The 224269-nt window shown below is 43.2% G+C and overlaps 4 protein-coding genes, 4 long non-coding RNA genes and 1 other non-coding gene across 16 annotated transcripts; 4 read left to right on the top strand and 5 right to left on the bottom strand.

Annotated features, from left to right (window-relative positions):
- Window positions 1–1975: 1975 nt before the first annotated feature.
- On the bottom strand, window positions 1976–12650 carry MRPL35 (mitochondrial ribosomal protein L35). 2 transcript variants are annotated; one of them, XM_045446749.1, is made up of 4 exons: window positions 12387–12650; window positions 6761–6950; window positions 5213–5357; window positions 1976–2251 (listed from the first exon to the last, which is right to left on the bottom strand). In XM_045446749.1, the coding sequence occupies exons 1-4, from the start codon at window positions 12427–12429 to the stop codon at window positions 2063–2065; spliced, it is 567 nt and encodes a 188-aa protein (XP_045302705.1). In that variant the 5' UTR covers window positions 12430–12650; the 3' UTR covers window positions 1976–2062. The 2 variants fall into 2 exon arrangements, with proteins under 2 accessions (XP_045302705.1, XP_045302706.1); XM_045446750.1 differs by lacking the exon at window positions 12387–12650 and adding an exon at window positions 8695–9109.
- Window positions 12651–15999: 3349 nt separating this feature from the next.
- Window positions 16000–56683, top strand: IMMT (inner membrane mitochondrial protein). Of its 6 annotated transcripts, none has more exons than XM_045446743.1 (15): window positions 16000–16179; window positions 30996–31069; window positions 32065–32254; window positions 36250–36361; window positions 38101–38199; window positions 38550–38645; window positions 41238–41374; window positions 43582–43685; window positions 44932–45067; window positions 45567–45696; window positions 50536–50550; window positions 51872–52095; window positions 53744–53875; window positions 54605–54734; window positions 55740–56683. In XM_045446743.1, the coding sequence occupies exons 1-15, from the start codon at window positions 16135–16137 to the stop codon at window positions 56351–56353; spliced, it is 2238 nt and encodes a 745-aa protein (XP_045302699.1). In that variant the 5' UTR covers window positions 16000–16134; the 3' UTR covers window positions 56354–56683. The 6 variants fall into 6 exon arrangements, with proteins under 6 accessions (XP_045302699.1, XP_045302698.1, XP_045302696.1 ...); XM_045446742.1 differs by having other exon boundaries at window positions 38098–38199; XM_045446740.1 differs by having other exon boundaries at window positions 38065–38199.
- On the bottom strand, window positions 31825–60867 carry LOC123581075. Its single transcript, XR_006703585.1, has 3 exons — window positions 57494–60867; window positions 57072–57073; window positions 31825–31871 (listed from the first exon to the last, which is right to left on the bottom strand). It is a non-coding gene; the product is annotated as an uncharacterized LOC123581075 (long non-coding RNA).
- A 900-nt stretch (window positions 60868–61767) lies between these two features.
- On the bottom strand, window positions 61768–89654 carry PTCD3 (pentatricopeptide repeat domain 3). Of its 2 annotated transcripts, XM_045446747.1 has the most exons (24): window positions 89249–89654; window positions 87276–87328; window positions 87127–87163; window positions 84955–85000; window positions 81097–81165; window positions 80521–80625; window positions 78434–78557; window positions 76509–76624; window positions 74977–75044; window positions 73518–73605; window positions 73066–73126; window positions 72685–72770; window positions 71865–72009; window positions 70873–70923; window positions 69010–69099; window positions 68511–68539; window positions 67328–67434; window positions 66485–66563; window positions 66301–66391; window positions 65347–65432; window positions 64681–64829; window positions 63217–63258; window positions 62652–62810; window positions 61768–62373 (listed from the first exon to the last, which is right to left on the bottom strand). In XM_045446747.1, exons 1-24 carry the CDS (start codon window positions 89347–89349, stop codon window positions 62307–62309), a joined length of 2049 nt encoding a protein of 682 aa, XP_045302703.1. In that variant the 5' UTR covers window positions 89350–89654; the 3' UTR covers window positions 61768–62306. The 2 variants fall into 2 exon arrangements, with proteins under 2 accessions (XP_045302703.1, XP_045302704.1); XM_045446748.1 differs by lacking the exons at window positions 61768–62373; window positions 63217–63258 and having other exon boundaries at window positions 62698–62810.
- LOC123581796 lies at window positions 63655–63791 on the bottom strand. The gene has a single exon (XR_006704024.1). It is a non-coding gene; the product is annotated as a small nucleolar RNA SNORD94 (small nucleolar RNA).
- Window positions 89655–89776: 122 nt separating the features above from the next.
- POLR1A (RNA polymerase I subunit A) lies at window positions 89777–165186 on the top strand. The gene is made up of 34 exons (XM_045446739.1): window positions 89777–89886; window positions 92557–92761; window positions 93863–94012; window positions 96773–96880; window positions 97920–98005; window positions 98126–98229; window positions 104526–104612; window positions 106186–106291; window positions 106575–106737; window positions 109396–109566; window positions 109705–109827; window positions 112084–112314; window positions 119224–119478; window positions 124330–124521; window positions 136672–136821; window positions 138142–138325; window positions 140650–140732; window positions 140849–141007; window positions 142652–142750; window positions 143624–143776; window positions 145094–145176; window positions 147144–147309; window positions 148214–148435; window positions 149302–149516; window positions 151465–151632; window positions 152555–152690; window positions 153172–153329; window positions 158185–158311; window positions 159879–159989; window positions 160572–160871; window positions 161712–161912; window positions 163050–163167; window positions 163662–163826; window positions 164208–165186. Exons 1-34 carry the CDS (start codon window positions 89810–89812, stop codon window positions 164306–164308), a joined length of 5157 nt encoding a protein of 1718 aa, XP_045302695.1. The 5' UTR covers window positions 89777–89809; the 3' UTR covers window positions 164309–165186.
- A 16024-nt stretch (window positions 165187–181210) lies between these two features.
- LOC123581068 lies at window positions 181211–198185 on the top strand. The gene is made up of 5 exons (XR_006703582.1): window positions 181211–181864; window positions 182217–182270; window positions 185879–186056; window positions 189237–189306; window positions 198144–198185. It is a non-coding gene; the product is annotated as an uncharacterized LOC123581068 (long non-coding RNA).
- On the bottom strand, window positions 194826–201032 carry LOC123581069. Its single transcript, XR_006703583.1, has 2 exons — window positions 200402–201032; window positions 194826–195156 (listed from the first exon to the last, which is right to left on the bottom strand). It is a non-coding gene; the product is annotated as an uncharacterized LOC123581069 (long non-coding RNA).
- Window positions 198239–202123, top strand: LOC123581070. Its single transcript, XR_006703584.1, has 2 exons — window positions 198239–198287; window positions 202029–202123. It is a non-coding gene; the product is annotated as an uncharacterized LOC123581070 (long non-coding RNA).
- Window positions 202124–224269: the final 22146 nt, after the last annotated feature.

Genomic DNA, 224269 nt, shown 5'->3' with positions numbered 1-224269 from the left:
GCCTGACTTGCCACAGAATTTCAACTTGGTTATCTTTAACCTTATTCTATTAACAATAGAGAAACTTCATCTTATCATCAACTATTAAAGGATTTGAAGTAGTAATTGAGGCAGAATTCTAATTAATAGACACAGTCCGTGACTCACGATGGTCTTAGATTTTTCGACTTTATGATGGTGTGAAACAACACACATTCAGTAGAAACCGTACTTTTAAAAATTCTGATTTTGGTCTTTTCCTGGCCTAGTGATATGTGGTAAGATACTCTCTCGTGACGCTGGGCAGTGGGAACGAGCCGAGGCTCCCAGTCAGCCACGTGATCAGAAGGGTAAACAACGGATAGACTTACAACCATCCTCACCCACACACAACCTTTCTGTTTTTCACTTTTGGTACAGTATTCAATAAACACAAGACAGTCAACACTTCAGTATAAAATAGGCTTTGTGTTAGATGATTTTGCTCAACTGTAAGCTAATGCAAGTATTCTGAGCACATGTAAGGTAGGTTAGGCCAAGCTACGATGTTTGGTAGCTTAGGTGTATTAAATGCATTTTTGACTTAACAATATTTCCAATTTACAATAGGTTTACTGGGGTGTAACCCCATCGTAAGTTGGTTAAGATCTACAGTGGTTTTTCAACCAGGCCAAGTGCTCTCTTGTTGGAAAATGCTTCCCAGATGACTCTGATGGGACAGCTCAGAACCACTGCCCTAGCTTTAACCACACGGTGAAGAGAATTTTCCTTAATGCCTCTTACCCAGCCCTCTTCAAATGAACAATGCTTAACTCTTGCTTAGTGTCTACAATGTGCCTTTGGAAAATGTTTATCCTCACAATTAAAAACATGAAATCTTGGGGCGCCTGGGTGGCACAGTCGGTTAAGCGTCCGACTTCACCCAGGTCATGATCTCGCGGTCCGTGAGTTCGAGCCCCGCGTCGGGCTCTGGGCTGATGGCTCAGAGCCTGGAGCCTGTTTCCGATTCTGTGTCTCCCTCTCTCTCTGCCCCTCCCCCGTTCATGCTCTGTCTCTCTCTGTCCCAAAAATAAATAAACGTTGAAAAAAAAAAAAACAAAAAAAACCCATGAAATCTCTGGTAGATAAATCATGTTTTAGAAAATACAGTACCTTTCAACTCTTGAATAAGAAGTTTTTGTCCTCACGTGTAAAGCCTCTTCTGTTTCATGAATGGGCATACAGAAAGGCTGTTTGATTTACTCTTCTCCCTATAAAAATCCTGTTCCAATAAACTGAGAACTGTTATGAACCAATAAGCCTAGCATACTAGATGTGTGCTACAACCCCAAGCTCACCTCTAAGCGAAACTGCTCCATGTGAACCTGCTAACACAACCAACTGAGGCAGGGTGGGCTCCTGACACCGGTCAATGACCCCTGAGAAGACCTGGTGTAAAGAGATAAGCTGGCCCAGTTAGAGACTCTTGGCAACTGGAGCCTGGAGATGGGAGCTGAGGGTTAGGACGCAGAAAACAACCCGAAAGGTACGAGCTAGGATTATGATGGGGGCAGAAACTGAGTCACGTGCATGGCAGACCCCCAACCCTAAAAATCTAGCATCTTTTGCTCCTGAGGCCCTTAGAGGTGCCTTGGATCTTGGAACACCCTACAATTTCTGTTCGTTCCTGAGACCTGGGGGTTATTTCTGGGAGGGGGATGGAGCTGGTGAGGTGGTTCCTGAGTTCCCAGGCACACATACTTCAAATAATGTCACACTGCTTGAGGTAACTTGTTGGCTTTCAGTCTTCTTATGCCTGCTCTAACTTCAAATTCCTTGCAACTAGATAAGCCTAAGTGGAAATAGTTAAGCCATTACCATTTGTTAAAAATAATCAACAATTTTAAACTCTCATTTCCCTGAACAAATTTTGAAATGTTTAATCCATGAAGTTTTAAAACTTTAATAAGTTTAATGTTGGAACTGTATGTTTCCGTACCAATTGGCACAATTTACGTCAAGTTTTACACTTATTCATTTTTGCAAAGACATCATATACACAAAGATACATATTCAGTAACTGGGAAGTCCTAAAACTTCTGATCTAGACTTTCAGGTTTGTCCGATCATGATACTTCTGATAAGGATCGTCAGCATACCAGTTTCGCCTCTTCCAAAAAGACGTTGTCATTTTATCTAAGAGCTTACTCTGGGTTTTATTGCAGAACACGAATTCCCTCAAGCGCCTTTTTCTTGCAGTCGTCTTTTTCCATAATTTTTTCTTATAACCAGCCTGTGAGATAATATTATAAAGACATTTAAAACAAGACGTTATGTAGGAAACAACAGATATCTTCACTATTCATGGTTTATAGGCCCAATGAGAACAAGGATGAGACTTTCATTGGGGCTGGTAACGTTTTTCAGAAAGATGTGATTCTCAATGAGGGGGAGATACAGAAAAAGTATATGCAGTTTGAAAAAGAAGTATTAGGGGGCGCCTGGGTGGCGCAGTCGGTTAAGCGTCCGACTTCAGCCAGGTCACGATCTCGCGGTCCGTGAGTTCGAGCCCCGCGTCGGGCTCTGGGCTGATGGCTCAGAGCCTGGAGCCTGTTTCCGATTCTGTGTCTCCCTCTCTCTCTGCCCCTCCCCCGTTCATGCTCTGTCTCTCTCTGTCCCAAAAATAAATAAACGTTGAAAAAAAAAAAAAAAAAATTTAAAAAAAAAAAAGAAAAAGAAGTATTAGTAATTTAATACTTTGATGAATCTTTGTGGTGGGGAAAGTACAGGGTAATGATGTATAATTATAATCGCTAACTTTACATGCATTACCTTATGATCTCTTCAATAACATACCATTATTCTCATTTTACAGATTCAAGAAAAACCACCACTGGTTATAGAAGTAAAGTAGCCAACTGAGGTCATGGAACTAGTAAGAGTTCTTAACCACTACTCTACTATTTTTCCCAGTGTAAGGCTGAGGAAGGACATCACTGGCTAGGCTGATAAGATTTATGTTCATTTAAGGGGACTAGGTATTACAAGGGCCGATGAGCACAGCGCCTAAATTTATAGCTTCATTTCCTCCTTTCACAGTAGGGACTGATTTCTGTAGTGTAAGTACTTTTCTAAGGAATACCGAATACAATAAAATTGCTATTGGGAGTGGTGTTAGCCTGTATGTTTAACTCAGAACTGCCAGATACAGCATCCAAGCATTATTAATTTTGAAAGAAAATAATTAATTTTTGTAGAAAAATTAGATTTGATTGAATGCAAAAATGACAAGGATAGTCTGTTTAGACCAGAAGAGACTTTAGGTGCCACCCAGGTTAATACGTGGCTAAAACCACACAGAAAGTTAGTGGGGACGGGAGACTACAACTCAAGCTTTTGCTAAGAGCCCTTGAGTCCTTTCAAGCCAAGGACTCTTTACTCTTTAGGGCACTACACTAACTGAACAAAACCTTAGCCCTGGGCTGAGAAATCATCTTGGGTTTCTGACATGTCTTGATATCATCACTCTGACCAGCAACTTCTACAGTACAGTTAATACTCAGAAATAAGAAAACAGTATTTAAGAGTTCTGATTTTAAAATGCCAGAGATTAGATTTTTACTACTCAGTGCTTACAATTTAAATGGAAAGATTCAAATCCAAATCCCCCTATTTGTGTAATAATTTTCTAGTTTGTAAGCTAAGCTGGGTCCCTGTGGATTTCTGACTTACAGACAGTTAATTTTTTGTCCTATTACCACGAGTATCTTTGATCATTAATCTGTGGAATGCAACCACTGTGAAAGTGCTTGAAACTTTTCAGACAATGTCTAAGTTCAGAAATGAGAGGGAATAAAACTGTGCTGCAGAAAGTATTTTCAGTTTTTAAACATGAATATAAATTAACCCATCCAGCTTTTTTGTTTTCCCCTAAAAATTGCATTTTGGGGAAGCAGGCCATTCTGCATATAGAATAACTTTTGGGACCTTGAGTGGGGACTAGGCGTTATGATTAGAGAATGTGATCAGGTCCTTTACAATAACATGATGGTTTCAGAGCCCAATAAAAGGGGCATAGAAAGGAAGGCAAAGAAGACCACCCATCTTATTTTATCTAGGGGCTAGATGAAGACCTGATTATAATCAATATGACAACAAAGGGGAGGAAATTTTCCAATGGTCCAAAATTCACAAAATTCAGAACTATTAACTGAACTAAATTTATTTAGTTTGGCTACTTACAGATTACATGAGCTTCTAATTACAAGTGTAGCAAAGGAACTACCACAGTATTGTTCCAAAGGAGGAATGAGCGGAGAGCTCCAATCAACATATTTACCTATAAATTTAGGATTATTTATATAATAGGAGATAATCCTTTCAACCTTTCAACTAGTGAAAATCCCACCAATTAAGTATTTTATTTTTATGGAGAAACAAATTTCGATCTTTAAGAATCATTCATTAACTTCCAAGTAGTGAAAAGGAATTAGAATTTGAATAGTTATTAAAACTCAAAGGTAGTTTTACAAAGCTCTATCTTCAACTGCTTTCTAATCATCAGCTACTCTGTTTCCATGAATAAAGACGTGAACGAAAAAGCCCACATTCACGCTTATGACATGCTGTGAGAGAAGACAGAGCAGTAATAATTTGTCAGAATTCCCCCTCACAGGCTATGGTCCCAGGCCAGAGTAAGTGTTAGTGTTCTGTCTGATACGGAGCCCAATCATACATACCAACAGACAGAAAAACATAAAGTTAAAAAAAGTGTATGTGGGGTCAATGTTCTGTCATAAAGACTAAGCCACAGAGAATCCAATCCAAAATTGGCTGAAAGCTCTTCAGTCCCCAATCTGAGCCACAAGACCAAGTCCTTGTTGAAGGCAACTCTGTTGCTCTAACACTCTAGGCTTAAACAGAGCTTCCCCACAGGTTATTACACATTGGGGGTTTCAAAGGGCTTCTGGTGATCATTAGATGCATAGACATGTAAAAGACCTGAGATGGACCCATCCTACAGTGAAGACGTTAGCTATTGTGAAGAGTGTTTTGTTTTATGCATGCTTAAATGTGTTTTCTTCACATGAATTCATTTACATTAAGAGATGCCTGCCAAATTGGTACTTAAGCACAGCACTGTAAAAGCTGCTGGTAAATGAAAGGAAGGTACATCAGTGAATAGGCTCACTGAATTCTGCTTCTTTTTAATCTCCTCCCAATCCTTTTTCAATTTAATAGTGTGAAGACTCACCTTCCTCCTTAGCCACAGGCCAGAATGAAGTCGAAGAAACCTGTAGATGACAGCTTTCACAGTCTTTCTCTTCCCTTTCCGTGAACTGAAGTATGTTACGGTTCTGACTGGTAGCTTCAGGACATTTGGAAGCAAGGGGGCCGCTCTAAAATATATTTTTAAAAATATAACTCAGCAATAAGACTCATTAAAGGATAAAATCCATTTCTTTTTTTTTTTTTTTTTTTTTAGGCAGATATTTACTCTATTTAGCAGGTATTTACCCACTTATTTCATTTTATTTATTTATTTATTTACTTTTATTTTTTTTTTTTTCCAACGTTTATTTATTTTGGGGACAGAGAGAGACAGAGCATGAACGGGGGAGGGGCAGAGAGAGAGGGAGACACAGAATCGGAAACAGGCTCCAGGCTCTGAGCCATCAGCCCAGAGCCCGACGCGGGGCTCGAACTCACGGACCGCGAGATCGTGACCTGGCTGAAGTCGGACGCTTAACCGACTGCGCCACCCAGGCGCCCCGATAAAATCCATTTCTATACTTAGAAATGAGTGGGGGCGTTTGGGTGGCTCAGTCGGTTAAGCATCCGACTCTTGATTTCGGCTCAGGCCATGATCTCACGGTTCATGATTCAAGCCCCTCATCAGACCCTGCACTGACAGTGTGGAGCCTGCTTGGGGGACTCTCTCTCTCTCTCTCCCCCTTGCTCTCTCTCCCTCTCTCTATCCCAAAATAAATAAACTTAAAGGTGTGCCTGGGTGGCTCAGTCAGTTAAGCATCTGACTTCAGCTCAGGTCATGATCTTATAGTTCATGAGTTCGAGTCCCGTGTCCGGCTCTGTGCTGACAGCTCAGAGCCTGGAGCCTGCTTTGGATTCTGTGTCTCCCTCTCTCCCTGTCCCTCCCCTGCTCGCTCTCTGTCTCTCTGTCAAAATAAACACTAAAAAAAATTTTTTTTAGTTCAAAGTAAATAAACTTAAAAAAAAAAAAAAATGAGTGGAGCAGCTCCACTGGAATACAGCTGACTTTAATATACATTGTTACTTCAAATGATCCTGGACACTAAGCATAAATAAGAATAACAACCATCGCCAACATGTAAGCCTTCCATAATCTGCCCCCTCAATCCCCATGAGAGAATTTATCCTATTATATTTTAATCATCTGACTTCTTATCTATTCAGAGTTATCTCTAACTCCTTGAGGACTTCACTTTATCTTCGTATCCTTTCTGCCAAGTACTGAGTACCCAGGAGTCCTTAACTAAGTATTTGTTGACTAAATGGATAGCAGTCTTGCCCGTTGAGCATCTCGTTCACCCTCCGCTTTGGCTGACAGCTTCCATCCAGGAAACCACATCTAGAACATCAGAAGTGTGCTCTGTCGGGCAGGTAGGCACATGGCTATCAATCATATTCTCCCCTCCACCAGGCAAAGTCTATATAATAAGTCTGCTTCTAGATATTAGAAGTCTGCTTCTAAAACATCTTTGCAGGCATGAGTATTTCAGAATTTTTGTCTCAGCATCATGTTTACTGAAATATACTCTACCTATTGAGGATTGCTGCAGTATGTCCACACGTCAGGTTTCTGACAGACGTGGCAAGTCTGGGAGCAGAGGAAACAACTGGTGTCTGCAGAGAACTAAAATGCCGGGTGGACAGTGCAGAACTAAGACAGGCATTCTTGACACCGTTTTGACAGGCTGAAGACACCAAAATATTCAGGGGCCGTAAGACTCCTGTAAAGAGAGAAAAACATATTTAATACGATACGCCAAATTCTGCATCCAGATGTTCAAAATTAAGTAATGTATCAAAGCAAGGTGAGTATCAGACTCACCTGTGGAGCTTTTTACCGACTTTATTTAAAAAAAAATTTTTTTTAAATGTGTATTCATTTTTGAGAGACACAGTGCAAACAGGAGTGGGGCAGAGAGAGAGGGAGGCACAGAATCTAAAGCAGGCTTCAGGCTCTGCACTGTCAGCACAGAGCCCAACGTGGGGCTCGAACTCAGGAACCGTGAGATCATGACCTGAGCCGAAGTCATACACTTAACTGACTGAGACACCCAGGTGACCCTTTACCAACTTTATTGAGGTATAACATAAATACCACAAAACTACCCAACTGTGTGTGAATTCAATACTTTTTAAATAAACATAGAAAGCTGTACAACCATCACCACAATCCACTCTGATGTGTCCTAGTTCTGTGTTCAACAGTAGGGAACACAACAGTTGTAACATTAAGTCCCACCCACCAGATCTTACAATCTGATGAAGTAGGGCTCCATAGCACATAGAGCAATGGCAGGGCAGAGATGCAAAAGCCTGGCTGTTCCCTGCAGATGCAACAGAGTAGCAAGAGAAGGTTTCCTAAAGAACAAAAAAGGTACTTGAGCTCTCCTCTAGAAAATGAACAGGCCACAAGAGGAGGTGGAGAGTCGGGATAGGATAAACATACGTGAAAGCAAGGGGGCTGAAGCAAACATATACCTGGAGCAGGGACTGGACCTGCGCAAGGCTGAGCACTGCCTGCCTGAAGCTATGTGTGGAGATGCCTGGGGACAGATCAGAAGGTGCATCACAGAGTGGGGGTGGAGGGGCCCTAGATGCATGGACTGAATGCATAATCTTCACATTATTGCCAAAGTAAGAGTCCAGGGCTGCAAAGCCAGTGGAGCACTGACTCCACTCAGGCTGTGGGTCTAGCGTGGGACTCAAGAATGTGAACACTGAAAAGCTCCACAGGATGATGGAAATGCCCCCAAACTGGATTGTAGTTATGGTTGCACAACCCATTAAATTTACTAAAAATTGTCAAATTGTACACATAAGACAGGAATTTTATGGTATGTAAATTACACCTCAATAGTTGGTTTAAAAAAAAAAAAAAAGCTCTGGGGCACCTGGGTGGCTCAGTCAGCTGAGCATCTGACTCTTGATTTCGATTTCGGCTCATGTCATGATCTCAGTTTGTGAGTTCGAGCCCCCATGGGGCTCTGAGCTGATAACATGGAACTGGCTTGGGATTCTCTCTCTCCCTCTCTCTGCCCCTCCCCTACACTCTCTTTCTCAAAATAAACTTAAAAAAAAAAAACAAAAAACACAACTCCACAGGGAGTCTGATGTTCAGGCAGGGCTTAGAACCACTGCCTTATTGTCCACTGCACTGACTTCACATAACAAATGAGAGGCAGTGTGGTGTAGAACGGAAGAACTGGTATTTGAGTCAGACTGTCTAGGTTCATGATCTAGCTCTACTACTCACTAGCTGTGTGACCATGGGCAAGTTACTTAACCCTTTTCTGCCCCAGTTTCCTCAAATTTAAATAAGGTTAATCATGAGGAGGTAACAAGAATTAAATGAGACAACATGAAAGGTGCTAGGAAGAAGGGTTGGCACAGGGAAAACATTTAATGAATGCTAATGGCAGATAATAAAGAGCAGAGAAATGCTTAGTAAAAATGTTATAATGTTGCCTGGGGGCAGGAGAAAGATTGAATACTTAAAACCCATACTTTTGCTTTTCTGTTCTCCATCTAAGATAACAATTTTCAAACTAACAAGGGTAGCATAAACATTAATAAGTTAGCTGAAATCCATGATTCAGGAGACATTTGAGAGAGCCCTTTTGGGGGGGAACTCAGAAGTGAAATTCTCTACTCAGTACAAGGCATTCAAGTCTCCAGGTATAAATATATTTCAAAGAACTGAAAATATTTGCAGACATGATAAGCTAGGAAATAATTTTTGAAAGATTAAGTGAATTGAAGAGGAGGACTGTAGACAAGAAAATGTCCCAATTTTCACAAGGTCATCCAAACTTGGTGTTTTGGTTAAAACAAAACAAAACAAAAAAAAAAACCCTCAGAAATTCTTAGAAACCACTCCTGAAGGAAGTGAGCAGGTAAGAGTCTAGAATATATAAATAGGTAAACTACAGGCTCATCTGTCGAAACAAAACAAAACAAAACAAAACAAAACAAAATGTTAGAATGGATACAGAGAATTCACCACAGGAGAAAATCTACATCGTCAATTGGGAGTGAATTGTTCCTTAAAAAGTACCTCATTTCATTTTTTATTGCAGTTCCTAGCCTGGGAAATCATGGAAATGTCTAGACACAGCATATCCTGATTTTAAAAAGGCATGTGAAAAGGTTTCTTTATATTCTAAAGAGATAAATGTGGACAGGATAACAGTATAGTTAGGTAAATCCCAAGCTGACTAGAAACTATCCCCAAATTAGTTGACTGCCATTCTCCTGATGAAAGTCTTTTCCTGGCTCCCTAATTGACCATTTTCCCCAATTTTTATGAAGGTCCTGAAGCTGCGTAAAGCATATTTGTCACATCTGCATAAAAGCAAAGTCCAAAGACTATCTGCACTGAAAGTGATCTTGGTAAAATGGATCAAAATTAATTAAGACAGAATTTGGGATAAATACATTAAATGAAGGATGAACCTTGCTTGAGAGCAGTTCCTGGGAAAATGACTTGGGGGCCCTTGTCCACCATACTCTCAGGTGGACCAACCACGCGATTTACCTTGTAAAATCTGAACACAGTCTAACTCAGAATGTGTTAACAAAAGGGTAGCACACAAATCAAGGGCAGTAATTTAACTACTCCTTCGGTCTTCTGCCCTGTTTGGGCATTTCAATACATACTAGCTTTCTCTAAACACATTCTTGTATGGAGAACACAGATATCTTAACAAAGAAGGTGACACAGAACCAGAATTTTGAAGGAATGAGGAGGCAGAGAGAACGGAGTGCACAGGTGAAGAGGCAAAAATCGCATAGTATGTTTGGGGAATTACAAACAGTCCCATGTGGCAGGAATCGAAAGAATGGTAGGGAGTGGGAAGCGAAGTGAGTATGACTGTCTAAAGCAGTGCTCTTCAAGCTTCTTTGATCCCATACCCTCTACAAAAATTCTGAAAAATTATTTACCCTTTCACAAAATTTTAAGTAACATCTAAAATTTTAAATAGTTTAACTTGTTAAAAAGGATATAATGTCCAGTATATTTAAAATACTGACATTTAAAAGTAAGCTGTCACATCACTCTTTCAAATGTTTACAATGAAATCTAACTATCATAGTGAGTTGATACCCACCTACATCATCTATTTAAAAAATGCAAGAACAACAGTTGCACCTGGGTGGCTCAGTCGGTTAAATGGCTGCCTATTGATTTCAGCTCAGGTCATGAGCTCACAAACTATGAGCCCTGCCTTGGGCTCCTAGCTTAGAGCACGGAGCTTGCTTGGGATTCTTTCTTTCTCTCTCTCTCTCCCTCTGCTCCTCTCTGAGCTCTCTCTCTCTCTCAAAATAAATTAAAAAAAAAAAAAAAAGCAAGGAAAATAAATTCAAGTCAATGAAAATAAGAACTTCTTTTCATCAAAAGATACTTTAAATAAACTAAAAGGGCTAGCCAGAATGGGAGAAGATCCTGGGAACACACTTAAATGAGAAAGGATGCACATTCGTAATATATAAAGAACTACTATGAACCCATAAGACAACTCAATAGAAAAATGGGCACAGTATTTAAGTAGATATTTCATCAAAAATTCAAGTCGCCAATATACATGTGTAAAGGTATTCAAACTCATTAGTAAGCAGGGGAATGATATTTAAACCACAATGAGACGCCACTAAATACCCATAAGACTCACAGAAATTTGCTGGTCTAACAATGCCAACTGTTGGTGAGGATGTGGCACATACGGTGCTGGGGTGACTTTAAAGAAGCACATCGCTTTTACAGTATCAGGCAATGCAATACACACACACACACGCACACACACACACACACACACACACACATTCTGATTCAGCAATTTCCACGGCCAGTTTTACAAGTATACAACACATGCACATCTTAGAGAAACTTGCACTTAGGTACCAGGACACAAGGTCAATCAGCTTTCGACCTAATTGCCCCAAACTGGAAACACTCAAATGCCCAGTATCCTAAAATGGAGAACTGTGGAGTGGTCACATAAGAGACTATTATATAGCAACAAGAAAGCACTACAGCCACACCCAAAATGAATGAATTTCACAAATTAAAAGACATAGGGTTACCTGTGTAATTCCATTCACGTAAAGTACAAAAACAGGCAAAACTAAACAATATGTCTCTACAATATGTAGAGATGCATATATAGATATTAAAACTAGTACAGAAATAAAGGCAAGGTAACAATAAAAATGAGAATAGTGTTTATATTTGGCAGAAAGAGGGAATTTTGACTGGGAGAAACACAGAGAAGAGGCTCCTGGTAGTGTTCTAAGTCCTGCCTTGGGTGTTACATGGTGTTTGCTTTAGACTTATTTGTTAAGTCATTCACTTGTTACATATTTTTCTATATGTTGTATTTTCACAATCAAAAATTACTCCACGTAAAAACGCTCTTCTGTAATAGTTGGAAAATTTACACTGTAGTTTTTTTTTAAATTTCTATTGTTTCCACAGAGTTTTATCCTAATTTACTTTGTGCTTAACTAATTTACTCATAATTTTATCATTTAAATATTTTTGCAAAAGTCCTTCGAGTGAAGGCAGCTTAACTTAATTGCCTTCACTCTCTCGGTCAAGAAATCCTTAGGACTGCCCCTGTGCCCGGGACTGAGTGTGCAAGAGTCAGATTCCCTGCACGTTGTGTGAATCTCATACATACAAGCTTACTGTGAGCCAGGCACTACGCAGGGCGCTTTACGTGCACGAGGTCATTCAGTCCTCAGGTAGACGGTGTCAATCCTCGTTTGAGAGCTGTAGAATCTGAGGTTCAGAGAAATTACTTTTTCAAGCCCAACGGTCACGAGTGGCGAATCCTAGCCTCTAAATCAGAAGGTTAGCGGGGACTTCGCTGCCTCCTCTGTCCCCCTTCCGTCCCGTCCTTTTAGTCTGTTTTCAAAAGTAAGGCGGAACGACCAGGAGCCGGTAAGGAAGCAGAAACCGGGGACACCCAGGACCGCGAGTATCCAAGAGTGTCGGGAATATCCAATGCGAGGGGCCGAACACGGGCAGCCCCGGAGAAAATCTGGAACAATCCTCTGGCCTTTTTTTCCTGTTCACCTCCATGCTAAATGCCTACTCCATCCCGCGCCATTCCCGCTTTCTGTGAAGGGATAAATCGAGCGCGTCGCTTTCCACTGACCTGATGCAGCTCTGAAGGCACGGGAAAATGCAGAGGCCGCCATCTTGCCATCCCGCCCTACGGCAGTCGCATTGGGTCTAAAAGCTCCAGGTCAAAAGGGAATTTAAAGAAAAAACAAAACTTGGGTGGAGTCGAGGAAGGAGAAAAAAATGAATAAAGGAACGGTCAAGGGAACATTCCCTGTATTGAATGTCTTCTATACGCCAGGCTGCTCTTCACCGCTGGAAAAGAAGTGCCTATAAAGAGTGTCTGGCATATAGTAAGCTCTCAAATTTTTACGGAGCATTTGATTGACAGACCTATTTAAAGTACACAATTTGAAACAATTTCTTTATGCTCAATTTTATTCAATTTCAGAAAAGAACCTATTTTCCATTCAAAGCTGGTGAATGTCAGGCTAAATGACTGGGATATATCAATATTATTAAAATTGTTTTTTTAATTAAATGCCAAACATAATTAAATGAATGTAAATATCCTAGGGATCTCTCTCTCTCTCTCTCTCTCTCTCTCTCTCACACACACACACACACCACACACTTTTCTAATCATTAGCACTGATTCTTATTTGGTAGAATAGCATCTCTACTCTTCCTACCTAAACAATTCTACATTCCTTACTTTATTCTTCATAATTAGTGATCATACACTTTTTCTAATGTCATTCAAACACAAAACAACAAATCTCTCTCCCATCCTTGTTGGCTAGGATATTCCATGCATATACAATCCATGACACCATATACTAGTTGAAATGGGTAAGGATCAAACACAGGTCTCAATGAGTTCACATTTAATAAGGAGACAAGCATAGACCATCAATACAAGGCAAATGATAGAGGATGTGGTAGGTAGAATATAACATGAGTTTTAAATGGTGAAGATTTTAACAAGAGGAAGATCATTCGTGGCAATACAAACACAAAGAGGTAAGATGAGACAAGAGGGAGCCAGAGAGACACAGGATTTATTGACAGCAGTGGTTCTCAGACTTTTAGGTCTTAGAACTTCCTTACATGCTTAAAAGTTGAGGACCCCAGAGAGCTTTTAATTATATTTCCAATTGCTGCTGAAATGAATTACCTCAAACTTAGTGGCTTAACACAATACAAATTATCTTGTAATTCTGTAGGTCATAAGTCTAAATTTTTTTTCACATTTATTTATTTTTGAGAGACACAGAGTGCAAGTGGGGGAGAAGCAGAGATAGAAGGAGATGCAGAATCCGAAGCAGGCTCCAGGCTCCGAGCTGTCAGCACAGAGTCCGATGTAGGGCTCAAACTCACGAACCGTGAGATCATGACCTGAGCCAAAGTTGGATGCTTAACCGACTGAGCCACCCAGGCACCCCTGTAGGTCATAAGTCTAAAATGGGTTTCACAAGGCTAATATCAAAACATCTAGGGCTATGTTCCTTCTGGAGGGTCTAGGGGAGAATATGTTTCTTTGCCTTTTCCAGCTTCTAGAAGCTGCCTGCCTTCCCTGCCTTGTGCCTCCTTCCATCTTCAAAGCCAGTAATCACATCTCTCTGACTTCTGCTTCCATTGTCACATCTCCTTTTCAGACTCTGGCCCTCCTCTCCCCATATGTTACTCATAAAGGCCCTTGTCATTGGGCCTATGCAGATAATTCAGGATAGTCTCCCCATCTCAAGAGTTTTCATTTAATCACACCTGCAGATCTTTTTTGCCGTGTAAACGAACGTATTCATAGGTTCCAGGAATTAGGAAAATGTACATATATTTGGGAATAATTATCCTGCCTATCATACTGAGTAATTCATTTTAAAACAATTATTTTTGTAACAAAATATACTCAGGAAAAATAACTATTCCAAGATAAAAAAACATTAGTGAGAAGAGTGGCATTGTTTAACCTCTTTTGCAAATCTCTTTTAAGATCTGGTTTAACAGAAAGCTGGATTCTGAAATTTGCTTATGCATTCAATCTATTGTGATATCACTTGTCACCTAGCTTCTGGAAAAAATCTACTTTAAAATTACGAGATGAGTGAAAACAGCAAATATCTTAATGTTATGAAGGTAGTGTTGATTTTATGCGTCTTCTGAAAAGGTCTCAAACTCCCTAGTTCACACTTTGAGAACCACTGAGATGGCTATCCTTTAGTTCTTCTGGGTTTTAGAGTATGTAAATCGGTGATCAGCTTTGACCACTATCATTGCTATATTACTCTCCCACCTAAGATGGCCATGTTGAGCCTTAAAAACATTCCCCTATGCTGGAAAAGTACGGAGACATTTCATAAATGTTCTTTGAATTGGCGATGGGAGTTATTGCACATTTTTGAGCAGAGAAGTGACTTAAAAGTTGTGTATTACTTTAGGGGAGTCTGTTTTAAAGCAAAAAGGTTTTCACAAATTGCATGTAGAGATTATGAAGATTAAGGATTTGGTTAAATGAGACATCAGGAAACAAATTAATTTTGAAGCTTGAGACCTTGAAGCTGGAAAAGTTGGTAGGGATGTTCAGGTCCAAGATGTAGCTGGGCCACAAATGGTTCGAACAGAAATTGCTGATTGGAATTGACAGGTTTATGGCCAAGGTGTTAGAAAAGTCATCACACTGACATCACCCAGCATGACAGCAGTGGGCAGGGATAGGATGGGCAGATTGCAATTTAATTGCTAAAATTACTTTTAAAAAATGGGCGACTACCCTGGAGGCCGTTAGGTGATGGTGATACAAAATAGTGTAATGTGATTACTAAAGTATTCTGAAAAGCATCGAACATACACAAACATGATTATTTTAGATAATTTTCAAATTACTTCTCCATGTTACAAGTGGGGTTAGTACCATACTGTAATAAACCCTAACTCTAACAACACCATACTGTAATAAATTGCCTAGTTAAGACCTGAAAGTACTTTGTAGATACAATATTTATGCCAGTTAGTTTCTTTGATACTGTGCTGGTGAGAAGATCATTATTAATGCTAATAGTATAGAATATTATGTTCAGTATTTAACATGCCAAACCTTGGGTATAGACTTAGTGGAATACTTTGAACAGTTCTTCTGCACTGACCTCCTTAACTTCCAACCCATTCCACAGAAGCGGCCAAAATTATTTTTGTAAAATGCATACGTGGTGGAAAAATCAGTGTGGTTTAATCTAGTAGAAACGATGGAACCCGAAGAATCTGGGTTTCTATCTCTGCGCTACCACTTATTAGATACGTGAACAACAAACACACGCCGCACAAAGGTCTCTCCACTGTTCCTTCAGTGTCCCGTAATCAGGATGACTTCCTCAAGAAAGGCTACCAAATGAAGCGAACACACAAACCAAGACAACACCATTGTTTACGTTAACTTTCGCCAGATCGACTGCTTTCTACTAAGTATCCAGGTGAAAGAGGCGGCTGAGATATCTTCTGGCTTGAATTGTTCGAAGAATCACAGCTGTTTTCCGCACTGATGTTTCCGACTCCCTTTCACCCTCCTGATTCCCCAGCTAACTCCTTCTTGGGGCTACAAAGAATTCCGAGAGAGACCCGGAAGGAGAAATCGCCTTTTCCGCCAGAGGAGGGCCCACCCTCTCCGAGCCGCCTAGGCGGGGTCGAGAGAGGGAGCTGCGCGTGCGCAGCGATGTTGGTTGCCCTTCCGGTACGCCCGCCCGGCGCGGAGAGGCACGGACGCAGGCACGCACTCGCGCACGCTCTCCCTTACTAGCGCCGCCGCGGTAGCTCCCGCGTACGCCAGCAGTGCGGTCCCCCCGGCCGAGATGCTGCGGGTCTGTCAGTTATCCGGTGTGACTGCCGCCGCCCAGGTGAGCGCGGGGGCGCGAGGAGAGGGAGCGCGTGGTCAGGCTGACTTCATGCAACCAACGGAAAATGGGGGAGGCTTTCTCTCTGTCTAGGCCCCAGGACAGAGGCGTGTGTCAGGGTCGCCCTCATCCGCGAGAGTCCCGGGCGGACCCGTGAGGCAGTTAGCTGGGGATTTAGCCCAACAAGATGACTTGAGGGTTATTGCTGAAGCGGGATGGGGTGTAGAAAGGAGTCGGTGGCGGGTAGGCGGGCGCAGGAAGGTAGGCACGGCTTCGGGGACCTGTCATCCAATCAGCCCCACGCTGCCCCAGTCAGGGACCAATCGTGGCTGCCGGCGCTCGGGTCGCCGGTTGGGCTCGTGATAGGTTTCGCGCAGCCAGTGGTTGAAGGTCGAGGGGAGAACTACAGTTCCCAGCAGGAAACGCATAGCCTTGGCTTTTTGAATCTTTAATAAGATGTTTAGACTGTTAGAGTCCGCGCTTTAGGGGTCAAGGTTGTAATTATTAGGGAGGGACTTTCTTTTTTGTAGCTGAGAGCTCCTCTGAGCTATTCTTACTCTAAACAAAAATGAAAGGTTGTGGTTTATGGAGTAAAAACTCTTGGTACTAAGGAAGGACAGGAGCCATGACCTTGGCTCATTTCTGAGATTAGCCTAGGAATATATCTCTCCAGGTGCTGGCACAACTTTGGCAGACATCCAAGAAGCCTAGACACCCAGTGACTTTTATTCCTGCATGGTTATCAAAGTAATTTTCTAAAATTGGAAATAAAAAAGTAAACCTGTTAACATTGCTCACAATTTGCAGAACATTGATATTTTGTAAAAATGTATTGCAAAACAGGTACTGTTACTCAGGTAGTAATTGAACAAAATCCCTGGTCATAGTGAGTTAGAAATAGTAAAAGTCAGCTTTTTTTTTTTCTCCCTTTAAGTTTGCTTGTATCCCCACTTGTTGCTGGGATAGAAGCAGCCTCTTCTTTAGGAAAGTAGGGTCTGTATTAGTTCTTTATTGATGCATAACAAATACCACAAATTTGGCAGGTTAAAAACACCCATTTATTATTTTACAGTTTCCAGTCATGGATGGTCCGGGTTCTTTGTTCATTGCTACACAAGGTTGCAATCAAGGTGTTGACGCTGCTGTGGTTCTCATCTGGAGCTCAGGGTCCTCTTCCAAGTTCATTTTATTGGCAGAATTCAGGCCCTTGCAGTTGAAGGACTGAAGTTCCTCTTTTCTTGCCTGCTCTCACCTAGCTCTCTTAGAGGCTGTTAGAAGTGTCTTGCCACAAGGTCCTCAGCACCAATTTATAACATGGGTGTTTGCTTTCTTGCAGGCTACGAGGAGCTTGTCTCTTAGACTTCAGAAGTCTCCCTTAACTTTCCTGCTTCTTATCTCTAGACCAACGTGTAAAGGGCTTATATGATTAGGGTAGGCCCACCTGAAAAACCTCCCTTCCGATGAACTCAGTCAACTGATTAGTAACCTGAATTACACCTGCAAAATCCCTTTTGCCATACAACCCGAATCATCATGGCTTAACAGGGGGTGAGGATTTGGAGGACCATCTTAGTGTCTCTCCTAATACAGTACCCAAATGAGACTAGAAGAATGGAGGAAGTTGAGCTGCCTTTCAGGGCAGAACTGTTGGTTTGTCTTTGGAGCTCTCCTTTCCTGGCACAATCTTCTTATTCTGCCCTCAGGTTGTGTCATGGTTGTCATGAGCTCATGGCACAGCCTGAGACACTTACAAAGCAATCATCTCATTGCCACAATGACAGTATAGGTAGATGTCACCATCAGCAAAAGCAGTGGAGATGGGAGCCAGGATGGAGGGGATTTAGAGATGATGGTGTGCAGACACACTCGAAAGAGAATGATAGCAACAGGATTATGAAGGAGGAGAAACACAAGTCCTGTTGCGGGGACAGTGACCAGATGAGCCTGGCCACAGTACACACTTCATGTCAAGGGCCCACAGATAATGAGAATGGGAAGCTACCTTGGCTCAAATTGTGAAGGCCTTGAATGTGGATGCCAGTCAAGGACTTTGGATTTCTACTCAAGCTACAGGGAGTCAATGAAGGTTTTCAGAGGAAGGAAGTAACATAAAAATGTTTTAGGAAATTGATCCAAGCACAAAAGACAGATCTAAGAGACTAAGGAGGCAGGAGTATAGACTATTCTAGAACAGCCTATTCTGTATATGCGTATATGGTCTATAGGCTAGTATACACTAGGCCCATTAGTTTCTTTTAAAATTTTTTAAAGTTTATTTATTTTGAGAGGGAGTGTGAGTGGGGGAGGGGCAGAGAGAGAGGGAGAGCGAGAATCCCAAGCAGTATCCGTGCTGTCAGTGCAGAGCCTGATGTGGGGCTTGAACCCACCAAACTGCAAGACCATGACCAGAGCTGAAACAGAGTCGGATGCTTAACCGACTGAGCCACCCAGGCGCCCCTATACTAATCTCTTTACATACTCCAGGCCTGAAGATGTAATTATGAGCTTATACAGGGAGGCTGTAGTAATGGGGGAAAAATGCATGAAAATCACTGACATGTCTGTGTTCTGGGCATTCCCTTCAAACGACCAAGTTACACAGCTGATACCTGTCACCCAGGACCCTGGGAAGCTACCCAGCTCCCCTATCAGACCCTTGCTGAATTGCTGAATGACCATGCGACACTCCAGCCTGGGAAGGCACACACAGCTCTCCCCCAGATCTCATAGGCTCTGTCTCCTATTTCTGCATAAAGTCCAAAATTATTTTTTCTTTCTTGCCTTCATCAAAACATTTTTCACTTACTGGGCTCCCAATTAGGAAGTTAGAAGAAAACAGACTAAAGCTTCATACTAAAATATGAACCCTTTTCTGGCTTGCATTCACATTTTCTTTTCTTTTTTTAAATGTTTATTTTTGAAGGAGAGATAGAGTGTGAGCAGGGGAGGGGCAGAAGAGAGGGAGACACAGAATCTGAAACAGGCTCCAGGCTCTGAGCTGTCAGCACAGAGCCCTACGTGGGGCTCGAACTCACAAGCTGTGAGATCATGACCTAAGCTGAAGTCAGACGCTTAACTGACTGAACCACCCAGGCACCCCAACATTCACATTTTCTTGTGGTCTTAAAATTGGTATTTTGTAAAATTCATTGGTTTATTCTTTTTGTTTTGTTTTGTTTTTAAGTTTATTTGTAGAGGGAGACAGAGCATGTTTGCGAACAGGAGTAGAGCGGGGGAGAGAGAGAATCCTAAGCAGGCTCCATACTATCAGTGTGGAGCCCCCTGCACAGCTCGATCTCCCCAACCGTGAGACCATGACCTGAACCAAAATCAAGAGTTGGAGGCTTAACCGACTGAGCCACCCAGACACCTCCATTGGTTTATTCTTAACTATCTCCTCAATTGTTCTGTAGCATTTGATATTGTTGCTTTGTGAAACTTTTTTTTATTCTTTTGGCTTTTCTCATGTATCTTGGGGCTCATTTACCCTTCATTTCTTTCCTTTTTCCTGTCGAATCTGTTTCTTCCTTGTACCTCTGAATATATCCCCAAGGCCCGCTTTTCCCATCTCTCTTCCTTTTTATTTTAATTAAGACTTAAAAAAAAAAATGTGTTTTATTATTTATTTTTGAGATTGAGACAGAGTGGGAATGAGGGAGGTGCAGAGACAGGGAGACACAGAATCCAAAGCAGGCTTCAGGCTCTGAGCTGTCAGCACAGAGCCTGACATGGGGATTGAACCCATGAACTGCGAGGTCATGACCTGAGCCGAAGTCAGATGCTTAACCAACTGAGCCACCCAGGTGCCCCAGTACTTAACTTTTTTAAGAGCGGTTTTAGCTTTACACATGCATAGCTTCTTCCATTATCAGTATCCCCCATCAGAGTAGAACGTTTATTACAATCGATGAACTTAACATGGGCATATTATAATCACCCAAAGTGCATAGTTTCATTGGATTTCACTTTTTTTGTTGTACATTGTCTGGGTTTGGGCAGATATATGATGACATGTATCAGTCATTATGGTATTGTACAGAACATTTTCACTGTCTTAAAAATTTTCTATTTTCCACTTACCCCTTTCTTTCCTCACCTCCTGGCAACCACTGATCTTTTTATTATCCATAGTTTTGCCTTTCCAGAATGTCCTATAGATGGAATCATACACTATGTAGCCTTTTCACATTGGCTTCTTTCACTTAGTAATATGCATTTAACTTTCTTCCATGTCTTTTCAGGGCTTGATAGTTTTTTTTTGTTTTTTTGTTTTTTTTAATTTTTTAAGCACTGAATAATGTACCACGGTTTATTTATCCATTCACCTGCTGAAGGATATCTTGGTTGCTTCCAAGTTTTAACAATTACGAATAAACCTGCTCTAAACATTCATGTGCAGGGTTTTGTGTGGACAGAAGTTTTCAGCTTTTTTTCGGTAAATACCAAGGTGCATGATTGCTTTATTATCTGTTTAGTTTTGTAAGAAACTGCCAAACTATCTTTCAAAGTGGCTGAACCGTTTTTGCATTCCCAGGAGTGTTGAATGGGAGTTTGTGTTCCACATCCTCATCAGCATTTGGTATTGTCAGTGTTAGGGACTTGGGCCATTCTAACACATGTGTAGTGAGATTTCATTGTTCCATCTCTCTGTATACTCTTACTTGGGATTATATCAATTCTCAGAATTTTAATTCCGAAGCAGATGACTAGCTTCTTTTGAGCTTTGTACTCAGATTTTCTTTTCCTTGTTTGATGTGTCAACTTTATCCAGAATATTCTATTTGTCACAGTCCTTTCCACTCCATCAAACTTCATCTTCTTTAATGTTTTCCTGCTTTTACCATTGCCCTTCTAGAGTCAATTCTTTATGTAGTAGTTAATGAAGTCTTTTTTTAAAAGCATACGGATCATGGCATGCCCTTCATTCACATCCTATCACATTGAGAATAAAATATAAACTCTTTACCACACCCACCGGGCCCTTCATGATCTACTCTTTGCCTATTTCATTTTTCTACTCTGCCTTGTTCTGTCTTGATATCTCTAGCGCATACCTCATTACCTTTTGTTCCTATTTTATTTTAGTCTCATTGCCTTTTCATTTGCTGTTTCTTTTGCCCTGAAGTCTTCCCACACATTTTTGCTTAGCTTCTTTCATTTTGATATTTTCTCAAATATCACCTTCCCTTCAGAGAGGCCTCTCCTATCTAATATAGAACTTTGACCACTCTCTCCTTCCTTGCATGCCTCTGAACTTACCCCTACCCTACATTTACTTTATAGCTCTTACCAAAAGCTGACATAATGTATATTTATCGCGTCTTTGCCACTTTAAAATGTAAGCTCCACAACGGGATTGTGTCCTTTACTGCTCTATTTCTAGTACTGACCCTAGTCCTTGGCTCCTAATAGATGCTCAGTAAATATTTATGACATGTTTGAATTAAAAAATAAATTATTTTCTGTTAATTTTTCTTAATCTCCCTGAGTACATGTGACCTCACTTAAAGCCCCATAGGTTTTAGAATCTCTGATCATGTGTTAGGGTTCTCCAGAGTAACAGAACCAATAGGATACGTATATAAATAAAAGGATTTATTGTGTGGAATTGGCTTCTGCAGTTTTGGAAGCTGGCAAGTCCAACATCTGCAATGGAGCTAGCAGGCTTGATATGCAGAGACCCAGGCGAGCCTGTGGTGCAGTTTTAGTCTGAAGGCCAGTGACCTGAGGAGCTGATGTGCAGTTCCAGAATGAAAGCAGTCTGCTGGAGAATTCTCCCTCTTTTGGGGGAGGCTGGTCTTTTTGTTCTGGTTAGACCTTCAACTGATTGGATGAGGCCCACCTACATTGTTGAAGGCAATCTGCTTTATGGCACAATTCACTGATTTAAATGTTAGTCTCCAAAAACACCCTCTAAGTTGACATAAAATTAACCATCACATGGCATCTGTCTTATTCTTTGTGTCTGGACTTATCATCCCTAAATTCCTTACGTGTAGATATTCAATAGAAATGAATTATTCTGTTTTGTGTCCTCTTTCTTTCCAGAAATGTGCTTCAGAGCTCTAATTTTTCCTCAGTTTATTTCTCAGACTTAACACCATTTGTCATCTTAATCCCAGTACTGACTGCATCACCAGGCCCAACCTTTGTTGAGTTGGGGGTGTTTGGAGGACCTGGGTTTTCAGCTTAGCCTAGCCCTCTCCCAAACTATCCATTTGGTAGTGGTCATCTGCATATACAGAATCTTATCTGTGTATCACTTAAGAGAAAGAAACATTGTTCTTGAGGGTTGACAAAGCCAGTTTGTTTATGACCAGTTTGATAGCAGGACTAGTTTCAGATTGAATTTGTGTGTGGACATTTTTAGCTGTCATCTTCTAGAATTCTTTTTTTTTTTATTAGGACTGTGAAACAATATGTTAGTAGTAATGTCTGCCAAGCACACACGGTAGAAAGTAGTTTAATATATCATGAAGCTTGCTGTTTGCTTTTACCCATACTAGAGTCGTTTTTATTTTTCCTTATTTTCATTTCTTTAGGCCAGTGGCTTTCAAACCATTTTGGAATAAATTTTACACCGTAACTGAAGACATGCGAGTGAGAATATATGAATCATATACATACATATATGCAGGGAAAATTAAAGTGTTATTTCTTTTGCCATATGGATTAATATCTGCCATTTCCTTGTTGTAACTGAAGGGTACTTAGATACAGAATGTGTCTATGCTGAGAGATAATGCTGCTTCAGTGCCAAACTTACTGCATTTTTTTGGTGTGATATATTTTTAACCTTAATTCATGATTCTTTAAGAAAATTTTTTTTTTGTAATGTTTATTTTTGAGAGAGACCAAGCACTACTGGGGAAGGAGCAGAGAGAGAGGGGGGGAGACACAGAATCTGAAGCAGGCTACAGGTTCTGAGATGTCAGAACAGAACCGGATGCGGGGCTCGAACTCACGAACTGTGAGATCATGACCTGAGCCGAAGTCGGGGCTTAACCGACACCCAGGCGCCCCTTCATGATTCTTATAAAATATTTTAAGTTAACTGTAGAAAAACTTAAGTTGTCACATACTAATCTGCATTTCAAATGTAGAACTGGGCATTAACTTCTGGATGTCTTGTTTGTGTGGGAGGAATCCTTATGACAAAACCCACCAAAACATCATCAGTTATAGCAACCAGCAATATCTAGAGGGAAAACCTGGAACCTCCAGATAGGGTTCATGTGAGGGGATTATTTATTATAGTTACTTGTTTCCAGGTTGTGGTTTCTTTTTGTATGTTCGTGTTAGTTTGGAGCTAAGGAATAGAGGGTTTGTGCAAGAACATAATATGGGAGTTGTATGTTTTATCATATCAGTTTTTAAAAATCATGTTTCTATAGGTTAGAAATAGCAATGCTAGCCTTATAATATTTATTACAAAGTTATGTGTCAAGGCAGATTGCTTTGAAACAGCATAGGTTTTTCTACATCATAAATTTAGATGTTATTATTATCATCTAGTATCATTAGTAAAAGGAATTCCAGAACTCAGAAAGTGTGTTAAAGTAGGATATTTAGTTTATATAGAGAGATTAACTTGCTGCTTAAGAAAGAGAGCTCTAGAGGTCAAAGTGGATGTGGCAATGGTTTCTTAGATATAACTCCAAAAGATAAATTGGATTTCATCAGAATTAAAAATTTTTATTCATCAAAGGAGTGAAAAGAGTGGGAGAAAATATTTTCAAACCACGTATCTGATAAGGATCTAATATCCAGAATATGTAAAGAACTCCTACAGGTCAACAACTAAAAGACAACCCAAATAAAACATGGGGCAAGGGACTTGAATAGACATTAATCCAAACAAGATATATAAATAATTAAGAAGCACATGAGGGGCGCCTGGGTGGCTCAGTCGGTTAAGCGTTTGACCGCGGCTCAGGTCATATCTCATGGTTTGTGAGTTCAAGCGCCACATCAGGCTTGATACTGTCAGCACAGAGCCCACTTTGGATCCTCTGTCTTCCCCGCCCCCCTCTGCCCCTCCCCTGTGTGAGTTCTCTCTCTCAAAAATAAACATTAAAAAAAGCACATGAAAAGATGTTAAAAATCTGTTGACGTTAGGGAAATGCAAATCAGGTCCACAATGAAATAGCCATTTCATGCTCTCTGGAATGCCTATAATAAAAACAAAATAACAGGTGTCAGGATGTAGAGAAATTGAACCCTCCTACATTGCTGGTGGAAATGTAAAACGATGCAGAGTTAGACATAGAATTACCATATGACCCTGCAATTCCACCTCAACAAAAAATTGAAAACAGGTGTTCAAACTAACTTTCAGAGGAATATAGTGGTATTTACATACAGCACGTGTTGCTGATTTCTTAATTTGTACTGGTTGGTAATGATCCTTTGTAGCCCTTGGTTCTACTCTGGGCTCTTGGTTTCATCCCTTGAATTATCCTTCCTTTTCCAGAAAATATTCTTAATTTGGGTTTCCTGTGGGTCTTTTTGGGGTTTTCTCCATGAGACAAAAGCTACACCCACAAATATTAAGATGAAGCCCTTTGCCGTTTTGGACTCCCTGTGAGGCCGCTATGGAGTAAAACCCTTAAGATTCTCTGTAGCCCTGTTGTTTAACAAAAAGACTGTGGAAGTATCCCCTTAGGATTCCCAAGGGGCCTTTTCTGTGTGTGAAAAGATTCTGTGAAGAGCACCTCCTTAGAACTTTAAGGTCTTCAAGTATTTTTGCAGACTGGAAAGGCTGAGAATGAGAAACAGTTTTATTTTTGAAATCAAGTCCTAGCTCCTTAATATTTCCTTTAAATTGTACTTGAAAGCTAGACAGGTTTTGTGGCTTGTTTGAAACTCATTTTTACCCTTATACTCTGCTAAAAGAAACTAGTTGGTACTCTTGAGCATTCTGCTTGAAACTCTCTAGCTAAATCTTATCAGTTCATTAGGTATAGCTCCTAATTTTCTGTTTGTCATGCCTTACCACAGGTGACAACTTTGACAAACTTCAGACACCACACACAGAGATCCTTTTTCCTCCAGGTTTCCAAAACATTTTTCTCACTTTTCTGAAGCCCTCACCAGTGGTTTCCATGAAGACCATTAGGCTTCTGCTAAGTCTCTTCAAGGTCCTTCCAACTCTCACCCTCCATGCACCCCACATGCTTGATGTTGTACTGCAGCAGCCCGTTGCTTCTAGGTGCAAGTATCCATTTGGTTATGGTTATATAACAGATTACCCCAAACTTAGTGGTATTAAATAACATCATTTATTATCTTATAATAATAAATAATATGTATTATATAGGTAAAAATTATACAAATGAAAACATTGATTATATAAATAACATATTACATTTTAGTTCTGAAGATTTCTGGGCTGTGTTAGGAGATTTTTGAGGTCTCAAGAAGTTGCAAGGTTCCGGGGAAAATGGCAAGGTTTTGGAAAACCAGGTCAGATGGGAAATGTAATAATTTTTGGAAAATACAATTTGTCACAATGAATAAATGAACAAAACCCCCTAAAACCCACAATTGGTGATTATCAGAGTATAAGTGGATAAAAATGGATAATAAATGGATAAAAAGATAAAAAGAAGCATTTATCCTGCCTTAGGAACTGTACTTTGGGTAACCAAACTGTAGATAAGGAAAAATATCTCTTTGAAAAATATGTCAAATAATAAATGAAAAATAGTAGAATTACCACTTTTTGCAACTTCCAGTAAATTAATGGATCTAGACATTGTACATCAACACAGTTGATAACATCATAAAAAGAGAGATAACCAGCCTTTGAGTGCCTCCTGATGAGAGAACACGACACCACCTAAAGTTTTGCCAGAGAGAATAAACCTGAGTCTGAGCAGGTGTCTGGCTCTAACTCTGGTTTGCGGGAAATGCAGAAGACAGGATCATGTTAAATCGTATCTTAAGCAAAATCTAGTCTGTGGAAAATTCTACAGATCAAGTAACCCAGGTTCTTCAATAAATTAATTATTGGAGGGAAAACTCATAGATTAAAAGAGACTTAGAGATTTTTTTTTTTTTAAATAAGGTAAAACTGCGTATGGTATATGGGCTCATACTCATACTTGGGTGGTAAAACCATAAATTTCTGACTTTTACAACTGCTTTAGGATATTACATGCTACATATTGTTGGCTAATGAGTAGGATACTTAAATTTTTTAAAATCAAGAGCCACTGGTTTAGATAAACACCCTATAAATTTGAGTCATGATACAGTCATCATTTCTACTTTTTTCTCATACAGAAGTAGGAAACTTGATTGGTATCAATTTTTGGCCATAAAAGGTAATTTTTTTTCACATTTAATACACTCTTAAGTCAGGGTTCATTTTATAATGGTATGTTTAATTGAAAGCACTTTGATAGCTCAGCTTTCAAAAAAAAAAAAGGAATATCCAGAAAAATTCTGAAAAATAATAGTACTTAAGAGAGGACAAGCCCTACCAGATTAAAAGCTAATTCTTTCTTTAAAAAAAATTTTTTTTAATGTTTATTTATTTTTCAACGTTTATTTATTTTTGGGACAGAGAGAGACAGAGCATGAACGGGGGAGGGGCAGAGAGAGAGGGAGACACAGAATCGGAAACAGGCTCTGAGCCATCAGCCCAGAGCCTGACGCGGGGCTCGAACTCACGGACCGCGAGATCGAGATCGTGACCTGGCTAAAGTCGGACGCTTAACCGACTGCGCCACCCAGGCGCCCCTAATGTTTATTTATTTTTGAGAGAGAGCGAACAAGCCCGAGCGCAAACTGGGGAGGGGCAGAGAGAAAGGGAGACACAGAATCCGAAGCAGGCTGCAGGCTCTGAGCTGTCAGCACAGAGTCCGACGTGGGGTTCAAAGCCACGACTGAGAGATCATGACTTGAGCTGAAGTTGGATGCTCAACTGACTGAGCTCCCCAGGTTCCCCAAAAGCTAATTCTAAGATGCAGTAGTTAAAACATTGTAGAATTAGTGTAGATCAGTGGAACAAAATAAGAAATCTAAATGCAGCAAGGCATTTGGTGTGTTATAAAGGTGGCATTTCAAATTATTGGAAAAAAACTGATTGTTCAGTCTATGATTTAGGGATGACTGAATAGACATTTGGAAAAAATAAACTTGAATCCATATTTTACACTAATTTCAAAGATTTACATATTTAAAAAAATGAAACTATGAGAGTAGAAGAAATATTGAAGAATTACTTTATAATCTGAGGGTGGCTTTCTAAGAATATGAGAAAACCTAGAAGCCATATAAGAAAAGATTGACAGTTTTGCCTACATTAGTTTTTTGCATGGCATAAACTACCATGAACAAAGAAAAAATCAGATCACAAACTGGATAAAAACATTTGGAATTAGCAGACACATGGCTAATTTCTCTTTATATATAAAGAGAAAAGAATATGAAGAAGTTCAGTCTTATTTAAAAGTGGTCAAAACAGAGAAAGACAGATACCATGATTTCACTTGTGTGTGGAATCTAAACAAATGAGGGGTGCTTGGGTGGCTCAGTTGGTTGAGCGGCCGACTTCGGCTCAGGTCATGATCTCACTGTTCAGTTCATGGGTTTGAGCCCCATGTCGGGCTCTGTGCTGACCGCTCAGAGCCTGGAGCCTGCTTCAGATTCTGTGTTTCCCTCTCTCTCGGCCCTTCCCCTGCTCACGCTCTGTCTCTGTCTCTCAAAAATAAACATAAAAATTTTTTTAAAAAGGAATCTAAACAAATGAATAGATAGCAGAATCAGACCTATAAATACAGAGAATAACAGTTGCCAGAGGGGAGGGGATGTGCGATGGGGAAAGGACAAAATGGGTAAAGAGAACTGAGAGGCACAGAGTTCCAGTTATAGAATGAATAAGTCAAAGAAATAAAAGGTGTAGTATAGGGAATGTAGTCATTGATATTATAAAAGTGTTGTATGGTGACATGATAGCTACACTTGGGGTGAGCATAGCATAACAGAGTTGTTAAATCACTATGTTGTGTACCTGAAACTAATGTAACATTGTGTGTCAGCTATACTTAAAAAAAAGAAAAAGTGAAATGGTATATGGAAATGTTCACTGAACACTTTTATTTTAGGGAAAAAGTCCATATAAACAGCAATAATAAAAAAATAATAAAAGTCAAAGGATACAATCTGATCATTCATAGAAAAGTAAATAAAAATATCATAAATACATGAAAAGGTATATAGTCATAAAGGAAATGGTGATTAAAACTACACTGAAAGTGTGTTTGGAAGGCTGTGAGAAAACATACTCTCTCACTACTAGGGGACAGTTGGGCTACTCAGGCAATATTTATCAACATTGCAAATTTTACTTAAAGAATTGACCCAAAATGATGTAGATTTCCCAGGCAACATTATTTATTTTAACAAAAATTTAGAGTAACCTCACTGTCCATCAAAGGGGTTCTGGTTAAATACATTAAATAACATCCATACAATGGAATAATGAATTACACCCACTAGGAAGATTTAATTTACTGATACGATCTCAAATACATATTGTTGAATGAACTTTAGTTCAGAACTAGGTATGTATTATGGTATCTTCTGTAAAGGGAGTGTTTCAGGAATTCTCTGTCACAGAATATCTCTGGATATACAAGAAGCTTATAGCATTTGTTGATTACAGAGAGATCTGAGTGGCTGGGGGGGACAGAAGTGAGAGAGACCACCTTATATGCAACTAAATCTTTGGAATTTTTATTTAAAAATTTACATTTTAAGTTAATACTAGGAACTATAAACTTACAGTCACATCAGATAACATTCTATCAGCGGAGGGAAGAGGGTCAAAAGTAGAAGGTAGATGAAGAAACAGGTTAAAAAACAAGTTGATGTGAAATAGGGTATTCTTGAGTTTTAGTGTTCATTTGGTTTTGTACTTGGATTCACTTTTCCACTATTATGTTTGATGTTTCAGTTATCTAATTACTCACCGTTAACAGTGTCTTAACTTTTGGGGCACCTGGGTGGCTCAGTTATTTAAGTGTCCAACCTCAGCTCAGGTCATGATCTTGTGGTTCGGGAGTTTGAGCCCAGTGTTGGGCTGTGCTGACAGCTCAGAGCCTGGAGCCTGTTACAGATTCTGTCTCCCTCTTTCTGCTCCTTTCCCGCTTACGCGCTCTCTCTCTCAAAAAATTAAAAAAAAAAAAAAAGTGTCTTAACTTTTGAATACTTTTTTGTACCTCTGAAAGTAAAGAATAGAACCTTAAATAAATACAACTTTAGTGGTTTCCTAATATTTCTTTTCTAAGTCAACAAGATGGAGCTGTTGACCTATCAAAGTAGGTGCAGTTCTGTAAAAACTTCCGCATAACCCACTTTTTAAAAAAAATTTTTTTAATGTTTATTTTTATTTTTGACAGAGAGAGAGAGAGAGAGAGACAGAGCATGAGCGGGGGAGGGGCGAAGAGAGAGGGAGACACAGAATCTGAAGCAGGCTCCAGGCTCTGAGTTGTTAGCACAGAGCCCGACGATGTGGGGCTTGAACTCACACTGCAAGATCATGACCTGAGCCATCCAGGCGCCCCTACATAACCCACTTTATAGAATAGTAGGAAAACATGCCTTTCTATTAAATGCAGTAGAAAGATGTTGAGAATTCTCGATGTTAGGTAGCAATTGAAATACTTTTAAAATACCGACTATAACTGCTTTACATGTTGTAAAACATCTAGCTGCTTGTTTTGTTTTTTTTTCCTAAACGTGTTGTGACATTAATGTTTACCTTTAGGCTTTGGCAAATAGAGTGTAAATTGCAACTGTAATTCTAGAGTAATTTTATGTGTCCTTTGATCAATACTTCTAAAAGAAAGTTTGTGTTTTTCTGACATTCTTTGAATGCAATTTCATCAAGAAACCTAGAGAACACATTTTTCCCCTTTGACTTGTTGCAGTTTGATTTTCTACTTGGTATAAAGAAAGATTTTGTTGATGCAATAAATTTGAAATTTCAGATTGATTGCTATGAATAGCTTTAAATTTATCAAAACCTTCCCCAATGGTATTTAGATACGTGTTCATTTGTTTTATTTGAGGGATCTGCATATTGTTAAGAAACATTTGCATTTATGTGCTTTACTTTGATTAAAACAAATTTCAAAGTGTTGGTCTGATCATTTGCTTTTGGGTAAAAATAGATTAGTAGTTACATGGAGGTAATTACTGAGCATTTACAACATTGACATTTTTTTCTTAAAATTATTGGCTTTTAGTTTAATTATACACTATGCAAAAACCAAGATGTACTTTTAGATTTAAATGAGTGTCTGTAGGAATTGACTGGCCCCATAGTTATCGTATAGACGGGATAAGATAAATTTTTCTGGATAAATTAACCTAAGATTGGATCTCTCCCCTGAATGGATTTGTATACATCCTACAATGTGGTGTTTTGTATGGGTGATTTTTCAGATGTCTAAAGTTTACAAAGTAAAAATAGATATTTTATGCTATTGTTTTACTTTTTCTTGCCAACTAGAAAAGCATGTGGCAAATTCCAGTTGTATCCAAGAAATAATTAGCATACATAACACTTGAAAGTGCTAATTGATCATAATCTGATAATTTTTTTAATCTTAAAAATTATCTAACCTGAACCTTGGGGTACTGGAAGCATCACTCTTGTTAAGGGTCTATAAGTTAATTTCTCAAAGTAAAATAATTTTTTGTTTAACAAAGACATTTGTAATAAAAATTCTTCATCTGAGTTACCACCCTAAAAGCATCCCAGATTCCTTGTGCATTGGTTGTGACGTTTTCTCTTTCCTCTCTAGAGCTGTCTCTGTGGGAAGTTTGTCCTACGTCCATTACGACCATGCCGTAGATATTCTACTTCAGGCAGTTCTAGGTATGTGGTCTCCCTGTCAACAGACTTTTAACTGTTGTTGAGGGATGTGTGTGCATATGTGTTTTCCATGAATATGGGAATAGCTGCTTAAAATTTTTTTGTTAAGGGGTGTAGACACTGGAGGTTTGCTGTAATATTTTTGGAGCATTATTTATTTGTAGGTGAAAATTTGTTATGATCCTCCTTTTAGTTCTTTTGTAGTTGGGTGACATCCAAGGTAGACAGCCTCCCTCCCTCATGTGCTGTCTTCCATTCTGTGGCAAATAGATGTCTATTTAGTACTTAGCACATTGTAACTTCAAACGTGTTTGTTTTATTTGATATTTATATTGTCTTTCTTTTGTAAAGGGTTTATTTTACTGTATTTACAGAAATGTTATTAAGGAGAGAGGAGCTTTGAAAGTATTTCTTTTCTGGGTTCAGAGGAAATCTTGTGATTGTGGACATCTTGAAAATTTTTTAACGTCTTGAATTTTAAGGTTACTTAATTCTTCCTACTCTAGATATTACTGTACTTAAAAAAATGTAGTTATCCATAAATGTTATTTCCTATTGCAGATATGTTTTATTTTAAAAAAAAATTTTTTTTTTCAACGTTTATTTATTTTTGGGACAGAGAGAGACAGAGCATGAACGGGGGGGGAGGGGGGGGTGCAGAGAGAGAAGGAGACACAGAATCGGAAACAGGCTCCAGGCTCTGAGCCATCAGCCCAGAGCCTGACGCTGGGCTCGAACTCACAGACCGCGAGATCGTGACCTGGCTGAAGTCGGACGCTTAACCGACTGCGCCACCCAGGCGCCCCTATTGCAGATATGTTTTAAAGCAAATCAGTGAAAGATGATGTGCAGCTATAGAAATAAACTTGGCTGCTGAAATCTGAATCAGCAGTGGAGAGGTAGAGGTTAGGGGTCTTTAAGACCCTTACCATTGGTCTAAGGAAGTTGGTGTGGGAGAGCCAAAGAATATAAATGTGTTTCCTATTTCTCTCACTTAGGTTGTCTCCTGGCAAAATTGCGGGAGCTGGCCTTTTGTTTGTTGGTGGAGGTATTGGTGGCACTATCCTGTATGCAAAATGGGATTCCCATTTTCGGGAAAGTGTAGAGAAAACCATACCTTACTCAGACAAACTCTTTGAGATGGTTCTTGGTTCCCCACCTTATCCTGTTCCATTGCCAAAGAAGCCGGTAAGAGTCATAAAAATATTTCAGTTTATCCTACGGAATACTTGTAAAAGCATGTTGTTTTCATCTTGAAAATATGTGTATAATTAAGTAGAATTTTCCAGATGTGTGTTTGTTAGTTTTCTTTAACATTAATCTGTAGAGTTGGATTTTTATCCCTTTGGAGTTAAGGGTTCTCATTAAGTACCCACCACATAGAAAATAATTGCATGGCACACGAGGGTAAATGGAAGAGGCCGATTGGGCAGAGGTAACTGTGTCTGCCCTGTGGACGGAGAGTGTTCTCTGACAGCCTTCACTGTTGCAGCTATCAAGCTGTGACTTAGAACACTAAAAACATAAACATAGAATGGTCATGACACAGAACCCAAGTGGTTCTAGTTAGTACTGGCTCTTTTTAGACCACAAAACAAGAGTCACAGAATTTTGAGCTACTTACTGATTGGTTGATAGGAGTATCTTCTGGTATTTCTGGGACTTGGTGCATATTCAGAGTATCACCTCCCCCCGCCCACCCCAAATCAGGCCTAAAATTTTTTTAAACATCTTAAATATTCTTCATTCAAACAACTGCTTTGAATAAAAATTTACAAAAGAGATTGTGGATTTTTGCTGATTTAGCCTTGGGTGTTTATGCTGTGAGGCTGGACATAGCTGACTCCTTCCTTAGAAATTGGGTGGATTTCTTTTCTCTAGGGTAGCCTACAGACCAGTCCTGTAACAAAGTTTTAATATTTGGAAAAGCAAATGTCTTCTCACACCCTCCCCCAGCCCTATCATACTTTTTCAAAACAGTCTTCCACATCATTTATTCTTCCACATGAACTTTAAAACTGCTGTGTTTGCTGGCCAAGAGAGGCAGTTTTGCAGCTTTAGTAGTCAAGGAACAATTCTGTGGATTCATTCTAAAATGTTGGGTCTATTTGAACTTACATGACCCAGGAGAAATGGTTGGGCGTAATTCTAGGAGCATGGAGACAGGCTGAACAGTTCAGAGTAGTGTTCTTTTCTTGCTTGACATGACTTCAAGTGTCATTTTTCGTAGATGATTTGTCTGTCTCTCTCGTCATGGCCTCTAGCTATCTTGCTGAACATTCCTACTTGGATTACTTGGCAGGTCCATACTGTACTACCTCAAGAGTTACACTCTTCCTGATTTGCTTTTTTTGTGTTAAAGATAGTGCCATGCTGTCACATAGTTAGGTTAGGATTCTTGGATTCATCTTCATAGTTGCCTATATTTTGTTAGCTGTCCTATCTTGTTTAATCTCTGATGCTAATTTTTTTCCTGCATTACTACTGTCCTTATCCCATTTCTGACCTTTATCATCTCCAAGCTAGACCTGTTTCTTTGTGCCCCCAACCCTTTCTTTCCAGTCTCCACCCCTGAGATCTCTCCCCACCCCACATCATAGCCTAGGCCATCCTCTTGACCAGTATCAGAGAATCTTCTAAAATAAGTGCTATCACATTTTCATGATATTTTCATGATATCACTTAATCAGCAAGTTTTATACATTTCTTATTGTTTGAAAGACGGAGACTGTAGAATGTAGAGAGACTTTCGAGATTGTTTCATGTTCTAAGGAGAGTAGAACCAGGAGTGGTTAAAAGTGAGCCTAGGAGCTGCTTATTTGTTCCTTTATTTTCTGTAGTTTATGGTTTTTGATGGTGTTCAGGTTGATATTTAACACACTTAGCAGTCTGGCTCTTACTTACCTTTCCAGCCTTGTCTCCAATCGTCCTGCACATAAATCCTTGGCTTTGTGCCAGTTTACGTTGCAAATATGCCTTGTGCTTTCCATTCATTTATTCAGCAGATGTCCATCAAGTGATTATTATGTACCAGGCAGTGTTTCAAGGGCCTGTGTTAAAGCAGAGAACAAAGCTGCTTTCCATTTGCACAGTTTTTCCGTTAGTGGTCTTGTACCCATAGTGACTTCCTTTCTTTTGCCTACTAATATTCTCTTTAAGACCTGCATCCTTCACTGCATCCACCAAAGTGTATTTTCTCACCTCTGAAGTACAGTAGCAGGTAATGTTTTTATTTTTTAATTTTTACTATTTATTCATTCTCTACTCACATATTATTACCAACTTGTTGCTTTTAGAAACTGCATTTTACATTTTATTTCACGATAATCCTTTTTGTGCCGAAGTGATTATTTATGCACAGATCATAAATATTGAGAGAAGATAAACTTAAAATCTTTTTGATGGACATGGAATAAGATCTGCCTAAATGGAGACAAATGTTACTTTCCTGGATGGGACTTAATACCATAAAAAATGTCATTTTTCTCTAATATATGCATTTCTCTCAAGTTTCCCTTAAATTTGATTAGAAATTTGAGAGAGAAATTTAATTTTGAGAGAAATGATGTTTGTATAGCTGTATATACATACCACATACACATACATCTAATAAGAATTCTAATGAATTTTTCTACATGTTGAAGAATCAGATAAGATGATTTTAACGTTCACATGAAAGGATTAAGTAATGTACAAAACTAGCTAAGAACATTTCAGAACAGTGTTGGGGTGGGGAGGGGTCAGAGGACACTTGCTTTTCCAGGTAATTGGACTTTGTTATAATCCTACTTTAATACAACAGTAAGGTTTTGACACAGGATTGGAAATAAGAGGAATGGAACGACCTAGTGTGGAAATAGATCTTATTTATACACAGATACACGTACGTACACGTTTATTGTGAAAGTGTGAATTGCTAGATCCTTCTGTGAAAGTGATCTGTTAATATCTTCTAAAAATATACAACCTTTTTGACCCAGCACTTCCTCTTTTTTGGCAAACTGTCCCGCAGAGACCACACTATAGTACCCTTCAGTTACATGGACATGGATGTTTCACAACAACAACAACAAAAAAAGCAGAAAACAACTTGAATGTTCCAAAATAGAATGGTTGACCAAATTGTGGGGTTTACAACTACATTAAGATATGCAATTAAATTAGAATATTATGCAACTAAAAATAATTTCTTGACCTGGAAGAGACTGTCCACGGTACATTATTAAATGAGAACAAAAACAAGAACTGAGTTACGTGGTAATTTGTATATTATAACCCTACTTTAGTTTGTTTAAAAAATGAAAAATTGTATATGTGTATACATACCTGAGCTTATTCTCAGGGGTGGAAAGATAGATTTCAGGCTATTGGCAGTGGCTACCTGAGAGTGCTGGAAGGGAAGGGAGCAGTAAAGGCATGTCTCGGTATTAGTTTGCTTGTTATAGTGATCATGTATTTCATGATTTAAATGATAAAAATTTAATAAAAGAAAATGCATATATTTCCAATTTCCGGTAGTGACAGAGATCAGAACTATTTCTATTATATTTGAGTAGTCCTGTTAGAGATATCTGAGTCCCCTTGTCAAGTTCTGGCAAAATATTTTGGTACTCTGTAACTTTTGCCAGTATATCGTCTGTCAGTCTTGTTAATGAATAAGGCCTTAAATTTGAGGCAGATGGTAACTGAGAAAGAGAAAAGTGGATATTAAAATTGGGTTGTGTATTTTAGTGTGCAATTGCATGAATCTGGGAGATTAAAGAAACAAACTTTCGGTTTTACTCAGACCCTCTGAAAATTACTTGTTTCTAACTGAATGTATACACAACGCAACAACATTTGATTTAGAAAGCAGATGGAAATGGTCTTCTCAGCGTTGTATGTGGAAAAGAAATGGTGTTTAAAGGGAAGGTTCTACATCATGTACTTTATTGGTTGCCCTAAGAAAACCTTTGTTACTACGAAAATGTGGGCCAGTCATTTGGAATGAAGTTTTGGGACTGCATTTTTCTAGGATGATGACTTCTCTTCCCTTACTGTGGTTAATAAAATACATTATATTGTAAAGTGTTAACTTTGTATGAAAAGCCTGAAAGACTTTTGTAATAATACAAGTTACAGTATGCTGCCTTAAAAAAAAAATAATATTGTATCTGAAATGTTACCTGTGTTTTATTTCCAAGAGTGAGTCTGGTCCACTAAAAATCTCTAGTGTATCAGAGGTAATGAAAGAGTCTAAACAGCCTGCCCCTCAAGTACAAAAACAGAAGGGAGACATTCCAGCTTCAACAACAGGTACTTACATTTAGAATCCTTTTTTTTAAATTATAGGTAAATGAACTGTTTTAATGTATTTGTACTCAGAGTCAAGAGGGGGCCCCCACCCCACGTTCACTCTTCTGGTCCCTAGTTCTTACCCTGGGAAAGGAGTGTTCATTCACACCTGTCATTTTGGCACTCATTTTAGAGGAGTTGAATGGGATATGGAATTGGACCTCATTCTGAATAGCTACTGAGTGAGGATAACAGCAAGAATTGTCTTGCCTGCAACACTTTCTCTTTCTTTCTTCTTAATATTTATTTTGAGAGAGAGAGAAAGAATCCTATGCAGGTTCCATGTTCAGCATGGAGCCCGACGAAGGGCTCAATCTCATGACTGTGAGATCATGACTTGAGCCAAAATCAAGAGTCAGGTGCTTAACCAACTGCACCACCCAGGTGCCCCAATATTTTCCTTTTATGTTTTTCCCCTCTGACTCCTAGTCTTTTCTCCTCTTTGAATTTTAAGATTTATTCTCTTTTCTTACCTCTTTACTGTTTCTTTCTCCTCTCAGTGATGAAAGTGTCTTGGTCTAGCTGTGGTCTGGGGATTTTTTTTTTCCTTAATGAGTTACCAATAATTTATATGGCACTTACCTAACTAACCTGCTCAGTATACATTTGAACTTCTATGTTCCTCCTTAGTCACTTTTGTCCTTGATTAAACCTCTTTGTTTTATTCACATATTCACTAATTGTCTACTATATGCCAAATATGCTTTTAGGCACTGGGGCTATAGCAATGAACAAAACAATAAAAACAAACACAAACTCTGCAAATATTCCTTAGTGGGATGAGGAGAAGAAAATCATATAAATACATGTGAAGCGTATAGGATGTCAGAAGTGATGTGTTGGGGGCAATATTGCAATTTAAAATGGCGTGGGCAAAGACTAGAAAGAGATAAGGGAATAAGACATATATAAAAGGCTGGTGGGAGAAAAGCATCCCACACAGAGGGATTAGCTAGCGAAAAGGCTTGGTGTATTTACCTAGTAAGGAGCATATGAAGCTGGAGTGGAGAAGAGAACAGTAGCAAATGAGGTCGAGAGGAAGCAGAAAGCCTATTGTGGTACTCTTTGGAGGCCGTTACAAGAATTTTGCTTCATATTCTGAGTGTGATGGGAAGGTATTAGGGGGGTTCTGAGCCAGGGTATTGATTGATACCTGACTTTTAATAAGATCAGTGGCTTTGGTGGAGAATAGATAAAGGGATCAAGAGCAGAACAGAGAGACCAGTTAATAGGTTTTGTGATAATCCAGCTTTATCTCTTAAATGAGGCTTTCAGTTTAATTTTTTTTCTCTCTATTCTGTTGCTCTTTTTTCCCCCCTGCCTTTCACCTCTAGAATTACTCATTTTCTCTTCCCACACTTGTTTATAAGCTCTTAAATTTCTTCAGCCTTCCTTTCTTCTTTTTGTGTTTAGAACTGTCATCCTGTTCTTGCTCACACCTCTTCTCTCTTCTCTACCACTCTTAGAAAATATTTTTTGGTTATCTGCTTTGTTACTACTTTTCTGTGTTATGTAAATCTTATGCGCGTGTCTTATATTTTAAGATTTAATGCCATTTAATACTGTTACTGGAAGCCTTGCCTGGTGCTAGTAGTAGTAGATTCCTATATGCTTCTTTGTTAACCCAGGAAACTATAAATACCATGAGTAACGTATATTTGTAGGACCTACAGCGGCAGCTCAAATTATTTCTGCAGCAGGTGATACACTGTCAGTCCCAGCCCCTGCAGTTCAACACGAGGAATCTGTAAAAACTGATCACCCTGGAATTGAAGGAAAATCCAAACCTACAGCTTCAGGTAGTTTATTTATATTTGTGGTTTTATAACGATTTGCTCATCAGAACTATTTAATGCCTAGGCAACCTCTAGACAGTATGTATATACCCATATATACTGGTTTTATTTACAGTCTTGCTTAGGGAATTTTTTAAATTTCAGAGTCTGTGTAAATCTTTTAAAGCAACAGGTTTAGAGCTGACGCCCTGTTTCTTCATGTTGGAATCATTGATGATGTGGTTTTAGAATCCTGATGACAAAAATGCCCTCAGTTGATAGAGCTGGCAAGTACAGTGGTGTTTTTATGCCCCTGTGAGCTATTGAAATTCTGTGCTGAAATTTGATTTCCTCTTATTTACTTTTGCTGCAAGAGGAAGCATCCTCAACTTCTGTACGGGAGCGACCACCCGAAGAAGTTGCAGCTCGCCTTGCACAGCAGGAAAAGCAAGAACAAGTTAAGATTGAGTGTATGTAAACCAGATGGCTTCTTAAGTACTTTGGGTCATCTCCATCAGTTGCTGTCTTCTTCAGTCATTGGCACACATTTCCTCTGTCAGCTAGTTTGGTTTCTTCAGTGGCATTTCTCCATGCACCACCTTTATTTCATCATTTGTATTCTTTCCATTTAAACTTCTTTACCCAGGTGGCAAAGGCATTCTTAGTGTACATCTGGAGAAAATTCCAAATAACAACTTTCTCCATTTGTGTTTATTAGGGTTAGTGCTAAAGAGTCTGTATTCTAGGGAACAGAAATTGTTTATGTTTTAGCAACTTGCTGAAGAGTCTTTCAATTGTTTAACTCCAGTATTTGTGCAGGTCAGAATGGTTCCTGCTCTGCTTTATTACCAATCTCTGGACTCTCTCTGTAGTAGCCCCCTTATCTGACATTGGTGGAGGATGGAATATTGTATATATGGCTGGTTTCCAGCTAACTGAAGCATATTCCTTTTTAAGTTTCGACTTTATGGTAAACTTTTTGATGGTTCTAGAAAAAGATGTTAGATACCTAAAAACATATTTTCCTCTCTTAAAGAAGGCATAGGTAACATAATTTATTGCACTGTGCTGCACAGTGATCTCTGTAGGTAGGGGATATGTAGTTGTTGCCGGATTGAGAGAGGTTTGTTTTAAAGTCTTATGGCAGCTGTTTATAGTTTTTATTTGTCTCTCTCCATCACGTATTTCTGCTTGTCTGTCCTGAGTGGTTCCTGTTTCCCTTCTAATGCATTGGTTCTGACCTATGCTGAGGAGGCAGGTTTGTTAGAATTGTGTCAAGAGTGGAAGGGACAGAAGGGCTTCAGTTTGGCTGCTTGGATTTTGGTCGTGTTTTTGTGTTCCTCTGAGTTCTTGGCCATGGTTACAAATAATTGAGAATGTTGAATAAAGACTTGTAAATAAGTGAAATATTTCTGTACTCCCACTTCCTGGGAGAATTTTTCCTGAATTCAAGTCAAGATTATATTTTTCTTTTATTCATATTTTTATACTTTTCACTTTTCCCCTTTTATTATATGGACACCTTGGAGTAAGTTGTAAATCCAAGATGGCGATGTCTGTTTCATTGTGCTCTTTGTTGTTGTTCAGTTCTTATATTTCATTTTGGGCAAAGTGGAAATTTTAAGGATTTTGTCTATCACCTCTTAGTTTTCTCCCAAGCTTTCCTTTAAGAATGTATGCGTTTGTAATTTTTGTCAAGAATCAAAGCACACAAAATCAAGTGGAACTACATCGAACTAAAAATAAAAAAGCTTTTGTATGGCAGAAGAAACAACTAACAAAATGAAAAGGCAACCTATGGAATAGGAGAAAAGTTGATACACAAAATATATATGGAACTCCTACAACTCAATAGCAAAAAAAAAACCGCACAAAATAACAACAATAACAAGGAATCAAAGTACAGTGAATAGACTCTTAAAGAAGACTTCGAGCCTGTGGGCCGCTGTGAAGTAGTATACTGTTGTTTGTCACACCGCTTCGATGTGACCCCATTAATTCATGCATGTTCTCTCCCTGCCTCTTTTCCTCTTTATAACCCTCTCTTCATATCCCGTGTCTTCAGAACCTCAACTTCACATCCGTAGCTTTGTATTTTCTTGTCAGCACCTTGCTCCTTCTGTTTTTGTTGCAGAGGTACCACAAGTGGTTCCTAGGTTCCGCTTGTTCTAGTTTATGCTGCTTTTGCCTAGAATCACCTTCTGTTTTTGTCTCAACTGCCAAATATTTTTGCCTTTTTTAAAAATCATCTGTTATCTGATATAAATTACTGTTCTCACTGGCTTTCTTCAAATTAATCATTTTGCCATTTTAGCATTATATCTAATATCCCTTGCTTTATTTATTTTTTTAATTAGGTTTCTTTTTGATTCCTGAAGCAGCAAATAGAAATATGATCTTAATAGGTCGTAGCCTCTTGAACACCAGTGTCTGGCTGTTTCCTGAGTTCTTTTGTAGCAAAACACTTTCCATTCCCAAACCAACTTTTCTTTTTTATTTGCATGTTTTCTTGTCTTTTTCTTTTTCGTTTTCTTGTGTGTCTGTCATGTGTATGTGTGTACGTGTGTGTATATATACATAACTTGCTAGGAGTATCCTTTCCTCCTGAGTAGATGAAGTGGGTACCTCTTTTTCCCTGTGGTTCTATAAGATCATTATTTAAACTTAAAAATGCTGGTGGTTATGCTAAATTTATAGCCTCTGATAGCTAAAAGGGGCTATAGTGTCCTAAACTTTGTTCCTCCTTTTTGAAGTATATGGTAGCTGCCTTTAAGCATTTTTTTTCTTAAAAAATCCCCAAACACTTTTTATTTTGAAAAAATTCAGTTCTACATAAAAGTAAAAATAGTATAATGAACCCCCATAGGTGTTTCCACCAGATTTGGTAATTACTAATATTTTACCATACTTTCAAATGAAACTGATTCTCTCAGTCTGTATGTTTTTTTGTTTTTTACATTTTTGGGGAAAGCAATGGAAGGCTCAGTAGGATAGGCAGGGAATTTTAAAATAAAGTTATTTAGGAAGGAGGGATTTGTTTTCTAACGGTTTTTGTATTTCAGCGGTAGCTAAGAGCTTAGAAGATGCTCTGAGCCAAACTGCTCGCATCACTCAACAGGCCATCATAGCCCAGAATGCCGCGGTGCAGGCCGTCAGCGCACACGCCAGCATATTGAAGGCAGCCATGGACAATTCTGAGGTAAGCCAGAGAATGAGTAGACTTGTGGTATTTAAGACCGATTTTTCTACCATGGGCTTTCTCTCACTAAGTGAAGACTGTCTAGGGTAATTGTTATTTTTAAATAAACAAGGCAGGAAAAAACCTTTAAGTGTTGTTTTTAATGAATTTTATGTAATTCTTTACATCACAACAGTGATATGGTACAAGAATTAGGTCAGATTTTTTGCTTTCATACATTAACAGTGCTTGAATTTGTTGTGTTTTTTTGCTTTAAAATTGCCAACCACTTTCTAAAATAAACTTTTTATTTTGAGATACTTTTAGATGGATGCATAGTTGTAAGAAATAGTACAGAGATCCCATGTACCCCAAAATACCAGCTATTTTTTTTTTTAATTTTTTTTATTAAAAAAAATTTTTTTTAAGTTTATTTATTTTGAGAGACAGAGCACAAGCAGGGGAGGGGCTGAGGGAGAGACAGAATCTCAAGCAGACTCCGCACCATCAGCATAGAGCCCGATGCGGGGCCTGAACCCACGAACTGTGAGATCATTACCTGAGCCGAGATCAAGAGTCGGACATTTAACCGACTGCCACCGAGGCACCCCTATATCAGCTATTTTAAGTGCTTATGCTGATTATTTAATTTACACTGAACACTTCAGAGAATAATTACATTAATTTAAAAATATAATACTGGGACTTAATAAATTTCTTTTATAATTATATTCAGTTATTCAGTATATAAAAAACATATCCTGACACCAGGTTATTTAAAGAGTAAAAATAAATATGTAAGCTATGAATCTCAGGGATCAGGATCATGTATGATCAGTGAAATTTCTTTGCCACTAGAACTGTGTGCTTAAAAAATTTAAACAGACTTCGTGTTATTTTATTCCTATGTACATACATAACAAAAAGTTAAATTAGAGCTCTGATGTAAACAGCCAGAAATTACAACCTTTAAAACTTAAAATTCTGGTTTATTCAAAGTCCAAGAAAAAAATGTAAATTTCAGTCCGAATTCAATCAGGAAAGTGGAAACCACACAGAGAATGCCTAATATTTTGGTTATACAGGTGTGGGAAGGCTGGATGTTGTATGATAATCAGGAAGTTGGGTTTGATCCCAAGTGTACTGGTATCTTTCAGAAGGACACTTATTGGAAGTTTTAAATGCCCATGGTATTTACTTTGGTGGAAGGCTACATAAGAGAGTATTTCCTCCTCCCAGTGAACACATATAGTGCATGTGAATTAGATAATATGAAATCTATTGAAATCAAGATTTTACAACTAAAGGACATTTTATATTAGTGGTTAACTAGATTAGGGAGTATTAGCTGGTGTTAACAAAATAATCAGAAACATGTATGAACGCAAGTTTTGAAATGTTAATAGATTCCAACTTCTGTTTTGTCCAATAAAAAACCTGCAAGTGCACAAGGACTCTTAGTGAATTGCTTTCTTAAAGCAGTGTTTGGAAACCGCTGGACTTGGCTTGATGGTAGGGGAGTCTGGTATCTATTCTACAGAACAGCTTATGCTTGGACCTCTAGACAGTTTTTTAAGACTTTTGTGTGTGTGTGTGTGTGTATATATATATACACATATATATATTTAATTTCATAAAATGTTAACATATACATATGTAATTACATTATATACATAATTACATTATATATATGTAATTAACATTTTATGAAATTCAGCCTAAGGGGGAGTGGGTTTGACAATAATTTTCACTTTACAAATTACAGAGGGTATTTAGGATAATGTTTTAGAGGAATAAGGACTCCACAAGTGTGTAAACTTTCTACTTAAACTGTGATTTTTGGTAGACCTGCAGTGAAGGAAATTTTAAGTATTGGTGCTTCGTTGCAGAATAATTTAATCAGCAAATAATTTATGAAGTTACTGTTCTTATTAGCCTTTTCTGCTTCATTTCTCCTTTGGAGAATCTAATAAAAATATCATCTCTTCTTAGAAAATGTGTATATGCATGAGAACACAGTCTTTTACAGTTTTGGTGGTTGCTGTTGATAAGGGTCTTGGACTTCTTTGATCCTAACCATGAACTTTAGATTAAGAGATCCTGCTCTGATGAAATCTTATATATAGGTTTTTACCGTTGAATTTAATATCCTTGTTTCTAAATTTAGCCACATTGGCCTATCCTAGGTCAGTAAAAGCAGTTATTCACATTTTATACATTTTGTTTAGGTTGCAGGTGAGAAGAAGGCGGCTCAGTGGCGCACGGTGGAGGGTGCATTGAAAGAGCGCAGAAAGGCAGTCGACGAGGCTGCTGATGCCCTTCTCAAAGCCAAGTAATTACTCATGGACTTTAACAAGTAATTAGGGCCTCCTGGTGGCTTTCTTTGGGCTGGGTTTTCTTTGTACTGTCTGTATAGAAAGAGGAGGCAGAGAGACCCTTCCCTCCCTTCACCTGTCCTTGATCTGTATTGGTATCAGGAACACAGAGCCTGAAAAAGGAAAGAGGGAATAAAATATAATTAGGCCAAAGTAAGTTTAGCCATGACCTATATAAAGGATCTTGTATAAAAAGCAGTTTTTCTTTAGATTATTGCTTGGGTGATGTAGCTCTACAGATTTCCTGAGAGTCTACCATAATTTCAAGATTTTTCAGGGGTGGTTTGGACGGTTTTATCAGAATCTTGACAGTATGTTACAATCTCTTTGCCTTATCTAAAGTAGGAAGCAGTAGGTCTGTAATAGGTCTAGTTTTATGCCACCTTGGGCTTGATTCCTGGAAGTTGGCTAAAACTAGGTCAAGCATTCCAAGTATACGATCCACCTCTTATTATGGAAACTTACATTTGACAAAAAGTTCTTAACATTTTGGGATCGTGGTCATTCAAAGTGATGCTGTCATTGTTAACAAAATATTATCGATGGAGAAAGAGAAGCCTAGTAAAGCCAAAATATCTTTTAGGAGACTTAAGACGTTATGCTCACATCACTCGACCATGAGTCGGGGCTCTTGAGTTCTGTGTTTTGTGGTGGGTAGGCCACAGTTCATCCAGTTTGTGGAACATTTTGAATCATGATAGCTCCCTGAGACCCAGCTTTTGCTCAGTGAGCTCTTTGGCCTCCTCCCTTGCTGTTGTCTTCCTTAAGCTCTCATTGTCAGGGGAATCAGCCTAATCCCTGAAAAAGCTGCTGTTTATTGAGTGCACTTGAAGTGGCAGGCACTGTGCCAGGTTCTTCTCATCAGTTAGTTTTAATTCCCTCAGAAAGGTGAGCAACAGAGGAGAGGCTGATCTGGAGTGGAATCCAGGTTTGTCTGGTTCTGAAGCCTGTGTGTTTCCCTCTATACCACGCCGCTTCTCTGGTTCACCGTAGTAAATCTGGCTTCTGACCAAGCTGTTTTCAGTTGTTTTGTAAGGAAAGCTTCTTTGCGTATATTTATTATGAAAACGCATTCAGTAATTTCTTTCAAATTGTATTTTTATCATAGACTTTTAACAGTTATGTGTTATATTGACATCACAGTCTTTGATAAAGTTGGTAAGAAATAATACTAGATCTTTGTTATGCTTTATTGATTTCCAGAGAAGAGCTAGAGAAGATGAAAGGTGTAATTGAAAATGCAAAGAAAGAAGAGGTTGCTGGGGCCAAATCTCATATCACTGCTGCAGAGGGGAAACTTCACAACATGATAGTTGATCTGGATAATGTGGTCCAAAAGGTTGGTTTCTTCGGTCTTTCACAGCATTTCAGCATTTTTAAATATAATCCTTTAGTCAAAGGATTTGAAGAATTCAGGAAAATAATAAGATTCCTATCTCTTTCCTTTTTCCCCTGTGAAGAATATTGTTACTGGTTTTAAAAACTTACTTGGAATGTCCATTATAGTGATACTTTTTATGATAGGCAGCATTTTTGGTCATGGTTATTAAATGAAAATTTTCAGATCTTCTGCCTTCATTTATGTAGTCTATATGGGTAGTTTCCTGCGACCCAGAGAAGGAGGGACAGGGGGATAGTAAGTTGGAAAGGCGCCTGTCCATAGTATTTGAATAGAATTACAAGGCTTATGTTCCTTTGAGCTTCAGCGTTCTCTCTGTTATTTATATATTCCCAGCCAATATTGTGTAAATAATGTAAATATACTTTACTTTATCTTTCTTTGGATGCTTATGGTATTTTGTCTTCACTTTAACCACATACATCTTGTATTTATTTAGGTCCAAGCAGCTCAGTCTGAAGCTAAGGTTGTGTCTCAGTATCATGAGCTCGTGGTCCAAGCCCGGGATGACTTTAAACGAGAACTGGACAGTATTACTCCAGAAGTCTTGCCAGGGTGGAAAGGGATGAGTAAGTACAACTGAACTGTTGTTGATACTTTTCTGTGTTTGTTTTATTTTTTATAGTTTTTTTAAAAGTTTATTCATTTTGAGAGTGAGCAGGGGAGGGGTAGAGAGAGAGGGAATCTCAAGCAGGCCCCACACTGTTGCATGGAGCCTAATGCAGGGCTCAAACTCATAAACCGTGAGATCATGACTCGAGCCAAAACCAAGTGTTGGATGTTCAACCGACTGAGCCATTCATGTGCCTCACTGTTTTTGTTTTTTAATAGCTGTTTGACTAAACTTGCTTCAGCCCCATTCGTCTAATCCAAACCCCTGTGGTATGCATATCTCGTGCGGTGTACAGTATGGTGTTTGTTTGCCACGTTTTATTTCATTCACAGCCGTGGTAGGTGACACACTTGTGACAGTATTCCCATGGTTTTAGTCATGGTAGACACAAGTTCCAGCCAGCGTGTAATCCTGTAACCCATGATTCTGCTACTCAGGAAAAAGGAAAAAAGAGTTTAGGACCCAAGTAAGTGAGAGTGGCATTATAACCTTAAATCTGTTAAATATTATATATATGTAAAATTATTCAAAGCCTTTGGTACTTTACAAATATTAGTAATGAATAACTCATGGCACACCTTATGACTGCTTGTGTGACAACGTTACGGTTGAAAATTCACATGGTGAAAAGGAAATCATCTGTATGACTGTCCACTTACAAATAGACTGCAGGGAAGTGTGATGGTTAAGCAGTTATACAGTGTGACTGCAAAGAATAGTCAGGTGTCCCTGAAGTGCTCTAAGAGTACTACTAATCACAGAATTTAGCAGTCTCAACCAGATCAAAATACTCTTTAAATGCTAGCTTCTGTTAGAAGCTAAACATCCGGTAGGAACCGAACTGGTAGGTAGGCCTCTCGGGGCTGAAGGTGACCAGTTTGCATCAGCTGGTCTGTGGCGCTAAGGTAATCAAGACCGTTGTGGGAGTTTCCGCTGCATAACGCCCAGCCAGGGAGATGTAAGGGCAAGAAGCAGAGTCAGAGCTGTTAACAAATAACTCAGTTAAGTGTTTTGAATGCAGTTGACACATTTAAGAGGGAGATTCAGACTCTTGTCAAAGAAGATCAAAAAAGACTTGTAAGAGGATGAAATGGAGAAACACAGTTCATTCTGGGGACAGTGAATCTTATTTGTACATGGTTGTTTAATCTGATTAGCAGCTGGCAAAATGGGCAGTGTGGGCAGTCTGTCCTTGAGCAGGCTTGGTTAAGCCACGTCTGCACCATTTCCTTCATCGGAATTTCCCAAGGGCTGTGCTTTATTGAGGTTACAGCTGAAATAGTTTTCACCACCCCAGAGACCTTTCCTGACCATCTTCCTCCAGAAGTCACGCTACCACATCACCTTATTTTATCTTTTTTTTAAGATTTTATTTTTAAGTACTCTCCATGCCCAACATGGGGTTCAGACTCACAGTTCGAAGATGAAGAGTCACATACTCCATGGACTGAGCCAGCCAGACACCCCAATTATCCTTTTGAAATTCTTTTCATTGTTTTTGGTGTTTGTTGCATATCTCTGTCCGTGAGGTGTGAGCTGCTTGGCAAAAAATGGGACATTGGTGGCTAGTTGGGGAGCTAGTTGGGTGGGCTGCAGTAGATGAAATCAGGTTGGAAGGCGGGACAGGGTCTGCCTGTGGAGAGTTAGTAGTGAGTGCATTCTCTCATCTAAAGTACTTGTCTGTGCACTTCCCACTAGGTTAAAGGCTACTGATTTTTCCATGATAACCTCTAGAGTTGCTAACTATAAAAATTCTTTTGCTGATTTTGAAAATGCCCATTATAAAACATGAAAACAGTAAAGCAGTTGTTCTCAACCCGGGGCATTTTTGCCTGCCATGGGACATTTGGCAGTGTCTCAAGACATTTTTGTTTGTAATATTAGGGAGGTGCTACTGACATCCAGTAGGTAGAGGGCAGAGATGCTGCGGATCATCCTGCAATGCACAGAATAGCCCCTCGAAACAAACAGTCGTTTGGTCTGGAATGTCAGTAGTACCAAAGTTGAGAAAATTGGCATTAAAGAAAATGTATCCTATAAAAAGTGAAAGACCCCTGCAGTGCAGTTTCCGACCGTGTGTGTGTGCACGTAATCTCAATCTCGTTCTCTTACTAATCTTAAAAATAGATTACACATTCACATGATACAAAATTTGAAAAGTACAAATGGCATCTGGTGACATTTCCCTTACCCCCCATTCCCATAGCCACAGTTTTCTTCCCAGTGTAACTGATTTCTTGGGTAGTCCTGGAGATAGTTTATTATTTCACAGTTATCCCAGCTATTAATAAATATCCTCACCTCTGAAATCTGAATTCATTTAAGACTTATACACCAGGCTCCTTAGTAATGGTTTATGTTGTCACTTATTTTGCTCTTAATTTGTGTTATTTCACTAAGTTATAAATGTCCTGTTGATACTCCTTTATTTATTTATTTTTCTTCTCTGTAGCTGAGCACAGTGTGAAACATAAAATAACTAACATTATTGAGCATTATTTTATATATAGCACTGTGTTCTAAGTGCTTCACATGTATTTAAAATTCATAACAGCCCTGGGGTGCCTGGGTGGCTCAGTTGGTTAAGCATCCAACTATTGATTTTGGCTCAGGTCAGGATCCCAGTGTTGTGGGATCAAGCCCCGTGTCTGGCTGAGCATGAAGCCTGCTTGAGATTCTCTCCTCCTCTGCCCCTCTCCTGTATCTTGTGTGCGCTCTCTCTAAAAATAAAAAGTAAAAAAAAAGTAAAACTTATAACACCCCTATGAGGTAAAGTTGTGTTGCTATGCCATATTTATAGATGGGAAAGCCAAGACACAGGTTAAAGTAATTTGCCCAAGGTTGGGAATAGAGCCAAGATTTCACTCTTACCATTAGCCTCCCTGTTCTCTGCCTGACTGATTTGTACTGGTAGTATAGGACCCCCTTTTAGGCTTTTGAGAAGAGAAATGATCTGATTGTAATGAAGAAAATTAACTTGTATGAGATTGAGGTGTAGGAAGGGACGTCTAAAGGGCAAGGAAACTAGTTAAAAACTGCTGGAGTTACCTTAAGGGCAGAGTGATAGGGGTTGCCTGTTGTGTGTACCAGGGGCACTGAAGATGAAGAATAGGAAGAAACTTAGAAGTCACCATTTAGCATTTGATTTGTTGAACCATAATTTACAGTATCTGGTGAAATTCAGAATGTATATTCTCCCTGATCCAGCTGGTCAACTCCTAGGTATGTGCTCGGGAAGACACACCGGTGCATAAGGAGACTCATAAAAATTTTCATAGGAGCCCTGTTTGTAAGAGCAGAAAAATCAGAAACTGCTAAATGTGCCTTCCATGTGGCAGTATAAATGAATAAACCAAAACTCTCTCACACATAAACGTTAAGAAAACAAGTTGCAGAAGAATATGTAGAGTAGGACACCACTTACATGAAGCTTGAGAACATGCAGAACAACACTACGCATTGTTTTAGGATGCATACATCTGTGAAGTATGACAAAATGAACGATACACACCATATTCAGTTAGTGGATACCACGGTGCGGGGAGGGAGGAGGAGCCTTTAGGAGGAGGGTGGGTGGATGTTGTCAGGATGGGAAGAGTGAGTGCAGGTTGTAGATTGTATCCCAGGGACATTTCCTTTATTGCTGTGGACTAGTATATATTGTCATACTCATGTGCCTTCTTGGGACTGACCGCGTTTTCCATCCTTGCCAGTTTTTCCTCCTACAACATTGGGACAGATTGGTTTTGGTTTAATACCAGACTAAGTAGTTGCCTTTTAGAGCCATTTTGGATGAAAAAATACCTGTTTTTGAACTTTTTGAATCCAGGGGTCATACCCATGATGTTAAGAAGCTCATGCTGAGAAGCAGGAGACTGGCTGCAGCTCCCCTTTCCTGTCACGTGTCCTCAAGGTGGGGCCTGTGATCCTGGTGGGGAGCATCATCCAAATTATTTAGAATGTTATCTTTTTCTTCCTTACCATCAAATCAGTCAGTCATAGTTCTTAGCTTAATTTGCACAGGCTAAATGCATATTTAATGTGAATTCACTGTTTTTAAGCTTCCAAAGAAGAAACAGTAGCTTCGTAAGTATTTGAAATGTTAGGGGAGGCCTGGTATTGAGAACAGAGTCTGGCCTGGGACATAGTGAAATACTCTATGAACTAGTGTAAATGAAGAGAATAAATAAGAATTGTAGTCTCTGTGTAAAAACTACGTTTTAGATTGCTCTAGCAAAACTAGAGATGACCCTGAAAACCAAAGCTACTTTTAATATGAATGACTCCTATTTTATAAAATGTTAGAATTTACCTTGATTTATATTGTTCTATATCCTTTTAGGTTTTAGGAAATAAACTCTATTGTTTTGCTTTCTAATATTAAAATACGCTTTTTTTGGGACGCCTGGGTGGCTCAGTCGGTTAAGCATCTGTTGATTTAGCTCAGGTCATGATCTCATGGTTCGTGAGTTCGAGCCCTGTCTTGGGCTCCGCACTGTGAGTGTGGAGCCTGCTTGGGATTCTCTCTCTCTCCTTCTCTCTCTCTCTGCCCTTCCCCCACTCATGCCCTCTTTCTCTCTCAAAATAAGTAAATAAATAAAAAGATGCCTATCCCTACACTTTAATGTTGCATGGTAGGTTTGATGGGAATCTTTCTTAGACTAGAATAGAATAAAAATAAAATAGACTTTTTGTACTACTAGTTCCTGGTTCCTTGTTTCTTTTTTGCAGCTTCCTACTTAATAACTGAAACATGTACATTCTTTTTTCAAACTGTTCTTCTTTTCCTTTGTAGGTATTTCTGACCTAGGTGAGTAATTATGCGTGTTTTACGTTTAAAGTCTTTTGACTCTTAAAATACTGAAGTTTTTTTTTGTTTGCTTATGATTCTTTATACTAAAGCATCTAAATTTATAATGCAGAATTACGTTGCAAGTGATAAATCTGATTTGGATATATTTTTGGCATCTGTGTGCTCTCAGGAACAAAAATGTTTCACCAAGTAATTGGAAACCTGTTGTATGTATGTGTGTGTATATATATGTGTGTGTATTTTTTTTTAAGTTTTCATTTTGTAAAATTTCAAACATTAAAAAGTAGGAAGAAAGCTATAATAAACTCCCAATAGATCCACCTTCAGTAATTATCAGCACTTGGCTAGTTTTTGTCATTTATTTCCCTAACTTATGTTGAAGCAGATCCCAAATATATCCTTTTCAGTTGTAAATACTTTCTGTATGTTTTAAAAAAAACAATCACTGTACCATCATCACACCTAAAACAGTAATTCCTTAATATCATCAAATATTTAGTGTTCAAATATCCCCATTTTGTAGAATGAATTTTTGTAGCTGTTTTATTTGAATCCGTACCCAAAGGAGCTATACATGTTGAATTTAGTCAAATCTCTGAACCCTCACTTTGTTTTTTGCCTCTCTGTTGCTCTTATTGTGGAGTCATTTATTATGTAGTATTTCCCTCATTCTGTATTTTGCTGTTAAAGTTGTAACTCTAAACCCATAGTAACATATCAGAATACTTGTGGAAGGTGAGATTTGAAAACAAAACAAAACACATGCTTAAGCCTAAATGAGGATCTCTGGGCGTGTGTACTTTTCAGAAAACTCTACAAGGGATTCTAGTGGACAGTCTGGCTGCTGATCACTGTCCTAGGTAATACCTCTGTTTAGGAAGAGGCACAAAAACTCTTACTAGGGAAGAGTCAGAATTCGAATCTGAATTTTAGCAGAAAAAATATTAGGATGCCTATTATGACCGATCATAGTTATGCATGAATGAAAGTATAGAACTGATTATATGTGTAAACTGTCTTTAGAGGCAAAATTATAATGAACTGTAAAGCCTATTTATAATTAGTTCAATTAATTTGGGTTCCTGGAAAAGATTATATACATGAAGGCTCAACTAAATTACTTTGCTCGGGATTGAAGATGCCTTAGTTGGACACACACTATGAATTTCTGATGGCAGTGGAGAATCTAAATCTGTCTTCAAATGTTAGCTACCCTTTGGTTTCTTTACAGCTGTTAAATTGTTATCAGTTGAAGCAAGTTACCTTGTAGATGTGTAATTTTGGTGAAATCATTAACATCTTAATGTTTTCTATTTAGCCGACAAGCTGTCTACCGATGATCTGAACTCCCTGATTGCTCATGCACATCGCCGCATTGACCAACTAAACAGAGAGCTAGCAGAACAGAAGGCCACAGAGAAGCAGCACATTGCATTAGCCCTGGAAAAACAAAAGCTGGAAGAAAAGCGGGCATTTGACTCTGCGGTGGCAAAAGCGTTAGAACATCACAGAAGTGAGATACAGGCTGAACAGGACAGAAAGGTAGAGGAAATGAGAAATTTAAAGTGAATCTACTTGATTATCTGCTTCTACAGATAATACCAACAGTCCTGACTTTAAAATATTAGATGTAAGTCATGCCAGCCGCCTCTTGAATGGAGCTTTGGCCCTTGTTCTAGCCTGAACTTCTAGGGAAGGATTAGCAGCGTTCCTTTATGTTGAGCAGATGCAGAAGTGTAAGAAAGTAACAAGCCCTTGGTATCCAGGATTATCTACTTTATCTTTCCCCCTGTGGAGCCTGTCCCCTAAAGCACCACGGAAAGACTCTCTGTTGGGTTCTGAAGGTATTTTTTTCCCCGCCAGTGTTTTGGTTAAGAATGGATGCAACAGCTCCTCTAAGTTTTCTGTCTGGGTACATCATGCGTTAGATAGGTGTCTGCGGGTTGATTCGGGAACCTAGGTACCCATCCTCCCTTCCTGTCCTCTCAGCTGCACAGTTGAGCACTGCTTCCTCTGTGAAGTGCTTTCTTCCCTAGTCTGTTAGGATACCACAAGCTCCTGGCCTTTCTCCCACCTTGTTGGCCATTGCTTGGACCCCTTCTTTGCTCAGCTTCCCCAATATTGGCATGTGCTCGCCTTGGTTCTGAAACCTTTTATCCATCTAAACTATCTCCAAGTGCTCTTATCTAGTCCTGTGACTTGGAAGTTTAAATCCTGTCACTTAGTTCTAAGCTTGGATGTCACGCTGTCAGCAAGGCTTCTCCTATTTCTTCAATGTAGAGTGTCTGTATTACTTTTTCTCATACTGCCTTATTTTTAAAAAAGAAGTATCACAGTCTGAGATCTCCATTTTGTTTACTTCTTACTGTCTGATTGCTTCATTGAAATGTACATTGTAGGAGAACAAAAAGTTTGTGTGTCTTGAGCACCATCGTATCCAAGGATATAGTAGGCACTGCCTGGCACAGGGTTGGCACTTTATAAATATCTATGCACTGATTGGATTTACTTAATGTGTCTAGGAAAAAGTAAGTTATGAATTTTAGGTAATCAGTACTAAATAATTTGTAATATGGCCAATTGTTAGGCAAGACATGATAGGCTTTTCATATTTTTGTTTTGATCTGGGCTCTCTTGTGAATCTAAATTCATAGTAAAGTAAGCAGTTTCAGAGCAGTGTTCTTTGCTTAGGAGAAATTGTAGAGTAACTACCAGATATTAATCAATTTATTAATTTTCTTAATACTTCACTCTAGGCATTATTCCTAGATGAAAAAATGGACACTTGAGAAGATGAATTCCCCAATTATTGTGATGAAGCTGTGTTTGATCCCAAGTCTTTGTAGTTATTTTTTCCAAAAAAACTTTGAGGATTTGTTAATCCTTAAAGGAGTGTGTGATTCAGGAAATGACAGTGTTTACCTTGCATAAGAGGCAGCTTGATCAGTTGGGAGAAACAGATTTTGGGGCAGAAAGACACCTGTTTGCAATCTGGTTTTTGCCAGAGCTGAGTGAGTCCCCTTCCAGCATTCAGCTGTGATCGATGTCAGAGAAGTCAGGGATGTTAGCCGCATGCTTGGTACATTGTAGACGTTCAGGGCATGGAAGCTGCCATCATCATTGCTACTAGTCTTTTTTTCTAAGAGCAAATGTGGAGAAATGAGAAGTAATCATTCTTGTGGTTTCACAGGTAGAGGAAGTCAGAGATGCCATGGAGAATGAAATGAGAACCCAGCTTCGCCGACAGGCTGCTGCCCACACTGATCACTTACGCGATGTCCTTCGGGTACAAGAACAGGAACTCAAATATGAACATGAACAGGTGGGGACCTGTTACAGTGCATCAGCTCCCTTCAGCCTCCTCTCCTCTTCATGTCCTCTATGTGTCCTTCCCTCTGAGGATATGGAAGAATGGGGAAAGAATGCGAATGGTACCCAGCCTTGGTGCAGTGGGGCTTTTGTATTTTGCAACACTGCTCCTTTTTACATAAAGATGTACCTGTGTGTAATTGATCAGATGTGTTTTGTATCTATGTCCTAGTCATTTGGAGCCTTCAAGTTTTAGGGAGGGTTGGTACAGTGAGTTTCAAAAATGCAGATAATACTTGACACACAGATCTCCTGCTTTATTTCCACAATCTCCTGTGAGTTATGTAGCAGCACTCAGATGTTTATTTCTGAGGAAACTTCCCAGAGAGGTTAAGTTTGGAAATCACAGCAAATCTATTACATTGGGGGGCAGTGCAGTTACTTTACTTTCTAAAGTTAGTATTTTCTCAGTTTTTAATTGCTTTCTTCTCCTGGTCTACTTCCTCTGATACAAAGTTCTGTCAGTAAATTTGTAGGGAATTATATACATCAACTATGAGTTTTAGGAAATTTTTGAAATCTTACACATAATATAGGAGTTTCATGAGAAATGTTTTGAGATTTTTAAAGGCCCTCTTTGCTTTTGGAGGTAGCATTTGGTGGTAGACTTTAGGATCCCAGTGACTGACATGCATTGAAGTAGCATCACTTTCTTCTGTACACTGTTTATGTTTTATTTCAGGACCTGTCTGAGAAACTCACTGAACAGGAATTACAGTTTCGTCGCCTCAGTCAAGAGCAAATTGACAACTTTACTCTGGATATAAACACTGCCTATGCTAGACTAAGAGGAATCGAACAGGCTGTTCAGAGTGAGCACACGGGCCTCTTACATTTTATTCAGTCCAACTTCTTCGTTAGGATAATGGGTTACATGCGTCAGCATTAGGACATAAAGATGCTGTGAAGTCATTCTATTAAATTTTATTCATTTCTGAGAAAATTAGCCCAGATTTGGTAAGTTTGGAACATAGGGTGTTTATGAGAGGAAATTAAAAAGAATCTAAAAATTAAATCTAAATACTTGAAGATTTACTGTGTGTGTGTCAGACTGGAGATCGCCGTTTACGAGGCAGGTTACCCAGCACACTTTGGTTATGTCTTATGTTCCCTGAGTGGAGCAAAAGGTCAGCATATCCCCACGCTTGCTGTCCAGCCCTGTCTGGAAGTGGTTATTTGCTGATTCCACCCACCAAACGGACAGTAGTTATTCTGAGGCTTCAGCGTGGCACACTGAAAGGGAAATGTTCTGACAGAATGTTGATAAAATGGGTTTTTTTGGGGGGTGTTATAGAGCCATTTTTGTCAGATAAGTATAAAAATAAACACCTAGGAAGTTGCAAGATTCAAGATCACGTAGTCCATTAGGTTTACTCGAAGTCTTCCATTCTTTGCAGGAAGTTTCTGATGGCCTTAGCATAAGTCTTAGCCTAATTTAAATGTTTTTTTCCCTCAAACATTCTAAAATAATTATCCTTGAATCAGATACTGTGTGTTTTTCTGGATGTCACAGTAAGAGGGGAAAGAGACTCTCTTGTGCTTGTGCACATACATCCTTCCAGTTTTCTCCATGGCTTGACTAAAAAGTTAGGTTTACCATCATGTTGCCTCATGAAGAGGCCGACTTCCTCGGAAAGCACATGCCAGAAATAAGTGTCAGGTGGGGTTGGAAAAGGCTCTCTGGCCCTATCATTTACCGTGTGGATTTAGCCTGTTGAGGGTGCAGGTACATCTACATCAGTTCTCTGCAGGTATGGGAAGGACATTTAGTCAGATGGAGAGAAAAATGTGTTTCTTTGCCTGTTTTTTCTTTGTAGGTCATGCAGTTGCTGAAGAGGAGGCCAGAAAAGCCCACCAACTGTGGCTCTCGGTGGAGGCATTAAAGTATAGCATGAAGACTGCGTCTGCAGACCTGCCCACTGTTCCACTGGGTAGTGCAGTTGAGGCCATCAGAGTCAACTGTTCTGATAGTGAATTTGCCCAAGCTTTAACTGCAGCTATCCCTCCAGAGTCCCTGACCCGTGGGGTGTACAGCGAAGAGACCCTTAGAGTCCGTTTCTATGCTGTTCAAAAACTGGCCCGAAGGGTAGCAATGATTGATGAAACCAGAAATAGCTTATACCAGTACTTCCTCTCCTACTTGCAGTCCTTGCTCTTATTCCCACCTCAGCAACTGAAGCCACCAGCGGAGCTCTGCCCTGAGGACATAAACACATTTAAATTACTGTCCTATGCCTCCTATTGCATTGAGCATGGTGATCTGGAGCTGGCAGCAAAGTTTGTCAACCAGCTGAAAGGGGAGTCCCGACGAGTGGCCCAGGACTGGCTGAAGGAGGCCCGAATGACCCTAGAAACCAAACAGATAGTGGAAATCCTGACAGCATACGCCAGCGCCGTAGGAATAGGAACCACTCAAGTGCAGCAAGAGTAAGGTCTAGGAAGAGTTTTGTAAAGTCTTATTTTACGTGAATGGGAATCAGCGATATATGAAGGGTTTGCAACAGGGTCCCAGAATTGTCTAGAAAGGAGCAGGTTATAAGTACTGTTCTAAATGTTAACACCTGTTGCATTTATATTATTTCCACTTGCTATCATGTCAGTGAACTCCAGGAGTAATTTCTTTGCAACTTGTGTAACATTTTCCGTTTTTCAGGTTTTACTGATCAGGCTCGTGAGCCATTCAAAAATAATGTTTGTGATCCCTATTACTATTGATTTTGCCCTTGGAGCAAACTGAATAAAACAAAAAGATGAAAACTGAGTAGCTTATCCCTTTTCAAGAAGTGCCATTTCTAGTTTGTTGTATGTGCAGAAAACTTTTTTGAGAAGCGGCAACAGCAGAAGTAGGAAGTCCTGGGCACTCAGTTTCCAGGCCGTGAATTGGGTTCCAAAAGTGCAAGGTCTGTTTTTGGCTTTGAAGGTTCTGGTGAACTGAGTCCTACTCAAACTCAAGTTTGGTCAAACTCAAGACTGACGTACAAGCCAAAATGCCAATGTATTTACAATGGGAGACATGGCATTCTGGTGATTACAAGGCACCAGAAATAGTATGTACCTGTAACTTTTAAGTTGCTACAAGAAAAAGTTGTCTTTTCTCTTGGGACCCAATATATACACACCCGTGTGTGTACATGAAACACTTTTCAAACCACTGCTTATTAGCCCCTTTCTACAGGTGATGTACTGTTTTCTGGTCTGTTTCCTATTAATAAGTCAGTTTCTTTTCTACTCACAAATTAATTTCAGCAGTCCTCAAAACCGGTCACAGCTCTCAGTTCTGAAACACTGGTAATTGACCTTGTTCCTTTCTGGTACTTGGACTGAATATGTCTTCTTTGAAGTGGGGGTGGTGAGTCTGGAATCTTAAAAGGGATTGAATAATTTTGTGGTATATTTAAACTGGATTGCCATAAAACCCAGAGAACTTTTAGTTCACATCTCTGAAGCTTAAGACGACTGCCATACTGGGTAAACATTAACAAACCCCTACCTTTTGATTTTTTATTCCCTGACAACACTGTCAAAAATTTTTTCGTAATTATTTTTTGTTGGGGTTTATGTGTTCACAGACTGAAGAGGCACTTTTATCTGAGCAAAGTATCTGCAAATCATAGAGGAGGAAGGAGAGATGAATTTTTATATTTCTGTGGGTGAATGCCAGACCCTGAATTTGGATTGTTACATTAAGTTTGCATGGCACTTGCCCTTTGGTTTGCGGATATTTTGGTCCCATTTTGGCCTCGGTTGATAATGCTATTCATTATGTTCCTCCTAAGCAGATTCTTAATTTCTGCAGTTACGGTGAGCTGATTTTTACCAGAGGATAATGAGGCTGTTCTCAAATTCAGCCTTCCTTCCCTTTTGGAATGGCATGAAATTGCAAAATACATTAACTTGTAAAGCTGACTTACCTGTTTGTTATAGTAAAGGTGTTTGTAATTTATACAGTAGGTAAAATACTACCAATTACAAGGAAATCTAAATTTCTCTAGGAGCCCAGAAATAACTCATCAGATGGGATTATCTGAACTCCTAGGAATACTGACTGGTGTATTTTAGGTCCGCAAATCAAAATAAGACCACTGGCTTTCAAATTTTAGTAGTTCCATTAGCAAACCTCCTTACCTCCACTGCATATTGGAAAACAGTATGTTGAAAGGGGACTCTGGGCCTGGCCTGGATTTTCTTCTTGTGCCTAGTAAGACTCGGCAATGCTTCAAGTGAAAAGGGCCTTTACTTGGGTTCTCAGTTCTTCAAGGAGGTAGAATCCAAAGGAACAAGATTGGGAGAAGGTGGATATAGCCCTGGGCAGAGGGCAGGGCCACTCACTTTAGCATGTTTCATTTAAACTCTAAATCTCTGCCACTTTGGACTTGATCATGTGAAGCAAATCATTATTTGTCTTCCATTATCAATTTTTAGCCTTATATTGGGTTACCTTATTGCCTCCCTCTTGAGAATGATAGGATAGCATCCCTCAGCATTTTAAACTCCTTTCTCCAGGTACATTAAAACTCTGGTCTTTGCTTTAAAATTGTTTTTTAGTTTCAAAATAATGTAACAAATTAAAATGCAGTTTTAGACCATCTTTTTAAGGCACATGGTCTATTGCTTAGCATTAATATAAATCCTCTGCTCTCTTAACAGGTTCTGGAAAAAAGCAGCCTCCAAGTCCCAAATGAGTTGTCCCATCAGTTTTAAAGTAACTTGCTTGAACTCAGTGCAGAAGAACAGATAATTTGAGTTATACATAAATGGGAAATAAAAAGGATTATCAGGCAAATCACTCTTCATCAGGTCCAGTGGTCACCATTTCCCTGAACCAAAGCTCAGCTTCCCTGGTTTGGCCCCCCTGATGCATTTAGGGGTCCTGAGGTCAGCAGGAGAACCTAAGAATGGATGGGGGATGGAGAGAAAGAGGGTTTACTTGGCCACTCTACCATTGCGTATGGGTAGGTGATGTGGTTTCACTGCCTTCTAAGTTCAAGCTAGCTGTATGGACACTGCCCCAGATCTTTAGGAAGAGGAAGGAGTTCTGGAGGGGTTATGAGGCAAGAGCCAGCGGAGAAGTGCCATTGTTGTAAGAACAAATCCCACTGTCACTGGTGGCAAAGTTTAGGTTTCCCTGGGAATAAATTCTATCAAGACCTTGATTCCTCTTGGACATTCTTGGTTTAAGAGGTTGAAATCCTGCTGAGCTCTGTAAATTCTTGGGCTTGATCTGTAGTAGTCCCAAATTGTCTAAGTCCATAGCTGTGTGGATCAGATGGACAGTGTTTTTACAGTTAGGCTGCTTCCTGGGCCTGGCTGGACATTCCTTCACTACCCAGACCCTGTGCACCTCATATTTTGGCCATTCTATTAACACATTGCCTCTCATCAACCAAATCAAAAACTTTCCTTTGGTAAATTGCCACTCTGCCTCTAAAGACCTGATCTAAAGGAGTCTATAAACTTGCCCTGAACTTCCTTGCTCCTACTGACGGCTATCTCAGAAATATCTTATTTCAAGGTTTTTAAACTTTATTACCAGCAGGAAAATAATTTACATCATGACCAGACAGACTTCTACATGTGTATCTACACGTCTACTGCACTGTAAAATTTATCACAAAACAACTCTACTGCAGTGGTGTACTGTGATTTTCTAATCCATTTCAGCATTCTAATCACCCACAAAATCAAACCCTGCAGTTTTAAAACATAAGAGTACATCTTATCGCTAGTCTTCAGATGTTTTGAGCCCCTAATCTGCATTTCTAGTCTGCACACATTGGTGATACGAGGCAAAGTGGACAAGTTTATTCAGAGGTAACAGGACTCCTCCTTTGACCCTTGTCATTCCATGGGTCTTGATTCTAGTTTGTTCTTCTGATGTTTTGGTTTCTATTTTTTTTTTTTTTTGTTAGGTTACTGAAAAATAGTTAAACTGTCCTCAGTTCCCAATTTCCAAAAGGCTGTTTTCTGACCAACTTGGTTGCTTTATATGCCGCTAATGCTCCAGCGCTTTTTAAAACTTGGTTCTGGTCTTCACTGGATTGATTTATAACCCAAATCTTACATCTCATACCATTTTGTTTAAAATGTTGAATTGAATTTTAGGTTATAATTTTTCCTATATAAAATGTCAACATCAGGGAAATGTTAAGACCTAGAAGAGTGGTCTTAAAAATGAGTTGTAGCATGTGACCAAGACACTACTCATTTTACTCAATGCCTTTTAGGAATGCAGTACTTGAGTTGTATTACAAGTTTAGAGACAATCATAAGGAAGAACAGACTGCAAGTTGAAATGGAGAGCCAGGACCAAAAGCAAAAATTGTTAGGTTATTTACTTCAGCATGGGGAAACATCTTTTACTATTAGAGGCTAATATTTCACTAGTGTGTGAATAAACATCTAAAAATGAGAGAATGGAGGGGCACCTGAGTGGCTCAGTTAGATAAGCGTCTGACTGGCTCAGGGCATAATCTCATAGCTCATGAGTTTGAGTCCCACACTGGGCTCTGTGCTGACAGCTCAGAGCCTGGAGCCTACTTCAAATTCTGTGTCTCTGTCTTTCTCTGCCCCTTCTCTGCTCATGCTCTCTTTCAAAAATAAACATTAAAAAAAAAAAAATTAAAAAAAAATGGATACCAATCCTATAGGCCTAATTTTCTGAAAGTTTGAAGCAATTAAAACCACTGAAGTACACTGAAATCCATTACAAATTCAGATGACATCAGTCCAGATGGGACTCTGTCCCACCCACTCTAGCTGCCAAGCACTATGCTGAGGATTCCGTTGGGGCCTGGCAAGGGGAGAAGTACCACATTTATAAGGATTGTGATGAGTGAGCATTTGGCCATGCAGAGAGCGAGGCATTTGTAGGTGAGATGGGAAGGAGTTAACAGAAGCTTCCAGGAAGCCAGGTCTCCCTTGAAGTTGTAAACCAAGATCAAAGGCTAATCTTTTTTTTTTTTTTTTTTTTAATTTTTTTTTCAACGTTTTAATTTATTTTTGGGACAGAGAGAGTCAGAGCATGAACGGGGGAGGGGCAGAGAGAGAGGGAGACACAGAATCAGAAACAGGCTCCAGGCTCTGAGCCATCAGCCCAGAGCCTGACGCGGGGCTCGAACTCACGGACCGCGAGATCATGACCTGGCTGAAGCCGGACGCTTAACCGACTGCGCCACCCAGGCGCCCCAAAAGGCTAATCTGCTTTAATTGTCCTTTTGTTCATTTGCCTTGGTTTATCAAGAGTCTAATGGGACAATGCACATGAATGCTTAAGTAGCTAATCTGTGTCATTCCCCTGCCTTCGTTTTCCCTCGATTAGATGTCTTAAACTGAACATTCTAGGAGAACACATGAAACCATGCTTAGGTTTCTGAGAATGCAGGAGTAGGTCCAGGCTAGAGAGGATGCAGAATGGAGCTGGGAACAGACCTATACACACACAATATTGTAGCCCATCAGTGCCAACTCTGGCAGGGTAAGGATGAGGCTGTTCATCAGTGGGGAACTCATGGGGTCCCTCAGTAAATCTGGGACCAGGTATGAGTAAAGCAGCCCTGGTGAAGATAAGGATGCTCTTGCAAACCAGGGTCCTGGCTGCTTCTGATACTGTTTCAAAGTCCCAGTGGTGAGACAAGTGCTAGAAGTAGAGGTTTTTGACCAGCAATACAATCACATCAAGAAAACCTTCATTTCAGTCCTTTTTCATCACAAGTCCTCACTTTCGATGACTTTGAGTAGAGCCCAACTAAAGGTGCCAGCACACAGGGAAGAAAGGGACATGAAGCACTCTTGTGCAAGTCCTATGGCTGGGGGAAAACAAAAGCCATGTAAAAGTAATGGAAATATGTGCAAATACATTACTGGAGTTTATTTACAGCCTTCATCTCCCCATTTGTGCAGCCCTTTGCCATTGTTTAATCGTTTCGAAGATGCACGATTTTGCATCTCTTTGTATCCCTGATATTGGGATACTGACCCAGTATCAATGGTAATAGGTACGCAAACCACCTTCAGACACGTCCTCTAAGACTGAGGAAGCACCAACATCACAGCATCAGCCAACGGAGGCCAAGTCCACATCCGGGGAGGGCGAACCACACTGGAGAACAGTGTCAAGCTGGCTGACAAACACTGCAGGGACACAGAGCTTGTGCTGAAACCAGGAACTGTGTCCTCACAATGTGTCCGAAGAAACGAAAATGGTAGTGATGCTTTCGTTTAAGTGGTAGTAAACCTTGAATGGGTGGTATAGTAAGCATCAAATTAGGAACTTAAATCAGGCCATCCATGTTGTATTGATTGTTATTCAAAGTTCACCATCCGTACTCTCTTTACAATATGGTCAGTTCAGCTATGCTAGGTCACAGCTGCGGATTTGCCCACTTTCATTTGCCTTCACCGATGTCACTGTCACTGTCACTGGTCAGTGAAGTTAGGTCTCCCAGGGCTTCTCTGTGAGGAAAATAAACTGGAAGGTTACAACTGCAATTCAGTCTTGGGGGAGAGGGACTCTGCAGCTGCATTCAACTATAAGGACAAGGGAAAAGGTTCCAAGAGCCACATCTATAGGCCTCTGACTCCTATGACAAATAAAATAGCAGCTAAATTTAACACACACTGACTTTGCAAAGAAGAAAATTCAGGAGGCAGAAAGCTATAAGCAGTGAACGGGTAGATGGACAAAGTCTGGTCTGTATCACTTTCCTTTACGGTATTGGTGCAGGACTTACTTTTGTTCCTGGCTGATTGCAAAGTCAGCCATCACTCTCTGGGCGAGGCCTTCACAGACAGGCAAGCTGAAGGCACTGGCCAGCTTCACTATCTCAATGGCCTGGGCAGGGTTGTTGGATGCTTTTGCACTGTCCATAAACTCATCCAGCAACTCATTTCTGTAAAAGAAAGGCAAAATGTCAACACTCCCCAACGAAACCCCTCAAAGATTTATGTGCAAAATCTACCATTTTATAAAGTTGAGTCATGAAATCCTCAACAGTAGTTCTGGAGGTAAAGTTACATGAAGTCTAACTTTAAAGAGCCAAAGGGATCATGAACATTGGTCCAGTATGCCATCATTGAGGATCTATTCGGTGTCTTGCCAGTGTGCTACAATCACTGAGCACAGACTAAAAACAGTGCTTGTTTCAGGATGCCCTAGATGGTGGGAGCAATTGTGCATTTTCTTGTCTATCAGAATGCTGAGGCAGGTGAAAAAATTCCAATTACCCCATGGTAGGAGTTAAGACCCTGCAGTTAATTCTAGGATGTACCCAGGCAGGCCTGTTAACTTCAACTTACCCAGGGATCTTATTATGCTTCCTGAAAAGCCCCAACATTTTCCTATTCAAGAGGAGACAGGAGCAAGATTATAAATGCAAGTAGAACACATGGCGATCAGATGACCATAGCTCTTCTCCTCCCAGTGCTAGCCCCTGAAGACATATGTCTGTGAGTTCTGCTCGCTCCCAGCCCTGTCTTCACATCAAAATCACCTTGGGTGCTTCAACTCCCTCCTCCAAACTTCACATATGTACATGTCAAGTTTCCCAGGCAAATGTGATCTGCCAGTGTTCAGAACTGCTGGGGTCTATCCTCTTCTAGAGGATCACTCCAGTCCACCCAGGGAAGGAATACATCCCGTGGGCAGTTGGAAGAGAGGGATGCAAGAGAGAATGATCTCTTTCCTCTCTTAAAATCCAGAATGAGATCAGTGTCCTAGAATTATGTTGTGAAGAGCAGGCTCAGATTGAGGCATCAGTCTCCTGTAAGTGCTCACCAGCATCCTGCCACATGCAGGACAAAGGAGAAACACATACATTCAGCTCCCATGACTCAGCTGAGGTCCGTACCCCTGCGCCAATCATCATAGCCTGATTCGTAACGAGCGTCAACCTGAGTTAACAAACTTGAGCACCAAATGTTTCGGTCACTAGCAGTGTAGTAGGCCGCGTGTGTGATTCACACTCCCAAGACCAGTGTAGGCAGTAAAGCCTTCCTTCACCAGCTTTTCCTGAACATAGTGAACGGCCACATTTTGGGCTGGCAATCCTATGTTCAAATTAAGTTACTCTCCCGTGTTGAAAAAGCCATACACATGTACTCCACTTACTGTCAGAATACACATTTCTCTCCAGAACAAGATGTAGCAACACCACCTAACTATGACCACTCCTACAAAGTATTCTTTTGTTGACTTCTCTGCTTTTGGAAAAAGGAACGCATGTAAAGTTTCCATCCACAAATACTAAAAATGAGTATGTGAATGAAGTGCTGATGAACACACAGAAGTGACACAGACCAAAGATGGTTCTTGTTAAGGCCATGTTTATAAATGCCAGTTTCCTGAAGTCCAAATACACAACCTGCATTTTAAGCAGGGAGGTAGGGCCACTACACCCAAGTGAAACACTTGGATAAACCAAATGCCTAAAACGTTTTCAAAAATATTCTTTGATCACTCTATTTAAGTGAACAGACAAGTGACTTACTTGCCCGTGAATACAGAAAACAGGTCAGAAAGAGAAAATTAGCCCATTAAACCATGTCCTTTCTTAAATACACTGTATACACTTATACTGGTCTTCTTCCTAAAGTTCCCTTTTTAGTTGATATTTGCAGTTCCCAGAGAAAACACAGTATGTAGAAAACTCATTTGTCTTCTGATTACACATCATACAGATGAGAAAAACTCTAGTGACCAGGGCAAATGTTCTCTGAGATCCAAGTACAAATGGCTTCTTATGCTTTTGGTATTGTACTCACCAGGCTTCCTGGGTCCTCCCTCCCCTTAAAAAGAGGACAGCTATATAGTTCAGAGGGTTGGCTGGCCAATCAGGAGCAGTCTGTCTGGCATCTTGGCTCTCATAAGTAGATCTGATATCGGCAGCACAGTCAGCAAACGCCACCTGAAGCTGAGAGGCTCTAAGAATCAGAATTGCCTAACTGGTTTTATGAGAATCTAAGTTCAGGAGACTCCACTGAAGCGTTAACATTTTTGAGCAATCCATTTTACCACTGGACCACATCACATGTATGGTACACAAGTAACAAATTGAAGAAAAAAGAACGCACCCTGCCCTGCTCTGGGGTAAATAATTTGCAAATTGGCCACATCTTTCAAAAAGAACATGTGTTTTCTTTTCAGAGAGAAACTTAAAAAAAAAAAAAAAAAAAAGCTATTGTCAGGGCAGAAAGAAACTATTTTCATGTTGTTTACTTTGGACCAGAGAAATGAGATGACTTTAGAAGAGATTCTGCTAATGGTTGGGTATGTTTAGATGTAGACTTTAAATCTGGGTTTAGGTGGCAGAACTCTCCAGGTTTCCGTAGATGAGACCAAGGAAATTACCTTTACAGGGTCCTCTAAGAACATACTGGTCAGTATACATCTGATTACTGTAAACTAACTTGAATTTGGACATACCCTACCTCTGGTGGGTGCCGATCCCTTGCCATGAGCATCAGAATCTCTTCTTTCAGGGCATTGCGAAAACTGTGGCCATATTCTTTACTGTCTGGAAACAGAAAGGAACATAATGAGAAGTGATTACTGTCATATAATACCAAAACTCTTTGGCAGACCTTTGTCCACCGTTGTAGTTTTTGGTGGGTAAAAAAAGTTGCTGACACTCTTTCCTCCAGGACACCACTAGAATAATTCATGGTAAGAACAGAAGGAGCAGTGGAAGCCAGTAACCTGCTCCCAAGTCAAGTGTGAACCACAGCATATGCACTACTCTTGAGCAGCTACCAACTCCGTGTGATATAAGACACTTTTTTTTACAGCACTTGGTGATCGGTGATATTTTATAACAGGTAACAACCACTTAAGCAATCCTGTGAAGTAGGGCAGGGCTCTAGTCTCAGTGTTCGGACATGGAAACTTGAAGCTGACAGGAACTCATGCTGCAATCACAGTCCCCTAACAGAGGACACACAGCATCTTCTGCAGCCAATTTATACACAGAAACCCACAACCATGCCTACTTCTTAGAAATTCAAGTGGCTTCTTAACAACTGAGTCACGATGCAGCATGATACAGAGGAGTAACACAGAACCCAGGCTTTGTGGATTACGTTTGTGGACCTGAATTTAAATCTAGGGCGTGCCATGTAATCAGCGATGATCTTCTGTCATGTCACACAACAAATGCACAGCTCTACCATTCCTGTCGCAAAGGAATGGATTTAAGTCACTTTCAGTACATTTTTACTCGTGCAGTGCAACATGAGCCAGTGGACCATGAAGCAGACTTCAACTTACGTATATATTCAATTTAGTGACAAATGGAAGTTTCCGTCCCTAACAATATTAACACGTTTGTTAATCAAAATGTAGGACGATGAAATGAGATGGGCCTGGACATACAAGCTGAAACCAACCTTTCCAAATCTGAGGAATCACTTCTAGCCGGTTGGCCACGTCCAGTGCTTGGAGAAGATCTATCAACGTTTGGGAACGGGGAAAGAATACCTGATTAGGAGAAATACAAATGTATTTTTAAAGTATTAACCAGCAAAGATACCCACAAGCACATCCACAGTGATAAGTAATGAATCATCTTACTGAAGGTATCAGGTCCTTATACCACTTCAAAGTGACATCAATTTGTTCCATTAGACAAAGCAAACTGAAGAACCTGGAACTGTAATGGTGAGAAAAGGTGTGTTTTAGTCTCAGAGCGTTAACAGCAGAAGATTAAATTACGGCATTGTTACGTGATGACATCTTACACAGAATTTAAAATCAACTTGTAAGTAACAAACAATTTCAAGTTACATGGGACAATACTTGAGCCAGGGGGTGCTAACTATGCTTTCTGGACTTCCTGATCAACACCTTCTTCTGCACAACTAGCCATTCATGACTGCCTCCTCAGTGTGCTCAGCTCCCAGGGAGTGGTCTGCCACATTCACTTTCAAAGCATGCAGTGTGAAGCAAGGAGATGGACACGCAGAAGACAACCACCACACACCTATTAACAGGCTGCCTCCTTCAGTTCTTGTTTTTATCTACCTGAAGCCAAACTCCTTTAAGGAGTCTCTTTGGGCTTCATCTCTGTATCTTCGTCTTTAAACAAGAGGCTGAGCTGAAATGTTTAGGGACCTACCCTGCCAGATATTCAAAAACATAAAACAGGCCATGGAGGAAAAAGACACGTGGGTTTGAAGCGTTACAAAGAAAAATATCCTAAAAGATCCACACCAGACATCTCAGTCTGGCAAATCAGTTTTACCACTGCTCCAATTTCCAAGTGCTCAATTAACATGTACCATTAAGTTAGGGGCATGCTGCCTGCAGACATGACATAGGAGGGCTACCAAGAGTCTCCTACTTGCAGAAATGACTGACGGTTGCTTTTTAAAGAGGCTCCAATAATGCAAAGGGATACATTTCTAACACACTTACTAATAGAAATTACGCCGGTGATCTGGTCCAATGAATTTCCAGTTGTCTCCGGTGTTTAAAAGGCCATGTACTTGGTAAGCAAGTTCTAGATCTCTGAGAACTGAGCACTGAAAATTTGCAAGCAGTAAGCATCACTCTGAGATTTATCAACCAAATAGTGGCTCATTACATTAAAAAGTGTAGTTACTTATGGAAATATTTATGCTGATTCAATTTATTACTGGTTGACAGCAAATGAGTTGTAAGACTGAAGGGAAAAAATGAAAGCAAACTCTCCAATTCCATGAAAGTTAAAATTTTTTTTAATGTTCATAAGTTATATTATATAGCATATACACATATACATACAATATTATTATGCAAAAAGGGAAGAGGCAGAGAGAGGGAGAATAAGAATCCCAAGCGGGCTCTGAGCTATCAGTGCAGAGCCCGACACGGGGCTCGTTCTCACAAACTGTGAGATCATGACCTGAGTCAAAACCAGGAGTCAGATGCTTAACTGAAGGAGCTACCCAGGCGCCTCACAAAATGATTTTGTCTAGTGATTACACCTTTAGAAATCAATCCTATGAAAACACTTGATCATGTGCATAAAAACAGATGGAGTGCTCACTCCAGCATCACTGTATTTGCAAAAAACCCATGAAGTAACTCCAAAACCCACTCACAGGAGAAGAGTTAAGTAAACTGTAGTCCCTCCCGCCTACGAAATACTATGTTGCTATCAGCAAACAAAATACCACGGAAATGTATCTGGCTGTGTATGTCTGAACACCTAACGAAAAAACCTGCAAGGATACACACTAAACTTTTAGAAAGCATTATCCTTAGGGAACAGGATGTGCTAATCCACGTCCGCTGATTAGCATAAAATGAAAAACCAGAATTCAAAACAACCGTCATCAATTTAAAAGGTCATCAATAGGAAAATATGAAATACCCTGAAACCTTATCTGAACAGAGGTGTGAAAAAAAAAACAATGTATACAACAAAGGGTAGAGGTGCTTTGTGAGTTAGTATAGAATTTAAGAAGAAAAAAAATTAGAATCAAAGACATAAACAGAAAACTCAGAAAGTGAAAATAATCAGGGAAAAGCCCCTTCCCCTCACCTTCCAACCCCAGTTACAGATGAATTTAAGAAGTGGATAAAAGGAAAGCAAAAAATAAGAAGCGGTACTTACAACTCTCATGGCTGACTGAAAAAACATATCTGAAAATCAAAGTTCACAAAGTCTTGGTTACAATGGATAAAATATATTTTTAAGTGAGCAGCATTAATAAAAACCCTAGCGACCCAACTGTCAATGTGTAAGTTAAACCTGAAGGAATAAAAACCACAGGGGGAAGTATACAGCAACGTGCCACACGTTTTGGCTTCCTCAGAATAACCACCCGTAAGGTAACTGAGCTAAGTTAAACCTGTCCTCTGGGACGCATGGGGGGCTCAGATGGTTAAGTGTCAGACTGGCTCAGTCATGATGCTGAGTCTGAGCCCAGCACTGGGCTCCTCACTGACAGTGTGAAGCCTACTTGGGAGTCTCTCTTTCTCTCTCTCTCTCTCTCTCTGCCTCCCCCCCAAAATAAATAAACACACTTTAAATTAAACCCTGTCCTCATCACAAGGCCTCTAAATCACTGACAAGAAAATTGGCTGTCTCACACAAGCGATTCTGTGCATACCATCATCTGGGTCCTTCGGGGAAAATTTCTTTCCTTTTAATTCATTCATAATATCGTAGATTATGAGGGATGATCCTTTTGAAGGGTTTTCTGCAGAATACAAAAGCACACAGGTCTTATTAGGACTCTCCTTCTGTACCACTAGCAACCACACAGCACCTGGCACAAAGGGCCACGCTTGCTCCTCTGCCCCAGCACACGGCACGGTGTACAGCTGGCAGGGGCACGTGCTTGCTAAAGGAGAGGTTCACAGTACAGGGTGCAACTCTCCGATCTGGGACAGTCACAGGTCTTTGTCTATGTGCTCCCAGCGGAGACTTTCCCTTCCTCCTCAGTCTTGTCTCAAACTTGACTTTCACTGAAACGGGAAACACACAACCTCACCAAGACTGCCTACTTAGAAAAACAAACATGTTTTTTTTGCCAGTAATCATTTGTGCTTTTAAGTATAATCAAGATGAAAAAGCCAAGAAAAAACAGTAGAAATAACGGACATAGGCAATCCTTTTACAATCACATGAACTGAGTGGTACTAATAGGTCAGAACACGCATCTACACAATTCCCAAACATATCCCACCATTCATCCAAATCTGTTCCCTACCTTATCCACACACAAGTGAATATGTAGTTTTAATGGTGGTACAGGTGTATTTCTACAATTTCCTCGAGCATGTTTTCCATTTGCTAGCATTCCTAATCATTTTATTGGTTACATAATAATTTTATATGTATCCTTTAATTTTTTAGGCTTTCTCCTTTGAACAAACATCAAAAATTATTCCTGCAAGTAGCCAGTTTACATACGTGTAAGACAAGCTGGCCCCCTTCCCCTGTGTCTGCCCCTCTGTTCCCAGGTGTTCCACCACAGACTCTGGTTAGCAACTGAACCCCAAGTGATGTGTGATGGTACAGACAAATCCGACAGGGTCTGGGGTCAGAAATACTAGTTTCACTACAGTGTCGCCAAGGTTGAGTAAAATTTTAGAAGATACGATTATTGTGGAAACTACCTATTTCCAAGATAAAGTCAATTACTCTTCCTCTCACCCTAAAAGATAAAAATCTTCCCCACAGGTGGTGTGGATCTTGTAAAATTAGCCCACCAAAACACAATCAAGTTTTCCTCTGTTGTTTTATAAAGTCCATCTCAGGAGAGAAAGACTGGAATGGTCATTTCTGAACCCAGGGGTTCTTTCTCAAGTTGGGGCAGGGCAAATGAGAACCCACAGCCTGTGATGGCTTATTATGTGCCTTCCAGTACAAGACCCTGTGCACAGTTTACTTAATCATCACAGCCTGACAGCATTTATCAGGATAGGTATCCAGGCCCTTCTGGCATAGCTGGGAGACGACAGGTAAAATTTCAACTCAGGTATGGAACAGCAATGGCCAACAACTCCCCGTAAAAACGGACATGTTCTCTTGCTGCATCACTGAATACAGGAGCCAGCAGTCACATGGGGCTACCTAGTACTAATGCAAGAAAGGAATCTTAATTTTAATGAAATAAACAAGTGTGGCTACTGGCTATTTTACTGGAAAGCACAGCTCTACAGAGGCAAAAGAACTCCAGACTAACACACCTTCTGACCCTTTTTAATTGCACATCAACAGTGTTAGTACATTTAATGTACTAATAACATTTCCCCTCCAGCTCAAGTTTTATGTAACAAACAAGGTTACTTCCTTCAAGAATACCTTTTTGCTAAGGCTATAGGATACTGTAATTTGTGGGTTCTCTATTCTTCAATCATATGCAGTGAAGGTAGCCCACGACAATTAATCACATAAACATAAAGGAGCTGGGTCAACTTTCTACAAAAGTTAATATAATACATACCATGTATAACGTCATACATACCATGTTGATAAAACAGCTGAATAATATAGTGGTATGTTGCAAGTGACGGTTCTCAAATTACCAGGTGGATAGAAAAAAGTAAGAAATAAGTCAAACACAAATATCCAAAATACAGCTTCCTGAGGCACAGTTAACTAAAAACACACTGATTTTGGTATTTAAATAAAAAGTGATGCATTTCAAACAAACAAAAAGATGCATTTCTATTCCTCTGAAGATATTTCCTAGCTCATTTGATTAACGTTAATGTTTGATTAGAGTCATTTGATTAAAGTGAGAAACACTTTTAGAAAGTCCTGACACATATTAACTAAAATGTTATAGCTAATGTACTTTGTACTAGGATTCTTTATTCAAGAGCACTAAAACATACTAAAGTGAACAGGTCCCCAGCAACCTTTCATAATTACTGAAAACCTTTCATAATTACTGAATTGCCTAGGTGGCTCAGTCAGTTAAGAGTCTTGACTCTTGATTCCAGCTCAGGTCATGATGTCAAGGTTGTGAGATCAAAACCTGCATTGGGCTCCATGATGACAGCATGGAGCATGCAAGCATGGAGGCTGCTTGGGATTCTCTCTCTCTGCTCTCCCATTCTCAAAATAAATAAATTAATTTAAAAAAATTTTATTGAAAACTACATAATACAATAGCACATTTGGGTTCAAATACCTAATTATGCTAGCAAGTGTCATGGGATTTAAAACTAGTTAACTCAAGCGAACAATTCTCCCCAGAGTAAAGAAATCCACAGAAGACTACCTAAAATATTAAAAGAATACTGTAGTTTGCTATAAAGAACATGAAGATAACGGAGCTCCCGCCGTTAATAAATACATGTAATTAAATGTACCAAATGGGGGAACGGAAATTCTCAACATATTACGCACACAGCAAAAAGAGTTTAGTGTCTATTTTTGCTTGTTTGGATCTAAGATCTCTGGTCAGCATCGTCCCAGTCTCCAGAGGAGGACATGAGGGCACATACTCACCTATTCCGATGGCTTTCATTTCACGAAAGGTCTGTAAGGCCGGCAATCTTCCAAATGAGTAAAATCTTCGGAGGCATTTCAGAATGGTATTAAATGTCTGTAGATTTGGTTTCACCTTCTGGGCAGCCATTTCTTTCAGCAGCTCCTAGATAAATCCAAGTGTTAAGTCTTGTTTATGCCTGGGTAGGTAATTTGTCCAACAAACCAATATTACACACTAAAAAATAATTTGATTCTCTGGCTAGATCTAAAGTAATTTAATAAATATATTCCTAATTTAAGAATTATCTATTAGTTAGCAGGGCCAGTGACTTTGCCTTTTAGAGAACTCACTCTATTCAGTCACCGCACCTCGCTTGATCAAGGTGTCCAACTGTCTTCGCCCCCTGCCTCATAAAGCAAAAGTGTAGACTAGAATGAACCGGGCTGTTTTCCTTTTTTAAATGAACAGTATGGTATAAAAACAAAAACATTTTTATCCCTAATACAACCCAAGTAAGTTTTTTCAAACTTACCAGATACAAATGTTTCAGGAAATATGCATTATGTTTGTAATAAAAAAAAACTACATACTATGAGAAATAAAGCAACAGAGGTGTTTGTGAATTCTAGCCATCGACTCTGCGTCTAATAACTTTTTCTTCTCACATATAAGACACAGTTATTTAAACTACAGGGTTGCTAGGAGGGCATAAACAAGTAACCGCTGAGTACCCAGCAGAGCAGTATCTGCCATGAAAATGCTCAATCTCTACCCCCTGTATTTCTAGGAAAGGATACTTTAGGCATATTAGGAGACAAAATGACGGTTTCCCCTTACCAGTATCTTATTCCATTTGTCCTCCAATTTCTCATTCATGCTCAATGCTGTTGCCTCAATCAATGCATTGAAGGTGTACACATCAGCTGTAAAACAGGAAAACCACCTTAACAAAATTTGGGTTCAAGACTTATCCCTAAATAGCTCAGTTTAAGGCAAAGCAATAATGCACATATGGCTCCTGGCTCGTTACCATGTGCTCACAAACGAGACACTCTCTCCCTTCTCTGGAACTCTCCTCCTGCTTTTACCACCAATACCACAAGGTTAAAAGTGAGCCCATGACTGAGGCAAGATGCAAAAATTTCATGGATTCAAAGATCTACAGACTCCTAAGGGAAGAAAAGGAAGGAGGGAGGGAAATTCTCCAAACACACTTACCATGGAGTCTGTTGTTTAGTAATTCAGTGTACAAGTTTAATGCCTGCACAAGAGCTCGGTGCTGGAAGACAGTAAGGATAAAACTTAAACATCATCCAACTTTACTTAAGAAACAGTTGCAATGTCTACTGTTTTAGGGCTTGGGATACAGTAATAAACAAAACAAAGTCTCAGTTCTCATGAAGTTCATACTCTACTGCCTGGCAATTTTGCTTCCCAGGTGACATTTGGTAATTCTTGGAGATACTTCTAGTTGTTACAACTGGGGGCTGGGGAGGATGCAGTACTGACATGCACTGGGTAGAGAACAGGGAAGTATTCGACATTCTACAATGCACAGGAGAGCCCCCAAGACAACAAATTTTCTGGCCCAGTGAACAATAGTTCTGAGAGTAAAAATTCCTGACTTAGTGGAAATTAAAGACAATAGTACAGAAATAAATACATGTTACCTTCACCATTCCTCGGATCATTGTGCAGTAGGAATGTGAGTTTTTCTCTGGCATTAGAGCAAAGATTCTCTCAGCATTGTTTTTTGCCCTAGACACAGGAAGAATAGTCAACCAGGGAAACTGGAAAAACCAACAGCTACCAAAATTTACTGAGTTTACAATGTTCCAAGCACTGTGCCAAGCACTTTATACACATAAAATTCTTACCACCATGTGCATGAAAGACATGGTTATCATTCTGAAAAATGGGAAAAACTGAGGCTCCAAAACCTCAAGTTGTCCACGGCTTGGCAGGTTAAGTGACAGAACCAGAACTTTTACAAAAAAGTAATATATACTCACAACACTAAACAAAAAAGCCAACTGTGCAAAGAGTACACAGTGAAGTTTCCCCACACTCCTTCAACCATATACAATTCCCCAGAGGCAACCACAGGCAAGTAGTTTCTCCAGAATCTATTGTATTCTAGCATGTGTACATGTCACACTCTGGCGTATCTACTCTCCTTCTTCCTTTAAAAAAACAAATAGGGGCGCCTGGGTGGCTCAGTCGGTTAAGTGTCCGACTTTGGCTTAGGTCATGATCTCGTGGTCCGTGAGTTCGAGCCTCACATCGGGCTCTGTGCTGACCGCTCAGAGCCTAGAGCCTGTTTCAGATTCTGTGTCTCCCTCTCTCTCTGACCCTCCCCCGTTCATGCTCTGTCTCTGTCTCAAAAATAAACGTTAAAAAAAAAAATTTTTTTTTAAACAAATAAATGAATAAAGATAATCCATGTTATACAGACTATGCTGTACCTTGATTCTGTCTCTTACAAATAGGTCCTGGAAATCAGAACCAGGATTTGGGCCAGGATGATATACCAAGGTCCATGCTCTTAACTACTATGGAAAATTATTAAAATACCGGATTCTATTTAACACTTCCAAAAAGACTTTTGATATTAATAGTAACTTTCCTCCTCCAGATGTCCCTGTGAAATACTTTTCTTTTACTCAAACATTCCTACTCACTTAAATTTCTCAAATGTTAAATGTTACTCACCTTTTGTTTGGAAATGTTGAGTATTTCTGCTTGCTGACCAGCAATCTTCATTTAGAACTACACTGTTGTGTTATGTGTATTCTTATGTAAACAAATTATCCAATCTTTCAGAGTGACAGGTATATATTGCACAGAAGGACACTGATGAAACTACCCAAGGAACCAATACCATGTAAAGGGGACATGAAGTTAAATGGGTGAGGTGGAGAATGAAGTGTCAACCTCATACTGCTGGTTAGAAGTAAAGATGTTATGAAATGAGGTCTAAATACATAGGAGTACCAATTGTGACATTTATATTGTATGCTAAAAACAAATATCTTAGAAAACCATAGGAGCGTATCTTGAGGGGATGACAGGAAACATTCCATGCACAAATGGAAACCCCACTACAAGGTTTAACGATGGGTAACATACCTCCATGTAACTCCAAATTGATGGCCAGCCTTCTTAGATTTTTCATTATTTTCCTCTATGGCCTCTTCCTGAAATGAACCATCATCAACAGAAATAAAACAAAATATGACAGCAGAATGCATTCTCCTAGCCTAGAATACTTAAAAACAGAAAGGCGAAGGAAACTTTAGAAAAATAAAAGAAATACAGATCCAACAGAAGGTGAAGGAAAACTCCAGTAAATGTTCATTTAAAAAACTGGTAATTCCTAAAGCGTAAATCAGTTCACTTAGAGATGCAAAGTAAAGCTGGCCCTTAAAGCAAGAAATGACAGCCTGGAGAAGAGATAAAGTCATTACCCTGTACAGCCTAGCCCAGAGAGAGAAACTGGAAAGCCAAACACAGAGCCTGGCTTGATCTGGCTGTATCTGGCTTGGCCCACATAGAAATATTGTTCATTAGGTAAAAGCAAGAAAGGACATGTCCGGGTATGGGATCTAATGTCTAACACTAATCCAACGCAAGCTAAGATTCTTTTTAAAGACTAGTAACGTCATGTCCTTGATTTATAAACCCCACTCTTGGTGACGCTGCTGTATTGTGAGGCAGGCTGGGCTGGCCCTGTGCAGGTCCACACCGCCTCTACAGCTGGGACAAGGGGGGCAGAGGGCCAGCCAGGCCAGGGAGCCTAGGAGAAGAGACTCTGGAAGTCAGTGTCTGACAGCAACCCTCTGCCTACATGTTTTAAAAGACTTTTTTTTTTTTATGTAAATAATGCACACCTGGTGGAGGAAAACTAGACATTTATGGAAAGAAAAGCACTTTTCATTTTCCCCTCATGCATATGGGAATACTTTTATAAAAATGGAATGTTGTCTAGCCTATTTTCTCTTATTAATGTAAGATCCATCTTTCCACAGCCAAACAGACCTAGTCTTCTCCAACACCACACAATACCACAGTTCAGTCACAGGCTATTGGACATCCAGCCTGTGTTCCACATTTCTGCAATTTTAAGTATGAATACGTTATAAAAATGAGATATATAATCTCTGTGCACAGGACCCAGGGGTGCCCTTGGGATCTTTTTCCAGAAGTAAAACTCTTGGGTTGAGAAGTCAGATAGGACTCACTATCAACAGGCCAGCCCTTGGCACAATCCTGTTCTATATACCCCCAGCACATACGCTCACTATATGCCCACATATGTTTGCATTTTTGAGGGGACTGGGATCAGGGCGTCTTTCCCTGTTCCTTACACATCATGTGGTCACTGTACGTAACAGTAAAAGAGGGGCTTCCTAAACATTTCTGGTCAAAGCTTTAGCTGCATGCGGAAGGCAAGGTCAAAATATTTTTAAGAAGGGAACCGAAATTAAAATAATTGTTTAAATATTTCTTCCTCCATACCACTTTTTATCAAAGCTAGTATACCACATCACATCTCAGAACAAATCTCTACATCCTAACACATAAGGCATAAGAACTTGCCTCACTTTGACATGAAATTACTACCAAAAGAAATTTTAAGAATCACTGCCAAAAGCCATTACCAATTCTTCTGATTTTTCACTTTGCTGAAAATGATTATCAGCTGAAGGCTCTTGGTCACCATAATAACACAACAAATCCAAGAGACTATTACTTGTTTCCAGAGATACAGTAGTTCCTGTGGGTAGAAGAAAAAGGGGGAAAAAAACTTTAAAACATCAAAGAACTAAAGCTCACTGGATTAAAATTCTTCACTTTCTATAACCTGTGACTTTCTTGCCTACGTATATAGTGGCAACCACCATCCTAAGAATGCATGAGTATGCACTCCACATCAACTCAAACACCAGGAGTGATGCAGACAGGGACACCATCCCTACTGTGTGATCTGACATGAGAGACTAAAACACAAGACAAAGCCTGACCTTTGTGTGTGCTCACTTATTTTACATACTCATCTCTCCAGAGAAACTAGCTCATGGTTTTAACTACGGTCTCCAAACTGAACACTCTGCAAATTACTGCCACTTAGTTCCCCTGGTTCAGTTCCATTTTTACAAATGCAAGCAAAACTATTCCGCTTGGATCCAGGCCCTCACTAGAATACTTGCCTAGAAATACTAGCCTAAATGTCCAATAATAGCTTTTAAAAAAACTGTTACTCAAAAACATGCTTTCATCTTGACATTAAGAAAAAAAGGGAAAAAGTATGAAATAGAGTATTTTAAAAGTACCCTCATTTTCCTAAAGAAAATATACTGATATAAAAATGCCCATTAGGAATTTAAAAGTGTAGAAAATAGCAGAGTGGAGAGAACCGAGGCTATGAAGGGTAAATGGATTGGATTTTACTATCTCAGAACTGTATATCCCTGAAAAATTACCTAATAATGTTTCCTTTATAGAATTATTATAAGACACAGCAACTCCTAAGATGTTATAGAATTAAATTAAACATGTGAAATGCCCAGCAAAGTGTTTGGTACTTATTAGGGGCTTGATAGTAAAACTTCATCTAATCCATCCCATGGCATATTGCCTTGTTCTGTTACTCTGAGCTGTGGGTCTGACACACTGTCTTTACTGAATGTCTGCATGTGCCCATTCCACAGTGTATAAAACTAGAGGAAAACAGGCCTGAGCACTAAGAACTTCACTTACCAGACATTTATCATATTCAACAAGCAGAGGGAAAAGGCTCCCTAAATTATAACGTGCATCAGCAATTCATCCGTACATCCAATGCCACAGCAGGCTACACACCAGAACTCTCAAATCAAACACAGCTTTCTGCAAATGTTTCTTGTTGTGTTCAAGAATATACTGAGCAATTCAACTCAGTTTCGATCTCTTCTATGTCTGGTTGGTTTTTATCCTCAATCACTGAACAACATCCTGAAGCCCATAAACTTACAATGCTGCTGCCTTTGATGTTATTATAGGTACATTCTCCTGGTAGTTTACAAGTCATGCATTCTGGATCTATACCACCAGAGGTTCATCCAGATCAAATTCAGAGAGCCAAAATTTTAGAGACAGAAGTTCTGAGGAACTAAGTGACTTTTCCAAAGCCACAGGGCTAATTAGTGTCAGAGCTAGAATCAATATCCCAATTTAGCGCTTCCTTTTTAAATATTCCTTCCTTGTCTGTTTTATGCCTCCATACATACTTAAAGAGTACAAGAAACCTGAATACGATATGTACATGCCAGAAGTTAAAAACAGAAGCCAAGGAAGAATGGCTATACAATTTCCCTACTTGCCAACACAATATAGCCGAAGAGCACAATAAACTAAGTTACAGCTCCATCTCACTTATAATTCAAAAAATAAAGCTAAAGCAGGACTGGAAATATCATTAAACTCTTAAAAACATAAACATCATCAGAGATACTTGTAACTTGTACTCAAAACCAGCACGATCACATAAACCACAGCCCACTTTCAAGCCCATGTTCCTAGAGGTGTTTTAAATGAACTGAGTCACCTGCTTGCAATAGCTGATCGAACATGTCCACCGAAGCTCTGACTTTTCTGAGCTTGATTCTTTCCTTTAAGGCAGCTTCACTTATACCTTCAATCTGAGGTTCAAAGTACTCAGGCATTAAACACTAGGAAAAGAAGATGGCTAATGTTACCACAAACAGCTAAAGGGGAAAGAACTTAGCAGGACTGAACTTTTATCACCAAAACACCAAAACAAAACTTCACCATCCCAATTCATGTTTCATGGACCAGGTACACGTGTACACCTCGTAAGGAATATAAATGAATATATATAGGGAATATAGGGAATTATATAACTGGGAATATAACTGAAAAAAGTATCAAAGCCCTCCAATACATAAAACAAGATCATTTAGCTATCTCCCAGCTCAGGGAGAATTTTTAAAAGCACCCCAAAATAAATATTTAATCCATATCTGAAGAATCCTGTTTCCAACTTCCCCAACTTCAACTTGAACCTCTGTCCTCTACTAAAATCACCCTTTCTTCTTTCTTCCCGACCTTGTTTAAAAGTGTCAGAGTACTGAGGTGCCTGGGTTGCTCAGTCAGTTGAGTGCCCAACTCTGATTTTGGTTCAGGTCATGATCTCAGGGTCATGGAATTGAGCCCTGTGTTGGACTCCATGCTGAGCAACAGGTCTGCTTAAGATTCTCTTTCCCCCTCTCCCCCACTCGCGGTCTCTCTCTAAAAAAGTAAGTGTCACAGTACACCTGGTTTGCAGAGGCAGAAATCTTTCATCCCTGATGCTTCTTCTACTCTATAAACATTCACTATCACCAAAGTATGTTGGTTGTACCTCACTCACTAGTTTAATACTTCTTGAATGCTGACGATTTCATGCCAGGCATGAAGCTAGGCACTGGAGACACAGAGATGAAAGGAATTCTCTGCCTTTAAGGTTCTCCCAATCTAATGAAGAAAGAAATAATTACAGTGCAATGTGATGGTAAATGATGGGAGATCTCAGAGGTATGAGAGTGCTGCCTGCCAGGGAGGCAGGGACCCATGGAAGGCTTCAAGTCAAAGTGAGCTAATAAGCACAGAAACGTTAACTGCTAGTTAAACACACAGGGGAAAGGTTGGGCCAGGATTTCAGCATTTTTACCTATACAATCGCAATGACCTCCTGATTTGTCACTAGGAGTTGCTGCTGGAGAAGCAGGAGGGTTGTGTGTGGGTGCATGTGTTTAGGGAAGAAAGATGTTTGGGACAGGAGTCTGAGGTTACTATTTCCACTAATAAACCCAGGAGGGCAGAGGCACATCTGCTCCCCTCACCACTGTGACAATAGCACACAACACACCCTCCACGATGCTCACTCTTTAGGACTACAGAACAAAGAGGTAGTTGGAAATACAATTCGGAGTTCAAAGAAAAAGGCAGAAGGTTTACTCTGAAGAGGAACCAGGACACTACAGTATCAAAGTGGAGGGATCTGGGCCAGATATACAAGAATGGGATGTAAGGGCCACTGAAGCAGGAAGACTGCAGACAGGAATAAGAAAATGGCTGAGCATGGAAACCGAAGACGACGTCAGCGCTTAAGGTGGTGGTGGCGGGGGGGGGGCATAGAAAAGCTACTGAAGGAAACTGAAAAGGAACAGTCACAGAGATAAAGATCTAAGATTCTGGTGTCACAGTAGCCAAACCGGGAAAACAGGATGGGGAACAAACACATACAGGAGCTTAAAAAAAAAAAAAAGATTATTGTGAGCAAAGGTAACTGTACTCATCAAAAGACTTCACCCAGGGGCACCTGGGTGTCTCAGTCTGTTGAGAGTCCAACTCTTGGTTTCAGCTCAGGTCACAACCTCACCGTTTGTGAGTTCGAACTCCCTGTCGGGCTCTGCACTAACAATGCCGAGCCTGCTTAGGATTCTTTACTTCTCTCTCTGCCCCTCCCCTGCCTCTCTCTCTTTCAAAATACATAAAAACATAATTAACTAACTAAATACTTCACCTGAATACTGAGGACATTCAAATGGCTACTCAAAAGCAGCTATGAAAACTTGGTTTAACTTATATCTACATAGTATTAACTGAAAAATCACAATTACCTCTCCTTACCGGTATATGAGGTTCAGCTGTGTCCTTCTGAAAATATTTGGGATGTGAATTAATAATAAACTTTGCTGCATTCTCTCCAGATTTCTTTGCCAATAAAAATGAACGCTATAAAAAAAAAAAAAAAGAATCAGATAGAAATTGGCATTTACATGTAACTTAGACTCAAGATCAAAATTACACCCTCAGGAAGAATTATCTACCCCCTCAAAAAAGAATGCAACAATACAAAGAAACCCAAATACAAGTTAAATCACGTACTATTTCTCTGCTACTGAGTGTGACATTTTAGGTCACATCTTATATACAGCTTGTGGAACATAAAACCAGTGCACTGAAACCAAGTGGACTGTTCCAATGCAAAAGAGCCCTGATTATTAAAACCCAAAACCTTTCCACAGCCCATTTCTAAAACTTTTTAAAAAAGTAGTAAGGGATTCAGAAAGTCTATTGAATTACCTATCAGCATCTGTTAACTTTTCAAAAATTTTTACAAATAAGGTAAATTACATACGCGTGCTTCAACCCAAACAAGCAAGATAAAACATAATGCTAGAAAAGCTACATGGAATTACTCACAGATTCCACGGAGGACGTTGGTATGAGATAAGGATCATCCTGAAATGCATAAGGGGCAGCTGTGGAATCCTGTGAAGACACAGAAGTCTCTTTAGCTAGATTTTCATAAAGATCTGGAGGTTTGATGACCGCAAACTCTGTAAAAAACAAGTTTTAATTATATATATAACACATGCAGAAGTTTACCTGTGTGTATACAGTGAGAGAAACACTAGCACCTATACTGCACTCTCAGCTCTCTAAGACTCAGTTATAATTACATACAACTTGAAGCAAACAATGGCTCAGCCCCCCAGCCCCCCATGACCCCTTAAGATCTGAGGGTGGTCCCAGGAACTACTGCTGTTGTAAACTACAGGTCCTCTGAATTAACTAGCCCAGGCACCAGAGTCAGGCACCAGTTTCCTTCCAAGCACGGCCACTGGCCATCACAGAGTCTGCCCTCCACACAGAAGATGCCTCCGCGCCCTCTTGGAAGGTGCAGCTTCTGTGCGCTGCCGTCCAAGCTCTGTACGCTTTTTTAAACTGCTCTAGGTAGAACCTGGAGCAAAATAATCTCTTCAGTACCACTCACTGAAAACTGCTCCCAAAGTACTTTCTCTCTTCTCCCCTGCAGTCTCCTTTCCTGGGCCTTCTGGGACCTCTGTTCCACAGGAAAACCCTATATCCAGAATCTCTCCTCACGGTGCCCTTGAGGTACTGTCTTACTGACTTGGCCTCTCCAAGGGTGACCTTCCCTGCAGCTCTCAGGGCAAGGTTGCTCATAGCTAGGGCACGGAGGCTAGATCTTTTTGGCGTCTCAGCTTCCCGCTGCCCCTTTCAAAACCCATATCGCTTCATACTCATTAGAGGCTCATTTCATCTGGTTACACCACTCTACTAACATGAGGCAGTCATGTGAGGGTAAACCAGCGGTAGCAGTTCTAGGTTAGCTGCCCTGGACTACGTACGTACTCCCTGATTATACTCAAACTGGTGCCTAGCTCTGGTTCTGATTCTCCACACCACCCTTCTTAGATTCCTATTTAGGGCCTCTAGTTTTGGTGACATGCTCTAGTTCTTCTAACTTTTACTAGACTTATCCTTCCTATTTACTTCCCAATTTTCCTCCCTCAACAATTTCCAAGTCCTTCACAATCCGTGAAAAACAACTCCACTCTGGCCTTGTAGTTCAGATGACTGCAACCAAATTTAACCCCACACTGCACTTGCCTGAAGCTACACCCTCCTGTCACCTCTATCTCAATGAACAGTACTGACCATGCTGCAGTTCAACCTGTAGATCCTGTCCCATTACTTCCATTCAACTAACCTATCATCAGATCCAACCAACGCTAGTTCTTTAACATCCCCTTACCTGTCCCTTTATCATCTTTAACATCCCCTTATCACCCCCTTTAACTGTCCCTTATCCCAACTGTCATGGCCACAGTTCAGTGCTCTCACTCTCTCCCTGTCTAGGAGCTGTGAGAGGAAAGGGTCTCTATTCTTCACCCGGCACAGCACCTGGTCAGCATCACAAGGGTAGAACAGGTGGTTACTGAATGAATACCTTGGACTTCAAGGGCCCAAATGCAAACAAATCAGAAAGCTGCACACATAATTCTACAACTTCTTTGACTTGAAGGCCTTTTTCATTAAAAAACTGAGAACAGTTGGGAATGCAAGCTGGTGCAGCCACTCTGGAGAACAGTATGGAGGTTCCTCAAAAAATTAAAACTAGAACTACCCTACAACCCAGCAATTGCACTGCTAGGTATTTACCCAAAGGATACAGGTGTGCTGTTTTGAAGGGGCACATGCACCCCAATGTTTATAGCAGCACTATTGACAATAACCAAAGTATGGAAAGAGCCCAAATGTCCACCGAGGGATGAATCAATAAAGAAGGTGTGGTACATATATACAATGGAGTATTACTCGGCAATCAAAAAGAATGAAATCTTGCCATTTGCAACTACGTGGATAGAACGGGAGGATATTATGCTAAGTGAAATTAGAGAAAGACAAAAATCATGACTTCACTCATATGAGGACTTTAAGAGACAAAACAGATGAACATAAGGGAAGGGAAACAAAAATAATATAAAAACAGGGAAGGGGACAAAACAGAAGAGACTCATAGATATGGAGAACAAACTGAGGGTTGCTGGAGGGGTTGTGGGAAGGGGGATGGGCTAAATGGGTAAGGGGCACTAAGGAATCTATTCCTGAAATCATTGTTCCACTATATGCTAACTAGTTTGGATGTAAATTTAAAAAATTAAAAAATTAAATAAAAAAAAAGAAAAAAATACACATAATTACAAAAAAACCCACAAAATTGACAACAATCTCAAAGGACCATTTCTCTAGTTCACATTTCAAGTGCCTACTTAGGGATAAATGATGCTAGTGTGGAGATACAGTAGTATTTTAAAAATTTTTTAATGTTTATTTTTGAGAGAGAGACAAAGAGCACAAGCGAGGGAAGGGAAGAGAGAGAGAGGTAGACACAGAATCTGAAACAGGCTCCAGGCTCTGAGCTATCAGCACAGAGCCCAATGGGAGCTTAAACTCATGAACTGTGAGATCATGACCTGAGCCGAAGTTGGATGCTTAACCAACTGAGCCACTCAGACACCCCTGGAGATGCAGTATTTTAAGAATCCCTTCTGAGAAACTGCTAGGATATATTAGTGCATATTTAGCCCAATACTCCTTAAGTTTAACATCTACAATGGAAAACAATCCCGGAAGTCTGTGATAACGGCCTTGAAGAGGATCAGTATCCTCACAGGTATCATGGTAGTTAATTAATTATTTCAGACATTGTCCCCATAGTTGAAATTAAAAGTATAGTTTCCTGCTAATGAAAAATACAATCAGAAAGTTTCTCAGGGTTGGCAATTTGAGTCCCAAGTTGGGTACACAGATTACGTGCTGAGGCATTTACCAAGGTTTCAGTTTATCTATCAGACTACAAACTCTATTCTTGAATTGTCAAGAGAAAGTTATTGAAAAATATTTCACTAATAACAGCTAGCATTTACTGAGTACTCCTTTGTGCTAGGCACTGTCCTAAATCCTGTCACATGTACTAGCTTATTTCTCACTAAAACCTTGAGGTTTGATGCTATCATTAATCCCCATTTTATAGATATGCATGTGGAATAAAGTAACTTTTTAGTGCAGATCACAAAGCTAACTGCTCAGCTCTGAAACTCCAGGACGCACACGGTCAATCCCTGCATTATTTCTAGCATAGTAGATACACTACTGCTCAAAGCTGGTCGCCAGATCACTTGCATTACAGTATCCCACCCAAACCATCCCCCAGGACCATGCATTATAGCAAACTCTTCAGGGGATTCAGTTTAAACATTATTGGTCTAAGATAAAAACACGGAATTTGGAGATAAAAGACATGGAACTAGGTCAAGTACTTAACTTCCTAACCGATGTGTAGCCAGTCCCTTTAAGACCTTTAGTTTTGGGGTGACTAGGTGGCTCAGTCAGTTAAGTGTCGAATTCTTAATCTCAGCTCAGGTCATATCTCATGGTTCACGGGATTTAGCCCCTCATCAGGCTCTACACTGACAGCATGGAGTCTGGTTGGGATTCCCTCTCCTTCTTTCTCTGCCTCTCCCGCACACGTGCTCTTTCTCTCTAAATAAACTTAAAAACACAAAAAAAACAAACAAAACAAAACCATCCCAAACCTTTAGTTTCCACACCTGTCACATGAAGGGAGTGGATTAGATTATTTCCAATAAACTTTCAAGATTCACAATAGTTTAATCATGAATAATGAAGAGGTATGAATACTAAATGTATAATTAACTGAGTTGGGTACAAAAACCTAAAACTCCTACTTACCCTATTCACTGTGGATGCAAGTGCTTGAAGAACAGCCACTTTATCCCTAAGAACAAGAATCACAAGTTAACCCATGTCAGGATTTTCACACCTACAAAGTGAACAAGTGATTCAATTCTCAGAATGGATTGGCCAGTAAAAAAGTTCAGGTCTCAACTAAAGCCAGTTATTTCTTAAGATCACTAGAATAACAAGTTAGAAAATGAGAAAACTGGAGCGCCTGGGTGGCTCAGTCGGTTAAGTGTCAGACTTCGGCTCAGGTCATGATCTCACGGTTCATGAGTTCGAGCTCCAGGTACAGCTCCGTGCTGACAGCTCAGAGCCTGGAGCCTGCTTCACATTCTGTGTCGCCCTCTCTCTCTGCCCACTCGCAGTCCGTCTCTCTCTCAAAATAAATAAACATAAAAAAAAAAAAAAAAAAAAAGAAAACTGCCTAGTTCTTTTGTCTAAAGGTGATTAGTACATGTTCCTACTGTACTTTGCCTACCCTCTCTGGCATGGTCCCCCCTACCATCACCAAGGGCTAGCAATTTCCACCCTCATCTCAAAAAATTCTCTGTATCTATTGTGAACCTTGCCTCCAATCCATTTTCTTTCTTTTTTTTTTTTTGGATTTTATTTTTAAGTTATCTCTACACCCAATGTGTGGCTCAAAATTGTATCTATCCTGAACCGTGCCTCCTGCTATCCGTTCTCCTATGTATGTGTGTGTCTGTGTGTGTTTTTAAAGATTTTAAAGTAATCTCTACACCCAATGTGGGGCTCAAACTCACAATCCCAAGATAGGGTCAAATGCTCTACTGACTGAGTGAGCCAGGAGCCCCATTTTCCTATGCATTCTTATTGCAGTTTTCTGCGCTACTCTTGCCTCTTTTATCTCAATTGGTGGCTCTTAACTCAAGTATATATGAGAATAAATCACAAACTATACTCTGGACTTCCTAAACCAAATTCTCCAAGTTCCATGGAGAACTGTCACATGCAGTCTTGCTGAATTCCCAGATGTTTCTGATGTACTCTTCTGATTTAGAAACTCTCAACTATACAACCTTTATAAAAATTTCAGGCCAGCTGTCTGCTGTTCTATGGGTAGAGACCCTAACTACTGGAAGAGATTTCAGTGGAATAGACAAACCTAGATAATTTAATTTCAAACTTATTTTTACTCCTGTTACATTTTATATGTTTTATTTCCAAAAAGGAAGAGTAACTTTAGTAAACCAAAAGTTACCTTTCAAAACAAAGTTTAACATAACATTCATTACAAGTTAGCTATAAAACAACATACAGGAAATTTTATATTACATCAAGACTGAATCATTCCTTGACATATACGATATCACTGGGTTTCTATCCATTTTTTAATATCACATTTATGTAATCTCATGGAGACAAAAACATTCTCTCATGTCTTAGCATTCCCTAACTAAAGCTTTCATTAGACTATATGGCTTACCAAGTGAATACATCGTCATAGCATACTGAACAACAGTAAAAAAAAAAAAAAAATGACATTCAGATTACTCATTAGTTCTCTTTTCAAAAAAGGGTTATTTAAAAAAGCAACCTTAATGAATACATTATCCCTAAAAAATAAATTAAAACATTACAGATTACGATATCAACTTGTGACTCCCTCTTACTCCACTGTGAGTCTGGTATTTGTTTTTTGTTTTTTTATAAGATTTTATTTTTAAGAAATCTCTACACCCAATGTGGAGTTTGAACTTACAAGCCTGAGATCAAGGATCTTTCTAGTGAGGTAAAAAAAAAAAAAAAAAAGCTAAATTCTGCAGTCCACACTATTTTATTTTCCTTCCTTAAAGACCTCAAGAATAATACTTCTGTCCAGTCTCCCAAACATGTAAAACTTTCGTAAAAGAGAAAGAAAAAAAAAAAGGAAAGAAATTATTCTAATAACGATGCTCATAATTAACTATTATGTAACTATTAACCCAACTTAGTTCAGGTCTTTTAACCCTATTTAAATTTCACGCCTCATTCATTCACTACCCTCCACCTTCCTCTTTAAGTTCTTTCCAACTCCCAAGTTTTCCTCCCATCAGCTGTTCTGTCCCCCAAAATGCTCTCTCTACTCTTTGTCATTGGCTCCTTACCTTCAAATGTTTTGCACTCAACTCCTTGCTGAATGAACACTGACTGAATACTCACCAAGTTTTCTTTTTTGGAATGACCACTTCTTCGATCCCTTAATTTGAAAAATAAAACAAAGTAAATCAATTTCCCAATACTACTACTACTACAAATTAGTGCAATGATTTAACATAGAAATGAAATTATTTCAATATATTTTTGTATACCTGTTACATTAGCTCCTTCAATCTTTGGGAGGGTTGCACTTCCAGAATAAAATCTGCAAAAAATAAAAGCCCTGTAACTGGTACTCATTAATGAAGTTCCCACCTCCCTCCACCAATGTGCATTTTGAACCCAAATTTTCCAATTGTCATGGGTCAAAATGACTGGATAATTCATGTCAATGCACACTGAGAAGACATGGCCTGAAGAACATGTTCAAAACCATTACCAAATAGACATATGGACACAATAATGGTCAACATTTTTAAATCAGGCAATCTTACTAAATAGAATCAGGGAAAAAAAATCTCAATAACACCTGAACTGAAGCAGCAAATGTGAAATATAAGGGACTTTTTAAAAAAAAATGTATTTTATTTTGAGAGAAAGAGCGAGCGAGAGCACATGCTCAAGCTGGGGAGAGGCAGAGAGAAAATCCCAAGGAGGCTCTGTGCTAGTAGCACAGAGTCTGATGTGGGGCTGGATGCCACGAACTGTGAGATCATGACCTGAGCCAAAATCAAGGGTTGAACGCTTAACCAACTTAGCCACCCAGGCGCCCCTGAAATATAAGGGACTTTCAACTTTGGGAATCTGAAACACTGAAGTTAAGAGGAACAATTTAACGAGTCCCTGATTTTATACGAATAACACCCTAATAAGACTATCCCACTTGAAGCAATTATGATAAATTATTAAACTAAGATCACCATGGCCTTTCATCCTACTTCATCCAACGATCAAGAATTTGCCAAATATGTATGTCCTAAATTAAACTTGAAACTGCTATTATTTTTTACACAAAATTTAGAATTACTGACCCATGAGTTTTAATATGTTTTGATCACACTAAGAAATAGTCAAATATCACACAGTAATGGGCACTATTATTGTGTATTCCCTTCCTACATGGGATTGGTACCATTCACAAAATTGCCAAAATGTGATTAAACACAAAGCTACTTCCTCTACTGGAATCTGGTCTCAGGTATCACTCGAAAACAATACTTCTCTGCTGGGGATCAACTTCAGACGGATAAACTCTCAGAGAGAGTTGGCTATTGCGTTTTCATGAAATTAGGATCTAAGACCACTGTTGTCTTGTGGGTGAATACAGAGGGAGAGATGCTGCTGTCAAGCAAAGGAAATGAGTAGAAAAATGTCAACAGTGGCACTATGAAAAAAAGGACTGCGACTGAGTACGAAGGCTTCCACAGTATCAGGTGGGGTGTTTTCTCTTTTTTGAGCAGAGTTGAGTGAAGGTATCGCATATAAAACGTACACCATAAATTACACATCTCACTTATCTCTCACCGTTTTTCAGTTATTACGAGGTCCACTCTACAAAAAACTTGTCTATTATCCCACTCAAGAAATGGCAAACAATCCAAAATTGGGCTTTTCCCAACTTTCCATTACAAGTTACTCTATTTCCACTACACCACTACTTGTATTTAGTGAAAAGTATTAAATACATATTCCAAGGTGTAACGATCACAGCAACCCAAAGGCTGTGCTCAAATCTTTTAGATTTCCCTGCGTTTCTGAAGACCTGGATAATTTCTTAGGCCAATCATCCCCACAACATCCAGCACACAGTGGCCCTCATAAACCGCTTTAATTTGGGAAAAATACTCAGAGTTCCCCTATTTGGTGAAAATAAAGAAGGACGCATAATTTCCTATTTTTAAAACTTGGGAGGGGTTGCTACAGCACATTCAAACGTAAGCTCCACGACAACAGGGTAAGCCAACCAACCAAGAAGTAACATCGTACCAAAGTAGTCTGGGGCCCTTTTCCAGGACTCCAGCTACGCGCACCTGGTTAAGCACATGGCCGCGAAACCGCGCATGCGCAACCCACTCCATCGTCCCTAGCTCCACAGCTCTTAGGGAAAAGCTGATACACAGGACGAGGTTGGCCGGGGGGTGGGGGGGAGGGGGTCTTTCTCTTGGGTTTCCCAAGCGTCTCTTACCTGCTGGGGGCCTTTCCACACAGACCCGTCCACTGGCCCGTCAGCGTCAGGCAAAGCCTGCAGCGGACACCAACACAGCGACCCGACGCTACCGCCGCCATCTTTAGATTTTTTTCGCGTAGCGTTCTGGGAAAGCGTGACCTTCAGGATCACCCCCATGGCGGGGGCGGGGAATAGCTCGGCTATTGGCTGAGACGGAACAAGACAAAATCAATCAAGAAATAGGTTAAAAGCTCGTGGTTTGAAAGACTTTGTTACGGAAGTTAAAAGATCAAAATGCCTCGCTTTCCTCGGAGAAACTTTCCAAAACGATTATTTTAGTGACCTATTTCTTCGCTATTTTCAAAATAAGAGGGTGAGTAAATGAGCGTAAGTCGTCAAATTACTTCCCCCCCCTACCGTGAAAGTGGTCTCGTCCACGTAAATCTCATTCCAGCGAGCTTTTCTCGCGCGTGAGCGGAATGTAAATCACATGGTGGCTGCGGGCTTTAGGCTGAGTTAAGTTGCCCGTGGTCATTGGAATCTCTCTCTGGGTGTCAGAACTCGCAGCTTACGTGAAGGATGTTGGGCTCGAAGACCATGCCCTGGCGGAGGCTGCAGGGCATTTCCTTCGGGATGTATTCGGCCGACGAGCTCAAGTAAGGAGATGGTGGGGAGGAAGCATGCAGAGCCTGCTTGTTGAGGTTGGCGCCATGAACTACTGTTCCCAAAAGGTCTTGCGCCCAGTTTATCCTCCAAGTCAGTGGTTGTGTGGCGCTTGGTCTTTTGGGACCCGTAGTTCCGGGAACGTCGTGGATTGGCGTGGACTGCCTAGAACCCGGTGGGGCTAGGTTAGAGTTTGCGCTGGGGGGGGGGGGGGGGGGGGAATGAAGGTTCCCACGTTGCAATGTTCCCATCCATCAGTTTCCTTGGTAATTAGCGTTTGCATAGTTGCTGTAATGTCCCTGACGTGGTTAAGAACGCAATTTGTCAAAATGATTATCCTTCAAGACTCAGTTTAAGTGACATATTCTCTTTGCTACGACCCCCTATGTTGTCTGCCCAGTTGCTAAATCAAGGGACTCTCTTAAGTCCTCATTTTGATCACCGTAGCATTTGTTGGCCACACCCTCGAAACTTTATTTGCAGGACCTTATTGTTTTTAGGTTCTTTTATTTCTGTGACAAGGAGAATGACTTCTAATGGATACAGGGTTTGTTTTACTACGGATGAAAATGTTCTAAATAGACTAATGGTGATGATTGTACGAGTCTGTAGATAAGCTAAAAACCACTGAGCGTACAGTTTAAGAGTTGTGTAGTATGTGAGCTATATCTCAAGGAAACTGTTAAAGAATTTTTAAAACTTTAATGTGAGGGGCGCCAGGGTGGTTCAATTGGTTGAGACTCCAATTTTGGCTTGGGTCATGATCTCTCAGTTCTTGAGTTCGGCCCACTGTTGGGCTCTGTGCTGACGGCTGGGAGCCTGGAGTCTTCCTTGAATTCTGTGTGTCCCTCTCTCTCTCTCTGATCGTCCCCTGCTCACGCTGTGTTTCTCTCTCTCTCAAAAAAAATTTTTTTTTTAATTTTAAAAAAAAGCTTTAATGTGAAAAATGACAAAAGGCAAATTATAAACTGAGAAAAATATTTGCCACCATTATAGTAAAAGATTAAGGTCCTCGTGTGTAAGGAGCTTTTGACAATAATGAAACCATTAAGATTTTAATTAAAAGTAAAGGACTAAAGCAGTTTAAAAGAAATATTGTAATAAAAAATTAAAATGGAGCACCTGGGTGGCTCGGTTGGTTAAGCATCTGACTCTTGGTTTCTGCTCAGGTCATGATCTCATGGTTCATGGGTTCAAGCCCCAAGTTGGGCTCCACAGTGTGGATCCTGTTTGGGATTCTCTCTCCCTCCCTCTATGCCCCTCCCCTGCTCATGCTCTCTCTGTCTTAAAATAAATATATAAACTTTAATGTATGGTGGAGTAGCATTTTTTCACCTGAAATTTGGAAAGATTTTTTTTTTTTTTTTAAGTAGATTCCACACCCAATGTGGGCCTCGAATTCAGGACCCTGCAATCAGGAGTTCTTGCTCTACTGACTGAGCCAGCCAGGTGCCCCTGGAAAGATTAAGTGCTAAGATTCAGTGCTAGTTAAGACTGGCAATCTACGATTAACCCACCTTTTCTAGAATGCAAGGTAGCAGAATATATCAGTAGTTTCAGACATTTTGTACCCTTTGATTCAGGGATTCCAGTTCACTGAGGAAGTAATTATATTCCTAGGACATGATTAGAAGTTTGAAGTATCCTGTGTAAATCTTTATGCAGATAGGTTTTGTAAGCCTACTTATGATAGAGCTTGGTTAAATGAATTATTAATTGTTACATAATGAAAGATTTTATAGCCCTTAAGAATTATGTTTCCAAAGAATTTTATTGACCTAAAAATACTCATTTAATGCTAAATAATAACAGTGTTTTTTGTTTTTTGTTTTTTTTTTTTTAGGTTGTGAGATTTGGATAACTGTCTTTATTTCCAAAGTCAAAAAAAATTTATAAAGCAAACTTGGCATGAATGTACTTTGGTAAAAGTAGTTAGGAGTTCTGTGGGAGCCCCCTTTAAACCAAACACAAAATACTGTGATGAAACTTTTAGTGAACTTAGTATAACTTTTAGGCTGACTTAAGTGAACTTTTAGTATAACTTAGGTTATACTTCTCAAGAGTCTGCATATTTGTGTTTAATTTCAATTTACTACTTCTGCATATGGGAATTATCGGGTTATCTTCTCTTTACTGAACTATGTGGGCTTTGGAGTTAGTTGTGGTCAATATCCTGCCTCTTTCCACCGTGCCCCCCCCTCCCCCCATCCTGACTGTGTCACCTGGATTAAATCACCTAACTGTTCTGAGCTGCAGTTTCCTCCTTTGAAAAATGCATATAGCGATGCTCATGTCACAGGGGTGAAGTCAGACTAAATGCTGCTTGTAACGCATTTAGCATGTGGTAGGCACTTAACTACTTTCTGTAAATATTCCCCATTGTACTCCGCAAGATTTGCACTAAATCTGTTTTTTACATATTTTACCACTCTTACCTATTCAGCACGTAGTTATTGAGCACCTGCAGCGTGCAGGCTCTGTGCTAAGTGCTGAGCTACAGTGGTGAGCAAGGCATACACAGATTCTGTCCTCTGAAGCTGTCAGCATGTCTGAGGAAATACATGTGGAATCATCATTTAGCTATGAAGTGCCAAAAAAAAAAAATTTTTTTTTTGAGAAGTTGGGTAACCTTCATTTTCCCTTGGTCTTTTTTATTTCCTTAGGAAATTAAGCGTTAAGTCCATTACGAACCCTCGTTACCTGGACAGCCTGGGAAACCCATCAGTGAACGGCCTGTACGATTTAGCTTTGGGCCCTGCGGATTCCAAAGAGGTGTGCTCCACCTGTGTACAGGACTTCAACAGCTGCCCTGGCCACCTGGGCCACATTGAGCTTCCGCTTACAGTGTATAACCCTCTCCTCTTTGATGTACGTTCTGCCCTGGGCTGCCCTGTACACGTGGGTCTCAGAGCTGCTGGTGGGATTTGTGAGGGGCACTCCTGGCCTCACAAGAGGTGCCTAAAGAGGTTAGCTCCAGACACAGAGTTAAAGTGCTTTTTACCATGAGATTTAAAACCTTAAGGTGCCAAATCCAGTAAATTCAACTTGGCTTGTAGCCCTAACTAAATGAATTTCAGTTTGATTCCAGTTGAAAAGAGCCATAGCCTGGCTCTGTTCACATAGGAGGAAAAAGCATTTGAATTCATCCCCTACACTTTGTTTCAGGGGCTTCACGCCCTTCAGAAATCCAGGCAGAATCTCCCTGGCAGTAGGAAAACTTTGGAGTTCTCCAGGCCTCCCTGAGCTCTTCTGATGGATTTGTAAGCTCTTGCTTGGTTGCAAGATGAGCAAAGCTCAGACCAGACAGTGAGTTAAGAATGACACTCTTGTCTAGAGTCCTATTTGTGTATTTTTAGCTTTTTATGTCAGTTAGCCTAGCCTCCAGGATTTGTTTCAAACTCTACAGATGACAGTATACGTGGTTTTTTTTTGGTCTGTTGTATTGAGGAAAGAGAATCGTCTTAGTTAAATGCAGTATTTAGTTAAATGCCAAATATTTAAACTTCTATTAACTAAACTATTAAATATTTTATTTATTTTTTTAAAGATTTTATTTTTAAGTAATCTCTGCACCCAACATGGGGTTTGAACTTGCATCCCCAAGATTGAGAGTCGCACGCTCCACATACTGAGCCAGCCACGCATCCTGCAAATATTAAATATTTTAAGTTAAATATTTAAATACTGAAATTAGAATTTGGTACTTCGTTAAATAATATGAAGGTAGCTCTCTAACTCAGACCCAAACTAAATTTCAACTTTTAAGGAATTAAAATGAAACCATGAAACAAAAAATAGAGGGGAAGATTTATCTAGTTCATAGGGCCACAGAGGCCTTTCCAGGGACATTAGGTGAAGTGGAATTCTCAAAGGAGTAAACTGGCTACCTAAGAAAAACTTTACGTTGAATATTAACCTTGACGAACTATGTCTCTAATTATCCTGCTTTTTCTTATTGCCTCTCTTCAGAAACTCTACCTGCTGCTCCGGGGCTCCTGTTTAAACTGTCACATGCTGACCTGCCCCCGGGCTGTGATTCACCTCTTAGTCTGCCAGCTGCGAGTTCTGGAAGTCGGGGCCCTACAAGCAGTCTACGAGCTTGAGAGAATTCTGAACAGGGTAGGTGGGGTGGTGGCTGTCGTGGCAGTCAGGCAAGCCGAAGCAGTTCAGAGCACAGCTGTTTGTGTGTTGTCCCTGAGATTCGTCATCATAAGTCACCAGAACGTTTGATCTTTACGTCTTCTCACTAGATACCAACAGCTCAGCGTGAAAACGTGAAGCCGTGAGAGAAATTGACGAAATGTTCATGAAAACAACATCTTAATACCGCTTTAGCCATCAGTGAGTTTCATTTCTGGACCTTGGAGCCAGTGGAGGCTTATGCATTGCTTTGGATTATTATGTTTCTTTGTTCTAATGTAGGATGTTTTAATGTGGAAAATTGTTTTTCATGGTATTGACTTTTTTTGAAGACTTCAGACCCATTGTCTTGTAGGATTTCTTACTCTCTGGATTTGTCTGACTTTTTCCTTACTAGATTCACATTTTGGTGAGAATACAACCTACACCATATGGGGATGCTTTGTGTTATTTCAGGAGGCACATACTGTCAGGTTGTTTTATTATTGGTAATTCTGAGTTTGATTACTTGGATAACAGGGGGACCACCAAATCTATCACAGAGACATTTTTCTCTTCATTAGAAAAAAATCCTTCAGATTTTCTGGTGCTATTATAAGTATCTTATGTAAAATTCATTTTCTGTCTCTAGATCAAAAATATTACTGATTTTTTTTTTTTTTTTTTTTTTTTATGAAACCACCTGGCAGAAGTGTATCATTCTAAATGATTTACCTATAAATTCTTGTTGGTTTTCAACATAATCCTATCATCTGGGAATCTTGGCAGTTTTGTTTCTTTCTAGTCCTTACATGTTCTATTTCTTTTTCTTTATTTTGGTGGCTAGGAGCCACACTGCTGTGTTGAAGGAATAGCAGCCATCCTTGTCTTGTTTCTTGTCACAAGGGAAACCTTTTACCTTTCCTTTCGACTTCCCTTTCCCGAATAATTCAGTCTTAAGACGTTAGGTGGGCAGAGCTTCTACACAGACCTGTGGCCTTATGTCAGAGCCCAAGCTTGATGAGACAGGCATTCAAGGGGAGAACATACCTGCATGTGTGGGCAGCCCGACATGGAATATCAGAGGTCACATAGGGTGAGGAAGATGTTCATTTAAGGATAAAAGCTCAGCATAGTATGCAAGTGTGCAAGTCAAGTCAGAAGGTACCCATCCTGGATGACCCAGTGAGGGAGTGAGCACCTACATAGGATGAGGAGGGTTCCATGAGGAGGGGGGCTTAGAGTGGGGTGCGGGGTGCGACCCCAAGTCGAGTGAGAGCCATACATGGGAGGGGTGGCAGCCTTGTTGAGAGAGGGTTTACATACAGGGAGGGAGATTGATCCAGTAAGTACATATTTTAAGGATAAGGTAGGCCAGACTTCATACTATTAGAGAAGGGAGTTACGGATACATGAAAGAGAAAAGGCCCAGAATTAATCCTATGGTATTGGACTGGAATTGGAAGTTTGATTTGATTCAGTACATAACGCATACATGTGCACATGTAAGCACACATGACTTCCAGGGAACAAAGCCAAAAAAGTTAATCCAAAGTCACATATGTCCTAGAAAGAGAAGGATTTTCCTAAAACTTTACTCAGAGTGAGTTCTATTTTTTCTAGATATTTGTCCATTTCATCGAAAATTTCAGATCTGTTGGCATAAAATTATTCATGATGATTACTATCTTAAAAAATTTTCTTTAGTAAACTATACACACAGAAATGCATTAATCACACAGTCTAACAAATAGTTACAAAGTACCATCACCCATATAGTCACCTTCATTGTCAAGTTACTGTCCAAGTCCCCAGAAACCTCATCTCTTTCCTCTGTCCTTGTGTGCTTGTTTTTGAAAGGTTTTTCTTTTTCTTCGTCTTTTTTTTCTTTTCTTTTTTTTTTTTTTTTTTTAATAATTAGAAAATTATTGGTGGGAATAATTTGAAGCCTAGGATAGGACTGCCTTTCTCCAGAGAGGATGCCTATTGCTTCTGCCATGTGCACGGTGGCCTGGGACCATCGTAGGCCTCAAAGCTGAAGGCTCCCTAGGCTGCCCAGACATTTGGAATCCAGGCTGCAGTACTGTATCAGGCCCAGTCTGGTTCCTAAGGGTGTAACCCTTTGGGTTCCCTGCTTCCTGTGTTTGTGTGGTGGAATTCTGTCCTTGAACTAACTCCAGGCTTTGATTTCTGTTCTCTTCATCCTTTGAGGCCTTCAGAATATGAAGTTCAAAATGAGTGAGTTGGAAAATGCTCCCAAGGTTAGGACTGCCGTGTTGTACAGCTCCAGGGAGCATCGCAGAAGTGTGTCATTGCCTTCCACAAGGGTCACAACTGCACTGAGGGCCACCCTGGAGCTGGGCAGTGCCACAGCCCTGCACCAGAGCAAACATGGCCCTGTGCTGTGCGACCTCTTAGATTCCTGGCTTTGCTTCAGTCTGGCAGGTTCCTCACTGTCCTCTCAGCTTTTCAGAGCTTTAAATTTTTTTGGAGTATCATGTCCTATCTTGGTTCTTTTCAGTTTTCGGTTTGTCTGAATAACCTAGCCTACATTCTCAGAGCCGGATATTCTTTGATTTTTTTATTATTTACTTATTTTAACAGCAGTGTTGCCTTACTGTTTTGTAAATACAACACGGTGTGAAATTTCCTTTCCTTCTCTTCAACTAAACTCTCCCACCCTAGGAGAGGCTGGCCCCATGATGCTGCAATCAGACGCTTGCTTATTTCAATAGTATGGTTTTCCGCTTTGTTTTTTAGTTTCTAGAAGAAAACGCTGATCCTACTGCCTTCGAAATTCAGGAAGAGTTAGAACGATATACAACCCATATTGTACAGAACAATCTGTTGGGATCCCATGGTGCACATGTGAGTTACCTATCTCTCTCTTTTCCTATAACACTTGGTCTTTGGTATAATTATCATAGTTCTCTCTGCGCTGTAATTTGTATATACTTTTTGCTTCTCAGAGCAGACCTGGATTTGAATCCCAGCTCTGCCTCTTAGAGGCCTGTGACATTGTAAGTTACATTGCTGTCCCTGAGCCTCTGTGTACTCTTGTTTAATGCCTGCCTGCAGGAGTAATGAGAGGATTAGATGAAATTAGGTGGTTTAGGTACAATGTCCAGCAAGGTTGTGAAATACTGTCTCATTTTGAGGGTGGTGTCTGTGTTCTTGTCTTCTTTCTCTCTCTCAAACACTAAACTGTTGCTACCTCCTCACCCACCCCCCGCCCCTACAGCACCTGGGTAAGTATTAATTTGTTCAACAGTTGAACGAATGGCATAGGTAATCAACCTGTACTAATCTTTGAAGTACTAATCTTAGAATCTAGCTCACCTTATGCCCAAATTTCACACCCGAGATTCTGAATAATTGGTCTGGGGTAGAATCCTAGCGAAGTTACAGAAGCTCCCAGGAAAAAGTTTCATTTGCAGCCAGGCTCAGTCCCCTTTATGTAGATTAACTGTGGATGTGCCTTTCTTGGGACCCTGATGTCCATCTGAGGGAGGCAGCAGGGGTGGTATACTAGCTGCATGCAGAGAGGTTTGTTTTAAATTAACTGGTATTTATTGAGGACTTAACTGTATTCCACGGCTCCTCCCCTCCCCCCCCCCCCATGATCTCTTAGTAACAGCTTGGTGAGGTAGTCAGTCTTAATCCCACATATGGATGAAGAAATTTAAGCCTTAAAGAAGTCACTCAGTAATTGGTAGAGTTTGGCTATATTAGGGTTCTGTGGAAAATGTTTAAGAGGGTAGCTTACTCCTTTTTTAAAAAAAGGTAAGAATCATAAAATGAATATGTGGTGTAGTGAAATGAAATAGTAAAATGAATCTAGTGAATGAATGCATGAATGTAGTAAAATGAAATAGTACTGCAATGTTTTTTTGCCCTTTCTCAACAGGTGAAAAATGTTTGTGAGAGCAGGAGCAAACTCATTGCTTCCTTCTGGAAGGCACACATGAGTGCTAAGCGATGTCCCCACTGCAAGTGAGTACTGGGCTCTTGTCTCTCCCTTTCCCCAGAAGCCTCTGGCCCGTCACTCACAGCTGTTACTCAGTGTCTTGTTGAGGTTTTTCTCTCCTCAATCACAACCGTTCTCATACATAGGACTGGACGGTCAGTTGTCCGAAAGGAGCACAACAGCAAACTGACCATCACATATCCAGCCATGGTGCACAGGAAAGCTGACCAGAAGGACACAGAGCCCCTGGGTAAGCAGGCTGGGCCCTGGGAGGTCCTTGGACACGTTTCACATGTGGCCATCAGGTGTGTCTCAAACTTTGGGAATACCTGCTCATTACCACGTGTTTCTCACCTGCGTATTTGTGGCGGGCCAGCAGAGGTGCTGTCCAGGCCTCTTAATGGTTGAAGGGGACCCTGGTTAGTGCTCATCCCTCGCCTCTCATGCAGAACTGACAGGCTGATCTACATTTTGAGGCAGTGCCCCATGGGCCGAATGAGGTTGTCTTGCCTCAGGCGGTCATTTTTCTGGAAGATTTTTGAGGAAGAAGGAATCCACTTGGCAGATATTTAGAATCATTTTATTGTCAACGAAGTGTGGATTTATTTTGAAGTAAAGTGTAAAAAATGTAGGCGAGTTTTACAGGAAAACTGAGCATTCACAGAACATTAATGCCTCCTACAGGCTGCTTCTGGCTGTGTACTCAGATTCTTGGAGTAGAGTGTCTCCTACTCAGCTCTGATCTGCCATTGGGGTACTTGGGAAAACATTTGAGAGACTAGTACTTCTGTTAACGTTGTTTATTTATATAGAAAAATTTTACTTGAGCATAGTTGACACAATGTTGCATTACTTTCAAGTGTTAACTAGTGCTTTGATAAATTTATACATTATGCCATGTTCATGGCAAGTATAGCTACCATCTGTCCCTATACAACGCTGTTACAGTATCATTGGCTGTATTCCCTATGTGTGCTGTCCCTTTTATTACTGTGACTAAACTCATTCCGTAATTGGAAACCTGTATCCTCTTCACCTATTTTGCTCAACCCACCCCTCCCTTTTGGCAACCATCAGTTCTCCATATTTATAGTTCTGGTACTTCTTGTTTATTCATTTTTGTCTAGATGCCACCTATAAGTAGAAACATATGGTATTTACCTTCCTCAATCTGACTTATTTCACTTAGCCTAATACCCTCTCGGTCTGTTCATGTTGTTGCAAATGGTTTGATCTCATCCTTTTTATGGCTGCATGATATTCCATTGTATATGTCTTCAATCCATCTTCCTTATCCATTCATCTATAGATGGATACTTCAGTTACTATTGTATCTTGGCTATTGTAAATGATGTAATAAACATGGGGGTGAGTATATCTTTTCAAATTTTCTTTTCTTTTTTTTGGTTAAATACCTGATAGTGGAATTACTGAGTCATATGGTATTTTTGTTTTTATTTTTTATTTTTTGAGAGAGGGAGAGAGTGCACACAAGTCTGCCTGCTTGCAAGCAAGGGAGGGACAGAGGAAGAGGGAGGGAGAGAGTCTTAAGCAAGCTCCATGCTCAGCACAGAGCCTGACACGGGGCTCAATCTCACAACCGTGCAATTGTGACCTGAGCCGAAATCAAAAGTCAACCAACTGAACCACCGAAGCGCCTGATATTTTTATTTTTAATTTTTAAAGGAACCTCCATGCTCTTTACCACAGTGATTATAACAGTTTACATTTCCACCACCAGTGTGCAAGGGTTCTTTTTTCTCCACATCCTTGCCAATACTTGTTATTTCTTGTCTTTTTGTTTTAGCCATTCTGACAGGTGTGAGGTGATAGCTCATTTGTGCTTTCAATTTGCATTTCCCTGATGAGTGATGTTAAGCATCTTTTATGTATCTGTGGTATCTGTATGTCTTCTGGGTTTTTTTTTGTAGCCACAGGATTGTTTAAATGTGTTTTTTGTTTTTTCTTTTGAGGTGGTGAAGATTAGATAAGATCTTCCATTTTAAGAACCAAGACCAGTGCTTGCCCCCTATAGTCGTATAGTTTGTGCTTTATAGATGTTAACTGCTCATTTTTGTGATGTAATCAGTGTGCCTGGATGGAAAAAGCATAAGCTGTGACTGATACTCTGCTATTTATGCTGAGTGGCTTAGAGAAGGTCACTTCCTGGAGCTTTGTTTTCAACTCTATACGTGGCAGTAACAAAAGTTCTTGCCCACAGTTGAGATTTCATAAGTGAAAGTCCATAGCATATTGTTACTAAACCTTATTCCAGAGCTCAAGAATATGGAATAGGCACGGAAATAAGTTCTGTTCTTAGAGACGCATAATCTTTTACATTGAGGACTCTCTGGCAAGGCTTGGAGTAAATAACTATCTTGTCCATTTGGCTGCCATAACAAAAATATCATAGACTGGGTGGCATATAAACAATAAATGTTTATTTTTCACGGGTTTCGAGGCTAGGAAGTCCAAGATTTTGTTGCTGGCAAATTTGGTGACTGGTGAGGGCCTGTTTCCTCATTGACAGCTGCCTTCTCTCTGTAGCCTCACATGGCAGAAAGGGCCAAGGGAGCTTTCTGGGGTCTTTTCATAAGGTCACCAATCCCAGGCGCCTGGGTGGCTGTCATTAAGCATCTGACTTCAACTCAGGTCATGAGTTCAAGTCCCACATGGGGTGAGCTCAGGCCCTGCTTTGGGTGAGGACAAGCCCCAAGTGAGCCCCACTTCTCTCTCTCTCTCTCTCTCTCTCTCTCTCTCTCTCTCTCTGTCTCTCCCCCCCCCCCCCCGTGGGATTCTCGCTCTGTCTCTGCCCTCACTTACGCCCTCTCTCTCTCTAAAAAAAAAAAAAAAAAAAAATGGCACCAATCCCAATCATGAGAATTCTGCTTTCATGACCTAATCACCTCCCAAAAGCTCCATCTCCAATACCATCATATGGGAGCAATTAGGATTTTAACACATGAGACTTGAGAGGACACAGATTTTTATCTGTGTCCTTTTATTTTAGGCTAATTTTAGGCTTAAGGAAGAGTTGCAAAGATAGTATAGAGAGTTCCTGTGTACTCTTTTTAAAAAAAAAATTTTTTTTAATGTTTATTTATTTTTGAGAGAGAGACAGACAGAGTGTGAGCGGGAGAGGGGCAGAGAGACGGAAACACAGAATCTGAAGCAGGATCCAGGCTCTGACCTATCAGCACAGAGCCCAATGTAGGGCTCGAACTCACGAGCTGTGAGATCATGACCTGAGCCGAAGTCGTCTGCCCAACCGACTGAGCCACCTAGGTGCCCCTCCTGTGTACTTTTTATTCAGTGTGCCCTAATGTAACATCTCAGATCACCAGGGTATACTTGTCCAAACCAAGAAATTAACATTGGTACACTACTATTAACTGAACTACAGACAATTTGCATTTCTCCAGTTTTTCCAGTAACGTCCTTTTTATGTTCCAGGATCCAATCCAAGGTACCACACTGCATTTAAAAGCCTGTTTAATTTTGTTTAATGGTTAACAGTTAACTACAAAGGTGGATTTTCCTATCTTTTCTATAAACAGCCCTTGAAACCATTTTTAAGGTCGGGAATTGCTGTTCTAGCCCTTAGGACGCGTTAGAAAATGTTCATAGATTGGGGCGCCTGGGTGGCGCAGTCGGTTAAGCATCCGACTTCAGCCAGGTCACGATCTCGCAGTCCGTGAGTTCGAGCCCCGCGTCAGGCTCTGGGCTGATGGCTCAGAGCCTGGAGCCTGTTTCCGATTCTGTGTCTCCCTCTCTCTCTGCCCCTCCCCCGTTCATGCTCTGTCTCTCTCTGTCCCAAAAATAAATAAACGTTGAAAAAAAAAAAAAAATTTTAGAAAATGTTCATAGATTAAAAATGAAAATAGTTGGCATTCCAGAAGATAACTGTTTCTTGGGAGCAAATGTCTAGCAGTTAAGGAGCCTTCCGCTGCCGTTACCAAATGCATTCTTCTGAAGTAATCTTTCACTGCGGCCGTGAGAATATGGTGGTGCCTCCTAAAATTCTATGCATTAGAAACAAGTTGACTGTAGTTTTCAGTGGTTCCAGGATTGGGATTTCAGTACATAGCAAACATTTACTTGTTGGGCACACAGCCTCATGCCAAAGACCATGCCTATGGCTGAGCATAGTGCCAAGGTGGAGACCACGTGCCCTCTGCTCTCAGAGAAGGCTGCAGGTGACACAGGTCAGTAACTTCCAGGGAGCAGGTGATACAGAGGCAGGTGAGCATTCCGAACAAGGGTTCCTGGCCAAAGGGAACCATCCTATGAGACCTGTGCCTCTATGGTTGCTATGTAGTAGTGATCCCATGAGGAGCACCATAAGCTTGTAAAATTCTGCTTATGCTCGTGAGTGCTCCTCAAGCCCCATCATGCACATGAGCATTTTAAAATGAGAATCCGTGGGGCGCCTGGGTGGCTCAGTCGGTTGAGCGTCCGACTTCAGCTCAGGTCACGATCTCACGGACCGTGAGTTCGAGCCCCGCGTCGGGCTCTGGGCTGATGGCTCAGAGCCTGGAGCCTCCTTCCAGTTCTGTGTCTCCCTCTCTCTCTGCCCCTCCCCCGTTCATGCTCTGTCTCTCTCTGTCTCAAAAATAAATAAATGTTAAAAAAATATAAATAAAAAAATAAAAATAAATAAAAAAATAAATAAAAAAATAAAATGAGAATCCTTACAGCCAAGACACTCCACCATGATCCAGTCTTCCCTGAGTTACTTGACCTTCCGACCCCTTTGTCACATAGCAGCCCTTACAGCTGAAGGAAACCCATGGTAGGGATGTTCTGAAACCCCATCCAGGCAGAAATCATTTTGTACAAGTGTCATGTTAGGGTGGTTCAGCCCATGTGAGGAGATAAGATCCCACAGATTTCTTCTGACTCTAAGATCCTCTGAACGAGCAACCCTAGTTCTAGTCAGCCTTCCCAGCAATGAAACTGCAGTGGAGTGTGTCATGTACTGGTAGCTACTGGGACAGGAGCTGGGGAGTACTGCCAAGTTCAACTGATCTTCCTCAGCCCTTCAAACCTGTTTAGTAGGAGAGGAAGTTCAGATAGTCATTTTCAGAAATGCCCACAAATTGTTTAGCTTAATGGAATCTGTTTTCCCACTGAATATACATAGCTTTCTAATGCTGTGGTTACCCCTGAAGGTCAAAAGCTCTCTTCATTGCACACCCACACTTCCCTTCAGTTGCATTAATTGATTGAAATGTTTTGCTGTTATAGGAATCAAAATTTTAAATGTGTGGACTCCTCGACCTAGCAGTTCCACTTTCACAACTTTCTTTTAAGAATTAGACATACCCACAGTATTAAATAGTTTAAAATAGGAAATGGCTTAAATGCCTATTAAGAGAGACTAGTTAAGTTATGCTGCGTCTGCTAATTGTTATCCAAGTTTCATATTGCTCTAAAAACTTGGGATGACATATCCTCTGCAGATCATAAACTTAATTGGGGAATTGGAGGTGGAATGAAGCTGGATCTTAAAAGTGTAGAAAAGGCAAAAGAGTGGGGTTTATAAGTATAGATTATTGTAGGATGTTTCGAATATGTATATTTGAGCCAGTGACTATTTAGTATCTGCTGTATGCTAGATAATTGTGTCAGATGCTAGGAACACAGACAAGACACAATGTCTGTGCTGATAAGTACATAAAGAGGGAAAATTGAATAATGCCTAATTTCGGTCATTGTATCCCAGAAGAGGTTGATAGTTTTGAAAATAAAGGGTCACGTTGCTTTTCTCTGTTAATTGTCTAAGTGCCTAGAGCCCTAGTTCCTGAATGGCAGCCTCAAGTTTGATTTTCTGACTTACTCTGAGTATAGCTGATAGACAGCATCCCAGGCTACTCTTGTGTAATCTGAGAAACCCAAATCAATCTATTCCATGTACCTACATATTTGTAGGAAGGAATTGAATATACTTTTACCCATAAAAATGATGATACTAACTTATCTCTAATTTTACTTCTGTGAATCTTTCTGGTAAAGCCATGTGCATAAAGTTCTTTAGCATAGTATAACTTACAATAGTACAAAACTGGGATCAACTCAGACGTCTAACTGTAAGAGTATGGTTGGGTCATTCGGAAGCATCCTCTCAGTGGAATATCATGCAGTCATTAAAAACAATATGTGACAACATGCAGAAATGCTCACAAGATGGCAGTAACTGAGCAAAGCAGGTACAGAGTAAGTTCACACTTAAGATTATAGTTACCTTAGACACTATGTAAACCAAAGGACTGGAAAAAATATATAGTAGTGATAATGTGATGGAGTGGTATGTGGTTTATTTTTCTTTTCCTTTATTGTTTTTATGCAATAGTTATATTGTTTCTATTACTTTAGAAATTAGGTTAAGGGGGAAAATATCCAGAGCTGAGAGTAAGCTCAGCTTGATTGATTTCTGTGGTCAAATTGCAGGCTTGGCAGGGTGGGGAAAAAGCATTGATAAATCCCATTATAGAAGGAGTGCCTGTTATTGATTTATTGTGCTTTGATTTCCCCTCCTGGCTCCAGGAATTGAGGATGCTCAGATGGGAAAACGAGGGTACCTGACACCGACCAGCGCCCGAGAACATCTTATTGCCCTTTGGAAGAATGAAGGTGCTGTACCAACCTAAAGAAATAGAAATAAGTCTTTGGGCTCATTTATCCAGCCTTACTATTTTTATTTTTTCCATGTTGTGGTCACTGTAATCTCTCCTGAATTCATAGGTTTGGAGCTGGCTTCAGGGTACATTGTCATTGATGCATTAGAGACTAAGCAAGAATCATGAACTTGACAATTACCATACCTGAACCTGGTCATTAAATAACAGCTGTGGGTAGGCCTTGCTTAATAACAGTTTGACAGATTTCTGGGAGGTACAGCGTAATTCACTTTATTTTAAAAGCCTCTAAATAACTTTTCAAAAAAAGAATTCTGAGGGAATTCTTCCTGTGATTCAAAAAGTGAATCCTAACATGTCTTTTCTTAGGATTTTTCAACATTTTAATTTCCTACAAAAAGGAAAGTCTTCCCTTCCTTTTGCATGTACAACAAAAGCTAGGCGGTATATTCAAGCCCTTGTGTCACCACCCTCTGAGAGTGCTCTTGTTTTGGAACACTGAATGCAAACTGCTGTGTAATGCTAAACACTTAAAAACGAAAATGTTGCTGAAAGGATAAGTGATGTCAGGGAAAAAAGAGCACTCCTTTAGTTACTATGATCATTTCTGAGGTAGGCCCCAACACTTTTATTCACTCTGGATTTTGCTTTTTTTTTTTTTAATCTTTTTTTAATATTTATTTTTGAGGGAGAGAGAGACAGAGCATGAGCAGGGAAGGGGCAGAGAGAGAGGGAGACAGAATCCAAAGCAGGTTCTAGGCTCTGAGCTGTCAGCACAGAGCCCGATGTGGGGCTTGAACCCATGAACCGTGAGATCATGACCTGAGCCAAAGTCAGATGCTCCAACAACTGAGCCACGCAGGTGCCCCACAGTTTTTTTTTGTTGTTGTTGTTTTTTTTTTAAAGTAAGCTTCATGCCTAGCATGGACCCCAACACAAGGTTTGAGATCAAGGTCTGAGCCAAAGTCACTTAACCAACAGGGCCACCCAGGCACTCTGATGTAGCTTTTTTTTTTTTTTTTAAGTTTACTGGAAACTTAAAATATAGCTTTGATCCACAAAAATGATCCCCTCTTGGTAGCATACGAATGGTGTTTTGTTTTGTTTTGTTTTGTTTTGTTTTGTTTTGTTTTGTTTTGTTTTGTTTTTGAGAAGGCTAACTTTTTTAAATTTGATTCCCCCCGTTTTTTAGATATAGTTTTTATAAAAGCCAAAGCCGTGTGCGTGCGTGCGTGTGTGTGTGTGTGTGTGTGTGTGTTGTTAAGTCTGATAGTCCAGGAAAGTAGTGAGAAACAAGGTAAAGATATTTACCATGCTTGTCCACCTCAGTCCCTGGGCTGAGCACTGGGGTCCCCGCAGTGCCCGTCCTCAAGCTACCATCTCACCTGCGTGCACGTTCTCAACATGCAGACACTATTTTTTGCTTGTTTTTAGAAAGAAAAATGTGATTTAACTCCACATGTTGTCTCATATTCTGGGTTTTTTTTCACCCAGTAGAATTTTGTGGTCATCCATCCCTGCCCTTACACATAGATTTAAATGATCATTTTGGTTTATTTCAAATACAGGATTCTTTCTGAATTACCTTTTTTTGGGACTGGAAGATGTTGGCATGGAGTCCAGATTCAATCCCAGTATGTTCTTTTTGGATTTCTTGGTGGTGCCCCCCTCAAGGTAATGCCCTTTAATTGACTTTATTTCACCTGGAAAAGGTTTCTTGAGCGATTCATTGAATAATGACCTCTGGGAGAGGCTTGAAGGGCCAGGTCACTGAGAAGTAAATCAGCAGTTCCACACCCAAGATGCGGGTAGTTGGGAGTATTGTCTTGAATGTAATAGAAATGTTGGTTGGTTTCTGAGTGTGGTGGGTTGTGAGTTGCTCATAGCAGGGACAGGCAAGCGTCTGAAGAACGTGACCCTTCCCTCACACTAAACAGTTCCATGTGTCCCCCTACAGGTATCGCCCTGTCAATCGGCTAGGGGACCAGATGTTTACTAATGGCCAGACGGTGAACTTGCAGGCTGTCATGAAGGACATGGTCCTGATCCGAAAACTTCTGGCGTTGATGGCCCAAGAACAGGAACTGCCATGTGAGGTGGCAGCACCTGCCAAGGATGAGGTCAGGGCTGCTTTGGAGCTGACGTCAGAAGCATATATGTTTAGTTCTAATGCCCACAGTGCAGATGCAGAACGCTGGGGGTGCAGGGAGATGCTGGTTGGGAATTCTGTACAGCTGTGTGTGAGCTCTCATTTGGGGTACCTGGTAATGTCAGGGGGAAAGCATGATATGAGCATGGAAAGATCTAGGTTCTGCCCCAATAACCTTTGTTGAGTTGCTTTAATTTCCTGGGCCCATTTCCACTATAAAATGTGTATGGTTTGTGGTAAGAGTTTATATGGAGGCTGTTCTGGGCCACCTAGCCTCACTAGCAGTGATTGGCAGCTCCAGAAAGAAGAGTCTGTCAGCTCTAAGAATGTTTCTTTTGGGTTATGGTGCCAGAGCCTGAGTCATCCAGCTCTGTTTTTGGCTCATTAAGACCTCTAGCATTGGGTTCAGGAGGGCAGTGTTGTTGATTCTAGGAATTTCCCAGAATAGGACTGTCAGGTTTGAGGCTTCAGCTTCGTTCTCTGTAAACAGTAGAGCTGGATTCAGTTTTCCCATTTCAGCTGACTTTCTGAGCCTACTTCAGTATGCCAGGTCTTCCATGGGTATAAAGATGAATCAGGCACTCAGAAAGCTTGCTGAGATCATGGAGATCCTTCCCCGTTCTGAGATGCCGTCTGGATGGAAGCAGGAAGGCTGTCTCAGCCTCAAGTGGACAGGGTTCTCAGGCTGCTTCCAGCTGCTGGCAACAGTTTGCTGTGAGCCAGTCCCATCACCAGGTGGCGCCACTGTCTGCCTGGACACTTGTGCTGTGGGTTATCCATACTCTCCTCTGGACTGTCTTTGGTTTTAAGTTTTCTGACCCGTCAGCATAGGTGTGCTTTCAAAAACCTTCAGCCTAAGAGGAACATGCCATCTGCAGGCCCTAGTCCAGTTTAGGGGGAAGGCCGTTAAGATAGCCAAGACCAGGGCTAAGAACTTTTACTTCAGTGTCCCTTGAAATTAGAGCAGCGCTTTGTCAAAAAAAAGAAAATAGGAACAAAAAGGCCGAGTGTCTGCAGAAATAAACAACATCCTTTCTGATTCTTAAGGTCCTTGCTACCTGAAGTCGCAGTGCCTCCTTTCTGTGTGATTAACAGGACATGTTCTTATTTCTTTCCCTATTTGCTCCCTGCATTCCTTTTCTGTGGCAGCCCTCTCCTGAATTATGAATGCCTGATGGGGGCCAGGGGCTACACTAGGCACTGAGTATATGCTAGTGAGACAGGGTCTCCTTGCATGAGTCATCACATAGCCCTGAATCAGGTAACATCATAAGCAGTAAGTTAGGCTGACATCGCCCCTGTCGTCATACAGGTGACCATCTCTCCCTGTGAGGCTTCTTCAGAGCAGAAAATACATCTGTCCTCCCTATATCTAAAGAAGATGCCTTTATTTCTCAGGGTGGAGGACAAACCCACTTCAGTAATGGTTTTCTTGGCAGTCTTATTTACTAGAGCTTCGCCCCTCCCCTCATACCTCTCCCAACACACTAACAGATTTCTTCTCACCATCTCACTCACACTGGGGGACATCGGTCTCCAGTGTCATACCCAGCCAGTTGGGGCTAGTAGGTGGCCAGACAGTGTCAGTAGGTGGTGCTGTCAGGCAGCTTAAGGGCCTGTCTCCTGGGCAGGTAGGGAGAGAAGAGAAGGAGGCAGAGCCAGGGACAGAAATATTAAAAAGGATTGGTTCAGATATTCCAGTGAGCCTTGGAGATCAGCCAGTCACTTGACGTATCTCAGTTGGGGACCCACATTTTAATTGATAAAATAGAAAATAACATAGCAAACATTTTTACTTTTAAGAAATTCTTCCACTTATATTTTCATAAGTGCTTCAAATCAAGATTTTCCAAAACCATAAACAAAGGTGAAATTCCACATGAGAATCAGTTATCTGGCAGGATAACAGAGTTTCATGAAGAGTATTGAAGGGGCAAGAATTTATACGGTGGTCTGAAGAATTAGGTAGTAAGGGACTACAACAGCTGCTGGTAGCAGACCCCTCCATTACTTTCTTGGGTTTCACAGTTCAGTGAAACACCCTATTGTGTTGGAGAAGCCTATAAGGCACATAATTGTAAGTGGCCTCTGGCCAATAGCCAACTAGGAACTGAGGCCTCCAGTCCAGCCACTCTCTGGGAATTGCATCCTGCCAACAGCCATGTCAGCTTAGAGATGGATCCTTCCCCAGTTGAACCTTCAGATGAGACCATGGCTCTGACTGACTCCTTTATTGCAGCCTAGGGGAGGCTCTGAAGCAGAGAACCTAGTTGGGCTGTGCCCAGATTCCTGACTTACAGAAACTGTGAGATAATAAATACATGTTAGTTTAAAAAAAAAAAGAAAGCTCGCATGTAAACTTGAGTTCATTTTACTATCAGAAAAACACAGACTGGTAAATGTATATGATGGGGCCGATGTTATGTTAATACAAACTGACAAGATTTATCAGGACTTTGTCACTGATCCATCAGTGGTAAAAAAAGACATAGGCATAAGACAAAAGACATAAAGGCAAACTCCAGAGCTCATCATTTGTCAGAGCTAGAGGAAGGAAGAAAAACAAAACAAAGCCTGGCCTTTGTGAGGTTTTTCCATCATGCCTCTTTTCTTGATTGTGTCTTGCCAGGAAAAAGACTCTTCGATTGCCCTGGACCGATCCTTTTTGAGTACACTTCCTGGCCAGTCCCTCACAGACAAACTTTACAACATTTGGATTCGTCTGCAGAGCCACGTCAATATCGTGTTTGATAGTGAAATGGATAAATTAATGATGGAAAAGTACCCTGGCATTAGACAGGTGAGCAGGAAGTTGGATCCCCATTGCTAACCGAAGAGGTTAAATAATAACTGTATTTGTTTTGAAACAAGAAAATAATAAGTATACTTTTTTTTTTTTCTTTAAACTGTTTTCTGTGGACTTTTTTCCTGCATAAAGATCCTGGAGAAGAAGGATGGCTTATTCCGAAAGCACATGATGGGAAAGCGAGTGGACTATGCGGCCCGCTCTGTCATCTGCCCAGACATGTACATTAACACCAACGAAATTGGAATTCCTATGGTGTGTGTGGTGGGGCCTCTCTGCTACTGTTGGGTGTGGTACATGGGAGTGCTGAGGGCTGGGGGGAGAAGGTGTGCAGCACACTGGTTGTGGCTTGGGTAGGGACAGCTTTTGCTTCTTCCTGAACAAGCCATTTGGCAGGGACGTGAGGCTGTGTGATGGTATTGCTTTCACTCTTTACCAGGTCTCCAAACACCTTGTACCTACAAGGAAGACCCTTCCTGGGCAAGCAGGGAGCCAACTGCCACATCCCCGCCTGCGTATCTTCCTCCTGCCTCTCAAAGCCTAGTCTCTAAACCTTCCTAGTCAGATTGAATGCAGGACAGAGACGAGGAAGAGGGAAAGGGGGGGTTTCCGTCCCATGCACTTGCCAGGCATTAGGAGACAGGAATGTGTACACTTAGTTGCCAGGCTCAGGAAGGGAGAAAACCTCCAGAGAGGGCTCTGTGTGTGTGTCATCCATCCTCCCAGCTCCTTGGGGGTGAGCAGTGTGCCCCATCCACCCATTAGTGTTTCCTCAGGGAGCCAGCCTCCTTTTCTCACTTCCCCACCCATTCGGGCTGTGGTGCGCATTAGCAGTAGCGCTTTAATTGGCTTCCTCCTTAATGGGCCTTGAGGTCAGTAATATGAAGGTGGTTTATGTCCCTTTGTGGAGAGTCTCATTTCCTCACACACTGCCCCCTCTGCTGCTCTCTGGGGAGCGCTGGTAATGAGCAGAGCTCAAGTGTTCTGATGGTCCCCTGTATGCCCGCTGCCTCGTCTCTCTTGGGTACACTCGGCTTCCTGGGCAAAGGCACACATATGAGAGGCCAGGAGTCAGAGAAAGCTTAGTCCTGGGCCCACTGCCTCCTAGAGCCATAGATCTTTATGTCTGGAAGCTGGGTCAGGTGGCAGAGAAAGGTATTGTGAAGCCCGGTTGTGACCTTCCTGAGTCTGAGGCCCATTTCGTTGCTATTTGTTGCTTTCTTTGGACAGAAGGCATGGACTGCCCCCATAGCCTTTGGCCTCACAGTGCATAGAGCATCCCAGCTTTAGGAGAGACCTGTAGTGCTGCCTCTTGTTTCCACCTTCAGAGGTGCCGAGCCTCCCTTTCTCGGATGTGGGTTCATTTCATAATGACTTGTCCTAAGGAGGGACTCCCCCTCTGCCTGCCTCCAGCCTGTTCAGGTCTCAGGGCCATGGTAGCCTGGGGGTGTTACTCACAGGATGGCTGTGAGGAGCTGACTGCGAGATTGCCTCTTGGTCCCTTGTGGCACACCCTTCCCATAAAGCACCGTGGAGACGTGTTATGGGAGCAGAGGAACTGAAATAAGTTTGGGGAATGAGCTAGAGATGAGCAGTGAACCAGACCGACTAGAGTGTCCCCTGAGAGGCTTACATTCCAGTGGTGGAGACAAATAAAGGAATATATAGGAGAATAAACACTGTCAGGTGGTGGTCATTGCATTGGAAAAAACAGAATAGGCCATGGGGAAAGGGAGCGCTGGCTGGGGTGGCAGGTAAGGCTTTTTGCAAAGTGTTGTTTAAGCAGAGACCTGGACAAAGAACCTGGACAGAGTTCATCCAGGTTCTTTATGAAGGACTCTGCATAGTCTCGGATATGGTTGTGTGCATGTAGGAGCATCAGAGTGTTTATAACATTCAGCCACTTAGAAACTTACTTAACCACATAACTCCTCTTCGAGTATATTGCAGGTTAAGCGTTAAGTGGTAACGCTGCACTTTGTCATATATCAGGAGACTGAATTGGTTTCATCTCAAATGCCACCTTGATTGCAGTGGCAGCCAAAACTGCTGGGTAGAGACTCCAACACCATGACTGGGTTAGTGATGTCTACTGGAGTGGAGGGGGCTGTGGTGGTACTTGAGGGTGGGTATTTGCCGCCTCTCTCAAGTTAGTGTCCCATTCTGTGTTGCCTTTGGGGACTGAATTGATTGGTGGGTGAGGAAATGATGAAGTTTTAGAATGGGTGAAAAAAATTTTAATGTGGAAACTGCAACACTCAAATTATTCTCTCCAGACAGACTGCTAGGAAAGGAGGCCTGATCTCTATTCCCTTGGGGCCTCAAGTCTAGATAAATGGCTTTGTGGAGAAGACAGGCAGGATGTTGCATACTCCCTGAAGGACCTTTGTGGCTAAGATAGCACCTCCACGTCATGGGGAAGAAGTCTCACAGCCTGTTGAGTCAGATTTTGAATCTCTATACGATCTTTTCTGCCTACCCCGAGTTTTCATATCCACTCCCTGTTTCCAGGTGTTTGCCACAAAACTGACCTACCCTCAGCCAGTCACCCCCTGGAATGTTCAGGAACTGAGGCAAGCAGTCATCAATGGCCCCAATGTGCACCCGGGAGCCTCCATGGTCATCAACGAGGATGGCAGTCGTACGGCCCTGAGTGCTGTGGACCTGACACAGCGGGAAGCCGTGGCCAAACAGCTCCTGACACCAGCTACAGGGGCACCTAAGCCCCAGGGGACAAAAATTGTGAGTAGTGGACAGATTTGCTCAGGGGCTCGGCCAGCTCCTGTCTGGCTCCCCTGTGACTGCCAGCCATGAGTGCTGACACAGGAACCCATGAGCTGTTCTGCCTTCACAAGATGAAGCTTCCCCTGCATGTGGGTGTTACTTAGGGGTTTCATGGGGCTTACTTTATCTTCCCAGCTCGAGCTGGCATTCCTAGGATCTTGACACCATGATTCAAGCTTCATTTGGCTGTCCCATGACATGCAGCACGGTGCTGGGCACACATCAAAGACTTGAGAAGTACTCTCTAATGATAACTCAGTTGTGATCCTGGAGCAGGAGAGTTTGCTGTCCTTAAGCAGGGCTCCTCAAAGGGTGGTTCTGAGGTTAGCAGCAGCAGCGTCCCTAGGGCTTGTGAGAAATGCACATTCACTCTCTTCTCCCCACCCCCCCGCAAAATGAATTAGAATCTCTGGGAATGGGGCCCAGGAATCTGTGTTTTAGCAAGTGCTCTGGAGGGTTCCTCTGTATGCTGTTTGAGAACTGACCTAAAGGAAGGAAATGTACTGTGTCCGTGATAACTGGTAACCCACAGGTTTCATCTGATGCCTCATTTCCTGGCAGTTGCTGATGGCTGCTTGTAGTTCTGTGTTAAGGGATCCCAAAGCTTACCTGGGCTCCACTGGAAAGAGTACGTAATTGATTAGCTGGGGGTATGAAATTGGTGAGTGACATCATTTGTGTCCTGGTAAATAGTAGCCATTTATGCTGGGGGGAGCATAACAGATGACCCCTAGCCAGGCAGTAGCGGCAGAAGTTGTTGAGGTGAAATGGATCTTTATTTGGGTTTAACTTAGGGGACTGATAGAGTAAGTGTTCGTCTGCGTGGTTCTCTGACATGTACAGACCTGGTGGCTGACCCAGGTCTTTAGTAATGAGGTGGAGCTCTACAAAGTTTCCATCGGCCTTGAGGGAACTTTGGAGGAGGAACAAAAAGGATTAGGGAAGCGGTGTGGCCTTGTTGTGGTGACTGGTTCTTCACCACAGCCTCTCCTCTCACTTCCTGTCTCACTGCTTTGCCAAGGTACAGCAGTAGCATGCTACCCATTTTCTGCTTTGGCCGTAGGGGACACAGGCAGACACAGATGAGGTCACCTGTTTTGTTCTTTTCTAGTGCATGAAGTAAGGTTTATGTTGAGGCTCATGGGATTATTCTGCCTTTCTGAAGCGCCTGGTGTTTTGGTAGGAGCTGTGTAAGGGATACAGGAGATCTCGAGGTGTACTTCACGTAACTTGTGGGTGAAGCAAGACAAACATGAGGTAGTCTTCCAGTTAACTCAAGCCAAACATGTGAAAGAGTCTCATGGTTGGAAAATTGGGGAGAAAAATGGAGAGTGGAGTAGGGGTCGGCGGTACAGAGGACCCACTGCTCTCTGTGCCGCGCTTTGCCAGTCACTGTAGACAAGGCCCCGCTACTCTGGAGTTTACACCGTGGTGGGGGCATCACCAGGGAATGTGTGGCATCACTGCTCGGTGGTGTGGCAGACACCACAGGGACTAGCAACAGAGACTTCTGGCTTTAATGCTTGATGCTCAGCAAGAAAGGCACATGGAAGTCAAAGAACTTTAAAGATAAAAAAGAAATTATGTGTGTTTGATCAAAAAAATTATACTTGGTTTTCAGGTGTGTAGATTAAGATGCCCAGTAAGGACAGAAACTTACTCTTGGTTTTGGCTTGAATATGCACGTTGCACTTACATGCTTTATCGGTATTTATCTTTGTATCTCGATGGTGACTGAGATGCAGTTCTTATTAGAAATAATGTGATGCAAACTCAACAACAACAACAACAAAAGGACTCCTGAGGGTGGGAGGGCACGGAGCATTCAGTCATCAGGAGGCAGGTGAGGGCCAGCCTGAAGGCTGCAGGAAAGTGAAGGTTATGGCAGGGATGTTTGGGGGGAGGGGGTGACTTGGATAGCGTGGGGGTCAAGGCTGTGGAAGAGACAGGAGGTGAGAACCAAGTTGTGGTTCCCAGCACAGGAGAGTGGCAGTGCCCTGACAGGAGGTACATCGGGCCCCTGTAAAGTGAGGTGATGGTGGGGAATCTAAAGGCCCATCTCCTGTGAGAGGTGGATGTGTGGGACTTAAATTAAGGGCCATAAGAGTTAATTTTCAGAGTGTGAACTCCGAGCACAAAGTACAGTGGAGAGAGAAAATGGGGGACTCACGGGCTGAAATGTGGAAGCCGGAGGAAGGCAGGGAGGACCGGGGAAGCTGAGGGAGAGTGGTTGGGGGGTGGGGGGGCTGGGCCTCCTCATTTGGCATCTGCATCTGTTTCCCACTTGTGGTTGTGGGAAAGAGCAGCCCTGGGTATCTTCGTATCTCCCAGGGATACCTGTTAGATGCTCATGAAGTTCCATGTGAAGTCTGAGAAGAGTGCAGAAACAGAGAGGGCGCATCCGATTTGTCGAAATGAAGGTCACTTGTGACGCAGGAGAGCAGTTCGAAGAGTGGGAGCAGTCAGGTTTCAGAGCTCTCATGAGGCAGCGGGGCCAGTAGCTAAGGGCATCTGAAAGACCAGCAGAAGGGTACAGGGTTTCTGACGTGATTGGGATGCAAGGATGAGGCAGTTGCACAGAGAACTTGACACGGCCTTGGTTACGTCTGTGGGGTTGGAGGTGAGCGGTATCCAGAGCTTCAGAGAGGGAAGGTTGGCCTGCTGCCACAGGCCGGTCAGTTCCTGGGAAGTGACTGAAGTGCGTTCCGAGCAGTGGCGAGGTTGAATGGGGCGGGCCCGTTCGCTGGTCTTCTGACTTCAGTTCCAGTCCTGGGCACACTGTCCCTGTTTTCCCCTCCAGCCTCACCTCTCAGCTTGCCTCCACGTTCCAGCTGGCCCCCATCATTGCAGAGTCCCTTCCCTTCAGGCCTTGCCCTCGTGTATTTGTGTCCCCGCCTGGATCACTGCCCTCCCCCCACACTCCCAGGCCAATTCCTGCTAGTCCTTCGGGTCTCAGCAAAGCCCTCATCCTCTGGGGCAGGGGTCTGCAAACTTTTCCAGCCAAGGGCCCGGTTGTAAATATATTAGGCTCTGGGGACCACATGGTCTCTGGTGCAGCTAATCAACCCTGCCTTGGGAGTGTCAGAGCTAGCGCAGGCAGCACATAAATGAATGGGCCTGGCCACGTGCCCGGAAGACTCTGTTTACAAAAGCAGGTGTCCTGCTTGTGTTCTGTAGTTTGACACTCTCAAAACTGTAGGAGGTGCGCCCCATGGTGTTCCCACCACACACTCATCACCCCCACCCCACCCCTTGTTCTCATTGTGTGGTGTTGTCACCATGCGTGCACCCATTCACATTCATCCTCCCTCCAATGCCTAAATTCCGTGAGGATGCGGGCAGGGTGTTCTCAGCACCCAGCATGCAAGAGGTGCTCAGGAAACCCCTGCGGAGTAGACGGACCCAGGCTGAGATGAGGGAGGCACTGAGGTGGGAGGGCCATGTTGGACCTGTAACCAGGGGCGAAGACAGGAAGGGACTTTATGAGGGAAAAGTGGCTCTTAACATCAGGACATGGGGATGAAGGATGATTATTTTTATTTTCCAAAATCTCTCTTTTTTTGGATCTTTATTTATTTTTGAGAGATAGCAACAGCAGCAGGGGAGGGGCAGAGAGAGAGGGAGACACAGAATCGTAAGCAGGCTCCAGGCACTGAGCTATCAGCACAGAGCCCGATACGGGGCTCAAACCCACGAACCACGAGATCACGACCCGAGCCAAAGTCAGACACTCAACCACTTAGCCACCCAGGCACCCCTATTTTCCAAAATCTCAATAACATTATAAACGATGCTAACTTGTATAATTACATACACGTGTACTTATAACATATTTGTAATGTTTTGCAGATTTTGGTTAACGCGTTGCACGTAGATCAGGACTAGACTAAAGAGCTGGGGTCATGACTGGGAAGCAGGGAGCCTTGTCCGGGGAAGGACGGACCGCAGGTTAGGTGAGAAGGAAAAGGGTGACTGACAGGACCCATTTCCCTTGGGAGGTGTGAAATCTCTGTCCCTTCCTCTGGGCCTTGTAAGTTGGGAGGAGGTGGCCAGGACGGCTGGGGCTCATTTCCCAGCCCAGCAGCCTGCCAGAAGCCGCTCTTTGGCTCTGGGTCTGCTTCTGAAAACTCTGACCCGGGCACTGGGGCATGCTAATTTTCACTGCAGTATTTATTTAGATACAAGAGAAAGGAAGGGCCTCAGGTTTGGGTTGGCGAGGGGAGCTCCCTTTGCTCCAGGGCTTCTGTTTGGATTGGCTGGTGCCTGCCAGACTGGCCTGCTTGCCTTCCCAGCTGTGGGGTTTGCTTATGCTAGAGGATGTCTCAAATTTACGAGACTCAAATCTGAGGCCCATCCTGGGGTTTTGCCCACAGGTCTGGGCAGTTTCTCCCTGGAGAAGCTAAAGAAATAAGACCTTGAAAGTCAGCTCAGTCTCTATGACATGCCCTGGACAGACCCTCATGAGAATTCTCAGAGTTCAGGTCTCCTTGGAAACATGGATGTGGGGGCAGAGAGGGGAATGTTTGAACTCCTTGGAGTGCGGAAAGACTGCCTCCTTGCTAAGTGCTTTTAGGACTGCCATTTAGAATTTCAGGGTTTTGCTCCTTGCTTCCCTGACCTGGAGGAAACTTTCAGCTCAGCTGAAAATTTGGGGTGAGGTGGGGTGGATGGGGACAGGATCTTTTGTCTACTTCTAGACTCTCTGGAGCCACCTTTCTGGTTCAGCTTCATAAATGTGGGCAACATAAAGAGACTAGACTTGGAGGAATTTGTTACCCCCAACCTGTTACCTGCTATAATTGAGGGAAACTTGGGTGGGAGGGGTCTGACCAAGTCCATTTGGGACCAAGTCCATTTGGGTGGGAAGGGTCTGACCAAGACTGATTTGGGCTGCTCAGGGGGCCTGCAGAATGGCTGGGGCAGCTGCCTTCATACATTTCTCTTTTAAAATAGCTTTTGGGTTCATCATTTAGGAAGCCCAGTAGTTAACATAAGGTAAGATAAAGGGCAGTATAAAGCTCAATGAGCCCTCCACTAGAGTCAGCTTTGTGGGAACTGGTGTTCTGTCAGGAGGACATGACCAGTGGCGTATTGGTAAGGGGGAAAAAAGTGTGAATGGTGGCTATCTTTTAAGGAGTAAGATTACTTGTGGTCTTTATTCTGTTCTCTGAGTTTTCTTTTTTTTTTTTTTAATTTTTTTTTTTTTTTTTTTTTTTACGTTTATTTATTTTTGAGACCGAGAGAGACAGAGCATGAACGGGGGAGGGGCAGAGAGAGAGAGGGAGACACAGAATCGGAAGCAGGCTCCAAGCTCCGAGCCATCAGCCCAGAGGCCGACGCGGGGCTCGAACTCATGGACTGCGAGATCGTGACCTGAGCTGAAGTCAGACGCTCAACCGACTGAGCCACCCAGGCGCCCCTGTTCTCTGAGTTTTCTGCCCCACAATGAGCATATCACTTGGGCAGTACTTGTTGCTTTTCTTAAAAATAGTTGGAGGTCTTTAAAAAAAAAAAATGAATAGGAGTAATACACACGCATTGTTGCAGGAACAGGACTAAGATGTGTAGAGGTAAAGATGTACTCTGTGCCTTACTTTTCCCATGTGCCCTTGTACCTGCGGAGTCCATAGGGACAGCTGGGTAGGGATCCAAGAAACCTTTCCCTTGTACGTATAAATACATAAAGAATTGTCTTGGGTTTTAAATCGCCTCATCCTGTCACCTTATATGGCACCTGGATTTTCTTTTTCTTTTCCTTTTTTTTTTTTTTTTACTTGAATATATCATCGCCATCACGTAAGGATGAGTATTTAACTCCGTTTTTTTCATCACTGCATAGTATTCCATAGTGTATATCATGGTTTACATACCCAGGCCGCTTCTGTGGAGCAGCCCAAGTTATTTCATGTTTGTCCGCTGTGAGCACTGCTGCTTAAACATACGTGTTTATGTAACCTGACATTGGCACTTTTTTCCTTCTGAAATGCCAAAAGGAAAGTTTTAAACGTTCTTAAATCTGTTGTCAGATTGCTTTCCCAAAAGACTATGGCAATTTAAATTTCTTTTTAATGTTTTAAGTGCAACAGAATGTTTTCAGAAGGCATTGAACTGGGACTCAAAACTCTGTGTTCCAGAGATTGGGTGAGATAGTTCTAAAACCCAGGATTCATGTTTAAAACACCTATTCTCATGTGCCTGGGGCAGGGGGCAGTGCTGGGAATCCCAGAGGTGTGCTAGGTCCTTTCAAGCCAGGGGTTTCACAGCTCCATGCAGACATGCTGTCGTCAGATGTGTTCATTTCTTTCCCTAGACCATTTTTCAGAGGAATCCAAGACTCTGGAAAGGCCATACCTCTCTGAAGAAGACAAAGGTTACTGAACAGGGGCCTGAGGCCTCATCTGTCACTTGCATCTCTGAGCCCAGAGCTGGGATCAGGGCTACACTGGGCTAGTAGCTATTTCTCAAAGATTTCTAGAGTTTCAGGGGTGCCTGGGTGGCTCGGTCGGTTGAGCGTCCGACTTCGGCTCAGGTCATGATCTCGTGGTTCATGAGTTCGAGCCCTGTGTCGGGCTCTGTGCTGACAGCATAGAGCCTGGAGTCTGCTTTGAGTTCTGTGTCTCCCTCTCCCTGCTCCTCCCCACTCATGCTCTGTCTCCCTCTCTCCTTCAAGAATAAATAAACATTAAAAAAATTTTTTTAAAAAGTTTCTTTCTTAAAAAAAGGGACCAATTCCCCTTTCATTTGGTTGAATAAAACAGGAGATGGACGGAAGCCATATGCAGACCAGGCTGAGGAGAGCCCTGGGAACAGTAGTGATGATGCTGAAGTTGTCACCGACCTCCCCCCTTTGCTCTGCTCTGCCCCCAGGTGTGCCGGCATGTGAAGAATGGGGACATCCTCCTGCTGAACCGACAGCCCACCCTGCACAGACCCTCCATCCAGGCACACCACGCCCGCATCCTGCCCGAAGAGAAAGTCCTGCGGCTCCATTATGCCAACTGCAAGGCGTATAATGCTGACTTTGATGGAGATGAGATGAATGCCCACTTCCCCCAGAGTGAACTGGGCCGGGCTGAGGCCTACGTCCTGGCCTGTACAGATCAGCAGTACCTTGTTCCCAAGGTAGGTCTGACCTTGAGGCGGTTCCATGGTCATCGCTGACACAACTTGGCATTTCAGGTCTGGGCTCTTTGTCTTCTGGTGTCAGTGGGTAGCTCTAGGGCAGAGGCCTATGGAATAGAGGGTCCTGGCTTCTTCCAGGTGGGGTTTTCAGCCCTGTAGTTGCTTAGAGGGTATTAACTATTAGCTCTGTAAGAGGTCTTTTCTTCCAGACTTATGTTTGCATTGTACAAGTTATTAGCCTTCAGCAAGCATTAGCATCCTAACTGTGATGGTCCTTATGATCCCCAGATGACTTTGATCCTTTGAGTTCTGACAAGCACGAGTTTTTAGAGACAGCTTAACCCAAGGGCCCAGATGAGATCCCTCTAGCCCATGAAGGTGTCTCCCCTTTGAATCCCTGACTTCTTTCACTGAGGTTGGTCCTTAAAAGCAGAGCCACGTAGGGGCACCTGGGTGGCTCAGTCAGTTGAGCGTCCAACTCTTGATTTCGGCTCAGGTCATGATCTCACAGTCGTGGGATCGAGCCCCGCATCGGGCTCCACGCTGAGCATGGAGCCTGCTTGCGATTCTCTCTCCCTCTTTCTCGTCCCCTCTCTCCGACTAGTACTCTCTCTCAAAATAAATAAACAAACATTTAAAAACATTTTTAAAGCAGCGCCATGTGGTCATGGCTGTCCAGTGGGGTACAAGAGAAGGATTCAGTTTCCTTCCCCCTTGCCCGGCCAGCTGACCCATTCCATTAAGTGGCAGGGGCCTGAGTCAGTGAGTGTTCATGAGAGCAAGAGGGTGGGGAAAGAGCCAGGCTGAAGGAAAGAGAGCAGAGTATGTTCCAGACTCCATTTACCCCTCACTACCCATCCTGGGGCCTGACGCCTTTTAAATTATCAGCGGTTTGTGTCACAGTGATTCACAATTCTATGTCGTTCAGTTGGATTGTGGTGGAGTATGAAAGAATCAGTAGTAATAGTAACATGGAATTATGGCTACCATTTGTCAAGCCCTTTTTCAATGGTAGACACTGTGCAAAGCACTTCAGAGGCTTCCCCTTTCACCCTTGGCACAGCCCTTAGAATAGGTGCTGTTAGCGTCCACGTTTACATGAAGTGCTTGGACCAGCACACTGCTGAGAAGGCGGAGGAAGTTACAGGGAGCTCCCGGGTCCTCGGGGCTTTGCTTCTTTCCCCCTCTGGGGGTCTTGCCAACCTTCTGCAGGAGAAGACGTCTGCAGCCAGGGGAGCACGGGAGGCTGCTCGGAGACGTCCAGCATTGGTCAGTGCTTTCTCCACCTGGGAACTTCTCTTCTCAGCAGTCATCTGCCACCCAGAGAATCCGGCAGTGGCCAGGGGCCCAGCATCCCAGCCTCCTGGCCATCAGACACGCTGGGATGGCTCCGTGCTGGACCCAGCTGTTTGAGTTTCACTCTCTTTCCCTTCTCTGCCTGCTGCAGCCAGCTGTTGATTAGTAAAGAGGCTAAAAGTGGGAAAGAGGAGTTAAAGGCCCACTGGGGTCCCTCAGAAGTTAGAATAATAAGTTGACTAACTTGAAATTTGGCTTTTTGTCTTTTCACATAAATAACAGTTGTGACTGTCATTGTGTGACAACAAAAGCCACCACCTATTGAGCACTCCCTGTGCCTCAGGCACTGCTCTGAGTGACCTGCAAACATTTTCTTGTTTAGTCCTCAAAACAAGCTTAAGAAGTAGTGATTTTCAGATGAGGAAACACAAGTGAACAGCTCGCCAGCCAGTGACGATGTCAAGACTCGAACCCAGCACCGTTGACTCCCAAGCTCAGGTGCTCGGCACCATGTGTTATTAGCCTCCCTTTACAGGCAAGGCTGGGGATGGAAGAGGTACTATGGCAGTAAGTGGATCCCAGGACTAAAGTGGTTCTCTGACTCTGGAGGCAGGGTCACATTTTACCACAGGGGACACTACCAGGGAGCAGCCAGATGGTTCTCTGTACATGTCCAGTGACCTCTGCATATTAGAGGAGTTGGAATGGGGGGTGCTTTGAAGTTCTCAGGCCAACGAACTTGAATGGTCTATACTTCATTTTGATTGAGTAAGGTTATACGGAAGCTTCATGCTTACACTGCGTCCTTCAAAGGACTGACCTGTTTAAATCCAGATGTGCCTCATCACGTGCTCGCATGCCCACGAGTTGCAGGTCAGGAGACAGGCAGAACAGAGTACAGAGCTTGTGATTCTTGATAAATTTCAGTTAGTCTGTAGTGTAAATGCCAAGAAATGGAATCCTTATTTTGCTAACGGTTACAAAAATGCAGCATGTCTTGAACTACTTTGGTGGCAGAGTCCTAGGAGAGCAGGAGCTAGTTTTGTTAAACCAGAAAAGGCCTTTTTGGGGGAAGAGGGGGCAGTGAGAGGGCTAATTTTTCTTGGTGTTTCTTTATTTCCCTTGCTTCCATTTCCTTTTGTTCATTATTCCACGTCTTTGTTTCAGGTTCTCTTCCTCGATTAATCATAGGACCTGATTAAAGTACATTTCATTGTTGCTTGAATGTATTTAATGGAGTTGTGTTTCCTACTTAAAATAGGAGGTGAATGGAACTTCAGCTGTTTCTCTCCTAAGAAAACAGCTGAACTTTTCATTGATGTGTTTCTTTGTGGAGTTTTGTTTTTCTTCTCTTTGTTGTATTTTTTGAGGGCCAGTGCCTTGTGGAAAGTTTTTTTAAAAGGATTGAGCGTTTCCCCGACTCTGTCAACTTAGCCAGAAAATTTAGGTCACAGAATACCCTAATTCTCCAAGCATCCTGACCAAAGGCATTAATTGTAATGTCATTTTGCTGTGATATTAGATGGAATAGGATAGCTGACAATTATCTGGGTTTCTGATTTAGAGATGGTCGTTCTGATCCTAAGCAGGATTTGGGAAATCTAGAATTATAAGTAGGCCCTCAGTAAGTTGCTTTAATCAGCATTTCTCCCTACAATTCATGATTATTGCATTGAAAGCAATTTAGCCATTAAGGCAATTTTCTAGTCATGGAAAAATCTGGATGGAGAGAGGAGAAGGCACTGAATAGATCACATAACTTGTAATTATGTTCTTTAAAGGACAAAAACAAAAGGAAAACTCTATATCTGCCCCCAAAGACTTGCGGGATGAGGCAAATTGCGTAATACTGGTTTGGGTTTTTCCCCCAAGCAAAATAAGATCTTGTCTTTGGAACAAGATGCAGAGTATAAGTTTTTATTCACGTTCTTAACCCAGAGCCTTCGTAAGAAGGGCCGTGTGCACCATCTGACCTTGCCTTCTATCTACAGCAGCTATTCGGCCCATCTATAATAATTGTCTTTGAGTTTATGTAGAGCCCATTGCCACAGTATTTAGGCTATTTGACAAGCATCCTTTTTATCCTTTGAATTAGTACATGTGGTTAAATTCCAGGCCCTTCTCCATGGCTGCATTCGTGAGTTCCTTTGGCCTTAGTTATGAAACCTTGCCATAATATTGGATAGTGTTTAACAAGCAATCAAATGATAACAATCTTTAGATCCAAGGCACAGATTTTTCTCAAGTTACCATAAACATTAAAAAGTTTGCAAAAACCACCTCTTAAAAAATGTCAATGGGCACAGCTATTTTTACTTTAGCGTGTCTTATGTTGCCATGAACACAGACCTACAGATAAGTTGCAGGAGACTAGGGATCAGAAAGTCTGAAAGATTTCAAATGAGATGAATGTACTGGGGCTTACATAAGAGCCCTTGTTTGGGCATCTGGTAGACAACAGCCTTTATTAAAGGCCCACCACGGGGGCGCCTGGGTGGCGCAGTCGGTTAAGCGTCCGACTTCAGCCAGGTCACGATCTCGCGGTCCGTGAGTTCGAGCCCCGCGTCGGGCTCTGGGCTGATGGCTCGGAGCCTGGAGCCTGTTTCCGATTCTGTGTCTCCCTCTCTCTCTGCCCCTCCCCCGTTCATGCTCTGTCTCTCTCTGTCCCAAAAATAAATAAACGTTGAAAAAAAAATTTAAAAAAAAAAAAAAAAAAAAATTAAAGGCCCACCACGAACATGTGCTACATTGTGAAGAGACACTTGTAAATGTACATTCTTTTCTTTTACAGTCATGCACGTCAAGGCCCTCTCAACTCTCTTGAACCCCTACCCCTTAGAGAGAGCTGACTCTTAAGTCAGTAATGCTCAGGGCTCTGTAATAGTGCCCCTGAGAGATCGTTTCTGACCATCCCCCTACTTCTAATCTAAATGATGACCCATCTGTTATTTTTCTCCATGTTATTTAAAACCCTTTGTGGTAACGTATTTATCCAATCATTTGTTTACTATGTAGCTCTTCCTCACCGTAAAGGATCATGTCTGTTTGGCCCACTAGAGTAGATTGGAGGGCTAACCCACTGCCTGGGCATATAGTAGGCTCTCAATAAATGTTGAATGGATCACTGATTTAGAGGAGAACCAGGCCAGAAATGTGTGAAAAAATACTAAAGCATAAAACCAAAATAAAAGCAACAACACAGCAAAGTGCAAGCTAGACCAAATTTATGCAGAGATGCCAAAACTTTGCCTGAGTAACTAGAACCAGATGGGATTATGGACAGAAGGCGTGGGGAGCTGGACGAGTTTGGAGCTGTTTTGCTCTAGAACAGTCGGCAAATGGTCACGGTGGAAGCCGGTCGGGAAGGCCTGGTCATGTGCTTTGGGAGGCAGTTTGCTCTCCAGATGGGAGGCCCAAGCACCAGCCTAGGAAGGCTGTGGGGCAGGACAGTACAGGGGTATAAGGGAGGGCTGTTGCTAGTACATGGCTTCCAAGCAGATGATTAGGAATTAGAATGTGACTTCCTATTTGTCTTCTTACTGTTTTGGTTTGTAGGATGGCCAGCCCTTGGCGGGGTTGATTCAAGATCACATGGTTTCAGGTGCAAACATGACCACTCGAGGTTGCTTTTTCACTCGGGAGCAATATATGGAGCTGCTGTACCGAGGACTCACAGACAAAGTGGGGCATGTGAAGCTCTTTCCTCCTGCCATCCTGAAGCCCTTTCCACTGTGGACGGGAAAGCAGGTAATTGGGAGAAAATCAAAAAAAGGAAACAGGCCACTCAAATAAAAGATTTCATTCTCAGTAGAGCCCAGGCCAGAAGTAGAGAAATGACAAATCAAATGGTATTGGACTTGAGGCATCTGGGCGTCTCAGTTGATTAAGCACCTGACTTCAGCTCGGGTCATGATCTCGCGGTTTGTGAGTTCGAGCCCCACCTTGGGCTCTGTGCTGACAGTGTGCAGCCTGGAGCCTGCTCCGCGTTCTGTGTCTCCCTTTCTGCCCCTCTCCCGCTCGTGCGCGCACGCTCGCTCTCTCTTTCTCAAAAATAAATGAACATTAAAAAAAAATCGGTCTGGGACTGAACATGCAGTATCTTCAAGGTATGTCTGTATGATCTGTATGATTTTCTCTTTGGTGGGGTTCCTAGGTCTGAGTGTTTTCAAGGGAGTGTCAGTACTACGGGTGGACTGCACAGTGTCTGTCCTTGATGTCCTCATAATGCAAATGTGGTGGTAATAGGCAATGGTATTGGTAGTGGTGGTAATAGTAATATTTTTGTTGGGAGGGGTCAAGTGCTTTACTGAGTGCTTTAGGTACGTTTTTTTAATCCTTACAACCAACCTGTGATACAGAGACTGTTATTATCACCGTTTATCAGATGAGGATACTGAGGCTTAGAGAACTTCAATTACATGCCCAGGTCTATAGGAGACAGAGTTGGAATTCAAACCCAGCACTTCCTAACCCCGAAGACATCACACCATGCTTACTGTCAAAGTAATAAAATAATGGTATATGTGCTAATCAAATAATGAAGTACAGCCAAGTTTGTGTTTCTACTATGTGCTGGGTCCCCAGGTTCAACCTTGAGGCCTGACTCCTAATCAGCTGTGTGATCTTGGCTTTGTGGGCCTCCTTTCTTCATCTATAATACAAAGGGTTCAGGTTGGTGATCTCTAAGGTCTCTTCTAGCTCAGCAATTCTTTTAAGTCTGTGGACCTGCGACCCGACTGGTTTTTGGTTGTTAAACCAACCTTGCATTCAGGAGTAACCCTTGTTTATCATGAGGTATTCCCCTGTCTATATATATTTTTAATTAAGTTTGCTAAAATTTTGTTCAGCAGTTTTTTACATTTGTGTTTGTGAGGGATACAGACATACCTTATTTTATTGCATGTTGTTTCATTATACTTGGCAGATACTGTGTTTTTTACTAATTGGAGGTTTGTGGCAACGCTATATTCAAGCAATTTTGTATGCTATTTTCCACTTCATTTATTGGTGTCATTTTTCCAACAGCATTTGCTTATTACTTCATGTCTCTGTGTCACATATTAGTAATTCTCACAATATTTCGAACTGGTCCATTATTATTTATATTTGTTATGGTGATCAGTGATTAGTGATTATAACTTAAAGCTCAGGTGATGGTCAGCATTTTAAGCAATAAAGTACTTTTTAATTAAGGTATGTGAATTGGCTTTTTAGACATGATGCTATTGCACACTTAATAAACTATGAGATAGTGTAAATGTAACTTCTGTATGCACTGGGAAACCAGAAACTCATTTGACTCACTTTATTGTTATATTTGCTTCATTGTGGCGGTCTGTAATTCAACCCACAATCTCAAAGATGTATCTGTATTGATGTGTAAGGTTCTTGTAATATCTTTCCCTGTTTTTGGTGTCAGGGTAATGCAGACTTCATAGAATGAGTTCAGAAATATTTTCTCTTCTTCAGTTTTCTCTAAGTTTGTGTAGTACTGGTATTATTTTTTCTTAAATGTTTGGCAGAATTAACAATGACTCCATCTTGAACTGAACTTTGTAGGAAGGTTTTTTAACTAAAATTTCTATTACATGTAGGGCTCTTCAAGTTATCTGTTCTTGAATGAGCTTCAGTACTGTGTTTATTTAAGGAATTTGTCATAAGTTGCTGAATTTACAAGCATAAAGCAATTCATAATATTTGTTTACTATTGTATTTATAGAATCAGTAGGTGGGTCACTTCACTCATTTCTGATACTGGTGATTTGTATCTTTTTTTTTTTTTTTTTTTAAATAAACTCTACCCCCAGTGTGGGACTCAAACTCACTCAACTTGATCCTGAGATCAAGAGTTGTATTTAAAAATAAAAACCCCAGGGGCGCCTGGGTGGCTCAGTCAGTTAAGCATCTGACTTTGTCTCAGGTCATTATCTCACAGTTCGTGAGTTCAAGCCCCCCGTCAGCCTCTATGCTGACAGCTCGGTGCCTGGAGACTGCTTTGGATTCTGTATCTCCCTCTCTCTCTGCCCCTTCCCCCACTCATGCTCTGTCTCTCTCTCAAAAATAAGTAAAAACATTAAAAAAGTTTCATGCTCTACAAACTGAACCAGCCAGGCGCCCTAATTTGTGTCATCTTTCTTTTTTCCTGATCAGTTTGCTTAGAGGTTTATTCGTTTTGCTGTCCAAGAACCAGTTTTCATTGACTTTCTGTATTTTTGTTTGCTATTTCATTGATTTCACTTTGATCTATATTATTTCCTTTCTTCTGTTTACTTTGGGTTTGATTTGCTCTGTTCTCATCATTTGAGGTTAAAGGTGAAATCATTTGATGGGGGCCTTTTTCCCTTTTTTTGTGTGTGTAGGCATTTTAGATATAAATTTTCCCCTTAAATTCTGCTTAAGTAGCATCATATAAGTTATTATGTTGTATTTTCTTTCATTTCAAAATAGTTTCTAATTTTCCTTTTGGCTTCTTTTGGACTCATGAGTTAATTAGAAGTCCATTATCTAGTGTCCACATATTTAGAGATTTTCCAGTTAATCTGTTATGGATTTCCAATCTAATTCCACTGTGGCAAGAGAACATACATTGGGTGACTGGAATCCTTTTAAATTTATTGACATTTGTGTATGAGATTATGTTTACTATGGTGTATCTTGGTAAATATTCTGTGTGCCCTTAAAAATAATGTATAATCTGGGACACCTGGGTAGCTAGTTGGTTAAGCGTCCAACTCTTGGTTTCACCCAGGTCATGATCTCATGGTTTGTGGGTTCAGACCCTGTATCAGGCTCTATGCTGACAGCATGGAGCCTGTTTTGGATTCTCTCTCTCACCTCTCTCTGCTCCTTCTCTGCTCTCTCTCAAAATAAATAAACATTAAAAAAAATAATAATCTATGATCTGCTCTTGAATGGTGTGCTCCAAAAATGTCAGTTAGGTTCAGTTAGTACATCGTTCAAGTCTGCTGTATCTTTCCTGATCACTGTCCTTCATTGCCTGGTGTCCATTGTCTTGAAAACCACTGTTTCATATTCATGTCTGCTTTTATTGTTGTTTTTAGTGGAAGAGTCCTCAGGTCACTGTTGCCCTATCCTGGCCAGAAATGGAAGTCGGTTTAACAGAATGGATGGGGAATTTTGCAATTTAAGATTAAAATCCATAAGTATGGATAGTGTAGTTCAAGGAGTGGTATGCTTTTTCTATGAAAGCCAGATAGTGAATATTTTAGGCTTTGCAGGTCATACATTCTCTGTTGCAAGTAGGGCAACAACTCAGCTCTGCCATGGTAACTTGAAAGCAGCCATACACAACACGTAAATGAATGAGCATGGCTGTGATCTGATTAACTTTATTTACAAAAACAGGTAGTAGACCAGATTAGGCCTATAGGCTATAGTTTGCTGACCCTTGGTATAGTTTGCTATATGTATTTGTCTACTTTATTATTTACATTGATATTATTTTTATTATTTCTATGTCTTTCTTTTGTAAGCCATCTCAAGTTATCTTGGAAGTGAGGGATTATATTTTAAGTCATGAAGTGTCCAGAATTCATTAGAATTTTGGGGAAACGTAAGCAGTTTCAAAATAGAACTAAATAGTACACAAAGAATATGTATCTAGAGCCATAAATACATTGATTCCCTTCAATCTGGGAAGCCAGCCAAAGGAAATAATCTGAAATGTAGAAAAAGCTACTTGAAAAAAAAATAGTCCATTATACACCATGGTGTGCCATGGTGGAAAATTAGAAAAACCTGGATACTTAACATTGGTGCTCGGTAAATTGTGGAACATCCATTTGTTAAGATATTATGTAGTTGTTTAAAAGAGTGGTTTTAAAAGACCATGTAGCAGGCTGGGTAGTTTTCTGACACGATGTCGGGAGAAGTAGACGACGGGATTCTATGCAGTCACATTTGCAACTGTATTAAGCATGTGTATGAGAAAACGTGTTGCATAAAAAGATCAAAATGATAGAATAATTTGGTTCATGTTAGGAATAATTTCTTTTTCATTTTATAATGTTTCTGAGCTAAGATTATTACGTTTTAACTAAAGAAAACTAGAAAGTAGGCCCTGGTTTTATTTGTCACAGTTGAGATTTTTCAGTGTTTCTTGTGAGGTTCCAATGGGCTGTTATTTCTTTGCAAATAGGTGTAAAAGAGGAGAGTGACTACCCTGCACCAGAATTTGTTAGTGGCTCAGTCTGATTCTGCAGAGAAAAGTCATGTTCAGAATCAGGAGATAAGGAGCTTAGCTTAGGCGGTTTATTTGTACTGCCTCAGAAAATGAAGTCTTAGGCTCTTTCTCCAGGGCATTTCATGCAGCCTGTTAAGTGCTTCTCTTTCCGTTTAAGAATCTGAGGTCTCTCAACATTTGTTGAAAGGACATATGAAGAAAACGGATTTGACTGTCATTGCAGATCTCAAGTGTATATAGCTCAGTGAGTGTTTGCAAAGTGAATATAACTTTGTAAAGTGTCACCCAGATCAGAAAGTAGACTCTCAGCCAGCACTCCCTTCCAGACCCCTGTCAGTTTTTACCCCTCCCCAAAGATAGCCACTGACCTACTTCTAACACTAAAGGTAAGTTTTGTCTTTTCTTGAACTTTATATAAGTAGCATCCTTTGGTAGATCATATCTCTGTGTAAGTCACTCATGATATCACATATAGCAATAGTTCATTTTCAGTGTTGTATGGTATTCCATTATGTGATTACACTATCATATGTTTATCCATTTTACTGTTGATGGACATGTGGCTTGTCTTCATTTGGCTATTATAAAAAGGGCTACAATAACATTCTTGTATATATTTTTTGTTGAACATATGTGTGTGTGTGTGTGTGTGTATTTTGGTGACTAAATACCAAGGAATCAAACTGCTGAGTCATAAGATCTATGTTCAGTATTAATAGATTTATTAATAAACAGCAACCTGGAAGAACAGCACAGGGCATGAGAATTCTGGTTGCTCCTTGGCCTCAGCAGAACTTGGTATTATTGTCCCATTTTGTTTATTTCTATTTAATTTTAGCCATTCAGATGGGTTTGTAGTGGCACCTTATTGTGGTTTTAATTTACATTTTCTTAATGACAAGTGAGCTTGAGCACCTCTTCATATGCTTATTGGCTATTAGGGTATCATCTTTTGTGAAGTGCCTGTTCAAGTCTTTTGCTTGTTTTATATTCTATGCCATTTTCTTACTAGTAGGTAAAAGTTTTTTGTATATATTCTTGAGTTAGTCCATTGCCAAACCTTTATCTTTTAACCTAATGTTGTTTTCTAATGATCGGAGCTCTTTCATTAATATAACTCACCAGCATTTGCCTTTTATGACTATTCCTGTATAAGTATGCTTGCCCTGAAGGTACAATGGTATTCTCCTGTGTTATTGTCGAGTGTTTATTGTTTTACCTTCACACTAGGTCTTAGGTTTAATTGTCTGCATGAAGTTGATATTTATGGGTGTGTGTGATATAAGGTAGGGGATTCCTTTTTTCCCCATATGGCTGTCCAGTTGATACAACATCATTTGTTGTAAAGACCAACATTTTCCCACTGCTCTTTAGTATCTCCTGTCATAAATCAACTAGTCATATACATGTGGGTCTGTTCCTGGATTCTGTTCAGTTCCATTAATTTGTTTGAGTCCATTGTACCAGTACCACACTATCTTAGTTATTGTAGCTTTATCATACTGACTTCTGATAGTAAAAGTCTTCAGCTTTGTTCTTCTTCAAGACTGTCTTGAATATACTTGGCCCTGTGTATTTCCATATAAATTTTAAAGTCAGCTTATAAATTTCTACAAAAAAACATACCTGCTAGGATTTTTAGTGGGTTTACATTGTGCCTCTGGATCACTTAAGGGGGAATCAACATATTTACAGTATTGAATTTTTCAAGTTATGAACCTGGTATGTTCTTCAATTAATGTAAGTCTTATATATCTATCATTAGACCCATTTCCTGGAATTGCTATTATAGATGCTATTGTTTATTAAATTTAATTGTTTATGATTGCAATGTAGAAATAATTTATGTATATTATCCCTGTATTCAGCAGCCTTGCTGAGTTCAGTTATTAGATCTCTGTCCTTCAAATTCTTTTTAACTATAGAAGTAACTGAAGTTTGTTGTTAAACAAAAATCAGTAATGTGAAAGGAGAAAGGAAAAATTCCCTCCCTCCCCAACCCCATTCTCTATGTCCACACATACTCTCATAGAAAATAATTAAGAATGAGATATTATACTTGCTCAGAGGAACCATGAATCATAATTAAATCTGGCATTCAGTTTTGAGCTTATATTTTAAATTTCTTTATCCATGACATCCTGGTCCTGAGGTATGAGTTTTCCTGACCACCAGGCACCTGGAACTTTTTTGACTGATTTGTAAGCTGGCTTACTTTGAATGAGCCGCCAGGGCTTCCAGAGGGAATTCCATTATTTCAAGCAGTCTGTATTTTTAATTTGGACCACCCTAACAAACTCTGAATGTGGCAAGAAATTCATTTCACTGTTTTCATGTGCTAGGGGTTAACAGAACCTTTCTTGTGATTGCTTTGGGATATATTTAGTTCACTTAATGGTATATTGTAGGTCTCATTCTGTGTTCGTACATGTAGATCTGTCTCATTCCTTTTAACCCATTCTGTGTTGTATCCAATGATACAGATACCATAGTTGATTTAACTGGCTCTCTGTTGGCAGACATTTAGATTGTTATCTGTTTTTTTACGATTTTACCTAGTGCTGTGGTGAGCACCACTTCTGTTTATACTAGTGGACTTGCATTGGTATGTATTTTATTTTATTTATTTTTTTAATGTTTAGTTTTGAGAGACTGGGGGGGGGGGGGAGGGGTAGAGAGAGAGAGAGAGGCAGACACAGAATCCAAAGCAGGCTCCAAGCTCTGAGCTGTCAGCACAGAGCCCGATGCGGGGCCTGAACTCACAAGCCGTGAGATCATGACCTGAGCCGAGGTCGGATGCTTAACCGACTGAGCCACCCAGGAGCCCCCGTTGGTATGTATTTTAGATGAGTTCCCAGCGATGTGATTGCTGAGTCAAAGGGTGTCAAATGTAAATACACGTTACAAACTTCTTTTTTAAAGAAATCTTTTTAACTTTTAAAACACGTTTTAAAGTTTAATAACAGTCTTAGTCTAAAAAAAAGTCATTATTATTCTCATAGATACTGCTACCTCTCACAGTTTAAAAGAATGTTGCGGATAGTCTTTTCTCCTTAGCATCATAGTTTATGACCAGAAAGTAAATGAAACACTGCTGGGATGTTATTACAGAAGGAAGCTTAAAATCATCTTGTCTGACTCCCTTGTTTTTCTTATTGAGATATAATTCATATTTAACACAAAATTTACCATTGTTAAAAACAGTCTAATTCAATGACTTTTAGTTTGTCTGCTGTGTTGTACAGCAATTACCACTAGCTAATTCCAGAACATTTTCATCATCACCAAAAGAAACCCTGTACCTGTTATCATCATTGGCAATTCTTCCTTCATACCCAACCATCGCTTCTGTCTCTATGGATTTGCCTATGTCAGACATTTCATGTAAAAGATGTTATACAACGTGGGGCCTTTTGTGACTTGCTTCTTTTACTTAATATAATATTTTCAAGATTCATTCACATTGTAGCATAAACAGTACTCCGTTCTTTTTTATGACTGGATGATATTCCATTGTATGGATATACCTCTTTCTGTTTATCTGTCAGTTGACAAATGGATATTTTGGCTCATTCACCTCTGTGACTGTTACAAATAGAGCCACAGGGTGTATTCATGTGCCAGTTTTTGTGTGAATATGTATTTTTAGTTCTCTTGGCTGTATAGCTAAGAGTGGAATTGCTGGATCATATGGTAATGCTATTTTTAACTTTTTTCAGGAACTACCAAACTGTTCTCCAAAACACCTGTACCATTTTACATTTCGTCAGCAATGCATGAGCATTCTCATTGCTCCACATTCATACCAACACTTACTTCCTCTTTCTTTGTTTCATCTTAGTGGGTATGAAGTGGTATCTCGCTGTGGTTTTGATTTGTATTTACCTAATGACTAATGATACTGAACATCTTTTCATGTGCTTACTGGCCATTTGTAGTATCTTTGGAGAAGTGTTTATTCAAGCCCTTTGCCCATTTGGTGATTGACCTGTTTGTCTTTTTATCATTGAATTCTAAGAGTTCTTTATATATCCTAGCTGTTAGATCTATATTAGATATATATGTTGCAAATATTTTTTTTCATTCTGTGGGTTGTCTTTTCACTTTCTTAATGTGTCCTTTGACATACAAAGATTTTAATTTTGAGAAATGTATCTACTTTTTCTTCTGTTGCTTGTGCTTTTGGTTTCACATCTAAGAAACTGTTGCCCAATCTCAGGTCACACAGATTTACAGCTATTTTTCCATCTAAGAATTTCAGGGCTTTAACCCTTATGTTCAGGTCTTAGATTCACTTTTGAGTTTTTGTATATGGTGTGAGGTAAGAGTTCAGCTTCATTTTTTTTACATGTGGATATGCAGTTGTCTTGACACCATTTGTTGAGCATTCTTAGCACCCTTGTCAAAAATTAATTAACTGTAGATGTGTAGGTTTATTTATGGACTCTTCCATTGATCCACATATCTATCTTTATGCCACTATTATGTCCTAATAATTGTAGTTTTGTTGTATTAAAATCTGGAAGTGTGAGTCTTTTAGCTTTGTTTTTTTTCAAGATTGTTTTGACTATTCAGGGTCTGTTGCGTTTCCTTATGAACTTTAGGATTAACTTGTTCGTTTATGCAAAACTGGCACTTGGAATTTCAGTAAGGATTGCCTTAAACCTGTAGATCAATTTGGGGACTCTTGCCATGTTAACAGTCTTCTGATCCATGATGCCTTTCCATTTATTTAGATTTCCTTTAATTTCTTTCAACATTGTGTTATAGTTTTCAGCATATGACTTTTATTACACTTCTTTGGTTAAATTTATTCCTGAGTATTTTATTTTTTGGTGCCTTTATAAATAGAATTGCTTTACTAAATTCATTTTCAGATTGTTATTGTTAGTGTTACTGTGTTACTGTGTTATTGTTATTGTTACTGTCAGCAGTTGTCAGTTTTTCTATGTTGGTCTGTCCTTCAGCTTTGTTTGAAGTCATTTACTAGCTCTGATAATTTTTTTGTGGATTTAGCGTTTTCCATATATATCACATCATCTGCAAACAGAGGTGGTTTGGCTTCTTCCTCTCCAATCTGGATGCCTTTTATTTCTTTTCTTGCCCAGTTGCCCTGGCCAGTACCAGACAGGTCCAATGCTCTAGTACATTGTTGAATAGAAGTGGTGAGAGCAGGCATCTTTTCTTATTCTCGATCTTAAGCAGGAAGTGTCTAGTCTTGGATTATTGAGTATATTAGCTGTGGGTTTTTCATAATGCCTCCCCTTTTACTATTTTTTTAAGTCTATTTATTTTGAGAGAGAACACAAGCAGAGGGGAGGAACAGAGAGAGAGGGAGAGAGAGAGAGTCCCAAACAGGACCTGCACTGTCAGCTCAGAGTCCAGTGCGGGCCTCAAACTCACAAATCATGAGATCATGACGTGAGCCGAAATCAAGAGTCAGATGCTTAACTAACAGCCACCCAGGTACCCCAAATGCCTCCCCTTTGTTAGGTCAGTGCCACTCCCTTCTATTCCTATTCTGTTAAGTGTTTTTATCATGAAAGGGTGTTGGAGTTTGTCAGATGCTTTGCTTGTTCTGCCCTCTTGACTTTATAGATGAGATGGTAGGTCCGGTTTCCCTGTCCTCAGTTGGTTGGATGTGTGTGCTTCTATTACCTCGCGCAGAGACTTGCTTTCCTGACTGTGCCCAGCCTGGCAGTCCCTGCTCTACATACGGTGATTTGATTGAAGTGCAGCTAGTGCAGCTAGTGGTTGGCATGACAAGGAAGCCTCACGCTCCTGCCTTAACTTCCTCACCCTCTCCTGGCAGTGCCAGCCTTGTGGAGAGTGTGTCATGACCCTGCTGGTCGTCTTCTGCTGAGATCACGTGTTGTCTGCTTCTTTAAAGACACACTTGCCAGTTGTCCTCCCACTTCTGATGCACATGCATTAAAAGGCAACCACTGTGGCCCCATTGTACACATATAAAGACACTACTTTGTGGGGCCTGGTACAGGCGTAGAGAGAGCTGTTGATGCCAGCTGATGGCTTCCAGCCCCTCCTTAGCCGTCATGCCTGTTGCACTGGCCTGTTTGCTTCTGGCCTGCTGCATCTTTGGGAATGCGTGCTTTTGGCCCCTCTGGAGTCATGGTATTCCCCAGGTACTGCTGCCCTCCCTTGGGTTCTCAGTAGAGCAGCTGCTTGAGAAATTGCCTCTCCTAGCCTGCAGTTAGCAGCCACTTGTTGAGCGGATGGCCACTGTGATGCACCCAACTGGGGCAAAGGAAGGGTGCCCTAGCCTCTCAGTAGCCGTAATTAATTCCAGGCAAATGAATTTATTTCTGGTGTTAGCCAGTAAAAGCTTATTGGGCGGTAGCCATCAGGTTGCTAGTCACATAACCAGTGGGTCTGGTGATGTGCCTCACTCAACTTTAATGACCGCTTCTAAAGTACTCGTCCTTCTTGTCAGCACCACTTACGGGGCTTATTCTCTAAGGCATTTATGTAGCCTCAGTTGTCTAGACCAGGAATGTATTTGGAACGAGTGAGCCTGTTAAAAGTAAAATCAGAGCATGTCACTCCTGTGGTCAAAACCTCCCAAGTAGGTTTCCTTCACACTCACACTAAAAGCCTTCTGCCTGAAATGCATGGTCTGATGTCTGCATGGCTCCTTTCCTCACTACCTCGTTAGTGAGGCCTTCCCTTCCCGTCTTATTTAAAATCCTAAATATTCCCTCCCTCCTCCCCCCCGCTCTACCCGGGGTCCTTCCCTGTTTTATTTTCCTCCAGGGATAATCCCCTTTGGGAATGAAGGTTCCACCAAAGACAGACTGATTTATACATGACTTTTCCCAGCACCTGGCCCATTGTAAGCACTCAATATATAATTGCTGTGTGAATGGGTGGATTTTATCCATTCTGCAAATGACCTGTGCTCAGCCTAAGAGCATAGTCATTTTGCCCCACAGTACATGACCAGTCAGTGGTGGACCAGACACTGGAGCACTCATCCCTGAAGCTTCTCAGTCAGATGCCTCAGCCTCCTGTGTGAATCTCTTCGGAAGGAGAGCTCTCCATTCTTTCTCTGTATCCTTTCCTTCCTTGGCACCCGCCAGAAAGTCAAAGCTGTTCTGTGGGAGGATGTTATTGACTATATGTAATGACTGCACGTAATAATCGTCTATTTTGATGTGGCCTGAAGATGAGAGAAGGATGCCTTTGAAGAGCGTTCTTTGACCTTTGCCTCAGTCCTGGGCCTGTCCTCTGGGAGACGGCAGCTGCACCTCCACTGCTGTTGTTGTGTTTATTTTTTTTTACTTTTTTTTTTTTTTTTAAACCATATACTCAAATCTTTCTCTGCTATGACCCCACAGAAATTTGTTTCTTCTCCTTGCTTTGGTCTATTCAGGGACTTAATCCTCAGGTCTAGAAGATTGTTCACTTCAAGAATCATTTTAGGAAATAATCCCATTGACGTTCTTAAAGGTGTATGTTTGTTCCTGTTCCTAAGCCCCCTCCTAAGCCATGTGAGTGAAAAAGAACTGAGATCAATTTGTCCTACAGAAGTGGAAGTGTCTGTTTTTCTTGCTCCGCCTACAGATCATCAGAATGGAGTTGTCTGGCTTTTCAAGGTGCATAGGGACAGGAGGTCCTAAAAGGGAGCTCCTCACCTTTTCTCCCCACAATCAGCATTATCTTCTTTTTCTCTCCAGGTTGTGTCAACGCTGCTCATAAACATAATCCCAGAGGACCACATCCCACTGAGCTTATCGGGAAAGGCGAAGATCAGCGGCAAAGCCTGGGTGCAGGAGTCTCCTCGGCCTGTTCCCGGCTTTAACCCTGACTCAATGTGCGAGTCCCAGGTCTGGCTGCCTAGCTGTGTGGGTTAGAGACATCTAGTCCCAGTTTTAGACAAATTGACTTAAAATGGAGACAGAGAAAGGGAGACACGCCCATAGAAGTGGGCGTCATGGTTCATAAGAGAGGGCCTTATGTCCGAGTCCGTGTCAGTTTTTAGTTTTAGAAAGAAAGGGTCAGAGTTCATCACTAGCATTTGACCCTCAATATAAACCTCACAACCCACTTGAGGAGCAGAAGGCCTCCAGACTCAACTCTGCAAAACTTGGAATTGCAGAGCCTGAGCTTTCCCTTGAGGCTCCTGAGTGGCTCGAGATCACAGACCGACCGGCTGTGAGGTTGCACACTTGCCAGTTCTGTGGCTCGGGAGCCAGGCCTTGGGGAGGAGGCCCAGGGCAGTGGAACCTGGGCACAGTGCTCCTGCAACAAGCAATAGTGGCCCCACACTAAAGAGTTCCAAGCCTTAAGTCCCCGGCTCACAAGTGCTTTGTCACAGGGTCTAGCAGACATTCCATTTCAAAGTGAAGCTGCCACTTTGCTTTCCTTTTATAGATCATATGCTTAATGTATACTCCATTATGTACCTAGCAGTCCTTCCTTTAATTAGCTTCTAATGCTTTATCCCAACTTTATGGAAGTGCAGAAGTCTTAAAAGATGTTAGAAAGGTTATGTTGTTCTTACTTCTAGGGTCCAAGGGAGGGAGTACCTAGGCCAAGGTCATGGTTATGAAGTTTACGCTCTGGATGCTCTCATTTGTAGTCACAAGGGTACCTGACCTCAAGTCAGTATGGGCAGGGTTGTGGTGTAAGAGGACATGTAAACACTGAAATGTCTGCACATGCGTGTGTGTATATAGTATAGTCTCTGGAAAAAAGTAATTTAAAAATATTGGTCTATATGTCCTCATCTCCTTTATTTGGAAAAAATACATTAGGGACACCTGGGTGGCTCAGTCAGTTAAACATCTGACTTTGGCTCAGGTCATGATCTCACAGTTTGTGGGTTCGAGCCCCACATCAGGCTATGTGCTGACAGCTCAGAGCCTGGAGCCTGCTTCAGATTCTGTGTCTCCCCTCTCTCTCTCTGCCTCCTCCCCATTCACAGTCGGTCTGTCTCTCTCTCTCTCTCTCTCAAAAGTAAAAACTAAATTAAAAGAAAAAATATATTAGTTCCGTTTATACCCTACATCTTTCCATCAAGGACTTGAGGCAGGTTACAGTGGAGGTACATATACAATAAGGTTAATAAAACACGGAGAAGGGAGGGGGTGGCTTACACAGGAGGTGTCACCTCCACTCCAGCGTTGGTGTTGTCCCCTGCACAGGTGATCATCAGAGAAGGGGAGCTGCTCTGTGGGGTGCTGGACAAGGCACACTACGGGAGCTCCGCCTATGGCCTGGTCCACTGTTGCTACGAGATCTATGGTGGGGAGACCAGCGGCAAGGTTCTCACCTGCCTGGCCCGCCTCTTCACCGCCTACCTGCAGCTCTACAGAGGTTTCACCTTGGGTGAGTGCTGGGCATTTGGCCCTGCGGCTCCCTCTCCTAACCAGCATGCCCGTCGGGATGTCTCCCTGACTCTATTAGCAGCCTCCAAGGGAATGGCCAGTCTCCTTCTACAACTGTGTCTTCACTTGACTGCCAGCAGCATGACACAGACATGCTCCTTCTTGGTGCTTTCCACCACTCCCTGACGGCCAGCATTTCTTCACCCTCCTTGGTCCTTATTTCCATTCTGTCCTTTTCTCCACCCAGCCTTCATGGTTGTCTATCCCTGACACTGATTTTTCACACTCGAACCCACCTCCATTCTTTCCTGTAAGCGTCCTTCCAGAATTCCTTGGGCACACCACGTTCCAGAGACCACCTTCTTCCCTACTGTCAGAACTGCCCACACTTCCCAACACAGCTGAGGCATCGGTGCTGTTGGAAACACCATGTTGGGGCAAACCTGCTGGGGTGATCCTAAGATAGGAAGAAGAACTCCCTTGTCTCCTCCCTGGAAATGAGCACACACCGTTTGAGGAAGTTGGCTCTGATAAAGACAGCAAGCGTGCTGTTACTGTCTATGCCTTGGGCTTACTCAGGGTGGTGCGTCTCCCAAGGACACAGAGTGGAGTCTGAGCCCTTCTGCTTTGTTCCTGTGAGGAACACGTGACATGCTGTGTGTTGAGCCTGAGCCACAGTGAGTGTTAGCATTGTCTAGTTGGTGATTAAAGTAAGACTCTGTGCTTTGCAGACTTGCTTGTGTGCAGACATGGTGGGAATCCCATTGTGGGGCCCATGGGCCACCTCAGCTGGAGCCTGTTCACTTGCCTGCAGTGGGGCTCGCGCGGTTATATGATACATGTTCATTGTGGCAGAGTAGAAATAAATAGACATGATAGTGACCGAAAGTCACCCAGCATTCAAGCCATAAGCGATAACCACACATTTTATGTGTGTCTTTCTAGACTTTCCAATATAAACACATTCAGAGAAAAATGGGATCCTACACTACACAGTTTTTGTAACCTTTTACTCCCCATTTTGGAATGTATTTATATACGTTCTTTTGGACAGGTCCTACATCCTCAGGTCTGTGGCTACAGATTATTCTAGTTGTATAGATGTACCATAGTTTATTTAACCAGTCCTGTAATTAGACATTTAGGCTCTTTTCCTGGTTTTCACTTTATTGCTGGGAATCCCGTCTTTAAAAATGAAAAGTAGCGGAAGATGCCACACCCAGCTCACGATGAGGACCACACCTAACAAGCCGTGCCCACAGCACTGCGTAGCACATGGCACAAAGAGAATTCAGCCCCCAGATACAAAAGCCTCCCAGAGACCACGAGACAGAAAGGGAACAGGGCCAAGCTGGGCCCAGCTCTGAGGGAAGGGCGAGCTAGAGACATTGCCTTCCGCTCCCGCCTTCATAGCCAGAGGTCAGTGAAGGGACAGCAAAGTGGCCCGGAGCTGACCCCATGAAAGACCCGCTTTTGTGGTTACGGCTGCCTCACAGAGGGACTTTCTTTCCTCCCTTACTTGTACATGTTCTTCTGAGCCCCTCAAGCTTCCAGAATGTTGCATTGGAAATTCCAGCTGTTTTAGCTCAGCTTCTGAACAGTGTAGCCATTGTTTGTCTTCCCATTCAGACCTTGGCTGAGGGACTTTTGAGCCCAGTAGCGCTCGACAGATAACAGGCAGCAAGTGGTTAAAAGATGAAGTAGGGGGAGGTCCCGCCCAAGGTGAGGAATTCCTCAGCCCTTTGGGGCCAGAATGACAGGTTTACCGAAGTGACCCAGGCTCCCGTCCCGGGAGCAGCCTGCAGTGATGGGCCCTGTCACCCGGGCTCAGGTGTGTGCCTGCACACACACACAACCATGCAGGGTGGGCCCTGTGATGTGTGCCTGCTGGGAATCAAAACCAGGATGTTCTTTCCCTTCCTGTCTTCTTCCTCAGTTTTCATCCAAAACCTCATCTTCACCCCAGCCCATCCATTCATTCAACATGTATGTATTGAGTGGAGTGCAGTCTAGCTGGTGGCTAAGAGCACAGGTTTGTGACTTGGCCCTGGGTTTACTTTTCTGCCTATGGAACATTGGGCAGGTAGCTCAGGTTTGAGCCTTAGTTTGACTATTTGTAAAATGGGGCTTCGAATGCTTATCCTCTGGGAAGCACTTAGGAGATGGTGGCAATCTCTTCTTAATAACAATGTCAATATCGTCATCGTTATTCTGGTGCTTCCTGTGTTTGTGGAAACCGTGTGCCGTGCCCTGACCTCCCCAAGCTTACAGCCTGGTGAGAAGTTAGGCCCGGTCCCCCGAGAGTTTGTCTGTCTCACTTCACAGGCGTGGAAGACATTCTGGTTAAGCCAAAGGCGGATGTTAAGAGACACAGAGTCATTGAAGAGTCCACCCACTGCGGGCCACGGGTGAGGAGGGCCTGGGAGGCTACAGCCTACTGCAGAGGGTCGGGTCTCCCATGGAACAAAAGCCACACCTTCCTCCCTTGGCTGCTGCCTGTGACGTGTTCCTTTTCTCATCCTAGGCTGTCAGGGCTGCATTAAACCTGCCAGAAGCTGCGTCATGTGACGAGGTCCGAGGGAAATGGCAGGATGCCCATCTGGGCAAAGACCAGAGGGATTTTAACATGATTGATCTGAAGTTCAAGGAGGAAGTGAACCATTACAACAATGAGATTAACAAGGTTAGTCCAGCAGCGTGTGCACTTATCACCACCATTTTGAATGCTGGTTTTTAAAAAAATTACATTTTGCTTCTCACTTAGGGCCCTGTGGAGCACTTTGGCTCTTTAACAGCTGACTGGGTGAGATGTGAGGTGGGATGTATAGAATTCATCATTTTGAAGAGCCAAGGGCTTTGTGCTCTTACTCGGTTAATGCTGAGAGGGCATGCTTTGCACTTCTTTTTCGTTTTAAATGTTTGTGTTTTGGGGTGACTGCAGCCATGGGGACTGAAGAATTCCTCTGGGGCCACTGTGGTGGAGGAGCAGAATGAAGGACCAAAAATACTATTGCCACTTAACATGGCGGCTGGGGGTGAAAGCCTGGGTTCAAACCCTGTCTGCCATGTACTTGGTGTGTGACTTAAAGGCAAGTGATGTAAGCAATCTGTATCTTGGTTTACTAGCCTGGAAAGAGGGATATGAGGAACACTTACCTCACAGCGTTGCTGAGAGGATTAAGGAGCTAATCTACACTATGCTCTTGACACGGTGGGAGCACTCTGGAAATTCTCCAGAGCCCCTGTCTGCTTTTCCACCAAGCCAGTTCTTCTACATCAGAGAAAGGAGAGGGAAGTCCCTGCACAGGCCAAGACCACAGCCGGGGCTCTCCACCATCTTGCCTCAGAGCTGGGGCTTCCAGTCCTGCAGCTTGAAGGAGCCAGCCTGGCCCTCACCCTGCCTTCTGGACCACAAGGCCCAGCCCGAGGGGGAGAGGGAGAAGCAAGGCCATTGCTCAACAACAGTCGGTGTTTGCCTGGTGCCCTCTGAACTGGCTTCCAGGATCCCTTAGCCTGCCAGGAATGCAGACCTCTTGGTACAAGTGCTGTTCCTGAGAAGTTTTCTTCGGAGGAGCCTTCCCAGCACCGCTCCGAGAATCTGGAGGCCCAGCTTCCAGGCTTGACTAAGAATGCTGGGGTGTGGTCTCAGAAGCACCTCAGAATCGCTTCTTGTCCCACCAGCAACTCTCTTCCCACTGCACACCCCCCACTCCCCCCGCCCCATCTCTCCTATGTGGGTCTGGGTCTCTGCAATCCTAGTAGAAGCTTAAATAGACTCTGAGCCCCTCCCAGCGCCTCCTCAGGCTCCACCTAGAGGGTTTTGCTCATGTCTGCTGGCCCTGGAGCCAAGGCCAGACTCCCACGTGGTACTAGGGCAGCATGTTGGTAAATGTGAGTGTGTCACGGGCATTGGTCCTCACTGCCAAGTGTGCAGGAACTGAGGCTGTGCTCTGCTGGGCAGATCCACAAGGGTATCACCTCAAATTTTCTTCTTAGCCAGCTCCTTTTTAGACTCACCAACTGGATATGCTGGCCCCTCTAGTTCTCCCTTTTTATCCCCATTTGCCAGTGGCAAGAGCCTTGAGCTTCTTGGCAGAGGGTGTCGGGAGGGTGCAGCACGTGAGGACCCTCATCATTAGACTTGTATCTAGGAGTTCTAGCAAAAAGGATGGTTGCCAAATGAGACTTCTTACCTTGAGTGGGATTTGGCCCTTATCTGTAGATAAATAGTCTGAATTTATTGCTTCCGCATCCCAGGTTTACCTTGTGATTTGGGATTTCAGATGGGAGTGAAGTCACTGACTTGATGTCTTTATTTAATCTGCAGGCATGCATGCCATTTGGCCTGCACAGACAGTTCCCAGAGAACAACTTGCAGATGATGGTGCAATCTGGAGCCAAAGGTTCAACTGTAAACACCATGCAGGTGTGAGCAAAGGCAGACTGGCTGGTTTGCCAGAGGGATGGGGTGATCGCAGGAGGCAATTTTCAGATTTCTTTCTGATTTTAAAAGGGTCCATGTGCCATATAAAACGTGGCAAGTACTAAAAAATATAAAAGCATATAGAAATTAGTACCGTTAGCACATCAGTGTTAGAAACAAACACAGATATAAATGTGTGCGTGTGTGTAATCAGTCTTATCTGAGGTCTTGTCATGGTCTGCTTTCTTCATTTTTTAGTATATTGTAAGCACTGTCCTAGAGGTTTCTTTACCCTTAATTTGAGGCCCGTTACCTCCTCGGGGTCCTGCAGTACTTTTGTAGCATGTTTGCAAATGTTAACATTTCTTTTCAAAGTCTGATGACAGTGTAGAGCAGTGTAGGAATGGGTTTAAAAGGCTGAAGGCCTCAGCAAGTCCCTTGACTAGAGTGAAATCCAGACACATTGCCCTCCTCCCCACCCCCCCACCAAGAATATTAATAGGTGGTTTTATTTTCTTTTGTCCTTAGAGTCTAAGGATTACAATAAGTTACTTTTTCTCGTGGGCCTCAGTTTCTCCATTAAGGCCCTTAGGTCCCTTCTGGGTATAACACCAAATGGTTCTGAGACATGTCTTCTTTTGCAAACACCGCCCATTTACAAGTGACCCCAAATACTAAAATCTTGATCAGTCAGCAATAGGAATGCGCAGTTCTCTTCTTGAAACATGAGCGCCTTTGGTTAGTTGGAAAATCTAGTTTGGCCTTCAAAATCCAGTTTTCACGCAGCTTTTTTCCGAGAGCAAGCCCTCCCTCCCTCTGCTAGGAAGCAGCATTAACACATGTGTGGATCTCTCCTTTGGGTTTCCTTTCCTCCAGATCTCATGCCTGCTGGGCCAGATTGAATTGGAAGGTCGGAGACCCCCCCTGATGGCATCTGGCAAGTCACTGCCCTGCTTTGAGCCTTATGAATTCACCCCCAGGGCTGGCGGCTTCGTCACTGGCAGATTCCTAACTGGTATCAAGCCTCCTGTATGTATTTTGGTTTTTCCTCTTGCCTCTTCTCATTGCTAGGCTCAGTGGTAGGAGGCTTGTGACCTCTACCAACAACTTGGAGCAAGGACAATCGAGTAATAAACGCCAAGCCATTTGTTGCTTTCTCACTAGACCCTGTGGCCCACAGGGACAGTAAGGATGCCACCCTGTCATGTTCAGCATTATAACACCAGAGCTTTCACAGCACCTGGAACATCATGAGTGCTAAGTGTTTGCTGAAAAATGAAAAGATGGGTAAGACCGATCCTAGGTCCGCCTTTTCCTGCCATATGCCCTCTCTATGCTGTCTTCCCTACTTTGAAGGCAGCTAGAGAGGGGATGCCCCTCACCAGGGTGCCCTCTGTTGCCAAAAGGAACATCACAGAGATTTATTTCACACTCCGCCCCCACCAAGAGTACCTCCCATGGCTCCTCCTTCACGGTGGGAAAATTGACTAGCTGTGGCAAATGTCTAGTTCTTGGTCAGCAACAGACTTCTCCCCTAAGAAAAGGTTTTCTCCTCACACTTGTCAGAAATGGCTTTTTGAATGTTAGTACCTTTTGTTCCTTGGTTAGTTCATCTCTGCAAGATCAGACAACTAAATCCAGGTCGTGAAGAGGACCGGCCTTTCGTTTCAAGGCCACCAACTGCTCCAAGGGCTCATCAGTCCCACATGGGTTCTCCAGTGACCACCCATGGCCTCTGACAAAGGATGGAGGAGAGATGATACGGACCAGAACTTTTTAAACTCTGGTTGTGACCCCTTAGTGAATCATGAAATCACTGTAATAGATAGTGACTATCATTTCTTTATAATAAAACAGAACAAGGTAGTGAAGAAAACATCCAAGTAAGGGATAGGACAGTTTCCTAAAGTTTTCCTTTGAGTTTTCTATCTGTATGTCCATGTTTGCTGATCACTATCATAAGTGTATTTCTTGTGGTGAGTTAGTTAAAACGTTTGGAAAAGACTGTGTACCTCTGATAACACTGTTGGAAGCAGAATTCAGGGATGTGGACCGAATGGAAGAGTGATAAAGCCCAAGTGCCATTTCCATTTGGAAAGTGGGGTGTGCGGTGTGGGATAAAATACTGAGGGTGGAATGCATGGGTGCAGGTGGAGCTCCTGGCAAGGTAGCGCAAAAGGTAAGCCACGGGAGAGGGTAGAAGCCACTGGGGCCATCGGACCTGTCCGGGCCGAGAGCCACAGGAGATCTGACTAGGCTGCCGGTGGTGGTGTTGGCCTGCACCACCCTTCAGGAAGCATCCTTCCTCACGGCCACCTCTGGGGCCCGGCCCCGCATCTCCCACAGGAGTTCTTCTTTCACTGCATGGCAGGGCGAGAGGGTCTGGTGGACACCGCCGTGAAAACCAGCCGCTCCGGCTATCTCCAAAGGTAAAAAGCACCTGCTCTGCCCCTATTAGATGGGGTCTGTGTCCCAGGACTAGTCACCTCCACGTTGTCATCTTTCACATTGTCGGTGATGGTTCACTTATAGTCCCTTTGGGTGAAAAAACTTTTTAAAAATGGCCATGGGTGGCCTGGGACAGAAAATGCAGATAAGCTTCCCCTTCTAAAAGATTGGTAGAGAGTGAGCTCAGAGGTTTATACGGAGGGCCCCTGTGTTCTGCGGACGCACACTATTCCCCCCCACCCCCTCAGGCCTGGCTCTAAGTCCTGTTCTCTGGGAACTCGGGTGACTACCCCACAGGGAGGCAGAACTCCTTTTATCCTGCCCTCAGAGGTGTTCCTGTCTCTGCTCCAGCCTTGTCCTCTCTCCTGCTGCTATGTTCCAGATTCCCCAAAGCTGCACTCCTTACTATGGTCCCCTCCCCCTTGACTGCCAAGGCTGCAGCCCATGGGGTTGGGCCAGGAAAGGGAAGGGTGGGTTTGGGGTGGACAACCCTGGGTGGTGGGGCAGCAAGGAAGCCATCTGCCGAGCTGGTGGCACCATGTGGAGAGCCGGCATTCAGCACCGCTGGGCGAGTTCCCCTCTCGGGCATGGATCACACGGCCATTTCCTTCCGTGAGCAGGGGTTACGCCCCACTTCCCATTTCTTAAATCGTTCAACAATACGTGTATAACATAGAAAAAGCTAGAAAACAAATGATCAAATAAGTCTGGGGTGAGGGGATCCTTGTGTGGGGTAGGAGTCCCTGAGGCCAATTAGATAATGCTGGGGGGAAGATGTGGAGGGTCTTTGTTGGAACAGAGGAGCAGCCACCATCGGAGTAAAGTACATAAGCCTCCGCGAGCTCCATCTGCCAGTGGAGGGGTGTGGTGGGGAGGTCCCGTGCAGGGCTTCAGACAGGATGGATCGGAGGAGGCCAGCCCAGCTATGGTGGAGTTCTAGCCGGACGTCAGAAGGCTGCGCCCCAAGAGTGGCCATGGAAAGGAAGAAGCCGTTGTGAAGACAGAGCAGCTGGCTGAAACACAGGAGGAAGCAGAGAGGCAGCAGATAAACCTAGTTGAGTTTTCAGGCCTGAGTGGCAGCTCAGAGACACAGTTGACAGAGAAGAGAAAGAAAGTATGTGTGGCGTGAGGAGTCAGCAGGAGGTTATTCAAGCAGCCGTGTCCCGTGGACCTTTAAAGACAAGGCCTGATGGTCAGAAGAGGCCTGGACGCACAGCCTTGTGGGGCCGTTGCTGGTGCTGAGAGCAGGGCCCTGCGGGCAAGGAGAGCAGAGCAGAGGGCTCCAGGCAGCACCTGCAGCATTTTCAACAGAGGGGAAGTGGTGCTCAGCACTAACCTCACCAGGCCCTGGGCTGGATGCCAAGAAGACAGTGGTGACTGACACTGAATTCTGTCCTTGGAGCTTAAGGGAACAGTGGCTCCTAGAAAATCTCCTGTTAAGGTGGCAGGAAGAGACAGGGGCAGAGTGGCCAGAGGTAAGCTAAGGAGCCAGTACCAAGTGGTAGGAAGAGAGGTTGAGGGAGACAGCTGACTACTGGGAGCATTGAGGAAAAAGGGCACCAGGTTAGGGTTAGCACATCAGCATTTAGTTCCTAATGTGTCCTTAGTTTCCCTGGAAAATATCTGGACTAACCACACTGGAGAGGCATTGGGTGGGTAGCAAGCCCTCCTGCCTTACCTGCCTTATGGACCTACTGATGCTGGTCCTTGGGGAGCTCTTCAGTGCAGGGGAGTGAAAGGCAGGCAGCAGTCCCGGCTGCTGGGGCCAGATATGGGAGCCAGGGCCAAGCAATGGCAGCTAGCCTCTCGCGCACGCAGCTGCAACTTCCTCCTCCCAGAAAACTATCAGGAAGCTCTCTGGTCAGGAGCTGCTGTAGCACAGAGCCTGGGGCATCGGAGCCTTGCCCAGCTGCCCTTTCCACCGTCCACTGCCCTGGTCTCCTTGCAGGTGCATCATCAAGCACTTGGAGGGGCTGGTCGTCCAGTATGATCTGACAGTCCGCGACAGCGACGGCAGCGTGGTACAGTTCCTGTATGGGGAGGACGGCCTGGACATCCCCAAGACACAGTTCCTGCAGCCCAAGCAGTTCCCCTTCCTCGCCAGCAACTATGAGGTAGTTGGCCTGACCAGACCTGGTGCCTGGAGGTGGTGGGGCCCGGAGCTGCATGGTGGGCCTTGCACCCTGAGCTTTGCCATGCAGTGAGGTGGCTGTTGAAAAGCAGAGTGGGAAAAGGTTTACAAAGCACCAGTCAATGCCTTAAAACATTTGACATTTTCATAGCCCCTCAGGGGACTTTCATCACATGAGATAGCAGAAAGACACGTGTACCTCTGGAACAACAGCTACCATCTGGGGGCATTTGCCACGTGCTGGGCCCTAAGTTAAAGTGCACTGTGGGCAGCGTGTGCTTTTATCCTCACCACAACCTGGGGAAGTAGGTATTCTTGTCCATTTTACAGCCGAGACCAGGCGTATTGGAGCTGAAGTGACTAGCTGCTGTGTGGCAGGGCCAGTGTCTGGACCCAGGCGTGTCTGACACACAGGCTGGTGATCTTCATACCATGCCTTGCCACTCCAAGAATGACCATCACCATTAACTGAGTAGTCACCTATTTTGCAGTCCGATACTGAAACCACTGGGACCTGCCCGTGGTCATGCAGCAGATGGCAGTGTTGAAGGTTGCACTCCGGTGCCAGCTCCTTTCTCTCCTGGTGCCTGTCCCACAGCTTTGTCTATCACTTTCTCTCCTCCTTTCTCCCTAGAAACTCCCCTGGGTTCTGCAGGGGCTCTGAACATGCTGGGATGTCCCCTGTTATCCCTGTAGCTCCTGAACCACCAGCTCCCAAGTCCAGGATACACAGTGAGGGCCCTGTTTAGCAGCAGGTGCTCAGCACCTATGAGAGGCGTTGTGAAGCCTCCACACGTCTTGGGCCTGTGAAGTTGTATGACCTGGCCCTGTGTCATGCCCTTATCTCTTTGGTCTTATGTCTGTGGTTTGTTTGTCTGTTTGTTTAGGTGATAATGAAATCGAAGCATCTCCATGAAGTTTTATCCAGAGCAGATCCCCAAAAAGCTCTCCGCCACTTCAGAGCCATCAAAAAATGGCAAAGCAGGCATCCCAACACCATGCTGAGAAATGGTGCCTTCTTGAATTATTCACAGAAGATTCAGGCAGCAGTGAAAGCCTTGAGCCTTGAGGGTGGGAACCAGAATGGCCGCAGCCCTGGGACTCACCAGGTGACTTGGGGGGGTGACTGTGTCCCCGGTGCCTGGAGCATATAGGCCTCAGGGATTGAAGAAATGGGTTGTTTTCTTAATAGAAGGTATAATTGTGTAATATGGCTTTCTTCACTGTTAGGAAACAAATGGCCCTCAAATAGGAACTGAAGGAGGGTACTCTTCACAAGGGTGTGGGCCGGGTTTGGGGAAACCGATTGGGGCTGGTAACTTGGGTGCTCACCACCCCAGGTGGGCAGGAACAGGGAGAGTAGCCACCAGGAGTGGAGAGGGTAGCTGTGGGCAGTAGGAAGGCATGGTCTACTCAGAGGCCCCTTAGAGAGGGTGGGGGATAAATGCCCAGCATTGCTCTCCTCCCACATTCCCTTCTGCTGCTGGAGCCTCCCATTAGTCAAACACAGCTGGGAGCCAGGAGGCAGGGGAACACTTTGAAGCAGTTGCTCTGGGGTAGCTTTGGGGCATCAAGTGTGTGAAAGCCTGAAAGAGGACAGCCGTGTCCTGGTTTGCCCTAGGATGGTCCTGGCTTTGCCTTTCAACCTAACATTATTAATGATAGTTCCCCATTCTACTCTAAAAAAATTCCGGTTTGGACAGTAACTTTCCTGGTCACCCTGCCTGTGTTCCAGTGGGCTGGGATGAAGACCTTGGAGAGTCATGGTCGGGCTCGTGCATGCCAGGATGGATTCTGTTTTATCCCTGTTCTAAATGTTGGGGTGGATTTCTCATTGTCATCTGGTTCTGTCTCCTTCCCCTACTCTCATTTGGAGCCAGTGCCTTTGATCCTCCTTATCCCACTGGATGTCCCAGGAAACATAGGCCCATTCCTGGTTTCTCCCCACGTGGCTGAGGCCTTTCCTTCCTTTCAGATATTGAGAATGTGGGGTGAGTTAGATGAGCAGAGTCGAAGGAAATACCAGAAGAAGGCGGCTCCTTGTCCAGACCCCAGTCTGTCCGTCTGGCGCCCAGACATCTACTTTGCATCAGTGTCGGAAACATTTGAAAAAAAGGTGGATGACTATAGTCTCGAGTGGGCATCTCAAGCAGAGAAGAGTTATGAGAAATCAGAGCTTTCTCTTGACAGGTAATGGCACTGATTTGTCATAGGGCACGTGCAGAGGGAGAGTCTATGTCTCGGGCTCCTTCCTTACCTACTCTGGAAGGGAGGGCAGCCTCCTGAGTTCGAGCCTCCAGGAGGAGGGAGGGAAGTAAAATAGAAAGGACACCTTGCAGGCCCAGAGGGCTCCAAGACAGGCAAGGGCAAATAGGCAGGAATGGACACCCCTGCCTGGCCCAGGACAGAGAAAAATGCTCTCCTGGGTGGAAGCTTGCAGAAATGACTCTCTCTTGAGTTTGGTGTGGTGGCCATGGCTAATTGAAAGTCAGGGAATCTGCTCGCCATTCAGCAGCTTCTAACTCTGACCCAAGGCAAATCATTCTCTGCCCTGTGACCCTATGGCTCAGCCTTTCATGAGGGGTTGGATCTGATTTACTCTAATACTCCTTTGAGCCTTGGATTCAGAAGTCTTAAGAAAGAAGGAGCATGTGCAGTCGTCAGCTTAGACTCGTTCACCAATAAATAAATAAATAGACAAACAAACCAACCCTGTGGTCTAGGCAGGTGGGAAGCTAGGCAGGTACCAGCCCCGAGCCACATCAGGTTACAACATCAGAAGCACCCCCAGGGAGGCCTGCTGCAAGGTTGGTATTGGAACGGTTGTCAGGGGATCCTTTGCACTCAGCTTGCCGAGCCTGGCCGGCAAAGCTGGAAGACCTCCAAGGTGTAGGCCCTGGCCTGGCTGCTCGGGGAGACTAGCCGAGTCCAGGAGTGGGCCTGCAGGTGGAAGTGGGGAATCGGTAAAGGCAAATGAGCAAAGGCAAATGCATGAGTGGAGGAACCAGAGGGGAGGAGCAGGGCTCTCTCTCTGCCCTTTAATGTGACTTCTCTAGTCAGGCCTCAGAGAGGCCCGGTCAGAATAAATTATGCTGGGTTATCACAGCTGCCGGCAGGGCTTTCCCTGAAAGAGTGAGACCCTGATGCCCTGTCCCCTTCACCCTTCTCCCTGCAGCTCAGGACACTGGCTGTGTACCTTCAGAAGAACGGGCAGTGCCGTATTGGGAGTGGGGAGAGATGAACCCTGGAGGGGGGGGCATCATTTGGGTTTGCAGGACCAAGATGGGGGGGGTGATTCCGCCTCAGTGGCATTCACAGGGGACCTGTTAGCAGGCAGCAAGCTCTGGATGAATCTCTAAAGTTCTGGAGGTATGTGAAGGTTCTTTTCTGTCAGGAAGACTGATAGGTACTCAGACCTCACTGGTTTGAAGTAACTGGGAGAGACGACATGGCGGATTAGAGGGAAGTCTCACTTTTAAAAGGAACTTGCTTTGAAATGTAGCGTTACTACTTTTTCTACATTCACATGTACGTCCAGTTAGTCTTCCTGTGTCAAGCCCTTCCTGGTTCCATGTGCTGGGGAAATACAATGTTCCTGTGACTGTTCTAAAAGGAAGAATGGTTAATACATCACAAAACTGTATAGCGTGCGCACTTCCCATGTGGCCTGGAGTCATTTGCACCAAATAAGATAGCAATCCCCCCCTTCTTCCCCTACCCCATACACCCATAATAGTTCAGTGAACACCTTCCTAGTTCATACAGGGGGAGGTGGGGAGAAAAGAATCAAAGGAAAACGTGAAGAGCGAGCTCAGAAATACTCACTGCTTTGGGGACTCACGGTAACTGGTGCAGAGTGGGAACTTGGTGTTCTCGGAGCAAACACGAACGGTCCGAGCATGGATGTCTAGCACTTCAGCCACCCAGCTGAGATCTGTACTGCATAATTTAGGACATCCCAGGGTCACTAGCAGGATTTGAAGGATTAGGAGGATCATTTGCCTAGGGAAAACAAGCCCAGAAAGAGGGAGAGCTAATACTCCATGCACCCTGGCTTTGGGTGGTGTTGACAGCTCCTAACAGACAGACAGGTGGTGTCTGTGCTCCTAGCTGTGCCCCCCTCTCTACCCCATTCCAGGCTGAGGACCCTGCTGCAGCTCAAGTGGCAGCGCTCACTATGTGATCCGGGTGAGGCCGTGGGCCTACTGGCTGCCCAGAGCATTGGGGAGCCCTCTACACAGATGACCCTGAACACTTTCCACTTTGCTGGCAGAGGCGAGATGAATGTCACTCTGGGCATTCCGAGGTACGGGGCTACATGGGTGCATAGCGTGGGATCTTTCCTAAGCCCACTCCCGGGGAGGAAGTCATTCAGTGGGGGGCGGGGCAGGGAGCGTCTTATCCAAAATGGCGATTAGAGTTGGACTTCCTGGAGCCCAACTGGTTTCTATGGTTGGATCAGTGCCCAAGCCTCTTGGAATCTCTCTTTATCCCTCTGCTAACTCCTGTATCCGTGACCTGGGACACTTGTGAAGCTACACTTCTGGGGTCGGGACTCCGGAGCAGAGGTTGTTAACAAGCCACGTGCACTTGGCTGCCTAACTCTGGGGGCACCAATCACCTAGAATGTAACCCACAGTGGCCCTTCCAGTACATGTACACATCTGTAGGGTAATGGCCACTGGACAAGAGGAAGGAGTGGGAGACTCACTTGCATTGAATGCCTGACCTTGCCACTTTTTAGCAGAGAGACTGGGGTTTCTCAGCTTCCCTAACCTCAGGATCTTTGACCTGTGGAAGGGCGGAGGCCAGGGCCCACCATGCAGTTGGACCATGTGGGCTGACAACTCAGGGGCAAGGCCAGGAGCATCATGGTGCCTGCATCCAGTAGGAGCACTATAGGTGATAACTTTATCATCCTTGCATCTCTCATTTGTTCCATAAGCTCTTAGTAAGCACCCACTGTATATAAGGCACAGGTGATAGGAAACGAATAATACTAGCCTGTCCTTGAGGAGCCCGTGCTCCTATGGAGAAAATTGATAGGAGGGTCACTTGCTGTCACTCACTGGGCCAGAGCTGGGACTTTCTGATCCAGCGTACTTCCTTGCAATATCCCAAGGCTTCTCAGATCCCAGAAGAGCCGTAATATCTTGATAAGAAAGGCCTCGCAAAAATAGGGAATCTGGGTACCTCTTACGATTAGATGTGCCCATGTTCTGTGACAGGTTGAGGGAGATTCTCATGGTGGCCAGTGCCAACATCAAGACGCCCATGATGAGCGTGCCCGTGTTCAACACCAAGAAAGCACTGAAGAGAGTGAAAAGCCTGAAGAAGCAGCTCACCAGAGTGTGCTTAGGGGAGGTAATGGTCTCTTGGACCTGGCTAAGAGTGGGTGGAGGCATTTTCCTGCATCTTCCATCTCTGAAGAACAGATTTGCTGACCATTGAGACCCCGGGTTCAGACTCCCATGAATGAGGGAGAAGCTTTCTCTGCCAGGTGCTGAGCAGGGAGGGATGAACCAGTAAGCTTTAGAAGTAATCCATCAGTTTATAGCTTTTTCGCATGCCTTAAAAATAAAAATGCTTTCTGCGGTAACTTACTAGCCCCGCTGGAGTCCGCTCCCTGCAGCCTTGGGCCATCCTCTGGAGATGACCCACCAGCCGTGGGCACCTGTCCCCCGAGGATTCACACTGGCAGAACTCAGTGGGGTTCCTTTGGGGTTTGGGCCTGTGGTCCCTCCCCCTCTCCCCCTAAACCCTTGGATTTCCCAAAACCATGACTGTCATGCACAGTCCCCTGGGACTCAGGCAAGTTAGGTTCTGTCTGTCCCTCTGGTTCAAGGTGTTGGAGAAAATTGATGTCCAGGAATCCTTCTGTATTGGAGAAAAACGGGACAAGTTTCAGGTGTATCAGTTGCGGTTTCAGTTCCTGCCACGTGCACATTACCAGCAGGAGAAGTGCCTGAGACCTGAGGACATCCTGCACTTCATGGAAACGAGGTTAGCACTCAGGCCGCATTTGTTGTTTGACTTTGTCATTGCCCTTGAGTGCTCCAGGCTGTAGGACTCCTGGAGATTGGCTGCATTTCTCTAAATGGATCCTTCAAGGGCAGTGTTTGGGAAAACAGCAGGCCCTGTAGCCTAATTTGGAAACCTCACTGCTAATCTGGCCTGTGGGTGTGATTGCATTAACCACGCACCACTCCGTGAAAACTTGCCTTCTCTCTGGTTGATGAGTCTTGACGTCTTGGGTTTGGAGGCTTTAAGACATGGAAGTATAGGTACCGGAAGGAGGAGGGAGCCCCATCACAGGGTACCACTGTAAGGTCAGACTAGCACATGGTGTTGGTTTTTGACATGATGTTCCAGGCAGCATAATGTTGTTCCTAATACATTTCTAGTCTGTGTAATAATGAGCAGTATACTGATAGCATGCTGCTTTTAAACCCCAATTCTAAGCTGGGGTTACCTGCAACTTCTTACAGAGAAATTCTGGTTCCCTTCTGGTAGGGAGAATGAACATTCTTTCTTTCTCAAGTGCAAGTTAGTGCTGGACACTTGAAAAGCACAGGCTACCACACTGAGTACCCAGGAGTAGGATGGTAGACACATTGGGGCTGGGGTAGGCCAGCAAGAGCCAGCGAAGCACTTTTGACTCACCAGCGGACCCTAGATCATGCCGTGCAAACTCAAATGGTTGCAGGGCTCAGCAGGAAACAGGCCAGTGAAGAAGGCCGGGAGGTCTCTGGCAGGCTGGAGAGTACAGAACCTGCCTCAGGACAGGCATGTGGGCCACAGTGGCCCGATCTCCTAATTAAAAAAAACAAAAAGCCTCTTTCCCTGCTGTTTTTCTGTCTTTGGCTGTTTAGTTGCTTGTTGATGCTTTTATAAATAAGCCTCTTAGTTTTTAAATATCAGCAACTAATTCATACATTTTCAAAAGCTTGGTGACGCCCAAATAGATCCCATCTGTCAGCAGGATTTGGTCACAGACCACCAACCACTGCCTCTAATCTAGACCAGTTCTCAGATCTTCCTGGAGCCTCCCCAAAATGGAGAATCAACGGGGCAGAGTGGAAGCAGAGTTCACTGCTTTCAGTCATCCCACCAACCTTTACTGAGCAACACCCACACTGGGTGTAGTGTGGCCAGGAGAGAGCCGCTGTTCTGCCACTGGCCCTCTTCTCTCTGACCTGAAGATGTGAGCTGGCCTCAGGCCAGCCCTCTAAACATGTGGTGTTCAGGACAGTGGGTATCGTGATAGATGGGCTTGGATGTGAAGTCATCCCCTTGGAAAGGGGCCACGACTGGGCAAATCCTGACCCAATTTACATGAGCCCAGATGAAATTGTTGCAGTTTACATGAGCCCGGGTGAAGTTGTCACAATTTACATGAGCCCAAGTGAAGTTGTTGCTGTCTGGGCCTTGGGGAATACGTGCATCACCATCCACATGGGTGGAGAAGGTTCCTTTTACCAGGCAGACCCAGTGCTCTCAAGACGCTGGGCCATGTCACAAGAGACGTGTCTCCAGCCTGCTGGCTCATTAATTAACAGGGAGGAACAGAACTCCCAAGTGCACCACATGTTTGTGCTGGCCAGGCAGCCCTTTTCTGAGAAATGGGAATTAGGATCACATGGCCTCTTGAGACTTGTCAAGAGCAGGCGAAGCTGGATAGTGTGCCCTGTTTCTATTCACCTAGAGCTTTGCCTGCTGAGCAGGTAGGTCAGCATGAGGCATGTACCAGGCTGTGCTTAGAGTTCTTTCTACTTCTGTTATCTTGGAGAATTGAAAAATTCATCGCCTTTAAACAATTTTTTTCTTGATGAGGGCCAGCCCTGGCTTCTTACCAGCAGCCAAGTACTTTTTCAGCTCCTAGTTTGTATTTTGCTTGTGCACTTGAAAAGCTGTGATAAACAAAGCCATGTGCAGTAGCTCTTGGTGGAGCTACTCTGACTCGAGCACATCGGGCCAAAAATAAGAGAAGGAGCAATGTGTGAACTGGGGTGTGCTTTGGACAGTGCTTGACAGGCTTGGGCAGCGTAGCAAGCACAATGAGACCTCTTACAGACCATGAGGCAATGTGAGTGTGTGCTCTCAAAGAGTGACACCCCCGCCCCTGCAGGAAACCTTTCTCCTTCCTTTCTCCCTTTCCTCCCCCACCTCCTCCACCTCTGTTTCTCTCTCTTCTCCCCTACCCTCCCTCCCATCCCATCTCTTCTCCCAACTATTGGCTCATGAGACTATTTGATAATAGATTGGAGAAGAGAAAGAGACACAGAGGCGTTTGTCTAGATGGCAGTGTGTATGCATTGAAGGTTCTGTAAATATTTTTACTGACACCTGTCACTTTGGATGTTTGTATAAGCTATCTGGGCGGTCGGCCGGGGGCGGTGAAGTCACAAGAGCCCCAAGCCTGGAGTCGGGTGGAAGTTCTGGCCTCCTGTCCCCAACCATGAAACGACCAAGCTAGAGTGTGCAATTACAGCTTCTGGGAGTCAGACTTTGCAAGCAGCAGGTGGCGGAGCAGTTGCCAGGCACTCCTGGAAACAGCCAAGGGTCATATTCTCTGTTTGCAATTATTTATGTGGGATGGGCGGTGTCTCTGCAGCCTACCCATCCTGTTCCCTTTTGGTTGCCACATTCTGACAAATAGCAAAACCTTCACAGGACAGTCATTGTGCGCCTTCAGTTCCCTAGCTCGTGGCAAAATCACAGAGGGGCAAACTTGTTTGCACCCACAGGAGAACTCTGGCGTACTGGTAACATGTCTACCACTTGTCAGGGTGCATTCAGCTTTCTCAATTTCTCACCTGTTCTCCCGCAGTCTTGTTCACTGGAAGAGGCAGTTTAGGCAGAAAGGATGCCCAGCAAGGGGGGATTAAGGAAGGTCTCCGTGGGGACTTTCATCTGCACTTAGACCCAGCCTTGAGGGGTGGATACAACTCCAGCAGGTAGCAAAGGGGTTGGAGAAATTGCTGGCAGAGCGAGCCCAGAGGATGCACCGGGGTTGGGGGGGGTGGGGGGAGCAGATGGGTAGTTGGGGTTGGGGCCAATTATGGAGGACTGGAGGGAGGAGCCTCGGAGGGGCGACATGGCTGCAAAGCCACTGGTCTAGAGAGTCTGAGGAGTCAGAGCAGCAGCCCCGAAGCAGCGGGAGGCGACAAGCAGTGGTCATAGTGCTTTCCACACCCCCATCCCATCTCGTTTCCTCTCCTCTCTGCAGTGGGCTCAGGTCGCAGCGGACATGTCCCACCATGCAGACGAGATCAAGGCCTTCCTCCTGGGTCTCTGGCTGGATCCAGATTTGAACCAGAGCCTGGCATTCCAGAAACTTCTCTTTTGCCCCCTCTTCTCAGTTAGGTTGTATCTTCTCAAGTCAAGCCTGGCCTTCCCTCATCAGGCCCTGGTCCCCATCCCCAGCACCTGGCAACCAGGTTCTTCCCTGGATTGGTGGGTGAGGAGCCTTTTTTCTGCCAAGGGCAGAAACCTCAGCAAAACCATAAACTTTAAAAAGTTAAAAAAAAAAAAAAAATGAGGAGGGAGAACAATAGTCTTTTGCTCTTAATAAGAAAAATAGTAAAGGGGCACCTGGGTGACTCAGTCAGTTAAGCGTCCAACTTCAGCTCAGGTCATGATCTCACGGTTTGTGAGTTCGAGCCCCACATCAGGCTGTGTGCTGACAGCTCGGAACCTGGAGCCTGCTTCGGGTTGTGTCTCCCTCTCTCTGTTCCTCCCCTGCTCGCTCTCTCTCTCTCTCTCTCTCTCTCTCTCTCTCTCAAAAATAAAGATTAAAAAAAAAAGTTAAAAAAAAAAGAATAGTAAATATTTGCCTGCTTGTTAAGACCACACTCCTGTATTTTCACCCTTGCTTTGCTCCCAGGGCACATGATATGCACGTTATAGGTGCTGAGACAGTACAGGATGCTGGCTGGCTGGCTGAGGGACCTGATCCTTAATATAATTAAAAGCAGTCCATTTTGGCATGCTGTTCTGGCCTGAAGAGGAAGAAAGGCAAGAAGGAGATAATGTGAAAAAAGAAGAGCAGGGTTGGGGGAGGGAGGGGTGCAGGGAGGCCGGGCAAGGCCTTAAGGGAGCTTAAAAATAGAAAACTCAGGAGGAAGAGGCAAAGGGCCAAGAAAGGCCCCCAGGCTCTGCTTCAAGTTGGTTCTTTTAAATTGGTCTGGTTCCAACTTGTCGACATGATTTATTGCCACAAAGTAAGTTATCAGTGCCTTTAAAACTCTGATGAACTCTTGCACATCTTAGCTCTTCCATCAAATTGTTGGGGCTCATATCCCAAGGAGACAGGAGCTGTCAGGCCTGTGCTGCACCACTTTCTGGAGATGCTGCAGGGGCAGGCAGGGGATGGTCCTAGTCCTGGCTGGACTCCCCTCCTGCCGGAGAGTCTGCTGTCCTTTTCAGACTCTGGCCACAGCAGCGCTAGCAACTTTGACTTACAGAACACCCACTCTGCCAGGCCTCGTGACAGTTATTGGACAGGGGGTTGTTTCTAATCCTTAAAACAAGACTGCACGATGCATATTCATACCCACATTTTACAGATAAGGGAGTTAAGGCTCCAGAGACTGTCATGCTTAAAGTCACGCACCTGAGGAGTGGCAGGACATGTGTGCAGACCAGGCCTGGTGGGCTGTGGAGCAGTGCTCTGTCTGTGCCCTTTAGAAACCGCAAGAGGGGGATAGGAGACGCTGTATCTCTGTCTCATGTGTAAATCCCCGATGCCCCCTTAGATGGCTGTGAGATCCTTGGGCAGAACATCCTACACCCGCAAGGAGGGAAGAGTAGAGATGCTCGTATTGAATGGGGCTGTGTGGCTTTCTTCTCGTTTTAGATTCTTTAAAATTCTGATGGAATCCATCAGAAAGAAGAACAATAAAGCCTCAGCTTTCAGAAGCGTGAACACTCGGAGAGCTACCCAGCGGGATCTAGACAACACTGGGGACTCAGAGAGGAACCGGGTGAGTGAGTCCCCCAGGGGCCCCTCTAGGACCAGCACAGGGAGGGTCCCAGGCTGAGAAGCCCATAGGGTGGCTGTTGGCTTAGTCTTGTCCCCTGAAAAAGCTCTGGGGTTGTTTTCAGCACTCCTCAAGCCCCTTCCTGGATTTGGCCCATATCTCCCTGTACCTCTCCATTTACCTGCTTTGCCAATAGGGTCACGGGGGTGCTGCCAGACAGCAGGTCTGGCTGGCACTGGGTGAAGGCACATGGTCATCTATCTGTCTCCTCTCAAGGACCACTCTGTGAGTGACTTTTATCCTGAGGACAGGCTGAAAGTATTGTACCTGCTGGGCTTTGGAATTCTTTTTCTGGTTTCATGTTGCTCTGCCTTTGACTTCCCTGGGCCAGATGATGAACCGAGCGCCCACAGAGCACTGGCAGGAATTAGAAGAGGCGTTTTGAAGCAGGAAAGTTGGGCTGCCGTAAAAAAAAAAGGAAGGAGTCAGGGAAAAGCTACTAGGGGCAAAATAGTCCAGGAATGGTGACAACCTCATCTGCAAGGAGACCCAGGGGTAGTGTGGGGACAGGTCCCCTACTGTCATCTGAGCCAACAGCAGCTTGTAGGGCTATATAGCAATAGCTGTGCCAATGCAGCCAACCTGTGGGGGCGCTGGTGGCAGAGGGTCGCAGTGAAGACTTAGTACGGCCTTAAGGTAGACCAGAGAGAATGTTAGGTCTCTGGCCCAGGAAGTCTACCAGTTGGCTAACTCAAGCACAGATGGGTATAGGTGGTCTTTGAAAGGTTACTCCGTTTATCCTTAAGTCACCCAGAAGAAGACTATAAGAAACTAGGAGCCAAGGTCAGTAGAGAAAGATATAAATGTTTGGTTTTTAAAATGCTTAATAGCCCACCAAGATAATCCTTTCTCTTCATCTCCATCTAGAACAAAAATATTTGGAACAGTATTTATACCATTTTCTCTTAATGACTTGGAAAGCCTGGTCCCTTTTCTGAAATTTTTTCTTTCTTTCTTTTTTTTTTTTTTAATTTTTTTTAATGTTTTTATTTATTTTTGAGAGAGAGAGAGAGAGAGAGAGCGAGCGAGCATACAGGGAAAGGGCAGAGAAGGAGACACAGAATCTGAAGCAGGCTCCAAGCTCTGAGCTGTGAGCACAGAGCCCAACGTGGGGCCTGAACTCACAAACCGTGAGATCATGACCTGAGCTGAAGTCGGAAGCTCAACTGACTGAGCCACCCAGGCGCCCCCCTTTTCTGAAATTTTTTTAAATGCAAGGTTTTGCAGGTGGTACATGTGACAATGAAGCTTGAAGAGAAGGAGACAGGGAGTGCAGGGCTGTCCCAGAGCAGGGACTGAACGGACAGGGTGGCCAGGTGGAAGGGTAGGTAGGTAGATGGGTGGTTGGGAGGGTGCCAGGTGAAGGTATAATGAATGTATGCATAGATAGGCAGGTGGGTGGCTGGGTGGGTGAGTGAGCTGAAAAGGAGGATGGGTGGGTAGATAGATGGATTCACCAAGCACTCGGTTTTGGAGCCAGTCTTTTTTCCTCCTTGTCCCCAAACCACAGGGAGAGCAGGAGGGTGATGAGGAAGAGGAGGGGCACATTGTGGATGCTGAAGCCGAGGAGGGAGACGCTGATGCCTCTGATGCCAAGCGCAAGAAGAAACAAGAGGAGGAGGTGAGGGGACTGGCCAAGGTGAAGGGGCTATGGTCACATCCGTCCTGTGTCACACCTGCAGAATTATTGCTCACCACATATGGCCACACCTTTGCTATCCTGCTGGAACCCATTAGGAACCCTGGGACAAGTCTGGCCTGCCCAGCACACTTGTCGATGAAGAAGATGAAGTTCACAGGGCAGGATTGGGCAGGGGCCATCCCAGGACTGTCCTTCAGCTCTGGATGGAATCAGATTCAGGGACCCAGAGGCTTTTGCAAGGAGCTGAAGTCAGGCTGCCTCTTGTTTTTTACAGTGAAAATATACCAAAACCAGTCTTGCCATGACTGCTGCTGGGACAAAGGGCAGATTAGAGGGGCTGAGGAAATTGACGGGCAAGAGAGAGCCCAAGGAGAGTGGAAGAGTGTTGGGAGTTGGGACTGAGAGGCCACCATTCCCAGGGGAAGGGCCAACGGGAGAGAGGAGGAGGCAGCCCGGGGCAGGCCTGGTGGGCCTCTACAGGGGTGCTTGTTCTGCAGGCACAGTCCAGACAGATGGGAGGGAGGGGCCAGGTGACACAGACTGCACTCTATCCCCTGCCAGGTCGATTATGAGAGCGAGGAGGACGAGGTTGGGGAGGAGAACGACGACGAGGACGTGCAGGAGGAAGGGCATGGCCCCGGGGAAGGTGCCCAGAAGGCCCAGGAGCAGGATGAAGAGGTGGGCTCAGGCCCCGAGGAGGACTCGGCCCCTGCCGCCCCCCTCACACAGCCCCGGAAATCCACCCGCGTCAGGGAGCCCCAGGGAGCCGAGGCCGTGGAGCGCCGTGCGCAGGCCGTGCGCGAGTCCCACCCGTTCATAGAGGACTACCAGTACGACACCGAGGAGAGCTTGTGGTGCCAGGTCAGTGCCCGCTGCCCAGCTCCTCCCCACGCGGGCCGGGTGGCGTGCGGGGCCTGTGGCAGTCGGTTGCAATCTCCTTATGATCTCAGATCCCTTAAAGAATCTGGTGACCACCGTGGCCCCACTGCCTCAAATCACTGCCCCACACATTTGACTCAAACCCCTAGCGGGCCAGTACTTTCGGACTCATCAAGAACAATGTGTGTTTGCGGGTCTGATGGGCCAGGCCCTGGAGTGGAGGCACTTCTAAGCATCCCCCCATTCCGTCTTCAGTCCTACCGAGTGGACGGATGTCAGAGTTGCAGAGGCAAGCAGGAGCGCGCCGCTTCCCCACCCCCATGGCCTGTGGTCTGCAACGGCAGGGTGCACCGTTCCTTCCAAGGCTGGGTGGTCAGGATGCCTTCCCTCCTACACATGGGCTGACGTTTTTGACCTTCACTTTGACCCAGTCCAGTGGCTCCCAAACGGCAATGTAGATAAGACTCATTGAGCAGGTTACACACGAAACGATGAGTGTGACACTTTGTGGTGATTGAAAGTCTATCAAGGGCACTGTTGAGCAGACACGATTTTTACCAGCATCTGTGAAGGTGTCGCTCTACTGCTGTCACCTTCACCTGGGTGACTGGAGATGGCTGCTCTGTGTGGTCGGTTAAGGAACCCAGTGTTCGCCTGTGCAGACCCACCCAATCTGCCCCAGCAGGACCGCCTGTCCCCAGCCAAGGTGTTTACTACACAGGCTTTGAAGGCCTCACCCAGGGAGCCAGTTGGGGGCCCTCTGCCTCCTTCTCGGGGCCGGAGGCAGCCCCTTCCCTGATGCAACCCTCCTTCCTCTTGCAGGTGACAGTGAAGCTCCCTCTGATGAAGATCAACTTTGACATGAGCTCCCTGGTAGTGTCCTTGGCCCAGGGCGCCGTCGTCTACGCGACAAAGGGCATCACGAGGTGCCTCCTGAATGAAACCACCAATAAGAAGAACGAGAAGGAGCTTGTCTTAAACACAGAAGGAATCAACTTGCCAGAGCTGTTCAAGTATGCCGAGGTGTGCGCCCTCTCCAGGTTGTCTGCTGGCCGGGACGAGGTCCTCACACTGACTCAGGGGCTGGCCACGGGGAGGCAAGGCTCCAACCATGTTACCCGGGGCCTCTTCTTGGGATGCACTGTGCATATTAGCCTAGTTAAGACTTCCGGTAACTTTATCTCACCCACACTTTCTTGGAGTAGTTTGGCTAGAATTTTTTTCTCCTTGAAATTAATGTGTCTCCAAAGTAGATTTGTAAGATGTAGTTTGTGGAGTCGCTGGCCTGAGAGCTGCTCATTTTATCTGGGGAAGGTGGCCCTGGGAGCAGAGGTGGCTCAGACCAGCCTGCCGGTGCCTGGTTGCTGGCAAACGCCTGTGTGCTGTGCCCCACCTGCTCCACCAGCACATCTGTCATCCTTCTGGGCTGTTTCTTCATTCTTCTGCTTCATTGTGTCTCTGAGAACCTTCTGAGGTGCTCTCAACCCCTGGGCACAAGTGTTTCCCCAAAGAATACTGAGGTGTCGGGACCCCTATAGCCTACCACCCTCCCCAGTGTGCACCCAGCTCACAAATCTCTCCCTACCTGGAACACTTCTCCCACAGCAGCTGCCTTGCAGAGGCCCGCCTCCAGGCCCGCCTGGAGCCTTTCACTGGGTGCCTCCCAAGGACAGGGCAGGGTGGGCTCGTACCTCCTGAGAGCCAGCCACCAACAGGGCAGACTCTGTCATGCCTGGGAGGGTTGTTTAAACAAGGCCAAAGTCTCCACCATCTCCTGTGGGGACGAGCTGCCATAGTGCAGAGCCACCTTGGGCCCCTGACGAGCTGGGCCCCCGTGGAGCTGCCCTGTCACTGCCCCATGTGCCCTGGAGACAAGTTTAAGTGTCACTGCTGGAGAACGTCCCTCACCTACCAAGGGAAGCCTCCATCCTAGGAGATAAGTCTATCTGTTAAATAAACAAATAAGAAAATAGCTTCTTCTGGCCAACCTGCATCTCTGCTTACACTCTGTCCTTTTACTACTCCTGGGCCACCTTTCAATCACTTCGTCATCGGCTCTGCTTGACTGCCAGACAAGGAGGAGCTCGGCCAGTGTGGGTCTTGCCTGCAGAAGGGAGCAGAAAGCCAGGCCCCCGCACTCAGTCTCTACCCCCTTTCTAGGTTCTGGACTTAAGCCGCCTCTATTCCAACGACATCCATGCCATGGCCAACACGTATGGCATCGAGGCCGCGCTGCGGGTGATTGAGAAGGAAATCAAGGACGTGTTTGCTGTGTATGGTAAGAGGAGCCACGGACAACACTCAGAAGATCCCAGCATGTCGGGCCTGCTCTGTAGGAGACCAACACATGGGTGCAGTGAGCATGTGGCCTGTGGGAGACCCCGAGAGTGACCAGGGAGGACAGGTTTCAGTACTGTCATTGGGGCCTCTCTACCTGTTTCTCCTCTGGCCTCTGAGGAAACTCCTGTCTGATGAATGGACCCCAGCCTGCCTGCCTTCAGGGTTTTAGGTCCCAAGTGAAATAGTGCTGTGAGGTTCTCATGTCCTGCAAGTCTGGAGTCTGTTTCCTAGGCTACTGGACAGACGTGGAGAGTGGGCTGGACTGATTGTGGTCTGGGATGGGAAGGGGGCTGAGTGAGTAGATGACCAAGCTTGAAATGGAGCCCTGGGGTCTACATCTGAGCCTATGTGCTGGCTCGTGTCAGGTGATGCTGCTGCAACTGTCCCCTTGTCATTGTGTAATCTTTCCTGATGTTACTGCCAATGTGACAGGCATTGAGGTTGATCCCCGCCATCTCTCCCTGGTTGCCGACTATATGTGCTTCGAGGGCGTGTACAAGCCATTGAATCGCTTTGGGATCCGGTCAAACTCCTCCCCTCTGCAGCAAATGACATTTGAAACCAGCTTCCAGTTTCTGAAGCAGGCCACCATGATGGGTCAGTGCATGGGCAGGTGCCCTTGGTCTTCCCTCTCCTAAATCTGCTCTGGGCAAATAGGCTTGCTCCCCGGGCACCTTTCCACATGCCTCCCACACAAGTGAGATGTTGGAATCTCACTGAGGAAGCAACTGGGGAGGGTGGGCAGCAGATGGGGAAGCTGCCTCTGCCTTTTGAAGGAAAGGGAGAAGGTTCTGCCTCTCTTTCTGTAAGCAGTGCTCCCTCACGTAACCTCATCAGCTTCCAGAACTCAGCTTCCTGCTGGCCTCTGAGGTGGCTCATCTGCCCAGCCTCCATGTTGATCGCCCCCCACCCCGAGACCCCTTACATCACCCCCAGCTTCCCTCTCAACCACCTAACAAGATCTCTTGTGTCTCCCAGGATCGCATGATGAGCTGAGGTCCCCTTCAGCCTGCATCGTGGTTGGGAAAGTTGTCAGAGGCGGGACAGGCCTATTCGAGCTCAAGCAGCCCCTGAGATAGTAGCCACCGCAGCACCATCTGCCCAGCCTACAGGATGGCCAGGAGGACCCAGGTGAGGGCCTGGCCTGCCCTTCACTTGAGAGGCCTGGGAGAACAGAGTCCAGGGTGGTTCAAAGTGACCATGTAGGGCACAGCAGAGATGTAGGGGGTACAAAAAGCAGCTGGCCTCCGCTCGACCAGCTTCACCTGGAAAGTGGCAGCCTTCCTTGTCCTTGCCCTTCCCCATCTCACACCATGAATAAGGTTCACCGAGTCCCCTCAATCCTTCCGAGGTGGCCAGGCCTTCCCCTGCGTGGCACCTCCAGAGCAGGGAGGTGAAGTCCTGTTGCCGGGAGCTCACCTAACTGCAGGCAGGACCCTGAGGGCTCTGGAGGACCAGGAACTGGGAGCCTGCCACCCTATGGCCTGCCCCTCCCAGCTGCACCGGTTCCTAGGGGCACGGTTCCCATAGAGTGTCCACCCAAGACCTTTTGCCTGGGCCAAGCCCACACCTCTGCCCACCCAACTTCTGTACCCGGGGCAGGGCCCCAACAGCTCAGCCCCACACGTAGAGCCCCAAGTCACCAGCCAAGCTGTTTGGACAAGTTGCCTGGCTTATCTTTCCTGGCTCTGCTCTCGGCCCATCGTTAAGGCCTGCATCCCTTTCTGCGGGCTCTGCTTCATCTGGGCCGTCCAGCCTCCCCTGACCTCTGGCACCACAGCAAGGGGCCCTGGCATGAACAGAAAAGTCAGAGGACTTGTACAAAGGCTTTGTAAATCCAGAGGCTATTTCTATTTTTGTCTAATGTTATTCCAACTCAGGCTGAGTAATAAACATCACTGGAACTAGCTATTGGGAGGGGAAAAAATTAAAAAGACTTGTTTTTTTTTTTTTTTTTTTTCCCTTGGTTTGTGGTTTCTACATTTGTGATTTGAGAGCCCAGGACTGGGATTTCTCAGCACAGTAACATCTTGGTCCCTTCTGTTCTTGTCAGAGGATGTGGGGGAGAGCTCAGCCCCTGTAGCCTCCCACTCTGACCCCAGCCAGCCCCTGCTCTGTCCCCCTTTCCGGAGCCAGCTTCTGGCCCTGCAATCAGAAGAGTGGAAGCCAGTGAGAAGGACCTTTGTGTGGCAGGTGGGAAAGGATGCCTTGCTCGGGGAGCATGACCATGCCGCTCCTCCAGACACGTGACAGGCCCACCCTTTGCCTCCTGCGCCCACACTAGGGAAAGTGGCAGAAGCAGTTTACTAGGGCTTGGGTACAGAGGAATAAGCACAGCTTCTGAGGGACACAGGAAAAACGGCCACAGTGGAATCCTGTGCGACAGGTTACGGCATGTGTTCTTGGCGTTGTGGGTCAATTCACTACTTGGTGATTTCCACTCGTACTAGAATTGTGGGAGAGGGTCCTTAGGGCTCAAGATAACCCGTTGGACAAATGAGCACATGTTGCATGGCCCCACGGCTCAGCTTAAGCCGGTAGGTTCCGTGGCTCAGCCCCACCCAGGCGCTGAAGATACAAAAGTGAAGGAGCAAGCCCAGAATATAGACAGGGCATAGACCATGCACACTGAAGTTAGCCTCTTGGCTTGTGTTGGGAGGTGAGGTGATGGCCCCCTGCCCTTCCTGCCCCATCCATCCATACAATTCCTGGATACCTGTGTTTTCCATGTGTTTCTTTTCCAGGATACACCTGCTTTGTAAGCAGACATTCCAGAGTTTGCACATCATGGTGGGCCAGGAATCCTCTGGCTCCCCTTATGGCATCACACACTCACTGGTTCTGTCAGAAGCCTCCTTGAGGGGGGCTCCTTTGCTGTTTAAGATGGCATATTCTCTTGGGCTGGAGGAGAGAGGGCGCAAATGAGCAAGGGGCAGAGAGAGAGAGAGAATTATGTGTCTGAGTCAGGAAGAAAACGTGTGGGTGAAGCACCTAATCCCATTCCCAGCCTGGATCTTAACTGTCCTTTCTCTCCATGGTCCTCATCCCAAAATACATGTACAAAACATAGGTAGGCTTCTTCCAGGCCTCACTGGTCCTTGTCAGGGCTCTTCCAGCCCATAACTCTGATAAACCACTCCGAGAAAGGTTGTCTCCTTCATGTGTGCCCCTCCCAGACAAGGCTCTGGGTTGTTTTGTTTTAATCTGGGAAAAATAACATAAAATTCACCCTCTTAACCATTTTTAAGCATGTAATTCAATGGCATTAAGGAGTTAACATTGTTAACAGGACCATCCTCCATCCACACAGGGCTTCACTCTTGCAAAACTGAAACTCTGTCACCATTAAACATGAACTCCCTATTCCTTTGGTGACCACTTGCCCCTCACAGCCACCATTCTGTTTGCTGTCGTGTTTGACTACTACCTCATATAAGTGCATGATACAGTATTTGCCCTTTTGTGGCTGGCTTATTTGACTTACCGTAATGTCATCAGTGTTGTAGCAGGTGTCAGAATTTCCTTCCTTTTCAAGGCTGAATGACAATACTCCACTGTATGTATATTTTGTTTATCCGTTCATCCGTCAGCAGACACTTAGATTGCTTCTACCTTTTGGCTCTTGTAAATAATGCTGCTATGAACATAGATGTACATGTCTCCTAGAGTTCCTGCTTCTAGTTTGAGGGTTTAGACCCAGAAGTGGAATTGTTGGATCAGATGGCAGTTCTGTTTTTAAGGTTTTAAGAAGCTGCCGTCCTATTTTCCACAGCATCTCTACCATTCTACATTCCCACCAACAGCTCACAAGGGTTCAGACTTCTCCACAGCCCTGTTGATGTTTGTTCTTTCCTCTTTTGTTATATATGGTAGTTGTTGTGAACTGATTTAATCAGATGTGCAGGACGCCTGGGTGGCTCAGTATGTTAGGTGTCCAACTCTTGATTTTGGCTCAGGTCATGATCTCACAGTCATGGCATCCAGCCCTGCATAGGGCTCTGCACTCAGCATGCAGCATGCTTGGGATTCTCTCTCTCCCTCTTCCTCTGCCCCTCCCCTGCCTGTGCATGTGTATGTGTGCGCACACTCTCTAAATCAATGGATCTGATGTTGGGGCCCTTAGGTGGTCTGCATCTACACAGACTTAGGTTAACACTTAAGTGTTTCTCCGTTGCTTGCCAGTCTTAAAATTTTAGTTTACGATTAAATGGGGGCTGTACGAGTCTAGAAAATACTCCTGAAATAGAAAAGACTGGCCCTTCGGCCCAGTTAGGTAACAAGTTGTCCTCCAGACTTCTGAGTGGGACAGGATGGGTAAGGCAGTCACCGCTTGTGCTTGAGGTCACACAGTTCAGGTGATGGAATTGATGGGCTTTCCACAAGGTCTCCCAGCCCTGGGGCAGTTTTCTCTCCCCTGCTCTGTTTACACAGGGTTCTTCGGTCACAACCACCAGAATAGCTATAGTCAAAAATTTTAAATTTCTACACCATCAAGTACGCCTTTTTGCCAGGGTCCATTTAGAGCAGAGGTTCTCAATTCTGCACATTCAGACCATGTGGGAAGCTTTCTTCTTCTTCTTCTTCTTCTTCTTCTTCTTCTTCTTCTTCTTCTTCTTTCTTCTTTCTTCTTCTTTCTTCTTCCAATATTTTACTTAAATTCAAGTTAGCCAACAGATAGTGTAGTATCAGGAGTAGAACACCTGGGAAGCTTTGTAAAAACTGATTCCAGGGCACCCTGCAAGAGATTCTGGTTTAATGAGTCCCAGAGGGTGGCCTGCACATTGAAAGATCTCCAGGAGAGTCCTCTGTGCAGCAGGTTGAGAACAACTGACTTAGAATAAGCCCTATATTGTGCAAGTCACAGTCATTCACTTTCTGTGTCATGACTTCTCAAGGAGTGAATCACTGATACCAGGTTTCACTACTTAGATCTTAAGATCTGATCCCTGCCCTCAAAAAGTAGGAGTGTGTGTGTGTGTGTGTGTGTGTGTGTGTGTGTGTGTGTGTGAGAGAGAGAGAGAGAGAGAGAGATAAAGCTGTCATGGAGCCATGGTAGATGTTTGCAACGATAGAATGGAGGCCAAAGGTGCCTCACTCTGCTCTACCTGTGGTTCAGCACAGAAAAGGCATGATGTTTCTAGGCAGAAAGCAAGAGGCCCACGGCTCCCTCCCAGCCCAGCATATTAGAGAGGCTGCTTATTCAACTTAGAAGTTCCTGCCCGCAGCGCACCTACAGGGGCAGGAGGAGGGGACACTTGCCCAGCAAGTATTTCCTAGAAGAAACTCTGTGAGAAGTTGCCACGTAGAAGTCAAGGCCTTCAGTGAGGACTGTACCCCAAGCTCTAAGCAGCGCACCCTCCTCACTCCATGATGGTAATCAGGGAGCTCCATTCAGTTCAGGACGCCATACAGCTCTAGTTTGTTCCCAGGCCTGGTGAAAGGCCAGAACCCTATGACGGAACAGGGCTGAGCTCCTCAGCTCACGCTGGCTGCTCAGGTGACTCCACTTGAGCAAGTCTAGGCATGAAGGCCTGGAAGACATGTGCCAACATAAATATCCTGACCATGCCCTTCCTTTTCCTCCCCAAGCCTAGATATAGATAGTCTTTTCATCTGCATTAAATACTTTCTCCCCAAAATGAAATCAACAGGATACTGTAGGCCCAGAGTTTAGTGCAGAACCCACACTGTGGTTAAGCAGGTTGGCTACAGGCCACACTGGGCCATGCTCACCCCTAGATTTTAGTTCGGGCAGCTGGGGCATCTTCTGAGGTACATAGATTGAAAGGGGGACTAACAAGAAGACTTACACCCATGACCGTGTCTCCACGGTACTGAAGGGACAGCAGTAACAAAGTTACCAGAAGTCGGGAGCAGCGCACAGAGAGCCCTGGGCTTCTGCACAGCATCTCCAGCCCTGTTACAGGTGTGGACATCTCCCTCACCTTCAAGAACTAAGAACCCCAGTCTATGGCCTAAATAAAAGTAGAAGTAAATTTTGAAGAGTTTGAGAAAACATTGTGAGGGCCCGACCTAGTATGCATTACCAGAAGGACTCTCGGAACCTCGCCGGCACCAGTTACAAAGGACTTCTGTGATGTTATCTCCTCTAATTTCCTGCGGTGGGTGTCCCCTTGGCCCCATTTCATGGTTGAAGAAGTAGACCTAGAGAACGTGAAAGCGATGCCCCAGAGCCACATCCAGTCCTGATGAAGCTCCCGGGACTGATGTCCTTCTTGGAGCTGTGCCTTTGCACAGTGCACCTCCTGGCATTTTCATCAGGTTCTGATGGCACGGGGTGGCAAGTCTTAGATTCCATTGATCAGGTAGGTTAGTGACCTCCCTGAAAATAGAAATGGGGCCCCTGAGAAATGAGACCCAGATTAGGGAGGGGAGGGAAAGGTCCACACAAGTCTGGTGGATGAGCCCATGGGAAGGTGGACTGCAGGGTTCACCAGGGATCACGGGTGGGACACATGGACTTTGGAGCATTCAAAGGGGCAAATTTAACGGCTTGGCCATCTAAGGGCTGAGGGCTGGCTGCTCCCAATGCCCACAGGACTTCTGCCCCTACTCACTGGGCTTCCCAGCCTGCTTTCCAGTCCTGCCTCTGAAGGCCTAGCCTGGGTAAGCACCTTGGGGTCGGGCTCGTGGGCCTGGCACAGCACTATAGCAGCTGCCTGTCCCAGTGTCCTGCTGCCTGGGGACCACCCGACCCCAGGGGAAGGCTGTCTGGGCTTTGCACAATGCCCTGAGCTCTTACAGAGCCTGGAAGGTCGCCCTGGCCCCTCGCCTGGAACACGGTATTTTCCCTCTGCTGGCGATCTGACTCACTCTGACTCCTCCATATCCGGTCACACCACAGCCTGGGGCCCTCAGCAGCCAACAGCCATCTGGTCAGCCCAGCCCAGGCTCTGCACTCTAATATTAAATGTTGGACCAGGAAGGAAGGAAACGAGAAAGGGAGGGAAAAGGCTGGGAAGGGTGGAGGGACTTATGTGTCCATGGTCCTCCAAATGAGCAGCTTTTTCTCTTCCATTTTCTAGAGCAGTCCCAGACCAACAGTATCAGCATCCCCGAGAACTTGTAGAGATGCAGATTCTTGGACCCCACCCTAGACTTCCTGAATCAGAATCTTGGGGTGCCCCCCCCCCCCGCCCCGTGTGTTAATGAGCCCTCTGGGGCTTCTCCGACCTGCCCCAGTTTGAGAACCACTGCCCTGGAACTGTCGCCAGGGAGCGTATTGCCTCTGCTGTCCTCTTTTTAGCTATCTCAGCCGTAGGGCTCTCCTGACCTTATTGAAACGGCCCCAGAGGCCCCTCTGCCTTCCCAGACACCACTCCTGCAGCGCCCCTGTTTGACCCAGCACTAGTGGAGCCTGGAGGGCAGCCCGGGCAGGGGTGGTGGGTCTAGAGCAGGCTGTGGCCCCTCCCTGTCTCTCACGTTCTTGTGTTCGTTGGAACCTCCCGACAATCTGCAAGGTAGGCAAGAGAATACCACTGCCTTGGTTTGATAGATGAGGGAAAGGGAGTCTCAGGGGTTAGTGGCTGTTCTCCCTCCAGAGCATCCCGACTCCCAACGTGGGGGCAAGACCACTTCTATGCCTGCAAGACAGTTAAATAACAAGGCAGCCTTCCTGTGCCTGGGTGGTGTGGTAGTAGGGGGCTCTCCCACCCGTGGGGGTGCAGTGAGTGGGCTGAGGTTGCCTGGTGAGGCTTGGCATCCTCTACGGTGCTGGTTTGTTGCATTTTCTCTGGACCCCAACAAAGCCTGCCAGCACCTCTGACCCATATAGAGTCCTTTATGTTAAAAATTCCTCTGGATCCAACTGCCCCACTTCTGGGTACATACACAAAAGAATTCAAAAGCAGGGACTCAGAGATATTTGCACACCCATATGTATAGCAGCATTTGTTACGATACCCAAAAAAAAAGGTGGAAACAACCCAAACATCCATCAGCAGGTGAACGGATAAAAATGGGGTACCTACATAAAATGGAATATTATTCAGCCATATAAAGGAACAAGGTTTCAATAGTACTGTCACAAGGTGAACAGTGTAGCACTATGCTAAGTGAGATAAGCTGTACACACAAGAACAAGTTCTTAGAGTCCTCAAATTCATAGAGACAAAGTAGAATGGTGGTTGGTTGCCAGGGGCTAGGATGGACGTTAGTGCTCAATGGGCACAATTTCAACTTTGCAAGATTAAAAAGTTCTGCAGATGGACAGTGGCGGTCATTGCACGACAATGGGAATGTACTTAATGCCACTGAACTGTAGACTTACAAATGGTTAACATGGTAAGTTTTATGTATATTTTACCATAATAAAAATTACAATCTGTGATCCCTCCTCCTCGAAAAACAAAAACAAAATCCTTGGGGTGCCTGGGTGGTTCAGCTGGTTGAGTGTCTGACACTTGATTTCAGCTCAGGTTCATGATACCAGGGTCGTGGGATCAAGCCCCACATCTAGCTCTACACTGGGTATGGAGCCTGCTTGGGATTCTCTCTCTCACTTCACACCCCCCTCCCCCGGCTTCTCTCTCTCTCTCTCTAAAATAAAAGAAACAGTTTTTAAAAAAATCCTCTAGGGGTGCCTGGGTGGTTCAGTTGGTTAAGCGTCTGACTTCAGCTCGGGTCATGGTCTTGGAGGTTTGTGAGTTCAAGCCCTGCAGTGGGCTTTGTGCTGACAGCTCAGAGCCTGGAGCCTGCTTTGGGTTGTTTGTCCCCCTCTTTCTCTGCCCCTCCCCTGTTCACACTCTGTTTTTCTCTCAAAAATAAACATTAAAAAAATTATTTAATTAAAAATGAAAACACCCTCTAGATGCTGGGACCATTTCCAGGGAAACAGCAGCATACAAACCATTCTGCAAACACCCTACGCAGCCACATGCCTCCACTTGTCCACTGTGGCATGGGAGGGAAAGTCCCAGACATTGGGTTTGATTTCCTGGACTCCTGTTTTCTGGCCCTGTGACCGTCAGCAAGCAACTTAGCTGATGTCTGACCTCAGTCTCCTCTTTTATAAAAATGACTAAAAATATCTCAGGTTCTTGTGAGGGCCAATTAGGAAACAATCTGAAAGCTGGCACATAACAGGTGTTCAGTCAATGGTAGTTATTTATGGTGTTCCCTCAGTGTGGAATGTTCTCCCCACCTGCTCTGTAGGATAAGCCCTTGTTCATCCCTCAAAGCCCCATCAGGTCAAATCCCACTGCTTTGGTGAAGGCTGTGGTAATCTTCAGTATCATTCTCCCAGTACAGCTTCTCCCCGCCTGATGTTGGTCGTGGCCATTCAACTGGAATGCCTATAAGAGCCAGGTGGTGCTTTGCCACGACTTCTTTCCCTCCAAACCGGTCACCAGCGCAGCAAAGCCCCGGAAACACAGTGAACATGCGGCATGAGTACGGAACAAGCCTTTGCCATTTAACCCTCTGAGATTTGGGGGTTGCTTGTTTCCTCGGTGTACCTCGGTTCTGGGCTGCTCAAACTGTGGTTTTCCTTCCGCAGTCTCAGCATCCCCAGAACACTTGTTAGAGATGCGTGTTCAGGCCTCGCCCCTGACCTACAAAACCAGATTCTCCATATTCTTCTGAGGTAACATGTCAAAGGTGCTGAGTGTGGTTTCTCTGCCATAAAGGGGCTCAGCAGCCATTATTTCCTCCCTACCCCTCCAAGGCTTCTACAGAACATTCTGCTTGTTACTGCCCTCAAGTGCCATTCTCCCTTCTTCCTTATCAGGTTTTGTAGGAGATTGCAATGTGCTCATTAAAATATTCAGGTTCCCAGAATTCCTTGGAGCTAAGGGGAGTCACATGACCCAGTTCTATCTCTGGCTCAGAGGAATTCCCCAGGCTGCAGAGAAACTCATCAGAGGTGAAAGGCTCAAGTGGCAAGTGCATCTATCTGGCTTTGGGCCTTGCTTTTCCCCCTTGCTTCTTGCCTGTTACTTGCATGACAAAGTGGTCCCAGTGACTCATGCTTCCCTATATTCATGTAGTCCCCAGCCACATGGAATCTGGGCTGGCTGGTGCCTCACTCTGACCAATAGAATGGGCCTGACTTGAGCTTCAGGACTTCTGCTCGGCTTGGAACCTAACGTCTGTACAGGCTGAGAAATTGCTCTCCCTACAGGAGATCACGTTCCTGTCAAAGTGAGGACCATCCATCCCACTGTCCAGGCCAGAAATCAGGAAATCACCTCACCTCTTCCTCTTATCTGCAGCCAGGCCATTCCCCTCACAGGGCGCACATCCACCCCAGGATTGATGTATGGAGAAGACACCCACTGATCTCCTACCTCGCCACCGTGCCTGCCCCACACAAGCCTGACTGTAGCTGTCAGATCGATCTTTCTAAACACAGATCTGAAGGGCATTCCCCAGTGCTGTTAGAGTAACTCACAAGGCCCTGACATGGCCTACACATCCATACGTGATCCAGTGTCTGCCTTACTCTCTAATCCCATCTCTGTCCACTCCCCTCTCTAAATACCAGGGCCCTGGACATATCATGCTGCTCCCTGTTTCTGATGCAAGCTGTGCCTGTTAACACCTCCGTGCCTTTGCCCCAGGGCTGACAAACTTCATCCTTCATGTTAATTCAAAGTCTTAGTCTGCTTCGGCTACTCTAACAGAATCCCACAGACTGGATGGTTTAAATACCAATTTATTTCTCACAGTCTGAAGGCCAGAAGTCCAAGATCAAGGTGCTGGCAAGGGACGTTTCATTCTGAGACTTCTTATCTTGGCTTGTAGGTGGCTGCCACCTTGCCATGGGCTTACATGATGTGTGTGCCTGAGGAACGAGAGGGCCAGCTCTCTGAGGTCCATACTCAGAAGGACCTAATCCCATTTGATCAGGGTTCCACCAGTTCCTTTGTTAGAGGCCCATCTTCAAATACAACCACATTTGGAGGTTAGGGCTTTAATATATGAATTTTGTGGGTAGGGGGGGAACACAAACATTTGGTCCATAGGATCCAACTAGGAGTGGCTGCCTGGAGAAAGGTGTTGATAAGAAGTCTGAGGTCCTTCCTGGACTCCATGATTAAAAAAAACACTATGCTTGATTCATGATGTCTGCCTTGGACTTGGCAGGAGATATTGGGGTGGCTTACATACTATATGTTTTCTTCCCTTGTTTTATGTGCTCATCTTTGCTAGCCCCTCTCTTGGCCCCAGCACAATCTCTGACACATACCAGGCCCCTGACACATTTTCAATGAATGAATCAACAAGTGAGTAATGGTCTCAAAGCACATTGCAAATGGACGGTTTCACTGAAGCTTCACAGAGGCTGTGAGGGAAAGCCGAATGGGCAGGTGGTTGGAAATCTTTAAGGTGTTCGCCCTTCTCTCCCCTCACCCTGGGCTGGAGATGCTGCAATTGTCTTAGCGACTGCATGGATGCCTCGATGGATGTCTGTCAGGATCACAGGTGACTTTTGCTGACACTGTCTCCCAGAGCCACTGAGACCTTTGCCCTTCTCACTTCCTTCTGCCCCTGCATCCCCATTCACCCCAGTGCTGCACCCCCACCCTCTGGCCGCTGTCACTTTGAGAAGCAAATTGGTTCTGTGGTCACTCAGCCTGGTAGCAAGGGAGGGCCTCCTCGCCTGCCTTCCTATGGGACACATGTTAACTGGTGCCGTGATGGGACACAAGCAGGCGCGGGCATGTGTGATGGGGAGAGAGGTGTCGTGATTAAAGGGGAAATGTACTCACGTCTCAAGTGCTCCTGTTGGAATGCAGCTCATGAAGACGAGTGTGTGTCTAAATGTATATGCCTGGGCCCGCTTCTTCCCCTGCTCTCGCGCTCAGCCACACTGCCTCGACCAGCCATTGGGTCTGTCTCTGCCAACCCGGCCATGTGCCCTGTGGCCGAACCTCTTGTAGAGCACTGTAGATGGACATCCTGCCCCGGCCCGCCTCCTGCTCTGGGCCTGCTGTAGCCTCCCCCACCGGGCACTCATTCTCAGCCAGTGCAGTGCCTACCTGTGTGAGATGTGATCCTGCTTTAAGGAGCTCGTGGCCCATATCAGTGGCAGGACGCTTGGGACCAGCTGTGTGTTGGGAGGAGCAGAGGCCGTGTCCAATCTGCTGGACAGGGAGGGCAGGTGAGCAGGCCTAGGGCCGTGTGGCTGGGTATCCCCCTGTTCGCCTGCAGTGGAGGGAGGGAGCAGGGGGCAGAGGGAAGGAGACCAGCCTGGGAGGGGTCATTTGGGTTACACAGGACAGCAGAGATGGCACCAAAAGCCTGCCCTCTGGGGCTTGCAACCTGGAGAACAGAGCAAGGACTTCCTGCTGCTGGTTCAGTTGGGGTTCTGTCTCCTCGGCCGTGGACACTGTCTCACATAGTAACTGCTGAGAGAGAAAGGACCCAAGGGGCCCAGGGCTCAGCACTCAACCTGGCCTGGCCTCCACAGAGTTTCCCAAGTTTGGATAATGCCTGTGATCATTTCCCAGGACTCTGGCAAGCCTTCCCAGGAGAACCATCTGAAGGGCACTGGCCTTTCCATTTCCTCTCTGTCTTCCTGGAGGCCCCACTAGTCCAGCCAAAAAGTCCATTGAGCCCCGGGAGTGGAGTCACAGAGAGGTGAGGGTGTCCCTGGCTTTGTCTATGCTCTGAGCCCAGTGCTCTCTGAAGTACCCTGGGAAGTAGCCAGTCTCTACTCCCACCCTTTGACTAGCCCTAGTTCCATGAGGAGAATCCTAGGTGGTTCACTCTCTATGAGGCTCCTTCCTCCCCAGCAAAGTTGTTGAATATTTATTGCACGGTAAAATTGAGTCTTTGTATCTCCACTGCTGTCCATTATGTGCCGTCCACAGTGGGCTCTCTGCACGATCTGACCTCCACGTCTCTCCCACTCTGACCTGATTCATATCATAGTCCTCACCGTGCCCTCCTTTGGCCATACTAACTTCATTGTGCCTGTAGTTCCAACCTCTTTCTTACCTCTAGGCTTGGCCAGTGTAATTTCCTTTTCCCCAGCTCTTCACCTGGGTGATTTCTGCTCATTTCTCAGGTCTTTGCGTAAAATACTCTCTTTCAGGGAAAACTTCCCGGAAATTTGATAGTGAGCTGCAGAACAGACTAGGCTAGAGAGACCAGAGACTGGGAAGTCTGTCCTAGGCTAAGACCTCATGGTCAAAGCCCAAAGTGGGATGTGCATAAAGCAAACTGGAAAAGGAAAGGAAAAGACAGATTCTCGTGACCAATCCAACAAATTTGGGAGTGAAAAATACAGAGAAGTTGACAATATAAAAATATGCTGTGTCCACAACCTGTGTGAAGCTTACTTTTAGGCGTTTGTGTCCTAGGAAAGAGAGAGGCCCTAACTGATTTGGCAGCAAATTTCTAACTAACACTTTTATGTGGGTCCCATCCTCCCAGGAAAATGGAGAGTCTCTTGCAAGAGAAGTATCTCTTCTCATTGCACATGCATTCCTTTTTACTTCTAGCAGAATTCTGGCTGTCTTCTCAGTTCTGGGCCTCAAATTTATAATGCTTATCTCAAAGAGCTTCTAGTTCTTCAACCGTTTTCTGCAGGAGCCAGAGTGGGGGGTGGGGACAAGGAGACAAAGCCTTCTTTTCCCCCTTGATCTTACTGTATCATGAGTCCCAGCAGGAGAGAGATGGCATTTCAGTGTTCCCTTACTGCTCTGTTACTGGAGAGAATATAATGAATGGACTATTAATAAAGATGTGGGCAGGATGGAAGGCATCAGGCAAGGGAATGGTGCAGCACCTTCAGGACCTAACTGTGCAGTGCCATCAGCTCAGGAAGCTTGAAAACACAAGAGGGGAAGTGATTACAAGAACCCAACGAGGGCTGTAGATGAAGGAGGGGGTTGCTGTGGCCTTCCTGCAGGAAACAACCAGCCACACCACGGCCCACCCATCCCCCACAGGCAAGGAACTAGAATAATAAACACCCTGCCGCTCTTTCCTCCTGCCCTCCTGTTTCCTGCTGGCGTCCACTGTGGCCTCAGGTCGACCAGAACTGAGAAGGCGAGGAAGCTCCATTGGCACAGTTTATACAGCTTGGCCCCAGGGACAGGGCATGGTGGAGGAGAAAGAGGAGCAGAACTGGAGAGACAAACAGAACATCCAGCACGCGAGTATTTCATACACAGGGTAAAGCCACGCGCTAGAAAATGGCGCCAACTGTGGACCTAGCATGAGGAAATGATGTCAAGCTAAGGCAGGGCTTTGAGTAAACGGGAAAGAGAAAGCTGGTCCACAGGGACAGGAGGCTGGCCTCCAGGTCCGGAAAGAAGCAGGAAGCCCAGGGCCAGTGGAGACAGAGCGGGAGAGAAACTGCAAATCCCCCTTCAGGTTCCTGGTTCCAGTTCTCTGGAAAGGCCTGGTGACCTGTTTTTGTGAAAGTCCCTTGATTCCACACAAAACATTACCCTTCTACATAAGACAGCATGAGGAAATTTTCAGTTTGACAACCAAAGAACTTTGGGTATACTTCATTTGAAACAAAAGAACCTTGAGCACACTGAATTTCATTTAATCCCCATAACAACCCTGAAAGGTGGGCACCTTCACCCCCATTTTAAAGATGAGGATATTGAAGGTCCCGGTGAGATTAGATAATCTTCACTGAGGAAGCTGGGACTCACTCACTCTTGGCTTGGCCTGACTCCAACACTTCAGAATTTTCTAGGACTCCACAAGCTGACAAAGCTGACTGAAAGCAATTTCCAAAACCAGAAGAGAACCCCACCCTTGACCAGGTCACCCCTGTGGGGAAACGACTTGCTGTCTCAGCTTGCTAGCTAAGGCTTTTGGGGTCCTGCTGAGGAGCTGGCAGGCATGGCCACCCAGCACAGAAATGTTTGACAAGGTCAAGGAAGGGACCAACTCTGGATTTGTAAAACTACAGCCAAGTTTTGTTTTGTTTTGTTTTGTGTTTTTTCCAAGAACTCCTAGAAGAGCAATGTATTTGCAAAAGCTGGAATTCCTTAGCTAAATACCAAGGACAGAGTTGACTGCACATGGGAACAACCCTCCACCCTGTATCCCCAAATACCCAGTACCCTAGCCCCAGAGGTAGACTGAGTTGTCAGAGGAGGAGGGCCTGCTCACCTCTGGCCACCCCTAGGAGCCCAGGGTGGGGCTCTCGGGCTCCCCGGAGAGCCCATCTCATCCCATCCCCAGGCGCACACCCTGTTAGCTTCCCCACCTCAGAGCAGGAAGGTGAGGTGAGGTAATGTCTCCACTAACCGACAGTGGCCAGGAGATGAAAAGAATCTCAGAAATGCTGTGTTTAATTTAAAGCAGACCGAGCCTGCCTTAGCCAGGCTGCAATTTCACTCAGAATAACCAGTTTGTTTTTCTTGGACATTCCAGGAACTAACTGGCCACCCCCTGTTAAGTCCCAACAGGAATGTTAGGGGCGGGGGCCCTTGCTGGGGGCACATGCTGCCTGCAGTTCTGCCCTTTTCCTGCCTCTGGGACTCCCTCAGTAGTGGGGGTTGGGGGGGAGGAGGGGTGCGTCCTGCTGCAGAGAGGAGCTCTCTCCCTTTCTCCCCCTATAACTCCTTTACCCCCTGCACCTCATGTGGTATCCAGAATTCTGGGGATAAAAGGTTGTCATAAAAATAGCAACATGATCTATCATCTATCAACATGATCTGTTTATTGAGTGCTCTCTAAGCGTTCTGCTAAATACTTTCTAGTTATTGTCTTGTCGAGTCCTTACAACATCCCAGTAAGGTGTGTAGAAATTTCTATTGCGCTTTTTACAGATGGTGAAGCCGAGGCTAAAGGAGGTTATATAACTCGTCCCAAATCCCCCAGCTGGGATTGGAGCCCTCCCCCACAGCTCTGGGTCCAAAGCCCAGGCTCCTCTCAGGCGCCTGTCCAGACCAGTCCCTCCCTGAGGGAGCCTGAGGGGCTCCGGGTGCTTTGCTTCAAGGCAGGTGCGCTTGTTAGCCACACTGGTGTCTCTACAGGGAGTGCTCTGGGGGCACGCAGGTGACTGCTTGCGGGAGGCAGCGCTGTGATCACAAGCCCTTCCTTCCAGTAGTTGGCACCTCTCCTTTGCTTTGGGTTGGGCTGGGGGTTTCCAATCCCTGTGAGTCGCTGCTCCTGGGATCTGTGGGACTCCTGGCCTGTGATTATCAAGTCTGGGCTCAAAGCAGGGTGAAGCAGCCCATGTGAAGAGGCAGGCTCCCAGCTCTGGGCTGAGCCTGTGACCTCCGGCAGCCCTTCCCTGCCTCGGCCTCAGCTCCTGCTCTGTGAAATTGTAAATGGAGATGGGGATGGGGAGGGGCACCAGGCTCAGATTCCTCTACCCCTTCGGTCCCTTTCGTGTTCTGATGTTACTTGGCAACAGGATTTGTGCAGCGAGGCCTTGGCTCCAGGAGACATGAGAGGGAGGTTGCGGGAGGGGGGACACTGGAGAGCGGGTTGGCTTCCGGGGAAGCTTCCAGGACTTGGAAGAGGAGAAAAGAATGGGTGGGGCCTGCAGCAAAACCAGGGACTGGGTGGCCCAGATGGGTTTATTCTAGGGCCCTAAGGCCAGTTCCAGAGCCATTTCCCAGAACCTGGCCTTCTCCTCTGGGCCAGGAGACATGGCAGATGGCATGGGCATAAGGCCGTGCCAACCAGACAACAGATTTTAACTTCTAAAGAGAAGCGGCCGTGGTCCTGTGAGCTGACTGCCTCCGGGGCTTCTCTCTGCCTGGTGTCCTCTGTTCCCAGGGCTCAAGGTGGCTGAAAACTGAGCTCTCTGGCCTCGCTACTGGGCTGCCTTTGCTTTCCCCGGGAGTGGGGCGGACGGGGAGGGTGGTGGGTCCTGAAGCAGGTGAGATCCCCACCCCCAATGGTTCCCCAGGCTGGGCCAGCAAGAGTGGAAAGCTGGTGCAGCTGGTGGGTGGGGAGCCAGGGAGCTGCAGGCCTAGGAAGGGCTGATAAGGGGCCTCTCAAGGGGCTGGCTCAGGGGACAATGGGCTTAGTGTGGGTGGCCTGCACTGTTGCTTCGGTCTCTGCTCTCAAGAGAGGTTTCCATGGCACCCAGACACTGACTTGGCTACAAGTGTCAGTTGAGACAGTGTGTGGGAGTCCTTGAGTCCCAGCCTCCCCCACAGGGGGTGGGGGAACCATCCCCTCTGGCCCTGCCAATACCCACTAGCACTGTGCTATGGGACAGTCTCCAGGGACCTCGCAAGCCCACTCGCCCTCCTCCTCCCCTCCAGGAAAGGGTAGAGACTTGGGGCTTTTCTGGCTGGACCTCATATGAGGTCCCCACTTAGACCTTCATTCTTCAGGAGTTGTTCATCTAGGGCATGGGGACAGGCAGGGGACATACCCCTTTTGTGCATTTTCCCAAACCTAAGCCAATAAATGAACTCTCCCCTTCCCTGACTCATCTGTAGGAATGGTGAGTTTTAGTGCTAAGTTTGGAAAAATGGGAGCCACTTCATAAATTATCAAGTCATGAGGACATGCAACTCTTTTGTTTTTGTTTTTTATCGAGCGTTGTGGCTAGTTAACCTAGTTAACCCTTAACACAAGTAAACTAATGGCAAATGTTACCGTCCGTGTACCAACAAAATGCTTCTGACCTGGGGGTTCTCGGAAGGCTTTGTAGAAGAGCTGCTGTATGAGCCACGCCTCAGCAGGCAGGGTCAGCACGGGCAAAGGCACAGAGGTAGGAATGTCTAGGGAGTCGTGGGGCTGGGGGCCTGGTACCATGTAATAGGAGATGAGGTTCTGACGGATGACAGGACCCTGGATGAGGCTTACAGATCTAGAGTCTAGTGGTGTAGAACTCTTGAGGTTTTATTGGGGCAGAGGGAACACTATTTAATTAAAGTGGGGCTTCAGAGGGGCACCTGTAGTGGCTCAGTCGGGTAGGCGTCTGACTCTTGGTTTCGGCTCAGGTTGTGATCTCACGGTTCACGAGATAGAGCCCTGCATCAGGCTCTGTGTATTGACAGCATGGGACCCACTTGGGATTCTCTCTCTCCCTCTTTCTCTCTGCCCTCCCTTGCTCACACTCTCTCTCTTTCAAAAATAAATGAACTTAAAACATAAAAATGGGGCTTCAGAAAGCCCACCCTGCTAAAGTGCTCCAAACAGCAATAATGATCTCACACTCACAAAATGGCTAATTGTGAAACCTGTTGTTGATTCTGTTTTCCTCAGTAAAACATCAACCCTATATGAAGTCCGTGCCCTGCTGTATCACCCCCAGGGCACTGGCGAATGCTCTGGGTGAAGTGTGGAGGTTGGACTGGGGGTGGGGGGAGAAGACCCACTAAGGGGTGGTGGAAGTGGGGGCTGTGGAGGGAAATGGAGGCTGGCAGAAAGACACAGGGGCTGGAGTGGCCCTGGCAAAGGCCCATTTTACAGATGAAGAAACTAAGGCTCAGCTAGGTGATACTAGATCTGGCCTTTCCTTTCTGCAAAACTTACCTTTTTTCCTTTGGAGACACGGAGTGCCAGGTGAACAATTCTCCAGGAGGACAGAAATCCGGCAATGTGGATGTGAAGACGCAGGATCCAGCCAGGGCAGGAGAGAAGGACCCGTGCCAGACATGCCTGATTCCACGCATCATCCCTTTTGTCTACCTTGTGGCGGGTTGGTCCCCCGGGACACAGACTCTGAGGTGATTAGTGAGCAGAAAGTTTATGATGTGTCCTGGGGTGAATGTCCGTGGGGTGTGGCGGTGAAGAATCAAGGGGGAGTGGACAGTGGGAGCAATTGGCCAGCGGCGCAGCCTCAACTGGGCGGTCAGTCGGCCGACCTCACGCGGAGCTCTGGAGCTGTGCTGGCCTCGGAGTTGTCCTTAGGTGGGATGAGAAGGGTGGAGCTGGGGAGTAGGCCCTGCAGTCCCAGAGGAGAGTCGCGGCGGCACCACCCACAGTCCAAGTGGGACCAATGTCTCTACCAAAGGCAACTTCCCTCTGAGTTCTAACACTGACAGGGAGAACGTGTCTGAGCCAATTCATTTTTCTCAGCCAGGCTACACGGATCAAAGGCCACTGACCAGCTCAGGGACTGGCTGTGTTTGGGTGAGTCAAGCAACATTCTCAAAGCTAGAATTTCTTCCTCCATGCCTCCCTTCCTTCCTTCCTTCTTCCTTCCTTCTGTCCTTCTCCCTCTCTGTCTCCCCCTTCACTTCCCCCTCCTCCTCCTCCTTTTCTTCTTCTTCTTCTTCTTCTTCTTCTTCTTCTTCTTCTTCTTCTTCTCCCCTTCCCCCTCCCTGTCTCCCTTCCTCTCCCCTTTTTCCCCCTCCCCTTCCTCCTCCCCCTCCTTCTCCTTCTCCTCCTTTTTCTCCTCCTTCTCCTTCTTCTTTTCCTTCTCTTTTTCCTCCTTCCCTTTCTCCTTCCCCTCCTCTCCTTCTCCTTCTCCTTCTCTTCCCCCTTCCCCTCTTCTTCTTCTTTCTTCTCCTTCTTGTTCACATATGTAACTTTTATACCTGGGGCGGGGGGGATCACATTCAAATGGTAAAAAATTATGACGTTTATTTGTCCATTTATACAGCTGTGTGTTGTGAGGGAAGAAGATGAGAGATGGTGATTGCCTGGTACAGAAAAGGACTGTGGGACCAGCGATAATAGACATCTCTGGCCATATGCAAATCCATCGTTACTAACACCCTAAAGAGCTATTTTTACTCTTAACAACAGGGATATATCTCACAGATGCAATATTGAAAAAGACACTAGACACAAAAGAGTACATCCTGTATGATTCCATTTATATGAAGTTCAAAAACAGGCAAAACTAATGTATGGTGACCAAAATCTGAATGGTGGTTGCCTCAGAGGAGGATTTTACCTGGGAGGAAGCAGAGGGAGCCTTCGGGGGTGATGGAAATATTCCATGCACTGATCTGAATGGTGCTAACCTGGAGGTTATATATGTAAAAAATCATTAGGCCATACTCTTTTTTTAAAATATATTTTTAAAGAATATTTATTTATTTTGAGGGAGAGAGAGCACAAGGGAGGGGCAGAGACGGGGGCGGGGGGTAGAGAGAGAATCCCAAACAGGCTCTGCACTGTCAGCTTGGAGACCAATGTGGGGCTCAAACCCACAAACTGCAACATCATGACCTGAGCTGAAATCAAGAGTCAGAATCTTAATCTACTGAGCCACCAGGCGCCCTAGGCCATACTCTTAAGATGTGTGCTCTTTATCATATATGTTACACTTTTGTTATTCTCTTTGTTTTTTGTTTTTTTTAATTTTTTTTTTCAACGTTTATTTATTTTTGGGACAGAGAGAGACAGAGCATGAATGGGGGAGGGGCAGAGAGAGAGGGAGACACAGAACTGGAAGGAGGCTCCAGGCTCTGAGCCATCAGCCCAGAGCCCGACGCGGGGCTCGAACTCACGGACCGCGAGATCGTGACCTGGCTGAAGTCGGACGCTTAACCGACTGCGCCACCCAGGCGCCCTTATTCTCTTTGTTTTTAAGGAAGAGAAAAAGCACTTCAGTAGGGGATCTAGGCCAATAAAGGCATTGGCTCTAATGATAGAACTTTATGTTTTTCTAGAAAGCCAGGGGAGCCTTGAAGACACCTGTTAGGCGGTGGGTTTCCCCTTGTCAGCTCTCTAAATTCTGCCTCTGATTCTCCCAGTTCCCAGACCACTAATATCCTGCCCTCATGCTAGGGACTAATTTTAGAAATTATTCTTCAAGAAGAACTTCCTTTTGGCTCAGCATGACTCCTATCTCATGCTTACAGAGGGGGGTCCTGGCTGAGCGCACAGCTACTTGGGGTCTTGTGCAGTGCTGGACCTTCTTACTCTTAAAGACTCTGGCCTAACAATGCATCAGAAATGTTAAGCACAGCCCTCAGTGGCTGTTATATATTTATGTATATATGCAAACACATAGATACATACTCATGTATATTCGTGCATATATATTTTTATTACAAAATATTTTTAGATGGTTTTAACAATTTCGCTTTTAATCAGGTCTTTTTTTTTTTTTTAAGTAATCTGTATACCCAGCATGGGGCTTAAACTCACGACCCCAAGATCAAGAGTTTTATCTCTATCGACTGAGCCAGCCAGGCCCCCCTTTGATAATATTGCTTTTCAAAATAAGGATATGAGGAACACATGTTATTTCTTAGCAGTCTCCATGCTTTCCTCAAGAATTATTGCAAATGGGCAAATGTTACTTCCAATTCATTTTTCAAATGTAATGAAATTATTATAAATACTAAATTTACCAATTAATGAAGTTGACATAATGGGTCGCTTTGAAGGCATTTAATTAAACATGTATTCATTTTGATTATGCAATTTTTCTTTGCATACTTTGCAGTAAATGAATTTCTTCCCTAGAACTCAGACTTTTCCTCTGAGGTTAGTGTTCAGTTGATAATAAACTATTTCTCCCTGGGGAATCACCTTCTGGGCCAAGTGGGTGGGCCCGGCCAGGATGGTGGGGATCCCCAACGGCTCTGCTGTGCAAGACAAGTTGTGGGTTGAGAGTGGTGAGCACAGGACGGTCTCAGAAAAGAGTCAGACATTTCCCAAGAGTTGGTGAATGTCATCCCTTCTGGCCTGTGGTGATGGGCGAAAGTCAAGTTCAGCAGATCTTAGGAATCATGGTGCTCTATTGAGTCTGACCGTAAATACACGTCTGATGAGTCATGATTGCACGTGGCAGATCTTGATGAACTGATGTGAAAAGATGTCTAAGGCAGAGTCAAGTGAAAGAGGAACTTTTAGACAGCACAAAAAGTAATAGCATCCTGCATTGTGTGTGTGTGGGGGGGGGGGGGTGTGGGTGTGTGTGTACACACAAGCACAGACAAAATCTGGAGGAGTGTACCAAGGACTAGAAACACTGATTATATACAGAAAGCATAACTATAGGGGAACTCTCACTTTCTAAGTCACCCATATCTGTAATGCTTGAGTTTTTTCAGTCAGCATGTACACCCTCATATATATCCTCAATTTATGTGATGGGTAAGTCCTGAAGTGTGTCAGCTCATTCAAAATACTTACCTCAAAAAAAAATAAAGTGGCTCATAAATAACAAAAGAAAACACTGGTGATAGGTTCCAGTAGTTAGAAAAGTATCATGCCATGAACCTTCTTTTTTGTCATTCATTAAATATCAACAGCTCGGTCACCTGAGTGGCTCAGCCAGTTGGGCGTCTGAATCTTGGTTTCGGCTCAGGTCACGATCTCATGGTTTGTGGGTTCGAGCCCTACATTGGGCTCTGCACTGGCAGTAAGGGGCTTGCTTGGGATTCTGTCTCTCTCCCTCTCTCTCTGCCCCTCCTTCTATCTCTCTCAAAATAAATAACTAAAAACTTAAAAAAATATATTGATTGTGAGCAACCCGTATAAATGTATATGAATGGTTATTTGAGAAACAAAGGCCACCTGACAAACACACCAGTGAGACTCCAGGTGGTGGTTTTGGCCTATAACCATCAAATCTGAGTTTCTCCTTTTCCTCCATTTTAGTGAAACTTCTTCCAACATGTTTGTCATGGGTAACATTACAGTCTTTGTCCTGTTCAAAATTGTGTCGCTCTGTTGTTTAATAAGGTGAAATGTGATGGAAAGATGAAACCGGAAACCATTTCTCTACGGGGCTGGCTACTTTTTGATGAAAAACCTGTGGTCGCTTGTTCGTCCAGGACCCTCCAAGAGTATCAGCTAGTCTCTTCGAGTCATGATCTCCCTACAAGGTGAACCATTGGGGAAATACATGTCACAAAGTGTCATCTCAGACCACCTGCAGGACACAGCCTCCAGGCTAACTGGGAGCCACGCTGGATGGGAGGACATTTTGCATCCTGCTGTGAGCATCACCCGGTGAGTTTCTGAACTTGGTGGTCAGGGAGAGGCCCTGAAAAAGAGGGTCAGGCAGTTTATTCCAAAATAAGCTCTGTAGATTTTAAAGGAATTGATTTCTTCAGCAGTTTTCTTCTGAAATGTGTAGAAATGAATCCTGAATGAGTCGATTAATCAGAAAAAGTCCTACAAACGAAATTTGCAAAAGAGAGTCTCAGGTTCCAGGTGTCCCAGGTTTTCATTGGTCGATTTGCTTATTCATTCAGTCAGCATTGGCTGCCCCCCTCAAGGAGGGGTGAGGAGAGGCCAAGGAGCAAGTAGAGGGATATGTAGGCAAGCTATAGGTGACTGTAACGAACTCACAGTCTGGTGTGGTATTTCTCAAATTCTGAGGAATGTCTTCTTTTTTGCCTTATCTGAGTACCATTTGTGCGATTGTTCACTTAACATTTTTCTTTAGGGGCTCCTGGGTGGCTCAGTTGGTTAAGCGTCCAGTTTAGGCTCAGATCATGATCTCACAGTTCGTGGATTTGAGCCCCGCATCGGGCTCTGTGCTGACAGCTCGGAGCCTGGAGCCTGTTTCAGATTCTATGCCTTCCTCTCTCTCTGCCCCTCCCCCATTTGTGCACGTGTGCTCTCTCTCTCTCTCTCTCTCAAAAATAAATATTTTAAAATATTTTTTTTTTCTTTAGAGCAACTGATTTTTTTCCTTGCATAAATTTGTTTCTAAGAGAGTCTATGTATCTATTATGGACTGAGTGCATGTGTCCCTCCAAAATTCCTAGGTTGAAACCTGACCCCCAAGTGATGGTATGAGGAGGTGGGGCCTTTGGGAGGTGATCAGGTCATGAGAGTGGACCTCTCATGAATGGGATTAGTGCTCCCATAAAAGGGATTCCCAGGGAGCTCTCTTCTCTCTTTTCACCACAAGAGCATACCATGAGGGGCACCTGGGTGGCTCAGTCAGTTAAGTGTCCAAATTTGGCTCAGGTCATGATCTCATGGGTTCGTGGGTTGGAGCCCTGCATCGGGCTCTGTGCTGACAATGCAGAGCCTGGAGCCTGCTTCGGATTCTGTGTCTCCCTTTCTCTGCCCCTCCCCTGCTAATGCTCTCTCTCTCTCTCTCAAAAATACATAAACATTAAAAAAAAAAAAAAAAAAAAAAAAAGAGCATACAATGTGAAGTGGGCAGTCTGCACCCAGGAAGTGGTTTCTCACCACAGTCTGGCCATGCCGGCACCTTGACCTCAGACTTCTAGCCTCCAGAACTGTGAGAGATAAATTTATGTTGTTAATAAGCCATCCAGTTTACAATGTTTTGTTATAACAGCTCAAACTAAGACGGTATCGCTGTGAAATTATAGATTGTGATAGTCATGATTTTTTTCTAATACACATTAAAATAAACTATTAAAATGTTTTAAAGGCCCGTCCACCTGTCACCTCAAGGCACCTCGTATACCAGCAGGGCTGTATCCTTGGGCATGAGATCAGTGCAGTCCCATTGGCCCTGTGGGCTTCATGCTCTATGTACATTGTCTTGAAGTTTTTTTTTTTTTTTAAGTTTATTTTCATTTAGTTTTGTTTTTTGTTTTTTAATTTTTTAAATTAAGTTTATTTATCTATTTTGAGAGACACAGAGAGAGCACAGGCAGGAGAGGGGCAGAGAGAGGGAGAGACAGAATCCCAAGCAGACTGCACCATCAGCGCAGAGCCCCATGTGGGACTCGAACTCACGAACTGTGAGATCATGATCCGGGCCGAGATCAAGAGTCAAGACGCTTTACCCACTGCACCACCCAGGCGTCCCTGTTTTGTTTTGTTTTTTTTAATGTTTTCATTTATTTTGGAAAGAGAGAGCACGTGTGAGCTGGGGAGGGGCAGAGAGAGAGTGAGAGAGAAAATCCCAAGCAGGCTCTGCCCTGTCAGCACGAAGCGTGAGGCAGGGCTTGAATTCACAAAACATGAGATCATGACCTGAACCAAAATCAACAGTAGGGAGCTTAACTGACTGAGTCACCCAGGTGCCCCTGTTGTTGTTATTTTTCGATTCTACAGATAAATGAGATCATACGGTATTTGTCTTTCTCTGACTTATTTATCTTATCATAATGGCCTCCAGACCCATCCATGTTGTCACAAATGGCAAGAATTCTTTCTTTTTTATAGCTGGATGATATTCTATTGTGTATATATATATATATATACACCACATGTTCTTGATCCTTTCATCCATTGATGAATACTTAGCTTCTTTCCATATTTTGGCTATTGTAAATAATGCTGTAATGAACGTGGCGGTGCATGAGGTTTTTAACCAATTTATCTTCGAGTCTGTATTATGTGAGTAAAGGCCAATAAGACAATGAAGCATGTGCTGGTAGCCAGGGGCCTCGGTCCATGCACTATCCTATCTTCTGCCATCTCTTTGGGATGTGGCCTTAGCTGCCCAGTCCCCTCACTCCTAGTGTCCTAGTCTCTCCCAGTTTCCCCTCCCTGCCTGTGTCCAGCAGGCACCACCATTCCCTGCCCTGGCTGGAGGGGTCTGGGCATGTGGGCCCTGCTGTCTCTCGTGATAAGGCATGATGGCAGCTGTCTCTGTGCTGGGCTGGCAATGTGGCCCATTCAGCAGAGACAAACCTCTTGTCCTGCCCTGCTCCAGGTACCTAGAGCATCCCAGTGTGCAGCTTGCAATCCCCTCAGGAGGCAGAGATGCCCGACTCACCATGCCAGTCCAGCAGCCAATGACGTGTCAGCGCTGAGTTGTGGAGGGCAAAGGGTGGCCTGGTGCCTTTGAGGGTCTGCCATTGCATCCCCTTGCCTGAGGGAGCACAACACTAAATAGAAACAAAAAAACAATACCATGACAGGTCAAGAGAGAGATTTCGGAAGAAAGGAAAAAGCTTTATATTTTCATACATTTAATGGCAGCTTTTCTTTTTTTTTAATTTTTAAATTTTTATTTATTTTTGACAGAGAGAGAGTGCGTGAGCTGGGGAGGGGCAGAGAGAGAGAGAGACAGAGTATCTGAAGCGGGCTCTGCGCTGAGAGCTGAGGGCCTCATGTGGGGTTCAAATTCACGAACCATGAGATCATAACCTGAGCCAAAACCAAGAGTCAGATGATTAACTGAATGAACCACCCAAGGGCCCCAATTTTTCTTCTTTTTTGAACAAGGGGCCTTGTATTTTTGTTTTGTAGTGAGCACACAAATTATGTAGCCGACCCTGACCCGAAGCAGCACCTGAGAAGTGTCACTGGGACCAGGCAGGTACAGTTTCTAGGAGGCACTGGAAGATGTCACCTGGTGGCCCAGTGCTCCATACGCCTGCTACATTGGGCCTGGGAGTCGGATGGAATTTAGATCTGCGGGGCTGGGGAGAGGCACACCTTGAGGAAAGGAGCTGAGGTGGGAACTTAGGGTCTGCCCAGGGACTGCAAAGGCATGGAGCACGGGTGGGGGACCAGGAACCTGGGAGATGGCCCAGGAAGTGGGCAAGTTGAGGGCAACTGACACAGAAACTGATCATGGTCTGCGGCCCACAGGAAGACTGATTGCTCCTGACTAGGGAAACAACAGCTGTGAGGGACAGTGGTGGTGGTGTGGTGAGAGGTCTAGGAAAGGGGTTAGGTTGGGCCTCTTGTGGTGATCATACAAGTAACAAGAGACACTTTCCTTTATGAACCTTACGAGACCAGGGACTGTTTGACTGCAAGATGTAATTCTAGGAGGAAAGAGTCAGACTAAAGGCAGGGCAGGCTGTGGGAAGAGGCCTGAGCAGGACAGAGACCAGATGTGTGTTATCCAGGACAAGAAAGAAGGATCCATGGTAGTCATCTCCAAACTATTTGGATTATATACCCATGAGATATTTTTGAGCACACACCCTAATATTTGTACCTTTATTTACGCATAAATCATGTACTTACACAATTCTATTATGGCTGTTCTAGAACAAAAGCAAAACCAGAACTTTTAAAAGGATAACTAAAAATGAGGATAAAAGAAACTTGTAATAACTTCTTCCTGTCCTCCCAGTGGGCTGCCATCTTGTGATGTTAGAGATCTGGAACCTAATCTTATGCCCAGACAGGGGCCGAGCTTCTGGGCAGTTTGTGCTTTCTATGTGTGTGGAGGCAGCTGTGGGGCAAGTTGGGAATGGGGGTAGCAAATGCTGACTTGTGTGTCAGGGGAGTATATGGGAGGGGAGCCTCAGGGGATCCTCACAACACCGCATGGGCAGGAGCTGTTACTTCTAGGTTATTATGAGAATTCTGAGAAGTCCTGTAACTCATCTGAGGTCACAGCTTGTGCCAGGATTTGGACCCACGTTTGGCTGACTCCAGAGCCTATATCTGTCCCACTGGGCCACACTGCCTCTCTAGTTAACTTTGGGTCTGGCATGCTTTTCTGGAGGAGCAAGCTGTTGGGGTTGAGCTCCATTGTCAGAGCAGGGCTAGTCATCCCAGAATGGGGCACTGGGGCAGACTCTGTCAGCACCCTGTCCACAAGGGCCAAGGGCGTCCACCTGCAGTGTGACCTCCACCTCAGGGCTTCATCCTTGGGTGTACTGGAAGCTGAGGGGAGAACAAATTCTCCCCTCAGGTCGGACTACTCTGAGATGTGTTCTCCACCTTCTCCCAGAGGTGCCGCACCTGAGCCTCAGGTACTCCTAGAGGTGACCTACTTATTAAGATATTCTGCTTTGGCTTTCTTCCCTTCCCTTTTCTATCCTTTCTCTGTCTCACTCCCCACTCCTGGGATCACGTCTTGAATAAAGTGCCTGCCCACAGATCCTTGTCTCTGGGGAACCCAGTCAAAGCAGGCCCACTGGGGAGAGGAATCTTGTCTCAGGCCATGTTACTCTGTGGCCCTCACATCCTGCTCCCTCTGTCTAGGCCTTGGCACACATTGCCAAACAGTCATGGCATTCTTTACTATAAGCCAAGAGTTCTCCATAGGGCACCTGAGGCAACTGTTAGCAATCATTTAGAGTTGACAAGTTGGTTGAAATCTATTTTACTTCAATTTTAGAAAGTTTGCTCAGGTTGCTTTATGGAGAACAGATGTCAAGGATGAGGGCAGAGGCAGAGAGACCAGTTAGGGGGCTACTGGAATAATCCAGGTGAGAGATGATAGTGGTTTGGTCCATATTAGCAGCAGTGGTAAGAAACACAGGGTTCTGGATGTATTTTGGGTCTTTTGTTTTTGTTTTTACTTTTTTTAAAAGTGTTTTATTAATTTATTTTGGAGATTGAGAGAGAGAGAGAGAGAGGAGCGTGTGCACAAGCAGAGGAGGGACAGAGAGAGAGAGGGGAAGACACAGAATCCGAGGCAGGCTCCAGGCTCCAAGCTGTCAGCACAGTGGCTGACATGGGGCATGAACCCACGAACCGTGAGATCATGACCTGAGCTGAAGTTGGTCGCTCAACCAACTGAGCCACCCTGGATGTATTGTGAATGTAAGCCAACATGATCTATCAACTGATTGCATACAGGACATTAGAAGAAGGAAGGAATCAAAGATGACACCCAGGTTATTTTGCCTGAACAGTTGAAGAAGTTGTCCTTTTCTGAGATGACGATCAGGAGGAACACAACGAAGGGATAGAAGTTGTTAAGTTTAGGATGCCCATTAGACATCCAGGTAGAAAGGTCATATTGTAAGTTAAAGATAGAAATTTGGAGTTCAGGTTCAAGATCTGGGCTGAAGATCTAACTTTGGGAGTCATTCAGTCCTAGAGACTGGGTGAGGTCAGTAAAGAGTGATAGAAGAAAGGTGCAAAGCCTGAACGTTGGGAAACTCCCAATGATCAATGTCAGAGGGATGTGAGAAGAGGAGGCCAGTGAGGTAGGAGGAGATCCAAGGGGAGTGCATATCCAAACCAGGAATGTGTCAGGAAGACAGAGTGTTCTGCTCCATCAAAGATGCTACTGATGAGTTTAGTAAGATGAGGTTTGAGACTTGCCCATTAGATTTGGCAACCAGAGGACCTCAGGAGTCTTGACACAAGCTATTTCAGTGGAGAGAGGTCACAAAAGTCAATGGGAGGGAGTTGCAGTGAGAAGGGGAAGAAAGGAATTATGACAGTAGCTGGACAGCTCTTAATGAGTTCTAAGGGGCAGCAGAGAAGTGGAGTGAGGTCAGAAGCTGGATGAGAGATAAAGGAAGAGACATTTGTTGTTTGCTTCTCCATCTTGTTATTGGTTAGGCCTTACAGGTCAGCCATGGATGAAGTTCTCTCAGGCAAATGCAATGGAGGGAGTTGGGGTGTATGCAACTGTAAACTGTAACAGTGTAAACTGTGAAATATAAGCTGGGAAAAGATGGAAATGAGGTGCTTCAGGGGCTAATTATTAGTGAAAACATGGTTGGAGCAGAGATTGCATATCTCAATTGAAAGAAGAATTATTGGAGTCTGTGTAAGAGAAGGAGTGAGCTGGAGAAACAGGGCACAGTGGCTGCAGCATGGGTTACTAGAAACTGAGACACTGGAGGGCTCTCTAGTCAGTGGTAGTAATGGGTTCCAGGGTATGTCTGTGGAAGTGAGTGGTTGAGGTGGAGGTGACAAGGTGACTGGTTTCCATGTGTAGGTCGTAGAATTGGAGGCTGGGTGCTACACACTACATGTTTGTGTCCCCTCCAAATCCGTATGTTGAATCCTACTCCCTGATGTGATGGTGTTTGGAAGTGGGGCCTTTGGGAGGCGATCAGATGACAGTGAGGCACCCACGAATGGGATCAGTGCCCTTATGAAAGAAACTCCGGAGAGACTCTTGCCCTCTCTGCCATGCAAGGACACGGTGAGAAGAAAGCAGTGTATGAACCAGGAAGTAGGTCATTACTAGACACCCAGTCTGCCTTGATCTTGGACCTCCCAGCCTCTAGAACTGTGAGAAATAAATTTCTGTTGTTTATAAACTGCCCAGTCTCTGGTAATCTGTTATAGCAATCCAAGTGGACTGACACTGGGACTTGGGGAGGATCTTCTATGTGGATATTGAAATCACCGTGAGATAAAGCTGGAGATAAAACAGTGCTGGAGAGCGTGAGTGTGAATCAAAGTCCTTAAAAGGAACAAAAGGAAGTGCCCAAGGGTCAGCAGGTGCAACAAGGAGGGCATCCATGGATAGTTTGAGGAGATTCCAAGGGAGAGTAAGCCAGCCGACTGGTGTTTTAGGAGGGAAGGAGGGAGAATGCTTTGGAAGCAGCAATGCAGAGCAAATGCGATCCTGACCCTCCCCAGGGCCTGAGTATGAGCTAGGAAGAAGGCAGCCTCGCTTCAGAGGCTGCAGGGGAAGTAACCCCTCTAATTTAGCTTCCCATGTCATTGTCACTTCACCTAAGAGGTTCAAGATACAATACTTTCTGAACCCACATGTGATGCTGACCTTGGAAATTTTACCCCAAACCACAATTACCCATCCACAAAATACTGGGCCAGTCTTTCTCCTCCATTTACCCAGTAGGTATATATTTGTCATCTCCAGAGCTTGTGTTTTAAACTGACCTTTAAAGTCCTTGTTTACAAAAACATGCAATTCTTTTCGTTGTGAGGTCATATCCCTAGGGAGACTTACTAACTCTGTGTTTAAATTTCTTTGCCTATTTTTTCCACCAGTGTCATCAGGTGACCTTTATAAACATACAAGTTAGCACTGATTGAGGTCAATTCAGGCTAAGGCATCTTCCCCAGACAGCTGCCATTACTTAAGAAGAGGAAGGAAGGAAGGAAGGAAAGGAGAAGAAGGGAGGGAGGGTGGAAGGAAGGAAAGGAAGGAAGGAAGAAAAGAAGGAGAAAGAAAGAGAGAAAGAAAGAAAGAAAGAAAGAAAGAAAGAAAGAAAGAAAGAAAGAAAGAAAGGAAGGGTGGGAGGGAGGGACAAAGGAAGGGATGGGGAGGAAAGAAGGAAACAAGCATGCAAATGAGAAGGCTAAGAATTCCAGTATAAGAATACTTGGAATTATCTTTTATGAAGGATAATTTTCCTGCCCCCCTCCCTGCACCTTGTATTCCACCATCTCTGGTGCTCATCTTTATAGACCCAGCATCTGGAACAGTGCCAGTCATTACTGGTGGAATGAATGTGCTGGTGGCTGTTGTTGCTGACCCCCAGCAAAGATTCCTCCAGCCCTTAGGACTTTGGGCATCTGGTCCTCAAAGAAACATCAGCCCCCATATCCAGCCCATGCTCTGTCTCTGCTCAGCTACAGAACTCTACCTTGCTTCTTTTCTCCTGCAACCGGTGTGTTCAGAAACTCCTTGGCAATTATGAAGTGAACTCTATTGCTGATCTATTACATAACTTAATCTAGTGCCAACCACACCCTGGCAGTGGACCCTGCTGGGCAAGGGGCCAGACTGGGAGGGGTTTTCCCTGCCAGGGCTCAAGTCTGGTTAAGAGGTGAGATATTCACTGCCAGATGCACAAACTCCAAAAGCGATTTTTCAGCTGCATTTAGGACTGCGGGTAGTTTCTGCCTCCGGTGGTGGAGGTTGGAGGCCATCTGAACTGGGAATGATAAGAAGCAGGAGATGTAATAACAAGGTGTAAATAAAACAGAGATGAGGGCAGTGAGGGGAGCTGGGTCTGGCCAGGAGTATGTGTTGTCAGAAGCCTCTCCAAGCCTCTTTCCCACCCCTAAGCCCACCTCCCTCCAGCAAGCCATTGTCTGGACTAGACTTGGCTTTGAGAGTTCTACCGGTGTACATTTTGATAATACATGATGAGTGTTTAGACCACAGCATATGGAGGTGGTTGTTGTTGAGGAAATGGGTGGTTGATTTTTCAGCTTCCTGTGGGGTCAGGGAGCTTTACTTGGTTCCTCCAAGCACAGTCTCAGCCATGGTAGCTCACGGCTATGGTTGGAGATAAACCCTCACAAACCACCCCCCTGGCTTTTGAGTGTATGACAGAATCCTCATAAATGACTCAATCCTTATGAGCTCCAGTGAAATGAAAAGGAAAAACTCCCAGGGCGAGACTCTGCAAGCGCCTTTGAGGAGGTCCTAGATGAGACATCAGTCAGTGACAGCGTGGAGAGGTAAATGTTCTTCTGCCTTTGTGCTCCCTTTCCTGGGGCCTGGGAACTATGGAGACCTTTGCAATGCAGCTCAAGGCTAGGAAAGAGACAAGCATAATGTTAGCACAAAAAAGACAAAGCAGAATTGCTAGTAGGAGGTTTACTCTTCATAGGTCGAACATTCCATGCTGTAGATGCGCCCCCCTGAACCTGATCGTTCACTCTCTCCACTAATCCTCATCTTATTGGTTCCTTAGAATAGCACTTCTCTACTTCCTAGAGCTTGCTGGAACAGATCCTAGGTCCCCACCTCCAGACACTGTTTCAGTAGCTCTGGGTAGGGGTGGGGGCAAAATCATCATTTCTGACAAGCTCCCAGATGGTGCATATGATGGGGTTCAGGACATGCTACCCTGAACATGGCCCCCGGGCACCCTGAACATCTTAAGCTGAAGGAGTTTGAGAAAATGACAGATGAATGGCTGAATGGTCATTTTGCTGAGAACATATCTGCCAAGAGGATTATTAGAAAACAATATTTGTGTTTGATCCAGATCCGAAGACCTGAGGTTGGACATGCATGTCAATTTCCTTATTTGTAAAATACGGAAAAGACCACTCCCTTGGGGATTGTTGTGAGGATTACAGTCACAGCTAGTAAGTGTAGCACTGGAGCCAAAATCTGGTTTCACAGACTCACATAACGGCGCACTTACCAGTAACAGTAATAACACTGCTTCCAGTGGAATGAGCGCTTACTGGGTCCAGGCATTGTGCTAACTGCTCTAAAGACAATGTTCCATTTAAACCTCCAACACTCCAGAAGGAAGATACTACTATTCTTATGGTACCCATGAGGAAAGTCGAGCTAAGAGATGAAGTAACCTGCCCAAGCTCGCAGAGCCGGGGTTGAACCCAGGCCTCCTCACAGCAAGGCTGCTACCACCTCATAAATCATGGGCCTCCTCCCATCAGTGCCTCTCAGGAAACCATCAGATTGGCTGCGGCCCCAATACGGCTGGGAGCAAGGAGGCTTGGGGCATCTGCTACCACAGCCCTGTGTGGGCTTAAGCAAGTCAGTTCCCCTCTCTGCACTTGTTTTCTTTTCTTTTCTTTTCTTTTCTTTTCTTTTCTTTTCTTTTCTTTTCTTTTCTTTTCTTTTCTCTTCTTTTCTTTTCTTTTCTTTCTCTCTCCCTCTCTCTCTCTTTCTTTCTTTCTTCCTTTCTTTCTCTCTTTCTTTCTTTCAATATAATTCATTGTCAAATTGGCTAACATACAGTGTGTAAAATGTGCTCTTGGTTTTGGGGGTAGATTCCCGTGATTCGTCGCTTACACACAACACCCAGTGCTCATCCCAACAAGTGCCCTCCTCAGTGCCCACCACCCATTTTACCCTCTCCCCCAAATCCCCATCAACCCTCAGTTTGTTCTCTGTATTTAAGAGTCTCTTATGGTTTGCCTCCCTCCCTCTCTGTTTGTAACTATTTTTTTCCCCTTCCTTTCCTCCATGGTCTTCTGTTAAGTTTCTCATATGAGTGAAAAGATAACTGTGAAGTGGTGACTAAGGCCCTTCCAGGGCTAACATATCAGAACTCTACTACTTTTCTATTAGGGCTTTGGCACCCAGTAAGGTTCCAGAAGTTTCTCACACTGCCAGGGTTCCAGCAATAAACCAGATCCCAGGGGACTACTTAGACTCCTATAATCCTCTCAGGCTTAGAAAGGAAGGGACCCTACAGAATATCAACAGGGACGGCAGGGCCTCAAAAATAGGAAGGACCAGGTAAGCTGCTGGCTCAAACTAGGCAGGTACACAAGTCCCACCATGTCCTTTCCCTGGCTTTTGAAGAAGGAAAGATGAGCACAGTTAGTGCTGTAGATGAAAATATTTTAAAACTATTTCTTTATACACGAGATAATTTAAGACTGGGTCCAGATGTCTTGTACATGCAACACAAATGTCTTAAAAGGCAGAACAGGTACATATATTTTATCAAGAACACTCACCATCTATATTCTACCATTAATACTTTATTATACTTTACTATGTGTCTATCCATATAGCCATTCATTTATCCATCTTATTTTTTATATATTTCAAAGTAAGTTTACAGACATCTGTATACTTCCCCTTAAATGTTCAAGCATGCATATTGTTAACTACAGTTCAATATTTAATACATTTACTTTGATGTAGAATTTACATATAATGAAATGCATAAATCTCAAGCATACAATAACTGATTTTTGGCAAATGCATTAAATTGTGTAATGTAACCCTCCCCATCAAGATACAGAACATTACTCTCACCTCAAAAAGTTCCCACATGCTCCTTCTCATCATAGATTGTTTTTTTTTCCCCCATCAAAGGGTAGTTTTGCCCAGAACAGGCTTTTTATTTTTTATTTATTTATTTTTCCAATTTTTAAAAATAAAGTTAATTAATTAATTAATTAAAATAATTTATTGTCAAGTTAGCTAACATACAGTGTATACAGTGTAGTCTTGGCTTTGGGAGTAGATTCGCATGATTCATCCCTTACACACAACACCCAGTGCTCATCCCAACAAGTGCCCTCCTAATGCCTATCTCCCATTTTCCCTGTCCCTCCCAACCCTCAACCCCCATCAACCCTCAATTTGTTTGTGTATTTAAGAGTCTGTTATGGTTTGCCTCCCTTTCTGGTTGTAACTTATTTCCCCTTCTCTTCCCCCATGGTCTTCTGTTAAGTTTCTCAAATTACACACATGAGTGAAAACATATGATATCTGTCTTTCTCTGACTGACTTATCTCACTTAGCATAATACCCTCCAGTTCCATCCACATTGTTGCAAATGGCAAGATTTCATTCTTTTTCATCGCTGAGTAGTATTCCATTATATATACATTACTACATCTTCTTTATCCATTCATCAGTTGATGGACATTTGGGCTCTTTCCATAATTTGGCTATTGTTGATAGAGTTGCTATAAATTTTGGGGTACATGTGCCCTATGAATCAGCATTCCTATATCCTTTGGATACATTCCTAGTAGTGCTATTGCTGGGTCATAGGGTAATTCTATTTTTAATTTTTTTAGGAACCTCCACACTATTTTCCAGAGTGGCTGCACCAGTTTGCATTCCCACCAGCAGTGCAAGAGGGTTCTCGTTTCTCCATATCCTCGCCAACATCTGTTGTTTCCTGAGTTGTTCATTTTGGCCACTCTGACAGATGTGAGGTGGTAGGTATCTCCTTGTGGTTTTGATTTGTATTTCCCTGGTAATAAGTGCAGAACAGGCTTTTTATATTAGCTCTTTTGAGGTATAATTTATAGGCAATAAAACTCACCAATTTAAAGTATACAATTGGGTGAATTTTGACAAATGTATACAGTTGTGTAACCACCACCACAATCATGATAAAACATATTTCTATCACCCCAAAATGTTCTTTATGCTTCTTTGGAACCAATCACCATTCCCTTACTTTTGGCCCCTGGAAAGCACAGATCTGCTTTCTATCATTATAGTTTTGCCTTCTCTAGAATGTCACATAAATATTATCATACAGTATGTAGCCTTTGCGTTTAGTTTCTTACACTTAGCATCACACACTTTCAGATGTGTATGTTTCAGTCGTTCATTCTTTTTTTCTTTTATTGCTGAGTAGCATTCCATTGTATTGGTATACCACAATCTGCTTATCCACTCACCTACTGATGGACATTTGGGTTGTTTCCAGTTTCTAGAACTGAAATCCCAAATGCAACATAGGGAGTAATATTGCAACATGGAGTAATATTTGGAGACTTGAAGGAAGCACTAATCTCTGTATTAATCCTTATCTTTTTTGGGGGGAAGACATATATCTACACCACAGATCAGCAAATGTATTCAATAAAGGGCCAATTGCAAATATTTTAGGCTTTGCCATTGTAGCTATAGACAATATGTAAGCCAAAAAATGTGGCTGTGTTCCAATAAAACTTCACTTAGGGATGCTGAAATTTGAATTATAGAAGTTCCATGTGTCACAAAATATTTTTATTCTTTTGATTTTTTTTTCAGCTTCTTAAAAACATAAAAATTATTCTTAGCCTGCAGGAGGTACAAAGATGGATGGTGGGTTGGATTTGGCACACAGGCCACAGTTTGCGAACTTTGGATCTGAATTTATTCAAAATACTTTAGAAAATTATGTTTAAGTATGTCTTAAAAATTTAATGGTAACCACCAAAAAAGTAGAAATAAAATGTATAATTTCTAACCCACAATACGAAAAACAATGGAGGGGCGCCTGGGTGGTTCAGTCAGTTAAATGTCCTATTCGTGGTTTCAGCTCAGGTCATGATCTCATGGTTTGTGGGTTCGAGTCCCATTTTGGTCTCCATGCTGATGGTGCAGAGCTTGCTCGGGATTCCCTCTCTCTCTCCTTCTCTCTCTGCCCCTCCCCTCCTCTCTCTCTCTCTCTCAAAATGAATAATAAAAAATTATTTAAAAATACAAATACAAATAAGGAAAAACAATAGAATACAGAAAAACTGATCAACTGAAGAAAAGATGGAAACAAAAAAGAGAAGAAAGTATGATAGAGAACATAAAAACAGCAGGACAAGGATAAGTCTGGTTTTATAAGTAATCAGAGTACCCATGAATAGGTTAAATTAGGCCATTACAAGACCTATATTTTCAGTTTAAGTTAATAAAAAGAAAAAAATTATGTTATATCATATTTCCAAAAAGTATATCTAAAGAAAATTATGCAGAAAGTTTGAAAACAAAGGTAGAGGGAAATAGACACCTCCTAAATAGGTATCACATGTTACATAATAGCTATAAAATCCAAAACAATTTAAAAAACATCACACCCATTAGGATGGCACCTATAAACAAAACACACAAAATAGAGAACAGCAAGTGTCAGCAAGGATGGGGAGAAATTGGAGCTCATGTGCACTGTTAGTGGGAATGGAAAATGGTGTAGCCACTATGGAAAATAGGATGATGCTTTCTCAAAGAACTAAAAACAGAATTACCATATGATCTGGCAATTCCACCTCTAGGTACACACCCCAAAGAATTGAAAGCAGGGACTCAAGGAGATATTTGTACACCCATGTTCATAGCAGCATTATTCATGGCGATAGGAAATAGCTCAAAGGAAAGCAGCTCAAATGCCTATCAGCAGATGATAAGATAAACAACACAAGGTAGTCTGTACACACAGCGGAACATGATTAAGCCTTGAAAAGGAAGGAAATTCTGTCACATGCAACAACACAGATGAAACTTGAGGACATTATGTGGGTGAAATAAACCAGTCACAAAAGGATGAATATTGTATGATTCCACTTACATGAGGATCGTAGAATAATCGGGTTCACAGAGACAGAAAGTTGAGGGGCAATTGCTGGGGCGGGCAGGGAGGAAAGAGGAATGGCGAGTTGTTACTTAATGTGTAGAGTTTCAGTTTTACAGAGAAGAGTTCTGTGGGCGGAAGGCAGTGATGGTTGCACCACAGTGTGATGTACTTAAGGCCATAGAACTGTACACTTAAAAATGGTTAAAGTGGCAAACTTTATGTTATGTGCATTTTACCAAAATTAAAAAAAAAATAAAATAGAAAACATTACAGTAAACATGGATTAGTTCATATTGATAAAAGCTACAGTCCACTAAAAAGATATACAGTCGTTTGCTTCAGTGCAAGGCACAATAGAGTTCTGAAATGTACCTAATATGTATAAATAACACATTGTCCCCGGTGGAGTGAGGACTCATTTCTTCCAGGCACCCATGGCCCTTTTACAAATTAGTCATGTATCTGACCACAAAGGGAATCCCAGTAAATTCCAAAAAGCACACAAATCTGATTATTTTGTCACTCTGCAATAAAATTAGAAATTAAGATGCAAAACAAAACACAAGAAGTAGCAAAATAAAAATCTTCTCACTGGAAAATTTAAAGCCTCTTTTAAAGTAACTCCTGTGTTAAAAAGGAAATTATAAAGTTGAAATAAGCCAAAATGAGACTTTGTTTTATTTTTTTAACTTTTTAAATTTTTTAATTAAAATTTTTTTTTAAAAATGTTTGTTTATTTTTGAGCCAGAGACAGAGCATGAGCAGAGAAGGGGTAGAGAGAGACAGGGAGACACAGAATCTGAAGCAGGCTCCAGGCTCTGAGCTGTTAGCACATAGCCCGATGCAGGGCTCGAACTCAGGAGCCGCGAGATCATGACCTGAGCGGAAGTCAGACACTTAACCGACTGAGCCGCCCAGGCGCCCTGGGACTTTGTTTTCAGGGACTACTGGGACCTGATCCAAGTGGAGTCAGGGGAAATTTATTAGAAACAAGAAGAATTCAGAATAAATGAAAGAAACATTAAAATCAAGAAGCTAGAATGAAAGATCAACAAAATAAATCCAAAGATATTAAATGGATGGAGTATAAAAGTTAGCAGAATTTAATGAGGTGGAATACTCACATACAAAAATAACCTTGATTAATAAAACACGATCTTGATCTTTGAAAGGACCATTACTATAGACAAACCTAATTACATGTTATAAATAAGATATATGAATAAAAATTTAAAGAATAATTAACATTTGAAATGAAAAAGGAAGGGTGCCTGGGTGGCTCAGTCGATTGAGTGTCTGACTCTTTGATTTCGGCTCAGGTCATGATCTCACAGTTGTGAGATCGAGCCTCATGTCAGGCTCAGTGCTGAGTGTGAAGCTTGCTTGGAATTCTCTCTCTCTCTCTCTCTCTCTCTCTCTCTCTCTCTCTCTCTGTCTCTCTCTCTCTCTTTCTGCCCCTCCCCCGCTCACACAGGCTCACAGTCTCTCTTTCTCTCTCTTTCTCAAAATAAATAAATAAACATTAAAAAAATGAAGCAGGAAACACACCTATTGAGATTTTAAAGCATTCAAAAATTACTAAAAAGAAATTAATGTTAATAAAAAAATTTTCTTAATCTAGGTTAAAATGCAGAATTTTCTAGGAAGATGCAAATTACCAAAATTTGTCTAAGAGGAGACAGAAAACCTGAATGGGCCAATAAACACGGAAGAAATCCAAACTGTTGTCAAAGTTCTTTCCCTTTAACAAAAAACCAAAACCAGGCTCAGATGGTTTTGTTGGTGAATTACGTCTGACTTTCAAGGATCTGATTGTGGGCATGGTACATAAATCCTTCCAGAGTGTAGGAAACCTAAGTCTACAAATTTAATTTTTTTTAATGTCTGTTACTTATTTTTGAGAGAGGGACAGAGAGAGACAGAGCGCAAGCAGGGGAGGGCAGAGAGAGAGGGAGACACAGAATCTGAAGCAGGCTCCAGGCTCTCAGCTGTCAGCGCAGAGCCCAACGCGGGGCTCGAACCCCCCAACCACAAGATCATAACCTGAGCCGAAGTTGGACACTTGACCGACTGAGCCACCCAGGCACCCTAGCTCTAGAGGCCGAGCTGGAAAGATAACACCTGTATCAAACGGGGGCTCTGGGAAGCCAACTAGAATTAGGAGCGCACAGGTTTTTGGGTGAAAACACTTGTGAAAGAGAAACAAAGGGTGGCATCCAGGTTGGGCAGAGGAAGCTGTCAGACCAGGATGCAGATCTGCTCAAATCTTTGCCAGCCCAGTGAGAAGTTCCAGAACAGTGACGGCCTATTAGAGGAGTCCCACACTGAGCACAAATCGTGGGGCTTTGTACTTTCCTCAGTACTTGGAAACAACTTGAGAAAAGCATGACCCTGGTTCATCACAACACAGTAAAAAAAAAAGAAAGAAACCAAAAAAGAAGGAAGGAAAACTATGAGATAATTACACTAAAAAGTTAAAGGCCCAACATTCTAAATAGACTATCAGCAAATTGAATCCAATGGTGTTTTTAAAGGATTATGCATAGAGACGACAGAGATGGTTTTTTGTTTTGTTTTGTTTTTCTTTTTTCTTTTTTCCTTTTAGAGAGAGAGAAAATGAGCCTGTGTAAGCTGGGGAGAGGGGCAGAGGAGAGAGAGAGAGAGAGAGAGAGAATCTCAGGCAGGTTCCCCTCTCAACATGGAACCTGAAGCAGGGCTCGATCTCACAACCCCGGGATCATGAGCTGAGCCGAAATCAAGAGTTGGAATGCTCAACCAACTTAGGTGTCCCTGCAGAGATGGTTTTAAGCAGAGAATCTGTTAATGTACTACAGTAATAGATTTAAAGGAAGAAAAGATTATTCCCATCACAATAAATGCCTTGATAAATGGATTGGATAAAATGTGTGTCTATTTCTAAATAAGAAGATAAAATTCTTGAAGCTAGAAGTGGAAGGAAACTTTCTTACCTTGATCAAGTCTAACTATCAAAAAACTGTTAGTAAACATCTTATTCAGTGGTGAAAAATCAGACATTCCAGAAACATCAGGAACAAGACAAAGTTGTCATCATCACCATTACTATTAACCAGTCTACTGGTGATCCTAATCAATTCAATCAGGAAGAAAAAAAAAAGAATTTTAAAATTTCCTTTTATTGTTTTAAAATTAATCATGATGATGGTTGCATAATTCTGTGAATATGCTAAGAAAAATTGAATTGTAGCCTTTAAATGGGTAAGTTGTATAGTATGTGAATTTTCTCTCTAAAAATTGTTAAAATATCATCATCTTGTCTGTTACAAGACTTACTACTTAAAGATATTGTCTACGTAGAAAATTTAAAGCTAACCAAAATTTTAAAAATGAAAGTTAAAAATTTTAAAAATAAAAAATGTGAGAAAGTTTGGAAAAGTGGCCAAATACAAAATCAATACACAAAACTCATGTTCTTGTAAACAAACAACAGCCAACTTCCCAGCACCACAGAAAAAGAATCCCATTTATTCCACACAGAAAGATGAAACAGCCAAGGATAGACCCCATAAGATATGTGGAAGACTTAAATTTTAAAGGCAATATTTGACTGATAAATAAAAGTCGAGGTATAAGGCACAGCAGCCAACTAGTTCCTGAACCCTACGTCTCCTTTGGGAATAGCCAGGGTGGAAATTCCCTGTAGAAGAGCCTGTGACATCAAAGGGACCATGAAGAATGCGACTAATGAAGTATTTAAAATGCCTAGCACAAAGTCTGGCAAATAGTGAGCACTCAACAAATGTTAATTATTTTTCCAGATTCCACGTGCAGTCCCAACTCAGGGTCACAGGAATGGAAAATTGAACTTGATCCTGCAGTGTTGGTGGATTGATTGGGATGGCAGAAATACTCCAGGGAGAGTATGACATCTCCTTGAACAAATATGTTGCTTAGAGATGAAGGGATCTGACTGGACATAAGCGCTCACAGGAAAATAAGTCATTACAGTTCAGGGATGGAACTCAGTGTGTGCGTTTGTGGGTGGATTTCCGAAATCTGATGTTCTTGGGCATTTCTTTATTCAGGTTAACACTCACCCAACTACATGGCACCACTCAGAACTGAACAGGAAATGGGAGGGTCATAGAAGGGTTTTCATTCACTCATTCATTCATTCATTCAAAACATAATTATTGGGTTCCAAACTGTTCTTAGCAGTTGCAAGAAGCTAGGGGAAAAAGGGAGATGTATAAGATAAAAACCCTTTTTCCAGGCTAGTACAGTGAGGACAGGATACAAGAAGACCAATAAAGTTTGATGAAGCACCAGGCAAGAGGTTTAGAAGCAAGGCCAGGGGTAGGTAACTTTAGGACAGGCATGTGGGAGCATGACCCAAAAAGAGAACCAAAACTGGGAATAGATTTCAACAGCTGTCTTTACTTTTCAGACCAGCAAATATTTAAAGATTGACAACACCAGGTGTTCCTGGGATGTGCAGAACCAACTCTCACATGTTGCTGGGATGGTATAAATTTGGGACAGCTTTTCTGGAGGGCAACCTCACGAAACATGCCAACATTGAAAATGCACATATATATGACGTGGCAATTTCAAGCCAGGCACTTATCCCATGGGAATAATTGGACAAATGAAAGAAGATGTCAGTCCCAATACACTGGGATTGATTCATTGCATCATTGCTTAAAGAAGAAAAACTTGTAATCATTGGACCAGGTCACACACTCATCCTTGAAACAATCACGGTGGTCAGAGGGATCGGGTCCTCTGATGGGCCAAATTTCAGTCACACATCTCTCCTCGGTCGCCAGGGGATGGAGGAGAACCAGATGGACAGTTGAGGATTACGACTAGGGGACAGGAAGTTCCCCAAAGGAAAAAAAAAAAAAAGGAAGAACAAACACTGCTACCAGAAAATTGGGGATGAGAAAACCTATTAAGTAAATAAAATCTATAGCTACTTCCATCTACTAGAGTAGGGATAGCTGGTATAGAGGGAGGAATGTTTGAGGCAGAGAGAATAGACTCTTCACAGAGCCTCACAGGGCCTTTATAGTCTGCAGTGGAACTCCTTGTCCCAGAGGTTCAGGAGGGACATTGGGGAAGGTCAGCCCTTAAAAAGGAGACCTGGACTGGTAAACCCAGCTGTATGGATAATTGAGTAACTTTAAAGATGTGGTTGAGGCTGTGGGGTAGTTGTAAGAAAAACATAAACAAGACAATTGGTGCTTTGAGCGGGTTTGGAAAGCTTCTGACCCTGGATGGGTCCATACATCCTGTCCATACATGTCAGCACATGGCTAGCACTTTGGGTACCACTTGCTGACTGGTGACCTGGGACAAATGACCTAACCACTTGAAAACTCAGGTGCCTCATCACTGAAATTGAGAGAAGAAACCAATCTTATGGGCTAGCTGGAAGAATTTCATGAGACCATGTAGGTGAAAACCCCTAACACCGTGCCAGTGAATGTGAGTTGAATCTAAGCAAGGAGAAGGACATACCAGAAGTAGCCCTCAGATTTAGATAGAAGGGGGGAAAATGCAGACAGAAGACATTAATTATGGTGGCCTCTGGAAGTCTGAAAGCCAGAACTTTGTTCCAGGGCTAAAGAAGCCATGGAATTTACCTGGGGGCAGTGATGAGAGTTACAATTGCACTTGACCTGAAACTATGTTGAAAAACCAGAACTTGCCCCTCTGCAAGTTCTTAGCTGTACAAACGGAACCACTGTTTACTTATAGGTTTTTATTCTCCATGCACACTTTTACCAGCACACTTCAGAACAGGAGCTAATTAAACTACCCAAGGCAAGGATAGGGCTCCCTCCCAGCTCCCCCCACACCTGCCTCCTGTACTCCACTTTGCCCTGTGCCAAGAATACCACAGGTTTTGGGTGCCTTCCTCAAGACCAAGGATGGATGACATAACGGCTACCTTGAATCTCCTCACCTCAAACTCAAGCACAGTGAGACTTATGCCAACAGGACAGCAGGCTTGTGTTGCTCTGTCCAGGAGGGAAGGAGAGGAAGAGACACCACTGGGAAGGCCTGTGTGTTCAGAGAGCATGAGACAGTCCCACCCCTCCTGACACTCACATGGTGCAGTCTATGTGGAAAGAGCATTGACCCAGAAGCACAAAGTCTTCTCTGTTTTGTGTGGCGTTGGGCAAGCCCCTGGCCTCTCCAGGTTGCTCTCCTCATATTTATTTATTTATTTATTTATTTATTTATTTATTTATATTTTCAAATTTATTGTTTTTTTTTTTTTATTTTGAGAGAGAGAGCATGAGCAGGGGAGGGGCAGAGAGAGAGAGAGAGACAGAGACTCCCAAGCAGGCTTTGCATTGTCAGTGCAGAGCCCCATGTGGGGCTCGATCCTATGATTCTTGAGATCATGACCTGAGCTGAAATCAAGAGTCAGATGTTTAACCAACTGAGCCACCCAGGTGCCCCACTTTCCTCACTTTTAAAAATGGAGGCAATAATAACCTCAGATGACAGCAGGAAAACCTTGCAATGACAGAGCCTCCCAAGCAGCCATGCCCACTTGTAGGTGCATGTTATTACCCTTCCACATCCCGTGGGGTTTTACGGAATGTCGGAGCGGTGATCTGTGACCTGGGGTGGGAAGTGGACGGTCCACCTGGCTCAGGTTACTAGGCAGGAAAGTAAAGCCAAGAATCAGCAGTCATTTCTTACAGCCCCTTGGTGTTTTCCATCTGGGATCCAAAGTGATCTGCCATGGACACTAGGAGTTCACTGCCTGTGTCTAGAGGGAGAACAGATTCATCGGCCAGGAGACCTCAGAGGTGTTTGTGTAACAGGAGGGAAGCCTCTCAAAAGGAGCATAGAAGAGAATAGAACAAGGGAACAAGGACGCGGAAGGACCTTTCTTTTCCTTCCTTGGCTCCTCACCACACGTCCTGGGACTCAACCCTCACAGCAGAGCACGGCCACCACCAAATGCCCCCCACTCCCAACAGAGGGCTCCCCATACAAGTGAAGCGGAGACTCTACCAAAAAAAAAAAAAAAAAAAAAAAAAAAAAGATGGTAGTATTCTGTGGCCAACACTTCTATTCCAAACGGTATTGGTGAGACAAGTCCTGTGTGCTTGGCTCTGTGCTTGGTGCTTTGGAAAGAAAGAAAAGACACAAGAGAAAGGACCCTCTGCCACAAGCTGCTCATGATAAGCAGCTGTATTTGCAGAGCCAGCCCTAGAGAGGGACTTCCTCAGGTGTAAGCCACCAAGTAGCACAGGTGCCACTAGGCCCACCTTGAGGCCCCTCACTGGTCACTGCTGCCCAGTGTCCAGAGGGACGAGCTGAATGACAAGAAGGTTAACTGGTGTGGTATGGACGCTGGCCAAAGTGAAAGGGGCACCCTGGAGGTCGGCTCAGTTTACTCGGCCAGAGAGAAGACACCAGATTGGGCCAGGGCAGATCCAGCAGAAGGAAAGCTGTGTCAGGAAAAGGCTAACCAGCAAAAGGTGGAAAAGATTCCTTCAGGATCAGAGAGGTCAGACCCAGTGGACCCGGAAGCTCCAAGGCCAGGCGTCAGGCTGGGGATGTGCTGAGGATGATGGGCACTGGTGCTGGCTGCCCACTTATGGCTCCTGAGGATGAAGCTACTGTCTTTCCCTTCTTCTTTCTCTTCCTTTCTTTGATTTAGCAACTTTTTACCAGATTATTTCCCAACAGCAGGATTTATTGGAAACTTTACTACTTTACTGTGTACTGTAAGTCTGAAAGCTCCCCCAACCATTCTCACTCTTCTGTATTCCTCGGTTGTCACAAAACATTTCTGCCGAGGGAAAGGAGGACCTGCACATCGAGGCTCTTGTTGGTCTTGTGTTAGTTAACTTCTACCGGAGGGTCCGGTGAAACTTGGAGAGGACACATCCCAGCTGCCACGTAGGAAACTCGCTGGTCTTATCAGCAACATGGCAGCCATTTCTTAGGTGGATTTTTTTCACTAAAGAGCTGCAAATTTCATTCAGCTCTCTTGAGTTGGGCTCCAAAGCTCAGGGCCAGATGATTTGATCCTTCTGTCACTTATGCCAGCCTCAGGACTCATAAGCCTCCTGGCTATCTCTTGAGGCGTTACATCTCTCACAGGGTAAACTGAGGCAGATGGGACAAGCCCAGGAGCTTGTGCCTTTGCCGCCCAGGGTGGAACCTTCCCGCTCCTCCCCACAGCTTGGCACGCTCAGCCTATCTGAGTTTCCAGAGAACTCAAGCCCAAGCTTGTTGGGATCTGAATGGAATCTTTCTAGACAACAGATGCCTAGCAAGCCTCCCTTATCCTGCTGATCACCTTCCCACCTATGCTGGCCGGAACTATTTCAGACACCAGTCTGAGCCATCCCTCCAGTTGAAAAGCATCTCTGATCTCTGCCATTATACCCCAGCCCCAGCCCCAGTTCATTTCAATAAACTGCTCAGAATGGCTCTACCGTCCACCACCAGCTCCTGACGATGATGCCCCTCCTGTGATATCATTACTCATTCTCCTAGAGCTGGAGCAAACATGTCTACTCTGTGATCTTCTCCTCCCCTAGGCAGTTGGCTGTTCTGTTCTCTGAAGTCTGTTGCCACAGCCTCTATTGTAGTACTCACCACCCACATTGGGGTTACAGTACCCCAGGTGTTGACTCGCCTGTCCCCCCACCCCCACTAGGGCAGCTTGAAGGCAGAGGCTGAGTTTTCGCATCAGAGGAGGTGCTTATTACATATCTATTGCTGAAGGTAAAACATAGGTAAGAAGCTCTAACTAGAGAAGAAGAATAGTGCATCAATTACCTACTACATGACAGACCTCGTTCTAAGCTCAGTTAATATCACAGCAACCCTATGAGACAAATATTATTACAATCTTCACTTTACATTTGATGAAACTAAAGCACAGAATGGTTAAGTAACTAACACAAAATCTAATAAATAAAGCCAGGATTTGAAGCCAATCTCTGCTCTTACCCACACTATATATGCTTTTCAAACTAAGTAGGAATGAGATCAAGAACTAAACGTTAGAGGTTTTGAGTCTTCAGCATCAAATAGACCAGAGTATAAACTTTGACTCTGACCTTGACCTTACTCAACCATGCTGAGTATCAATTTCCCCCAGTGTAAAATGGGCATGATAATATCATTTTGCCCTATCAACAGTTTGGTTGATTTTAAAGTTATATAGAGCTGCTAAAATCTACAATAGTAATGCCAGTGTGCTGTGGCCTTGGGAGGTTTTTAGAACCCCTGCTGCCAACCTTAATCTTAACCCTTGAGAAATAATGTTTATAGAGGATTAACTGAAGAATATGCAGGATATCTCCTCCTTTAGATTTGACTGAGCCAGACTAACAAAGGCTATGCTCCTGAACTCCTTTTTTTTGAATACTGACTTTCCCTCAAAGTACACCACTTGCTTTCATTACCACTGCCCTTGGGTGCTAGGCCCTCGGCCATGTATTTGAGATGGTTGGGTTTATTGCGGGCATGTTGTAGCGGATGCCCTGATCATGGCTCAGTTTCTTTACATGAGGATCATAGGGACAGTTGTCTAACACAGGGATTGTCTTCATCACAAGCACGGTGCTAAAATGAGGGAACCTATTTTGAAGTCAGATACTTAACCCACTGAGCCATCCAGGCAACCCGAGGGGACCTAGTTTGATCCTAATTGCTGGTAGTGGAGTTCTTCTTAGGAGGTGGTCCTTGTTTGGGAAAATATTTTGATAAGCTGTGAGGCATGGGGTAGAAGTCCAAGAACTGGGTGTTTTAAAGGCCAAGCAACACAAGATAAGGCACAGATTGAAACAAAGAGGGGAATTTGATTTCTGAGAAGGAGAGGAATGGGAAGAGGTGTCTGTGAGGTGGCGAGTAAGGTGACCACCAGTGGCACAGGGGCTATGTTAGTTTGCTGGGGCCACCACAACTAAGTCCATAGACTGGGCGGCTTCAACAACAGAGATGTATTTTCTTGCAGTCCTGGAGGCTAGAGGTCTAAAATCAAGGTGTCAGTGGGGTTGGTTTCTTCTAAAGCCTCTCTTGTTGGCTTGTAGATGGCTGTTTTCTCTCTGTCTTCACGTGCTCTTCCTTCTGTGTCCTAATCTCCTCTTCTCGTAAAGACACCAGACATGTTGGATTAGGGCCCACTCGAATGACTTTATTTTAACTTTGTCTTTAAAGACCCTGTTTCCAAATACAGTCACATTCTGAGGTCCTGGGGGTTAGGACCTCAACTTTTAAGTTTTGAAGGGAGCACAGTTCAGCCCATCACAGGAGCCAAAGGACTTTTGAAGGCCACTCTCCAACCAACTTTGTTTTCCTGTAAAAATCTTCACTAGCTACTTTGTGCAAGGGAAATCTTTTGTGGAAGCCAAAGAAAAGGTAAGCCTCACATCTGGAAGCCATATGGTGTGGGACAGGTCCCCTTTGTGGGATCAAGAACCCTGAGAAAGTAAGCCTGCAGGGAAAAAGGAGGAAATTTGGGGCATGCTTTGGACCTCCCCAGGGCCTGGAGACCTCAGCTGGCATCTGGTTTGCATCACTGACCATGTTTCCCTCTTGGCTTTTATCATCAGGAAATTGAGTCAGATTTGAGTTCCCTTATAATACGTTCAGGAACTCTTGCAGAGTTACTTCCCATGCTTTATTTTACTATTTGACCCTCATTTTCTCTTGCCCCTCTATGGTGGACCTTTCTTGTCTTTGTCTACCCAGTATCCCTTCCTTTGAAACATTTCATCCCACTCCACATAGTCCCTATAGAACTGCCAATCATAGTGCCCAGCCACATCTTTTACTCACGTCACAATGATGTGGCCACCTGGCTCAAGCTGGCCGAGGTGCCCCACCTACATGACTACAGAGATGGCCATGTAACTCAAATGGGCCAGAGAATTGCCTGAGATCGATATGGGGAGAGAGATGATCGCTTAGCTATTTGCTAAGTTGAAAGGGTATGAATCTGAGGCTTCCAGAGGCTATCTTTCCCATTATATAAACACAGCCTCATTTAGCATGAAGACATGCAGAGGCAAGTAGAGTGGAGAAGGAAGAAGAGACAGTGCCTTGAGAGTGTATTTGAGCCTCAAGATCTAGTTATGCCAGTAGCTGGATCCATCCCTAGATCTACCTATAATTGGAATTAATAAATTCTCTTTTCCCACCATGCACTGGGATGCAGACTGGAGGTAAGTATCAGATTAACTCAGTTTCCCACTTCAGGTCTACAAGGGAGCCCTCAATTTGAATACAAGGCCAAAGGGAAGTGCTTACCTTTGAGTCAGAAACCACGAGGGCAAGTCCAGTTCAAGGACCATAACCAGGAATAGACTTCTGGGGCTGGTTACTAGTTAACAAAATTTGTGTTCTCAAATAGAACAGCTTCCCACTATGATTGCAGGCATTTTATATTTCCAAAAACTCCCAAGATTGGCAAACAGCGGTGTGTGATTGCTCAAACTCTAGGGAAGTCCCAGGCCCAACAATTATGTTGAAAGGAAGTGGCCACTAAAGTAGTCCCTCAATGGGAGTCTTCCCCTACACCCTACTCAGAAGTGGCCATGGAAATCCTGAGGCAAGGCAATTGGGTTGGCTGACCCAGAAGACTGCCTGGGGCTGTCTCTGTTCCTACCCTGCAGAACATGGAGTGTACTAGGAGACAGTTTGGATGGTTTTTCCTTCTCCTCATTGCCAAATGGGAGACTTATTGCAGTATTTCTGCTGTCCCTTTGCCATTGGGTCTTGGGTATGCTGGGGGTGGTGGTGATGGTGGTTAAACTTATCTTTTGGATATAGGATGCTAAATCCACAGAGGCTGCTTTAGAACTTCATAAAAGAGGAAAATGCACCACCCAGAAATCCTAAACTTTGGCCTGAGTGTGGTAACTAGCCATGGTTTTGGTTTTTAGTTTTTGTTTATAGAGTCATTGTATTATTCTACTCAGGAGTATTTATAGAATCATATTTATGGCACGAAGGATGATTTTGTTTGTCAAGCTGCCTTCCCAGAAGGGACCTCTTTTCTGGCCCCATGTGGCCTTAGAGGGTCTAGGAGTCAAAACATTCCTCCCTGCTCATCTCCATCTTCACAAAGGTAGAACCTAGCCCAGGCTGACCAATCAGAAGATTCCATCCCTCTACCCGTAGTGATTGGTTCAGTTATAGACCTGTAATAAGCAAGGCCAATCATGATTGACATAATGAGCATTAGCTAAGAAAGGTCCTGTTAACACAGAGAATGCTGAATAAGTAAAAGCAGCTTTAAATTCATCATTGGACTCTCTTTTCTTAAAGGTTCTTCAAGCATTCTAGCATCATATTTTTAATTAGCCATTTCACCTTATGGAAGTTTGGAGCCTCAGACCATCAGTTTTCCTTTGACCCATGACATGAGTTATTTAGATTTTATGTTTTAATTTCCATATCTATATATTTTTTTTTTAATTTTTTTTTTCAACGTTTATTTATTTTTGGGACAGAGAGAGACAGAGCATGAACGGGGGAGGGGCAGAGAGAGAGGGAGACACAGAATCGGAAACAGGCTCCAGGCTCTGAGCCATCAGCCCAGAGCCCGACGCGGGGCTCGAACTCACGGACCGCGAGATCGTGACCTGGCTGAAGTCGGACGCTTAACCGACTGCGCCACCCAGGCGCCCCTATATCTATATATTTTATTGTTACTAATTGTTTGTTAGAGAATGTGATCTCTATGAATCTGTATGTGATCTGTATGTCTAATTCTTTGAACTTAATTTAGACTTGCTTTATGTACCAGTATGTGGCCAATTTTTGTAAAACATATCATGGATTCTTGAAAAGAATGTTTTCCTAAATTGATTAGTGCAGAGTTCTGTGTAAGTCAAACATTATTTGTGTTGATCAAGTCATCAATATCCTTACTGACTTTTATTTTGTTTGTTTGTTTTTAATCTACTTGGTCTGTAAATTACAGAAGATGTATTAAAATTTCCTATTATGATGGTGGATAAGTCAATTTCTCATTGTCATTCTAATTTTTGCTCTCTATTTTTTAAAAAAAAACTACTGTTTTTTTTTTTTTTTAAAGAAAACAACAGTTGCTTTAGAGGAGTTTTAAGTTCACAGCTAAATATTATTCTTTTAGATTTTCTACATAGAGAATTATCTCATCAGTGAACAAAGACAGTTTTATTTCTTCCTTCTCAACCTTTATTTCCTTTTCTTGTCTTATTGTACTAGTTAGGATTTCCTGTACAATGTTGAAAAAGGGTAGTGGAGAGGGACACCCTCCCTTGCTTCTGATTCTAGTGGGAAACCTTCTAGTTTCTCACCATTAAGTATGACATTACTGTAGGTTCCTTGTAGATATTTTTTAAATTAGGTTGAGGAAGTTTGCTTCTATTCCTAGTTTACTGAGAGTTTTTATCATGAGAGGATGTTGGATTTTGTCAGATGCTTTTTCTACATCTATTGATATACTCATATAATTTTTCTTCTTCAGTCTGTTGATGTGGTGGATTACATTGACTGATTTTCAAATGTTGAACCAGCCTTTCTTTCATACCTGAGATAAATCCCACTTCGTTGTGTTCTATAATTCTTTTTACACATTGTTAAGGTCAATTTGCTAATATTTTGTTGAGGATTTTTACATTTGTATTCATGAGAGATATAGGCCTGTAGTCTTCTCTTCTTATAATGTCTTTGTCTGGTTTTGGTATTGGGGTGATCCTGGTCTCACAGAATGAGTTAAGGAAGTATTCCCTCTGCTTCTACAATCTGAAAGAGACTGTATAGCATTGATACAAGTTTTTCCTTAAATGTTTGGTAGAATTCACCAGTGAATCCATCTGAACCTGGTACCTTCTGTTAATTATTCTATTAATTATTGATTTAATTTATTTACTGTATATAGGCCTATTCAGACTATTTTTATACCACAGTATACTACAACACCAATATGGATATTGACATATTGTATCTTTCAAGGAAAGATATTTCATTTAGGTTTCCAAATTTGTAAGCATAGAGTTGTTCACAGTATTCCTTTATTATCCTTTTAATGTCTGGATGATCTGTGGTAATGTCAACTTTTTCATTTCTTTTTTTTTTTTTAATTTTTAAATGTACTTTTGAGAGAGCGAGAGAGCAGGGGAGGGGCAGAGAGAGAGGGAGACGCAGAATCTGAAGCAGGCTCCAGGCTCCAAGCTGTCAGCACAGAGCCAGACGTGGGGCTCAAACCCAAGAACCATGAGATCATGATCTGAGCTGAAGTTGGACGTTTAACTGACTGAGCCACCAAGGCACCCCTCAACTCTTTCATTTATAATGTTAGTAATTTGCATCTTTTCTCTTTTTACCTTTGTTAGTCTGGTTAAAGGCTTATCAACTGTATTGATCTTTTCAAAAAACCAGCTTTTGGTTTCATTGATTTTTCTCTACTGATCTCCTGTTTTCAGTTTTATTGATTTTTTTTCTCTATTGTTTATTTCTTTTCTTCTGCTTATTTGGATGCAATTTGCTTTTTCTTCTAGGGTCCTAAGGTGGAAGCTTAGATTATTGATTTTAGATCTTTCTTCTTTTCTCATGTATGTATTCAACATTATAAATTTCCCTCAGCTTTTGCTGCATCCCACAAATTTTGATAAGCTGTGTCTTCATTTTTGCTTAGTTCAAAATAATTTTAATTTCTCTTAAGATTTCTTTTTTGACCCATTGTTATTTAGAAGTGTGTTGTTTAGTCTTCATGTCTTTGTGGATTCTCCAATTATCTTTTTGTTCTTGATTTCTAGTTTAATTCCATGATGGTCCAAGAGCAGACTTTATATAATTTCTATTCTTTTAAATTTGTTAAGGTGTGTTTTGTGGCCCAGAATGTGGTCTATCTCAGTGAATGTTCCATGTGGGCTTTAAAAGAATGTGCATTCGGCTGTTATTGGATGAAGTAGTCTATAGATGTCAATTCTATCCAGTTGATTGATAGTGTTGTTGAATTCAACTATGTCCTTATTGATTTTCTGCCTACTGGTCCACTTCTGATAGATGGATGTTGAAGTCTCCAACTATAGTGGATTCATCTATCTCTCCTTGCAGTTCTAGCATTTGTTGCCTCACATATTTTGACACTCTGTTGTTAGGTGTATGACCATTAACGATTGTTATATCTTTTGGGGGAATTGACTGTTTCGTCATTACATAATGGCCATATATCTCTAAAAACTTTGCTTGCCCTGAAGTGTGCACTGAAATTAATATGGCTACTCTATCTTGCTTTTGATTAGTGTTAGCATGGTATATTTTTCTCCATGCATTCACTTGTAATTTATATATCTTTATAGTTAAAGTGGATTTCTTGTAGATAACATTTGTTGGGTCTTTTTTGATACAGTCTGATGTTCTCTGTCTTTTATTTTTTAATTTTTTTAATTTTTTTAGTGTAAGAATATATCATTTCATAAGTTTATAAACAATGTGACAGAATTGAACACGAATGATCAAACACATTGATCATATCAGTTACTGTAAATGTGTCTGAATTACCATGTAAAAGAAAAAAACATTTTCAAATTGCCTGTTTTTGTTTGTTTGTTTTCTGGGTCTTAAACTTTATTTTATTTATTTATGTTTTTAATATAATTTGTTGTCAATTTGGCTAACATACAGTGCATACAGTGTGCTTTTGGTTTTGGGGGTAGATTCCTGTGATTCATCACTTACATACAACACCCAGTGCGCATCCCAACAAGTGCCCTCCTCAGTGCCCATCACCCATTTTCCCCTCTCTCCCACCCCCCATCAACCCTCAGTTTGTTCTTTGTATTTAAGAGTCTCTTATGGTTTGCCTCCCTCCCTCTCTGTTTGTAACAGTTTTTTCCCCTCCTTACCCCATGGTCTTCTGTTAAGCTTCTCAAGTTCCACATATGAGTGAAAACATATATCTGTCTTCCTCTGGCTGACTTCACTTAGCATGATACCCTCCAGTTCCATCCATGTTGCTACAAATAGTAGGATTTCATTCTTTCTAATTGCCGAGTAGTATTCCATTGTATGTATAAACCACATCTTCTTTATCCATTCATCCGTTGATGGACATTTAGGCTCTTTCCATAATTTGGCTATTGTTGAAAGTGCTGCTATAAACATTGGAGTGCACATGCCCCTATGAATTGTTCTCTGTCTTTTAATTGGTGCATTTAGACCATTGACATCCAAAGTGATTATTGATATAGTCAGATCAATATTTGCCATATTTGCTATTGTTTTCTGTTTGCTGTCCTTGTTCTTTGTTCTTTTTTGTCTTTCACTTTTTTCCTGTCTTTCGTGGTTTTAATTATACATTTTATATGACTCCATTTTCTCTCATTTCTTAAAATATCAGTTATATATTTTTAAACCATATATTTTATTTATTTAAAAATTTTTTTAAGGTTTATTCATTTTTCAGAGACAGAGACAGAGCATGAGTGGGGAGGGGCAGAGAGAGGGGGGAGACAGAATCTGAAGCAGACTCCAGGCTCTGAGCTGTCGGCACAGAGCCGGATGTGGGGCTTGAACTCATGGACTGAGAGATCATGACCTGAGTGGAAGTCGGACATCCAACCGAGTCACACAGGCACCCCTAAACTTTTTTTAGTGGTTGCCTTAGAGATTGCAATATACGTTTACAACTAACCCAAGCCCACTTTAAAATAACACTATACTTCACATACAATGTAAGTACCTTATAATAATAAAATAACACTAGCTCTTCCTTTCCATCTCTGTATCATTGCTGTCATTTATTTCATATATATAAATATAAATATATAAATATATATATATATATAATCAAGTACATTGTTGCTATTATTTTGAACAGTGATCTGTAAGATCAATTAAAAATAAAAAATAAAAGTTTTTATTTTACCTTCATTTATTCCTTATTCAATATCATTTTTGTAGATCCAAGTTTCTGACTTATATTATTTTTGTTCTCTCTAAAGAAATTCTTTTAACATTTCTTGCAAGATAAATCTACTGGTTATAAATTCCCTCAATTTTATTTGCCTGAGAAAGTCTATTTTTCCTTCACTTTTGAAGGATAATTTTACAGGGTACAGAATTCTAGGTTGGTGGTTTTCTTTCCTCTCAACACTTTAAATACAGTTGACCCTTGAACACCCCAGATTTGAACTATGTGAGTCTACTTATACGTGGCTTTTATATATATATAAATGCAGCACAGTACTGTAAATGTATTTTTCTTCCTTATAATTTTCTTAATAACATTTTTTTCTAGTTACTTTATTGTAAGAATATAGTATGTAATACATATAACATACAAAATATATGTTAACTATTTAAGTTATTGGTAAGTCTTCTTGTCAACAATTGGCTATTAGCAGTTTAGTTTTGGGGTAGTCAAAATTGATACACAGATTCTTTTTAAAGTTTGTTTATTTTGAGAGACAGAGAAAGCAAGCAGGGGAGAGACAGAGGGAGAGGGCAGGAGAGAATCCCAAGCAGGTTCCACACTGTCAGCATGGAGCCTGATGTGGGGCTTGAAACCACGAACCATGAGATCATGACCTGAGCCAAAATCAAGAGTCGGAGGCTTAACCGACTGACCCACTCAGGTGCCCCAGATACTCAGATTTTTGACTGTACAGAATGTCCATGCCCCTCACCCCTTTGTTGTTCAAGGGCCAACTATACTTCACTCCACTCTCTTCTTACTTGCATTGTTTCTGAGGAGAAGTCAGGTGTAATTCTTATCTTTGCTTCTCTATAATTAAGGTGTTCTTTTTTTTCTTCTGGCTTCTTTAAGAACATTTTATCTTTGATCCTCTATAGTTTGAAAAATGAAATGCCTATATGTGGTTTTGGGGGTGGGGGGCGCATTTTCTTGCTTAGTGTTCTCTGAACTTCCTGGGTCTGTGGTTGGTGTCTGACATCAATTTGGGAGAAACTCTTGGTCATTAATGTTTCAAATATTTCTTCTATTCCTTTCTCTCTTTATTCTCCTTTGGGTATTCCCTTGTATGTGTTACACTCTTTGTAGGCATCCCACAATTCTTGGATATACTGTTCTGGTTTGTTGCTGTTGTTGTTATTCTCTTTGATTTTCATTTTTGGTGATATCTATTGATATATCCTCAAGCTCAGAGATTCTTTCCTCAGCTATATATCAAATCTACTAATAAGCTCATCAAAGGCATTCTTTATTTATGTTACAGTGTTTTTAATCTCTAGTGTCTCTTTTTGGTTCTTTCTTGGATTTCCATCTTTCTTCTTATACTGCTCATCTGTTCTTGCCTGCTGTCTCTTTTATCCATTAGAGACCTTAGCATATTAATCACAGATATTTCAAGTTCCCTGTCTGATAATTCCAATATCCAATGTCTGGTTCTAATGCTTGCTTTTTCTCTTCAAGCTGGTTTTTTTTTTCCTTTTAGTGTGCCTTGTAATTTCTTCTTGATAGCTGGATATGATGTACTGCATAAAAAGATCCGTTGTAAATAGGCCTTTACTGATGTGCTGATGAGAATAGGGGGAGGGGAAGCCTTCTATAGTCCTAAGATTAGGTCTAAGTCTTTCAGTGAGCCCCCCAAAGATATCAGGTCCTAATTCCTGGAAGCTGTGAATATTTCCTCATGTAGTAAACTTTTACAGTTGTGATTAAGGATTTTGGGATAAGGGGATTATTTTGTATTATCTGGTGGGCCCTAAATGCCATAACAAGTGTCCTTATAAGAAAGAGGCAGAGAAAGATTAGACACAACAGAGGAGAAGGTAAGGGGAAAATGGAAGCAGAGATTGGAATGATGTAGCCACCAGCCAAGGAATGCCAGCAGCCACCAGAAACCAGAAAAGGCAAGGAATAGATATTTCCCCAGAACCTCAAGAAGGAGGGTGACCTCACCAGTACCTTAATTTCAGACTTCTAGCCTCCAGAACTGTAAGAAAATAAATTTTTGTTGTTTTAAGCCACAGGGGTTGTGGGAATTGGTTATAGCAGTCCCAGGAAACAAGTAAAGAACATTTTCATTTATTGGCCATTTGGATATTCTCTTTTGTGAAATGCCTATTTAAGTATATTGCCTGTTTTTCCACTGGGTTGTCTGCCATTTTGTTTATTAATTATAGTAGTTCTTTCCAGATATAAGGTGAACTGATTTGAGTTCTCTGAGAAGTAGAGACTGAGGCAGAATTAGAAGTGTGAAAGGCTTGTTGTGGAACAACACCCATGAAAGAAAAGGAAAGAAAGCAGGACTGGGTAGGGAAAACATTAGACTACAGTGCAGACCTGAAGGTCTCTGACAACCCAACAGGGAGTCTGAAACAAAAGTTACCCATTATAGGAGTCCCACAGGGAGTAGGGGTGGAAATAGCTAGGCACTTGTACCAATACCTTGCTTATCATTGGCTGGGGAACACCACAAAGAACATGCTTGGTCATTATTGCCTTTCTTAATTATTGATCAAGAACCACTCCAAGAAGAGCATGACCTTTTCTTGAAAGTTGGTGTGGACCTAGCAGTGCCTGGGTGGCTCAGTTGGTTAAGTGTCTGCCTTTGGCTTAGGTCATGATCTCACGGTTCGGGAGTTCAAGCTCCACATCGGTCTCTCTGCTGTCAGCATGTAGCCTGCTTGGGATCCTTTGTCCCCCTGTCACTCTGCCCCTCCCCTGTTCATGTGCACATACTCTCTGTCTCTCAAATAAACATTAAAAGAAACAGAAAGTTGGTGTGGCCCTACAGGGGTTAAGAGCAGGAGGTTATAAGCATTGGGACACTTCTCACAGCTGTACATTGGGTCCTTTCTTGAAGGTATATATGCCATGTGAGTCCTGAATACCTTGAAGGTATATATGCCATGTGAGTCCTGAATACCTTGAAGGTATATATGCCATGTGAGTCCTATATTTTAAATACCTTCTAGTTTGCGCTTGCCTTTCACACTTTTAATGGTGCCTTTTTATGAACAGAAGTTTTTGATGTTCATGTAGTCCAGCTTATAATTTTCCCCTTTGTGAATAGCTATTTTGGTGTCACGGTAAGAAACATTTGTCTACCCCAAGTTCTAATTCTAAAAGATTTTTAAAAATCTTTTCCATTAACACCTACAGTCCACATGGAATTGATTTGTGAATGATGTGAGGTGGGGGTCAAGATTTATTTTGTCCCTTTGGCTATTCAATTGCCCTAGAAAAGAATATCTTTTCCTTCCCCCACTGTATTGCAGGTGTCACCTTTATCATCAGTTAGGTGAACATACCTGCTTTGATTTACATTTCCCAGATGGGCATAGAGTATCTTTTATGCGCTTATTGGCCATTTGTATATCTTCTCTGGAGAAATGTGTATTCAGATTATTTGCTCATTTAAAAAACTTGGGTCACATGTCATATTATTGAGTTGTAGAAACTCTTTATATATCCTAGATACAAGTCCTTTATCAAACATATTATTTGCAAAAATTTTCTCTTATTCTATCATTGTCTTTTTACTTTCTTGATTATGTTCTTTGAGGCACAAAAGTTTGAAATTTTGATGAAGTATAATTTGTGTATTTTTTCTTTTTCACTTGTTTTTAATGTCATATCTAATTCAAGGTCAGAAAGATTTACACCTATGTTTTTCTTCTAAGAGGCTTCTAGTTTTAGCTCCAATATTTAGGTATTTGCTCCATTTTGAGTTATCTTTTGTATATGGTGTATATGGTCCAACTTGATTCTTTTCCATTCTTATCCAGGTGTCCCAATGCAATTATCTGAAAGGATTATTGTTTCCCCCATTGAATTGTTTTGGTACCCTTGTTGAAAATCAATTGACACTAAATGTGAGAATGTATTTCGGGACTCTTCATTCTATTCCATTGATCTATATGTCCGTCCTTGTGTCAATAGCACAACTGACTTGACTACTGTAGCTTTGTGGTAAGTTTTTATTTATTTATTACAAAAAACATTTTTTTTAACATTTATTTATTTTTGAGAGACAGAGAGAGACAGAGCACAAGTGGGGGAGGAGCAGAGAGCGAATGAGACACAGAATCTGAAGCAGGCCCCAGGCTCAGAGCTGTCAGCACAGAGACTGACGGGCTCAAACTCACGAACCGTGAGAGCATGACCTGAGCCAAAGTCAGACGCTCAACCGACTGAGCCACCCAGGCGCCCCTGTAGTAAGTTTTTAAATTGAGAAGTGTGAGCCTTCCAACTTTGTTCTTTTTCAAGATTATTTTGGCTATTGAGAAGAGTGAGCCTTCCAACTTTGTTCTTTTTCAAGATTATTCTGGCTATTCTGGGTACAATTGATTTTGGTATATTACCTTTGTATCACTCATGTTTGATAAATTTATTTAATTCTGATTGAAAATTCTTTTGGATTTTCTATGTACATAAATATGTTACCTACAAATAATAGCACTTTCTTTCTTTCTGCTTGGTCAATTTTGATAGATTCTTACTTCTTTGCGACATTTCCTAGTTTCTCTTTTTACTTCTTTAAACATAGTAAACATTTATTTTATGTTATACATCCAGTCATTCTGTATTTGTTGTCTTTGGGGGTCTAATTCTGCAGTTTGTTGTTTCTTCTGACTCTAACCGATGGTGAGCATATCCTTAAAGTATGCTATGATTTACTTATTATTATCTCATATTTCTTGATGCTTTATCTTTGGGGATGTTTTGAGATGTGGGGTTAGTTTTTGTTCTTAGGAGAATTTGCATTTCTTCTGCCAGGTGCCTATGGGGTACTACCAAATTGGTACAAAATTTACACTAAATCTTTAGCTTTGAGTTTGGAGTTACATAAGAAGTATAAATTTCAGCCCCTAAAATAAGTGTAAGCAGGCTTATTTATGATTAAGAATTAGCAAAGGAGATCTTTTTTTCCATTCCATTTAGAGTCAAGTCTTAGAACTTTGGGGGTTGGGGCTTTTTTTCTAGTTCACCCACCAAGAGTGTTACTTTTCTTAGTAAAACAGAGTTACTTTTCAGAGCTTGATGAAGGTGTCTCTAATCCTACCTCCCAGTCCCAGACTGGGACATTAGTCCCAGAGTTTGGCTCATGTTCCCAGTACACAAAACCTATCAAAACCCAGCCCCAGGCCCCCAGGGATTGGCAGATATCTTCAGGGTAAATCCTGATTTCAGCATTTGCTTCTCTGTATTTGGGCTTTTTTCATCTTGGGCCTCTGAAGATTTCTCTTACTTTTCCACTACTTTAACCCTACATTTAAAAAGATGTTTTTAAAAATATTACATCAAGCATTTCTGAGTATTCTGCATTGGCAGGGCTTCTCTGGCATCTCTGTTGGGAATGATCACTTCTGGATGACTGCCTGCTGACAAATTCAGCTCCAGGCTGACCCGAAATACCCAAACCTATCAGGTGACCAGAGCTGAACAAACAGGCCTATTTCATAACAGATTTCCTCCCTTATAAGACAGTTGTGGTTAACCACTAAATTTATTCTCTGTTACAGTTCATACAGAGGATTTGAAAATGATCACTTGGTCTCAGCTGTAGGAAGTTTTGCACCTTCTTCCCCCCAGGGGACATTTGGCAATATCCGAGGACATTTTTGGTTGTCATAATTGAGAAAGGGGTGCTAATAGGCATCTGGTGGGTGGAGGCCAGGGATGCTGTCAAACATCCTACAATGCAAAGGACAGCACCCCCACCCCCATGCCACAGAATTATCCAGTCTAAAATGTCAAAAGTGCCAAGGTAGAGAATCCTTGGACAATAATTATTATTTATTTTAAAAAATCTTCCTCTAGGAGTCTCGAGTGTGTGTAGCAGGTATGACCACTACTCATTTTTTTTCTAATGCTTTTGGTTTAGCTGCAAAATTTGAAAATGTTTATTTGTCAAAAATTAGTGAAGGAGAGTGAACATTGCTACAATCTATTGAATACTTTTTCTGCTCCAGGCACAGCGCTAAATGTGTTAATGAAGACAGTAACATTCATTTTATCATTTTCTCCAGAACTGTAGTGCTTTGGGTCAAAGGTTGACATAAAGCTTTCAGAGCAAATGATGGGTATGCTGCAAATAAATTATCTAATATAAAGCAGAAACTATTTATTTTTAATGTTTTTAACGTTTATTTATTTTTGAGAAAGAGAGACAGAGCGTGAGTGGGGGAGGGACAGAGAGAGAGGGAGACACAGAATCCAAAGCAGGCTCCAGGCTCCGAGCTGTCAGCACAGAGCCCAACGCGGGGCTCGAACTCATGAACTGTGAGATCACGACCTGAGCCGAAGTTGGACGCTTAACCAACTGAGCCACCTGGGCGTCCCAAAGCAGAAACAATTTAGATTGAGTTTCTAGGCATGACAATACGTAACATTTCAAAGTTGGATTTTAGTCAGATCAACATATCACAGTGTGATTAATGGGACCACAGTAGCATTTCCTCTGACTTTCCAAAAAGCTGGACATGCAGACACAAGCCTGTCATTCACCCTTACCTGTCTCAGCCTGTGATGTCTTCTCTGCAGGGCTTCCCTTTCAGTGAAGAGGGAATAGCATCACACAACTTGAAAACTTGCTTGGCAGCATCCAGTCCACTTGACTCGTTAGAAAGAAAAAAAAAAAAAAACCAGATAATAAAAGTCCTCACAAACAGGGCCGTTTTACTTGAGGAATCCCACAAGACTGTTCAGGGATCAGGGCGGCAGACAGGAATGGGAGAAACAGCTATAAAGCAGAGATGGAACAGAGGTTTTATCTGGATTAGTATGTACAGAGTAGGATGTCAGCAATGATTCTGATGCAGTGTCCGAAGCCAATGGGAAAGAGTGCAGTTATCAACCAGTGGTAACTGGCATAGGCCACATTTGCTATATGTGCTCTAATGTCTTGCTTTCATTTGAGAAAGGTAGGATTA

This window comes from Leopardus geoffroyi, chromosome A3, assembly GCF_018350155.1.
Source record: "Leopardus geoffroyi isolate Oge1 chromosome A3, O.geoffroyi_Oge1_pat1.0, whole genome shotgun sequence".
NCBI classification, from domain to species: Eukaryota; Metazoa; Chordata; class Mammalia; order Carnivora; family Felidae; genus Leopardus; species Leopardus geoffroyi.
The sequence above is the reverse complement of the archived record's forward strand: the minus strand, read 5'-3'. Positions and strand labels throughout refer to the sequence as shown.

Excerpts from the sequence above, each read along its gene's own strand:
- MRPL35 (XM_045446749.1), bottom strand. The coding sequence starts at position 12,429 with ATGGCGGCCTCTGCATTTTCCCGTGCCTTCAGAGCTGCATCAG. Across the intron at positions 5,358-6,760 it reads ACTGCAGCAATCCTCAATAG|AGCGGCCCCCTTGCTTCCAA; the intron begins GTAGAGTATATT and ends AATATATTTTAG. Across the intron at positions 2,252-5,212 it reads GCCTGTGGCTAAGGAGGAAG|GCTGGTTATAAGAAAAAATT; the intron begins GTGAGTCTTCAC and ends ATTATCTCACAG.
- IMMT (XM_045446740.1), top strand. The coding sequence starts at position 16,135 with ATGCTGCGGGTCTGTCAGTTATCCGGTGTGACTGCCGCCGCCCAG. Across the intron at positions 41,375-43,581 it reads CAGCCATGGACAATTCTGAG|GTTGCAGGTGAGAAGAAGGC; the intron begins GTAAGCCAGAGA and ends CATTTTGTTTAG. Across the intron at positions 54,735-55,739 it reads AATCGAACAGGCTGTTCAGA|GTCATGCAGTTGCTGAAGAG; the intron begins GTGAGCACACGG and ends TTTTCTTTGTAG.
- PTCD3 (XM_045446747.1), bottom strand. The coding sequence starts at position 89,349 with ATGGCGGCGGTAGCGTCGGGTCGCTGTGTTGGTGTCCGCTGCAGGCTT. Across the intron at positions 81,166-84,954 it reads TTGCATCCACAGTGAATAGG|GATTCCACAGCTGCCCCTTA; the intron begins GTAAGTAGGAGT and ends GTGTCTTCACAG. Across the intron at positions 68,540-69,009 it reads CCCGAAGGACCCAGATGATG|ATATGTTTTTTCAGTCAGCC; the intron begins GTATGCACAGAA and ends TTTGATTTTCAG.
- POLR1A (XM_045446739.1), top strand. The coding sequence starts at position 89,810 with ATGTTGGGCTCGAAGACCATGCCCTGGCGGAGGCTGCAGGGCATTTCC. Across the intron at positions 98,230-104,525 it reads GAAGGACACAGAGCCCCTGG|GAATTGAGGATGCTCAGATG; the intron begins GTAAGCAGGCTG and ends TCCTGGCTCCAG. Across the intron at positions 140,733-140,848 it reads CCACCCACTGCGGGCCACGG|GCTGTCAGGGCTGCATTAAA; the intron begins GTGAGGAGGGCC and ends TTCTCATCCTAG.